This window comes from Schistocerca serialis, chromosome 8 (genome assembly GCF_023864345.2).
Source record: "Schistocerca serialis cubense isolate TAMUIC-IGC-003099 chromosome 8, iqSchSeri2.2, whole genome shotgun sequence".
In the NCBI taxonomy this organism is placed as follows: Eukaryota; Metazoa; Arthropoda; class Insecta; order Orthoptera; family Acrididae; genus Schistocerca; species Schistocerca serialis.
The window spans coordinates 264,175,680-264,464,037 of record NC_064645.1 but is presented as its reverse complement, the minus strand read 5'-3'; the positions used below and the strand labels follow the sequence as shown (position 1 = coordinate 264,464,037).

The following is a 288,358-nucleotide window of genomic DNA, read 5'->3' as shown; positions in this document are numbered from 1 at the left end:
ACTGTGTGATGAACCCTCTCTGTGAGACCATTCTCTCGTGGATGGAAAGGATCACTACAGATTTTTCAGATTTGAAACAGTCAAGAAAACTGTTTCATGAGATGTGACATAAAATTTGTACTCTGATCCACAATTATGCTAACAGGAGTTGCAAATATTAGTATTCAATTGTTGACGTTTTTTGATTGTGTTTAAACTCTGGTCTGAAATCGTTATCACTGCTATAAAACAGGAAAAATTATGTACTATTCTTATAACATACTTATTTCCAGCTGTTATCCTATTAAATGATCCAAGAATATCCAGACTTATCATTTCAAAAGGTTTTGTCACTTCTGGCAATCCTTGTAATGACATACACCGGTAACTAACAAGGGAACATTCCCAAGTGTAAATAAACGATCTTCATGAAACTTTATGGGTGTATACTGGGGAAAATTAATCAAATAAATCTTTTTGCCAAATTTCTATTTTAAAGGGTAAAACACACCCTGAAAGTTAATTTGGCACATTAGGCTTACAGGGAATGTCTTCTAAATGATGATATATAAAAATTGTTTTTCATATGAAAGTTTATATGTCATTAACGATCTTGAAAACTGTACAATCAACTTCTGTAATAATCTGAAATTCTGTAGACCACCTCACCACGACTTAACAACAATGAAAAATGAAAACTTTTGTTACAACCTGAATTAAAGAAGGTTTCAAGTCACATACAGCCATTTGTAATAAGATTAGTTTTTCAAATACAATTTTTTTGAAAATAAACTTATACAATGTGCTGTGCTAGTATTTTCAACATACCTAATTAAAATATTCAAACATTCATTATTATTCCACTTATTTATTTTACTTATATTTGTTTTTGTTATAAATTGTTCCCTTACATTTGACATTTATATTTTTTTGTTTTTGGTTGTTGTTTCAAATATTGCATTTTTTAAATTGAAGATAGTAAGTAACTCATTATTATGATACAAAATAACTACAGTAATGATAATCTGTAAGTAAATGCTTAAAACAATGTGTTTTACACCATGCAGATAAAATGAACGAAATTTCTGCACACAGCATAAAACTTAGCAGGGTTTTAAAATTTCTAAGGTTGATTCTCTAAAATCTTTATTTGTAGCAGGCATATTTCAGTACACTGGTAAGCCTTGGTGAAGAGAACTCATTATGTATTAGTGACTACAGCTTGATTATATTATGTCTCAAAGTGGAGAATTACATCATAATCATTCAAAATAACTAGATCTGAAAATTTTCTCACAAAGTCCTTCCAACATCGAAATGACTTCCGATGTTAAGGCACTCCCATTCACATTCAATGAACACTTCTCTTTATTATGCTTATGCTTCTTCCTACTTTTACAGTCACATATCTAATGCTCAGTTTCACCTCATTCAAAGCACTGTGGCTGAGGTATTGCTTCTTCACATGGCCTACTTATCCACATCTGTAGCATTTGACATTGGAGGACAAAACACCATGGTCACTCCATTCCTGAGTCATAATTCCTATCGCTTCCAGCTGCAAGGCAATCCTGATAGTTGATGACAAGCATTTACATTCTCACCCGTCGTAACATATCTGCTGAAATATCCTGCACAAATACGACTGGGGTCCTATTTTCTGCCTCCCATCAGAGGATTCCATACCCCTCCACATTCTGCGTCAATGCATAAGTCTGTGTTCCACCAATTCTGCCAGAGAATACTTCTTCTGACTTACTGCAATTTGTGTTAATCGCATGATATCTAACGCTATTTTGCTTGCGACTGCATTGGGTAGGTCCTCAGCCAGCTGATCAAATGTATGTGTTTTACTAAGGGTTTAAAGGTACATGCCATATGTTTTAGCATCACCCATTAACCGTAACGTCACTGTAGATAGACATGTCGCATCATATCAATTCCCTAACCGAGCTGCTTCTCTCACATAATCCAGAAAGGCTGATACATCCTCAGATGTTTTCCCAGAAAAAGGTTTAATGAGATTAGCTGACGTAGGATCAATGGATTGTACAGGTAAGTTTACTATGGTCTTGATATCATCTCCCTGTGATTGCAATAGCCCAGTCACAGCGTGTAATGCTTTTAGCTCACTCAGAATCGCTTTGCTAGCCTGACTGTTCTGTTTTATTGTGGAGTAAAACAGCTATTTGTCATTTTAAAATCAGCAGTTTCACTTAAAACTCCTCTAAGTATTTCTGGTCGTTATGTAATCTCCATTTTGAATTATAATACAGAACAAATGAAGACGCAATATCAATAAGCAAAAACCAGTAAAAAGGCATTAGTATGTATCACAGCTCAGTGGGACTCAATGCACAATTGTGCTTCATTGCCAAACATTCCCCAAGTTTCACACATTACTAGGACAGCCTTAATATAGAGTAATTGGTGTCCTAATAACTTGCAGCACTGGCAACAAGTCGACCATAAGTAGTCTTTCCTACAGTTACATCAAAGCTGTGATGGGTCTTGAGGTTCTTGTGGTCTCAACAACTTCCTTCTCATATATAGGTCTCTCTGGATCAATATGGCCCCAAATTAAAACAGAAAATATAACACATCAACAAATATTGCAATTTCCACCACTTAATGAGAGATGTTTATTGCTCCTAATGTGCAGGTGTTTCTCCTCGATGGCAGTGATGGCTGATGTCAGTACTCCTGACACCCAGTTCTCAAGATGCCAGAAATCATAGCTTCTGCCCCCAGTTTGTAGGATTCCAGTGTAACATTCCAGGCTTATGGTTACCACCCCTGCATAATGTATTAATAGATCAATACTCTTATATCTCCAGCTATAGTTAAATTCAATCACTTCTCGATAATAGGAAAAAGGCTTTTAAAATAATAATAGCAGTACCAAACAATAGTAGTTAAAATACCCTTTGTACCATTAACAACAAAAATCAGATTCAGGAAATTAATATATGAAAAATTTTTACATAAAAGAATAATATATTTCGTTCTCATCATCTGTAGATCTTCTTCTTCTTTCTTGGCTCTACAGCTCATGATGAGCCTTGGCCTCTTCTACAATTTCCTTCCATCTCTCTCGGTCCTTTGCCAATACTCTCCAGTTTCTATAGCCCATCTGCCTAAGATCTTCGATTACTCCATCTTCCCATCTGGATCTTGGTCAACCACATCTTCTCTGCCCTCCTGCTTTCCTTGTAATATTCTTTTTGGTACTTCTGTATCATTCATGCGAGCCACATGTCCCGCCCACCTCAGTCTGGATGATTTCACTATCCTTCTGATGGGTTGGTCTTTGTATATGGTATACAACTCATGGTTTTATCTCCTCCTCCATCTTCCTCTTTCACAGATTGGGCCGATAATTCGTCTAAGTACCTTTCTTTCAAATGCATCCAGTGTTTCAATATCTTTAGCTGTTAGTGTCCAGGTTTCAGAGGCATATGTAAGCATTGGTCGTATAAGTGATTTATAGATAGTTAATTTCGTGGTATGAGTCAGGAGCCTTGAGGATAAAAGTCTTGCTAGGACAAAATAGGGTCTGTTGGCCAGTATTAATCTCTGCTTAATTTCAAAGGAGGTATCACTTAGATGTGCAACTGTCGAGCCCAGATACTTGAAATGTTCAACTCTCTCAAATGTATAATTGCCCATTGTTATTACATTTGGCGTATTTTCCCCATGTGCTTTTTCAGCTGCCATATATTTTGTTTTTTGTTCATTAATAATTAACCCCATGTACCTACTGGCATGTTCAAGAGCTGTACATGGCTCTTCCATTGCTTTTTGGGTTCTTGCTATAATATCTATGTCATCTGCGTAGGCCAGTATCTGCACCGATTTATAGAAGATCGTTCCTCTGTTCAGAAGGTTTGCGTTTCTCATCACCTTGTCCAGGGCGGCATTAAAGTGAAGGCATGCCAATGCATCCCCTTGTCGCACTCCATTTTTAATACTCAGTGTGTTGGACATCATTCCTCCTATTCTTACACTACCTTGTGTTTCGCTCATTGTCATTCTCACCAGCCTCACCAACTTTTTGGAGATACACATTTCATCTAGAGCTTGATATAATTGCCCTCTATTTACGCTATCATAACCTGCTTAGAAATCTATAAAGAGATGATGCGTACCAACTCCGTATTCGTTTGTTTTTTCCAGGATTTGTCTTAAGGTGAATATTTGATCTATGGTTGACTTCCCGGGAAGGAATCGGCATTGGTACGGTCCCGTCTCCCACTGTATGATTGGGAGTATTCTTTCGAATAGTATATTAGAGAGTATTTTACATCCCAAATTAAGTAGTGTGATCCCTCTGTAGTTGCTACACTCCACCTTATCTCCTTTCTTATATATGGGACATACGATACCCTCTTTCCATTGTTGGGGCATTTTGTCCTCTTCCCATATTCTGGTGACAATTTTCAGAAGGCTTTGTTCCAGCTCTCTGCCTTCTTGCTTAAATAGTTCTGCTGTAATACCATCTGTCCCTGCCACCTTGTTCTTTTTCAATTTCTTCATGGCAGTTTTCACTTCTTCTATATTTGGTGGGGTAGTGTTGTTGTCTGGGTCCTCTTCCCCATTCGTGTATGTGGGGTTCTCTGTGTAGTTATTCTAGTGTTGAGTAGACTATCAAAATACCTGCGCCATCTTTCGCATATCCCCTTCCCTTCACTTATTGTGCTCCCTGTCTCATCTTTTATTAAGCTTGTTTTGCTACCAAAAGGCTTCCGTGCCGCATTCACCTCTCTATAGAATTTTCTTTCTTATTTCAGTTTTGCTTCTCCATTTCTTTGACACTTGCTTTCATTCATTCTCTCTTTTTTCCTTGGTGAGTCTTCTTTTCAATCCTCCGTTTTTCTTTGTATTCTTCATCTATCCTCCTTGTACAGTGTTATCGCAGTGTCCTTCTATACGCTTTGTTCATTTCTTCAGTTACTACTTCGCATTCAGTATTAAACCATGATGGTCTTACTTGTCTTGTCCCAGTTCCAAGTATCTCTCCACCGTCGTTTTTATCGCTTCCCACTGACCTTCAGTATTATTATATTCTCCAACGTTTTCCAGAATCCGAGTTATCTTCTCCTCATCTGTAAATGGTAGGGATTAAATCTCGATCCTAATTAACAAAATATAGATAACTGATCGTTTAGCATTGTTAGAATGCTTATTTCTTGAATTTCAATATTAATGTGATTTTTATGTCTTTAGAAAAGTCTTAAACTGGTTCTAGCTAAGTAGAGAGTATTATAGAGTGTTTGATAATGTTGTTAAACTATTTCATATTAAAAATTATGTTTTGCATTGTTATAACCAGTAGTACATTGTAGGAAGAGTATAAATACTTGGGCTCGAGTATTGTCGAGTATTGTTAGGGCAGATGAGTGTTGGAACCACTAGAGGACAGATCTGTGCATTCAGTTGAGATAAGTTCTTGGTGCATGATTCAGGTTTGGATTTACAGCAGAGCAAATCGTGTGTTGGACATTGTCTAAAACAGCATATTAGAACAATGCAGTGACGGATTATTTAGGAGTGTTAAACAGTTTTTCATTTAATGTCGCAAAAGGCAGAATGATATGTGACTTTATATTCGTACTTTGTTGAGTATTAAAGTTGAACAATGCAATGGACCTCACACTCACATTTCTATCAAATTACTTCATCTGGACTATTTAATATCGCCAGTGTAGTATGTGCTACCATCGGTTATCTGTAGTAGTAACAACGAGGCTTGTTACACCGAAGATTGATCATGAGCTCATAAGATACAGGTTTTGAAGTGAATATATCTACGTACTTACTTTACTTCAGTCGTTGTCTACATCATTGTAGTGACATCCATCATGGTATCCTGTATTTATTGAACAAGCTTATTTCAGCTCGTGTAGTCAGTCGTCGAGGGACACCGAAGGCAAGATATTCACAGGTATTTAAACCATTTTTTAACTACTCACTAACGGTGGGACGTTACAGTAGGATGCCAGAAATCACAGCTTCTGCCCGCAATTTGTAAGAGTCCAGGGTGCTTTGACACCAAGTCTGAAAGAGTCCGCGGCCTCCTACATGAATTGAATGTAGGAGCGGTAGTGGAATCCTGTAGAGCGCCGAGCGTCAGTCATGCCTGAGAGTTTTTAAAAAAAATGGCTCTAAGCACTATGGGACTTAACATCTGAGGTCATCAGTCCCCTTGAGAGTTTTACAATCACTCTGTCTTCTTCACAGTCGGGCCTAGCGAAGGGCAGCCATTCTGAGCCTGCATTGCACAGAGGTACAGGGTAGCACATTAGTACCCACCTAGAAATCTGCTGATGCAGGCCCCCAGTGTCGTGAGCTTAGTGCTGTGGCCCCGTCATAGGACGTTACGGCAGCTGGCGCGTCGCTACAGGCTGGCATGGTTGTGGAAGTCTGTCAGCGCTTCAGGGCTCTCATTTAGTGAAGCTGCACTTAGGCTCAGCTCCAGAAATCAGCATCCCTCCGTTGTCGGTTTTCGAGATGGCATGCAGATGGCAGACCCAACAGCGACACAAAGGACAGCCCGAAAGGTGGTTCCAGCATACAGCCAATAAGGCGGAACTTGCACTGCCCATGAGTGGCGGCACCGGCGCCCTGCTCTTGAGCTGAAGAGCTTGTAGATGGGCAGATTGGTTCTTCATTCACAGATGATCCACCTGGTCCACATCTTCACATAGTCACAGGTGTGACTGGCAGAAATGCAGCTTGCAGAGTTAAAGTTTCCTCCATAGGCGGACGGCTGCAGACACGTAGCAGTGGACTCCAAAGCTGGTGGCAGCGGGTGACACAGAGATTTGCGCTAAGTGGCGCGATCGGTCAAAAGCAATGCTTTGAAGCATTGGTGAACTGATCATAGGCGCGTGCTGGGACCACCTTGTTCCGTCCCCTCCACTGTCCGCGTATTATATTGTGGGTGTGAGAATCTGAATTAATAGAGGTCTGTTTAGTTGCTTTAATAATGACGAGTTAATTGATTTATCTTATGCATAGTTTGACTTTGAAATTCCTTTTAATTAATTTTTCTGTATATTGTGAATTATTGCAACTTAATTATTTTCAGCCATAATGGCTATGTTTGTGAACCGTGACTATGTGGATAATTATTTATTTCAAGTTTCTGCTACCAGTCACTTTTTATTTTATGCTTGATCTAACATAATGCAACGCGTTTCGAACATGTTCTGTTCATCTTCAGGCGTTTATACATAAATACATAATTAAATGTTACTTAAAAATAAACAGTCTTAAACTAGATTAATCAAGAACACTTTGTCCATTGTTTTTTACTGTAGCTGCTGAAGAGGCATTTGGGGGGAAAGATGGGGGGGGGGGGGCAGTGTATGGCTAGAAATCGAAATCAGTGATGTCTTCTGCCGGTTTTCTTCTTTGTGGTTGACTATGTATATCACAGCCTGTATAGGATGCAGACAGATTTGCATCGGTTAGGTGTTACGAAAATAGTTTGAAAGGCTTTTATATGACAGTTGATCACTTACAATTTCATCATCTTGCTGCTTCACTTGCGTCACTGGTGTAATGGCGGAGCTGTTGATTGCCATGACACTGTTGCACATTATATTATGTCACTGATTGCTAATGTAATTCACTGCACAAATTGCTTCGATATTATACACACAACACAAGATGGCGGACAGTAGCATGTGAGTCTGTATCGATTATCGAGGTTTTGTGACGATATTCTTGGTACTGACAGATTTGTAGTCAATTATTTACATTGACATATCTTTAATCTGCTGAGTTAGAACTCGCTTAAGACTGTTGAAGAATTTTGAGTTTTTGAATTCGGTTAATTCATTAAGAATGTTATCTCCATGCTTTGTGTTTAAGACTGTTTATTTTTAAGTAACATTTCGTTATGTATGTATGTATGTATAAACGCCTGAAGATGAACAGAACGTGTTGGAAACGCGTTGCATTATGTTAGATTAAGCATAAAATAAAAAGTGACTGGTAGGAGAAACCTGAAATAAATAATTATTGTAACTGAACTGCCTGCTGTTTAACGAGAACTGTAAATCTGTTGTTGTTATCAAATTTCTGAGTTTTGTGGCTCCTTGCTAGTCCGCTAACTTATTCCAAGTTAAACTTTTTAATGGCTTTCACAAAGTTTCCGAGATTCTTGATTCCTTACAAGCTAACTAGTTTGTCTCGTATTTAAACCTCACGTTGTGATTTTATTGATGTGTTAAGTGTGAACTGTTTCGTTTTTAACTGGTATATATATTATTATGTGAAATCGTTTGTATTGGCAATGTTACTTAGTGGTTATTTATACTTATCAATGGTTAGGGGTTAAGAATAACTAAAGAGACGGTTGTTGTATAAAGCCGGTGTATTTAGTTTCATAAATTCCTTTCTCAACGTTACAGTATGCAGTATGCCCACTGGCTGAAGAAACTTAGACGAAGAGTGGTATAGGATGGCACCTCCAGTACTGTGTGCCGACGCCAACTTCTCGTTGAGTGCATTGCCCGTTTATTGTCAAACTTTTGACAGTTCTCTCGTAACATTTTGCTTTAATTGTACTCCTGGCAGCTATTTGCGATATAATTAGATTAATGCAATCCTGTCCTGAGTGAATAAACCTTTGTTCTTTTATTGGAATGATGTCTGCTAGGTTGCCTGGCACTTCCGTTGCCACTTCCTCGCTCACCCTCTTTCAGTGCCGTTATCAATGGTACGAAAGCGACAATTGTAAATTTTCGGTGGTACCCCACGGGAGTGTTATACGTCCATTACTGTTCATAATTCATATTAATGATCTGGTGGATAACGCTGAAATTTTTTCGAGGCTGTTCGAGTACGCCCCTGGAAAACATTATCGAAATTTAGGAAGACTCGTAAAGAAGTGACGATTCGCACAGTAACTGGCAGTTGAATCTAAGTGTAAATAAATTAATATAATTTATTTATTTTTATTGACCTAGCCATTATCTAACAGTGATATATAAAATCTCATGGTAATACAATGCAAACCAATAGCTGACAATACACAAATAATGCATAAGTAATGATAGGACAATGTGTGCCCATAAACAGCAGAAGAAATTCATTACTGTTCAGTTACACTGTTATCGATAAATCACTGGGAGCAGTAACAACTATAAAATGCTTTGAACTACCCTGAAGTGGAATAAAACTAATTGCTAGAGATTCACTGGGACAATCTTAAGGATATGTCGTGCATCCACTATGTCGAAGTGGCTTAGGAAACACTTGTTCGGCCAATTATTGAGTATTTTTCGTTAGTCGGGTACGCTTAACGTGCTGGTGTAGTAGAAGACAAAGAGAAGATCTAACGAATAGCGGTGCGATTCATCACGAGCATGTTTAGTGAGCGCGAGAGAGTTACGTATACCCCAGAAACTCCAGTGGCAGACTCTACAGGAGAGGCGTTGTGTTTCACAGAGAAGTTTGTTGCTGGAATTCCGAGAAAAGTTAGGAAACATGTAACTCCCTCCCTCATGCGTCTCATGACATGAACACGACGAAAAAAAGCTGACGAATTAGAGCTCATACGGCGGCTTAACAATGGCCTTTCTTCAGATTCAGAATTAGGGAAAACGAATGGAGAAGCGGAGAAACAATATGAGGGCCACAGGGTTGGGGCGTATAGAGGGTGATTTTGCTAAATGGGGAGAAACTGCAGGAAACGAGTCCTGAGGGGATAAGGAGCAATGAAGCTCATAGGGACATAAGACCATAAATGAGCTCCAGGGGAGGTCACCTATTTGAAGGTGAAGATAAAAGATCTTTGACAGTGTAATCAGCCTGCAGTTGTCAGACGTGCTCAGTCCTAAGTGGCCTAGCCATGTAGTGCAGTGCATGTTATTACGAGTTACTAGGTGCTGAGTAGTTCTGTGCGTCAACTGCATGTTAATGAAAGTTGCTGCACGTTCCAATTTTATTGGAATTGACGCGGCTTGAAAACCGAGAAGATTTTGTCCAGAGTTGGTGCAAGTAGACAGTGCTGAGCCGGAAGAGGCCAGTTGGAAGCTGTATCAGAAATGCTGTGAGTTGACAGTTCTGTTGCCTCTGTATTGAAGAGGGGTGCATGATATTGGTATAAGTCCTGAGAGTGCTGCAGTATTAGTTCTGAGAGAGAAAGCTGTGTTTTTTTAATTGACTTTGACAAGCACATGTTACCCCTCTACGTATTCTGCTCAGCGATCCGAGGTTAGGTGTCACTGCTTTCCTTTCCTTACGAGCTGGCGTGTATCGAGTGGCTGTGTGACTGATTAGATTTTCTGATGAACCATTTAGCACACTGACGATATGGCTGAAGTCAATATTCAGCATTGGCTATGTTCGCGTCCAATATTCAACCCGTGATTTGTCGTTACTAGATCGCTGTTTTCATTTACCGAACAGATAGGAAATATACTGAAGCGCCAAAGAAACTGGTATAGGCATGCATATTCAAATACAGAGATACAGTATGTAAACAGACAGAATACGGCGCTGCGGTCGGCAACACCTGTATAAAACAAGTGTTTGGCGCAGTTGTTATATCGGTTACTGCTATTACAATGGCAGGTTATCAACATATAAGTGGGTTTGAATGTAGTGTTATAGTCGACGTACGAGGGATTGGACACTGTATCTCCAAGGTTGTGATGAAGTGGGGATTTCCCCGTACAACCGTTTCACGGGTGTACCGGATCAGGAATCCAGTAAAACATCAAATCTCCGACCTCGCTGCGGCCGGAAAAAGATCCTGCAAGAACGGGACCAATGACGACTGAGGAAAATCGTTCAACGTGACGGAAGTGCAACCCTTCCGCAAACTGCTGCAGCTTTCAGTGCTGGGACATGTTCAAGTGTCAGCGTGCGAACCATTCAACGAAATATCACCAATTGGGCTTTCAGAGCCGAAGGCCCACTCGTGTACCATTTGTGACTGCACGACACAAAGCTTTTTTTGTCTTCCTAACTTGATCTACGCGCTTCGCATACTGATTTGCAAGCTTTTTTGCAAGGGGGATTTTCATCGAAACCGCTTAAGTTTGTTTGGCCACCGAGTTAACACGTCGGAACTAACCCGCCAAGTGATGTTTTCGTTTTGCTTCCTCCTTTAATCACTGAGCTATTTATGCCCTACTCGAATTCATTCCTTTTTTGTGTAATTTTAAAGTTTTGCAATCGCGGTTGAAAGCACAACTCATGTCCGTTATGTGTCTGGGCACTATCTCAACCGTAATAGTCCAGTATCATGCTGACAGCGATGCCATTAACCGTTCATTTTCTTATCATTGTTCTATTTTAATTTTATAAATTAAGACTGAAGTTGTTTTTTAACTTCAATGTTTATGTATCATCAGTAATTTTTATACACTGTTTGAATAAATATTATTTTACCACATAAAACTATCATTCAGCAACCACTAAAGTAAATTATTCAACTGAAGGCGAGGCCTCTGACGAGTTCAGGATCTTGTCAAATAACGTTTTACGATATGAGAGGCACTAATTTTTCAAGTAGCCTATTAGCTTCATGGAGGTAATCTATCATTTTATATGATCTAGAGGGATATGTTCAGCATCAGGTTAATCTGCATACCCATGTAACATCTTCCAAGCAAGAGATCGTCTTCACAACAGACTCGACTTCTAGCAGAAGTAGTTTGTACCACACAGGCTGTGGTCTGATAACTCTGTTGTCACTCAGTTGAAGGGAAGGAGTGCTTGATACTAATATTGGTATTCGGTGTGGCTGCATATTAATTCTGGGAGAGCAAGTTCGTTCTTTTAATTGATTTTGACAAGCAGATGTCGCTCTATACATTCTGCTCAGCGATCCGAGGTTAGGTGTTACTGCTTTACGTTTCTTACGACTTGGCGTGCATCTGTTGACCTTGTGACTGATCAAGTTTTCTGATGAACCACGTAGAGTGACTATTAGGCTGAGTTCAACATTCAGCACAGGTTTTGTTCGTGTCCAATATTCAATCGCGATCGGGAGGTAGAAAATCATTGTTTTCATTCACTAAACAGATCGGAAATATTTCTGTATTTTTCTTAATACTGTCGATTCAGGAAGCGAACCACATGCAATTGCATTAAGTGCTGCAGATTCTACGGTTTGTATTAATGAACGTTCGGTGTTGCTGTAGTAATTACTCTAGTAAACGATTTTCGTTTGTGGCATTCGATTCGTTCGTTTTCGGACCAGGGACCCTTACCTCAAAGTGATACGTTTATCCGTCTCCATTATGTGAGGATGTTTGTAAACCAGAAGTTCATTTGAATTTTCTAATTTCTTTGGCTGGTCTTGCCAAAGATTCCATTTCATGCATTTGCTAAAGTAACCAATTAATATTTTGTGATTAATGTTAGTGTGGATTATTAATTTTTTCTGTTTCAATCGCAGTTGCATTAAAATAAGGTAACTCGCTCTGCCGGACGACGAAATTGTCCCTGTAGTGTTCTTATCTTATTCTTTACGGGTCGTCTGGCGTTCTCAGTCGATATATTATTAATTGTTTATGTGATTTAATTATTTATTCTCGTATATAAGGATAGGAACTGGCCAACGGTAGGCTACAAAAGTTGTTTATTAATTGGGACACATCAGAACATGCCTAAAATACTCATATAAAATGGCTCTGAGCACTATGAGACTTAACATCTGAGGTCATCAGTCCCCTAGAACATAGAACTACTTAAACCTAACTAACCTAAGAACACCACACACATCCATGACCGAGGCAGGATTCGAATTTGCGACCGTAGCAGTCGCGCGGTTCCGGACTGAAGCGCCTAGAATCGCTCGGCCACCGCGGCCGGCAAATGCTCATATATTATACAGTTGCGCAATACATGTATTAGTGTCTGTTGAACTGCCTTGGCTTAAGTCAGATGCTCACTCCTTGTAACATAAGCCATACACTTTAAATTGTGCGTATTTATCTGTTGTTTATATTTATCAGAGTATATAAATGTGTCGAGGTACAAAGGGTGTTCAAAAATTTCCGTTACAAACATTCTAGGAAATGTAGTGGGGGGGGGGGGGGGGGGTAAGCAATATTTTGAATAGGGACCCATGTCCGGAAACGTCATCGAACGATGCTACAAAGCGTTGAAGTTGCAGGCGCCGCCGCCAATAAATGTATGTATATACAGGTTGCATCCGTGATGTTACACACTTTCTAGGATGATGGAGATGGATAAATGTATCAGTTTAAGGTGAGGAAACGAACGAGTCGGAAGTTACAACTGAAAATCGTTCTGATACCTCTGACTGTGGAATGCACTAAACTACTGTTTTTGTTGAGAATGTAGGGTATGCAGTTTTCATAGGTGGCACTATGGACCAAAACAAGGAAAAAAATGTCCAGTAAATAGGGGCTCTATAATGCGTTCGTTGAGAGCTGTGAGAACTTTTTCAATAGAGGAGATGTGTTTCACAGAAGGTAAGATGAACACGTGCTCGTAACTCCTCAGGTATGCATTTTAGAACCCATGTTTAGTGGACATTTATTCCTTGTTTTGGTCCATACTATTACCCCTGAAAGTTGCATTTCCTACATTCTTAGCAACAACAGTAACGCTACATTTATTCCACTGTCAGATGTATCACAACGATTTCTGATCGTAACTTTCGACTCGTTCGTTCACGAACTAGGAACCTTTACCTCAAATTGATACGTTTTTCTGTTTACATAATTCTAGTAAGTTTATAACACCGTAATGGAAGCACCGTATATATATATATAAATTTTACAGTCACCAGGGCCATTAACTTCGACGTTCTGAATCATCGTTGGATGTCGTTTCAGGTTATCTAATCACTCACCTCCACAAGTTCTAGAAGTTTCTAAAGATAATTTCCGAACAACCTGTATAACTAAAATGTAAGAACTGATCTACAGAATTTGTCTTATATCAGCTGCACACCCTGCTGTAACAGGAAAATGAAGAGACCCAGCGGAAAAATGCTTCTGTCGGTGCATAAAAAAGCGAATATGTTCCTCCTTAAAAGACATTGACAAAAATATGAGGAATCTGTTGCCTCAATACCCATTCCACCTTCCTGATCAAACGTAGGCTTGGGGAGTCTGGACCTTCACAGACCTACTTTAAAACGTAGGTAAAGGCGAGGGCGCCTTTTGACCGAAACTCACAGAACAAGAAAGCAGACTCAATGACTGGCTGCCAGCGATTCAGTTGTCGAGACTGGTCGCCTGTTGCTTCGAAACGTTCGAAATAGTTATATGTATAGCTTTTCGAACCACAGACAGCACTTGAATAATTCACATTTAGTTCATAAACATGTAAAAAAGAAATAAATCGATTTACTTTCGTTGAATAAATCGTTGCCAAACTTTTCAGTTCTCCAACAGCGTAGAGGAATTACTTTTCGGAGAGAAAGGTTTAGTGGTACGCGTACAGCAGCGTTCCCCCCGGAAAAAGAGCACTGGATACAACCGCATTATGTTGTTAAACCTAACCTAATAAATAAAGCTACAACGTTTTTCATAAGGAAAATCTGAATTGGTGCAATATCCCAGACAAGAAAAAGAGAAATCTGTCTCTTAGCAAAGTAAATAATGAAATTATTTTGCCCCTGGATACACGTAAGTAAACACCTCTTGTCTTAATGATTTTCGTTCTGTGGGTAGTGATAGTCAAAATTGTACTATAGTATATTGCGCAATGTCTAAAACGCATCATTTCAATAAGACAAAGAATTACTGGGTATAGGTAACGTTCCACATTTTAGGTGTAAGTTTAAATAATTATTTCAGACACTTGTCTCTGATTTTCCCTTCCTTATTCCTTTTAGTCATGCATTTTTAGGAATATGTTCCAACGCAAAAGTTTTTTCTTCTATTAGATACAAGATCGACTTGTCTGGGTAAATTAAAAGAGATGCATGGTTAGTGTATCTTTCTTATGGCACACGTGGGGTGAGTGATGTGCAGTTTCCACCATGAATATTCTGTATTTCCAAAAAGTTCCGAGACTGATTTTACTCCTAACGTAAAGCGATGTCAGTGTAGTTACTACGGCGCCACATTGAACAAACAACTGTAACAACGGATAGGCAATCGCTCACTCAGTTGTGAGCAGACAGTATTAAATAGTGTCAACTTTGCTCTAAATCAAGTGTTCAAGATAGTCTCTTAAATATTTTAAGAACAGAAAAGTGTGTGCAAAGGTGTCCCGCATACCTAGACTCCCAAACAATAACAACGACGCGTGGACACACAGTGCAAGTCAACTGAAAAATAAAATACGAACAATGCTTTTGGGGGGAAAATGGGCATGGTTGGCGAGGCTTGGCTACGGACCTGCCATGAAACAACAAATTTCAGCAACTCACAAGATATGTCTACGCTTTGACGACAGATGTGACATTCCAGTCAGTGTCTTGCGTGAGCTAAACAGCATGCCAAAGAACGACTTTTATAACAGTTTCACTTGGATATATGAACGTTTTGTGCATTGTACTTCAGTTGGTGGGGACTACACTTAGATGACAAGTCATGGGATACTTCACAGTATCGTGTTGAACCTCCTTTTGCCCGCCGTAGTCCAGCAACTCGACGTGACGTGGACTCAACAAGTCATTGGAAGTCCCTGAGCCACGTTGCCTCTATAGCCGTCCATCATTGAGGAAGCGTTCCCTCTGCAGATGTTGTGCCCCAACTGACTTCTCCATTATGTCCCATAAATATTCGATGGGATTCATATTGGGCGATGTGTGTGACCAAACCACACGCTGAAATTGTCCAAAATGTTCTTCGAACCAATCGCGAACAGTTGTGGCCCAATGACATGAGATTGTTGGTTTGGAACGTGAAATCCATGAATGACTGCAAATGGTCTCCAGGTAGCCGAATAATTCTGCTTTAAATTTCAGCTACTAACAGGGATCATAAAAACAGGATGCATACTTGGAGAAGGCCAGGAGATATGGAAAGATTTCGGTTAGATTATATCATAGTCAGGCATTGATTCTGAAAGCAGATACTGGATTGTAAGGCGTACTCAGGAGTAGTGCTGAACAGCGAAGAAATACGCTTGAAGTTCTCCATGGCTATGGACACTGCGATAATGAATAGCACAGCACAAAGTTCAGTTGGCTACGAATGGACAGCTCAAAACGGGAAATCACAAAAGCTAGAAAGAAAAGTGGAGATATAAAGAAGGTAACAACCAAGAAATATTTCAGTTGATCGATGAAAGAATGAAGTACAAAAATGTTCACGTAAATTCAGGAACACAGAAATACAAGTCACTTAGGTATGAAATTAATATTGCAGGGAAGCTAAGGCAAAATGGCTGCACGAAAAATGCAAGGAAATCGAATACGAAGTGAATGTCGGAAAGACTGACTCATCATATAGAAAAGTCCAAACAACTTTCGGTGAAATTAAAAGCAAGGTCGCCAACATTACGAGTGCAGTGGGAACTCCAGTGCGAGCACGGAGGAGACAGCAAACAGCTGGAAAGTGTACACTGAAGGCCCCTTTGAGGGGAGGATTTGACTGATGAAGTGACACATGAAGAAGCGGGAGATAGAACAGATAAGGGATCCGGCACTGGAATCAGAATTTAAAAGAGCTTTGGATGCCTAAAGAATGAATAAGTCATAAGGGACAGATAACAGTGAGTCAGAATTTTTAAAATCATTGGGGGGAAGTGGCAACAAAGCGACTCGTCACGTTGGTGTGTTGAATGTATGAAACTGGCGATATACTATCAGAGCCGGCCAGTGTGGCCGAGCGGTTCTAGGCGCTTCAGTCTGGAACCGCGCGACCGCTACGGTTGCAGGTTCGAATCCTGCCTCGGGCATGGATGTGTGTGACCTCCTTAGGTTTAAGTAGATCTAAGTTCTAGGGGACTGATGACATCAGATGTTAACTCCCATAGTGCTCAGAGCCATTTGAGCCATGTACTATCAGACTTCCGGAAAAACATCATCCACACAATTCCTGAGACAGCAACAGAGAGAATTATCACACAGCTCATGTATCCGAGCAGCTGACAAGTATAATACACAGAAGAATGAAAAAGAGAATTGGAGATGTATCAGATGACGATCAGTTTGGCCTTAGCAAAGGTAAATGCGCCAGAGACGCAATTCTGACGTTGCTGTTGATAATGGATGTAAGACTAAAGAAAAATCGAGACACGTTTATAGGACCAGTCGCTTGAAAAAAAGTTCGAAAATGTCAAACGGTGCAAGATGTTCGAAATACTGAGGCAAATAGGGGTACGCTATAGAGAAAGACAATTAACATAAAATATCTACAAGAGCCAAGAGGGAACGATAAGAGTGGAAGACCAAGAACGAAACGCTCAGGTTAAAATGAATGTAAGACCGGGATGTAGTCATTCCCCCCCTACTATTCAATCTATATGTAGAAGAAGCAACGACGAAAATAAATGAATTAAAATTCAGTGTGAAAGTATATCAATGATAGATTCGCCGATGATATTTCTGTCATCAGTGAAAGTGAAGAAGAAGTACAGGATCAATATAAGTACAGAATATGGATTCAGAGTGGCAGGGCCTACACACGACTGGTGTAAGGCTGCCTGGGAGTGAGAGGATCAGGCCAAATAAGGATTGAACATCATTCATATCAAGATTTTTTTAACATCCCCAGGGAAAAGCAACTTTAAAACAATTTAAGAACAATTACTGATAATCGGTCAACGAAGTTATTTCAGTAGTATCGAATAATAAAAGCTAGTGTTAAATCAAATACTTGCCATCACATACTTGCTGTCAGCTCTCCAAAAATATATTTACAGCCAATTTCAATTAAAGAAGCAAGACAGTATTTCAGCAACTGAAGCTGCTTAACTATCTCTTCAAAGGTTCTAAGGAAACCAACTTTAAAACAGGCAGGCCACAGGTATCTACAGAAAGTGTCTCATTAAGCTACAACAAATAATTCAGGTTTCCCGAAAAAGCAGTTCATTAAAAGGAAATAAAACAATGAAAACTCCTTGATATGAAACCACCAGACGTCGGGAAATGTGGTCCGAAGGACCGGACCCGAGATCACCTAGGACAGGGCCGATACGTGACTCGCCACGCTCCTTTTCTAAGCAACCATTGGGAACAAGCACCAAGGCACAAACATACAATAACATCCTAATGAACACAGAAGTAATTTTTAAGTAAAATGAGTAGAAACTTATCAGATTACACGTTGGCAGCGTAGATAAAATATTTCCACGGCGACAGTTGTTGGACTATATGAAAGAAAACCGTCATAACTCATGAACGGTTTCTGTTAGGACGTGCAAACTGCGTGGTTGGCGGCAGGGCATGATGGGCATTAAAATGCGCCTGTGGTTTGGTTTAGCGACAAGCCCACTTTCATTTGGATGGGTTCGTCAGTAAGAAAACTTGGCGCATTTAGGGGGATGAGAATCCGCATTTCGCTATCGAGAAGACTCTTCACCCTCAGCGGGTGACTGTGTACTGTGCAACGTCCAGTCACGGAGTAATCGGTAAGATATTCCTTGATGGCACCGCTGCTACCGAGCGTTACGTGAAGGATCTGGAAAATGATTACATCTCCGTTACCCAATGTGAATCTGATTTCGACAAGATGTGGTTCATACAAGACAGAGCTCACTCCATCGAAGCAGGATTGTTTGGGGACCGCATTCTGGCACTGCGGTTAACCGAGACCACTGGCATGGACCTCGATTGGGCGCCATATTCTCCGGATCTGAACACATGTGACTCCTTTTTGTGGGGACATATTAAAGACAAGACCCAAAAACCATTTCTGAGCTAAAAACAGCCATTCAGGAGGTCATCGACAGCGTCGATGTTCTGACACTTCAGCGGGTCATGCAGAATTTCGCAATTCGTCTGCGCCACATCATCGCCAATGGTGGCAGGCATATCGAACATGTCATAGCCTAAATACGAATATCTGTAGTGACATTTACATGCCGAATAAAGTTTGTGCACGCCGTAATTAGTAATTAATTTAGTTGCTAAAGGATAATAAGTGGCCAAGGCACAACCCCCCCCCCCCCTCCCCGCACCCATACACACACACACACTTAGAGCTGATCGTGAAGTTCTTTGAAGCAGTTCAGCGGCCAGCCGACATTCAGTTTAAAATCATGCAACGAGGCGGAAACGATAAATACTTAACTGTTGCGCTGGACGGAAAACATAGGTGGAAGGAAGACGTGAATGGTCGGCTGATGATCTCACCTATATAAATTGGAAGTATTACTCACCAAAATACGCCGAACAAGATTTCCCCGGTAAGGTGCATAAGCTTGCGGGCTCCAAATAACTGACGAAAGCGACTTTGCGATTCAGTGCACAACGCAGCAGCCACAAAAAGACATTAACATCCTAAATAATGACACATTAACCATTAAAACATTTTACAAAACCCCAATAAATTAATACACACCATCAGATCACATCTATGTCAACTACCAAAAGGAAACTGGCCAAACGCAGAAACAGAGAAGAACAACAGAAGGCTGAACCGAATCCGATATAAAAGCAGCAGGACACAAACACGCGCAAAAAGCGGACCAGTCAAATTATCAAGCACACAGTGGAGAGCAAGATTAGTCTTTACGAAGGCAGGGTGGACTCAGCACCGAAGCAACGAACTAAAATTAGTTCACCGAGCATCCAAAGCCGCTGTGGGACTACAAACAGTCGAAAAACTTAGAGTCGCCAGAAAATGTGTGGATGAGGATCACCCAGACAAGGTCAGCCATAGGAATAATGTGTCCACTCCCATTTCCGGTGCACGTTCTTTATGTTCGGAAGATGCTCATACAGACCAACTGGAAAGCCACGTGACCTGTAGAACAAACAGCCGACCCGTTGTCCATAGATCTGGGCTGCCTGTGCTGCTTCACTCACTGCCTCTCCCAGAATCACGCCCTCCACGGCACTCGCGGTAAACGTGTCAAGCCCCTTCATTCCAAAGATTGTGTTCCAAGAGGCGTGGCGCGAGCTATTGCGGGAAAGCGATCCGCACGGTCCAGAATCGCTGCGTGGAGCATCGTCGCCACACGTGTTTATTTCAGTCAGAAAAGTCTGCAGTCGGGGGAACACGGTCTTACTGAAGGACATAAAATGTTGTACGATGAGACACAAATGGTTGCCCCTGCGTCACGGTATTGGGACTGTGTAGTGAATGAAGCCATTGAAATCCGGCTATTTGCCAATATTATAAAACTGAGATAAGGGGTATCCTTTAAGTAAGAGTTGGAACGCAATTTTGTTTGACATTAAGAAACAACGCTGCTTGTTTCGGTCATAAAAAGTTGTCAATATCGATTTATCGACTCCGCGAGATTTCACCACCGGTGCGCTGCTGTGCCTTGCGCTAGAGAGCAGTTCTGTTCGCGTACGGGAGGTGGACCCACGGTCGATGTACAGGGTGTTTCAAAAATGACCGGTATATTTGAAACAGCAATAAAAACTAAACGAGCAGCGATAGAAATACACCGTTTGTTGTAATATGCTTGGGACAACAGTACATTTTCAGGCAGACAAACTTTCGAAATTACAGTAGTTACAATTTTCAACAACAGATGGCGCTGCGGTCTGGGAAACTCTATAGTACGATATTTTCCACATATCCACCATGCGTAGCAATAATATGGCGTAGTCTCTGAATGAAATTACCCGAAACCTTTGACAACGTGTCTGGCGGAATGGCTTCACATGCAGATGAGATGTACTGCTTCAGCTGTTCAATTGTTTCTGGATTCTGGCGGTACACCTGGTCTTTCAAGTGTCCCCACAGAAAGAAGTCACAGGGGTTCATGTATGGCGAATAGGGAGGCCAATCCACGCCGCCTCCTGTATGTTTCGGATAGCCCAAAGCAATCACACGATCATCGAAATATTCATTCAGGAAATTAAAGACGTCGGCCGCGCGATGTGGCCGGGCACCATCTTGCATAAACCACGAGGTGTTCGCAGTGTCGTCTAAGGCAGTTTGTACCGCCACAAATTCACGAAGAATGTCCAGATAGCGTGATGCAGTAATCGTTTCGGATCTGAAAAATGGGCCAATGATTCCTTTGGAAGAAATGGCGGCCCAGACCAGTACTTTTTGAGGATGCAGGGACGATGGGACTGCAACATGGGGCTTTTCGGTTCCCCATATACGCCAGTTCTGTTTATTGATGAAGCCGTCCAGGTAAAAATAAGCTTCGTCAGTAAACCAAATGCTGCCCACATGCATATCGCCGTCATCAATCCTGTGCACTATATCGTTAGCGAATGTCTCTCGTGCAGCAATGGTAGCGGGGCTGAGGGGTTGCGGCGTTTGAATTTTGTATGGATAGAGGTGTAAACTCTGGCGCATGAGACGATACGTGGACGTTGGCGTCATTTGGACCGCAGCTGCAACACGGCGAACGGAAACCCGAGGCCGCTGTTGGATCACCTGCTGCGCTAGCTGCGCGTTGCCCTCTGTGGTTGCCGTACGCGGTCTCCCTACCTTTCCAGCACGTTCATCCGTCACGTTCCCAGTCCGTTGAAATTTTTCAAACAGATCCTTTATTGTATCGCTTTTCGGTCCTTTGGTTACATTAAACCTCCGTTGAAAACTTCGTCTTGTTGCAACATCACTGTGTTCTAGGCGGTGGAATTCCAACACCAGAAAAATCCTCTGTTCTAAGGAATAAACCATGTTGTCTACAGCACACTTGCACGTTGTGAACAGCACACGCTTACAGCAGAAAGACGACGTACAGAATGGCGCACCCACAGACTGCGTTGTCTTCTATATCTTTCACATCACTTGCAGCGCCATCTGTTGTTGAAAATTGTAACTACTGTAATTTCGAAAGTTTGTCCGCCTGAAAATGTACTGTTGTCCCAAGCATATTGCAACAAACGGTGTATTTCTATCGCTGCTCGTTTAGTTTTTATTGCCGTTTCAAATATACCGGTCATTTTTGAAACACCCTGTATAAAGGAGCCGCCGCGGCGTGTTTGATTTCACTGTCAGCGAGTTAGAGCGACAGCTTACTCACCTGAAGATGACGGCCAGGTGGACCGCCGAAATATTGTGTCCAGATGGCGATATGTTCCGGCTGGAGACCCGACATGAATACAACCAAAGATTGGAATACATTCAGCAGATAACTGAGAAAGTAAGCTTCAAGTGCTACTCTGAGATGAAGAGGTCGGCACAGGAAAGGAACTTGTGGCGGGCCGCATCATTCAGAAGACTGATGACTGAAAAGAAAAAGGGAAAAAAAGGAAGAAAGCAAAGGCACTAGCATTGGTTGTCTGCTACCATATTTCGCTAATGCCAGATTTCTCCGCACTGTCTTAACAGATACGTTCGTCGCACATCCCACATGGATTTCGGCGGTTATTTCACGCAGTATTGCTTGTCTGTTAGCACTGACAACTCTACGCTAACGCCACTGCAGAAGTGCAAGATAGGGGGACGGAAGTCAAGGGGGAGCGTACAGCAGAGTTTGGGAAATGACTGGCTTTGCCTGGTATAGTGCATAAAATAAAAAGGGGCCGGGGGTGCGTCTAAGACTCCGAGCAGTGCATTTCTATATCGTAATATCGTACTCCAAAGCGGGGTAGGAGTACGGAGACGCTCCCCCTTGACTTCTGTCCCCCTATCGTGCACATCTGCTTGATAGCGATACCGGGGACACATTGGCCATGCCTCAGCCGTCGAGCATGAGGATGTCTGCAAGTCGTACCATGCCCTGGGACTCTCTTCCCTCTTTGGCTACGGCGTCACACCGCCTACCTTTTTTTCCACGCCTTGTTAATAATGACGTTTGCACGCCTTTTTCGAGCGTTGTGTCTAGTGTTAGGTCCGCCAGAAGGAGCGTCTGTACGTGGTAATTATGCTTGTACAAATGAAGATGTTTTTTGACCAGCTTCCTGTTAAAAAAAGAGTGAAAAGAGAAAAAGAGGGTTGGAGCATATGACTAGTAAGCGGAGACCCGGGCTCGAATCCCGATTTGGTACAATTTTTCAACTTTCCTCAATGATTTAAATCAATGTCCGCTCGCACCCACGGTCCGTAAACCCTCTATGTCTTAATTTAACTAAAAATAGCCTTTTTTGTCGTATTACAGGACTTCTGTGTTAATCTGCGGCAGTTACAGGACTTCCTAAACCTGAGAGAACAGGGTCCTGCCTTGAGTTAAAGCTTGTGAACTCGCTCTCTGTGCATCCTGAAGGTTAGTAGGAGGATCAGAACCTTAAGCAGCGAAAGGATAAATGGAGGCGTTATTGTGTTGACCAGCTTACAGGCCTTTTGCGAAAATGTTAATTCAACACAGGCTGCAGGGCATCCTGCGCTACGAGCCAGGCGTCCACTAGATTCGCATCCGAAATTCCTACTGTGAAATGGCTGGCCGCTATTCCTCAGCTTGCACATTACTTACAACGGTCGATAATGTTCTGCATGAAGCAAACAGGAATCGTTTGTTGGTAGACCCAGCTACAGTATTACGGGTACTTGTAATGCTAGTAGACTGCACAGTAAAGTTGACTTTAAGTGAAGTATTTTGCACTGGAGTCCTAAAACAAACTTCAGAACGATTGAAATCACCAGCGAAGAAAGAAAAGGAAGGATGAGGGATGTTCCGAAAAAGACGAGGTCATTGTAGACGGAGCGCAGTTTCAGGTAAGGGAAGGATAGGGAAGAAATTTCGCAGTGGCTTTTGCAAAGCAAGACGGATAATAGGAGGCTTTGAGCGATCAAATGGAGAGGCGTGTCTTCATAGGTGCACAGTTCGTTTGTTTCATGAATGTCAGGTAATCACCATCTTCTGATATCCAAGAATGTCTGAAGTAACCAATTATGTTTTCTTATGCATTTCAGACATTGTTTTGAAACATTGTTGCACTCCACAGTAATTTTGCTGGTTTGTACGTAATTTACACTCCTGGAAATGGAAAAAAGAACACATTGACACCGGTGTGTCAGACCCACCATACTTGCTCCGGACACTGCGAGAGGGCTGTACAAGCAATGATCACACGCACGGCACAGCGGACACACCAGGAACCGCGGTGTTGGCCGTCGAATGGCGCTAGCTGCGCAGCATTTGTGCACCGCCGCCGTCAGTGTCAGCCAGTTTGCCGCGGCACACGGAGCTCCATCGCAGTCTTTAACACTGGTAGCATGCCGCGACAGCGTGGACGTGAACCGTATGTGCAGTTGACGGACTTTGAGCGAGGACCATTCGCAACCGTCTCCATGAAGCTGGGCTACGGTCCCGCACACCGTTAGGCCGTCTTCCGCTCACGCCCCAACATCGTGCAGCCCACCTCCAGCGGTGTCGCGACAGGCGTGAATGGAGGGACGAATGGAGACGTGTCGTCTTCAGCGATGAGAGTCGCTTCTGCCTTGGTGCCAATGATGGTCGTATGCGTGTTTGGCGCCGTGCAGGTGAGCGCCACAATCAGGACCACATACGACCGAGGCACACAGGGCCAACACCCGGCATCATGGTGTGGGGAGCGATCTCCTACACTGGCCGTACACCACTGGTGATCGTCGAGGGGACACTGAATAGTGCACGGTACATCCAAACCGTCATCGAACCCATAGTTCTACCATTCCTAGACCGGCAAGGGAACTTGCTGTTCCAACAGGACAATGCACGTCCGCATGTATCCCGTGCCACCCAACGTGCTCTAGAAGGTGTAAGTCAACTACCCTGGCCAGCAAGATCTCCGGATCTGTCCCCCATTGAGCATGTTTGGGACTGGATGAAGCGTCGTCTCACGCGGTCTGCACGTCCAGCACGACCGCTGGTCCAACTGAGGCGCCAGGTGGAAATGGCATGGCAAGCCGTTCCACAGGACTACATCCAGCATCTCTACGATCGTCTCCATGGGAGAATAGCAGCCTGCATTGCTGCGAAAGGTGGATATACACTGTACTAGTGCCGACATTATGCATGCTCTGTTGCCTGTGTCTATGTGCCTGTGGTTCTGTCAGTGTGATCATGTGATGTATCTGACCCCAGGAATGTGTCAATAAAGTTTCCCCATCCTGGGACAATGAATTCACGGTGTTCTTATTTCAATTTCCAGGAGTGTATATGTAGTGGCATGTATATGCCCCGGAAAACTGCATGCAGTGCAGAAAACGTTTGTGTGTGGCGACTTCAAATATTGTGTTGAAAACTTATTAGCGATATTTTGTTTTTCATTGTCAGGACATAAATGTGTTTTGGTACTGATTGGTTAAACATTTTTCCATTATTGCCATCCTGATAAAAACATTATAAAATTAAAAACCTAGCTCTGAATATCCTAGTTTCACATGAAAGCATGGATCTAGTTAGATTCGTGAGATACATGTGTCCCACTTCACTGACTCTCAAAAACGGTCAGCTTAATTTTTGTTTGTTTTGAAACTGTATTAATCACGAAGGAAGACAGTTTATGACATACTAGTTTTCAAATATGTACTACATACATTTTAACCATGAGGGGGTTAACTCTGTGACGACCACACACCTGAAGGTAGTCTTACAGCTTGGAACCAGTTATTTACTATGTGTCGTGTTAAATTTATAGGAAATAACTTGCAGTTGAATACCAAAGGTTGCTAATCTCTCTGGGCTACGTGTACCCCTTAATTAATCTAATTGTGATAGAAACCATTGCTAATATGTCTCAGAAAAACTATACTCTTTTTGCTATTTAAGATTATGTAATATGTATCTCTATTAAAAATCATTTCCATCATAGGAGGTATTTCTACACAGGATAGCTTTATGTGGCTCTGTATGTGTTTCTAGTTTTTGGATACAGTGCATTAGTAGTACATCTATTTTCTAAAAACATTCACTGTGGCACTCACCATACACAGGGTCCGCAGCTCGTGGTCTAGTAAAACATACTGAGGCTTAAGGATACCTGGGATTCATTTTGTCGTCTTCTGGTGCTCGCAGTAATGATCGTAAATGCACATTCCTACCGTTGAGAGACTTCGATCATGTCGTCATTCCTAGGGCGAATGTCGTCAATCGCCATAAGACCTTAGGGATCTTAGTGGATCGCAATACGATCAAAATGGCAACATTAAATTGGCGTGAGTTTACGAGTCGTGTTCATGGGGTGATCCTTGATCATGAACGCCTTTCCCTTAGCCTCCTTCACAAGGTACGGGTTTTAGAAACCTATATCTTCAGTAAAGTATAGCACGTTGCGCAGGTCTTCCCCCTTCCCGCGATGATGACCCACAGACTGAAAGAGCTGTCTGGTCGATTCCTATGGTGCCGCCATATCATTCGCGTCCAGTATGATGTAGTGGTCAGGCCTCGAAAGCTTGGAGGATTGGGTCTTTCCACTATCAAAATGAAGACATCAATCTTATTTGCCTGCCGCAATGTTTTAACCTGTTGAAACCTCCCCTTAGAAAAATTTATGAATTACAGTGCTGATAAACCCCTTACGTTATTTGATTTTCAAACAGCTGTGCAAAACTGAACGTACTCAGACATTTCTCTCTTTACTTATTCTGATCATCACTAAACTGACACACAATATTTTTATACAGACAATGTATTTACCTTAATACTGTTCAAACGTCATTATATATATATATATATATATATATATATATATATATATATATATCAGTTCATGACATCCAGTCTTACAAATTTCGTTTTTCTGACGGACACAGGTCAAGATCGTCCGCTCTCAAAATTCTGCCATTTCTCTTCCCACATCCACCACTGCGCAACGCTACACGCTGTTCACATCCAACTCCCCACCACTACAATAGCCAATATTCCAACAATGTCAGCCAGCGACAGACTGCACACAGCACAGCCACTGATTTTCATACAGAGCGCTACATGACACTACCATCATAAAAACCTAAACAGCCTACTTACATAGCCCCCATGCTCCCCACAAAAGTCTTACAAATTTTATGGGCAGTGGCCAATACAGATTTGAAAAATTTTTTCATAATTACAATAACAAAGATATCAAATGCACACAGTTATTGATACACTGTTGTCAAAAGCAAAGATTTTCTCACACTCCATAAAGACAGTCTTGATCATTCATCACAGTAGTAACTGCAGTTTTTTTCCCAAAGTCTGAGTAGTAAAAGATGCACACGGAAGTAGTGGATTTCCATGCAGTCTTGAAGAAGTAGTGTTGTCCTTCCAACGGAAAGACAATGCTGACTCTTGACATGCAGACATGTAATGGGCCGCAACAGAGCAAACCCACAGCACAATCATCGAAGTTTGGAAGAATATTGGTATGTAGGTCATCACAGAGCAGACCCACTGTAGTCATGGTAGAGAGTTGCTATTGGTGGGCCATCAAAGGTGCAGACCTACTGCAGTTCTTGTAGAGATAGCCAGCAAGCCATCTGTTACGACTGTGCAGGTGCACAACTGCCATCGAAGAGTCTTGTGGACAATATAGCAAGTCCATAAACCACCACCTGTGCACTCACAAAGTATTTGGAATGGTCCTTAGAACCAGCAATGCTGTTAACCAGTCCCTTGCTGAATTATTAACACACGTATGAGCACTAACAGTCCCGTTTTTCACATGTTTTGCATATACTATGACCAACAGAAATGTGTGCAGTGAAATAAAACTTAATTTGAAGTACTGGTGTCTACATAATCATAAATTCACGACATGAGATACAATTACAAAGGTACAAAATACATCATTCAAGAACATAACAATACAGATAACATTTGTAGTAATATGGGCTTTACAAAACAATCGAAATAACATATACATCAGTGTTACAGGAATTATGACATAAGTAAATACATAAAATATCAGAATAAGTTTCGAAACATCAACTTCAAACATGAGCATTAAAACAAAACAGAATAAATAATGTCTAAACACCTTTACAAAGTAAATAACATATTATTAGAAAAATTCTACAACATAACTCTTATCAGATAAACATTTAAGAACAGGAAGAACACAAATACACAAGGCTACATAAACACATAGCGGAATAACACAAAAGTAAAGTACAGAGTTTGTTTTCAGTGATATGTCTGGTACTGTGTCCAACCCAAAACTTCATTCCATAGATCTTTCCTCTTATTTCAACATTTGCTCCTGCAAAAAAGAAATAAATAAATAAAAAATAAAAAAATCCTAACTAAGCCTGTTGTCCCTAAACCCTACTGTTTTGTTCATATCCTCTTTCAAAATAAATATTTCTCATTGTACAATAGTCATTTTTGCCCAAATCTTTTTCATATAACTTCTCAATGCATTCTTTCCCTATTCTTCATAGTTTCTTATATAGTCTACCCCCTCTTAAGCTAAGTTAAATGTACTGAGCTCAGATATATATACTAAGGGACGAGGCAATGCAGTAACACATAACAAATTAACACAAACAGCAACGACAAAAAATGCAAATTGTCAAAGCAAGCAGCAGTATACTTAAATTGGCAAAGCAAATGCAACATTACAACTAAGATGAGCCAATGTGCAGCAACAAGAAAAATAAATCAGTAGTAAAACTGGCTTAACTCAAGGTAAAATTCAGTAGGACAATGCCTGACAAACAGCAGCAGCAAATGCAACAACTTATACCTAAACATGACAAAGCTCAAGCAGAAAAATATTGGAGCAGAGATAGGAAATGTCTAATACCTATGTCAAATCTTAACACTAGAGTGATGCATCACAAAAATTTACTCTACAAAAAAGTTACCAAATAGTGAATAAAATCATGTATGTAATTCCTGTGAAGGGAAATGTCGATTTGTACTGTCTTTTCTAAGAAAGTAGATCATAAAATTATTCTGTACTGCGTCTGTAGACAGAAAATAGTGATATTAGTACATCTATTAAATTTTATTTTAACCAATGCTGCAGTGCAACTAGAAACTAGATATTAAACAAAATGAGCAAATATATACATAAAGCAAGGCGTGAAACGTCATTCGCTAGCCACATGGAATTTCATAAGGCAGAAAAAAATCTCTCAGCTAGCAAGACAATAGACATGAAATGTTTCTCATCATTTGATTAGTCATTTCAGTAAACATCAGAAAGTACAAGCTCCACATTGTAATCATATATTTTCAAGTGTCGTATTTGCGATGCTTTCTACAAAGTAATGTCAACATCGAGGTTAATGGCCTCTCCTTTTTTTTGTTGTGCCTCTGAAAGGCACCGCTTTTTTTCGAGGCAACTGTTGCATAGCTGGACGTCCAGCATTACGTCAAGGTCACTTAGCTTTCTTACCGACATATTTGCGACAGCAGGTTCCGCTACAGTGACAGTCTCATATAAAAAAATTTCACACGTCGAAAAATTACAGTAGAAATGTGTAGAAACGAAATCTCATGAATAGCAGTGTTGTGATACATTCACACAAGGACACACATGTCATAACCCTTAAAGTACAATTCTGGGTTTCTAACATCCTTTTTCACAAACCAGAGTCCCTAACTTCTACTCATCATTCATATACACATGCCGGCCTAAGTGGCCGAGCGGTTCTAGGCGCTACAATGTGGAACCGCGCCACCGCTACGGTCGCAGGTTCGAATCCTGCCTCGGGCATGGATGTGTGTGATGTCCTTAGGTTAGTTAGGTTTAAGTAGTTCTAAGTTCTAGGGACCTGATGACCTCAGAAGTTAAGTCCCATAGTGCTCAGAGCCGTTTTAACCATATACATATACACACGTAATCACATTCCTCATATGGCATCAACTTATTGATCATAAACATACATCAGCAGCATAATACACATTGTCCTCTTAACAACATCATCATAACATATCAATCACATCTCAAAATCGTCGCAGCTTCTTTCAATAATTTCAAAACCTTCAATAAACTCATCTGCCTCAGACGTACTTCAAAAATCATGATCCCTTACCAAATACAACATTCAAAGCTCTCATAGTATCACAATGGTTCCGAAAAAATATGAAGAGTTCACAAAGTACAGACAAAATACAGTTTCATATGTGTGAAGTTATCCGACTGTGTAATTGCGTATACATGTGTCACTGATGTAGAAAAAAAAGAAGTTTGTCTCTGTCAGTTAAATGATCAGATAGCTGTGTAATACTGTGTTAGAGAAATATGGTACCGATGTGTAAAGTTGTATAAGCAAAAACGGTATTAGCTAGTTCTCCTAGCGCTTGCCGCACACTTAGTACACAAAGTAGGCATTGTCCGTAAGCAAAGTTCTGTAGAAGTCAATGTACTTATCTCGTAATAAACAAAAGTGAAATTCTATGCGTATAGATATCGTAGTTATTATGTACATTACCGTGATCAAGAAAGTACTATACTGTAATTGTTGTGCTACGAAAAAGGCTGTTTCCTTGTAGCTATACCACAAAAGTTACTAATAAAACATGTTTCACTTTCCAGAAGAATGCAGAAAAACTGTGCAGATATAAAACAGATACAGCGCAAAAGCAACAATATAAATTGTGTCACTCATTAGTAGCGTCATGATATAATCGTGTAGCTGTCAAATTAATTAAGCACTGTGTCATCTGGTATCTCTCAGAAAACACTTTAAATCCAGAATGTATTTGCAAGTAAACCAAAATGTTGCATTAAAATCTCATTAGCGGTACCGGTACATGTTCTAAGTATGTGAGCCTTATAGTCGTTGCGTAATCATGCGACTAATAAGAAAGAATGTACACACACAATAACACTGTGTCGTCTGTTCACTATAACAATGCATTCGTAATTATTGTTTAAATATGTTCCCTAGGTTCTAGACTTGGTAGTTAACTTCAAAACATTGTTGCATGTTAACAGTTTCTAAGTGTGACAAAGCGTACTAGTAACGTGAAATGAAAAATTTTATTGCAAAAACTAAGTTAAAAAGTAGATTATCTCTCAATAAACAGGTTTACATGTGAAATAGGTGCAATCCTTTACTCTTCCTAGTACGCAGAGCTTCAGCTTCAAAGATATTATCATGTGGTATACGTCGGTAAAGAATGCTCAGATTTTTATCAAGGTTAGCGTCTATGTTATTTTTCTCTGAGCCAGCCGGCGCACGTGGCTGCCTGCGGTGCTAGTCATTGTCTGCTATCTCTTTGTTGGCGTGCGTCGTTATTAGGATTAGGAGATCTAACTTCTACAAATTCACCTTGTCGAGAGGCCCCTGCCCTGTTTGAAACCCGCCAGTACTGATTAAATTCTGGTCTGTTGTTAAGATTATATCGTCTGTCGTCATGTCGGTAGTTTCTGCAATGTTTTTCTTGTCGGTCACGTGGTGGAGAATTTCTCTGTGAGCCGTAAATGGGTGGTGGACCATTGCGTCTGAAGTTATTCTGTCCCCCTTGATAATAATTATGTTGGTTCCCATATTATCTGTTTCTCTGATTGTCTCTGTTATAGTCATTAATGCGGGGAGGTGATCATTCCCTGTAATTATTGCTACTCTGCCAACGGTTGTCATATGGGTGGTGTCTGTTTTGGTCACGATTTGCATTGTAAGAATAGCCTTGTCTTGTCCAGTTATTATTTATGTCATCACGGAATTGTGTCAGATGTGACCTGTAATTGTTGTGTTCCTGTTTTCGCGTCCTGCGATTGTCAGTGTCAATTTCTAATTCTTGTAAAAGTCCCTGAAAAGCTTCAATGTCGTCCTTGCAACGTCCTGCCAAAATAATATGTCGTAAATGTTCAGGCAATCTGATTAAGCAAATACAGATGAGTTCTGAGCGGCTGTATGGGTTTGACATATACTGATTCTTATGCAACATGTCTTCAAAATATTTCACAAGACTGGAAAATTCAGATTGTTCGAATTGTTTCATCATTATGATGCTATGTTTTACTCGGTCTTGTGTAGCTTGAGACCAATATGCTGAGAGGAAGGCATGATAAAATTCTCCTTCACTGTGACAATCGTGAATGACCGATCGCATTCTTACAGCTGGTTCATTCTCTAAGTAGCCACACATAAATTCTAGTCTGTGCTCTAATGACCAGTTGGGAGGAAAACAATGAGAGAGTTGATGAAGCCATGCTTGTGGATGAATGTCGTTGCCAGAATTCTTAAATGTTCTGAATTTACGTGTAACAATGAACAGCTTATAGTCAAAGTCATCGTGGCGGCGGGTCGCATATTGATCATTGTTACGTCGTGTCGGTGGTTCCATCTCAAAATTCGGTGCACCTTGCCAATTTCTTTCATAAGTTCCGTAATGCCCTGTGTTATTATTTTGTGGGTTTTCCATATTTCTAAGTCCCTCTTTCAGTGTTGGAGCGCGAGTGTCGTCTGAAATATGTAATTCTTGTATTACTTGTGCCAACTGATCTTGTACTTCCCGGATTTCTCTTCTGTACTGTGTATTGATTTGATTCTGATTGTGTTTGAATTTTGTAATTTGTTCGTACTCTTCTGTGTCAGTGAAGGCTACGGGTCTTGTGTCATTCAGATCATCACCTACCTTTGTAGATAAGCTAGTGAACTGATCCAAAAGTTCGGCTACTTTCTCCGATAACGAACTGATTTCCTCAGTGTGTTTTTCTGAATCAAGTTTCAGAGTGTCCATTTGTGTTGAAAACGTATCTACTGTGTCCTTTAAGTTTTCCTGAGTTTTACAAGTTGCGTAACCGAATCGGTAGATGCAACTAAGTCAATTTTAGCTTGCAAGTTGTCGTGATTTTCATGAACAATAGTTTGCAGTTCCCTTATGGCTGCTTCGTGATTCTGTAATGCATTTTCATGTCGCAAAAAAATAGATTGGAAATGCTCACAAATTTGTGTTTTTACGTTATTACAGACTTTTTGACATTTCGATTCGATTTTAAGTAACTCAGCAATTAAACCTTCACGTGTTTGTTCAAGCGTGGTGTCTAACTTTTGAAGGTGTTGCTGTGTTTGTCTCTGGTGTTGTTCCATTGTGTCTAACTTTTGAAGATTTTGTTCCATTGTGTCTAACTTTTGAAGCTTTTGTCCCATTTGTTGCGTTAATTGTAATAACAATGCACTGGTGTCTGAAACATGTTCCTCAGTGCTATTCAGCAGTGCATTTGAACCAGCAATATTCGCATTTTGAAAAGAAGAAAATGTGTCTTGACCTATTTGAGAAAATGGGGAGGACGCAAAACCTGAATCTACAGTATTTGCAAGAGTGTGTCCTGTCATTTCGGAATCCTGAGGCCAGCTATGGCCGACTGATCGATCCATAATGTTTCCCTGTACACTAATTGTTTCACTGTCTACACCATTATTTGCCGCCCGCTCCATTTCCCTATGCACAGTTACCAAATTACTACTTTGAATGTTCCATTAAATTTCGGGTGTGCAGCCGCAGGAAATCTCCTTCTTCTTCTAATATTTCGGCCGTATAACGTTCAGCCATCTTCAGAGTGAGCCGCAAGACTGCCGCTCCAGTGCGCGCTTCGTCCCTATACAGGGTGTTACAAAAAGGTACGGCCAAACATTCAGGAAACATTCCTCACACACAAAGAAAGAAAATATGTTATGTGGACATGTGTCCGGAAATGCTTACTTTCCATGTTAGAGCTCATTTTATTACTTCTCTTCAAATCACATTAATCATGGAATGGAAACACACAGCAACAGAACGTACCAACGTGACTTCAAACACATTGTTACAGCAAATGTTCAAAATGTCCTCCGTTAGCGAGGTTACATGCATCCACCCTCCGTCCCATGGAATCCCTGATGCGCTGATGCAGCCCTGGAGAATGGCGTATTGTATCACAGCCGTCCACAATACAAGCACGAAGAGTCTCTACATTTGGTACCGGGGTTGCGTAGACAAGAGCTTTCAAATGCCCCCATAAATGAAAGTCAAGAGGGTTGAGGTCAGGAGACCGTGGAGGCCATGGAATTGGTCCGCCTCTACCAATCCATCGGTCACCGAATCTGTTGTTGAGAAGCGTACGAACACTTGACTGAAATGTGCAGGAGCTTCATCGTGCATGAACCACATGTTGTGTCGTACTTGCAAAGGCATATGTTCTAGCAGCACAGGTAGAGTATCCCGTATGAAATCATGATAACGTGCTCCATTGCGCGTAGGTGGAAGAACATGGGGCCCAATTAAGACGTCACCAACAATGCCTGCCCAAACGTTCACAGAAAATCTGTGTTGATGACGTGATTGCACAATTGCGTGCGGATTCTCGTCAGCCCACACATGTTGATTTTGAAAATTTAGAATTTGATCACGTTAGAATGAAGCCTGATCCGTAAAGAGAACATTTGCACTGAAATGAGGATTGACACATTGTTGGATGAACCATTCGCATAAGTGTACCCGTGGAGGCAAATCAGCTGCTGATAGTGCCTACACACGCTGTGCGTGGTACGGAAACAACTGGTTCTCCCGTAGCACTCTCCATACAGTGACGTGGTCAACGTTACCTTGTACAGCAGCAACATCTCTGACGCTGACATTAGGGTTATCGTCAACTGCACGAAGAATTGCCTCGTCCATTGCAGGTATCCTCGTCGTTCTAGGTCTTTCCCAGTCGCGAGTCATGGGCTGGAATGTTCCGTGCTCCCTAAGACGCCGATCAATTGCTTCGAACGTCTTCCTGTCGGGACACCTCCGTTCTGGAAATCTGTCTCGATACAAACGTACCGCGCCACGGCTATTGCCCCGTGCTAATACATACATCAAATGGGCATCTGCCATCTCCGCATTTGCACTGACTGCAAAACCACGTTCGTGATGAACACTAATCTGTTGATGCTACGTACTGATGTGCTTGATGCTAGTACTGTAGAGCAAGGAGTCGCATGTCAACACAAGAACCGAAGTCAACATTACCTTCCTTCAATTGGGCCAACTGGCGGTGAAACGAGGAAGTGCAGTACATACTGACGAAACTAAAATGAGCTCTAACATGGAAATTATGCGTTTCCGGACACATCTTTTCTTTTTTTGTGTGTGAGGAATGTTTCCTGAAAGTTTGGCCGTACCTTTATGTAACACCCTGTATACTCGTGTACCGCGCGACTGCGCATGCGGCCACAGATGCAAATGCGCCAGAGACGTTGGTCGGCGGCGGAGACGTGCATAATGCGCGAGTTGTATCTATGAATCCGCAGTCGATCTGTGTTGGCATATCGATGTATCATTGTGAGCTGCACTGTGACGACGTCTTTGTGGATTTATTACAGCAACTGCCGGATTCCATGATTTATCAAGATTGAAACCACTATCTCTATTTATTAAATCCGTCGTCAAGCGAATTTCAATAGCCTCCTTCACTATCGAGTCCCAAAAGGATGATGTACTTGCCAAAATTTCGAAGTTGTCATAGAACATACTGTGACCATTATCAATACAGTGCTCTGCCACTGCCGACTTGTTAGGTTGTAAAAGCCGTGTGTACCTCCGGTGTTCTGTACATCTTTCTTGGACAGTACGAGTTGTTTGTCCGATGTAAGAAACGCCACATTCACATGGAATTTTGCAAACTCCAGATTTTCAGAGCAGCAAACCATCTTTGACGGAGCCCACGAGTGCAGCTGTCTTGGGTGGAGGACGAAAAATCGCGTTTACTCTGTGTCTGCCGAGAATACGTCCTATTTTTGATGAGAGGCTACCCACATATGGCAGGAAGGCCATCGATGTAAAGGTTTCTTCATCTTCTTCTCCTTTCTTTGTGGCCTCTTTCGGTTTCATTTTCAGTGCCCTCTGTATTTGTTGTGGAGAGTACCCCTTGTCTGCAAACACTCTTTGTAAGTGGGAAAGTTCATCTTGCAGACTGCTTTCGTCAGAAATAATATGCGCTCTGTTGTTCAAAGTTCGGAGAACACTCATTGTCTGGGCAGGATGGTGGCAGCTATTTGCACGTAAATACAGATCGGTGTGCGTCGGCTTCCTATACACTTCATGTCCCAAAGTGCCATCCTCTCTGCGCCGAACCAAAACATGCAAGAATGGAAGGCATCCCTCCTTTTCAATTTTTATTTCATCGTGGAGGGAGTTCAGATGTCTTAAGAAGTCTTGCAAGTTGTCTTCACCATGGGGCCAAACTACAAAGGTGTCATCAACATACCTCCAGAATACCGTGGGTTTTAAGTCAGCAGATTCAAGCGCCTTCTCCTCGAAGTCCCCCGTAAATAAATTGGCCACCAGAGGGGATAAGGGACTACCCATGGCGACTCCGTCTGTCTGTTCAAAAAATTCGTTGTTAAATAAGAAATATGTGGAGGTCAGAACATGTTTAAATAAAGCTGAAATCTCTTTGCCAAAGCTTCTTTCAATAAGTTGTAGAGATTCTGGAAGGGGAACCTTTGTAAATAAAGCCACCACATCAAAACTAACAAATATAGCAGACGGGTTCATTTTCAATGAGTTCAGTTTATTAATGAAGTCAGCAGAGTTTCTTATGTGGTGAGTACATTTTCCCACAAGAAGCCTCAACAATGATGCCAGATGTTTGGCAACATCATAGGTCGGAGAGCCTATGTTACTCACTATGGGGCGTAGAGGAACATCTTTCTTGTGGACCTTTGGTAGTCCATAAAGTCTAGGAGGCACCAGACCACTTGATTTCAATCTTCGAACAACTTCTGTTGGAAAGGAAGAATCATTCAGAAGCGAAACAGTTTTCTTCGCCACTCGATTAGTGGGATCCCTGCTGATCTTCCGGTACATGCTGCCACTCAATAAATTGTACATTTTATCATGGTGTTCGTCCCGAGACAGTAAAACAGTAGCATTACCTTTATCTGCTGGGAGTACCACCGTCTGAGTATCCAGGCGAAGCTTGCGTACAGCAGCCCTCTCTGCCACAGATATATTGCTCCTTTGTGGGCGAGTCTTCATAATTTCACGGCATGTTTCACGTCTTATTTCCTCTGCTGAATCCGAGGGAAGTGGTCGAACAGCTTCTTCAATGGCGCTGAATGTCTGTTAATTCATTACACGGTGGTGCTGATAAGCTACGCTCGTCGTCACTTTCATTTCTCAATTTACTTTGGAGCCTAGTGTTACGTTTTTCACACGCCATAATTATCACGTATTTCATACGATAACAAGAAAAGCACAATTTGAAGAGCAAAAATAAGAAAACACATTAACATAGCACTGAAAATAATATCTAGTTAATTGCAAGCGCAGCTGTGAAATGCAAATCTACATGCATGCCACAACTGTTTTACTGTACAGCAATGAAAAACTACAACTACAAAGGAAATTCTCTCTACAATTAAGCTCTAGAAATAAACAATAGCTACACTAATTACACAAACTACAAGAAAAAATTAGAAGATTCCAGTCAGGTATCCTCAGCTAAGGGTCGACATATGAAACGTCCCCTTTGAAAAATTTATGATTTAATGTGCTGGTAAACCCCTTACGTTATTTGATTTCCAAACAGCGTAGCAAAACTGAACGTACTCAGACATTTCTCTTTTTACTTATTCTGATCATCACTAAATTGATACACAATATTTTTAGCGCAACGCAATCTGACTTTCAATAATCCCTACAAAAGAATGGCTGTGACTAACAATAACCTATACCTTTCATGAATCACTTTCCTCACAAAAATCTTCATTACTCAAACTACTGCAATACAGCGAGCGCCAATACTGCCAGTTAAATAAAGTATTCTAATTACTGAAGGCACTAACTACTGATAGGCATAGTTAGCAAATGACAGATTTTGATAGAGAACAAACAATGTATATACCTTAATGGTGTTAAAAAGTCATAATATATATATCAGTTCATGACATCCAGTCTTACAACTTTCGTTTTTCTGACGGACACACGTCCAGATCGTCCGCTCTCAAAACTATGAAATCTCTCTTCCCACATCCATCACTGCTGGCGGCTCACCTCCAACTGCGCAACGCTACGCGCTGTTCACATCCAACTGCCCACCACTACAATAGCAGTTATTCCAATAATGCCAACCAGCCACAGACTGCACACAGCACAGCCAGTGATTTTCATACAGAGCGCTACGTGACGTTACCAACATAAAAACCTAAACAGCCTACTTACACTGTACACGGGCTCCGCATTCAGTTGCCTCTCGTTTACTTTCCCGCCTCCAGCCGGTCTGTCTGACCCCTCCTGTTGATGTTGGACGGATTAATCCTAAATTGATGCACATTCGTGAATACTTTTTAATTATCGGTATCCTAGGTGCTGATATACTTCCTCTGAGACATATTAATACCACCATGCTATCACTCTGTTGGGGTGCACCATGTCCCCTTTCTTCTGTTGAACTTGCTTCCCTGTTAACGTCTTGAAAAACGGTCTGGTCTCATCTCAGTCTTCCCGTATTGCCGATGGAGATTGCTTCACAATGTGGTATAAGGTCATTCACCGTCTGGTACCTACTGATGATCGTCTTTTTCGTATTGGCCTTCGTCCGACTGATCAGTGTGAGGAATGTCCTCAAACTGACACCTTACTTCACAGGCTTGTTTTCTGCGGACGGGATTATTGGCTCTGGGTTCGCTGTCAGTTAGCTTTCCTTACTCGAGAGCCTGAAACCGCTTTCCCAGACGACATTCTCCTACATCTGGACATATCCTTTTTTCCTCAGACGAAAACGAACACGACTGTCTGGCTCTTGGGTTAATATGTTCACTATGTCGTGAAGGCGGGAATTACCCACATCCCCGCGTTTTTCCCCATTATCTGACAACTCCGCATTGGAAACGGCAACGGTTGTCATGTTACCGGACGGTTTTTACGAAAATGCTTTTTCTTGTGTTTAACAGTCAGGGTGTTGGTTAAGCTCCCCTGTGATCCCTGTTTCTTCCCTGACCCTGAGTACTCTTCCTTGTAGCTTTGTTTCGTCACTTTTTCTCTCCCATATGTATATAAAAAAAATGACAAGGAGGGTGAGATAATGGGTTGGTCTTCCCTTTCAGAATTTAATAATTGTTTGTGCTTGAACTAATTTGTTGATTTTCTTTCTGCAGCTAATATTATATGACGATTTGACTATGGTTGTTTGACTTTCATGAAAATACCAAGTCAATCTGATAATTTAAAAAAAAGTGGCTAGCGTTGCTGCCACTGGATCACGGGGTCCCGGGTTCGATTCCCAGCCGGGTTGAGGATTTTCTCGGCCCGGTGAGTGTGTATTTATGTTGTCATCATCATCATTCGTGACAGTGGATCGATTGGACTGTGTAACAAAAATTGGATTGTTTAAAACATGGGATTCTGCACGGTCGCTGATGACCGCGCAGTTGAGAGCCCCACAAACCAAACACCACCACCATACACAGGGATAGAAACGAGAATGGAGCTTTCTTTCTGTTAAACGAGTAGCAATGAAATTAATGAAAGTACTTTGCAGACTTTTTGGAGAAAGTTTGTCGGATAGAATTTGAATCTAGCTATCTCTAAATTAAATCCATTGAGTGTTCAAAGTTTTGTTCCTTCTTGGGAATGCTATTTGCTATTGGATCGTGGCATAATATTGCAGTGTGGTATTTCTGACAATGTTTCTAGGACATGATTAAAATAGAATGCGACAATAAGGCAGACTGGTGCGGGTAGGACGCTGAGGAGCACTGCCTTTTCAGTGCTGACGTTGCTTTCTAACCACATTCACTTATCCATCGCTTCGACCCGTAAAAGCTGCCAAGCTAATTTCATCCTCCATTGAAAGTGAAATAATGTGTACTGTACTCAGAATTTCGATTCATTTAAATGGTAATTGCAGAACCACTTCATTTTCACGTCATGACGCTCTCAACAATTGAAGACTGATGGCGAACCTGCGCGTGTCGTCAGTAGAAGCTAGAGCGATCCCAAGCAGTACATGTCTCCTGGTACAGGGCAGCTCATCAATCAGCACCCGTCCCATTTCTTGACGGCCATTAGCACAGACTTAATCGATTGCACTATCGACGGAAGCTCTTACAGGAACAGCAGCTCTTGTTTGTTTGAGTGTCATTACTCTACATAATACTGTCTGTCATGGATTGTAGGCACGAGAAAGTTAGCACTCGTCGCGGAAACGAGCTCAACTGTTAAACTATTATGAGCCTTAGTAAAAACGAAATGAAATTATCTTTTTATTAGTATTTGTTTTGCCGAGATCCAAACGCATTTAAAATAAAATATTTTCAACAACACAGCAGACAAGTTCCTTAACATTTACAAAGTGTGTGAGCGTCTACACACAAAAATTTTATTACTTCTTATTTTCAAAAGGAACTCTCTCTACTTCTAGTGGCTCAGGGAAAGTTACAGAATTGTGACTAACACAACAAGCCTAAGGTGGTGCACAAGGAACTCTTAAGCGATCTGGTTTTCAAGTTGCTCAAGCTACGCAATGCGGAACTTTGTATTTGGTGTTGGCCTGTATAGAAGAACACCCTAAAGAAACATTTTACGTCGCTTAGATATATAGACGATTATTTTTGACTGTCTCTTAATCTGATATAGCCAACGGCCTTGCCGCAGTGGATACACCGGTTCCTGTCAGATCACCGAAGTTAAGCGGTGTCGGGCGTGACCGGCAGCTGGGTGATCATCCGGGCCGCCATGCGCTGCTGCCATTTTTCATGGCGCACTCAGCCTCGTGATGCCAATTCAGGAGCTACTCGACCGAACAGTTGCGGCTCCGGTCAACGAAAACCATCATAACGGCCGGGAGAGTGGTGTGCTGGCCACACTCCCTTCCTATCCGCATCCTCACTGAGGATGACACGTCGGCCGGTGGACCACTTGTGGTCCGAAGACGGCGTGAGTTTTTCTTAATCTGATATAGCTGGACTGTCTCTAATGGAGGTCATTCGTATCTCACTATTACAACATGAACATTTTAACGGTCTCAGTATATGCACAATTTTTTCACGAATGAAGGTGTTCGAGATGTGATCGTTTCCTTAGCATCACAGTAACAACCGAAACATTCTCCCCAGTGTAGAATTTCGCAATGAAATCATACCCTCCTCGTTGATAGTGGCAGCACTGAATGACAACTCGTCGCATTCAGGTAAGATAACATGGTTCACAGTTCGTACTACAAAGGTGGGATAAATTTGTAAACGTGTTCATCGGTAGTGTTGAGAGAGTGAGGTACGTTTCCCCTTCGTCCTTCAGTGTAGTACTTCGAGTGTGTTTTGGCTGTGAAAAGCGCTTGAGTAATTTCTCTTGTTACGTACGACTACAAATTAAAGCAATGGAAGAGGCACCAAACTCGATGCCGGATATCAGACTACCTCCATCGAGCAGCACCAAAGGAGCCATCGAGCTTGACGTTAATAATGGACTAGTAGATCTGTATCAACAGTGCGACATATCCTCTTCACGTGACGATGTGAAGAGGTTTGGGCTTTAAATTGGGAAACTTTTGCACAATTTAGTGTTCCGAAACCGTCTGCTACTACTTCACTGTAGCTTCGACTTTTGCTTGGTTCTTCTGGAGTTACAATTCGTTTATTTCTTGACAAGAACTAGGAATATCAGGTACAGATTCCCCACTATTTGGAAAATTCCTTCTCCATTTCTATGGGCTTTTACGCCATTCTCCATTCCCGCAAACCTGGAACTGAGTTTTCATCCCTACACTGACACAAACCTCACGACTGCGAATCACCCTGCTGAGTGTACGTCTACACGTAGATCTGCATCTACATCTACACGTATACTCGACAATACAGTATACAGAGCATTACGGAGGGTATTTCGCAATAACAATATCGATTTTCTGTGCTGTTTCATTTATTTATGGAGCAAGGGAAAATTGCCTTTCTTTATGCCTCCATTTGTGTCATAATCCCTCTTAGGAAATACTGCAAAATGGTTCAAACCGCATACCCCTGACAATAAACAATGTTTTGTCAATGGGAAAGACAAGTGTATTAAACTACCAGTCACATCAAAAAACTGGTTCAAATGGCTGTGAGCACTATGGGACTTAACACCGGAGGTCATGAGTCCCCTAGAACTTAGAACTACTTAAACCTAACTAACCTAAGGACATCGCACATATCCATGCCCGAGGCAGGATTCGAACTTGCGACCGTAGCAGTCGCGCGGTTCCGGGCTGAAGCGCCTAGAACCGCTCGGTCGCCGCGGCCGGCCCAGACATATCGATCTGGGAAATAATAACATGTAATGGTCCCAAGTTTCCATCTCAGGGCACTTACTTATTCTTGTGTATGTCAACGGCCGTTCATCAGTAACATTACCAAATGTCAAGTTCATTTTGTTCATAGATGATACAAACATTACAATAAATATCAAAGCAAGTATAGTCTTAGAAAGATCAGGTAAAGAAATTTTTATGGGCATTAATAAATAGTTCCTTCCCAGTTCTTTCTCATTAGCCTTTGAATAAACACACTTTACGCTGTTTTTATAAATTTAAGTGATTTTCTCACAGTATATGACGATTAGCAGGTAGAAGCTGTCAGTGTTAAATTCTTAGGATTACAGCTTGATAATAAATTCAGCTGAAAGGCGTATAACACAGAACTGCTGAAACACCGAAACAAATTTCTATCTGCGGTGCGGATGTTATCGCACACAGATGATATAACAACAAAAACATATCCAGGAATCGCGATCGCGTGAGGAAGAAGCTCGCATTCGAAATGATATTACTGACTTAACGAAGAGACTAGATAATATCAATGTCTTAGTTGTAAATGAAATAGAGAAAAATAACGATAAGTTACGAGATGAATTTTCTATGCAAACAGAAACTGTTCGTAGAGAATTATTAGAATCTATTAAAGAGGTTTCTATCAAACCTGTAGAGATTTCTTCAATAGATAATGTAGAATTAGAGACATTAACTCATCAAGTAGAAAAAGATCATACTGAAATAGAAAACATGAAATTTTTAATTACCGAAATATGCAGTAACCTTGACACTTCCAAAGATAATAACACTGACGAAGGTGCAGAGCGTTCACATCGTGAACACAGTGAAGAATCGATATTAGCTAACCGCGTATCCAATACAGAAATTCGAATACAGGAAATTACTAAACGGTTATCGGAATTAGATAATAATGAAAACATTTCAAGTATTAGAAGTAATAACGTAATCAGAGACAACAGTCGTATCGTGTTTGCTAGCTCGGACGACAACAATAGAAATAAAGAAATCACGGCACGCAAATCCGACGCAACTCCGTCTCTGCAATCTAAACAAAATCCAACTATGTCTCTCGCAGAATGTTGGGATGATATAACGACAAATTCAAACGTAGCAAGTCGATTTCCTGTATTCAAACCAGGAGGCGAACTTCACCCTATAATCTTTATAAAAGCTTTTGAAACTTCATTATCTCCTAAATGGAGTAATGAAAAACGGATTCAATTTGTAATAGGACATTTAGAAGCAGAAGCTGCGGAATGGGCAGTACTGCATAGAACTGAATTTAGGGACTGGGATGATTTTGTTAAGCAGTTTAAACAAAATTATTGGTCAAGAGGAAAACAACAACACTTAACTTTAGAGTTGTTAGACCCTCCTCCTTATTCTAAACGGTGGAGAGGTTATAGGAATTATTTCGAATGGCATTTAAACCGTGCTAAATTAATTGAAGAACCAATTATTGAAAGTCATCTACTACGAGTCCTCATTAGTAGATTACCGTATTATGTAAAGGAAAGAAAAATGTTATTCTACGAATTGTCTATCCAAACGTAAAAAATTGGCGAACAGATTGTTAAAAATGCTGAACGGAGAATTAAAAGTTATGATCAACATGCTATAGCACCCTCATTTCAGGTAGGAGATCTTGTATTAGTACGATCTCATCCTAAAAGTTCGAAGGTCAATAAGGAATGTAGAAAATTCTTCTTTATCTTTGAAGGTCCATATGTTGTACATAAGATTGTACATCCCATAGCGTTACTCCTTATGGAACCTTCATCAGGTGTAATTAAAGGATTATATAGTGTCGATCAAATGAAACCCTTCATTCCTAATTAAGTCAATATTTAGTATGTTACATATGGACGAAACTTCATAGTTTATTCATGTGAAGTTTTTCGTGATAGTTACGTGTTATTTTAAAGAAATAACAAAGTTTAAACAAGTGTTATACAATAATCTACCGGTACTTCAAAAAGAGAATGATAACCAAAAGGGGATTTATATGGAAGAAATTTTGTTATTAGATCAGAAGGAATTTTGTATATTTTATATTTACTTGGACAGTAGGAACCAAAGGGGATGGTTAATAATTTTAGGGACCATGGGCGTCCAGAGCTGAATGGCTCACGAGAACATAGCAGAGTATCTTTAGTAGAGATTTCTAATAGTGTTAATATAGAACACACCAAACGGGTCTCTCTCGCTTGTTTCTTCTAAATAAATTGCCATTACCCAACAAAGTGTCCGAAGGTAAAGAAAGCCGTGCCGAGATTCTAAAGAAAGTTTTGCTTAATTTCTTCTTGACCTCAGGCATAAATAAAGCATTAGTGAAAGAAACGACGTAAAGTAAGTGGTACTATTAGTTATTGTGAGAAACTTATTAGTAATGTATATTTTGAAAAGAATAACTCAAGTAAATGAATAAAAATGAAACTAACCTATCACAATTTGAACGCTCTGTCCTAATGTAACAACGTTAAAGAACGTACTAAATTATTATTTACTAGCAACTATTAAATGAAAAGGAGTAATCTCCATATATTCGGTTATGAATTACCATAATAGCACAATTAAAAGTAAATGACAAATAGTCACAACAATATCGTTATAAAAGGATTGAATCTATCTAAGAGCAAGGACTTCAGATTACGGAAAATGTGAGAAAAATGTACAATATTAACAGTTAAATATTGTATATAGAAGAAGATTTATTTTCGGTTAAGACCTGACAAACTGAGCTTGTGGGTGGGGTATGCAGTGTGACGTGAAATTGAAGCGTCACCCATCCACCAGTGTCAGCCCAGTTTGCAGGTGAATATAAGTTTCATTTAGTTTTCTGTTTATGCCGCTACGGTCGCAGGTTCGAATCCTGCCTCGGGCATGGATGTGTGTGATGTCCTTAGGTTAGTTAGGTTTAACTAGTTCTAAGTTCTAGGGGACTAATGACCTCAGCAGTTGAGTCCCATAGTGCTCAGAGCCATTTGAACCATTTGTTTATGCATTTTTGTAATATTTGTAATGGTTGTGAATTGTCTAAAGTTCTGTATTTATTTTTTATGTTTCATGTACGGAGAGGGCGGCGCAACGAACGGAGACAGCATCTTCGCTGCCGGGACCAGAGAGAAAATTGCTGGCCACTATACGTCGCGGGTCGACAGCCAAAGAGCAACAGAAGATTCTGAAACCGAGTTGTTGCGTCGTGCTTCTAAAAATTGAAAATTAAGAATTTGTAATGTTTCTACAACAATGACGTCATAGAAAGTTTAATCATGTTGCAAATGTTCAGTTCTATCTTGTCAGGGCTCAGGTTCACGTCTATATGTAGGAAGATAATAAACTAGTGTATGCTACTAAAGTTTAAATACGTGTTCCGAGAATTTATTTATGAAGAATTATGTTACGTAATTTATTTGACAAGATTATTAATTTTTGACAACGTTCATCGCGAGTTCGATTCTTGAAAGTTTATTCAATGTGGTTCTAATATTTATTATCGCAGATCACTCGCATTAATATAATTTCTGAGAAGCAACAAACGATATCTAAATTGAAGAAGTTTGCGCAAACCAATAGGACTGAGTGACGTAATTCTGCGCATACGACTCAAGTGATGATGTTTTACAGTTTCGTTCAAAAACCATTCTGAGACAATTTAAAAAGAATTTAAATAATTTTGAAGTGTGTTGTAACTAAAGTAGGTGACGAAGTCTGCACATGGTCATATGTCAAAAGAAAATCATTTATACAAAACTTACGTCGTTACACTACAGCCGCTAAGGGAGTTTTCAGTATTCGTTTCAACATCATATTTCTGCAGAGCTGGGGAGAATCTGTGGCGTATTTTTGTTTCGGTAAGATAGGACTTCCGATAGGTTATCGAATAGATACTTGAAATTCTAAAAAAAGCGTATTTTGCTTCGGGCCATGTCAATTTGTGTTTAAATAAACGGATTTTGTGTCGTAATTATTCAATTTTTATCTTTGCTCACCAAGAGGGTTGGAATATTAGCATTTTATAGTTGAATACCATAACTTTGGCACTCCCGTATTCCCATATGTCGGAAATCCTCAATCGTTCAAATTATTTGCTTGACTAGAGCCAATGTAGCACCTACCACAAGTATTAAACGAGATGCTTGGACAAAATTTTGGATATTCTACATCATTTATACCACATTAGAGATACACTGTGACATATCCTACAGTAGAGTTAGCAAAATACTGTATAATTATATACATCCAAATAATGTACTCGTAGCTGTAGTTGTTTAAGTGAGGTATTGCACATCAGCGTTCTGTATCGAGATGGGTAATACCTAGCTCGGTCAGCTCATAATAAATGAGCTATATTTACATTACCTAACACTTCCTGCAAAAAAACTGACCAGTAATAAAGAACAACGATTTTAGTACGAAAATATAGAACTAAGAGTCTCCACAATACCACTTCGTGATGTACACAGTTTTTTCCTACAGAGTACTGTTGTTAAGATATGTATGTCTGTAATATACAGTTCCGCAAAATCTGTAAACAAATGCTTCGTAATGTAAGAATATTACAACATTCAGACTGCAGTTAAGGAATAACCGAGACAGCCAACTTGTGCACTCCACTAAATTAGATACAACTTGAGGCAGCAGCGAGACGTATAACATGGAAAATATATGGTTACCTTACCACACAAACTCTCTGTAGCATAACAATAACAATTAATTTCCTACACCCATGCATCAGAATACCTTAAAATTTTTACTTCAGTAATATTACAGTGTTGTAGATACATTTATAAAAAGACAGTATACAGAGAAAGTAATCGTAATTTATAAACAGAAGCTATGGTTCTTTACCGTAAACATTCGATATTAGAGGAAGATGACATCACATATCTGTAGTTTAAGAGCGGAAAGAGGAAACATTCTGAGGTACACATCTAATTATGTAGGACATGGATCGAATAAATGAGATAAGTGCAAGCTATCAAAATAAGATTATGTTACAGTATCAGAGGCCTTGGCACAATTTTTCATTCGTCGCTACAATCTGCATATATATATATCACAAGAGAGGGAGATGGCACAACATATGTGCACTTTAATAGAGAAATTACGAAACATTCTAAGTTTAAATCAAATGCATGATGTGAACACAAGCTTCAAAATAAGATTATGTTGCAATATAGGAGGGAAACGACACCACAAACCTGCATTTTAATACATATACTGCACTTAACGTTTCCTCCATATTCTATAAAAATGGATGACAGAACTCTATAACGGCAAACTGTTAAGCTGGCAGAATTATGTTTTCAAAACAATCTTTCTCCGTGTGTCTGATATAAATTGCTGTTGCATAAATTCCTATAATAGAGTAAGGGGTGCAACTAGAACTGATGGCTTTTTTCAATACCTGCTACAGGTTAATGCTTTGTTGCTGTTCCGGACTTAATTTAAGCTCATTAGTAATTGGTTCACTCATTATTAAATGACATCCTGCTACAATCATTAGAGCAAAGATCCAATGGAACGCCTATAAAGGCGTGATCATGCTACATAGTTGAAGGTTTACCTCTCTCAGAGTTCATTTATCAATCATATTTTTCTAAATCGAAGAATTTTTCGCTGAAATTAGTCAGCTTTTGTGCCTCAATCAGTTAATTTTGTGTACGTGTCATTCATTGTTTGTGTCAAAATCAGATAATTTTTGTGTCAAAATCAACGACTTTGTACCGAATACAGCGATTTTTTTATCGTAGTTGACTTTTATAACAGATTCTTTTAAAATTTAGGGTTAACCAGCTAACGAAATTGTGACAGTTTCTTCTATACCTTGCTGTGTTTCAGTAAAGTTGTAACCAATAATTGTGTGAATCACATCAAGGTGTTGGCATAGGTGAGTAATGTAATTTTACTGCTGATCCCATCTGCTAAATCGTTTATATATATTGAGATGTGAGACATTCATTTGTTCAGTATAATTAACTGCTTTCTGTTAGTTAAATACATATAAAATATTCATAGTTTTCCCCTGTAACATTACAAAGCATAGATGGCACTAGTCCTGACCTAAATTACATCTTAAAGCACATATTTTAGACGAGAATTGTTTGATCTTTTTACCAAAGCAGACAATGTTATTACCATCTCTAAATTGTGAATCATTTCTCAAAAATTTCGTCTCGTTCGTGAAATGGACTTTCAAACTTTAGGAAGCTGCTGGATCGGTTCATAAAACTGACCCGAAGCTCGTATTTTTGTTCGCTAAATGACCCAGTGTAATCAAGCGAATTGTTCTATGAATTGTATATAGGTCTGCATGTGAAAGGATTGTTATCGCAAGTTGTGCATCATATATATGTGCTACGCTCTGCCATATTTCTCAACACTACAGAAATAGCTGCCCTTCTTAGACTTTTTCTTCGACGTCCTCCATCAATCCTATCTATTAAGGATAGCATAGCAATCCTCTACAACAGGATTGGCAAGCGTTGTGTAGGCAATTTCTTTGGTAGAATCCTGCATCCTTTCTTTGTCATTGGTTCGTCTTATCCACAGCATTTTATGTGTCAATCCACATGAACTAGACACTGTTGCCTCCAAAGTAGGGGATGGTCACGACATTTCGCTTGATCTGCATCTTATAAGTTGTGGCGTTTTATTTGTGTCGGCTTGATTGTGATGGTTGTCCCAGTCCGATCTGTAACTGTTAAAAACAAACTCCTCGCTTGGATGATTAGTTACAGACACTGTCTCCCTTAGACTGATGTCAGCGTAACAATGTTGCAGCACGCCGAAATGTGTAAACAACCCTTGTTTAAAACTGAAGTACTGGTTTCGAAGTCTGTCGGTCTTCTTTACTTCGAACCCACAGTGACTGCATCACTCGGTACCGCAGCAACTCCTTTGATCTGAAACAATTAACCGAATATGCTTCGCGTGTTCGTGACAGGCAGATAAGCTTACGCGAACTTGATAACTGTAGTTATGCCCGGGTTGCGAATGACTGTTCAAACACAGATAATAGGATGTCTTGAATTATAAAGTCCATCATTCAAGCCGATGCCACATCATAGTTTTGCAAGGATGTTGATTTATTAATTAACATAGCGTCGTCAAGGCGTCGCTACGGTGTTAATTCAACAACTAATACGACTTAATTCCAGAGACAAAATACTCTTAGGACATCGTACAGAAATCGTCGTATTTCGGTGTAAACTTGCTGTTCACTGTTAATAAAATCACTAAATCACCTTTAACTTCTGCGTTCTCTCAAGAAATAGTTAATTTCACAATTACACAGCAAATTTCCATTATATGACATAGCCGACACGAAGCATTAAGGTTATGTTGGAGTTTATTGAACTTCGTAATTACACTGCTGGCCACCGTAAATGCAACACCAAGAAAGACAAGAGGTAGCACAACAAAATTTATTTTGTAGATAACATGTTGACCAAGTATCAAATGATTGCGTTTACAGACGTCTGTGACATGTGGTTCCTGCCAGAATCAGTAGCCAGAGTAGCCGCCATTGTTGGAGATCACCGCTGCCACACGTCTCGGCATTGAGTCAAAGAGACGTTGGATGTGTTCCTGGGGTACAGCAGCCCAAGCAGCTTCCACACGTTGCCAAAGATCATCTGGTGTGGCAGCTGGGGATGTAATCTGGGTCACTCGTTGAGCAACCACGGACCACATGTTTTCTATCGGCGAAAGATCCGGAGAGCGAGCCGGCCAGGGAAGCACTTCAATCTGGTTATTGACGAAGAACCTTTGGACAATGCGTGCCACGTGTGGTCGCGCATTATCCTGTTGAAATATGGCTGTGGCCGAGCCCTGAAGGTAAGGAAGGACAACTGGCTCCAGCACTTCGGATATGTAGCGCCGGCTATTTAAAGTACCGGCAATACGTACTAGAGGCGTGCGAGAGTAATATCCAATACCGCCCCATACCATAATACCCGGTGCAAGACCAGTGTGGCGGTGCATAATGCAGCTGTCCAGCATCCTCTCTCCACGGTGTCTCCACATTCGAATCCGACCATCGTGGTGCTGCAGACAGAAGCGTGCCTCGTCAGTAAAGACAACGTCATTCCATTCTGCCGTCCACATCCGTCTGTCATCACACCATTGGCGACGGAGACGGCTGTGGTTCTGCGTCAATGGTAGACGAAGCAATGGACGTCTTGCGGACAGACCACTCTGCTGTAAACGGCGTCGAATGGTACGCGCAGACACTGGATGGTGCGTTACAGACGCAATGTGCTGTGCTATGGTTCGGGATATCACTGAGCGATCCGTCACTGCCATGCGCATAATTTGCCTATCAGCACGTGCAGTGGTGCACCGAGGTGAATGCGATCGACCACGTCGGTCCGTCGTACCCTCCTGCATCCAACGGTCACATATCCGCATTACAGTTGTTTGGTTTCGTCCAACACGACTAGCGATTTCTCTGTATGATAATCCACAATCTCGGTAAGCCACTGTCCTTCCTCTGTCGAACTCGGATACTTGATCAAACGATTTTCGCTGTTGTCTACGAGACATAACTGATCGTCTTGTGAAACAACCACAAGGTAAGCACACGTGCCGAACGTACACTCGTCGAAATCGCCAAGCCTTAAATGGCGCTATGAGGTGGCGCCACAGGCGCGCGTGATGTACGTCTGCGCTGAAATTCTAATCAGTTGCATATCTCATCGCTGCAAACCCATGGTGTAAATTTCACTTGATTCGGATGCTTCCTTCAGGGTGTTGCATTTACGGTGGCCAGCAGTGTATTCAAAGCTGCACTGAAAACACACCGATCTGTCATTCAGGGTCTTGAACCTATTTGCATCAGCGATTCTGACATTGACTACAGCTTCCGACAACACGGCGTAACTGTAAGTTCTTTGTAATCGCGTGTAGCTGTTTCCTACTCAAAGCTAATAATAGAGTTTGTGTCGACGGTTGGTATATTGCTGTGTTCTTTGATGTTGGTGACAATCACAGATCACGAGGGCTAAGTCCCAGCGTTAATCAGATATCACACGATTTAATTTTCTTTCTCGTATAATAACTGCTCCGTTATTTGGCCAAACCGTAAATGTTATTTTACTTCAGTTCGTAAGTCTGACTAGTACGTCAAATCTATACTGGAAAACTTATAAAACTTCAGATCGTTTTGAAACAATCTAGTAGTGTTCAGTAGGCTTACTACTATTGCTACGTCGACAGAGAGACTGAATTAACAACTCCATTGCAGTGTTACATTGTAGTCGCAGCGAACTTACAGCTCGATGTGGCTACAACTCTCTTCTTGGATAAATATTATCTCTGATCTATTTGTGGTCTGGGCTTTAACGTTCGTAAAGAATATATTTTGAATTATTTATTTAAAGTTACAGGCTTCGTATCATCTGATAATCTTTCATTTAGTCCTTTCTTTATAATAAACGTTATTAATTACATAGTATTCCTTTTAGTCAAACTTGCAATAGTGTTAATTTTGTTGTCAGTACCTCCGGTCAATGTCAGGATAACTAATTTTGCTATTTCTTTTACTACCAAAGGGCTTTTATTAGGGGTTTCATATTTGGGGTGTTACAAAGTGTTCTACCATTATAGCGCAGAGTGCGGTTTGTCTGACCTACAACATTTTACACGTTCTTCCAAATCAGGTAGACACTTTTGTTTCAAGAGCAGAGGATAGTAACATCATTTCACCCAGTTAGTATACATAGACGAGTCTTCAATGGGAGTGTGTGCTGTGCTTCTTGCAAAGACATTTAGAAGCACGAAACACAGTGGGAAAGTGAGAACACAAGGTACAGTTGGTAATGGGGTATACTCTTAAGGGAACAGTGAAATCTAGCGCAAGTCTCCCATTCGTCTCTCATGCAAGACAGAAACGGGTAACCTAAATGCATATATGCAGCACCGGCGAATCTGACAGAGTCAGAGATCTATTGGCTGCTGCCCTCAGAGGCGTGTTGCAAGGTCTCGGCTGTCTGGCAACAGCTGTTTATGTGTGTTGTCTGAAAAATGATGAATATGTGCTGGGTAAAAAGTCATTGACTGGGAACAGACTACCTTGCTTGCAGTCAACGACTTTTTCCTTAGCGACCTATTCGTGGTTTTGCAGACTACACATATTTTTAACATGATCATGTCCCTGCTTTGTGAATTCATGTAACAGCTATGTTACTATTGTTAGTAAAAACGTCATATTTGTTTACCCCAGACACCTCACTGTCACTGCAATTGTTTTTTCATAATATGCGCCACCTCAGTGTAAAAAATAATTGTTGTTCTTAATAAAAATAGCACATCCTCCCTAGTCCACTCTCTAACTTATTGAACAGTGTGGTGTGGCTGCAGTTGTTTCATTATAACAAACACCACCATAGTGTAGATACTAATAATTGTTTATATAATAAATATAACATAACCTTCTTTCTTCCAACTATTATGGGAATGTGGTATTCTGATAGGGTTTAGGCCATTAATTAAATGCATGTTGGTGTGGTGAAGGCCATGTGGCCAACTTGGATCGCTGTCTACATCTGTGATGTATTTCCTCCATCGTGGGAAAATCAGGCAAGCAAACTGGCTGCGCGCAGTATCCACAACCAATAAGAAAAGATCCTACCTCCGATAGAATTTCCCACCGTTTACATGTAAGGAGTTGGCCTTGAGGGATAGGGCAGCGTAAGGGGGAGAGGGATCATAAATCATTTTAACGGAGGGGGGGGAGGGGAGAGAGATCTGGCAAAAACACAAAGTGCACTGAAACCGGAGAAACCATTCCACATGTACATCCTGGAGAATCTCCTCACCTTGCAACTACTGGAACAAAAATTACATTCAATATAAATTTGTCGTGATCTCGTTGTATGTACGTGATATACACAATAGTGACAGCAGAACTGTCATATAGTTTTCTTCTCTAAATGTACGCAACAGCATTTTGCGGAAACCAGATCATCCCTCTTCTGCGAATTCCCACGTTGGTTCCTCTGGCATTTCTGTTACACTTTCGTGCAGGCTGATTAGACCTGTTACAGCTATAGCAGTGTGTCTCTGAATTTGTTCGATTTATATTGTCATATTTATTAAACAAGGCGTCCTAACGCTGCAAAAAATGATATAAGTGGTCCTTCGAGCGTCTAGCATGTACTTTCCTTTACAGGGGCACTGCTTGTGCTCAGAATCCTTCCCATAGTTTGAGTCTTTCATTAGCCACCCCTGATGGTGATATGACGTCATTTTTCCGCCAACTTGATAAAATCTGACCCCAAACAATGAGACAAGACTCCATCACCGATTTTGAATTTCCAACCATTTACATGTAAGGAGTTGGCCTGTAGGGGTAGGGCAGTGTTAGAATGGATGGAAGGGTGAGTGGGGCTCATAAATGATTATGACATGGGGGATATCTGACAACAATGCAAAATGGGCTGACAAAACCATCCCACTTGTACATCCTGCAGAATCTCCTCGCTATGGAGCTATTGGAACTAAAAATACAGGGTGATTCAAAAAGAATACCACAACTTTAGGAATTTAAAACTGTGCAACGACAAAAGGCAGAGCTAAGCACTATCTGTCGGCGAATTAAGGGAGCTATAAAGTTTCATTTAGTTGTACATTTGTTCGCTTGAGGCGCTGTTGACTAGGCGTCAGCGTCAGTTGATGCTAAGATGGCGACCGCTCAAGAGAAAGCTTTTTGTGTTATTGAGTACGGCAGAAGTGAATCGACGACAGTCGTTCAGCGTGCATTTCGAACGAAGTATGGTGGTAAACCTCCTGATAGGTGGTGTATTAAACGTTGGTATAAACAGTTTACAGAGGATGGGTGTTTGTGCAAAGGGAAAAGTTCTGGACGGTATCTGGAGGTGTTAGAGAATTGGCTGTTCCCTCAGCTCGAACAAGAAGCACAACAATTCATCTTTCAGCAGGATGGAGCGCCACCACATTGGCACTTATCTGTCCGTAACTACCTGAACGTCAACTACCCGAGGCGATGGATCGGCCGCCAGGCAGCCCGTGACAGAGCACTTCATCACTGGCCTCCAAGAAGCCCTGATCTTACCCCCTGCGATTTTTTCTTATGGGGGTATGTTAAGGATATGGTGTTTCGGCCACCTCTCCCAGCCACCACTGATGATTTGAAACGAGAAATAACAGCAGCTATCCAAACTGTTACGCCTGATATGCTACAGAGAGTGTGAAACGAGTTGGAGTATCGGGTTGATATTGCTCGAGTGTCTGGAGGGGGCCATATTGAACATCTCTGAACTTATTTTTGAGTGAAAAAAAACCTTTTTAAATACTCTTTGTAATGATGTATAACAGAAGGTTATATTATGTTTCTTTCATTAAATACACATTTTTAAAGTTGTGGTATTCTTTTTGAATCACCCTGTATATCCAATATAAAATTCTCATAATTTCATTGATGTACAAGAGATACACAATAGTGACACTAAAACTGTCATACAGTTTTCTTCTCTCAATTTACCCAACAGTGTTTTGAGAAAATAGTATAAACCCTCTTCTGCGCATTCCCACTTTAGTTCCACAGACATGTCTCTTACACTTTTGTGTAGGCTAAATGTATCTGTTGAAGCTCTAGAAGTACGTCTCTGAATTTGTTCGATGTCTATTGTCGTATTTACTAAATAAGGGCTTCTAACGCTGCAAGAATATGCTATAACTGGTCGTTTTAGCGTCTTGCATGTACTTTCCTTTATCGATGCACTGTTTATTCTCAGAATCCTTCTAGTCTGAGTCCCCCACTAGTCTTCCTATTTCTAATTTTGTGTGAACGCCCCTTTTAATAACTGTTCCAAGTATTACCTCAAAATACGTTCTCGATGATCTGCTAAAGACGTTTACTACTAATCTTATGATGAGATACTATAAGGCTTTTTTCCGTTGATGTGGGCATCATGAGTCATGTGAAGAGCCAGCTTTACAAGACCCCAAACTTGCACGGGCGTGGCAGCTTCTTAGTGTTTATGTCGATCTCGTACGGCCACAGAACACTTACCACAACCCATCATAGATAACTATGCAGTCTATCTCGATGCTGGCCGCAGCAATTTTCAGAATAGTTTCCTCTTATGTATTGTAACAAACCACGTACGAAATAGTAGCAAACTAAGTTTAGGGTTCCTATTCCCATATTATAGGCGTTAATGACTAGCTAATTTATTTAAAGACGAAACACAACTCGCGTCCTCCCACACACATAACGTGTCCATCATATCAACAGTGAATTAACCACACCGTCCGTAGCCCATTTCATAGTGATCAATTGGAAGTAGTTTGCTTAATAGAAGCATGTACCAACATACTACGAAGTAACCGACAGTCTTGTACAGAAAACCACATACCATAGAAAAGAAGAACACTCGATAGTACCATCAAGAGACTTCATCGCTTGGATAAAGCACCTTGTCGTAAAAGAGTAAGGCCAAGAGTCAAGAGCCTCGCAAGTAACAAGAGGAAGATACTATCCAGTGATAACACCAATAATGTCAGTCTGATCTTGGTATCATAGGGTCAGCAGCGGAACTCAGTACTTATCTGTATATCCCTTGTACTATTTAACGACACCTACATAACATCTCTACGTGACTGCTGTGAAGAAGAAAACTAAACCACACATTCTCTGGTAGCATTTACCGCAGTAACATGTTACTGAGGATTATCAGTGGCCTGAAGCATTGGCTGCCGATCTCATTCCGTGTAATGTTACTTTAAAGAGACATTTTAATGTATTAAACATTACATAGGTTCTTAGTCGAAGCGAAAGTAGCTATGTAAGGGACATTTATGAAATATAAAGAAATTATCGTCGCTGTTGAAATCTGACTTGTCACTTTTGCTTAACTTCCACTCTAATTATTAAGACACTGTAACGATATATCTATCTAATGTATCTTGTTAATGCATTTCCTTCACATTTGTGAAGTATGTAGAAAGCTGCTTGAGTTATCAGAGAATAGTTTGAAATATTATAAACCAAATTAAGGAAAAGGAGAAAAATAAAACCTACATACTTATATATGTACGTATTACAGTGCTAGCAGTAAAATCACTCGAGTGGTCATTGACCATTTATTTGCACTCTCTGAAAACCAATCCACTGCGGAATATGTTGAGTCTTGTATGACTGGTTCATGTAAATAACTCCGGCGAATACGTTATGTATGTGTTTTTGACAACAATGAGACAGAGAAGGGAGTCAAAACCGATTTTGGGGTATAACATTTCCTCACAATCGTCTCAACAACCATCGGCAGTGATATATGACTTTAATCCATGCGAATCTGTGGGTGCTTCCAAGTGTGAAGCCAGGACATTTGCACAAAATGTCTGGCTATTAGGAACTACTTGCCACAATCTCTTCTTCCCTAACAGCCAGACACCGACAAAATAAATTTGTGCTGCAGTTTGTATTGGAACCAGATACCAAGCGTGCATTAGTAACCTGGTAAATCTGCTGAGTTCTATCGTATCGCCCCATTGATCATCATAGTTTCCTTACACGAGTCTATCATCAACTGCTGAAAGATTGTCGCTAGAATTAATGCCTTATATAAAAAGACTGCTCACAGAAAGTTGTAATGACCCTCCTGTAATCAGGTACACATCCCATATTAACAATGCAAAGAGAATGAGGTTGATGGACGTCATGGCTTGGGGTTGGGAATCACTTCAGTGTTTGTCTGGAATTATTTGGGAAAACCATGCACAGTTCAGTCATCACAAAGTACGTGACAAATTTGATCCCCACTACAAAACAAAATATATCCAGAGTTCCATCCACCATAGTAACTGATCTCTCCCAGGTGGTCCCCCAAATGAGAGACAGACCTATATCTCAAGTTCTAAAAATTATTACTTAGAAGTAAATAGTTCTTAATTCAGATTTAATCCCGGTGCAATTTGCTGTAGTGTCTATCCTTCTTAGACAAGTGAATATTTAATGGTTCTATAGTGAGTTTTACTTCAAGCAACTGGATTTATGTGGAATCCCTTTAGGCGCGATCGAGGTCGACATTTTACATGCTGTTACCGCCTCAAAGTCTGTTTACACACTGAATTGCTTTAGTATCTTCAATTTCGTTAAACCAAAATATACATTATTTCAGCAGTGTCTACACTTGCCATGAAACTCTAATTTAACGTTTCTAAATAGTATTTCCAAACATCTTTCATGTTATTTATTAGTTGGTTAGACGTAACATAGATGTCAATTTTTCGGATTTAAATGTCGAATAAACTTCGAGAGAGTCTTCATAACCTGAACTTTGTTGAGGCATACTAGATCATTCTTCTGTGATTATACGTCCAAACCTGTACTTAAACAGTAACAACAGAACGAAATACTTTAGTTTTTCTTTCCTTGCAGCCAAACTTGCAGTCTTAACAGAATTTATACGTCATTGCAAGTCACATGCCGTCGGATGCTTCAGGTTATTGAGCATGGGTGAGAGGTGTGGGAGCTGCCAGAGGGCTATGAGTGGAGGTATTTGTGCCAGTTTTCTGAATATGCACTAATGGAATACTGTCCTGTCTAAAAAACGTCTCCATCAATTTAAAACTTATATAGCAAGCACTCACAATATATACCCTGAAACACCAAAATTAATATTTACTGTACGACCATTGAAGACTTAACAATCATTCATGAAAACATGCAACCAATAAAGAAACAACATACACTAATTTGTAATTGAGATCTAATTTTTGAAGTGTGCAGTACTACATCTCACAAAACACTGGTTTAAAGACAGAGAATTCCGTCATGTAGTATTGTCTTTGTGTGAAAGGAAAAATTGCTATTACTGTAGGACATCTTCTAACAGTGGCGGATCACTTATTTCCATGAGTGATGACGAACGTACCTTAAATCAAGACATATCATTAATATAATTGATTAAGACAAAAACTTCGAAGTAACATGACTTGATATCAACAAAAGATTAATCGTTTTGAATATGTATCGATTACCTAGTGGTAGTGTGGATACTCACAAAAATTAACAGCAGTAATCGAATGGATAACAAAATGTGTCAAAAATTCGTCCTAGACGCTTAAGTGCCTCAGTTCAACGAAAAAGAGTCATAGTGAGGCAGTTCTTGAATTTCCGCCTCACTCCAAAACCATTTTCAGAACTGTGCTGATTGCTGCTGGGAAGTCATGCAGTGACTAAATAATATATAAGTCAGAGAATAAAAGCAAATCAATTTGGGAGATCGAATGCCAGGAAATGAGATGAGCAAAACAAAAGCGTAATAATATGCAGATGAGGGATGAGGATAAACTAATAAGTAGTCACACCAGCCAGAAAATTTTGCGAACGAGTATTTTTCAAATATCGTAGAAAAATTATAACTAAAAATCCAAAACCAAACATTTCAAACTTAACTAATTATACACTAAGTACAACGATCTTATTAGCTACAGACTACGAAGTTAGTAATACTGCAGAGAAACTAAAAAATAGTCCCAGATAAACTACCAATAAGTAAGCTGACACAGTGCAAGCAATCAACCTTAACATGTACAACAAATGAGCTATTCGCTTCAGACAAAATTTTCGTAATATTTAAAACAAGAAAGACTTCTGTCTTTTTGCCAAAGAAAGTTCTTTGAGAATACATATTTAATTAAAGACCGATTTCCCTATTGTCTTCATTCTTAGAACCAGCAGAATCGGTTATGAAAGACAGATTAATGAAATACTCCATTAACAACCTTCAAAGCATGCTACAGTTCCGGCGTAATAGACATACGGAATCAGCCATAGCAGAATTTGGGACAGTGGCGCTTGATGCTTTTGACAAGGATATTTGTGTCAGTGGCATATCCATAGATCCGCCCAAAGCTTTTCATTTTGTTGACTATAAGGTGGTATTAAAAAAACTAGAATCATTAGCAACAAGAGGTGTACTAAACCATCGTTTCTGACATTAACACAAATCTCAAGTAGGTCAAGAAATTGTAAGAAACCAAACCAAAAATATTGGAGTTTCTCATCAATTATTATCAGAATACTGTTGGTTTTGAGGGCCAAGTTTCTCTTGCTGATAACAACAACGTTATTTTGATTGAAAATTAGAGAACACCTTGAAGGGAAGGAAACTGAAACTCTAAAGCAAGTTTACAGTTAGCCAATGTGCAAATATAGTTACGCTGAATATAAAGAACACAAATGCCAAAAAATTTGAAGAGGGAAAATTACACTTTTAAAGTAAATGTAAATGGTACTCTATGGTTTGTGAAACAACACGTGAACTTTCTGAGAATGAATGTCGATTGTCAGTAGAAATGATGTGAATACATCATGGTGCTTGTAAGAAGAATGTCATCAGTACTTTAAGTCATTAGAGTTCGTCAACAGTGTGTAACAGCAATTACATTCAGTTTAATAAGTTCACTTATTTCTTAGATACGAAATTGATTTCTGCGAATAAACGAGCGAATTATAAAACAGTTTTAAACAACAAAAATTGGCCATAAAAATAATGACCAAAAACAGTAACAGGTGTTATAGTAAAGCGTTGTTCGAGACCAATAGGGATTTTAAGTACACTATACCTGTGTGCTGATCAGCAACTTACGTACATCAAAAACGTCTTGATAATTACTGAATGAACAGCTCTGCACCTTACCATGTGGCAGGATCTACACTGAACTGACACTTACCAAGAAAGAGTAGACAGAAAACTCTAAATTGATGTTTCACCAAGGAGAAAATAATACAATTAACTGGCTAACAAAGTTGACGAGTCACTTAACAAACAAAATTCATTAAAAAACCTTTTAAGAAAAGAATGCACTCTGTATCGAGATTTCAAAGAATAAAGATGTGATAAAAAACGTAACAAAAGTGAATTATAATCAAACACCACTGCCATTTCACAATATACTTTAACGTGTTTTCTGAAAAATCTTACACCGAACCTCTATACTAGATAATAATAAAACCTTATCCCCTTTTCAAGTTAACATCTGACTAATTATGGAGGGAAGCTGACGAATTTTTCAGGCAAGTCAAAGGGACATAGCTGTACTCACAGTGGAAAAAAAACACATTATCATGGTTCTGATTTCACCTGGTAGAGGTGTATTCAGTGTAAGCGTAGTACTGTGATTTTTGTTGAGAACTGGCAAAACAGTGTAGCAATAGCTTTTGACGTAATTTAAGGAGCAACTTTGCAAGAATGGTTGAACTAAGCAATATTTTACACTAATGCTAAAATACATGACATTACACTGTATAGCGTCCCCAGTGCCATATTACGAAAAGACAATATTTATAAAGAAGACATTCATAATTTGTAAGAGATTTTTTTTTCTCATGTAGCCTTAAAATAATAATTTCTCTGTGTAGGTTTAGATTGAAAAGAAATAATTTATGACAGAATGATCCAAGGAGACGCCCAGTTACACTCTTTTGTTAATTTTTTAGTCGAACTTACTTCTTCGCTTGTCTTGAATGTGTCTAGAGGGACATCTTGTGTGTGCTGACGAATGTAAGCATATTTGTATGAGTTAAGCATATAATATACTGATTTAAATTTATTGTGCACTTTTAATTTGTAAGAGGTGATCCCGATTTCATGTCCGCCTTCCTTGAATTAACCTGCATTCAAGTAATTTACAGCTCAACAATCGCAGCGGCCGATGCAGCCAACGACGCCATTACGTGGCGATATTAACTTATGAAAATTTAACGGAAGCTGAAAACTCGCCCGCTATTAGCATAATATCAATTTTTCTCCACAGCCGCACGAAGTTGCAGAAATACTTAGCTTTAAGATTCTTATTTTCAGTACCATAGCCGAGACCCAGAGCCAGGACTCTGACTACAATACAATGGTTAACGGAGGTAAGAAAATACTCTCGCGCGTGTGTGGGCCGCAATTGTAATTAATAACTAAAGATCTTTTGCTTTAACGTCAACTGACTAGCCGAGGAAATTTATATGAAAAGTTTATTACATTGTTCAACTTAAATATCATTTTTATTAAGGCCCACCACGTAAGTCGGCAACAATCAAAAAATAATAATAACAATAATAATATATACATTAAATTACGACGACCGACGGACGCGAGATTGGCGCCGCAACTTTGGGGCCCGATTAATATGATTCTATTGTAATGAATGTAATTATGTATGTGTCTAATTGTTGTAAAATATTAATGCTTGTATGAATTCTTTTACATGTACAACAACAAAACCACACCCTGAGGAGATCTGGAGAGGAAAAAGTGTAGAAAAGAAAAAGGATTGCGAGAAAGAAAAATAAGTAAGGTAAGGCCTATTGTGCAAGCATCCTGTGTAGCTCTGTGCGGAATATCGAACCCATGTGCACATGAGATACCTTCGGTGTTTTGTGTGTTTATGTGTTTATTTTTGGAGGGGATAATTATTCGTTTCGTGTATTTGTGTGTTTATTTTTGGAGGGGATAATTATTTGTGTGTGTATCAGTGTTAAAGATTTGTCAGTGGCTTAAAGTGAATTTATTATGGGTAAGATAGGACAACCTAAAGCATCCGTACCAGAAGAACAAAATTCTGTTAATATGGAAAGTGAGGATCATTTGCAATACGTAAACGAATCCCAAGCCACCGCCTCGGATGACATAATTTCCGGAGCGGGGGGCGAGGATCTGTGGACGGTGAATGACGCTCCACAGCAGAATGGGAATAGAGTAACAACTCCACTGCCTGGGCAGGGGGGCCAATCGAGTGCTAGATTAAGCGGGGCACCAGTATGCTCACCGATTGCAGACCCATTTGCAGAATTTCTGCGCAGGTTAGAAGAAAGAGAAAGGGAAAGAGACGAAAAACTGGCTCAGATGCTACGTGAGCAAGAGCAGCGCAATGAAGCGAAACTAGATAGGATCCAAAGCGAACTAGCCGAGATGCGGGATGCGTGCAAAGAGATCCCCGATCTTGTGCAAAGCTTAGCCGGAGAGATGCAAAAATTACAGATATCGCAGGCTAGGCTTGAAGATAATGTCCAGACTTTAACCAACCGCGTAGATAATGTGGAGATAGATGCACGGAAAAGTATTGACGCATATTTGGAAGTGCAAGCTCAAAAAGTAGAAAAAGAATTAAATGAATGGCTAGAAGTAAAGGATCGCGAGATATCTGCAAAGATTGAAAGCGACGTAAAAACAGCTGTAGAACAAGCGACTGCGGCCGCGAGTGTAAATATTGACGCCAGCGCTGCCGCACTACATGCCGAATTAACACAGATTAAGTCCCGTGTGACTGCGGAGTTGCCAAATTGGCAACAGGAGGTCGCGCGGAGACTGTCTGCGTTGGAAAGCAATGTAAACAGTGGCGGACAGATCATGAATCAGACTCCGCGTACTGATTACTATAATAACGCTGACGGTAGCCAGGGTGCGAGTGGGCAACCGCAACCTAATGCGAATTATGAGCACGAACAACATGCGATACATCTACAAAATTTAATCGCACTAATCTTGTGTGCCTCATTGTCTTTAAATGTTACACTAAAATCTTAACATTTACACACAGAAAAAAATACACTCTAAACTTAACCTACTACACATATGTAAACGTTGCTCTACTGAGAGAACTTCTTTAAGTCTTTGTAAGTATTTTTCTTGTTTCCTTCGTAACTGCCTCCTTCTTTGACCACGGGATGGTGTAGTTTGCGTGACAGAAAGTATCGTGAGGTACCACTTCGATGTTATAGGTGTAGCCCTCGATAACACCGGGTTTTTCCGAAAACACATTCTCATAATCTGTAAGTAGCTGAGTCAATTCGTTTTGTTGTGCTTCAGTCAAATGTTCTGACTCCCTAACTTTCATGGCTATCAGTTTCCTTTTTTCCTCTTTATCTTCAGTAATAAATTCTTTATAATACGCTTGTCTTGTACTTAAGTCAGAATATAAATTCATTACCTGTATTCCTTCGAATCTCGTTTGAAAGCTCCGGCAATATTTACCGTGCACTTCCCGTGTCCTCAACAACGGCAAAATTACACGTCTATCCTCATTCATAAGGCTTACTTCCCCGCACAAGAGGTCGATTTTTGCGTCCCTCTGGCGTAAAAATTCCATCCCCAGGATGCAAGCAACACCTAATCCCTTAACTACTAGGAACGAGCTTTTCATTGCTTCATTTCCTACCGTAAACTCGACTTGCACATGGTGCTTTATGATATGAGATTGTGCACCTATTGCACCTGTAACACGACAATTCTTCACTGGCAATACTGGTATTCTATTATTTTGACTCAAGTACTTGTAAAAATTTGCGCTCATGACATTGGTTGACGCACCGGTATCGACTATTATGTGTATTTGTGCTCCGTACATATCTGCTTGCAATATAGCCTGCACAACACTTTTGTCGGTTCGGTTACATGTCTGCGGTATGTCTACAAGTTCCTTTTCTATTTTTGTTCCTTCATTGTATCTCAGCATACAAAGTTTATGGCTGTCATCCGTGAATGTGCCCTCACTACACCATCCTGCAGCCAACAACGGAGAGCGTATTGTGGCTGTCTTTAGTTTAACGGATGAGCATTAGTGGGTTGACAGTTGTCTGTCACTTCCACTAACCTCACATTGTGGTTCTGGTTGTTGTTGTTGCTACTGTTGGGTTGGCCGCCCTGCCTCCCCGATGGTGTATTTTGATATTGTGTATGGCTCTGGTTTTGCGGTAGTCGGTTGTAACTCCCTGACATATTCTGTGACGGACCTGGGTTGGCGTTCCATTGTGGCGCTGTGTTTTGTTGCCACTGTGGCGTCGGTTCGTTACGACCAAGCCACTGGTTTCGGTTGTTCCGCCATTGCGGATTGCCGTTACCATTATATCCATTACTCATGCGTCCATCATGATGTCTCTTTCGATTTTCACGATTATAACCGTTGCCGTTATAACCATTGCCATTGTTTGTGCCTCGATTCTGTTGCCGGTGCTCTTGCCTATTCCCGTTACCATTTGGTACTAAGTTACTACCGTTACTGTGGCTGCTATTGTAATTGGCTTTGTTTTGATTATAGCCTGCATGGTTCCACTTGTTTTCGGTTTTCATATCTTCGATCAATAGGTCAACAGAATCCACTATTTCCATGAATTGTTCTATATCGTATTCCGGCACATTGATGAAATATCTTTTAATTTCACTGGGCAACTTCATTTTTATTAATCTGATTATGTCACGATCGGACATTGGCTCGTCCCAGTACCTGGTTTTGTTTATATACTTTTCGAAATATTTGCGTAACGTTCCCATCTTAGGATTGTACATTTCTGGACTGTACAACTCCTTTCGTAGTCTTTCTTGGACGCTATCGGACCAGAATTTTTGCAAGAATGCACCTTCAAACTGTTGCATCGTTAGACATTTTTCGGACACGTCGGTGGCCCACAGTGCCGCGTCACCTTGAATAAAGGAGACCACGAACTGTATTCTTTGTCTTTCCGTCCATGTCCTGGGAAACACATTCCTGAAGCTCTTAATAAATACAACAGGGTGGACATTTCGTTTTTCGCTATTGAAGGGTTGGAATGTCCTGTGTTTTATTACATTGTCCTCTTTTTTGCATGTCTGATTGCTACATTCTGGGACATTCATCACTTCGTGATGTGCGCTGCACGGTATCGCATGTTGTTCGTGCTCATAATTCGCATTAGGTTGCGGTTGCCCACTCGCACCCTGGCTACCGTCAGCGTTATTATAGTAATCAGTACGCGGAGTCTGATTCATGATCTGTCCGCCACTGTTTACATTGCTTTCCAACGCAGACAGTCTCCGCGCGACCTCCTGTTGCCAATTTGGCAACTCCGCAGTCACACGGGACTTAATCTGTGTTAATTCGGCATGTAGTGCGGCAGCGCTGGCGTCAATATTTACACTCGCGGCCGCAGTCGCTTGTTCTACAGTTGTTTTTACGTCGCTTTCAATCTTTGCAGATATCTCGCGATCCTTTACTTCTAGCCATTCATTTAATTCTTTTTCTACTTTTTGAGCTTGCACTTCCAAATATGCGTCAATACTTTTCCGTGCATCTATCTCCACATTATCTACGCGGTTGGTTAAAGTCTGGACATTATCTTCAAGCCTAGCCTGCATATCTGTAATTTTTGCATCTCTCCGGCTAAGCTTTGCACAAGATCGGGGATCTCTTTGCACGCATCCTGCATCTCGGCTAGTTCGCTTTGGATCCTATCTAGTTTCGCTTCATTGCGCTGCTCTTGCTCACGTAGCATCTGAGCCAGTTTTTCGTCTCTTTCCCTATCTCTTTCTTCTAACCTGCGCAGAAATTCTGCAAATGGGTCTGCAATCGGTGAGCATACTGGTGCCCCGCTTAATCTAGCACTCGATTGGCCCCCCTGCCCAGGCAGTGGAGTTGTTACTCTATTCCCATTCTGCTGTGGAGCGTCATTCACCGTCCACAGATCCTCGCCCCCCGCTCCGGAAATTATGTCATCCGAGGCGGTGGCTTGGGATTCGTTTACGTATTGCAAATGATCCTCACTTTCCATATTAACAGAATTTTGTTCTTCTGGTACGGATGCTTTAGGTTGTCCTATCTTACCCATAATAAATTCACTTTAAGCCACTGACAAATCTTTAACACTGATACACACACAAATAATTATCCCCTCCAAAAATAAACACACAAATACACGAAACGAATAATTATCCCCTCCAAAAATAAACACATAAACACACAAAACACCGAAGGTATCTCATGTGCACATGGGTTCGATATTCCGCACAGAGCTACACAGGATGCTTGCACAATAGGCCTTACCTTACTTATTTTTCTTTCTCGCAATCCTTTTTCTTTTCTACACTTTTTCCTCTCCAGATCTCCTCAGGGTGTGGTTTTGTTGTTGTACATGTAAAAGAATTCATACAAGCATTAATATTTTACAACAATTAGACACATACATAATTACATTCATTACAATAGAATCATATTAATCGGGCCCCAAAGTTGCGGCGCCAATCTCGCGTCCGTCGGTCGTCGTAATTTAATGTATATATTATTATTGTTATTATTATTTTTTGATTGTTGCCGACTTACGTGGTGGGCCTTAATAAAAATGATATTTAAGTTGAACAATGTAATAAACTTTTCATATAAATTTCCTCGGCTAGTCAGTTGACGTTAAAGCAAAAGATCTTTAGTTATTAATTACAATTGCGGCCCACACACGCGCGAGAGTATTTTCTTACCTCCGTTAACCATTGTATTGTAGTCAGAGTCCTGGCTCTGGGTCTCGGCTATGGTACTGAAAATAAGAATCTTAAAGCTAAGTATTTCTGCAACTTCGTGCGGCTGTGGAGAAAAATTGATATTATGCTAATAGCGGGCGAGTTTTCAGCTTCCGTTAAATTTTCATAAGTTAATATCGCCACGTAATGGCGTCGTTGGCTGCATCGGCCGCTGCGATTGTTGAGCTGTAAATTACTTGAATGCAGGTTAATTCAAGGAAGGCGGACATGAAATCGGGATCACCTCTTACAAATTAAAAGTGCACAATAAATTTAAATCAGTATATTATATGCTTAACTCATACAAATATGCTTACATTCGTCAGCACACACAAGATGTCCCTCTAGACACATTCAAGACAAGCGAAGAAGTAAGTTCGACTAAAAAATTAACAAAAGAGTGTAACTGGGCGTCTCCTTGGATCATTCTGTCATAAATTATTTCTTTTCAATCTAAACCTACACAGAGAAATTATTATTTTAAGGCTACATGAGAAAAAAAAAATCTCTTACAAATTATGAATGTCTTCTTTATAAATATTGTCTTTTCGTAATATGGCACTGGGGACGCTATAACTGTTTTGAACAGACTGCCTTTGTATTCATAAAAATGCTGCGTCTAATCCCCATATGGCCCTCACGATTTATGTTTTACGTAATTTATTTAAATTACTTTAGGCAAACGCCGGGATGATTTCTTCTATAAGACCACGATGGACTAACTGTTCCATTCTTGTCAAACTAACTAATTCAGTAGCCCACATTAACAAGTCACATAAACCCCTCGCCTAACGAAAAATCCATACCAAAGACTGGAAAGTTTTACAGCTCACACCAATAATCAAAAAAGTGAATAGGAGTAATTCGCTTATTTAGAGTGTTCGAACATTATGAATTACCTCGAAGGTAACGGTCTACTGATACACAGCACGGTTTCAGAACGTATCGTTCTTGTGACACACGACTAAGTCTTTATTTGCACGAAGTAACGAGTGCTATCGGCAGGGGATTTCAAACTTATTCCGTACTTCTAGACTTCGAGAAGGCTTTCGGCACCGTTCCTCACAAGCGACTTCTAATCACATTTAGTTCACATGGACTATTGTCTCAGCTGTGCGACTAGATCCGAGATTTTCTCTAAAGAAAGGTAACAGTAATCGACGGAAAATCATCGACCAATACAGAAGTGACATCCGGAATTCCCCAAGGAAATGTTATAAGCCCTCAGGTGTTCCTAATCAATAAAAAGATTTAGGATGTAACATTAGCAGTCCTCATAGTTTGTTTGCAGATGATGCTTTCATTTACCGTCTACTTAAGTCATCAGAAGATCAAAGCCAATTACGAAATGATTTAGACACGATATCTGATTGGTGCGAAAAGTGTTATTGTCTCTCAATAAGGAAAAGTGTGAGGTTATCCACATGAGCAGAAAAAGAAATCCGTTAAATTTCAAATTCAATGAGGTTTAAATGTGGTCAATTCAGCTAAATGCCTGGAAATTACAATTACGAACAACTTAAACTGGAACGATCACATAGATAATGTTGTGGAGAGGTTAAACCAAAGACTACGCTTTATTGACAGAACACTCATGAGATGCAACAGCTCTACTGAAATGTCTGCCTACTACCATTGTTCGCCCTCTACTGGATATTGCTGTGCTCTATGGGATTACCATACGGGACTGACGGTGTACCACGAAAAAATTCAAAGAATGGCTCTCACGAAATAGGGAAGAGAGAGTCACGGGTACGATAATTTAGTTGGGATGGGAATCGTTAAAACAGTCACTAAAACAATCATTAAAACAATCTCGTTGCAGCGAGAAATTTCACGAAATTTCAATCCCCAAATTTCTCCTTCGAACGATATCATGTTTTACTGCCGCCAACCTACGTAGAGAGAAATGATCGTCATAATGAAATAAATCAGGGCTCGTGCAGAAAGATTTAAATGTTCATTTTCCCCACCACCTGTTGGAGAGTGGAACGGCAGAAGAATATTCTGAAGGTGTTTCGAAGAACCTTCTTCCGGGTACTTAAGTGTGAATTGCAGAGCAGTCATGTAGATGTTGATGTAATAATGTGTTAATTGGCGCTCTTATGCTCACTATTTTGTCTTTCCTACAAATATTTTCATTCCGTATTCCTCTCCCTTTCTTGCCGTATTCTTCAACATCTGGTGTAGTTCCTCTTCTGATCCCACCGTTACTGCTTGATCATCCGCTTATTTGACGGTCGTTACCCTTTTTGCTCCAATTAAGATGTCTCTGCGTCTCTATTGCCTTACCTATCAGCTCTTCTCCACATATGATGAGCAGCTTCGGTGACAGATAGCATCCTTGCTCTAGCCCCCTTTTATCGCTCATCTCTTCCGTGTCCTCATTCCCTACTCTATCTTTCACTTTTTGCTTGGCCTACATGTCCTTTATTAGAGGTCTGTATCTCCAATCTTTAGCAACATGTTGTAAAATTCTCAGCAATATACTCCGTTTGACTCTATCAAATGGCTTCTTCCAGTCGATAAAACAAATAGGCCTCTACGTATTTCTTTCTACCATTCTTTCGGGCTAAATGCAAAGAATAATTAATAGCTTAAGTAAAAAACAACAAGTTAATCATCATAATTACGGACAGCAGGTTCAAAGAAGTAAGCTCTCCTGAGAATGACCATGTGGGAGTAAGCCGCATGTAAGTGAGCCATCGTGAGGCCTGAAAACTGTGAAATATGAGTCGCTTGTTTCCCAGAATATACAGTGAGCGTCTGCTATACTGCAATTTACGCTGCGTTTCTGAACTCCTGTGTAAAGCACACAGTGCGAGGCCAGCAAGAAGCTGCTGAGTCAGCAGAAGCCACTATTGTTCTCCGCAACTGGTAGTTTAGCTTAGATTCGGTGTGTTTCGGTTGTCTTGGGAAGCTCCCCATGCGGTGGCAAATCTCTGCTGTACCCACCATTGTGCAACAACAGCGTGTGTTGAACGTCTTATTTGAGGACCATAACATTTGTCCTATGAGACATTGGATGGTGAATCCTCCTAGCGAGAGATTCTAGACCCCAGCCGCTGTGATGGGAATGAGGAACACATTAGTATGACTAAAATATACCTAGAGCGGAGAAATAACGATACGTCTAAACTTTTACGGTTTTCAGCAAAAAATATTTTAACTCGGGTCGCAAGGTTTTACAAGATGACTAAATAATGTCCAACGAATAAAAAACATTTATTTTCGGTTTCACCTCTTTCTCTTAAGGGAACCTTCAGTTACCTGGTGAAAGCAATTATGCTTTTCGTGAAGCCCGAAAAAGTCTTCAAAAAGTATTGAAAGTAATTCATAGAAACAAAACCTTGTCGTAAGTCTTAACGCCATAGTTACATACGCGATTTAGCGTATGCTACGCTAAATTATTTTCTAATGTTACCTTATTTGCAATATAATGTTAAACAACTACATATTTAATAAACTACTGGTAGAATGATTCTACACGTTAAGTACCCGCATGCACACGAAGGACATAGCAAATCGGATGCCTTAAAATTCAGGCAATGGGAGCTGCGATTTGTGATTTACTCGTAGCTGACGCTATGGAGCGAGAAAAGCTTAATTAGATCTCATTTTTGCATGTCATGCTAACATTCTCGAAGATTTTCTGGCAGACTATATTGATTATTACTCTTAACATTCAGATATCAGTAGTGATGAAAGTAGTAGTGAATGTGTTGCAGAAGACAATGTAAACATAACATCTGATGTACCTATAGTAATTCCAGTACGTAATGTATCGCCTGTAAATAGAAACCTGATTTTTTATATTCTTCTTCATGTATATGGAAAGCATGTAGTTTGGTCCCTCATTTCCGAAATTCTGTATCACATTCAGTAGTACATAAATACGAGGATTGGAACTTTAATAGTGGCAACTATTTATTTACAGCTCGTACAAAATAGATTCGTGTTTCATACTTCTACTGACATTAAAAGTAGTCACCAGCATTGTGTATAACCCGCTGTCGTAGGATACTCTTAGTAGTGCCACTCGTGTTGATGTCGAGCGGTGCGGTCTATTGCCTGGCGAATTTGAAGCAGTTCTGAAGTGAATACCGTGAAGTGTTTTCTTCAGTTTAGAAATCGAGTTGAACTCACGATGGCTTAAGTCAGGGGAGTGCAGTGGGTGGTATAGCACTTAGCAGCCCTATCAGTCAAACAAATCAGTAACAGCTTGCACTGTACGTGCTTGAGCATTGTCCTGCCAAATGATGGTCAGGTCCTGCAGAAAGTGTCTCTAAGCTGGTCGTAGGTTGTGTTCCAAAAATGACCAGCATAAACATCCATTGTATACAAATGCAGGGCTCTACAGATACAATTTGATAACCGACACATCATATTTTAAAATGAATTCATTCTGTTTTAAACATTCGAGGAGGCGGTTTGAGTCACATCCTAACCGTACCCAACTTATTTACTTTTACGAAACCAAACCTACTTGCACCTGTAGCAGTGCGGGCAGTATAGATCGGTTAGCGTGGAACTGCACTCTGTACGAAGAGTCAGAATGCAGCATCCAGTGGTGTCAATCAATCTTGCGCATCCAGAATGAGATTTTTACTCTGCAGCGGAGTGTGCGCTGATATGAAACTTCCTGGAAGATTAAAACTGTGTGCCGGACCGACACTCGAACTCAGGACCTTTGCCTTTCGCGGACAAGTGCTCTACCAACTGAGCTACCCAAGCACGACTCACGCCCCGTCCACACAGCTTTACTTCTGCCAGTACCTCGTCTCCTACCTTTCAAACTTTACAGAAGCTCTCCTGCGAATCTTGCAGAACTAGCACTCCTGAAAGAAACGATATTGCGGAGACATGGCTTAGCCACAGCCTGGGGGATGTTTCCAGAATGAGATTTTCACTCTGCAGCGGAGTGTGCACTGATATGAAATTTCCTGCAGAGTGAAAATCTCATTCTGGAAACATCCCCCAGGCTGTGGCTAAGCCATGTCTCCGCAATACCCTTTCTTTCAGGAGTGCTAGTTCTGCTAGGTTCGCAGGAGAGCTTCTGTAAAGTTTGTGATCACCGTTTCTTATGTTAAGTTTCTTGCTCTACTGATTTCTGCTACACTCCTGGAAATTGAAATAAGAATACCGTGAATTCATTGTCCCAGGAAGGGGAAACTTTATTGACACATTCCTGGGGTCAGATACATCACATGATCACACTGACAGAACCACAGGCACATAGACACAGGCAACAGAGCATGCACAATGTCGGCACTAGTACAGTGTATATCCACCTTTCGCAGCAATGCAGGCTGCTATTCTCCCATGGAGACGATCGTAGAGATGCTGGATGTAGTCCTGTGGAACGGCTTGCCATGCCATTTCCACCTGGCGCCTCAGTTGGACCAGCGTTCGTGCTGGACGTGCAGACCGCGTGAGACGACGCTTCATCCAGTCCCAAACAAGCTCAATGGGGGACAGATCTGGAGATCTTGCTGGCCAGGGTAGTTGACTTACACCTTCTAGAGCACGTTGGGTGGCACGGGATACATGCGGACGTGCATTGTCCTGTTGGAACAGCAAGTTCTCTTGCCGGTCTAGGAATGGTAGAACGATGGGTTCGATGACGGTTTGGATGTATCGTGCACTATTCAGTGTCCCCTCGACGATCACCAGTGGTGTACGGCCAGTGTAGGAGATCGCTCCCCACACCATGATGCCGGGTGTTGGCCCTGTGTGCCTCGGTCGTATGCAGTCCTGATTGTGGCGCTCACCTGCACGGCGCCAAACACGCATACGACCATTATTGGCACCAAGGCAGAAGCGACTCTCATCGCTGAAGACGACACGTCTCCATTCGTCCCTCCATTCACGCCTGTCGCGACACCACTGGAGGCGGGCTGCACGATGTTGGGGCGTGAGCAGAAGACGGCCTAACGGTGTGCGGGACCGTAGCCCAGCTTCATGGAGACGGTTGCGAATGGTCCTCGCCGGTACCCCAGGAGCAACAGTGTCCCTAATTTGCTGGGAAGTGGCGGTGCGGTCCCCTACGGCACTGCGTAGGATCCTACGGTCTTGGCGTGCATCCGTGCGTCGCTGCGGTCCGGTCCCAGGTCGACGGGCACGTGCACCTTCCGCCGACCACTGGCGACAACACGCCCCACGTGTTGAGCAATTCGGCGGTACGTCCACCCGGCCTCCCGCATGCCCACTATACGCCCTCTATACGCCCACTATACGCCCACTATACGCCCTCGCTCAAAGTCCGTCAACTGCACGTACGGTTCACGTCCATGCTGTCGCGGCATGCTACCAGTGTTAAAGACTGCGATGGAGCTCCGTATGCCACGGCAAACTGGCTGACACTGACGGCGGCGGTGCACAAATGCTGCGCAGCTAGCGCCATTCGACGGCCAACACCGCGGTTCCTGGTGTGTCCGCTGTGCCGTGCGTGTGATCATTGCTTGTACAGCCCTCTCGCAGTGTCCGGAGCGAGTATGGTGGGTCTGACACACCGGTGTCAATGTGTTCTTTTTTCCATTTCCAGGAGTGTATTTCTCATTACTTTCGTTTTTCTCCGATTTTCTGTAAATACATTTACTGTACTCATTAGACCGTTGATTCCATTCAACACATCCTGTAATTCTCCTTCACTTTCACTGAGGATAGGAATGTCATCAGCCAATCTTATCATACGTATCCTTTCACCTTCAATTTTAATCGCACTCTTGTAATTTTCCTTTATTTTCTTCACTGCTTCTTCAATGTCTAGATTGAACAGTAGGGTCAAAAGACTACATCCCTGATTTATACCTTTTTTTAATCCGAGCACTTAGTTCTTGCTCTTCCACTTTTATTCTTCCCTCTTAGGCCTTGTACATATTATGTATTACCCGTCTTTCCCGGTAGATTACACCTATTTTTCTCAGAATTTTGCACATCTTACACCATATTTGCATTGCCTAGGAGATTAATATCCGGTGGTTTAGCGGACCGTTCGAGGCTCGATAAGGAGCCAAGTGTTCGTCAAACCAGGAACATATGTGAATAACCTTGTGAACACGTGCGTTGTTATCTCGGAAAATGAGTGTGACCGAAACACAGACATCATGAATATGTAAACAGTTGAAATTAATGTCTTGGTTCATGCTCAAGGTAACCTGAACCTGTTTGTCAAAATCATAATACTACGAACACACTCAAATTATCACAGAACCCCCTGCGGCCTAAACTACACCCCCCATCCATAGCCGATTGTATTCCTCGATAGGCCGTCGCTGCTCTCATCGCCTTGCATCGATTGGAAACATGCAAAATTGCGACCTGTGTGGCCACATTACACTCCTTCAGACAGCTACTGTCCAGTTTCTACGTTGTATGGCTTACTGGAGACGTACACCTCTATGTGTTACTGTGCACAATGGTCTTCTGCATGGTATCAGACCCAAAACGTCCATTGCACGTAGTTGCATCCACAGCGGTCGGAATCTGGACGTCATTGACCTGCACTCGCTGGAAGCACCAATTCCTTCAGGTCTGAAGTCGATTATTGTTGGAAAGGCGAGACAATCGTCTCCTTCCCCTTTTGATTGTGATCTTTCCATGACCACTGTTCTTATGCTTGAGATAGGTAATCGTCTCTGGTATACGCGTTGGACAGCCGTTTGATGCGTCAACAACAGGGAAATTCCAGTCATGGTGTGGTCATGGGCATGTTCAACAACAGTAACTCTTGTCTGTCATTCTGTCACGCCTCCATGTCACCCTATCTCACTTAGCCAGTCTAGTACAACAGACTGACACAACAGACTTTTATGACGTGCCTAGCATTTTGTCCGATGAGCCAATTTGTGACTCCTACCGAGTTCTGAGGAGTGTAAATGCTCGAGTAATACTATACTTCACAGTTGTTCACGAGTGGTGTTCAAAAATTAATGAAACACATTTATTTATGATTCCAATACACCGTACTATTTCTCACTCTTTTGGCTACAAAACACTATTTTTCATCTCTGTTCAAAGCGGCGGCCTTACGCCACCGTACTGGGAGGGCGTGTGTGCCAGCGTGGCACCACCCTAGTGGTCGTCATCGGAGCCAACGTCTTGCTGCATCAATAACCTTCCTTTCACCCACGTGCTGCTTCCGACAGATTGCTTCATTGAGCAAGATCCAGGCTGAAGGGCGGAGGAGGAAGAACAGTGCAAGTGAGCTCCCCTCGGCTGAGTAGAATTATGTGAGGCCTTGCGTTGTCGTGGAGACGGAGAACTTAGTTTGTAATATTGTGGCGACGAACTCGCTCCCAGAAGACCGTCGCCGTGACTTTACCGGCAGAGGGTGCAGCTTTGATTTTTTTTTTTTTTTTTTCAGAGGAAAGACGGTGTGGCGCCGCTCCACTGACTGCCATTTTCTTTCCTGTTCGAAGTGACGAATCCACGTCACATCGCCTGTGACGATGTTCGGCAAAAAAATTGGCATTGTCAGCCTCGTAACGCGCAAGCAATTCCGCACAGATGGTCCTGAGTCGCTCTTCATGGTCTCTTCTTAGAGGCCAGAAACACAGCGACCTCACAGCCTTGGATACCCAGACTGGTGGAAGAGTGTGTCAGCACTAGTAACAGAGACGTCCAATTGAGTAGCGAGGTATTTCATCGTAATACGTCAATCACTTCGTATGAGAGTGTCCACACATTTCAGTGTTGTTGGAGTCACAGCTGTGTATATCCAGCCGTCACGTGGGAAACTGGACAAGTGTGCGAGTCCTTGCGATGATGACAGACGCCTCGCCCAGCGACTCTCCGTGATTTTGTTCATTACCAAATATTCACAGATATTCCGCAAGCACCTATGAATATATGCGATGCGCTGGTTTTCCACCCAAAGATACTCAATGACAGCTCTCTGCTTAGAACGCACCTCCGTTACAGACGCCGTTTTGAGGGCGACATATAGCGCCGCTACCCATCGGAATTTTATGACACTCCATTCTCTGAAACGGAAATATTCCACGATGTCGCATAACAAATTCCGCATTTTTTTATTCGAAACTTGCCGAGAAAAGAAATGTGTTGCATTAGTTATTGAACAGCTCTCGTATAATGATGCAGTAGCGCATTTGATACGTCATGCGGCGGTTGATGTGCAGTGAAAACGCAGCCCAGACAATGCAGAGCAGTTTTATTAAAATATACATAAACCAAAATATTCCTTCTTCGGGGAAAGGTTAAGTACTATTGACAATTTGTGAAGGTCATGATGAGCACAATTTTGAAAACAGTGTGGAAGCCTTGATGGTGAGACAGTCGAGGTCTGATGTTGAAGGGGTTGCAGAACGAGATATAGTTCACTTGATAGAAGAACAATGTACGAAGTTCAGGTCGATAGCTGAAACCCAAGTCCTGGTCGTTCCCGATGCAGAGGCCACGCCGGGTCATGGTGGTGACAGACATTGGCAGCTACCTCAGTTGGCAATGGCCGCCGTGTTACTTAGCGAAGGTTCTGAACAAGACTCTAAAAAACTGAAAAAACTGAAGGTGCAGTCGGCACCTGGCCGCAGCTCGACGAAAGACTGCCTTCGAGTGGCGATGCACCACCCTAAATTCCTAGGCGGCGTAGAGATACTAGAGGAAGTACGAGGCGTTTTTTTTAAGTAAGGTCTGTTTTGTTGTAGACGCTAGTAGTTCGTGCGCATACCCCAACGAGCGCTTGCGTCGTGTACCGGCATGCCTCGGGAACAACTGTGCGCAGTTTCAGCTCTTTAGCTAACCTGAACGGTTCTGTTCTGTGCTTTCAAAACATTTACGACTATCAACTTGCCAGCCGCGTGTGAGGTCCGCTCAGTGATACGGTTTTTGTCAGCAAGGAACCTGTCTGCTGTAGAAATTCATCGACAGATTTGCGAAGTGTACAGTGATACTGTTATGAGTGAAAGCAAAGTGTGCTAAGTGGGCACGAGAATTCAAAGATGGCCGTGACAACGTCCATGATAAGGACCGCTCCCGTAGCCCTTCTTTGATTAGAGACGATTTGTTGGCTTCAGTTGAAGCGAGGATTCGTGAGAACAGGCGCTTCCTGACGTGTCGAGATCAATGCATTACAACACTGTTTCTGAACACCTAAAGTTTAGGAAACAGTGCTCCCGTTGGGTCCCAAAACTCCTAGCAGAGGACCACAAAAACCAAAGATTTGAGTGTGCGATGAAGTTCTTGACTCGTTATCACGAAGAATGTGACAGCTTCTTGAGACAGATCGTAACTGGAGACGAAATATGGGTTTCGCATATCACGCCCGAATCGAAGCAACAGAGCTTGGAATGGAAACACACACACTCGCCCGTAAAGTTGAAGGCCAAACAGACTCTGTCCCTGCGCAAAATCATGGCATCGGTGTTTTGGGATAGGAATGGTGTTTTTTTGGTCGACTTCATGCAACCAGAAACCACTATCAATGCAGAAGCGTACTGCCAAACCCTGAGAAAGCTACGCAGAGCGATTCAAAACAAAAGACGCGGCATGCTGACAAAGGGAATTGTCCTTCTCCATGACAATGCAAGACCTCACACTGCAGGTCACACCTGCGATTTATTGGACAATTTTGGCTGGGAAGTTTTAGACCACCCACCCTACAGTCCTGCTCTTGCGCCGAGCGATTACCATCTGTTCCTCCACCTCAAACAACACCTCAGTGACAACCGTTACAATGATGACGACGACGTGAAAACGGCAGTGAACTCTAGGTTATCGGAGCAGGTGGCAAGTTTTTGTGAAGAGGGTATTTTAAAATTGGTTAAGAGGTATGATACGCATTTAAATGAACTTGGCAACTATGTCGAAAAATAGAGTGAAGTATGAACTTTCTGAAAATAAATTTACTTTTTTGAAATAACCTTTCGTTGTGTACTTATGTTTAAGCGGACCTTACTTAAAAAACACGATTCGTATTTGCGATCACGTTGCCAGCGGTCGGCAGGGCTGGCAACCTCTAATGGCGAATGCGCTGCCGCCTGATGGCCTAGACAGCATGGGTGATTGATGTCTTGCCGTATCCTGATGTGAGTAGGCTGTTCGTGGACCACGTGTTTGAGAGGGCTGAGGTCTGCCAGGACCGTGGCCAATATACAGTGTTATTACACACTCTCTGATCAACATATCCGGACAATGTGAAATTGACAACTAGATGTCATGAGATGCTGACCCGCTTCTATAAAAGGAGGCGGGGAGTATTGTATTGTTAGCAGAGACTTCGAACGTGGGCTAGTCATTGGATATCAGTTGAGTAGCAAATTCATCAGAGACGTTTCAGTCCTTCTAAGGCTGCTCAAGTCCACTCTTTCTTATTGTGAAGTGGAAAAATGAAGGAACAATCACGGCTAAATGTAGAGCATGCAGGCCTCATGTGCTGACATCAGGGAACGTCGAGAATTGCGGTGAGTGGATGTAAAATATCGCATGGAGTCAGCATAAGGAATCACTCTTGAGTTCCAGAGTGCTACCAGTAGCCTAATTATCTCATTTACAGTGCATAGGGAGCTAAAAGAATGGGGTACATTGGTCGAGCAGCTCCTCATAAGCCACACATTTCTGCAGTGAGACCGAGTTGTTAGACGCGCTATTTCACGGATTGGCGGCTCCTGCCGCCGCAGGTTCGATCCTCCCTCGGGCATGGGTGTGTGTGTTGTTCTTAGTATAAGATTAAATAGTGTGTAAGACTAGTGACCGATGACCTCAGCAGCTTGGTCCCTTAGGAATGCATACACATATGAAAATTTTTTTCTGCCCTCAGTTCTAACAGACGGTTTAGGGGTAGTAAAGAGCGACAACGCCAGACAATGGATGAGTGCCAACTCGTGAATTGGAGTCGAGAGTCATGCTACATCCTGTGGCAATCCAATGCAAGGGTTCGGATTTGGCGAATGCCTGAAGAACATTATCCGTCATCGTGTTTAGTGTCAACAGTGAAAAATGTAGTATATGGAGCTACCTTATAGGGACACTTCTCGTGTTATTGCACTTAAGAAAACGCTAAACGTGAAAGAAAATGAACTCATTTTACAGCACTGTTTGCGGCATACAATAGAGGAACGGTTCGTAGACGATAAAGGGTTTGTATCAGTGCTACGGCGCATCCTCTCATAAAGCAGGATCTGTGAGATAATGGTTCAAATGGCTCTGAGCACTATGGGACTTAACTTCTGAGGTCATCAGTCCCCTACAACTACTTAAACCTAACTAACCTAAGGACATCACACACATCAATGCCTGAGGCAGGATTCGAAACTGCGACCGTAGCGGTGGCGCGGTTCCAGACTGTAGCGCCTAGAACCGCTCGGCCACTGCGGCCGGCGTGAGATAATGTTTGGTGGTCAATACCATTCCTGAAACGCATGAAATTTATTCGCAGTTGCGAATACGAACAACCATCAGCTATATAATGGAATGTCACCAATGAAAATTTGAGCGGGACCAGGACTTGAACCCGGATTTCCCACTTTACGAGAGCGGTCGCCTTTAGCGCTTTGCTTATGCGAACACAACTCACGTTCCGACCAAAACTTCCATAGGTCGTAATTCCTGCGCTACAACCTGTATTCGTACACGCGTTATGTAATTCTCATACAGGAGAGGACATTTTAATTGAAAGTCGCTGCCTCGTATCGGCGCATAAATACTCTATCGTAGTGGCTGTGTTTTTAAGAAGAAAGATTTGGTGCTCCTTCGGACGTGCATACATGTTCGATGGAAGTGGCACATCGGCGACTGCAGCCATTACCATTCACATGAAACATATTCACAGTTGCAACTACGAACAACAATAGGCTGTGTAACAGTGAACATTTGTGCCGAACTTGGACTCGAAGCGAGGTTTCCCGCTCTACGCGATCGCTCACCTTAACAGCTTCAGCTACCCACCCGTGCACGACTCATGGTCAGATTCAAACTTCAGTATGTCGTCGTTTCTGCGTCACAAACTGCACCCCTACACACGTTATGTAATTCCCATGCAGGGGCGCACATTTTAATTGAAAGTCGCTGCCTGGTATCGGCAGATACATTAAGTCGTTCTTCTTACCAACTATCACGGTATAACTGTACATATGTTCGGGTGCACTTATCACAGGATAATTATAGATTTTTATTTTTGTAATTATATTTTCTGATTTTGGTTGAGGTGGCTTTGAATATTGTGGGCTAGCATGAGACTTTTTATTAACTTATACCGCGCGCCGGGTGCTAATGACCGTCGCAGTTTTGTGGCCTAAAACTATAACAAAAAAAAACAACAAAAAAAACAAAAAAAACTTATACCGCGATGACACTCGTACGGACATCGGCTGCCCCGAAGTACGTACGATATAATATTTTTTTAAACACAGCACGTGACTCACTGCCTTCTAATAAATAGATTGCGTGAGCGCTGCTATTTAGGAAAGAAAAAATACGTATCATTAAGCAAACTGTAATTATTAATATGGGTCTCAGGAGGTACTGGTTACTTATGTGCCAAATGTCACAAAGATTAACTGAAATGTTGCGGAGTTTATTGAATGGAATGATTTTCAATATTTCTTATTCGTTATTTGCAAGGCAAAACTGGAGAGAGTCTCATTTGCCGTTAGGCGACCAAAATGAAACATACTGAACTCATTCAGTGCTGTGAGTTTTGGTAAATGAAATCTATCACTACTCTTTTTAACTTTGACATTAATGAGAGATCAGAATTTAGAAGTCTCTCGTATTTACATTTAATCTTATGACATGAACTTTTAATTAAATAATACAGTCAGCATAATGGCCGACTAAATGCTGCTAGGGGAGATGAGCTCCGTGCACTACGAAGTTCTGTAAAAATTTTGTTAATTATAATTAATGGTTGTGATCATGAGAGGTGACAACTAATTCAATAATATACACTTTCTAATAACGATTATGTTTTACTAAATTACAGCCAAACTTACATTAAATATTATCCAGCGCTACAATGGCGGCCTACCGCTAGACGAAACAGAAAAAGGAGAGCTGGTTCAGTCAAAGCATTGTCTCTGATCTTCATGGCCTATGTTACACAGAGATTGTACCAAAAAACTGTGTTTTGTTTATAAGTAGGCTGTTTAGGTTAATATGTTGGTAACGTCACGTAGCGCTCTGTATGAAAATCCCTGGGTGTGCTGTGTGCAGTCTGTGGCTAGTTGGTATTGTTGGAATATTCGCTATTGTAGTGTTGGGGAGTTGGATGTGAACAGCGCGTAGCGTTGCGCAGTGGTGGATATGGGTAGAGAGATGGCAGAATTTTGAGAGGGGACGATCTGGACGTGTGTCCACCAGAATCAGTAAATTTGTAATACTGGATATCATGAACTGATATATATTGTTCTCTATCAAAATCTTTCATTTGCTAACTATGCCTATCAGTAGTTAGTACCTTCAGTAGTTAGAATCTTTTATTTAGCTGGTAGTATTGGCGCTCGTTGTATTGCAGTAGTTCGAGTAACGAAGATTTTTGTGAAGTAAGTGATTCATGAAAGGTATAGGTTATTGTTAGTCAGGACCATTCTTTTGTAAGGATTATTGGAAGTCAGATTGCGTTGCCCTAAAAATACTGCGTGTCAGTTTAGTGTTGATCAGAATAAGTAAAGAGGGAAATATCTGAGTACGTGCAGTTCTGCTCAGCTGTTTGAAAATCAAATAACGTAAGAGGTTTATCAGCACAGTAATTCATTAATTTTTCTAAGGGGATATTTCATGTTAATTACATCGACATTTGTGTTTTGATAATAATAACTTACGTTGTTTACTATTTGTTATTCATCGCGCAGGCGTAGTTAGTCTTTATATAATTTATGTTTCACACGTCTCATAGCAGAAAGTTCATTTAACTTTCTCCAAATGTCCTTTTCTGTGACGTACCGTCACACAACACAGGCACTACAATATCGTATTCCTGAAATGAAATGGCCTGACCAGATTCCTTACGTCAACATAATGGAACACGTTTGCGACAGCAGAGTTCAAACTGTCATAGAGCCGCATGTATTAATATCCTCTCTTAGGTGTTCCGATGCTTTTGTCCAGATAGTATAGTTACGAAATTATGTACGCAATTCACGTCGATCTTGAAGGTCCGGAATTAGACACGCGGTATTTTTTTTCCATTATCAAGGGATAAAACGAAATGACATTCATCACAACTAAAAAATTATTTGTATCGATCACGTGGACGATAACTAGCAAAGATTACGAAAACTGTCAGGGCAGCAACTACAAGATATGTTAAAGTAGAGTGTATTCAGGTAAGCATTGGGACGTGGCCAGCTAGTGGAGAAAAACAAGTGAGTGGAGCAAAACACTGATATTAGCCACCGGCAGCAGCGGCTGTGTTGTTTGTCTAGCAGCGCTGCAGGTACATTCGCAGAAATGGGTGTTGTGCCAGGGGCAGTTGGCGCACCGCGTGCCGCCGGGGGCAAACAGCGGCGGCAGGAAAAACACGGTAAGCAGCCGGTGCTGGTGCGGGGGCGAGCCGCGGACGGCGGCAGCCCGCGTAAACAGGGAGGTGCGCGCGCATCCCGCCGACCACGCCGCGGCCGCCGGCAGCCCCGCGAGCCACCAGTGCGTCTGCAGACGCCGCCGACGCCGACGCCGACGCGAGGGCCGAGCCAGTGGCTGCGAACGACTGCCATGACTCCGTCTCGCCGCTCGCCACCGATAGCTGCGGGCCAGGGCCGGCTGTACGTCTAAGGAATCCAACCAGTGCTGGCAGACATGCGGCGAAACGTTGCCGTCTACGCGCTGCAAGTCCTAGCGACGCTGTTTGCCTTACAAGGTATGACCTGCGTCACGGTGAACCTACATCTTCACGTACACCCTGCAAGCGTGTGGTACCTTGTGTGCTGCGTCGGCCGCGAATGGTGAGCAGGCGGAAGCCATGGTTGTTGGTATGCCTCCTTCTGAGCTCGAATCTCTCAATTTTACCTTAAGGGGGGGTAGGACGTGAAACGGACCGACTTGGAGCAGGAGAGGCACCACAGGACATTTTAATTCACACTGTCTATCCTTTTACAAATAAAGTCATAAAACTTTGTTAGCACGGCCAGGAGGCATTCAGGGCGCACACTCATAGCAGAGGAAGTTCAAAAACATAACAAAACAATTTTTTTTTACATGTGAAACTTTATCATTTTTTCACTTGGTATTAGCTGCATTTGTTGCTGTAGGTACACTTTTCTTCATAAGTAAGAGAGATTCTTCGATGAATTTTCCACAGCATACAAACAATACTTACAGGTGTACGAAACTCTAGAATTTCCCAAATCTATTAAACACTGTAGTAAAAAATTGAAATAATTAACTATAAAATTCGAATTTTCTCTAAACACGAAGTAGGTGTAGGAAACTCTAGAATTTCCCAAATCTATTAAACACTGTGGTAAAAAATTGAAATAATTAACTATAAAATTCGAATTTTCTCTAAACACGAAGTTTAAAACGTAACAGTCCATTCATTTTTCCATAGATCAAATAAATTCTAGAGTTTCATACACCTGCAAGTATGTTTTGTAAGCTGTGCAAAATTCATCGAAGAATCTCTCTTACTTATGAAGAGAAGTATACCTATAGCAACAAATGCAGCCAACAGTAAGTGAAAAAATCATGAAATTTCACATTTAAAAAATATTATTTTTTCGTGTTTTTGAACTTCCACTGCTATGAGCGTGAATCCCGAATCCTTCTTGGTCATGCTGTCAAAGTTTTATGAATTTATTTGTAAAAGTGTAGACAGTGCAAATTAAAATGTCCTGTGGTGCCTCTCCTTCTCGAATTCGGCCCGTTTGACGTCCTACCCCCCTTAAGGTCTATTCTACTCAATCAGCTTATAATAGAAGCGATCTTCATGATTCTTTGGAAAAAAATCTTTTTTCACATTATTTACTGATTCCCGGACAACATTTTGTAATTTTTGTAAGGAAATTCAGTCATCATTAAGTCCCCTATCCGAGGGGTTTCTGTGGCTAAAATGAGACGTGACCATGACGGAAACCGTGCAACCTGAAAATTATATCTCAGTCAAATAAGAAACAGTTTTCTTAATCTATAGTATAGTGTACACGGATTAACAGCACAGCGTTTTGGAAATTTGGCAGAATAATAAAATGGAGAACGTTTGAAACAAAGATATAATTCTGTCGTGCGTATTTGTCGCATTTTTTGCAACAACTAATGAGCAGATTAAAGTAAGAAATTGCCTATTACTCGTTTCGGACATATTCGAGGAATAATTAAACCAAATTTCAGAAAGGTATCTTCATTAGTGTATCCCCAACCCCTTCCGTCAGCTTGAGATACATTGTTATCAAAAACACACATCTTGTTCCAAACGTCCGCCATTTTATTGTTTTGTCAAATTACAAAAAAACTGTGCTATTAATCCGTGCACAATACCGTATAGATTAAGAAAATTGTATGTTTCTTTAATTTCAGATTTGATTTGCAGACTGTAGGACTTCTACCATGGACACACCTCACTTTGGACATAGCAAATTTAACTCGTCCATTCAGGTGCTTAATGATGGCTGTTGTTTCTTTTTTTTAAAAAAAAAAAAAAAAAGGCCTTCCGAAAATGCAGTCCAAGAATCACTAAACAATGTGCAGAAAGATTTACTTTTAATTTCATTAGTTTTTCCAAAAAAAGTCGTAAAAGTCGCTTACATTATAGGCTGGCCAAAGAGAATGTACCGTTAATGGTCTATCGCAAAACGTACTGACACGTTTAGGAACACACTCTCGCAAAGTTGAAATCAACGTGTGCTCAACATCTCTCTTCCAAAGTCTGCCACTGGAGTTAGATTAAAATCTATTTGACGCTTCGCGGTCTCAGATTGAGGTGCAAAATTTGAGTACCGTTCGAATGAGGGTTTTGTAATTTCATGGGTGGACTACACTTCCGTTCTTCCAATGGCTCAGTCTCGCATTTGCCTTTGATAGGATCAGTTTCATATTTTTGTTTCTTTTAAAATCGCTCCATTCGATACTCCCAGACATTTAGTAGATGTGACTGCATTCAGTATTTGTTCGGCAATCTGGCAACTATATAGCAACCGGTCTTTCCATCCATTTACGCTCTACACGTTACATTCATTTAACTGAGCGTCAATTGCCAATCTACATCCACATACATATTCTGCCAGCAACAGTACGGTCATGGAGGACTGTACCCTGTACCACTAGTACTCATTCCCATGCTCCACTCCAAAACATAGCAAGGAAGAAACGACTGTCTATATGCCTCTGTGTGAGCCCTAATTTCTCGTATCTTATCTGCATGATCCTTATGCGAAATTGTGTCAGCGGCAGAAGAATCACTACGCAGTCAGCTTCAAATACTCATTCCCTAAATTTTCTCAGTAGTAGTCCTCGAAATGAACGTCACCTCTCCTCTAAGGATTCCCATTTCAGCTCTCGAAAGATCGCCGTAAAAGCTGCATCTTCCTCGAACCTACCGCTAACAAACCTAGCTGCCTACCTCTGAACTGTTTCGATCTCTTCCTTTAATCCGACATGGTGCGGATCCCAAACACTCGAGGAGTACTCAAGAATAGGTCGCACTAGGGTCCTATATACGGTCTCCTTTACTTACGTACCACATTTTCCTAAAATTCTCCCAGTTAACCGAAGTCTACCATTCACCTTCCCTACCACAGTTCTCATACGGTCGCTCCAATCCGTACACTAGACTTCGATCCTCAGCAGGTGTTCCTGCTTTCCGCTACAACTACAACGCTGCAGGATTGCTAGTTCTCTGCTCCCCATGGAGCTACTGACATTATCCAGTACGTCAGTGCCCAACCATTCTAAGAATATTACCCCTGAGAGCATTGAGATGCTAGCTAGTACCCACACCTCCTCCCTCCCTCACTCCTGGCCTCAACCATAGTTACCATTAGTACCTATCTGATCTTTAGAATGAAAAAGAATTTTCTTTAAACATCTTCATTTTTCAAATGCTGAAAGATATATGATATTAGTTTTTGTAGGTGATTTATTAAGCTTCGAACAAATGAGTCAAGGACACAACTGGAACTGCTCATTCCTAGCGACATTTTTGTATACAATGATAAAACAATTTTCAGTCCTTCGCAAGTGCTACCTTCAATTCCGCCTCAGAAAAGCAAGCTAAGTATCCAACTCTACTTAAAAACATGATTGAACACCACACCTCCCCATAGCGACACTTAATTCACCCACACCTTGCAACCCCTATTAAAATCAATCAAGTTAAAATGTTTGTGCTATACTTACTGTTTGTAAACCACTTTACTGCAGGACTCTTTTCTTCTAAACTGACAAAAATTGAAAGACTTCAGCCCAATAAAGCTTTGTTCATTACCAATGCCTCTAATAATTATAATATGGCAGTGTGGTAGCCATTAGATAGGTACTGTTGTGTTGTGCTGCCAGTCCGGTTATCTCTTGCGAAGTGAACAATGAAGCAATTTCTGGTCCATTGCAAATACTATCTAGACCTCGATGAGGGAATTTTAGTGAAATATTTAATCATATGTGACGTATTGGTCTCAATATTACTGTCAAAGATGCATGGGGCGAAGTACAAAGTATGTGGGTAACGGCTGGACTTTGTGACGAAGATGATGATCACACATTTGTTTCTGTTGAATTTAATCAAAAGCATTAAAATGAACATCTGGGCTCTCGTGTGCGGCATGATCTTTACATGTCTTTGCTTTTATGTGACAATCTCTTTGCTTTGCCCACTCTTAGTATGCCTCCACTTGACTAATTGCCTGCTTGGCCGCGTGAACCTGCTATTGTGTAAAGTCTTGTGTGTAATGTTATGTTCGCCATACAGAAAGAGTCCTTCATCTAGTGGAATAAAATGTATGAGTTTCTTTTACCTGAACCTGTCTAATAAAGTGCACAGTAATAAGTTTACCAGTGTCCTCAATAATAGTTGTTTACCAACGGTATCGACATGTGTAGAAATCTCAACAGCTTCAGAAGCTGTAACCTCCATTATATTGCATCACGCTTTAATGCTACAATCTTGAAAATTTAAACTTTTTTATGCATTTGGTTTGTAAATGGGTGGATTTAACTAATATTTTGTGCTGAATTCATTGGTGAAATCAGCTTTTCCTTGATACTCAGCAGAATCAAAAACAGTAATGGCAAACTCTGACAGAATTAAAACATTTAGGAAATACGTACTTTAGTACTCAATACTATTTAATGTTTATATGTGGACATGGTGCCAACATGGTGTTTACATTAGTTACATTTTGAACTTTATCGTTCTTTGGCAGTCTAAAAATGTGACAACGGTGCTCTTCTTTGTCTGCTGTTTCATCGCAATGTGCTATATAATGTGAACTATTTGTGAGGAATCTCCATTCCTTACTGTGCTACGTGTCAGACAAGAGCAAGCAGTTAATAACCTATCTTGACGCCAATGTAGATTTTCGATAGGATTCTGGTAGGAAAAATAATATGGAAACCTTATTTGGATCCCACAATTTGGTCTCAGTAATTAACTTTCCTACTCGGAAGGATAATGTTTCCTTTGATGAATCGTAAAGTAAGAAAATATCTGTTTACCCAGCAACAAATGCTCTATCTGATGATGACGCACAGTTAGTTAGGATAAATAACATAGCGCCTTACAGTATGGATACTTCTCAGTGGAAATCAGTTAGAATAATTAATAACTCCAGGAAAAATGCTTTTAAGAAAAGTTTACAGGAGATGACATGGGATGTAATTTACAGTGAACCAAATGCTAACATAAGATTTAGTCTATCCCATGATAAATTCATATCATTACTTGAAAATACGAGGGCAGTTCAATAAGTAATGCAACACATTTTTTTTCTCGGCCAATTTTGTTTGAAAAAACCGGAAATTTCTTGTGGAATATTTTCAAACATTCCCGCTTCGTCTCGTTTAGTTTCATTGACTTCCGACAGGTGGCAGCGCTGTACGGAGCAGTGAAAATGGCGTCCGTAACGGATGTGCGTTGCAAACAACGGGCAGTGATCGAGTTTCTTTTGGCGGAAAACCAGGGCATCTCAGATATTCATAGGCACTTGCAGAATGTCTACGGTGATCTGGCACTGGACAAAAGCACGGTGAGTCGTTGGGCAAAGCGTGTGTCATCATCGCCGCAAGGTCAAGCAAGACGGTCTGATCTCCCGCGTGCGGGCCGGCCGTGCACAGCTGTGACTCCTGCAATGGTGGAGCGTGCGAACGCAATCGTTCGAGATGATCGACGGATCACCATCAAACAACTCAGTGCTCAACTTGACATCTTTGTTGGTAGTGCTGTCACAATTGTTCACCAGTTGGGATATTCAAAGGTTTGTTCCCGCTGGGTCCCTCGTTGTCTAACCGAACACCATAAAGAGCAAAGGAGAACCATCTGTGCGGAATTGCTTGCTTGTCATGTGGCTGAGGGTGACAATTTCTTGTCAAAGATTGTTACAGGCGATGAAACATGGGTTCATCACTTCGAACCTGAAATAAAACGGCAATCAATGGAGTGGCGCCACACCCACTCCCCTACCAAGAAATAGTTTAAAGCCATACCCTCAGCCGGTAAAGTCATGGTTACAGTCTTCTGGGACGCTGAAGGGGTTATTCTGTTCGATGTCCTTCCCCATGGTCAAACGATCAACTCTGAAGTGTATTGTGCTACTCTTCAGAAATTGAAGAAACGACTTCAGCGTGTTCATAGGTACAAAAATCTGAACGAACTTCTACTTCTTCATGACATCGCAAGACCTCACACAAGTCTTCGCACCCGAGAGGAGCTCACAAAACTTCAGTGTACTGTTCTTCCTCATGCACCCTACAGCCCCGATCTCGCACCGTCGGATTTCCATATGTTTGGCCCAATGAAGGACGCAATCCGTGGGAGGCACTACGCGGATGATGAAGAAGTTATTGATGCAGTACGACGTTGGCTCCGACATCGACCAGTGGAATGGTACCGTGCAGGCATACAGGCCCTCAGTTCAAGGTGGCGTAAGGCCGTAGCATTGAATGGAGATTACGTTGAAAAATAGTGTTGTGTAGCTAAAAGATTGGGGAATAACCTGGTGTATTTCAATGCTGAATAAAACAACCCCTGTTTCAGAAAAAAAATGTGTTGCATTACTTATTGAACTGCCCTCGTACCATAAGCTGGTCAGAAAGGACACTAAACAACCAGGTAAAAAGTCATTGATCACCAGTGGGATCACAGCAGTTTGAGAAAAAAAAGAAAAATTATTTTTTGCAAGAAGAAGTAGGAATACTGCAGTAGCTGCCACACTATAAAAAATACTCAAACTTACTAACAAAGGTTATTAAAAAGTCAAAGAACATGCACATAATGTCAGAAATCAGTAATCCCAACAAAATACTTACAGAATATGGAATGTAGTGAAGTGAGAGATAGGACAGCCAGCCACAGACAACACAACACCACTACTGTACTGAATGGAAGGGCTATAAATGATGAGCCACAAGTAGCAAATGCATTTAATAATCATTTCTTAAACATTGTAGAAAGCATAGAGACAAACAGTTCAAGAGCAAAGTAGCAGAATATGTTGAAAGTGTAACTTTCATAAAATTCAGTCATATGAATGTATCATCAACATCTCCCACTGAAATTAAGAAACTTCCACATTCTCTCAAAAATAAAAGATCATCTGGTTTTGATGGTGTTTCCAATAGAGTACTAAAATTTTGTTCCCAAATAATATGCCCAGTCTATACTGAAATATGTAATGCATCACTAACTCAAGACTTTTTCCAGAAAGACTGAAATATGCCAGTGTTAAATCCCTCTTTCAGAACAGATAAGAGTGATGTCAATAATTACCGACCTGTTTCATTGCTGATATTATTCTCCAAAATTTTTGGGAAGGTAATGTATTTTAGCATAGTATCTCACTTTAGCAACTACAGTATACTTAGCAAATCACGGTATGGGTTTCAGATGGGTTGCTCATTGAGAATGCCATTTACAAGCGTTAAATAATAAAACAGCAACAGTTGGTATTTTTCGTTACCTCTCTAAGGCATTTGACTTTGTGAATCACATTATTCTCCTAGATGTATTAGTATTTTATAGGACTGATGGCATAACGAAACAACGGATAATGTCACATCTAACCAAAAGAATGCAGGAAGTTGTACAGAGTAATTCAAGCAATACAGTCCAGGGACATATTTCTGATTGGGAAGAAGTCACGCATGGGGTTCCCTCAAGTTCATTCTTAGGTCCACTACTGTTTCTCGTATATGTAAACAATCTTCCTTCTAGTATCCAACAATAAAAATTAGTTTTTTTTTTTGTTTTGTAAGATGACAGTAGTATTGTAATCAATTCAAGCAGACATACAGAAACTGAAGAGACCTTAAGCCAACTTCTTAAAAGCGTCATTGACTGGTTTTGTGCGAATAGTCTCATCCTCAATTTTAAAGAGACGCAACATACTCAGTTCTGCACTCCTGGAGGTACTACACCAGTGATAAGTGTAACACATGGTGAGGAAATTATAAACAGGGTGGAAGCTTCTAAATTCTTAGCAGTCCAAATCGATGAGAATTTAAACTGGAAAATTACACATTTAGGAACACTTAAAACAACTTAGTTCAGTCACATTTGCGCTGAGAATCATTGCAAAACTTGGGGAGAGACAAATCAGTACGTTAACATATTTTGCTCATTTCCATTCAATAATGTCATATGGAATAATGTTCTGGGGTAACTCATCTTTAAGAAAGAAAGTCTTCATCGCGAAAAAACGTGCTGTGAGTGTAATACGTGGTCCTCACCCACGATCATCGTGAAGACATCTGTTTAATGAGTTGGGCATTCTGACTACTACTTCACAGTATATTTTATTCCCTCATGAAATTTGTTATAAACAACGCACTACAAGTCAGGAGGAATTATAAGGTACATAATTACAATACCAGAAGGAAAAATTACGTTCTTTATTTAACTTTAAGGTTGTTTTTTAGCACTGCTATGGGTGCACAATACTGCAACAAAAAATTTTTATGCTTCACCAACTGATATAAAATGTCAGACAGACAGCAAAGTAAAACTTTCTAACGAACTGAGAAAGTTTCTCCTTGACAAATCCTTCTGTTCCATAGAAGAATTTCTATTATTGTACTGTGTAGAAGATTATGGGTAGGAATTACTCACATCTGCATGTATTTTTGTAAAAAAAATTAGAAATGTTCGGAATATAACGGTATATACAAATAAATTTGCAATGTGAATGTATAATGACTTGTTCCACATCATTACGATCTATAGTGCAAAATGATCCATGGAACATGTTACTAACTATCACTCTCCCTAACAAGAACACAGAAGTAGTCACTCATCATCTGAAGGTCCCAGTGACTTTGATAACGGTGCTCCATCACACGGACGTATTTTGGAAGCTTTCATCCTGCTCACCGTTTAAGGCCCCCAATTTTTCGGAAAGAAATCAAGGCATAAATATAAAAAGTGGATTTTAATCAGCAGTCTAAACCCCATATTTTTGCAGTTTTCGAACCCGTAATTCATAATGGAAACATAATTGCCATCTCTTTTGTTGCCAAGAAATGATTTCAAATTGCTTTCAAAGATAACCAGTTGCTAATTCGATGTATGTGAGGTTGGTATCAATGGAATCATCCATCAGCTATCTTATTTGCGCTCCAACAAAAATGCCTTACTTCATCTTTGCTTCATTCAGTTTAGGAAACTTTTCTTTCAAAAGATTTAAGTAAAAAAATCTCAAAAACTTAAAAAAACCTTACGTTCTAGAACATTTTGAAAAGCTGATTCGTATTCTGTACACCAGAATACGTAAGGACAAAGTGATACATCACATATTATATGCAAAATGACTATTGAGTAGTGTTAATGATAACTTATGTAAGAAGTACTACAGTCTTACGAAGTAGTGATACTAGCAATGATCTTTTAAAAATAATTTATTTTTTTGACCGAAACACAATCTAAACCTTTTGTTTTTACGTCTGAGAAAATTTCATTACCTCAGGTTTGGGAACCACTGCACTACGTCATTTACGTATATAGTGAATAGCAAAAACCCTGCAACACACCCTTGTCGTATGCTCGAAGTCACTTTTACGTCTGAAGGTTTCTCTCCGTTCGGAATGGCATGCTGTGTTCTGGTTGTCAGGAATTCTTCCGTACAATCACAAAACAGGTCCGATATTACGTTCGCCAGTATTTGTTCAATAGGCGACAGTGCGGAAATTTAGGGACACAGCATCAACCTGAGCGACGGTATTATTACCTTCTCGATGACGCACAGAGCGAATTGGGTTTCACACGATCGTTACTTAATCGACGTAGATCCCTACAAAAAAAATGGCTCTGAGCACTATGGGACTCAACTGCTGAGGTTATTAGTCCCCTAGAACTTAGAACTAGTTAAACCTAACTAACCTAAGGACATCACAAACATCCATGCCCGAGGCAGGATTCGAACCTGCGACCGTAGCGGTCTTGCGGTTCCAGACTACAGCGCCTTTAACCGCACGGCCACTTCGGCCGGCTGATCCCTACAGAGAAGATTTTCACTTTCCAGAAAGGTCATAACATACGATAATAATACTTGCTCCAAAATTCGATAACAAACTGACAGCGATATAGGCCTAGTTGCCTACGTCTGTTGCATGACTGATCTAGAAAATGTGAATGAGCTGATCACCAATCACCAGGAACGCTTCATACCTGCATCGCCTTACTTACTTCCAGGTGTATGAAACTCCAGAATTTTCCAGATCTACTAAAAGCTCTGGTAAAAATTAAAATAATTAACTATAAATTTGAGTTTTTTCTGAATATGAGGTTTAAAATGTAACAACTCATTCATTTTTTCATAAATTAAATAAATTTTAGAGATTTATACACTTCTAATTATGGTTCGTATGCTGAACAAAATTCATCGAAGAATCTCTCTTACTTATGAAGAAAAGTGTACCTATAACAACAAATGCAGCCAACAGTAGGCGAAAAAAATGATGAAATGTCACATGCAAAAAAAATTTATTTTGCCGTGTTTCTGAACTTCCACTGCTATGAGTGTGAATTCTGAATCCTTCCTGCTCATGCTAACAAAGTTTTCTGAATTTATTTGTAAAATTATAGACAATGGGAATTAAAATGTCCTGTGGTGGCTCTCCTGCTCCAAGTCAGCTCGTTTGACCTCCTACCCCCCTTAAGGCGAAGGGTGGACACGCCCCATTTTAGTGTCTACTAGTACTTCTCTGGATACTTTTGATTATATAGAGCATACAGGAAAACAGCAACTTTCTTACTGAATATGGAATGATTGTATAAAATTCTTTAATAGACTCTCCGACTGTCTACAAGGGTGCCTTTTAAGCTTTTATAAAACCTATAAAAACAAAAATCTTTTTTAGTAAAAGGAGTTTTATTCCTTCTCAGAATATTTGCCATTAAAAAGTATGCGCTTTTTCGTGCGTGCTAACCTATTCTCTAAACATCTCTTTCACTCTCATGTTGGTACAGTATTTCAAAAACAAGTTTTTGGAAGGATTCAAAATTCAACAGATTGTTCAAGTGAAGAAAATCGTTACCTAAGAATTTTCTAATTTACATTTGGGAACAAAAAAAAGTCGTTTAACGACGCTTCAGGTAAATGCGGGAAGTGAGAGATTGTTTTCGTGCGTCAAACACTCAATTGTTTGACGTGTTTTGTAGCAGCTGGCATTCTCGTGACTTTTTGTTGTTAATCGTTATTTCTTCGATGACTTGTCGCAAAAAAATTGTTGTACACGATTCAGAATCACCTGCCCCTTGATCCTCTAAAGAAATGGTCGTGGCATGTCCAGCACAATCAAAGAAAGAAGCACTTGTTTTCTTGGGAGGGCTTGGAGAAAAAAGTCACTTTTATTGGATCCCGTTCATGTAGGAACAGTTAAACAACTGAATGTCACTTGGTTTCCGGCTTGTGTGGATACGTCCAACTTATATCTCCAGTTGCGAATTTTTATACGGATTTTGCATTTCCTCAGTCAAATCTTTTGAACATTGTTTTAGAAGAATTGACATGAGCTTCTTTCTGAGTTTAGGTGAAATCGGGTGGAATTTAATGAGCTGCAGCGGGTGTCTTTTTTTAGTAACATGCACGCATCGATCTTACTTCTTGCAGTCGTCTGCTATCACGAGTCATTCCGCAACCAACCGTCACATCTATTTTAATCGTTTAACCTCATCAGCCCTGAGACGAAATTTTATGAATAAAAAATTTATGTTGTGGTCAATGCATTATTCTGAAGCAAAATAAGACTAAAATACTAAATTTAAAAAATTGGTGTGATTTACCAAACTATCAGTATATGTTAAAAGTGTAACTATTTACGTTATAAAGTGACTGAAATATGTGCAGTACTTATCTTATTGTCATAAAACATAACATTAAGCGGCCCCCATACGACGAATAGTAGTGCACAATAATACTGTGAGTTATTAGTAACATTCTCCCTTGAATACTCAATTACATTACAATTATATTGTCAATAATATTATGGTCCGAAATGTTGGACGATAAACATGTTGCTGCTATGATAACTGCTTTCTTGTGCTGCAAGAAGAAGAAAAGTAAATGAAAAATTGGTTCAAGGAGCATGAATGATCACTCACGAATATTTGTTGACGGAATTGAGGTTCCACGGAAAAAATATATTATCATAGCTTTTTGTTTGTTGATGGTCCAACGTCTGAAATGGCGTCCCCACAGATGGACACCTATACACCCGTCATCAAAAAACCAAATACTGCAATGACCGACGCAGTTCCACCAATTCAACGCTTATCTATTACACTACGATATCTTCCGAAGACTTGAAATTCACAACTACAGTTTCACCTTACGGTGTCTGAGATACAGTTATGACACATTTCTTCGCGTAGTAATGTACACAGACGTAAATATCTGTACATTTTACCCCTTAACTTTGCATTACTTAATTTTTTTCAGTGTCTTCCTTCATGATCGTCCCCTACATTTTCTGAGCAACAAATCGTATGACTCATCATTCTTAACTTTTTTTCCTTTTTTGCACTCATCTGCCCTACCGTATTCTGACAATGATATGCACATTTCGATGCACTCCAGTAATAACACTCCTTCGTCTTGTTTTGAACTAGTTTTCCGCACAAAAGCAAACATAATCTAACCCAAACCAACCTCCTTGGTTTGTGTTGTGTGTAGCAGACGGCACAATATTTCCAGCCAGCGCAGTATATTTCCAGAGTTCTCAATATTATTGCGCAACTTCTTCATCGACTCCTAGACGGCCAAGATTAGCGTGCATCTGGGAAATATTTGCAATATTATATGCATCGTCTAGAGGCCGCTCAAGCACCTTGCAAATGCGGAAACAATGCAACTGAAACGTAAAAATGTAGCTCGTTGCCGAATGCAGACACAGTGCCACAAGAAAACGATTTATATCTCTATATTGCTGTGATTAAATTAACAATAACTTAATCGATACTGTACTGAGTCTATTAGAATGTTACGATATCGTATTCTAGTCCAAAATTGCTAAAATCACACAGCTGTTATATCTATTTCTTGAAGACTTGCGACAATATGATGAACAGCTTCCTTCTTGAAGATGCGGCCACCTGTTAGGAACTTGCAGAAACGAAAAAAGTGACGCACACAAAGTACATGGTGTAAAATGTATGCTGCAATCAGGCACAACGTGTTTGGTTTATTTCCTGATCTAGCAAAAAATAAAAAGTCGAGGTAGCGCGTTCGCTACATAAAGCCTGAGGAGGATAATAGCTCGCATCACTATTCTTTATTTTACCTTTACTTTTAACTATGACACGTTATTTTAATATCTTATTCAAATAAGTAGTATGAGTGAGAGATCGCACCTGTTGTGAATGTGCGTAACAGTCGTAAATATATGGCTCTGTGCGGTTCAAACCTTTTTTTTTTTTTTTTTTTTTTTTTTTTTTTTTTTTTTTTACAAGAATAGACTGTTTGGAGTAGGCTTTACTTCAATCGTAAAAATATCCTACATTTATAGCGAGTACACACGGAGACGGTAACAAAATAGCAGAGTTACGGTACTGCAGTTTCGTATTTGTCAAATTATACCTCTCTATGATGGTAAATCACGGGCCGAGCTGCTTCGGTTGTGTTGTGCACAACAACAATTATGGGCAACCTTTACGAAATTTGTCAAAACGAAGCACGACCGCGACAAACTTCTGTAAATCAATAATTTTTTTTTTTTTTTTTTTTTTTTTTTTTGTAGATGATTACCAACTCTTGAATGAAGCGAAAGAACTAGAAATGATAAATTTAAATACCATATCTCAGTAGCGCCAACTAGCGGTCGGTTATAAAAGCTTAAAATGCAACCCTCGTACAGCACAGTAAGGTTGCCGGCCGTTATTCGTGCCGTTACCCCGCCTTGAGTCTGCGAGGGTAAGACGGCGCCTCTTATTACCTGTCGAGTGCAAATGTCAGCTTCACCTTTGCGAGAAGCATTCCGCAGCGCGGCCACGAGCTTCCGCCGGACGAGCCAATTTCAGCGCCAGGCGATTCACTCAGCGCGGCGGAAGATTATCCGCTAGACCGCGTACAGGGGTCACGTTTGCGATACGGGGTGCCCCGTGTCTCGCGAATAAACTTAATAGCAAACGATCAGCGTCGCAGAACGGCGAAAAGAGCACGGAGGTTCAGCGGCGCAGTTTCCGGAACGGAGATTGCCCAAGCATCTACACTCCTGGAAATGGAAAAAAGAACACATTGACACCGGTGTGTCAGACCCACCGTACTTGCTCCGGACACTGCGAGAGGGCTGTACAAGCAATGATCACACGCACGGCACAGCGGACACACCAGGAACCGCGGTGTTGGCCGTCGAATGGCGCTAGCTGCGCAGCATTTGTGCACCGCCGCCGTCAGTGTCAGCCAGTTTGCCGTGGCATACGGATCTCCATCGCAGTCTTTAACACTGGTAGCATGCCGCGACAGCGTGGACGTGAACCGTATGTGCAGTTGACGGACTTTGAGCGAGGGCGTATAGTGGGCATGTGGGAGGCCGGGTGGACGTACCGCCGAATTGCTCAACACGTGGGGCGTGAGGTCTCCACAGTACATCGATGTTGTCGCCAGTGGTCGGCGGAAGGTGCACGTGCCCGTCGACCTGGGACCGGACCGCAAAGACGCACGGATGCACGCCAAGACCGTAGGATCCTACGCAGTGCCGTAGGGCACCGCACCGCCACTTCCCAGCAAATTAGGGACTCTGTTGCTCCTGGGGTATCGGCGAGGACCATTCGCAACCGTCTCCATGAAGCTGGGCTACGGTCCCGCACACCGTTAGGCCGTCTTCCGCTCACGCCCCAACATCGTGCAGCCCGCCTCCAGTGGTGTCGCGACAGGCGTGAATGGAGGGACGAATGGAGACGTGTCGTCTTCAGCGATGAGAGTCGCTTCTGCCTTGGTGCCAATGATGGTCGTATGCGTGTTTGGCGCCGTGCAGGTGAGCGCCACAATCAGGACTGCATACGACCGAGGCACACAGGGCCAACACCCGGCATCATGGTGTGGGGAGCGATCTCCTACACTGGCCGTACACCACTGGTGATCGTCGAGGGGACACTGAATAGTGCACGGTACATCCAAACCGTCATCGAACCCATCGTTCTACCATTCCTAGACCGGCAAGGGAACTTGCTGTTCCAACAGGACAATGCACGTCCGCATGTATCCCGTGCCACCCAACGTGCTCTAGAAGGTGTAAGTCAACTACCCTGGCCAGCAATATCTCCGGATCTGTCCCCCATTGAGCATGTTTGGGACTGGATGAAGCGTCGTCTCACGCGGTCTGCACGTCCAGCATGAACGCTGGTCCAACTGAGGCGCCAGGTGGAAATGGCATGGCAAGCCGTTCCACAGGACTACATCCAGCATCTCTACGATCGTCTCCATGGGAGAATAGCAGCCTGCATTGCTGCGAAAGGTGGATATACACTGTACTAGTGCCGACATTGTGCATGCTTTGTTGCCTGTGTCTATGTGCCTGTGGTTCTGTCAGTGTGATCATGTGATGTATCTGACCCCAGGAATGTGTCAATAAAGTTTCCCCTTCCTGGGACAATGAATTCACGGTGTTCTTATTTCAATTTCCAGGAGTGTATATCACTACTGTCTGAAACGGACATCTGGTCTCAGCTGCAGGTTGCCTATTGAACGGCTTACAGGGAAAACAAAAATTTTATTTTCAGTATTTCTTACAATTATTGACCGAATTTAAAAATGTAAGATTACGAGGGCCACTCCAAAAGAAATGCACGCTTTTTTTTTTTTAATCGATCTTTTGTTCTACAGGTTTGAAAGTTTTACAGTGTGTAGATACATTCTTTAAGAACAATATTTTCATTTCTCCACATAATTTCCATCCCTCTCAACTGCCTTACGCCATCTTGAAATCAGCGGCTGTATACCCGCACGGTAAAGTTCTGTACCAACCTTTTGGAGCCACTGTTTGGCAGCGTGCACAAGGGAGTCATCATCTTCAAACCTTGTTCCACGAGGAGAGTCTTTCACTTTCCCAAATAGGTGATAGTCACATGGAGCCAGGTCAGGACTGTAAGGCGGGTATTTCAGTGTTGTCCATCCGAGTTTTGTGATCGCTTCCATGGTTTTTTGACTGACATGTGGCCGTGCATTGTCGTGCAACAGCAAAACATCCTGCTTTTGCCGATCTGGTCGAACACGACTCAGTCGGGCTTGAAGTTTCTTCAGTGTCGTCATATATGCATCAGACTTTATGGTGGTTCCACTTGCCATGATGTCCACAAGCAAGAGTCCTTAGGAATCGAAAAACACTGTAGCCATAACTTTTCCAGCAGAAGACGTGGTTTTGAATTTCTTTTTTTTTTTCTTGTGTGAATTTGCATGATGCCACTTCATTGATTGCCTCTTCGTCTCTGGTGAAAAATGATGGAGCCATGTTTCATCATCTGTCACAATTCTTCCAAGAAATTCATCTCCACCATTCGCGTACTGTTCCAAAAGTTCTCTGCATACAGTTTTTCTTGTTTCTTTGTGAGCCATTGTCAACGTCCTGGGAACCCACCTGGCACAAACCTTTTTTAACGCCAACACTTTCAGTATTCTGCAAACACTTCCTTCCCCTATCCCAACGTAGCGTGACAATTCGTTCACTGTGATGCGTCTGTCAGCAGTCACCAATTCGTTAACTCTCTTCACATTGTCTGGAGTGTGAGCAGTGCGAGGCATGGCGCTGCGAGGATAATCCTCAGTATTGCCATGCCCGCTTTCATGACGTAACATGCTTGCCCACCGACTAACTGTACTGCGATCGACAGCAGCATCTCCTTACACCTTTTCAATCTCTTGTGAATGTTTCCCACTGTCTCGTTTTCACAGCACAGGAATTCTATGACAGCACGTTGCTTCTGACGAACGTCAAGTGTAGCAGCCATCTTGAAGACATGCTGTGACGGCGCCACTCACGGGAACAGTTTGAACTAAGTTTGAAAACAAGCGGGAAGGATGTATCTACACGCTGTAAAACTTTCACACATGCAGAATGAAAACTCTGTTTTTACAAAAATAGTGTGCGTTTCTTTTGGAGTGACCCTCGTATGTCATAATTTTGTCATTAAGAAATGTAATCTTACGTTAAAGGGGCAACATAACCAATGAAGTATTAAAGCTAGAAATTGTGTACAGCGTAACTCACGCATGTTGTCCGGGGTATATTCATGCAGTGTTTGTTAATGAAAGCTCTTGGTGGCTTCCAACAAATTTCAAACAGAATTTCAATCTTATCCAGGCTACATCTTCACAAATTAATGTTAGGAAAACAATTTATCTATTAAATATGTTCGTTGAGCATGTGGCAAACCACCGGCATGAAACATGACATTTCACTATTTCTTTTATATTAACTCTATTCGCTGCTCATTTTGTAGACAATACGCACCTGTACCACTGACGTTAACTACTAAGTTATATCGTTGTACTATATATACACCACACGATAAAAATTAGGTTTTCAGAAATGATGTGATTTGAGGCGCTAAACGGACAAGTTATCAGCGCCAAAATGTAAACAGTTCTGAATACCGACTATGTAAATATTTACAGAATTAAAAAAAAAACTGTGATGGAAGATAGTTCTCATACGACTCTACCATACATAGCCTGCAATTACCGAATTAGGGAAATAAACATGAGTGTCATTACAACTGGCACCACACAGAAAAAAATGGTCCAGATGGCTCTGAGCAGTATGGGACTTAACATCTTTGGTCATCAGTCCCCTAGAACATAGAACTACTTAAACCTAACTAACCTAAGGACACCACAGAACACCCAGTCATCACGAGGCAGAGAAAATCCCTGACCCCGCCGGGACTCGAACCCGGGAATCCGGGCGTGGGAAGCGAGAACGCTACCGCACGACCACGGGCTGCGGACCCCACACAGAAATATGAGTGTATATTAATAGATTTAGCTAAGAGTTTATATAACAAACTAACTCATTTGTAGAATAAATAGACGTTTGAAGCTCTTTTATACAATCTAGTTCGTTTCTTTACAGACTCAGGGTGTGGAGAGGCGAGGGGAAAGAGCGGAGGGTTACTGGTACAGCTATGTCATGCTAATTCCACCATTAATGATGGACCGATGACCGTAGCAGTCTGGTCCCTTTACTCCCACAAACCAACCAACCAACCAACCATTAATGTGATAACCACGAAGGACGTGAAAATTTACGAGATCAACAGCTATCACACTGAAATAATCTCAAGCAATTTTGTTGAACAATATCAATTTGTCTCATCTACTATTATTGTCGATATTCAACCATCATTTTATTTTAGATTGTCTGTACTACGTAGTTTCGGCTATGCAGCCATTGACAAGTGTTTGCAGTACGTATCAGATGTGACATAATTAAAATACAAAATATTCAGCAAACACTGGTTATTTAGACGAAAGAGTAAAAAGAACACTTACAGAACGTAATCTGTTAAACACTCACACTTGGTTTACACTTGGCGTACCTGCGTCCATCACACAATTTTAGAACCACAGTGTGGTTGGCCCACATACAATAAAATAAACAAAAGTTGAACTACATACGCTAAGCATAGAAAGGGTATTGTTAAGCGAAATACATCAAGAACGCCCATATCCGGGAACAAGAGGGGTCCGCTCCCCCCTCTCCCCGCCCTCTCGGCCCATCCGGAGAGCTCTCAGGGCAAGGAAAAAATACAATGTAGGCAAGTGTTCTTCTTTCACGTAAATTATCTAAAAATTAGTATTACACAGTTTTCTAACTGGAACTTTTTTATTACTTCTTACAAGTCTCATATGGGTGCTCTCTAAATCCATAAGGCATTTAACTATATTATTGGACTTTAGACTTACACACATGACAGCTGGTGCTACGTTCAAATGAAAAGTATACGGGTGTACTGAACTACGACAGCGACACTTCGTGGCTAATTCGTCAAAAGGATACCTTCCTTTTATCCACGAAACTGAAGTAGTACAATAGACAGTGTGTCACACAACTAATGGGACTTCTTTCGGGAAAACTTTCAAGAAACGCACCAAATGTGGTTACGAGTTCAGCCGCTAGATTCTGCTGAACACATAGACGCTTTGATCGTGTCGATGGCTCAGACAGTGCATGCACAGCTGTCGTGAAGGTAACGTTGTGTAAGTAGAGGCGTTCGAATGTACCATCATGGGTCACAGAGCAATGATATAGATATACCGTAAATTAGTAGAAACTACATCAGAAATTTACAATGATATGTAACGTCTTATCGGAAAAGATAAATTCTGCCTGGGGGGGGGGGGGTAAGAGTACTATTCAAGACTCACATAACGTCCCTTTTTTGGCCGCGTGCTCCGTGTCAGGAGGCATCTGCTTTGCCAACAGTTGGGTATTCCTGCATAAAACGGGCTTCAGCATCAAAACAGATCTTTATGGTCGAGCACCCACCCTATTCTCCTGACCTGGCATCTGCCGAATTTTTCTATTTCCAAAAACTTAATGAGGTTTAAAAGTGGAACGTTTCAGTGATACTGAGGACATCCAACGTGCTGTGACCGAAAGACTGAAGAAGACACGCAGTCAGGTATCCACTGTTCATCCGACAATTAGTGTGCTCGATGTAAACGTTGTATGGAGGTGTGAGGAGATTATTTCGAATCCATGTAACTGCTAAATTGAAGTAAAGTTCTTAGTTTGGATGTAATGTTTGTTGTCTCACTATTATTTCGCGCACTATATATATGGTTGACAGAAAGAGAAAAAATGAATATTATTTCCTTATTGTGGGTGCAACGTCCACAGGGAGGCCTCGCGTACATTCATCTTAACACAGAAATAATTAATAGTTACAAAAATGTTAATATCGCGTAGAGCGTACCCTTCCCTGAAGATACAGTGTAGGAACGCTACTGAACAGTCAAGGGAGTTCTCTTGCTTTGAACATTGTGTACACTATTTTAAATTTGTGATGACATTCTAAAACGTAATAAAACAAATAGTAGAAAATGGATTGCAGTCTTCCTTAAAATTTGCCCAATCTAAATAATTCAGGCTCCCTTTGGAAGCGAAGGTGAAGTCTGCTCCAACTTTGGTCTAAAATTCTAAAAGAACCTACACTCATCTTTAAAACCTATTCTTCCCTCATATCCCCTACGCTCTCCTTACTTGTTGTGGATCATTAAACAATCATTCCACTGATGGGAGGCAACGGTATGGTATGCAGGTTTCTGTGGCATGGATAACGTCACATAGGCTTGCCAAACCAAAAGAGTTTCCACTTGATGTGAAGTAGTGGCGCATCAGCCTCGAAGCGGAGGCTAAGTATGAAGCTGGTTCCAAAGGTTCCAGTTATCAGCCTAAGTCCTTCACTGTGCACCACGTCCAGCATTGTAAGTCACACTTGCTACACAACCCAGAACAACAGCGATCAGGCTCCTTGGGTATGCCAGGAGAGTTCCTACAGTTGTCTATGAGCGTGTGATGATACACTATTAACATTTTTCGTGTCTACTTATTTTCAACCATCTGCCGCTAGAGGACTCTGGACTGTAGCGTGTATCATGGCAGCATGTAACGTAACTATGTCAGTGCGTGATAAACGCGTGTTGTAATGAAGTTGTAATTCAAAACAGCTTCTGGTCCCCTAGGGTTACAGGTCCTGTATGATTTTCAAGGAAATATTATACCATTCTTACTGCGAAATAGCAGTAATTTCAGGTAAAGGTGATAGATGTGAATAGCGATCACTCATCTTCCTGTCCGAAGTAGACCACAAAGGCTCAAGAATATTGGGATCTGCTGACTGTCGTGGCCAGGGTAGATGCGATTATTCATCTTCGTGCTCAGAAACGAGTCCTGCACGATGCGAGCCGTGAGAGCAGGGGCCCTGTCGACCTGAAACACAGCATCACCATTAGGGAACGAATATTGTGCCATAACATGCACTTGACCATCCAAAAAGGTCACATATTCCTTGACAGTACTGCGACCTTGCAGAGTAACCATGGGGCCCATGCAGTACCATGATACGGCTGTTCAAATCATCACAGAACCCCAGCCATATTTCGCTCTTAAGGCGTACACTTGGCCGGTAGTTGGAAACAGTGTGAAACAAGACAGATTCGACCAAATTTCTTTTTTCTCTTGCTCTGTTGTCCAGGTTTTATGGATTCGGCACCATGTTTTCCTGTTATGGGTATCTGGATGACTAATGAGTGATTTTGGAGTTCCATCTCGGCCTGATGTTCCCTGCTTATGGGGCTCACTTCGTGTCGTTTTGGTGCTGACAGGGTTCGCGAGTGTGACCTTTAGCTCTGCAGTGACTTTCGCAGCTGGCGTCGTCTTATTTTCATAACGATCATCTTCAATGACTGCTTGTCACGATCACTCAACACACACTTTCGTCCGCATTGTGACTTAGCGGATTATGTTTCTCCGCTTTCCCTGTATGCTGCTTAAATCAAACATACGGTCTTTTGGAAAACCAAACACTGGTTTCCATGGCTACGGAAGCTACCACCATACGAGCACTGAAAATTTGCCCTCTTTCGAAACCACTTAGTTCCGACATAATGTACCCACAACTACACAGAACACTGTTCTGATCACGGCTGACACCTGCAACGTATTGAGCACATCGTGCACCTGGCGATCGTGGTCCGACACAACAGGGAAACCTCCACACTTGGCTAGAATCTGCATTTGTACTGAAACATCCATTTCTCGCTGTGTTTTCATATTTTTATCCAAAGAGATAAGTTTATTTCTGCCGCGCGGGATTAGCCGAGCGGTCTAGGGCTCTGCAGTCATGGACTGTTCTGCTGGTCTCGGCGGAGGTTCGAGTCCTCCCACGGGCATGGTTGTTTGTGTTTGTCCCGAGGATAATTTAAGTTAAGTAGTGTGTAAGCTTAGGGACTAATGAACTTAGCAGTTAAGTCCCACAAGATTTCACACACATTTGAACATTTTTTGAGTTTATTTCTGTACATACATGCAAATTTCAACAGATGTATTAGACCTATGCAGTGAACAAGATATGAAGGAAACCAAGGAATAATGTGGAAAATCAATCGAAGTTCAGGAAGCAGAAATACAAAATCTGAGGTTGGCTGAGGACATCGTATCTCTGTCAGAGGTGGCATGGGACTTGAAAAAGCAGTTCAGTGGGACGTACAGTGTCTTGAGTGGGACTTATAAGATGAACATCAACAAAAGTAAAAGAAGGGTTTTGGAATTTAGGTGAATTAGTACAGTCAGTACTGTAGGAAAAACTCTAGGAAATGAGAAACTAAAAGTTGCACATGGAAATTGTTATTTGTACAGCTTAACAACTGAAGGTCGCCAACGTAGAGAGCATATAAAATGCTACCACTTAATTTACTTATCCCAGACGCGTTTCGCTTTTTTCTTGTTCCAACACATAATCAGTGGGATCTATAACGATACAGTTTTGTTATTTTTAGATTATTAAACAGTTCACGTCGAGATTTTTTATGTAAAATAGTAATTCCTTACGATTTGCTGATCTGCGTTTCCTCTCATCTGGTCTGGAGGTTCAAATGGTTCAAATGTCTCTGAGCACTATGGGACATAACTGCTGAGGTCATCAGTCCCCTAGAACTTAGAACTACTTAAACCTAACTAACCTAAGGACATCACACATATCCATACCTAAGACAGGATTCGAATCTGCGATCGTAGCAGTCGCGCGGTTAAAAACTGAAGCGCCTAGAACCGCTCGGCTACTCCGGCCGGCGGTCTGGAGGTCGCACTACCACTTTTTTACTGACATACAAGCACAACTTTGCGTTCCAAATATTCGACCTTTTCTGGTCTCTGTTGACTACGATGTAACACCACAAGCATAGTCGGCTATTTCGATAAGACTATTAATTTAAACGTGCCCCTTGAGGGTAATGAAAGAAAAACGACTTTTGTGAACGTTACGTTAAAAGTAGTTACTCTGCCAGTTCGACCGAAACTTAACCCTTGTTGTTCTTGTGGTCTTGAGTCCAGAGACTGGTTTGATGCAGCTCTCCATGCTACTCTACCCTGTGCAAGCTTCTTCATCTCCGAGTAACTGCTGCAACCTACATCCTTCTGAATATGCTCAGTGTATTCATCTCTTGGTCTCCCTCTATGATTTTTACCCTGCACGGTTCCCTCCAATACAACACTGATGATCTCTTGATGCCTCAGAACGTGTTCTACAAACCGGTCTCTGCTTTTAGTAAAGTTGTGTGACTCTTTCCTCTTCTCCCCAGTTCCATTCAGTACCTCCTCATTAGTTATGTGATCTATCCATCTAATCTTCAGCATTCTTCTGTAGCATCACATTCCGAAAGCTTCTATTCTCTTCTTGTCTACACTGTTTATCTTCCATATTTCACTTCCATACAAACACTTTCAGAAAAGACTTCCTGACACTTAAATCTATACTCGATGTTAACAAATTTCTCTTTTTCAGAAACGCTTCCTTGCCATCGCCAGTCTACATTTTATATACTCTCTACTTCGACCACTATCAGTTATTTTGCTCATCAAATAGCACAAGTCGTCTATTACTTTAAGTGCCTCATTTCTTAATCTAATTCCCTCAGCATCACTTGATTTAATTTGGCTACATTCCATTATGATTACGTAGGCTTTCCCGGCGTAATAAGTCTTGAAAGTCTCTTCGGGCTTGCTGCCCGATCCTAAAATCAACTTGACTCGAGATTTCGGCGATCCAACTGTTCGCTATCTTCAGGAAATGCTACTTCTGCTGATGAGTCCCGCTGAGAACAGTCAGTCCCGCTGCTCTCAGCGGGACTCATCAGCAGAAGCAGCATTTCCTGAAGATGGCGAGCAGTTGGATCGCCGAAATATCGAGTCTAGTTGATTTTAGGATCCGGCAGCAAACCCAAAGAGACTTTAAATACATTCCATTTTCCTCGTTTTGTTTTTGTTGATGTTCATCTTATATCCTCCTTTCAAGACACTGTTCATTCCGTTCAACTGCTCTTCCAGGTCCTTTGCTGTCTCTGACAGAATTACTGTCACCGGCAAACTTCAAAGCTTTTATTTCTTCTCCACGGATTTTAATTCCTACTCGAAATTTTTCTTTTGTTTCCTTTACTGCTTGCTCTACATACAGATTAAGTCACATCGGGCATAGGCTATAACCCTGTCTCACTCCCTTCTAGACCACTGCTTCCCTTTCATGCCCCTCTACTCTTGTAACAGCCATATGGTTATTCGTGCCCCATTCGGAATTTTAAAGAGATTATTGCAGTCAACATTATCAAAAACTGTCTCCAATTCTACAAATGCTAGAAACGTAGGTTTCCTTTCCTTAACGCCGGCTGGAGTGGCCGAGCGGATTGCCGGCACGGTAACTCAGCGTGTTCGGTCAGAGGGTTAGCTGCCCTCTGTAATAAAAAAACTAAGTTAATGGGTGAACGACGAACTGAAACGGGTGTCTTGCGACTTCCGCCCCGAACAGACACAACGAACGAAAACGAACAAAATGAGATTAAAAAAAAATTGGTTCTAGGCGCTACAGTTTGCTGGAACCGCACGACCACTGCGGTCGCAGGCTCGAATCCTGCCTCGGGCATGGATGTGTGCAATGTCCTTAGGTTAGCTAGGTTTAAGTAGTTCTAAGTTCTAGGAGACTCAAGACCTCAGAAGTTAAGTCCCATAGTGCTCGGAGCCTTTGCTTAACGTGTCTTCTAAGATAAGTCGTAGGATCAGTATTTCCGTGCATGTTCCAACATTTCTACGGAATCCAAACTGATCTTCCCCAAGGTCGGCTTGTACCAGTTTTTCCATTCGTAGTTAGAAGGCCTGATGAATAGAACGACGTAGTTGTTTATAATTCTGAAAACTGTTGGGTAAAATTGACTGACACAAACATCAGTTTTACAATTTGTAAGTGTTCCAATAAGTCAGTCAACAAGGCCAGTCAGTGAAGACCAAAAAAGATCGAATGTGGGAAATAATTCGTGCAGACACAGATTTTTGTACGGTAGTAGGATGGAGCGCCACGGACAACATGCTAGAAAGCCTGACCGGTGGGGGTTGGGTTTTGGAGTAGGCGGTGGTGGTTGTTAGTGTTTAACGTCCCGTCGTCAACGAGGTCATTAGAGACGGAGCGCAAGCTCGTGTTAGGGAAGGATTGGGAAGGAAATCGGCTGTGCCCTTTCAAAGGAACCATCCCGGCATTTGCCTGAAACGATTTAGGGAAATCACTTGGAGTAGGGATGCGTATGAAGGTCACTTTTGAACGTTTTTCTTGAATAATTCGAAAACTACGGCCTGTACAGAAACTAGGGTTATTGAGGGCAAGGTATAACATTGCAGGTTGCATAAACTACAGGGTTATTACAAATGATTGAAGCGATTTCACAGCTCTACAATAACTTTATTATTTGAGATATTTTCACAATGCTTTGCACACACATACAAAAACTCAAAAAGCTTTTTTTAAGCATTCACAAATGTTCGATATGTGACCCTTTAGTGATTCGGCAGACATCAAGCCGATAATCAAGTTCGGCGCAGCATGTCCCCATCAATGAGTTCGAAAGCATCGTTGATGCGAGCTCGCAGTTCTGGCACGTTTCTTGGTAGAGGAGGTTTAAACACTGAATCTTTCACATAACCCCACAGAAAGAAATCGCTTGGGGTTACGTCGGGAGAGCGTGGAGGCCATGACATGAATTGCTGATCATGATCTCCACCACGACCGATCCATCGGTTTTCCAATCTCCTGTTTAAGAAATGCCGAACATCATGATGGAAGTGCGGTGGAGCACCATCCTGTTGAAAGATGAAGTCGGCGCTGTCGGTCTCCAGTTGTGGCATGAGCCAATTTTCCAGCATGTCCAGATACACGTGTCCTGTAACGTTTTTTTCGCAGAAGAAAAAGGGGCTGTAAACTTTAAACCGTGAGATTGCACAAAACACGTTACCTTTGGTGAATTGCGAATTTGCTGCACGAATGCGTGAGGATTCTCTACCGCCCAGATTCGCACATTGTGTCTGTTCACTTCACCATTAAGAAAAAATGTTGCTTCATCACTGAAAACAAGTTTCGCACTGAACGCATCCTCTTCCATGAGCTGTTGCAACCGCGCCGAAAATTCAAAGCGTTTGACTTTGTCATCGGGTGTCAGGGCTTGCAGCAATTGTAAACGGTAAGGCTTCTGCTTTAGCCTTTCCCGTAAGATTTTCCAAACCGTCGGCTGTGGTACGTTTAGCTCCCTGATTGCTTTATTCGTCGACTTCCGCGGGCTACGCGTGAAACTTGCCCGCACGCGTTCAACCGTTTCTTCGCTCACTGCTGGCCGACCCGTTGATTTCCCCTTACAGAGGCATCCAGAAGCTTTAAACTGCGCATACCATCACCGAATGCAGTTAGCAGTTGGTGGATCTTTGTTGAACTTCGTCCTGAAGTGTCGTTGCACTGTTATGACTGACTGATGTGAGTGCATTTCAAGCACGACATATGCTTTCTCGGCTCCTGTCGCCATTTTGTCTCACTGTGCTCTGGCGGCAGAAACCTGAAGTGCGGCTTCAGCCGAACAAAACTTTATGAGTTTTTCTACGTATCTGCAGTGTGTCGTGACCATATGTCAATGAATGGAGCTACAGTGAATTTATGAAATCGCCTCAATCATTTGCAATAGCCCTGTATATCGGTAGGGGCAGCTGAATCACCTTGAATAGTAACCATTGTCATGTTTCAGTTACCTTGCAAAGGGGTCAAATCAGTACGTATCAGAACTGATTACGAGAACAGCTACTAGGAGACACACGTCCACGGCCTGGGTCGGGCTCTCGTTGTCCTGCGCGGGCCGCAACTTCTGGCAGGCGTGGCTGTCGCGGCAGCCGCGGAAAAGAGTGAGGAGCGCGGGACGCCCATTAAGCTATCGGCCGCCTTCCGGGCGATTGGCCACGGCCTTAACGGCGCCGCCGTCAATAACCGATCAAAAATTTGACAGCACGTGGAGTGGGTCCTCATGCGCCCAAGCGAATGGCTGAATAAAAGCGAGAGAGCGGCGTGTGGCGAGTAGCCCAGCAGCAATGCAGTCGCTCTTCCCGGGAAGCGCCATCACGCAGATACTTGCTTCACTCTACGTGAAATGTTCATACTTCTACACTACCTGCTCTAACCGTGTCAGCTCATTAATTGAAGGAAACAGAGCCAAATGTTTAAGTGTCTATTTTGGCGTTTGCATTGTGCGTTACTACTGGTAAAATGTCAGTTTCATTTCTTTCACCAGCCGCTCTTCTTTCTCCTTGGTGTATTTTATTCTCCTCACTTCCAGTTTCTAGAACTTTTTTTGTAATGTTTGCAAGTACAGGTTGTGAGTCCTTAGTACGACTGGATATTCTTCAGCGCACAACCCCATCGCTGCTCTGATTCCTTAGCTTCATTCGCCATAAACGATACTCGCTTTTTCGATTGTCGAATACAACGTGAATACCTCAGTAGCTTTACGAGCATTGTACCTGATTCCTACAACAGCAGTACAGACTAATGCGCTTCATGCGCATAGGTAAACAGAAGAAGCATTTCTTAGGTGTTTGCTTATATTCGGTGTAATAGAGCAGACATTTCTGGAACCTCTTCTCTTGATGGCAGGACAGTGGTTTTCGCGCTCTTACCTTGATACTATTTTAAATTTTCATACATGTTACGTCGTTGGAGCCTCTTAGAAGCTTCTTTCAAATGCCGCAGGAAAAAAGTATATAGTTTCGTAATTGTACTACCATAAACAATAAAAATTACTTGGGAACGGCAGTAAATTCTCCATATTTGCCTCCATAACTCAGGTAAAACCTCATCTCTATATACACTACTGGCCATTAAAATTGCTACACCAAGAAGAAATGCAGACAATGAACGAGTCTTCATTAGACAAATATATTATACTAGAATTGACATGTGATTACATTTTCACCCAATTTGAGTGCATTGATCCTGAGAAATCAGTACCCAGAACAACCACCTCTGGCCGTAATAATGGCCTTGATATGCCTGGGCATAGAGTCAAACAGAGCTTGGATGGCGTGTACAGGTACAGCTGCCCATGACGCTTCAACACGATACCACAGTTCATCAAGAGTAGTGACTGGCGTATTGTGACGAGCCAGCTGCTCGGTCACCATTGACCAGCCGTTTTCAATTGGTAAGAAATCTGGAGAATGTTCCAGCCAGAGCAGCAGTCGAACATTTTCTCTATCCAGAAAGGCCCGTAGATGACCTGCAAACTGCGGTCGTGCATTATCCTGCTGAAATGTAAGGTTTCGCAGGGATCGAATGAAGGGTAGAGCCACCGGTCGTAACACATCTGAAATGTCCACTGCTCAAAGTGCCGTCAATGCGAACAAGAGGTGACCGAGACCTATAACCAATGGCATCCCCTACCACCACACCGGGTGATACGCCAGTATGGCGATGACGAATACACGCTTCCAATGTGCGTTCACTGCGATGCAGCCAAACACGGATCCGACCATCACGATGCTGTAAACAGAACCTGGATTCATCCGAAAAATGACGTTTTGCCATTCGTGCACCCAGGTTCGTCGTTGAGTACACCATCGCAGGCACTCCTGTCTGTGATGCAGCGTCAAGGGTAACCGCAGCCATGGTCTCCGAGCTGATAGTCCATGCTGCTGCAAGCGTCGTCGAACTGTTCGTGCAGATGATTCTTGTCTTGCAAACGTCCGCATCTGTTGACTCAGGCATCGAGACGGGCTGCGCGATCCGTTACAGCCATGCGGATAAGATGCCTGTCATCTTGACTACTTGTTATACGAGGCCGGTGGGATCCACCTGGGCGTTCCGTATTGCTCTCCTGAAACCACCGATTCCATATTCTGCTAAAAGTCATTGTATCTTGACCATGCGAGCAGCAACGTCGCTAATACGATAAACCGTAATCGCGATATGCTAGAATCCGATCTTTATCAAACTCGGAAACGTGATGGTACGCATTTCTCCTCCTTAGACGAGGCATCACAACAATGTTTCACCAAGCAACGCCGGTCAACTGCTGTTTGTGTAGGAGAAATCGGTTGGTAACTTTCCTCATGTGAGCACGTTCTTAGGTGTCGCCACCAGCGCCAACCTTGTGTGAATGCTCTGAAAAGCTAATCATTTGCATATCACAGAATCTTCTTCCTGTCGGTTAAATTTCGCGTCTGTAGCACCTCAGCTTCGTGGTGTAAAAATTTTAATGGGCAGTAGCGTATTTACTCATTCTGGATATATATGTGGTGCCCTGTCTTAGCTTCCTCACCTTGATAATATTTGTGGGCGTATTTTTCCCGGTATACGATAAACGGGAGATTTTTTTGATACCTAAATCCTCCCTAAACATCCACGACAAGGACTTAGGAGATCAACACAATGTCAGCCTTCCCCGGAAGAAGATCGGTAGAGCCGCTGATGATCTCATAATATGTAGGCACGAGTCATCAGGAAGAAAGAACCGTTAGTTGAAATGTTATATCATTAACTGAAGGAAAATTCAGAACAGACGCAATATTTCAATGTAATTACATGAATAAGAGCTCACTGTTCGTAAACGCCAGCTGATGCACGTAAGCAACAGTTGAGGTCACTAATATCCAAGTAAGGCATTAGTTATAGGCCTTTATGCTGTATAACATCGGTTTAATGCGATGCTTAAGGTAAGACACAAAATTACTAGTAATAAGTATTAAGAGTTAATGACAAATGGAAAACTTAGCTTTACGCCGGTAATTCCTTGAAAATATACCACAATTTCAGTACGGTGTTGTATGTGTGGAATTGGTGCATGCATCAGTGGACGCCGTTGAGGTAACAGAAGAAAACTGAACTTCAAAACTGTACTCAACTGGGAGGTAGGATTGGACATTGCAGTGCTTTAATAGGCGTGGTCTTCTAGAGGGTTGTATGGTCATCCCATCCTCTGACTTTCAGCAATACGAGGTGCATTCGAGTTCTAAGGCCTTCGATTTTTTTTCTAATTAACTACTCACCCGAAATCGATGAAACTGGCGTTACTTCTCGACGTAATCGCCCTGCAGACGTACACATTTTTCACAACGCTGACGCCATGATTCCATGGCAGCGGCGAAGGATTCTATAGGAGTCTGTTTTGACCACTGGAAAATCGCTGAGGCAATAGCGGCACGGCTGGTGAATGTGCGGCCACGGAGAGTGTCTTTCATTGTTGGAAAAAGCCAAAAGTCACTAGGAGCCAGGTCAGGTGATGAGGGAGCATGAGGAATCACTTCAAAGTTGTTATCACGAAGAAACTGTCGCGTAACGTTCGCTCGATGTGCAGGTGCGTTGTCTTGGTGAAACAGCACACGCGCAGCCCTTCCCGGACATTTTTGTTGCAGTGCAGGGAGGATTTGTTCTTCAAAACATTTTCGTAGGGTGCACCTGTTACCGTAGTGCCCTTTGGAACGCAATGGGTAAGGATTACGCCCTCGCTGTCCCAGAAAATGGACACCATGGACACCATGGACCTTGCCGTTGGTGGGGAGGCTTGCGTGCCTCAGCGATACAGATAGCCGTACCGTAGGTACAACCACAACGGAGGGATATCTGTTGGGAGGCCAGACAAACGTGTGGTTCCTGAAGAGGGGCAGGGCAACAGTCTGGATGATTGACTGATCTGGCCTTCTAACAATAACCAAAACAGCCTTGCTGTGCTGGTACTGCGAACGGCTGAAAGCAAGAGTAGCATGGAGAGCTGCATCAAACCAGTCTCAGGACTGCAGACCTTAACAACAACAACATTTTTTCAGCACTGGCGGTTACCCGAAATTTTTTTGGTGGCGGTGAATCTGTGTGCTTCCATTGAGATGACTGGCGCTTTGTTTCTGGATTGAAAAATGGCATCCACGTCTCATCCATTGTCACAACCGACGAAAAGAAAGTCCCATTCATGCTGTCGTTGCACGTCAACATTGCTTGGCAACATGCCACACGGGCAGCCATGTGGTCGTCCGTCAGCATTTGTGGCACCCACCTGGATGACACTTTTCGCATTTTCAGGTCGTTATGCAGGATTGTGTGCACAGAACCCACAGAAATGCCAACTCTGGAGGCGATCTGTTCAACAGTCATTCAGCGATCTCCCAAAACAATTCTCTCCACTTTCTCGATCATGTCGTCAGACCGGCTTGTGCGAGCCCGAGGTTGTTTCGGTTTGTTGTCACACGATGTTCTGCCTTCATTAAACTGTCGCACCCACGAACGCACTTTCGACACATCCATAACTCCATCACCACATGTCTCCTTCAACTGTCGATGAATTTCAATTGGTTTCACACCACGCAAATTCAGAAAACGAATGATTGCACGCTGTTCAAGTAAGGAAAACGTCGCCATTTCAAATATTTAAAACAGTGCTCATTCTCGCCGCTGGCGGTAAAATTCCATCTGCCGTACGGTGCTGCCATCTCTGGGACGTATTGACAATGAACGCGGCCTCATTTTAAAACAATGCACATGTTTCTATCTCTTTCCAGTCCGGAGAAAAAAGTCGGAGGCCTTAGAACTTGAATGCACCTCGTACACGCTAATACAAAAGAAACTACGTGTCTTTAAGAAATTATCTGAGTGGGGCAGAAATGGGTAGATATGATATACATGTACAAGCAAACAAATGAATACAATTTCAGGAAAATTCGATGTTTTGTTCAGAGAAAGAGCTTCACAAATCGAGAAAGTATGTAACGCGTTGGTTCACATCCACCCCTTATGCAGACAGTTATGCGGCTTGGCATTGATTAACAGAGTTGTTGGATGCTCTACTCAGGGCTGTCGTGCCAAATTATGTTCAATTCACGCGGTAGATAGTGAAAATTCCGAGCTGGTTGGAGAGCCTGAACATAATCCTCCAACTGGAAAGAGATCCGGCGACCTTACTGGTCAAGGCAGGATTTGGCATACACGAAAACAAGCAGTATAAACTCTCGCCTTGAGTGGGTGGGCATTATCTTGCTCTTATGTTAGCCCAGGACAGCTAGCCAAGAAAGTGCAACGAAATAGGGCCTTTGAATATCGTCAGCGTACCGCTGTGTTGTAAGACTGCCGTGGGTGACAACCAAAAGGGGATCTGCTATGAAAAGAAATTACACTCCAAACCATTACCCTGGTTGTCGGAGTGTCGAGCCACATGGCAGGCGACAGATAGGTGGGTATTCCACCACTGTCCGGGGCGTGTCCAGATATGTATTCGTTGGTCATTGGGGGTGAATTCGTTGCGGCAATCATCACTGAAGAAAACTACTGCAGTCATTGAGATTACAGGCCGAGGAAGTCTAAAACAACCGACTTGAAATGTTACAGACATCGATTTGCAGCTAGGATGATACAGAACCACCTGCTTCATTTGGCAAGTGAGAAGAAATATTATTAACATCAGCCGATGCTGTAACTTAATCGCCACACATGATTGACAGATGCTGTTTGCTAATACTCAGCATGTCAGAGGAAATACGACTTGCGTGGACGTAGACTCATGGGCCATTAGAGGGACGCAGCCCCGAATCCTCCTGCGGTCTGAAAAATGGTACCGAATCCTCCCAAGCCCGTTTGAAGCAGGTAGCAGTTCTAAACGTTATGAATACTCCAAGCAGGCAAAGGAAAGCATATGAAATTACAGTTGAAGATGCAAAAAATTTTCGCGTGTATTGTATGTTTAAAATTTTATCTTTTATCTTATTGTGATAAAATCCAGCCGGCACATCGCCATGGTAGTCAATTAATATTTTTTGTTTAAAGCATGGGAGTGGTAGGGGAAGGAGATAAGGAATATGGCAGAGATAATTACATTATTGTCTATAATACAGTATACATTGTGTCAGTTTGGGAGGATGCGATCCTGTTACCTGCTTACCTGGCTGGTTTCGGGAGGATTCGGGGCTGCGCCCCATTCGAGTGCCCAGTTGAGTAGCCTTTTACCTTTTTTATTTCAGTAAGGCTATGTGACTTCCTATAAGCAGAGCTTGGCAAGCAAATTCGTATGTTAAGAAGGCGGACAGCCTGCCTCAGTGACCTTTACGTGTAGTAGCGTGGAAATTCGATTAATTTCTGCCAACTCAGCGACAGACTGATTTTACCACAACTGTTACATGCGATGAAGGCAAGACTGGTATTCGGGATTCTACTAGCGATGGGGCAGTAAATAGTTTTTCATTGGAAACTTAACTTTTAAGGCTATCGAAAAACGTCACCGACATAAAATTTCTTTTATCCATGTAGTAACTACGACATTTTCTTAAGTTGACTCTAAGAAACAGTTGCGGATAATTTATTTGTTTATTTAACCTGATCAGGTTAGGGCCATGAGACCCTCTCTTACATGGGACCAGTGTTCCATACATGCAGCATATTACACATCACAGTTACATCATGGCAGTAGTTTGGATAAGAAAAATAGATTAATCTAGTGACAATGTGAATAAAGAGTAATGACTGAGACCTAATAAAGTAAATACTGGCGGTATTTTTACAAAGCTGCTACACATAAAAATTATGATAGAAGCAATAATAATAACAGTACAAGAAAAAATGAAATATTAATAGTAAACATGAAAAAAATTGGCAATAGTAATGAAGATTTCTGCAGATGTACATTAACATATTGGTGTATAAAGTAGATGTTTACTGGCATAGCGAGTTTTGGGGAAGGGAGATTTATGGAGGCCGCATCAGTTAAGAAAAAACTGGGAACTGAGGAAGATCTAGTAGGAAAGAAGGAAGGTGTGGCCGAACGGTTCTACGCGCTTCAGTCTGGAACCGCGCGTCCGCTACGGTGGCAGGTTCGAATCCTGCCTCGGGCATGGATGTGTGTAATGGCCTAAGGTTAGTTAGGTTTAAGTAGTTCTAAATTCTAGGGGACTGATGACCTCAGATGTTAAGTCCCATAGTGCTCATAGCCATTTGAAAGAAGGAAATAAAGGGGTGAAGTGCAATCATGTACAGAGGAAGGCATTACTGTTGTTTAAGTAGATACGTCATTAACTACTTTTTGAGGCCAGACATGTTTTTAAGTTCTCTAATATAACGACGGAGGTTATTCCAGAGTCGAGTTCCTGCTACTGTAAAGGACTTCTAGAAGGTGACTGAACGATTTAGTGGAACAGAGAGGATTTTATTATGATGGAAACGTGTGTTTCTGTCATGTTGTTCAGACATGAGCGTTAAGGACGAGGAGAGATATGAAGGCCAGTGTACATTTATAAGGCAGTAGATGAGACAGAGTGTAAGGAAACCTCTGCATTTGTGTGCAAGCAGCCAGGACAGTTGTGCGTATGCTGGTGAAATGTGATCAAAAAGTCGAACGTCACAGATATATCGGACGCAGGCATTCATGACCAGTTCCAGACGTCGCGAAATTTCCTGAGAGAGACCTTGTAGGATAATATCGCTGTAGTCAACGATTAAAAGTATAAGCTTTGAACTGATTTCTTTTTCGGATTGAAAGGGAAGAGTTTTTTTTATATTTTTATAAATCATGAAGGGATGCTGTTGCTTTTTTGCATACTGCATTTACGTGCTCTGTCCAATTTAGATTCTCATCTATTTTACTCCCAAACTCTTTGCTGAGGGAGATGGACATTTAAGTAAAAATTATGGATTATAAAAAGATTCAACTGTGAAGAACTCGTTCTCGGCAATTCGTCTCTAACTCTTTGGTGGTAATTAGCGCGCCTGTAGTTTCATATTAATGATTTCAGAGCATCTATACACTGATCAGCAAGAACATTATGACCACCGACCTACTATCGATATAAATACGTTCAGGCGACAGCAGCGTCAACTGTCAAGGGAGAACTGCTACTCGGAAACACTCATGGTGTTTGTAGTGCCAGTGAGCGTGCTGTCCGTGCGTAGAATGGGGAAGGCGCGCGATCTGCTGACCGAGGGCAGATTGTGATGGCTCCGAGGCTCGGCGCGAGCATTTCGGAAACTGCACGACCTGTCGGGCGTTCGAGGAGTGCTGTGGTGAATGTCTTCAATACGTGGCGAAACCACGGGAAACTACGTTGAGACATCATGAGGTTAGACGGCCGCCCGTCGTTACAGACGTCGGACGTCGTAGGGTCGACAGGCAGGTAAAACAGGACAGGTAGCGAACTGTGATGGATCTAACATCCGACTTTAATGCTGGCCAAAGTACAAGTGTGTCTGAACACACAGTGCACCTAGCGATGGGCCTCCGCAGCCGACGACACATAATGTGCCAATGTTAATACCACGGCACCGGCAACTAAAACTGAAATGGGAGAGTCAGTGCAGTGGCAGAGCGTTGCATGGTCTGAAGAATCCAGATGCCTTCTTCACTACGCCGATATGAGGGCGCTAATCCGTTATCTCCCAGGGAAACAGCTCACTGACAATCTGGCAGCGGTTACATTATGCTCTGGCGAACATACGTGAGCATTCATAAGTCCAGTGGCGTTTGTGCAAGGCACCTTGACGGCCAAGGAGTATCGTACATTGTTTGCAGACCATATACATCCCTTCATGATTCAGCAAGATAACGCGCCATGTTACAAGGCAAAGAGCGTGATGAAGTGGTTCGATGATCCCAATGGCGTTTTCCATTTGATTTGCTGGTCTTCCAACTCGTCAAATCCGTACTCGGTCGAACACAGCTTAGGTGTGATCGAACTTAGCGCAAGAGCTCATCGCCTCCTTCTTCGAAATTTAAGGGAAATTAGTTGACGTGTGAGTGCAGATGTGGTGTCAAATCCCTCCGGCGACCTACCAAGGCCTCATTGTTGCCAAAGGTGGACATAGCGGCTATTGGGTTCGTGGTCACAATGTTGTCTGATCAGCGTATGTCTTCAAGATAATGTGTCAAACCATCCTGCAATACTCCTTGTTACCTTTTGCTATTAGAAAGTCCCGTCACGAGGATACGACTGTTGTATTAATCAAGCTGTGTTCACTTAAAACCGTAGGTACTAATTTCATTGGAATTGTTACCTGTATTTAACGTGAGTTATCGGACTCCAGTTAATAGAGATTCAAATAAACGGATACCAACAGGAGCCACTAATTTTCAGTATATTGGATAAGGGATTTAAAGTGCAGTGTTGTCATTAACGAAGGAGAGTACTATTAAAGAATGATACACTGGTAATAAAATCCCATTCATGTAAATGTTGCCAATTTTAACAAACTTTCGCCAGACCAATTCAGACAAGCACTTTCGTTAATCACAGGGTCAATACTTAAGTCCAACATGGACTATACATTTTTTTATGTAGTATAGATAGTTTGTGGTAGAGGGTTTCTGCTGGCGCTAGGCGAGTTACATTGTTCTACACTGATTAAAGCTCTTTGTTATTCGACGTATGTGACATGGCGATAGAGCGTCGGTCCATCGGCGTTCAGCTGCGCATTGGTTAATGTTCGCACAGTGGACAGCGGGCGGACAACAGAGCCCGAATGCGGTTTTGCCCACTGCGCCCAATGGCAGTTAAATGGGCTGCTGGCGGTTCGCGATAACGGATTACGTATTTAATTCGCACTACTCAGAAAGTGCAGTTGAGCTGTTGTGGCGGTTTGCCAACGGCAGGCAGTGTGATTGGAGGAATTGAATTCCAAGGCGCGAAATGTCAAGCAACAAGTAATTCTAATCAGACTACATCAGAATCATTAAGTTCTGGAAGTGGTGATGTTGAATTGTTGTCCAGTTGTAAGATCTCAACCTATACGTTTCTGGACCAACGTCTGTGAGCTTTACCTGAAGAGCGATGTCTCATCACTCGCGTCGCTGGGTCAGGTAACATGTAGTCAGTTTTAACTCTCTTCTTACGAGTAGGTACAGGTTGTTTCACAGTGTTCTGAAGACTTCAAATTTGAATAATACACGAACGAATCACGAAACAAAGTTTAACACTTTACGCAAGCTACAACTTTTATTCTGATATACTTACGAAATACTATATCGGAGAAATGACGACCATTCGTAGCTACACAATACTCGAGGCGTTTAACCCAGTTTTTAACACAACTTTCGTAACTGCTGGAGGAATTTTGGAAATTTCATCATGAATTCGTTCTTTTGATTGTTGAAAGGTTCTGGGCCGTTTGGAGTACATTCTCGCCTTCTAATAACTCCATGGACAAAAGTCGGGCAAAGTTAAATCAGGTGAGCGAGGAGGCCATTCGAACGCAAGTGCGTTTGGAAATTATGCTCTTACTGAACGCTTCACGGAGAACTTCCAAGGTCTTGTTGAATGTGCGGCACATCGTGAGCAAGAATTGGATTTCGCGACTGAATCTTGAAATGCTTATGAAAGGCACATTGTAGGCGCACGACAGATTTGCCGTGTGGTCGTCCGTCAGCATTCATGGCACCCACCTGGATGACACTTTTCGCATTTTCAAGTCGTCATGCAGGATTGTGTGCACAGAACCCACAGAAATGCCAACTCTGGAGGCGATCTGTTCAACAGTCATTCGGCGATCCCCCAAAACAATTCTCTCCACTTTCTCGATCATGTCGTCAGACTGGCTTGTGTGAGCCCGAAGTTGTTTCGGTTTGTTGTCACACGATGTTCTGCCTTCATTAAACTGTCGCACCCAAGAACGCCCTTTCGACACATCCATAACTCCATCACCACATGTCTCCTTCAACTGTCGATGAATTTCAATTGGTTTCACACCTCACAAATTCAGAAAACGAATGATTGCACGCTGTTCAAGTAAGGAAAACGTCGCCATTTTAAGTATTTAAAACAGTTCTCGTTCTCGCCGCTCGCGGTAAAATTCCATCTGCCGTACGGTGCTGCCATCTCTGGGACGTATTGACAATGAATGCGGCCTCATTTTAAAACAATGCGCATGTTTCTATCTCTTTCCAGTCCGGAGAAAAAAAATCAGAGGCCTTAGAACTTGAATGCACCTCGTATATGGGATGAAACTCGACACTTCGCACTATTAACACACGGCGCCGTCGTCGCTTTGTTTCTAGCGCGCGTTATTGAAATTTGAGCTCGTCTATGTACGTATAGCGTAAACTTTTTTCGTGGAATTTATGCTAGAAACTGTAGCCTACAACATGTAAGCGCAGTCAGCACAGCATATATAGCTTCGCAGAATAATGTAATTTATTCATTAAGTGTACATTAAACAATTCTGACTATATATATATATATATATATATATATATATATATATATATATATATGTATATGTATATATATGTGGCAGTGAGATGAAAAAGACTTCCTGGGAAGTGCTGGAACGCTGTTCGACCGGGACGCGCCGGAACAGCGTTCCAGCACTTCCCAGGAAGTCTTTTTCATCTCACTGCCACATATCGACTCCGGAGATTTATAAAGTTTACGTGTATTGCAATGTAACTATAATTTTCAGCTGCACCGGCACGAGTGAACGTGGCAGTGTGTAACCAGTGTGATGCAGTGGATAGAGGAGTGGGGCGAGGTACTGTGTGTGTTAGTGCGTGTACGTATACTACACGCAAGATGAGTTTCGTTCCGAAGGCTACCGACTTGTGCCGATATGCATCGAGCTGAATTAGTGACTGAAGTAACGCTGCTACTGGGTCGGTAGCACCTATTTACATTAAATCTAGTGGTTTTATTGCTCTGATTGTAATAAATATTGTTTTAAAAACTGGAATTTCAGAACGATATTTTGTAAAAAATGATTTATCATAGTAAGTTTCAAAAACATATACGTGTTATTGTTTTGGCGGGGGAGAGAGGGGTGTTGGCTGCGTTCCTCCACCTAAAATTTTAGAAAATCAACCACTGCAGATACATGTTGTAATTACTCGTGCTTGCAAGGCCTCAGGAAGCAGTTTCGTCGGTTATATCAAGCTCCGATTACACAAAGTGATTCTAAAATATCTATTGAGCACAGATGTACTAACACAATAAAATCTCTGTTGTACTCACGGACCAGAGCTTAATGTAGCACAGTATGGCAGAAGCTCATCCGCACCATTGATCATGCAGTACAGTGTACTAGCACTAACAGTTAAGAAGGCGAGTTAACACTTGGCACAAAGCGAGATGTTTAAGTATCACAAAAAACTAAAGTTACGTTTCTTTTCCCTACTTCTGAAAATGACCAAGTCAGCATCTCATTAGAATACAAAATCCTGCACAACGTTATAGACTTTTGCATACACAAAGTACACGTCTCAAAAAATTTTAGCACTCAAACGCAGTGCTCTAAATCCAGCTGTGAAACTCGCGAAAATTTCTGTGTTGAACTACGCATCAATCCGCTGAAAAACTTTCTACTACAGATGTAAAACTACAAGCTTCTAAGTCCACAGGCAGAACTTCTGCTACTCTCGAAACAACGTGCCTTGCTACAAGCACAGAAACTTGAACTGCAAGCAGCGGAATGCGCTGACTTATATAAGCCTGCTTCCTTCCGAATAGTGGGTTGCTTCAGTTGACTAGTTCAGCCACTGTCCCGGTTATTGCACGTTCTAAGCCCAACAGTATCCGTGACTGAATCCCAATTAACAGATGGACAGGATAAGACTTTCACTGCGTCAAATAGAATCATCTGTGTTCGGCAGCAGCAAAATTGTAGAATTTGTCATATTTACTGTGGTATATTGAAATCGTACGTATAGACTAACCGATGTAACTGTTACCACGTTCAAAAATAATTTTATAGTCTCCAGGAATACTGGGATAAGCCTCTCTTTTACTGGGTGGAACAAGTCTGTCAGTTTCGTCCGTGGTCGCTGTCGCTGAATACAGCAGCAACGTATGATTAAGTCTGATATAGTGAAAATCTTATACCCTGCATCTACCTCCTGGGACACTGTCATCAAAGAAGCTGTCGAGATCAGAATATGCATGATAGGACAGTAGCTATACCGTTAATGGTGCATGGAAACATGATCTCCACCCTCAAAGGCTACGAACAGATAAGCTGTATCATTACTAACGTTCCTTGGAGATAGGCATCTCATAAAGTAGCGTCTGGAAGCTCCGTGACTACAAGACATCCCAACGACGCAATTCGACCAACTAAATACGAAAGTGACACATGGATTTTTGGTACGACACATAACTCTTGATGAAGACGACAGAACAAGTCAGAAAACCTAACACAGAAAGAAATCCAATGAACATTCACCCACGCAGGTCGATGAAAAAACTACATTCTCAGTTCAGGTTGTCCGTTTACCTACCGCCAATGGCCACCACGTCACGTCATGCATCAGCGCAATCTGTTTAACAGGAATCCTTTTCGACACTATTTTTGCTCCTTCCCCAGATATCCTACGGAGGTAGCGACTGTCTTAGTACTAGTGTTCAAAGAAGTCTCGAATTTCGAGCCGGATGCTGTGGCCGAGCGGTTTTGGGCGCTTCAGTCCGGACTCGCGCTGCTGCTACGGGCGCAGGTTCGAATCCTGCCTCGGACATGGATGTGTATGATGTCCTTAGGTTAGTTAGGTTTAAGTAGTTCTAAGTCTAGGGGACTGATGACCTCAGATTATAAGTCCCATAGCGCTTAGAGCCATTTGAACCATTTGAACCGAATTTCGTGAGATGACCCGATTCTTAGAGGCGTCATGACCGTTGCGTGGTACGCCTAACATCCCCGACTTCTGAGCAGTGTCAACAATTCAAAATATAATGCGAAATTACAGATCTGCAATTAGTTTCTGGAAGTGTCGTGATCAGCCGGTGAACTAAAGCGACGCCTAAGCGAGTGCCCGAACTATACATTTCGTAAATACTCAACCGCTTAGCTCCAACTGTCGTATTATCGCTAAACACGCCGTTGCTTTCTGAACAGTATTACAGTTTCTACTCCCTCTCGCAACTTCTCTTGTCGCGTCATTTACTACGTGATATGTCTATTAAGTAAGTCGCAAACGCCAAAATACCACATACCTCAATAAATATAAAGAGTCAGTCGTCAGCTGCACAATAAACTCTTCATTTTGTTGACTTTACCGGTAATCTGTCGTCTTTAGAAGTAAAATAGGCTCAAATCATTAGCAATCCAGCGGAAAAATAAGAATTGGATGTTGGTATGCTTTGCTACAGAATCAATAAAACAGAGTAATTCCGTAGCAAAGGACACCACGTCCAATTCTTATTTTGACTTTGGGTTACTAACAATTTGAGCCTTTTCACTTTTAAAGATGACAGTTTAAACTGTTGAAACCAGTAAAATGAACAAAATAAAGATTTTGTTGTGCAGCTGACGATTGACAAGTATTCTATGGTGCAGACGTCTAACGCTTTCTCAAACGATAGGAGAAGTGTTTAAGTTTATAAGGCAGTATGATGAAAAAGAAACGTAATTTCAGGCTAGTACACACTACTCTGATGTCTCTACCCCACTTTGCGACTTATTTATTGACTCACGCCCCTGCTCGACTAGTGCTAAAGCGTATTGGGAATTCTTTATTACCAGCCTGAAGTTCCCAGTTTTCATGAACTGAACAGTTTTCTGACAGTTATCAATGAACCAACGTTGTTCATAATGAACTGGGTGGTTATAATTAAACTTTCGCTCCCTGAGCTTGTCAACACAAAGCAAGATGGCGCAAATTATTCCCCACGCCCTCCCCACAGCAGTCGTTACTCAACCTTCTGCACCACCTGCCTCTCCCCCACCTCAGAATTCGTTAATAAGTGAAGAAAATGGAGTGATACGCCAAAATTTCTAAAAATGTTAAGCGTCACGCAGTGACAAAATGTCTGGGAACACCACCTTATATGTTCAATTGTCTCAAATTCGTTCGTTTTTCTTCGCGCCTTGCGTCTATAGCACCTGCAAACCCTACACTCCCCGTGCCACCAGAGTAACACAGTTGCCTAACCGCCGATACGACGTAGGGGGCGACAACGTGCAGCAATCACGTAGATGTAGATGTTGGTGGGTTTGTGCCTGGCATTGGATTAAACACCGTGGTTTTATTTTGATTTAGGGCGCAAAAGCAATTACGGCCATACGCGCCCATGTCAGAATCGTAGAACACTAAGACGAAAAAGGAGTTTAAAGTGACCACACGTTAAGCCCAATCGACGGAAGGAAAGACAACTAAAAACAGGGACTTGGAGAAAGATCCATAAAATACGCCATAGAGACAACGGAGGTCCTGAACTGAGGGTTAAATATCCTTCGCGAATTTGCTACGAAGAATAAAAAGTAAAACGCGGACCATACCCCGTGCGTCTTTCGCTAAAACGGCCGATAACTCAGACGGTAAACATAAATGAGAACGTATGGGGTTAAAAAAATGGCATTCCGTCAGGAATATGTGAAATCCTCGTCTGATGTAAGTGGAGCCCAAAACTCCTCACTAGATCAGGTTAAGTAAATAAATAAACAATGTCAAATCAATATTTTCAAGACACGACACCGTAGTCAGTGTCAAGGAAGTTTTCAACTTTTTGGTAATCACTGTGATTTAGTCAAACCTAATGCGTATTAGGAACCCATCAATACCGGTGGGTATCGATCACTTGATTAATGAAAAAATTGCAACATCGTGTAAATCGATTTCTATGTAAACGAATTGGTAAGCTACTGTTTCTTTCCATATGATTAGAATAAGCTTGAAGTTGAATATAAAGAAACATAAGTATATAACCTTTATAATGTTACTTGGTGACATATCCGGCATTTGGTTCAAATGGCTCTGAGCACTAAGGGACCTAACATCTGAGGTCATCAGTCCCCTAGACTTAGAACTACTTAAACCTAACTAATCTAAGGACATCACACACATCCTTGCCCGAGGCAGGATTCGAACCTGCGAACGTAGCAGCAGCGCGGTTCCGGACTGAAGCGCCTAGAACTGCTCGGCCACAGCGGCCGGCGCCACTTAACAGATGGCGATGGCTAAAAGGACAGCGCCCGTTTACCAACCTGGCTAAAATCATCTCCTCGTGGCGAGAGGGCCGAGAGGAAGTCGGCCCAACCACTGGGAGTAGTTTAAATTCCCGGAGCTTGTTCCCATGCAGGAAAGATGGTGACACCAGAGTCATACCACTTGCTGACATGGCAATACAGAGATCACTGAAGGGAATGGAATAACTAGCGGGAAGAGGTACGAGGACTGAAGCCTTGGCAGCAGCGTCAGCGGCCTTGGTTCATGTCAGACTGACGTTTCCAGGGACCCACATAAACATAACTGTGGCTCAATCAAGTGTCAGCAAGTGAGCGATTTCCTGGACCCGCTGCACTAAGGGACGGACGGTCCACTGCATACAGAGACTCTGAAAGGCACTGAAGGAGTCGGAGCAAATGACGCAATTGAAAAGCCTGTGTCCCCGGACGTACTGTGTGGCCTGATACAGGGCAAAGAGCTCCGCCGTAAATGATGAGCAGTGTTCCCGAATCCTGTATCGAATAGCGACGGTACCAATGACGAAGGCATACCCAATACCACGGTCTGTCCGAGAGCCATGAGTGTACACAAAGACACTATCGCTAAGTTCCGTTGGAAGGTCGAGAAACTTACGGCGATGGAACGAGTCTAGAGGAGTGTCCTTAGGAAGCGAATGAAGTCCGATGTGAACATGGGCCTTCATACAAAGCCAAGGTGGAGAAGGCATCACACCGATCGGGAAAGTAGCAGGGAGCGTGAAGTTAAGCGTAAAGACAAGCTGGAAGAACAATAGCCGAAAGCGAATTCCAGGACGTAACAGAGAAGAGGGATGCGCCCTATGCTGGCAATCAAAGGAGTCATCGAAGGAGGAATAGGATGGGTTTCCAGCCATGGCAGACAAGCGGCATCCGTATCTGCTGAGGAGAAAGTCATGGCGGTATGACAGTGGTAGTTCGGCAGCTTCTGCGTAGAGACTCTCGGCTTGTGTAAAAGGTGCCAGTGGCCAAATAAGTGTCATGACGGTGGATTGTATTTGGACGGCGTAAGATGGACGGACGTGCAGATGCATAAACGAAACATTCATAGTGTAATTTCGAACGGACAAGGGGCCTGTACAAACAGAGGTGGGTGGTCAGACCGACTCCAAAGGAAGAACCACAGAGGACACCTAGGACGTTGGGGGTTCACGTACAGCTGGCGGCCGTGTAAGGCACTTAGGAGGACCAAGAAAGTTTCCCATAGACCAAGACACCCATGACTTTCGTACTTTCAACGAACGGAAGAGCAACAGCTCCAAGATGTAAAGATTATGGAAGAAACCCACGGCACCGTCAGGAATTCATACAGATAGTTTTGTCAATATAAAAGAATAAGCCATTGTCGACGCTCCACGAGGAAAGATCGAGACAACGCTGAAGACGTCGTTTAAGGAGATACGTCTGTGGAGAACTGCAATAGATGGCGAAGTCACCACCGAAAGGGAGCCGGAGGTGCCCGGCGGGAGACAGGCCGTAATAGGGTTCATTGCGATAGCAAAAATGAAGACGCCCAGGACGGAACCCTGGATGAAGGTATCCGACAAGGCAGATCCGTCACATACCTTGAAAGCTCGATCTTTTAAAAACCAAAATCGGAAGCCCCAATGTAGAGAGTACATAGTATACCAGTCCTTCAGCAGATGTTCGTAGGCTTTCTCCAAATCTGAAAACGCGGGTACAGACGGTATTTCCGCATAAAGCAATTCATGACAAAGGTTGACAAACTGACAAGACGGTCGACTCAAGAACGACGCACTTGAAATCAACATTGTGCATTGGTGAGAAAATTGCGAGACTCGAGTCGCCATACCAGCCGGGTATGAATCATACGTTCCTTGCAAACACAGCTAGTCAGAGAAATGGGGCGGTAGTTAGGATGGTATCTGTCCCTACGGGGGTCAAGTGTGGGTATGAGAGTATATTCACCCCAGCTTCCGAGAAAAGTGTCCTCTGCCAAGATGCGACTGTACTATTGAAGGAGAAAGTGCTTGTCCACAAGAGAAAGGTTCTGCAACATCGGAATGTGAACATCGTCCGGACCTGCGGTGGAGGATGGGGATGAAGTGAAAGCGTGACCTAGCTTTCTCCCCCACTACATTGTGGTGGAGCAAGTCAGTGTGATAGTGAGTGAAGCTCAAAAACTCTGCAAAACAGCGCCCCAAGGTGTTGCAGATTGCAATAGGGTCCACTATGAGAACATCTTTTACGGGCAGGGTGGAAATTGAAGAATGGACCAAGAGACCAAGAGAGCAGTCTGAGGTTGGGCTACACGATGTAAGAGGCAGTGGAACTGTTAAAAGAACTAGTAAAGGAAATCCAGCTACCTTTCTTGCTACCCAGAAGAACGCACCGGCCTTGTGCACGCAGTTGTTCATAAGGAATACATTTTGCCGTTGTAGGATAACGGTTAAAAACGCGGAGTGCACGTCTCCGCGTGGGAATTGTTTAGTGGGACGTCTCAGTCCACCAAGGGACCGGAACACTGCATGGTAAGGAGGAAGTGAGAGGAGTGGAACGTTGTGCTGCGCTAAGGATGACATTAGTAAGGTATTCTACTTGGTCATCACCACTGAGCAATAGTCGTTCATCGAAGGTCGCCAGGTAGGAGTAAAGCCTCCAGTTGGCCTTAGAAAGCTGCCATTTGGGTATGCACGTACGTGGGGTGGGAGTCAGCAGATCGATAGCACGCGGGGAATAGTCGCTCGAGTGTGTGTGTCAGAGAGAACGGACCATTCGAGACGACATGCAAGCTGGGCAGTGCAGAATGAGAAGTCCAAATAGGAATCGATGTGCGTGGAGTATGAAAGGAACGTGGATTCTCCAGGGTTAAGGTTGGTTGGGTTGTTTTGGGGGAGGAGACCAAACTGAAAGGTCATCGGTCCCATCGGATTAGGGAAGGATGGCTAAGGAAGTCGGCCATGCCCTTTTTAAAGGAACCATCCCGGCATTCGCGTGAAGAGATTTAGGGAAATCACAGAAAACCTAAATCAGTATGGTCGGACGCGGATTGAACCGTCGTCCTCCCGAATGCGAGTCCAGTGTGCTAACCACTGAGCCACCTCACTCGATACAGTGTTAAGGCAAATTACGTTTAGTTGATTGAGAAGCCAAAGGGGATGATGTGCATTAAAGTCATTGAGCAGTAAAAAGGGTTGAGAGACTTGCCCAATAAGTGGGAGAAAGTCAGAGCTGGTGACACCAAATGACGGAGGGATGTAAACAGTACAAAGAGAAAGGTACAGTGGGGAAGGAAAATGCGGACTGCGACAGCTAGTAACTGAGTGTCGTCCCGGCCCCGATGGGCAGCTTAACTCCCTCATGAGAGAGAACGCCGTCCTCGTGGGAACCGTCAAAACGGACAACGGACTCGAAAGAAAGGCGACAGGTCATAGCGGTCGTGAGGACGCAGTTCTGTTTCCTTGAGGCAGAGAACAAGCGGACGCTGCGATTCCAAGAGCAGCCGTAATTCTTCCTTTTTCGATGTAAGGCCGTGAATGATCCATTGGAGGCGAGCCATGACGAGGAAATGGGAGACGACATAAAGTGACGGGGTGTCACCTCGGTGGCTGCCGAATGCCAACCTCCGAAGACTCTCTGCTACAGGAAGCAGAGGCTGGAGGATCCTGCCTCATGAAATCCACAAAGGTGTCGGCATTGTCCTTCTGTCGATATGCAGAGTCCAGAGCAGAAAAACGGTTGGCGGAACGCTCCAGCAACACGGAGGTCGGCTGAGTTAGAGTGTCACGTTGCGACACCACTGAAGAGGCTCTTCGCGTCGGCGAAGGAGATGACCATTTGTCTTTGTTTTATTGAGGTCTTTGCGGGTGGCAGATGACGATGTTTGTTGGATGGTAGGCTGTAAAAAGTCTTCGTAGGCGAATTTGTTCTATCCTTTCCGGTCTGCCGGTTGTATAGCAGGTGACGGGGATGCTATCGTGACACTGGGTGATTTTACAACCGCAGTGCTGAAGTTGAGGGTACACGTCTGCATGGCCACGTCCTTTGTGGAGCCTGATGTAGCAAGAACAGTACTGTAAGTGCTAGATGGTAAAAAGCAGTGTTTCCGACTAGTCAACGATTTGCCATCGACCGGGTAAGACACTTTTTCCTTCTCCCGAATCTCCTGCACGGCCCGCTCATTAAGATACACTGGGCATTCGCGGGAGGAGGCTGCATGGTCGCCATTGCAGTTGACACAGGGGGATAAGGAGGCGGACAATCGCTGTCAAGAGCATCCCTACTACAGATTATGCATTTGGCTGCGTGTTGGCAGGACATTCGAGTGTGGCTGTAACGATGACACTGGTAGCAGCGCATCCAGTTCGGAATGTACGGTCGGACTCTGATAACTTCATAGCCTGCTTTGATCTTAGATGGAAGCAGTACGAAACATGAGAAAATGATTGTGTGTGGTCACTAAGGCTGTATCTGTCTCAGTCAGACTATCGAGCAGCCTAATGTAAATAACATCACTCGAAAAATTCAACTTTCGATGAGCCTCGATACGAAAAGGATAACCATGGAAGAGTGAAGCTGCAAGCTGCTTAAGAATCACAAGTAGCCTCCAAAAACGAAGTGCCATTGCGTAAATGAGAGCAACATTTCACAGCAATTGCACGGCAATTGCATCAACATCTTTCTGAATAATAAACGGTTTACCGTAGTAAAAGACTGACCGTTCTCGGTACGTGAAACCACAAGGAATTGTGGTGCGGCTGAGAGGGTCTTTGAATCGTTAGCCTCATTTCGTTTATTTTGAGTAGACTTACACTGTGGAGAAGATGATTAGCTCATCGCGAGAAAATCACCCATGTTTGCCAACGTCTCCGACGGCGTGCTCTTCCAACTGGGGCCCTCCGTCAGAGGGAGGCGCAACCGCCTTAGGCTAGGGCTGGGAATTACGCGTTAACCAGTCATCTGTGACGCGTGGGTCGGCCTGCAGAAGAGTACAGGGAGGAAGAAGAAAAAGAGGAAGCTCAAACGACAAGGTGGAGGAAAGATAGGAGAAGAGTAACGAAGAAGGAAGAACAGATAAACAATGGAGAGACTGTTCTGATGCCAGGCTACTGAAAGTGCAGAAAACACTCAAAAAATATCCCAGACATGTTCCCCAAGGGAGGGGATAAAGAACAGAAAGAGAATAGATATGTTCCCCAAGCGAGGGGAACAAGAATAGCAAGAGGGTAGACAAGCAGCACGGAAGGGTGAAGACGCCGCAAAAGTGGGGACCCCTAGTACCCAAGCATGAACCCGCCAAAGAGTAGCGAGCCCCCTGGTGGAACATCGTGAATGTGTGTTTACAAAAGGAGTGGAAAGAGAAAACGAACCTTCCGACATCTTATGCTGGTTTACTGTCCTAAGGGGAACACCGCCTCACAATGCAATGAGAGGATTTGTGCTGTATACAGGGACGACTCATGTCAATAAGTGGTTTAGTCGAGATTTCGAGCTGGCAATTTCTCCCTACCAGATAAACCTCCATCTTGACGGGCAACGGTTACGGATATGGAACGGCTTAATGCCATGATATTCGCCGGCCGGGGTGGCCGAGCGGTTTTAGGCGTTACGGTGGCAGGTTCGAATCCTGCCTCGGGCATGGATGTGTGTGATGTCCTTAGGTTAGTTAGGTTTAAGTAGTTCTAAGCTCTAGGGGACTGATGACCACAGAAGTTAAGTCCCATAGTGCTCAGAGCCATTTGAACCATTTGAACCATGATATTCAACAATCCTCGAATGACAACGCTGGTGTTGGGACTGGAGCTCAGTGTCACTCGTGTCACTGTAACCAAGAACTTGAAGAAGCTGGATTACGTAAACACTCGCGACATTAGAGTTCCTCATGAAATGGGTCAAGCTAACTTGATTCATCTCGAAAAATATTCATGCGTGACTCCTTATTGAGAGGCAATCATAATGCTCCCTATCTGGAACGGTTGGTAACTGGAGATAAGTGGATCATGTGCAACAACCCCGGAAGATGGTGCAAGACACGGCAGCCACCACTGTCGGTTACTGAACCGTGGTTGCATCCGAGAAAGTTTCTGCTATGCACCAGTGGAGATTTCAAAAGCATTCTTCTTCCTATTGAGACTATCACTCCAGAGAAATACTGTTCGCTGTTGTATCGTCTCAAGGCAACCCATTGATGAGAAATGACCGGATTTGGGACACAATGTCGTCTTTCACCACGACAGCGCTGGACAAGTGCCTCTGTGGTGACTCGTCAAAAGCTGTGTTCTTTCGAGTGGGATGTGTTACCCCAACGATCGTATTCACCAGACACTGCCCCTTCGGACTTCCATCTATTCGTTCCCTACAGAATTACGTGGATGGTAAACGCCTCATCTCCTTCGAAGAGTACAAACAACCTCGACGAGATCATCAGCTTGAAAACCCCCACATTTTGGAAGAAAGGCATGTATAAGCTTCCACAGAAATGATAATGGTCACACTACAGGAAATAAATAGTTGTTTACAAAATCGATCCACCTTCTTCAGTTGCGTTGTGCACGGCCGCGCGGGATTAGCCGAGCGGTCTGGGGCGCTGCAGTCATGGACTGTGCGGCTGGTCCCGGAGGAGGTTCGAGTCCTCCCTCGGGCATGGGTGTGAGTGTTTGTCCTTAGGATAATTTAGAATTTAGGTTAAGTAGTGAGTAAGCTTAGGGACTGATTACCTTAGCAGTTAAGTCCCATAAGATTTCACACACATTTGAACATTTCTCTCTTGTGCACGACCTTGTGTGTGAAGTGTGTAAGCAGACGGGCCGGCAAGCATTCTGTAGTTGCTGTGGTGCGGCGAGGTGTGTTCCCAGGCGTTCTTTGTTATTGCACTGTAACTAAAAGAGAACTTACTTGTGAGATAACCCAGTACGTAATAAAGTTTGTACGGAGCGTCAGAACGCTAGTCCTACTCGCAGATGTCTAGCTTTTTCATCCGACTTTTAGATACCCGATTTTCTGCAACTTGGATCGGCAATACTGCATTGCACTAGGCAGGCCCTGAAGCAGAAAGTAACATGAAGGGCACGGTGTTGCCACCGCGCGGTGGACGCGAGCACGTACACGGAGGGTCGGGTCACGAACCGATGGCTGGCATTATTTCCCCGGGGACGCGGCAGTCAGCAGCACGCCGCCACTTTGCAACCGCTTGCAGCGCCCTGCCGCTGGCACCAATTTGCAGGTGGGCGGCTGCCGGCTGCCGGCCCAGAGGTCGCACATCGTGGGCCGCGCCGCCCACGCCCACCGCCCGCCGAGGCGAGGATAGGCCCGCTGGGGACGCCTGCCGCCAAAATACAGGCGGCTAAAAGTCCCACCCCTGTCACACTCCTTACACCTGGGGCGATACCCCACAACGTGTCTCCCGGCGCCACAAGTGTGGAAGGCGCCGAATGCTCTGTATATTCAGAACGTAACGTTTCATACCACACTGACATAAAGTGTGAAAAAACCACTCTAGTTGTCTGTCGCTGGCGTATTGTCGTCACTAACCGCAGTAAACAAAGATATTCTTGAGATTAGATCGGAATTTTCGTTGTTTATGATTATGTAGACAATTGGTCGTTAAACTGGGTGCCGCGTGCCTTACACAGTCCGAATCAAGTGTTAGAGCGGCCCACGGTTGTCCACCCCACCCTGTCAGTGTTTAAATTTAAAATTGCAGATAATAATTCAACTCACAACCTCTAACAGGAGAATTTGAGTGTGGCTCGCGGTTGTCAATCGAGTTTTATGACAATATGCGTCTAACAGATAACAGCCGAATGCATGAACGTCAACTAACTTTAAGAGCTTATTAAAGTGGAACGTTCACGTAATTGGCCGAAATGTCAATTTTCCATTTATTTTTTGTTTATCAGTAGCACTCATGAACAATAAGTTCCAAAAGTTTCAGTGATCAAATCGCATCCGAAGTGCCTGAAAAATACTTAAATGTCTTGTAAATAATAGATTTCAACTATGAGTCATCCTTAGAATTTTTATTGTCAGATCTAGATTTCAGCTAGAAACTAGCCATTCTCAAAGCTAAGAATACAACAAAAAATGGTTCAAATGGCTCTGAGAACTATGGGACTTAACATCTGTGGTCATCAGTCCCCTAGAACTTAGAACTACTTAAACCTAACTAACCTAAGGACATCACACACATCCATGCCCGAGGCAGGATTCGAACCTGCGACCGTAGCGGTCACGCGGTTCCAGACTGAAGCGCCTTTAACCGCACGGCCACACCGGCCGGCTAAGAATACAACAGGTACATGGTTAGATGATGTCATAAAAAATTGCTATTAATGGCTTAACTCGTATGGTTTATATACTATATACCACTATCATTTTTGGTCAATGCATGTAATACCTGTTGGTCCGGCTTTGTCCACAGTTCATTGAATACTAATGTTTGCGGAAGGCGGGCTGTGTGGAGAACACATCGGTTGGTTACATGGCGCCATCTATGTGAACTACATATAAACCTCAATGGAAGTAAGCCACTTCAAATTTAATTACATAAAACGGAACATAAGTAAAATTCTTACATTGTCGTCCGACTAACTTCATATTTATCATCAAATAATAAAATTTCCATGTTCACTCCTTGTGAGTCCCTTATTATTATTAAAACATTTACATTACGTCAGCTGGGTAAAACACGTGTCTTCCAGTGTTTTATAAATTTAAAAAAGGTTTTAAAAAATTTTACCCACCTGACGTAACGTAAATGTTTTAATAATAATAACGGACTCACAAGGAGTGAACATGGAAATTTTATTACTTGATGATAAATATGAAATAAGTCGGACGACAATGTAAGAATTTTTCTTATGTTCCGTTTTATGTAATTAAATTTGAAGTAGTTTACTTCCATTGAGGTTTATATGTAGTTCACATAGATGGCGCCATGTAACCAACCGATGTGTTCTCCACACAGCCCGCCTTCCGCAAACACTAGTATTTAATGAACTGTGGACAAAGCCCGACCAACAGGCATTACATGCATTGACCAAAAATGATAGTGGTATGTAAGAGATAAACCATACAAGTTAAGCCATTAATTGAAACTTTTTTATGGCATCATCTAACCATGTACCTGTTGTATTTTTAGCATTGAGAATGGCTAGTTTCTAGCTGAAACTAGATCTGCCAATAAAAATTCCAAAGGACAACTGATAGCTGAAATCTGTTATTTACAATTCAAAATAACCGTCGCTGCGTGCAACAGCCTCTGAAAGGAGGGTAACCTGAGTTAAATGTCCGATGAGACCTTCCTGCCACACCCACTTTCTGAAGCAACACTTCAGTGTCTACAGACTCAGAGGGTAAACAGCCAGCACATTCACAAGAAAAGGCTTCCAAATTGTATTGCGGATATTGTCAAGCCAATTTACAGGTTTCTGGTCGATCCTAAACTTCTAAAAAAGTGTGTTCGTGGCAAAACCCAGAATCAGAATTAGTTTCTTAATTCACTTGTACGGTAACGAAGCCCTAAAACCATATTTTCTTCTACTACAATTGTCATAATTGCATCTTACGATACAGTTCTTGTATTTAATGATGGGAAACTAGGGAGGATGAAGGTAATAGAAATAATGGGCCTTCACACACGACATCTTGAGAAAAATAGATTTACAGCTCCTCTCTGGATCTGAAAGGTCAGTTGAAGACTTGTAAAGGAAATAAGGTATAAAACAAGAAACCATAAGGGAAGCGTTGAAGGAAAAGAGAACTCTGAGTACAAATTTGAAGCGTTCTGAGCTGACAAGGAAAAAATTAGTTTTTCTAAAGTTTATGTACCGTTTTCTCAGAATTTGTGAACGCCAGAATTATGAAGTTTTGTGCACTTATTTCTAGTAACCTAACAACTCTTGTCTCAAGAGTAAATTTTGAAATTCTGTGTGTACGTTGAGATACAGGGCAAAGTGCTTGCAATTTTGCATGAATTTTATATCATACTTCCAGAATCATAACCAAAAAACTATTAAAATTCTCCTATTCTATATATTCAAAAAACCCGACGAGAGACGCTTATTATATGCAAAGAGATTAAACAGAGAAAATTGTAGAAATCTCTTGCATGGTTTGTTCACAGGGTACACACGTTACGTTTTGAAAATAAAAATTTTAAATTCCCTAAGGAAAACTTCAATTTATATAATCCGGGGAACTTAACAGTAAATATGTTAATTTCATGTAAAGCATGCTACAAAATTTCATTTCCATACCTTCAAAATTGCGGGTTTAGTGATTCTTTTAAACAGAGTGTGCTTTTCATGAAAGTCAACCCCTTAATAATGTAGTTTTCCTGTTAAGTAACATACGAAGACTCTTACAGAGACAGTAATACTTTTTAAGATGCGCTTAATTTTAACTGACCTTGGAGAATTCGGCCCTACATTAACTAAAGTTGGTGGCTTACCTCGGGGATTGAGGATGTGAGAGGGGAATGTTTTCGCCCTTGTCGTCCAGCACTGAGAACTCACGAGCTTGCACGACTCGTACCGATTAGCTGCTAACGGATAAATTTCAAACTGATGTAACATGAATTCTTGAATGCACGTTGTACGGGTGGTCCTCTCCAAATGCGGTATATATTTGTAGGAAGCAATACGTAATTAAATTAAAGCTGTTCTAATGCAATGCAATGAATAGAAGAAAAATAGCATTCAGGATATTTAGTAAACATTTGTGATCGTGTCTCATATTGCATAATGCATTTAACTTGAGTACAGTTACTATTATTAATCAGTTAATCATTCACTCACACAGGCAGCAAACACCACTTCGTCAAGGAATCACAGTGGCAAACTTTGAGGTCTTAGGCTAGCGGCAGTTACAAACAGGGAACAGTCAATTCGAAGTGTTCCAAATGATGCCGACTTAACGATGCATAAAGGGCTATTATGCAAGTGTACAGGGGTTCCCTGGGGCATAGTCAGGGTAATACAAAGCTATCTCACTAACAGAACTTTCTCTGTCGAGGTAGAAACAGCCACCTCCACCAAAAGGCGTATTCGTCCTGGGTTGCCAGAGGGATCGGTCCTGGGGCCCGTTTAGTATAGTCTGTACACTGCTGACACTCCCACGCCCCCCCTGGCGCACACTGCACAGTAATTCGAATAAGGACTAGTCATTCGTAGGCTACAGAGGGTTTTAGATGAAACCTGGGCCCGTCGCTGGCGCATCACATCAACCCTGAAAAGACACAGGCTATGCTGATCACCCGGAGGCTCGGGAGACACGGATCAGCTCAACGATTCCTCCCACCCTTCACGAGCACCTACATAGATCACAACTCCCCTGGCGCAGATCCGCCAAGTATCTCGGCGCAACCTTGGACTCGAGACTAACATGGAAACCCCACATAGACAAGTTCCACAGGAAGGTATGTCCATCGTATATCCAGTCCTCGACACAACCAGCTCCCTTCCCCACTCTGTAGGAGTACATGTCTATCAGGCACTTATAAGCCCAGTAATGGAGTAAGCGTCTCCTGTCTGGGGATACGCGGCAAAGCAGCATCTGGACAAACTCCAGAGGCTGCAGAACCGCATCCTCAGGAGGGCATTACATCTACTCATGGGATTCTCCATCGGCGATCTGCAGGCTGCAGCCGAAATCCCCCTCCTCAAAGGAAGATTCCAAGATCCGGCAAGCGCTTTCTACGAGAGCTCTTCCAGATTTGGAAATAACCTCATCCACTCCCTAGGTCGGTATGACATGTCCCGTGATAAGTACAAACGCCCTAAGACAATCTTCGACGACTAAGTCGAAGAGTAAAATCTCAAAATCTCCAAGACCTAATACCAATCCTTAATCCTTAAAATACCCAACATCTCGCCAACCTCAGGCAAGTACAAGACACCACCAGAATACCATCATAATACACAGTCAAAACTATCTAAGAAAATCACATACATACAACATACATTGTTGAGTAAAAGCCAATAGGCTATAAACTCCTCCGTACACTTCCCCAAGGAGGGGAAAGTAAAAGGTGAGACAGACTTAACGATCAGCAGATGGTGCCTCACAGTCAACTAATCGCACCCTTACTATAGCTGGACTGTTGGGGACTTCTAACATAGTAACTTGATTACATTCCCAATTAATGATAAGACAATATGTGGTCGAAGGCACCGCCCCCCAATGTCATTATTGGTTCTTGAGCGAAACAGTCTGATGACCACTGATGTAGATGGTCTTCTTACGTAGCAGCGTCGTTGTCGGTTTCTTTACTAAAATATACAGCGTCAAAAAGAACACAAATAATACTGGCTAACGCAAATACGAGAGTTGGAACTTCAATAGCGGCAACTATTTATTTATAACTCACACAAAATAGTTACATGTTCCAAGGTTTTACCGTGGATCTAGTAGCCACTAGCATCGTGTATAGCCCGCTGCTAGAGATGTGTAGTTGAAGAGTCGTAGGAAACCATTAACAATGCCAGCTGCGTTGATAGTGGTAATGGAGCAGTCTGTTGTCCGACTAATCTCTGTAACAGTGCTGAAGCGAAATCCATGAAGTGCTCCCTGCAGTATAGGAATCACGTTGAAGTCACTAGGTCTTAACCTTGTGGAGCGTGCTGTGTGGTACAGCATTGCCCAACCCAATCCATAGAGCATTAGACAAAACTTGTGTCATTCGAAACCGAGCATTGTTCCCCAAACCGATGAGCGGGTCCTGCAGAAAGTGTCTTTCTCCAAGCTGGTCGCAGTCTGTGTTCCACAATTGAGCAGCTTAGAGAAAGAAGCTGCCACATTTTCCGCAGGACAATGCTCGGGCACATGTGGAGCATTTTGTGGCTGATTTGTTCAATAGATTGGGCTGGGGAGTGCTGTACCATCCACTAAATCCTCAAGACTTAAGTCCTTGTGCCTTACATTTTATTCCTAAAATGAAAGAAGCAGATGATGATGATGATGACTTGAGGTGAGGAGCGCTGAGCATCATGGTCATCAGCATCCCGACGAAAAGTCAATATGCCAATCTCATGGGTGGGGACGAAGGCTGCAGTTGATAATGCTTTAAAGTCTGCCTCCCATCCCCACCAATTTCTGGATGAGGCCTGACAGTTCACAAAATTTCGCCACACTTGTAACACTGGGGTCAGTATCTGCGAGGATGGTGGGCATATCTCCATCGAGACTAAGGGCTGCCCTAATATAAGTATAGACACATGTTGCCAAAATGTACTGAACTGAAAGTGGCACACTACAAACCTCACAGAGTGGTGGACCCTCTCGCCGAAGGAGGAAGCCATGAAGCAGAGGGTTATGTCCAATGCGTGGCCTGGTAAGCAGAACCTTTTTCCAGCGTTTATGCTGATGTGAACTCCGCCATACCTGTGTGGTCGATTTTTTTTCCTGTCGCCTGCAACCATTCATTCCCCCACTTACGCATGATGCGTCTGTCAGAAAATGAGATGATGGCGTGCAGCGGCATGGGATACTGGCTGACAACAGCATCCCGACATGCTTCCTTGGCTGATTTGTAGGTCATGTCGTTTCCTGTATCCCGACATGGCCAGGTACCCAGCAAAAGATCACCTCCTTGCCACGGTGTTCGAGGTCCTGAGACAAATCAACTGGTAAAATGGATGCATTTAGTGAAATGCTTGTAGTGCACTAAGCAAATCGGAACAGAAAAGAACCTCGTACAGTGATGACTGTGAGTCCTCTCCGGAGCCATCATAATGTCATATAACTCAGCATCATAATTGTTCCGGAAGACACACATTCGAAACACTATCAGGGAAAACAGCGGAATAACCAAGAACATTTACTTGCTGGGATCCATCTATCCAAACAATGATAAAACTGTGTTATGTACTTAAAATGGAAAAAAAAATGTAAAAACGTAATCTGGAATACAAGTTTTCTTGTACCGCGTCAAACTTAAAATCACTTTAGGCCTCTGAAGGCACCAACATGGCACTGTGTTCCATCCCTGGCTGTGTATTTGAAGGTCTGATAGATCCAGATCCTTGATAGAGTTAGTAGCACCTATCCCAAATGGCTTGGCTGTATGTAGCTCATTCCTGAACAGCCATTCAAAGTTGGGTTGAACAACTGCACTGAATGCCAACGACTGAGGTGACCTTGAGATTCCCAGTACTTATCAAGGCAAAAGGATACGTCACCAAATCCAGAGTGCTGGTTCACCAGCCTCTGCACACAGACTCTGAACTGAGCTGGTCGGAAATGGTCCAGTCAATATCCGAATGCCCTTATGGTGAACGGCATCAAACATTTCGAGGTAGGAAATACGGGCTGATCCATAGACCACGCTACCATAATCTAAACGTTATCGAACAAGTGCCCTATAAAATTGCGGGAGGCGCACCTGTCAGCTCCTCATGCTTTTCCGTTAAGGCATTTCAAAATATTCAATGACTGAAGTCCTTTGTTCATAGGTCTTTCAGGTGTAGGAGCCAAGTTAATTTCGAGTAAAATAACAAATTCAAAAAGTGCACAGTTCCCTGAAAACGTTGTCCCCCATTGTGAGCCCAGTTAAAATTGACAGATGTAGTCTTCTCTGGTGAGAACCGAAAACTAGCTGTCCTGGCCCAAGTTTCGACACTCCTAATCGTCAGCTGTAGTTGCTTCATCGTCATTGTAAGATCGGAGGAAGAGTAAAAGATTGCGAAGCCAACCACAAACAAAGAGTATTTGACAGGGCTCCTGACTGAGGAAGAAATGCCATTGCAACGGCAAACAATAGGACACTGAGTACACTGCCTTGGGGGACTCCATTCTCTTGAACATAGCAGTCAGACAAGGAATCGCCAAGGCTATATCGAAAAGTCGGGTTCTCGAGAAAGGATTGGGTAAGAAGTGGTAGGCGTCCACGTAGTCCCCATTCATCAAGTTGGCGAAGGATGTTGTACCTGCACGTAGTGTCGCACTCTCTTTTGAGGTCAACACCAAACAAACCAAATGGTGTTGGCGTAAGAAGGACTCCTGTATCGCCGTCTCTAATAGACTTGTCAAGGGTGGAATGGTAGCACCTGAAATTGCGCTGGGAGCGACTCAAGTGTCCTTGGGATTCGAGCAGCCATATGAGGAGGCGGTTGACCATGCGTTCGAGAGTCTTACCCACACGACTGGTAAAGACTACGCTCTGGTAACTGTTAGGGGTGCTATGATCCTTGCCTGGTTTCCCTAATAGATTTAACATTGTTTCCTTCCAAGTCGTGGGGTACTGTTCTTTAGCTTCAGGGCACACATGACGAAGTGTGGCATAATGAATCTCTCATCAAGTCCTGCAGCAATGTCTATGGCCGCAGACATAGCTCATTCCAAACAGCAGTGATCTTTTAAGGATCTTTCTCCGTCTGCCGCCACCAACAGTCATAATGGAGGTCGAAAGTGTGAAGATGGTCTAGGAAAGGGCCGACATCGATTGCTAACAGATAAAAAATCTCAAAACGCGATCGAGACTATTTTTATCTGGTTTTTAGACCTGATACTATTTCCCAAGGTTGTAGACTTCCTCACTATGAGAGAAGAAATGGAGCTCCCTTATCTCCTATGAAACACCTGAAAACCAGGACCTTGTCTGGATGACACAGTGACTGTAAAAATGTTTCCAGCTAAAACCTGAGCCATGTCTCTAGACGGGTCCACCAAGAACCCATTTCTTGACAAGATCGTAAGGGGACGTGAACAGCTCTTGCCTGAAGTCCACGTTATTGATTCCCAAACTTGCACAGTGGAAGTGGACCGATTAAGCAAGTCGTTTATTCCTTCCAGGAATCCCTGTTCCGTTCTTTTATCATTCGCCTTGCCTGTGCACACGCCGGAGCGGTTCTAGGCGCTTCAGTCTGAAACTGCGCTGTTGCTACGGTGCCAGGTTCGAACCCTGCCTCGGGCATGGATGTGTGTGATGTCCTTAGGTTAGTTACGTTTAAGTAGTTCTACGTCTAAGGGACTGATGACCTTAGATGTTAAGTCCCATAGTGCTTAGAGCCATTTGAACCATTTTGTGCACACACAGTTGTATGTTGTCTGTAGTTCCACAGAGCTATTCGTCTGGCTCCGATTACCAGGTGACAGGCGTCATTCCACTAAGGTACAGGTTGAGATGGTCGCTAGACTGGGGATGGACCCTGTGGCACCCCATTGGATCTCACAAGTGATATGGATCACCATCTCCTGTGCGCAATCATTTTGTTCAAAAATAGCCTGTTAATTGTACTATAATCAATTTGCCCTTTGAATCATCCATCTTCGTTGCCTCCTGTCGCCCACCGTCCTACTCGGCAGATCCACAGTTGGAAGTGGTCACTACAATCTAATTCTGTAACCACTTCCCACTGAACTGAGTCTGCAATAGCTGGGGAGCAAATACAAAGGTCAATTGCTGAAATAGACCCTGCAGTTGTGGAAAAGTGTATCATCTGACCCGAGTTCAAAAGGTGGATATTCTCAGAATGGACGAGTTGCGCTATCATTCGACCCCTGTAGCAAGTGGTAGCCGAGCCCCACAGCACATGTGCATTGAAGTCCCTCACAAGGAGGAATGGGCGTGGGAGTACCCGAAAGAGTTCTGTCCGTGGATCTGCATCCAAAGAATCATGTTGTGGAAGACATAAAGAACAAACTGTGACGTTAAATAGTACTAGGACCTTGGTAAGAAGGACAGAAGAGTGGCATCTGTCATCAACGAAAATAGCCACTCCACCTTTAGTCCTGTCTCCAGTATTCTCGCCCTTCCTGTAAGATTGGTGACCCCGTAATGCAGGTGTGTTGGTGATTTCAAAATGAATTTCTAGTAAGCAGATGCAAAACGGTTTCTCCTGGACTACGAGCTGTAATTCTTCCAAATGTGATCGGCATCCATTTAAATTCCACTGATACCCAGAAGTCTCAGTCAGAGCTATTGATTAGCAATGGTTGGTCTCGTCTTTCTCCCTCAGAGGCGGCGATTTACCCAGGAGGTCACGGGGAACGTCAACCGGTTCCCGGATCTCTGGTTCCTCCAATTGGAAGTCCATATCATCAAGGGCATAGTCCCTATCTGAGAGGGAGAGAGCTCACCAATCCGAGGATTTAATTACCATTTTTTTCGTCTTTCAACTACTTTCTGAAGTAGGTTTTCCTTTACTTATGGGAGGAGTTGGTTGCTTGGATTGAGGGGACGGCTTAGTAGGCTTCTGATGGTGGGCAGCAGTATGTTGCTTAGATGGTAAGCTCATCGCCAACGGCTTTCAAATTATTTCTGGTTCAAGTGTAGCGTTTCTCCCATATGACATCGACAAGTGCATGTGCTCGTACTTGAATCTGTGGTCTGAGTATGTATGGTGACATCACACTTGGCCACTGGCTTCTTAAGGGCCGATGAAAAAGTAGCATAAACCGGAGGCTGCATGGCTGTAAAATTTTTTGAGCTTTACCATTGTGTATGCACCTCGTGACTTTCAACTCCTGAATTTTCCTTTCCTCATTGTAAACCTCACACTTTCTGTTCCATTCTGGGCGATTCCCAGAGAAGTTTATACATTTCGGAGGAAGTGTACAAGATCTGCTTGATTCATGAACTGAGTCTCCACAATTTCCACACGTAGCCATCCCATAGCATCCCATAATGGTACTGCCAAATCTTTGGCAATTTGAAGCATCGCGTTGGGTTAGGAACAAACGGGTCAGCATTAGGACGGATGTAGCCTGCAAGGATGTGTTCAGGTAATTCTGGAGCGCTAAACATCAGAATATATGTTGCAGATTTTTCCAATGTGCCACTGACTCTCCTCGTGTACTTCAACACTTCCGTGACGCACATATTTTTCTATTCTTCACGTAACTCCGCGAGGTAGATCTCCATTATATCGGGGCAGGTCACGACGCCTTTACTACAGTGAAGGGTGTTGGGCAGCTCAGTCTCTCGACTGCGTAGTTACCTAAGGCCTTACACTCCAGAAACTTAGATACTTGGTTTGAAACAGCCGTTTCAACTAGAAGTGTTCCATTACGAAGTCATTTGATACTTTTTAGGGATCCGGCAATACCCTCCAATGCTTCGTGAGTATAGAAAGGGGAGACCCTCACAAAGTTTCCTCTATCCGCTTGATTGCAATGGAAGTGTTATGGCACACTAATGCCCTGTTGCTATGATTCTGAGACTTTTCTTTTCGGGTGGTCTAACCAACCGATCTCTCTTTGATCAGAGAAAAATTTGGAGACCACCATAGACGAAAATTGCAAGTATAAATTAAGGAGCAACAAAGATCTCTATCAAAAAATTCCCCAACTCTCAGACGGTGAAGTTTGATCAGTTTCACTGAAAACATAAAAAGAATGGATGACAGTAGATTAGCTAAAGAACTTCCAAAGTTTCGACAGCGAATAGAACAAAAATCAGTGGATCAAAAATACTCATAAAGACTTGGCAGAGAGTGACATATCTTCAGAAGACATTCAAAACAAAGGAAAAATTTCAAAATTTCAAGAATTTTTACAAAAAGGACGGAAATGTGGAATGATCTTCACCCAGGAATGAAAACAACAGCAGAGCGAGATAATGAACAAATGTTGGGAAGAGAAGAAGAAAAGCCTAATTTAAAAGAACAACTCCTCCGAGTAATTGTTTTACATGATCCACATCTGACCGGATTCGACGCAAGAAGGGAAGAAGACTACTGAAATATGAATAAAAACAACTGTATTAATATGTTCAACTTTTGTTCTTCACTCATCTGATAAAATGAAGTTAATCATATAATACTTTAATTTCACAAAATTAACTCAAAGTAGTTGCTTCCATGATAATACTTGTGGTGTCACCGCCAGACACCACACTTGCTAGGTGGTCTTTAAATCGGCCGCGGTCCGTTAGTATACGTCGGACCCGCGTGTCGCCACTATCAGTGATTGCAGACCAAACGCCGCCACACGACAGGTCTAGTCTAGAGAGATACCCTAACACTCGCCCCATTTGTACAGCCGACTCTGCTAGCGATGGTTCACTGTCTACATACGCTCTCATTTGCAGAGACGACAGTTTAGCATAGCCCTCAGCTACGTCATTTGCAACGACCTAGCAAGGTGCCATATTCAGTTACTATAATGATTATCTTCAAGACTGTTTTCTGAACAGATAATATTGTGGATCATGTATCGTCAAGAGCGACGTTCATCATTAACGGATTAAAGTTAAGTATCAAACTAATTACGTCCTCTTTCTGAATTCTCATTCCTTGTCATGTTCCAGACCTCACGTCAGTATAGTTCTTCGCTCCTCATACCAGCCTGCGTGAGCTAAACGCGTGCATTTCGGCCTCCACTCGTAATACGGTGTTGGCTCTTCTGCTAACACAAAAATACTAATTGCATAAAAAATGTCATTTGCGTATACTAATAAAATATCATACCTGTTAGGCATTTTCTTAATATAATGGGGTATTGCTGTTAGTCTGTTCTGATACAACAATTTTTATGTACCTGCTGTCAAACTTAAAAAGCTAGACGTTTGTCGGCGAGATATCCTCCACCAAATTCCGCAATTCACTCTTTGGGTCACAGAAACAAAGAAGTACGCACGCCTGGAATGCTGCCGGAGAGGACGGGCAGAACTACACTCTGACGGCACAGTTTTTGCCGACCTGTTTGTGCCCGGAGACTGTTTACATCCGTAAAAGCTGCAGGACTCGAGATTGCGTCTATCTGCCGGCAGCTCTGTGGCCCACGCACACGGAGACACTGCTGTTTGCTCAGGCGCCGGGTTCCGCTCTGTGGCTCCCCGGATCAGGAAGGGCGCATAGGAAAGGATAAAGGGAAAGGAGGAGGTACTGGTCCCCCGGAAAACACATCAATCAAGACTCAGCCTCGGCCGCGCCCGGGTAACTGCAGCGGGTGACACTGAAACGCGACCACCGTCTCTTGTTTCCGACTGAATACATCAGGGAAGAACGGGAGCGTGATCAAGCGAGATCGGAACAACAGGAAAAACGTCTGCACGTTACGGTACCGATTTATGCCAAATTGATTAAACGGTTTGCTGATACAAACAGACTAATACGAGAGGACTTTAAAAGCTAGTAAAACGTCATTATTGCGCTCCAAACACACATCATTTGCAGTGCACTACTCAACATGACACTATTTTTCAACATAGTTACCAAGCCACCGTAAAAACGATCGGAACGTTCTAGCAAACTTTCAATAGACATCCGTTTCTTGGTCACGAAGCTTCTTGAGAATCGCTGTGTGGCCATCCTCATCGTTGGAAAATCTTTTTCCCCCACGTGTTCTTTCAGCTTGTCGAAAACATGGAAATCCCATGGTGCAAGATCCGGACTCTTCGATCAGCATCACCCACTTATGTACGGCCTTCAAATTCAAATGTGTGTGAAAGCTTATGGGACTTAACTGCTAAGGTCATCAGTCCCTAAGCTTACACACTACTTAGCCTAAATTATCCTCAGGACAAACACACACACACACCCATGCCCGAGGGAGGATTCGAACCTCCACCAGAACCAGCAGCCCAGTCCATGACTGCAGCGCCTCAGACCGCTCGGCTAATCACGCGCGGCTGTACGGCCTTGGTCGAATTATTGGTACTATTTCAATTGCAAGCTGTCACTTGCTTTAATCATAGATACATGTCTGAGTGAAGCTAAATGTTATTATCTTTATTTACAGAAAAAAAAGTTATTTAGGCAATAACTTCAAATCGAGTGATACACCCTTAATTTTTTATATATGAATTAGTGAATTTACTCATGTCAGAACTCAATAAGCAAAATAATTAATTTAATAAGAGTGAACCTTAGATTTCTGATGTACCCATGTACCATCAAAATAAAATAAAAAGAGTGAATAGTAGAGGAGTGTGGATGAGAACAGAGGCATATTCTAGTTTACAAAATAATGACAGGTTTTATTAAACCTTTTGTAACTACAACTTTCTGGAGACGCAGCTGATGAATCTTACAGAAAAATGAAAAACAAATCAGTTAAGGAATGGAGTTTGATAGGCAAAGCTATATTAATTTTCCCTTTTTTTTTTTTTTTTTTTTTATCCACAAGTGCAGGAGTTGAGCAAAGAATCAAAGAGCGGAATCACAAATGCCACTAAATACACCGGAAGTCTATTCCGCGATTTGAATCTCGTAACGAATACACCGCCGAGCGTGATCTCTGCCAATTCCGTTGCAATTGTCGATGAGGTACGTATCGCAATACAGGATCTCTTGGCCGAAAGACAGATGATTAAGATGAATTGGGAAAATATGATGCGAACCACAAACAGAATGAATATTTGAAAAAATTAATAGCTGAAAATATCCTTATAATTTCGTACACCTTACACTGTTTGTTGATATTATTTGAAATAAAACTGAAAAATTCAGTCGATTTTGAAAAAAAGAAAGTACACGAGCAGGATTCGAACACGGCACCTCCAGCGCGGTAGTCTTGTCCTTTCCTGCTTTTTTTTTTTTTTTTTTTTTAATGTTAGGAAAAAATATTTAAACTCCGCGAGACACGAACCATCCTTATACCACCCATCTCATCGTGGATTATACTTTGAATTAATCCCTTTTACAACACAATCTGACTTGGTTTATATGAATCCACTGTGAGGCCCAACTCTATTCAAATGGAATTATTATCAAGTATATCACAAACTACGGTTCACCTGAGAACAGGGAGATGTGAACATCGTTTAACAACGCTAAGCCGGTGCAGCAACACCTTGATACAGTATGCAGCATAAAATGGCAAGCTGTGGGCGATGAGTTGTGCGCTGCGACAGCTGTAATGTTCTCGGGCGCCCACGGAAATATGCGAACCACGAGGCCTGGCGTTCTGATTATCAGAACGCGAGAAACTTCCCTATTACATCCCTGAAATCGCGGCAGATTTTTAAAATGGTTCAAATGGCTCTGAGCACTATGGGACTCAACTGCTGTGGTCATCAGTCCCCTAGAACTTACAACTACTTAAACCGAACCAACCTAAGGACATCACACACATCCATGCCCCAGGCAGGATTCGAACCTGCGACCGTAGCAGTCGCACGGTTCCGGACTGCGGGCCTAGAACCGCGAGACCACCGCGGCCGGCAGATTTTTAAAAAAATGGCTCTGAGCACTATGGCACTTAACAGCTGAGGTCATCAGTCCCCTAGCACTTAGAACTACTTAAACCTAACTAACCTAAGCACATCACACACATCCATGCCCGAGGCAGGATTCGAACCTGCAACCGTAGTGGTCGCGCGGTTCCAGACTGAAGCGCCTAGAACCTCTCGGCCACACCGGCCGGCGGCAGATTTCAGTTTGAGATGCACCTGTTAGCTGGTCTGGCCAAACCAATTTGCGTCACAGGCACGACGGAGCATGCTGGAATTATCAAACATCAGACTGTCGACTCACAACGAATAAGTTCACCATCGTACACACGACATATCCGAGACAATATGCTGTTCCACTGTCGGTAAAATGGAAAATGTCAAATCCTGCCTAGTCGTCGATGTGGGGTGTCTACGAAACATGCCGTCTCGAATCGCTAGACAACAGTTCAAGCAAATCGTATTAATGAGTTTTATTACGAAAAGTAAATAATACTTAACTTCGAGAAATACAGTGATGTGTAGCAAGCAAAGGGCGACATTCAAAATAATCAATGTCCTTCAGTATAACAATCCCAAGATTGAACGAGGAAAGTAACGACCTTTGACGCTTCTGTCTAGATGCTAGTTTTCAAGCTGCAGTATAACTGGGCCGCACCTATTCGGGTGCGGCATTTATGTGCTCTTTGCATAGACGCCGCTGCTGTAGCGTTGTCGTCCTGGAGAGTGCTCGGTCAGCGTGCAATTGGCTGACGTCTGTGGCACAGCCCTCTCTTCTCCCTCGTTCCCGACTGGCGTACGGGCGCTTGACATTGCGCCTTAACAGAGACTGCTTATTCCAACACAAGATACAGATCACAAGTCTCATTCACTAGGGAAAGACCTCAAGTTCTCCACCAGAGGAGAACCAGAAGACGAAGAAACCAAAGAATCACAAACACTTTTTACCAAGCCTCGGTACGGAAGCCGAATTAGCAAAAACGGAACCGCTCCCACATTGCAGAAACCAATCGAGCTATCTTCTACTCGCCGCCCGGGGTGACCGAGCGGTTCTAGGCGCTGCAGTATGGAACCGCACGACAGATACGGTCGCAGATTCGAATCCTGCCTCGGGCATGGGTGTGTGTGATGGCCTTACGTTAGTTAAGTTTAAGTAGTTTTAAGTTCAAGGGACTGAACTTAACCGCGTGACTGCTACGGTCGCAGATTCGAATCCTGCCTCGGGCATGGATGTGTACAATGTCCTTAGGTTTGTTAGGTTTAAGTAGTTCTAAGTTCTAGGGGACTGATGACCACAGATGTTAAGTCCCATAGTGCTCAGAGCCATTTGAACCAAGAAACATTGAGCATATGAGGAGAGCAGTACGGGCATTATTTTTTCCTACTGCATCAACAAATGAGCACCCACAACATGCACTGTGCCCCACAGGTGATGACTCACGGTGTAAGTACCAATCGGGAAAGGAATATGCCCATAAAAACAGTTTGCAGATGCTGCAATTGATGTAATTAAGCCCATATTCAGAGATTTATCACAGCCAAGTTTGTTGGAAAAGTGTTTACATGGGAAAACACAAAATCCAAATGAAAGTGTAAATAATTTAATTTGGATTAGGATTCCCAAAAGAGTGGTTGTACAGATAAAAGCATTGCATTTTGGAGTGTATGATGCAGTGGCAACATACAATGAAGGAAACATTATCAAATGTGATGTGCTGAAAAGTTTAGGTTTCCAACCAGGACGGAACATCATTTCCACAATGCGCCTAATTGATGACGAAAGACTAAGAGGTGTAGGAAGAAGAGACAAAAGCCTACAACATGCAGCCAAAGGGAAGAAAAGACCAGTGAAAAGGAAACTAACACTGGAAAAAGAAGAGGATGCTGATAATCCATCATATGGGGCAGGAATGTATTAAAAAACTTTGTAAGCCATTTCCTGTAACTTAAATATTTTCATCTTTGAGCAACATTTTCTCAAAAACTGCTAACAGTATATCAATGAAATTTATACGCAATATTTTTTACTTCTTTGCCTTCATTTTTATATCAAATTCTAAACAAATTTGTCTAATTCAAGAGTTATAGAAGAAAAAGTGCAAAATTTTAGGGAAAAAATAAGCGTCTGTTTAAAAAAATTGTAAAACAAAAGCCAATAAATATTTCTTAACATGGCATTATAACTTTGTAGAAAAATATTCACTGAACATGTACTCCAAATTTCAGAGCAATATGTTTAATGGTTTTAGAAAAAATGTTCCTTCTGTTTACTAAAATTAACATGGAGGAGATGGATTGTTCCGACTTCCCTTAATCTAACTTAAACTAACTTACGCTAAGGACGACACGCACACGCATGCCCGAGGGAGGACTCGAACCTCCGACGGGGGGAGCCGCGCGGTTCGTGACAAGGCGCCTCAGAACGCGCGGCTACCCCGCGAGGTAAAACAAGAAGAATTTGTGTCACAAACAATTTGGCTGTTCACTTTGTCGTATTCTCTGACAGCCTGTTAACTGATTTACAGTTTCTTGGTATCACAGAATGTTCCACAACATTACTGACCAATGGAATGAAAACTTACTAAAGCAATGAGCTTAATATTCATATTCAATTTCCCAAAAGGACACACACATACATTTCAAAAAGTACATAATTTTTAAAACACTACGACAGGTACGATGTTGCCTCAAGCAATTTTTTTTTTTGGCTACGCGAGTAGTCTAACGCGCTGCTTCCCGAGCGGGAAGGCCTGCCGGTCCCCGGCACGAATCCGTGCGGTGGATTAGTGTCAAGTTCCGGTGTGCTGGCCTGCATGTGGATGGTTTTTAAGGCGGTTTTCCATCTGCCTCAGCGAATGCAGGCTGGTTCCCCTTATTCTGCCTCAGTTACTCTATGTCGGCAATTGCCGGACGAACACTGTCTCCACATATACGCACACCATAATTACTCTACCACGCAAACACTGAGGCTACACTCGCCTGGTATGAGGGGGAGGGGGGGGGGGGGCACTGACGGCCGAACCGCACAATAACCCCGGGTTCGGTGTGCATCTGTGGTGAGGTGGGTGGACTGCTGTGGCCTGTTGTGAGGTAGTGAGCCACTGAGGGCTACGGCGAGACGAAGCCTCTCCATCGTTTCTAGGTCCCCGGTTCAATACCCAATACACATACTGCTTATCAAGAGGCAGCGCTCCCAAATAATCGAGACAGTTCTGCGCATGGCACTAGTAACGGTTACTGTTACCTGCCAAGAAAAAGGATCTTTAAGTTCAAGAAATAATCAAATCATAAGTGATCTTTAATCCCTCAATCATGGAACTGAACATAATATGGCTACGAGCGTAATTACACACCCACATATCAATGAAGGGGCAGAAACCATGCCCTCAAGTACTAATAGCAAAAAAAAAAAAAAGGATCGGAGCCTTATTACTGAACAAAGATTCGCCAGCCTATCGCAATTAAGTTTCAAAAAAACTCCCAGAGGTTAAGGGTAGCAAGGCGCCGCCGCACGGGACGGAAAATCAATAAGATTTAAATGGATGCACACTGCTGGCAAAAGAACTTCAATTATATTAGCAGATAGTACTTTGAATACCAACAAATTGGCATGAACCCTTTTCTATCGGAATTATGAAGTTAATCAGCAGGTACCAAAGTCACTCAGAACAATAAATGAGGTAACTCAAACCAAAGTCCACAAAACTATTATATACAAGAAGGTAAAAACACAGTACGTCCTAATTATAGAAAATCACAATTTACCCTGGTACAATAAGCAGTTGGTACACACACGTGCAGTCCTCTTGCCGCACTCAACGTACCCACGACCGGGCTTAAGCAAACACGAAGAGTGAGCCAGTATTTTTAGAATTCTATCAGCCGTGAAGGCGGGTGCGGCCCATAAGCAGGTGGCGAGGCACTGGGAAAGACAATATAAAGGAACATTTTGAGAACCTCACCCTGTCACCAAATCCACTCAACACAAGTAAGGTAACTCACCGTAGTTCTAAGACGTCACTCTTCCCTCTTAACCTAGGCGCCGCAACCATGGACTTCCGCAGTAGGACTAGCTTCGGCCGCTTCGTGTCCTCCGGAGCCGCCAGGATGAAAGCTTATTCTCGGACACGCGATCCCAAGTGGAATACCGAAGTCCGGTCGTCGGACAGAGAAATCGCACGGCCCAAATCACTACCCGCCGTGCCTGAAGTGCCCTTCCTGCTCCGCCGCCAGATGCGAGTCCAACTCACTCCTCACACTGCCACTTGCTTACGTCAAAAAGGCACGCCCTCCGCAAGTAGCAAAGATGACATGCGAAAAACGTACCGCGACCTGTCGACACGACACGGTTCACTCCCTACTTGGCGCTTTCGGACTTCCATTTGCCGACCGCGGTGGCCGAGCGGCTCTAGGCGCTTCAGTCGGAATCGCGCAACTGCTACAGTCGCAGGTTCGAATCCTTCCTCGGGCATGGACGTGTGTGATGTCCTTAGGATCGTTAGGTTTAAGTAGTTCTAAGTTCTAGGGGACTGATGACCTCAATGTTAAGTCCCATAGTGCTCAAATCCAACTGAACCATTTGAACTTCCATTTGTTCTGATATCTCTCGGATGCTTTGCGTGGGGTTTCGCTGAATAATGACGTGGAACTGAAGGCTCGTCTGGAAGATTTTTTCGAGTGTAAACCAGCTGATTTCTATCGGCGATGCACGAAACTGCTCTTTAGGAAGAAGTAAACAACAATGGAGAGTAAGTTATTCGTTGTTCCGTTCCTGTTTATTTTTGTGGGAACCAAAATGTTAAAAAAAAAAACGCCAGGTCTTATGTGCCACCCCAGTATACAATATTCTGACTCTTCTGCACTGATGATACTGTAAGTGAATCAGCAGAATGTCTTGTAACGGTAACGTCACTCGATTGTCTGAAGAAGTAAATTATAAGTTCTTGTTACGAACTGCGGTTCTCGGATTTTATTTTCAAACGCTTTGGTAGTATACTGTCCTTAATATCTGAAAAACAAAGGATTTTCGGAGTTACGTTTATATTTACATTTTCTTATTTTTGCGCGAGCAGTCCGACATCAAAGCGTTTCTAATACATCACGTTCAATTCAACGCAAACTAATCGTTGTGGCAGACACTATATCAAACAAATTGTAGGTTGTCATAAGCGTATCTGCCTCAATTATGTGATCTGGTCTCACCGAATGGAGCAAAGAACGAAGTCTTATCAGATAACCACCATTCCTCCAAAGAAATACAAATTACAAATTGAACTTTGCCACATATAAACCTTTCGATATGTGCTTCATTACATTGTATCTCTGGTATTTCGAGTCCGTTTATGTAGTTTCCGCTTACTGCAAGATTCGACATACTTTTCATCTTTTCCGTTACAGACCACTTAATAATAACTTCTAAGCAAGTAAGTTCGCTTTGTGTATGATCCAATATTGTTTGCTTTATTCAGTTTTTTTTCTTCTAACTCTTCTACAGTCTGTTTATCTTCTACGTTTGTTAGGAATATTTTCAATGCGGAAACGTGCCAGAGACTAAGTTCTCTCTTCAGATCCGTTCTTCTTGTCGCTGACAGTGTTGCTGTGGTATTAAGTTCGAATGTTGCTTCGATGGAGCCCTGCAAGTTAGTATATCCTGTACAAGCCTCTTCATCTCTGCGTAAGATGGTTTGATGCGGCCCACCACGAATACCTCTCCTGTGCCAACCACTTTTATCTCAGAGTAATACTTGCAACCTACGTCCTCAACTATTTGCTGGATGTATTCCAATCTCTGTCTTCCTCCACAGTTTTTGCCCTTTACAGTTCCCTCTACTACCATGGAAGTCATACCCTCATGTCTTAACAATTGTCCTATCATCCTGTACCTCCTCCTTATCAGTGTTTTCCACATGTTTCTTTCCTCTCCGATTCTGCGCAGAATCTCCTCATTCCTTAGCTTATCAGTCCACCTAATTTTCAACAGTCGTTTGTAGCACCACATCTCAAACGCTTCGATTATCTTCTGTTCCGGTTTTCCCAGAATCTATGTGTCCTATGCTGTACTCCAGACGTACATTCTCAGAAATTTCTTACTCAAATTAAGGCCGATATTTGATATTACAAGACTTCTCCTGGCCAGCAATGCCCTTTCTGCCATTGCTAGTCTGCTTTTTATATCCTCCTTGCTCCATCTGCCATTGATTATTTTACTGCCTAGGTAGCAGAATTTCTTAACTTCATCTACTTCGTGACCATCAGTCCCGCTGTCTTTCTCGCTGTTCTCATTTCCACAACTACTCATTAGTTTCGTCTTTCTTCGATTTACTCTCGATCCTTATTCTGTACTCATTAGATTGTTCCTTCCATTCAGAATATCATGTAATTCTTCTTCACTTTCATGCAAGATAGCAATGTCATCAGCGAATCGTATCATTGATATCCTTTCACCTTGAATTTTAATTCCACTCCTGAACCTTTCGTTTATTTCCATCATTGCTTCCTCGATTGAACAGAAGGCGCGAAGGGATACATCCTTGTCTTACAATTGTCTTTTCAATACGAGCACTTTGTTCTTGGTCGTCAACTCTTATTATTCCCTCTTGGCTGCTGTACATATTGTATATGACATGTTCAAATGTTTCAGATCGCTCTAAGCACTATGGAACTTAACATCTGAGGTCATCAGTCCCCTAGACTTCCAACTACTTAAACCTAACCAACCTAAGGACGTCACACACATCCATGCCCGAGGCAGGGTTCGAACCTGCGATCGTAGCAACAGCGCGGTTTCGGACGAAGCGCCTAAAACCGCTCGTCCATAGCGGCCGGCTTATATGACCCGTCTCTCCTTATAGCTTACCCTACTTTTTCAAAATTTCGAAAATCTTGCACCATTTTAAAATGTCGAACGCTTTTTCCAGGTCAACAAATCGTATGAACGTGTCTTGATTTTTCTTTAGTCTTGCTTCCATTATTAACCGCAATGTCAGAATTGCCTCTCTCGTGCCTTTACCTTTCCTAAAGCCAAACTGATCGTCATCTACCCCATCCTCAATTTCCTTTTCCGTTCAAGCAACGCGGATGCATGAGCTGTTAACCAGATTGTGCGATAGTTCTCTCACTTGTCAGCTCTTGACGTCCTCGGAAATGTGTGGATGATAATTTTCCGAAAGTCAGTTGGTATGCCACCAGACTGATACGTTCTACACACCATCGTTAATAGTTGTATTGTTGCCACTTACTCCAGTGATTTCAGAAATTCTGGTGGAATATTATCTATCCCTAGAGCAACCTACATCCACCTGAATATTAATACTGTTATCAAGCATTAGTGCTCTCTACAAGTTTTAGCCCCACTCTTCCTTCCTTGATGCCTTAGGTATCCTACCAACCATTCCCATCTTTTAGTCAGTTTGTGCCAAATTGTCTTTTCTCCCCAGCGTGATTCAGTACCTCCACATTGGTTACTCGATCTACACATCTAATCTTTTGCGATTTCCTGCAGCAGCACATGTCCATTCTCTTCAGAACTGAACTGCTTTTTGTTCACGTTTCACTTCCACACAAGGCCGTTCTTCCAATTAATTTCAGAAAAGATACTTAAATTTCCTTTAGATGATAAAGTGCAGGGTGGTTATAATTAAACTTTACCTATTTAACACGTTATAACACGGAAACTAATTACCATACGAGTACCAAACTTGCCAGCATTAATGTCCAGAGCATTGGGTGCATGATTACTATGCGTCACAGCGCCACCGTCCAGTTCCAACTGTGGCCACCAGGTACCGCTGTCAGTCATCGTGATTCATAGTCTCGCATACCTCACTAGTCGCAGCGCACTTTTTGACGTGTCGACATAGCTTGGATAAAAGGAGAAGAACATTATTGTTGAACCTCTATTATCAAAACAACAGTAATGCTGCAGCTGCACTTCGAGAATATCGCCGGCTGAAAGGGGTACGGAAGAGTCCTCTTTCTCCATCTGCTGTGCGGAGCATGAAGAAAAAGTTCAAATCAACTGGAGAACTGGGCGTCGCTCCAGCAGGAGGCCGACGACCGGTTGCACCACAGGTGGTTCATGAAATCGCTGTTGCTATGGCACAATTCCCGATCCTCAGGCAGCACGCTTGCTGTGTGATGACAGTTGAAGGTCCCATCGCTCACTGTACGGAAGGTGTTGCGGATCATTCTCAAATAGTATCTGTACAAGATCCATATCGTACAGCAGCTTGCACCGCAGGGGGCACAACGACGTGTTGACTTCGCTCTCCACATTCTCGCAAGGACTGAAGTTGATGAGGGCTGGCCCTGAACCATCCTATGGACAGACGAAGTTCATTTTTCTCTGGCGGATGAGGGTGAACACACAGAACCGCCGAGTGTAGGGATCTTCATCGCCAGTCACTGTGCATGGAGCTTCTCTGTATGGAGAACGTATTACTGTTTGGTGTCGCTTCACGGCTACTTTCGTCATTGGCTCATTCTTTTCTGAACAGGTTGGCGCTCAAGGATCAAACACGTGCAGTGTGACTGGCCAGCATTACTACGATATGCTTCGCCAGCATGTCATACCCGACGTGCAGGAGAGAGGCGCATTGAACTCAACACTTTCCATGCAAGATGGGGCTCCACAGCACATCGCTCGTAAAGTTCACCTGCTTCTGCGAGACACATTTGGAAACGATCGAATTATCAGCCGATCGTTTCCAAATGCTTGGCGGGCACGATCACCTGATCTCATTCCCTATGATTTCTGGTTGTGGGGCTACCTGAAGGGCAGGGTTTAGCAGGGGAACTTTCACACATGTACTGATCTGAAGCGCAGCATACTTAGAGAGGTAGCCAGCATACCTACGGACATGCTTCGTTCGGCTGTGTAGAATGCAATCCTGCTCTTTCAGACTCTTCTGGACACTGATGGGCGCCATATTGACCCCTTTTGCAGCAGCAAAGGCACCGGTAGGTAATGGTATGATGTACCGTAGCAGCATATTGAAATTGCTTCAATTGAATTGATTCTGCATTATTTCTCTTCCTCATGTCCTTGACATTAATGCTACGGAAGTTTGGTCCCCGTACGGTAATTCGTTTCCGCGTTATAACGTGTTAAGCAGGCAAATTATAACCACCCGATATACCTTGTTTCCAGAAACGATTTTCTTTTTATTTCCACTCTGCATTTAATACTCTGTCTACTTCGACCATCGTTAGTTACTTCACAGCTCAAAAAGCATAGCTCGTCTGTTGCTTTTAGTATATTATTTTTTAATCTAATTCACTGAATGACGTGGTTTATTAGCGTTGTTTTATTTATTCTTCTTATGAGTCCTTTGTATCTTACGTTAAGTAAATTTGCCTCCCAAGTTTTTGAAGTTTCGCCCGATTTAACATGGGTAACGCTTTTAGGATGAATCCCTCATATTTGTTTCTGCTGTACTGAGATCACGGTTTTGATCCCACCCCTAATTATTAATATGTTTTCATGTATTTGTGCGTTACTTACGTACGTATTTGAAACTTTTTGCTGCTGTCTTATTGCCTCTTGTCTTCATAACCTTACTTCTTTTTTTCTGATTTCTTCATTTCCTTTTAAAACTCTGGTGAAATTACTATCCTTAAACGTTGATTCTTTTACGTTATAGGGCGTTGTAGACATGTGTCAAGTGCAAAGTTATGTCTGCCTTACGTGATCTTGCTCCGACGTTTTTTTTTTTTTCTGGGTTCGATAATTTCGTAAATTTATCATTTTTTCCATATTTTGTAGTAATTTTGGTGTCACTTGCAATGAAGGATAATTCTGGTGATGATGACGATAGTTATGACAGTTACAATGATTTATTTAATTTATTCGTGTGGCTCACAGCACGATGCAGACCTTTGTAGTTTAGATCAGTTCAGCAGCTTGTGCGTCTAGTGCCTGAAGTTATAAGGCGTGATTCCAAGTGAAGAGCTACAACACGCTGTATGAAATGTGATAAAGGAAGTGGTAGGATTCGGTAGCTACATGCACTAGTGGAAAACACAGTGACATACATAGTTCTTTATATTATTATTAGCTTTCGGGACGTGCCCATACGGCCATCTCAACAGTGGAAATATGATACGTCATGAAAATATGATACGACAGAGTGTTCAAAAAATTCAGAATATTTATTAGGATCAAGCCGTTCCCTGGTACGAAATTACATAGGCTTAGACTTGTCATATGACGCCATGCTGGCGATTTTCCTATCACTTACGACAGTACGGAGTGCAGGACAACACAACAACCAATCTCTGAGCGGAGGAAATCTCCAGCCCCATCTGGAATGGGACCCGGGCCCTTTCGGTTGTCAATCTGCCTCGTTGAGCCCGCAGCTACTGAGGCGGACAACATACGTAGTTAAAACAGCAAAACTGCTTCATATCGAGAGGACAGAAATAGCACAGATGTGTGGCGCTGTCATTTCACCTGAGGCAACACGGAGAGCTAGTCGCGCAGTATCGTACGACTGTGTAGTACATCGTTTATGTAAAAAGTCTGTTCTAAGATAAAGTTTTCGTCCAGGCTGTCGACAAAAGCCACTACTTATATAACAACAATATACCCCACCAAAGAGAAACATAGAAACAAATACGAGTGCTGCCGACAAAGCAATTTTTCTATTAATCTTTCCATTCCCTTCAAACTTTTTGACAAGATCTTATTACTCTGTTCAACTAAATGGTGTACGCTTATTTCTTTATTGTTACAAATTTGGTTCAAATGTCTCTCAGCACTATGAGACTTTACATATGCGGTCACCAGTCCGCTAGACTTAGAGCTACTTAAACCTATCCAACCTAAGGACATCACACACATCCATGCCCGAGGCAGGCTTCGAACATGTGACTGTAGCAGCAACTCGGTTCCGGACTGAAGCGCCTAGAACCACTCGGCCACAGCGGTCGGCCTTTATTGTTACAATAACATTTTAATTTATATTTTATTGCACAAACATTTATTTCTGTTTTACTGTGTTGATATTAAGTGCTGTATCTTCGATATTGGAGCGTCTTCTACGCTACTCATTTACAGTTTCCTCTCCTCCGTTCAGTAGCTAAGTGTTACAAAATGTGTACTTAATTTAATCCTACGCTCAGGTTCATATGCCATGTCAGTTTTTTTTTAGTTGTCTTGTCTACTCTGCGCAGTGGTCGGATAATTTATGTGTTTCTTTATTTTAGGCAATCCTGGCAGGGTTTCTGTACATCTAATGTAATTTGAGTGCTTCCTCTTTTTCTATAGGTGGTGTCATTGGTAAGGCGAGATCTGGTAATATATTGACAGTATTTTATGCGATAGTTCTCTTGGAATAGACGTATTTCTGTCTACTTTTTTGTAATGTTTCATTCGGTTGATATTTTGTCTTACGTTAGCCGAACTGTTGGAAATGAAAACTAATATCCCCGTAATGAGACAGACAAGGAGCCATCAGCTGACGAAGGTGACTGGGTGTTAATTCAGTCTACGCTATCTCATCACAAGAAACTTCGTTAAAGTCGAGAAAACTCTTTGAGAGCAAAATTACCGTTCCTTCTACTAGATGGAGACGAGGAACAGGCGTCTAGATCCTCCTCGTCATCGATATGGGCTTTTTACTATTGTTCATACTCATTTCCTATCCGTACTCAGCATACAGTGCCATTCCTATAACATGTTTATGACAAACCTCATTTCTTATTCACCAAACGTTTAATCTGGATATCATTCGATCTGAATAGCACACTCTGTTTGGAAATTTAGTTTATGTATGAACACTTCTGCAGCTTTGTTAATATGAAATCAATAATTAAATAGGCACTAGTTTGAATAAAGTCCTTCCTAGGTGGTTTTAATTAAAATAAATCATTTGTAATGGTCTTTTTTCTCTTAGTCACATGGTTACTATTACTCACATTGTTGTAATGAACAAGGCAAGGGAGTCTACAAGTAGATTTGAATCCTGTCACGAAAATGTAAAAACCGTCTGGACACATTCTGTATAACTCATGGAACCTGTGTACATGTAATAGTTCATAAGAAACCACAGCCGAATTATGTTCGGTAATGATAACACTCTACTGGTGCACGCAATGCTTCTCTTCCTTTTTCCGTGTGCTAAACGTCAAATAATGATAAGCAACACTTCATTCTTTCCAGATATTTCAAGATCGAACTGAGATAGAGAGGTGACTGCTTAAGTGTTAGGCCCCCATTGTTCGCGTAGCTTGTATTGCTCCACTAGGAACACGAGTATCGCGTGGACCAATGTCGTGTGTGCCAGCTCTAACGTATTATGTCGTATCACTTGCATATCCCTTCCATGGGACACGGCGGCTAATTGTTTAAAGTGTAGGGGATTCTGATCAGTGTACGTCAGTCAAACGCAGTCTTTGGATCATTGATTACAGGGGTGACGGGAAGGAAGAAGGTCAACCCAGGTCATAATTGTGACAGGAGTTTATGCTAAAAATTATGGTGGTGGTGGTGGTAATGTTATTTGTTGAAAGCTTGAATAACTACCTTCTGTAGTGCTAACCGCAGCGAAGTGTGCAGGAAGAGAGCCAGGGAGGTTCTGGAACGTACCGACTGGTACGCAGAGCCGTGCCAACTCCATACCAGTGGTCAGCTGCGCTAAGTTTCTCTGTCGAAGATCAATGGCGCAAACAGCCCGATCGAGATGCTCCCAAATTTCCTGGGAGTTTCGAGACCATGGGAGTATGGAAAACTCAACCCGATGCCCCTCGATACACACACATGCACTGTGATCTGTGTGACACTTTGCATTGTCCTTCTGGTAGATGTCTTTGTGCCGAGGCAAAATAAACTGCGTGTAGGGGTGGACATGATCCCCAAAGATAGATACATACTTGTGTCAAGGCTTAAACTCGCGTCTGCCCATCCATATTAACGTTTCTCGTGATTTCCCTAAATCGCTCTAGGCAACTGCATGGATGATTACGGCCGATTTCCTTCTTCATTCTCGATGTCGACGGGAGGTTAGACCCAACCTTCCTTCTTTGCTATTTGACTCTTACAGAGAAGATAACAGCAACCATCCAATCTGTATAATGCTGTTTATTTATTTAAAAAGCGGCGTTACCGGTTTCGAACCGACAAGTTCTTCATCAGACGGCTTGTTCACTCTAAGATATATTTTACATTAGCTTTGACGTTTTGTTCTCCGAAACGAAGAAATTTCCTTGGGACAGTGATGCCCTAGAACCGAAACAAGATATGAGGTAATGTCTAACTGTAATTGTGCTTCACAACGATTTTAAAGGATGTGAAAAAATTATTAAAAGTGAAGATGTTTTGGTTTCTTACGTTAAAACATCAGCGCCAATACATTCTGATGCTGACTGTTTATGTTAACGCACCAGCAAAGATTGTATGAAGAACTTTATATATATGTACACACATAATGTAAAGCACCACTCACACACCAAAAAGATTCGCCACATAGAGGTATGTATATAAAGATGGCAGTATCACTCTCAGAGATATTTTGATACATACCAGATTGATGCCACAGGAGAAATTCACAAATTACGGACGTTCCATTACTTACTTTTTACAATAAAAGAGAACTGATTAAATTAAGATAAACAAATAAATCAGCCAGTTTGTTATAAAGTGTTACTGCAGTGATATTGTGTAAATATTATGGTATACCGTGGAAGCAAAGTAAATGATAAGCGATTAAAGTACACAAATTAATATTATAACAGCGGACATATAATGTGAATATTATGGTATATATTTGGAGCAAAGTAAATGGTAAGGGATGAATGTACATAAATAAATATGCATGCTGTTATTTTTAAGAGGAGTAGTGTTTATCCTAACCTGGAAAGCAGGTGGGCGACATTTTGATAAAAGGCTGCACTGGCTAACTCGGTCTGTTCATTGAAAGATTTTGTGGTGATTTGCGTTTATGTACATATATTTCAATTTCTTCAAACAAATTCATAGAGATATCGTTCTCAGTATGATGCAATACGTGGCGTGGTCTTCAAGGCTCTTTATTCCATGATTGTTAATAGTTGTGTTCGTGGAAAACGTCGATTTTGATATGTTTTTCAAAGGTATGGCAGCTGCATGCCCTTTGAACCAAGTCTCAAAACTTCTCCCAATTTGTTCTTTATAGCAGGAGGGGCAACTTTAACAACTTTGCATATGTCTGATTTTTCTGTAGGAGGTTACTAATCTTTAAATTGTGAGTTACTGTTTTCTGAAGTTTGTTGTTTGTGTGGAAGCTTATCTTAATGTAAGTCTGCAGGCTTTCGCGGCCATTGTCACTAAAGTTAAAATCTTCTGGGTTGTGAGGCCGAGTCATATTTCTTTCTAAAATAATGTTTTTGTTTTTAAATGGATTGCTTATTTTGTAGGATATTCTCCATAAGAAAAGTAATGCAATAAGTTTTCTGCTGTTTTCTACTGCATCTTGTATTAACTGTTTGGTTGTCTGGTGTGCTGCTGTGTTGTCTGATGGTTTTCGAATTTTTGAAATAGTTTGCCTATCATCAGAGGACTGTAGCCATTGTATGAGGCTATGGTTTTAATAATATTGAATAATTTTTCTTTTTGACTGGCTCAAGTAGATTTTATATAGGTAATTCAATGTGGATCTAAAATATTCCATCGTATTTTGGTTTGGATGACAAGATGAACTGTTGATACACACTTCAGTGGAAGCTGGTTTTCTATAAATCTAAAAAAGATATGTAGGGTTTTTGTTGGTGATTTATATGTCTATGAAATTAATGCTGTTCTTGGTCTCATGTCCAACTGTGAATTTAATGTCCTTCTGCATGCTGGTCTGATTTGTCTGTAATGTGTCATCAGTTGTATCATAAACGGTGCTTGATTTTGCTGTTGATGTGACTGTTAACTTCAAAAAATGTCTACTTGAAGTGTTTTATGTAAATATCTGCCAACATCCCAGCTAGGCTGCTTCTGGTGCCAACCAATCTCTTTCTATTTGTATATTTTGTTATTAAAACTGAAGTGACTGTATGATATTACCAAAGTAAGTAATTCAGTGAGCTCACAGATCTCTGCCATGCTTTTTTTTATGTCTGAATAGATTGTCCCTGATTATGTTTATGGTGTCCTCTGTAGGGGTGTCAGTATATAGATTCACTATGCCAAGTGATGAAAATTTGGCTGTCAGTAGGATACACACATCTCTAACATTGTCAATGAGTTAATAATAGAGAATTTGTTTTCAGAAGTATAGTGGATATTTAGCAGAGCAAGCAGTTTGTTATTTAATCAATATGAAGGGCTGTTCCTAGAGTTAACAATTGGAGACGAGGTGCAGTGGAGTTCATGGAAATGCTGGCACACACTTCCCACTTAGGTGGAAATTACAATTCTTGAGTGTTTTCTTAATTTTGGGCTGAATTTAGAAGTGTGATGAAAATCTAACTTGGTTATGTTGTTACTACTGAAGAATTCTATGGTTTTGTTAACATAGTAATTTTCATACATTATGACTGCACAGTTACTTTTATCCGCTTTAACTATAAATGCTTTCCTCTTAGAAAGTTTGGGGCTGATACAGTTTAGAACGTTTAGGTCATTGTTTCTGTGTCAATTGCTGTTTTTGAATTGTCTTGTTATTATTTTATTTACTTTGGAGGCTAAAGTATTAGATTTCCTGGAATTTAATTTGCAGCATCTCATTCAAGCTTAGTAGATGCAATAAGGAGAATTGTAGGTTGGAGAGGCAGTTTCCAAGTTGCAAGCGTAGACTATACAGTTGCTTGTTGAGAAGATCTTTCCTTGTGTACTGCATTTTTACCTGTGTCTTGAGCCACATGATTTCACATTTTGGTTTAGCTATTTTGGCGGTACTGTACTCAGAATTAATCTTCATTTTTATATAGTATGGTGTTACCTGTGTAGACAGGCATTCCCTGTTATATTTGATGCTGTGGTTGGCCTGCGTCAGGTTTCTTTTGCACCTTTTAAAAGAACGAACGTTTCTCAATATCTGGCTGTTGTTGTTGTGGTCTTCAGTCCTGAGACTGGTTTGATGCACCACTCCATGCTACCTTATCCTGTGCAAGCTTCTTCATCTCCCAGTACTTACTGCAACCCACATCCTTCTGAATCTGCTTAGTGTATTCATCTCTTGGTCTCCCTCTACGATTTTTACCCTCCACGCTGCCTCCAATGCTAAATTTGTGATCCCTTGATGCCTCAGAACATGTCCTACCAACCGATCCCTTCTTTTTGACAAGTTGTGCCACATACTCCTCGTCTCCCCAATTCTATTCAATACTTCATCATTAGTTATGTGATCTACCCATCTAATCTTCAGCATTCTTCTGTAGCACCACATTTCGAAAGCTTCTTTTCTCTTCTTATACAAACTATTTATCGTCCATGTTTCACTTCCATACATGGCTACACTCCATACAAATACTTTCAGAAAGACTTCCTGACACTTAAATCTATACTCGATGTTAACAAATTTCTCTTCTTCAGAAACGCTTTCCTTGCCATTGCCAGTCTACATTTTATATCTTCTCTACTTCGACCATCATAAGTTATTTTCCTCCCCAAATAACAAAACTCCTTTACTACTTTAAGTGTCTCACTTCCTAATCTAATTCCCTCAGCACCACCCGACTTAATTCGACTACATTCCATTATCCTCGTTTTGCTTTTGTTGATGTTCATCTTATATCCTCCTTTCAAGACACTGTCCATCCCGTTCAACTGCTCTTCCAAGTCCTTTGCTGTCTCTGATAGAATTACAATGTCATCGGCGAATCTCAAAGTTTTTATTTCTTCTCCATGGATTTTAATACCTACTCCGAATTTTTCCTTTGTTTAAGAAAAATATCTGGCTAGGTAAGCTTAATGCTGTTTTGTCGATAACTGGCATTCTGAGTCCGTGGCCGTGTAGAAAATATAGGTTGAGTCTTGCAGAGAAGATACCAGTCCCCAGAGACTTTTTATAATGCTATTTATTTATTTAAATAGCACCGATACCGGTTTCTAAGCGACAGGTTCATCATCAGACAGCTTTTTCATACTAAGATACAGTTCTCATTAGCTTTCACTTTTTGTTTTCCCAAATGATGAAATTTTCTTGGGTTAGTGGTGCCCTGCAACCAAAACAAGATGTGAGACATTGTCTAACTGCCCCACAACGACTTTAAAAGATGTAAATAAATCATAAAAAGTGAAGATGTATGGTTACTTACAACGAGTCGTTCCGGTGCTGACTGCTTGTGTTCATGCAACAGAGAAGAACGTATGAAGCATTTTCTTTATATACTGGGTGATCAAAAAGTCAGTATAAATGTGAAAAGTGAATAAATCACGGAATAATGTAGATAGAGAGGTACAAATTGACACACATGCTTGGAATGACATGGGATTTTATAAGAACCAAAAAAAATACAAAATTTCAATAAATTTCCGACAGATGGCCCTTCATCTGATCAGAATAGCAATAATTAGCATAACAAAGTAATACAAAGCAAAGATGATACTCTTTACAGGAAATGCTCAATATGTCTACCATAATTGCTCAACAATAGCTGTAGTCGAGGAATAACGTTGTGAACAGCACTGTACAGCATGTCCGGAGTTATGGTGAGGCATTGGCGTCGGATGTTGTCTTTCAGCATCCCTAGAGATGTCGGTCGATCACGATACACTTGCGACTTCAGGTAACTCCACAGCCAATAATCGCACGGACTGTGGTCTGGGGACCTGGGAGGCCAAGCATGACGAAAGTGGCGGCTGAGCACAGGATCATCACCAAACGACGCGCGCAAGAGATCTTTCACGCGTCTAGCAATATTTTTTTTTTTTGTTCTAATAAAACCCCATGTCATTCCAAGCACGTGTGTCAATTTTTGCCTCTCTCTTTACATTATTCCGTGGTTTATTAAGTTTTCAAATTTATACTGACTTATTGATCACCCGATATATGTATACACATAATCTAAAGCACCACTCACACACCAAGAAGTTTCATCACATGGAAGTATGTATACAAAGATAGCGATATCACAGCTACAACAATGATAAAACACTTCCACTTTCAGAGATATTTCGATACAAACATAGATGTCACAGTAGAAATTTACAATTCTGACGTTCCATTACTTACTATTTATATTGAAAGAGAAATGATTAAAATTAAAATAAACAAATAAAGCAACCAGTTTATTACAGAGTGTTACTGCAGTGACGTTCTGTAAATAATATAGTATACATTGGAAGCAAAGTAAATGATAAGCAGCAAGCTTTCTATAAGGTGTTTCTGCAGTGATATTATGTATTTTCCTTCCTTCACACTTGTGTCGATCCATTTTGCCTCCCAGGGTGATGAGATCACGCGGAGAATGTCACGGAAACGTTCCCCAGACAACAACACTACCTCCTTCGGCATGGACCCTTCCGACGATCCTTGCAGGGCGTCTCCATCTGAACGTTGGATCATAAATGTGATTCATCTGAAAAGACCACCAGTCGTTATGCAGTGGACGTCCAGTTCCGATACTGGCATGCAAATTTCGGCCTCCGTCGCTGATGAACACCAGTCAGCATGGATGCCTGTATCAGGGGCCTGCTGTGGAAGCCCATACGCAATAACGTTCCCTGGAAGGTCGTTGAGGAGACGCTGCTGGTAACCCCTCTGGTTCACCTGGGCGGTCAATTAATCAACAGTTGCACGTATATTCATCCATACCATCTCTGCTTCCATTACTCACTCGTGTCATCTATGGCCCCTGGTGCACCTCAGTTGCCTCGCCGCCAGTTTTGAATAGTGCGCTTTTGCCATGCATGGTGTACTTTAGCCACGGCGACACGTGAACAATTTACAAACTTAGCAGTTTCGAAAATTCTTCCACCCTTTACCCGAAATTCAACGATCACGCTCTTTTGGGCGTCACATAAATCTTCCCTTTTCCTCACTGCACTATTTCCCCCCGACCCCCGATACGCTTTATATACCCTCTAGTGCAAGTCTTTGAGTGGTTAATGCACGTTGACGTCGAACATTCAAGGTGGTCACATTAATGTGATTGGATCATGCATAATCATAACCCTCCCTTATGGAATTTGTAACTACACTCATGCTCATAAATTAAGGATAATGCTGGTACATGATGAAACAACCCTGTGATGGGCGGTTTGCGGGTTTAAATCAGCTCGGGGTATGACCATGCGGCGCATTTCACCTGCGGTCGTCGCACGGTGGTGCTGGCAGCAGTCCACATACGCAGAGGTGTGTTGGTGAATGTCAGAGTACGGTGCAGCGAGTAAGTGTGCAGACGTTTTCAGACGTGCTAATTGTTATTGTGTTGAAAATGGCTCAAATAACACATATTGATGACGTTATGAGGGGTAGAATACTAGGGCGACTGGAGGCTGGTCAAACACAGCAGGTCGTAGCACCGGCCCTCCGTGTGCCACAAAGTGTGATCTCTAGATTATGGCAACGATTCCAGCATACAGGAAACGAGTCCAGGCGCTACAGTACGGGACGTCCACAGTGTACAACACCACAAAAAGACCGATATCTCACCATCAGTGCCCGCAGCCGCCTACGGACTACTACAGGTAGTCTTGCTCGGGACCTTACCGCAGCCACTGGAACAGTTGTCTCCAGACACACAATCTACAGACGACTGAACAGACATGGTTTATTCGCCCAGAGGAGACCTGAAATGCGTTCCATTGACGCCTGGTCACAGGAGAGCCCTAAAGCCTGGTGTCAAGAACACAGTACATTGTCATTGGAACAGTGGTCCCAGGTTATGTTCACGGACGAGACCAGGTATAGTCTCAACAGTGATTTTCGTCGGATTTCCATCTGGTGTGAACCAGGAACCAGATACCAACCCCTTAACGTCCTTGAAAGGGACCTGTATAGTGGTCGTGGTTTGATGGTGTGAGGTGGTATTGTGATTGATGCACGTACACCCCTGCATGTCTTTGACAGAGGAACTGTAACAGGTCAGGTGTATCGGGACGTCATTTTGCACCAGTATGTCCGACTTTTCAGGGGTGCAGTTGGTCCCACGTTCCTCCTGATGGCCGATAACGCACGGCCCCACCGAGATGCCATCGTGGAGGAGTACCTCGAAACAGAAGATATCAAGCGAATGATCTGCCTGTTCTCCAGACCTAAACCCCATCGACCACGTCTGGGACGCTCTCGGTCGACGTATCGCTGCACGTCTTCAGACCCCTACGACACTTCAGTAGCTCCGACAGGCACTGGTGCAAGAATGGGAGGCTATATCACAGCAGTTGCTCGACCACCTGGTCCACAGTATGCGAACCTGTTGTGCGGCCTATGTACGTGTGCATGGTGATCATATCCCACATTGATGTCGGGGTACATGCGCAGGAAACAGTGGCGTTTTGTAGCACATGTGTTTTGGAACGGTTTTCTCATCGTATCACCAATACCGTGGACTTACAGATCTGTGTTGTGTTTGTTGCCTATGTGCCTATGCTATTAGCGACGGTTTTGTGTAGTGCCACGTTGTGTGGCACCAGATTCTGCAATTATCCACAATTTGTGAGCATGAGTGTAGTTATGTTAATCAGCAGTGATACTGTTTACAACAGATTAACCTCTCCGTCCGATGGACGGATCTACATCAATAGCGTTACTTACACTCATCCGTGAAATAGTGCGAACATATTTGGAATTTAAACCTGACCGTCAGCTCAAAGTCGGATGATGGGAAACTTTACGCCACCACCTCTCTTCCCCTTGAGGCCGAATACTGAGGGCGTTTGTTTCTTCCACCACGAGAATTCGAACCGTCTACCTCCGGGTCGAAAGCACCCCATGGACATACGTTAGCGCCCTTGGCTATGCAGCGGGTTAGGAAGTGGAACACGTCTATCGGTCGTTACACTGGCAATTAGAGATAGTCGTATCTAGGTTCTTACCTAAAAAACAAGTTGTTCTTTCGATAGTAATCATACTTCTAATTACGCATCATTTTTCACCGATGCTTGTCATTTAGCTTAAAATTGAAAGTAGTCATTCACACAACGATAAATTATGAATCTGGAACATAGCTGTTTGTATGCTGGCTTCGTTGTCTTCTACAGGGTATTAATGCTGCTTTGAGTTATTCCTGCACAAATAAATCTGGAACCTTCCAGAGTCATAATAATTCTATGATTGACGTAAACTATTAATAATGATATGTCATTCATTTTAGCTTCCGTATGTTTTTGAACAGTTAAAGACCTGGTTCACAACAGTCATTCAATTTCTACAGTAATATAATTCCCATCTGCTCACATGAGCTATAAAATTCCAACTACTTGCTACGTCTGCATATACACGTCCGGCTTTGCATCATCTCCTCCCACCAAGGGAGAGGGAACTGAGAGATTACAAATGTAGGCAAAGACGTTCATCTTGTACGTTGCTGGCAACTAAAACATTTGAATTCGCTTTACACGTATTTTTTACGTAAATGTAAAAGAGTGTAATGAAAAAGTTTTGTAATTCCATACATATAAAGCCGGTCGCTGTGGCATAGTGGTTCTAGGCTCTTCAGTCCGGTACCGCGCTGCTGCTGCGGTCGCAGGTTCGAATCCTGCGTCGGACATGGATGTGTGTGATGTCCTTACGTTAGTTAGGTTTAAGTAGTTCTAAGTCTAGGGGCCTGGTGACCTCCTCAGATATTAAGTCCCATAGTGCTTAGAGCCATCTGAACCATCTGAAACATATAAAAAGCTACATTTGGATGTATGTATCTGAGTCTAAGTGCGTGTGTGTGTGTGTGTGTGTGTGTGTGTGTGTGTGAGAGAGAGAGAGAGAGAGAGAGAGAGAGAGAGAGTATTCCAAATCTCCTCCTAAATCACTGGAGCGAGTTCAACCAAACTTGCTACTCATATCCTTTACTGTCAGGCAACAATCGCTGTGGGATTAAGAACCTCCTACCTTACATAGCTGAGGAGATAAGACGTTATAAACAGTGAGATACAAATCGCCTAATTATCCATGAAGTTTCAATAAATTTATTCTTTACTACGAAGACACTCCTAGAGTCGAGTCATGTTAAGGAAATCGCTGACACCTGACGCGCTTTTGCAGCTTTCAATGGAGAAGCGCAAACGGCTGTAGGCGAAAAGAATAGCCAGCTATAGAGCTGTGAAGAGCCATTGTCATTGACATGTTTACAAAACGGGGTTGTAGACACGCGAAGCAGTTACGCAATCGTATAGAAACTGTCCGAGATAATATTTCTTAATTTGGATACTGTACTTGTACATTTGTAAATTGTGCATATTTCTTCGCACATCTGTTTCATAATTTCAAAGTTGTTTTCAGGAATATTTGCAGATGAAATTTTTCGATAATTTACTAGAAACACAGTTCGTTCCTTGTTTTCGTTTCTAATAGAAATTTGGCAAAATCAGTACCTGGGAAACGCCAGATTTGTCAGCTAGTAACATTATATAGTTTATATAGTTACGTTTTTATGTATTCGACTTCACGTTTATTCTAACCAAATGGAAAGAAACAGTAGCATACAAACTCATTTACATATAAATCGATTTATACAATACTTCAATGTTTCCATTAATGAAGTGATAGCCACTGGTGTGGATGGTTTCCTAATATGCATTAGGCTTGACTAAATGATAGTTATTGTCAAAAATCGAAAACTTTCCTTGACACTAACTACGGTGTCCTGTCCAGGATTTTTCGAAATTACATTGTTTATTTATTTATTTAACCTGATCTGATTAGGACTTTCAGGCCCCCTCTTACATCACACCAGGATTTGACACAAACAGTACCTTTTTTACCTCTTAGTTACTTAATAAAGAGGAATAATTTTAAAACAACAAATGGTAGTAAAATGATTAGTGTGTCGGCAGAGACATTGTAAATAAACAGTACCGAGCAAGAGCTAATAAAGCTAATACTGGCAGTAGTTCTACCGCTCATGCTTCCAATAATAATAATGATAATAGTAACAATAACGATAGTGGCAGATATACAAGAATTTATAGATGTAGAAAATACATATATTCTGATATAATTCTGGGGAAGGGAAATTTAAGGACGCTACACTTGCTAACAACGCTTGGAAATTGGGAAAATGTGATTGGAAAGAAGGATGTAAAGGGGTAAGGAGTCTGTACAGGGACAGTGGTAGTTATTACCGTTTACTGTTGCCTCAGTAGATGTATCTTTAACTGTCTTTTGGAAGGAGTTCCTGAAGTGTGAATGTTGTTCATTGCCAGGTATGGGTGGCAACAAACTATGCCCGCTGGTATGACAGGCACTGTCAGTATTTCTCATACAGCTGACTTAGTAGATAGTGTCGGAAGTTCCATGCGGCTTTTCGCGGATGATGCTGTAGTATACAGAGAAGTTGCTGCATTAGAAAATTGTAGCGAAATACAGGAAGATCTGCAGCGGATAGGCACTTGGTGCAGGGAGTGGCAACTGACCCTTAACATAGACAAATGTAATGTATTGCGAATACATAGAAAGAAGGATCCTTTATTGTATGATTATATGATAGCGGAACAAACACTGGTAGCAGTTACTTCTGTAAAATATCTGGGAGTATGTGTGCGGAACGATTTGAAATGGAATTATCATATAAAATTAATTGATGGTAAGGCAGGTGCCAGGTTGAGATTCATTGGAAGAGTCCTTAGAAAATGTAGTCCATCAACAAAGGAGGTGGCTTACAAAACACTCGTTCGACCTATACTTGAGTATTGCTCATCAGTGTGGGATCCGTACCAGGTCGGGTTGACGGAGGAGATAGAGAAGATCCAAAGAAGAGCGGCGCGTTTCGTCACAGGGTTATTTGGTAACCGTGATAGCGTTACGGAGATGTTTAATAAACTCAAGTGGCAGACTCTGCAAGAGAGGCGCTCTGCATCGCGGTGTAGCTTGCTCGCCAGGTTTCGAGAGGGTGCGTTTCTGGATGAGGTATCGAATATATTGCTTCCCCCTACTTATACTTCCCGAGGAGATCACGAATGTAAAATTAGAGAGATTAGAGCGCGCACGGAGGCTTTCAGACAGTCGTTCTTCCCGCGAGCCATACGCGACTGGAACAGGAATGGGAGGTAATGACAGTGGCACGTAAAGTGCCCTCCGCCACACACCGTTGGGTGGCTTGCGGAGTATCAATGTAGATGTAGATGTAGATGTACCGAGAATTAGCCTGAGGCAGCTGTGTGGGTGCGCAGGGGGCGGTCGGTGCCTGCGGCTGCTGGAGGTGCGCGTCCCGCCCCACGTGCTGCTGCACGGGGACGCCGGCCTCGAGTGCGAGTTCGACCTGCAGGGCGAGGCGCTCTACTCCGTCAAGTGGTACAAGGACGGCCACGAGTTCTACCGCTTCGTGCCCAGGGACTCGCCGCCCAGGTACCTCTTCCAGCTCGCCGGCGTCACCGTCGACGTAAGTAGCGCGACGTACCTGTTTAATCATATAACTAGACTGGCTGTTGGAAAATTATTCCGATATGTAGCATGGTACAATATTATGCGAATTTAAATTGGCAATTTACTAACAGAAGATACCTCAGATCACCAACTGACTTGATTTACCACTTAATTAAACTGAATATTTCCTTAAAAATTAGTGAATAGGGCTTATTTCCAGAAAAATTAACGAAAAGTTGATATACCTTTACAGTCCTTGATCAGTTCTACAGGATAATCGGCTTGGGAAATGTTCTTAAATATGCCAATAATCGTACACGTGTGAGCTGGCCTGGATAGATAACGGGTGAGTTTTTGAACATAAGGAATGCCTTCTACTTATTTTTTTTGTCATCGTTCTTCTACATCTACATCTACATACATACTCTGCAATCCACCATACGGTGCGTGGCGGAGGGTACCTCGTAGCGCAACTAGCATCTTCTCTCCCTGTTCCAGTCCCAAACAGAACGAGGGAAAAATGACTGGCTATATGCCTCTGTGCGAGCCCTAATCTCTCTTTCTTATCTTTGTGGTCTTTCCGCGAAATACAAGTTGGCGGCAGTAAAATTGTACTGCAGTCAGCCTCAGATGCTGATTCTCTAAATTTCCTCAGTAGCGATTCACAAAAAGAAAGCCTCCTTTCCTACAGAGACTCCCACCCGAGTTCCTGAAGCATTTCCGTAACACTCGCGTGATGATCAAACCTACCAGTAGCAAATCTAGCAGCCCGCCTCTGAATTGCTTCTATGTCCTCCCTCAATCCGAGCTGATAGGGATCCCAAACGCTCGAGCAGTACTCAAGAATAGGTCGTATTAGTGTTTTATAAGCGGTCTCCTTTACAGATGAACCACATCTTCCCAAAATTCTACCAATGAGCCGAAGACGACTATCCGCCTTCCCCACAACTGCCATTACATGCTTGTCCCATTTCATATCGATCTGCAAAGTTACGCCCAAATATTTAATCGACGTGACTGTGTAAAGCGCTACACTACTGATGAAGTATTCAAACATTACGAGATTCTTTTTCCTACTCATCTGCATTAATTTACATTTATCTATATTTAGTGTTAGCTGCCATTCTTTTCACCAATCACAAATCCTGTCCAAGTCATCTTGTATCCTCCTACAGTCACTCAACGACGACAACTTCCCGTACACCACAGCATCATCAGCAAACAGCCGCACATTGCTATCCACCCTATCCAAAAGATATATTATGTAGATAGAAAACAACAGCGGACCTACCACACTTCCCTGGGGTACTCTAGATCATACCCCCACCTCCGATGAACACTCACCATCGAGGACAACGTACTGGGTTCTGTTACTTAAGATGTCTTCGAGCCACTCACATATTTGGGAACCAATCCCATATGCTCGTACCTTAGTTATGAGTCTGCAGTGGGGCACCGAGTCAAACGCTTTCCGGAAGACAAAGAATATGGCATCCGTCTGATACCCTTCATCCATGGTTCGCAAGATATCATGTGAAAAAAAGGGCAAGTTGCGTTTCGTGGGAGCGATGCTTTCTAAAGCCGTGCTGATGCAAGGACAGCAACTTCTCTCTCTCAAGGAAATTCATTGTATTCGAACTGAGAATATGTTCCAGAATCCTGCAACAAATCGATGTTAACGATGTTGGTCTGTAATTTTGAGGATCCATCCTTCTACCCTTCTGCCGGTTTGATGCGGTCCTCCACGAATTCCTCTCCTGCGCCAACCTCTCTATCTCTGATAGCACTTGCAACCTACGTCCTCAATTGTTTGCTGGATGTATTCCAATTCCTGTCTTCCTCTATAGTTTTTACCTTCTACAGCTCCCTTCAATACCCTGATGTCTTAACAGGTGTCCTACCATCCTCTACCTTCTTCGTGTTCGTGTTTCCCATATATTCCTTTCCTCGCCAATTCTCCGGAGAACCTGCTCTTTCCTCACCTTGTCAGCTCACCTAATTTTCAATACTTCTCCAGTAACACCACATCTCAAACGCTTCGATTCTCTTCTCTTTCACGTTTACCCTCAGTCCATATTTCACTACTATACAACGCTGTAATCCAGACGTACATTCTCAGAAATTTCTTCCTCAAATTAAGGCCTATACTTGATACTAGCAGACTATTGTTGGCTTGGAATGTCCTTTCTGCCTGTGCTAGTCTGCTTTTTATATCTCCTTGCTCCGTCAATCATGGTTTATTTTCCTGCCTAGATAGGAGATTCCTTGAACTCATTCACTTCGTGATCACCAACTTTAATGTTAAATTTCTCGCTGTGCTCATTTCTGCTAGTTCTCATTACTTTCGTATTTCTCCGATTTATTCTCAGTCCATATTCTGTATTCATTAGACTGTTCATTCCCTTCAGAAGATCCTGTAATTCTCATTCACTTTCATCGAGGACAGCAATGTCATCAGCGAATTTATCATTGATGCTGTTTCAGCCCGAATTTCAATTCCACTGTTCTCCTTTCTTTTATTTCCGTCATTGCTTCATCGCTGTATGGATCGAACAGTAAGGGCGAAAGATTACATCTTTATCTCACACATGTTTTAACCCGGTAATTTCGTTCTTGGTCATCCATTCTTTTAATTTCCTCTTAGCTCTTGCAGATATTCTATATTACGCTTCTTTCCCTACAGCTTACCCCTACTTTTCTCAGAATTTCGAACATCTTGCACCATCTGACATTATCGAACATTTTTTCCAAATCGACAAATCCTATGAACTAGTCTTCATTCTTATTTAGTCTTACTTCTATTATCAACTGCAGTGTCACAGCTGTCTCTTTGGTTCCTTTATCCTCCCTAAAGCCAAAGTGTCCCTCAGCTAACACAACCTCTGTTTTCTTTCCCATTCTTCTGTATATCATTATTTTCAGCAACTCGGATGCATCAGTTGTTGAGTGTGCGATTATTCTCGCACTTGTCAACTCTTGCAGTCTTCGGAATTGTGTGGATAATATTTTTCCGAAAGTCAGATGGTATATCGTCAGACATTCTGAACACCCTGAACAGTAGTTTTGTTGCCACTTCCCCAATGATTTTAGAAATTTTGATGGAACTATCTATTCCTTCTACCTTATTTGATCTTAAGTATTCCAAAGCTCTTTTTATTCTGATTATAATACTACTATACATTTTTTTCTGGATTAATTATCTAAAAGGGAAGCACATGAACAAACGTATATTTAACAGAAAAATCGTTACCTACCATGGAGTAGTGTACTGAATATTGCTTGTAAAACGAACTGAAGTCTCTACATGAATAACAAGATGATCTGAAATCGGGAGTGTTGTGGAAAGACGGATTACACACGCACACATTCAGACTAACCATTCAGCACAGATAAAGAAGTGGTTCAATAATTTAATCAAGGAAACAAGATCTAAACTGGGTTAGAGAGAGACTAGCCTCGATCGTCGAATACTTAAATACAAAATTACTCCCAGGCTTATAAAAAATTACGCGAGATTGCAAATAAGAACAAAGAAAAGGGACTACGTTCTGTAAACAGTTATTCCGAAAGGTATGAGGATGTGTTAGATTACGATCGGGGAAGGTAAAGGCCCAGAGAGGTTCATAACGGAAGCAAGACTAAACAAAAATCAAGACATGTTCATAGCTTTTGTCTACATGGAAAAAGCGTTCGACATTGTAGCGGTGCGAGATGTTCGAAATTCTGATAAAAATGGATTTAAACTATGAGGAGCGACGGGTAGTATGCAATATGTACAAGACCCAAGAGGCAATAATAAGAGTAGACGACCAAGAACGAAGTGCTCGGACTATAAAGACTCTAGGACAAGGATGTAATCTTTCGCCCCCTACTATTCAATCTGTACATAGAGGAAGCAATGATAGAAATAAAAGCAAGGTTCAGAAGTAGAATTACAATTCAAGGTGAAAGGATATCAAAGATACGATTCGCTGATGACATTGCTATCCTGAGTGAAAGTGACGAAGAATTACATGAAATTCTGAAGGAAATGAACAATATAATGAGTACAGAATATGGATCGGGAGTAAATCGAAGAAAGACGAAAGTAATGAGAACTAGCAGAAATGCCGGCCGCGGTGGTCTAGCGGTTCTGGCGCTGCAGTCCGGAACCGCGGGACTGCTACGGTCGCAGGTTCGAATCCTGCCTCGGGCATGGGTGTGTGTGATGCCCTTAGGTTAGTTAGGTTTAAGTAGTTCTAAGTTCTAGGGGACTTATGACCTAAGATGTTGAGTCCCATAGTGCTCAGAGCCATTTGAACTAGCAGAAATGAGAACAGTGAGACATTTAACAGAGGCATTGATGGTCACGAAGCAGACGCAGTTACGGAATTCTACTACCTAGGCAGCAAAATAAACAATGATAGGCGAGGCAAGGAGGACATCAAAAGCAGATTAGTAATAGCAAAACGGGTATTCCTAGCCAAGAGAAGTCTACTAGTATTAAACAAAGGCCTTAATTTGGGGAAGAAATTTGGAGCTCAGCATTTTAAGATAGAGAAATATGGACAGTGGAAAACTGGAACAGAAGAGAATCGAAGCATTTGAGATGTGGTGATACAGAAGAAATTTAGAACAATAGATGGGCTGATAAGGTAAGGAATGAGGAGGTTCTCCGGAGAATTGACGAGGAAAGGAATAGATGGGAAACACCAACAAGAAGAAGGTACAGGATGGTAGAACACCTGTTAAGACATCAGGGAATAACTTCCATGGTACTAGACGCAGCTGTATAGGACAAAAACTGTAGAGGAAGACAGATATTGGAGTACATTCAGCAAATGATTGAAGACGTAGGTTGCAAGTGCTACACTGAGGTGAAGAAGTTGGCACAGGACAGGAATTCGTTGCGGGCCACATCAGCATGTCAGAAGACTGATGATTCAAAAAAAAAAATGGGAGCCACCGAAAATTACAAGTAACCACGTGAACACCCACTACGAAGGAAAATCGATAAAATGTCAAAAAAAAACAGTACAAGAAAGATAGCGAAATTAAACAATGTAGCACGAGAATTTATCCAAGCAAGGGAACTGGTTCATTTGCAAGCACAGAATACTGAAGTACGATATCACTACCAAAGCACGTGGTAACGACTATCAACCATGCACAAAGAAAACTTACTCAATTCTGCAGAGAACACAGAAGCCTTTTATTGATATGATACAGAGTATTAAAACTACATGCACTTCTCCAAATTATAGAGCACAGAGAAAATACAGCTATAAATTCCAAAAATAGCAAAACTACTCTCAATTCCTGCTTACGCGAGGTATCTCGATCCATTCTATAACAGTTTAAACCTTCTAAGAAATGGCTTTAGGACTCAGTTGAGCTAAAACTCATTCACAAAATTACAACACTAAGGACTAAAACTGAATGTTAGATCTACGACGAATCCCAGCGCAGTGACGCTCCTCACTACTCACGCACAGTCTCTACCGCAGACCAAAAGCTGGCGCACAGACAATATGCGCTCTCTATCTGTGCTACCTTAGCAAACGCGACGGATCATGGTCACCGGTCTCTCTGACACAGAAGGAATCCACTTGGCAATACACAATAGTTGGCTAAGCTGTCCCTACATTCAGCGAAACTTACCCAAAACATATAGACACTGCGGCAGACGGTAACATGCGACCGAGCAGGTAACCAGAGAGACGGAACAAGAAAGACATAAGATGACAACGCAGATGTATAATGAATGCTTTTCTGCTTCTAATTATGCTCTTAAGATGTATCTGTCTAATGTGGGAAATGATTTAGATATGAAATTCAGATGTGATAAATCAGATGTGGTAATTTAGTATTGAAATATCACTGTGCGTGGCAGATATAGCACCCAGCTGACCATCCTCTCACTTTTAATTTATAGGACCACCGACACCTAAGTGATGCCGTTCAGAAATGTGAAAGTGAGTAACAACCCTGAACGTCAATGAAGCGACTTATATACAGACAGCACACGGTCAGCGACCTGTGTTAACTTCTAATGGAACCATGTACACTGGCAGGCCAAAACATGGTGACCACCTGACTAACCCTAAACGTACCAAGCTGGAAATCCTGGAACCCCAGACAATGATTTTTGTAGATACTATTGCGAGTTTAAAAAGCAATTTATTCTGGATTTTTATATGTGTCGTGCAGCTGTTTAACGTATACAGTACATAATCAGAGCTACGATGCGTTGGATAAAAAATTAAAAAGTAAAAACACACATGAGAATCTGACAGTTCCACGCTTGGTATACCACATAACGTATTTTGATGGATTTCCTTTTTTTGTTATTTTTGGTAATCATAACGTCATAAATTTTCAAAAACAGACCGCAGGAATATCTGAGATAATGACATTCTTCGGACGCTGGATGAATGTGATATCAGTGACCAGAAACGTCCGGAGCGAATCTGATGAATTTATTCGAGAACAAACTTCGTCAGAATCGGAGGATAACGTCGAAGTGAACTGAACAGAAAGTACGAGTAATATTGCCAGTGAAAATTCAGATACAGTTTCTGATGAAGAAAATGAGTTTACTGCAAAGTCGGGACGAAATGGAAGACCTGAGTGTTCCCGTAACTCTATGTCGTCAGCATAACATTGCCAAAAGATCTTGCAGATCAAAGAACACAAATCATCTTGCATCACATTGCCCAACGTTTTCAACATGTTATTTGTAGATACCATTTATACCTCCTCCAACGGTGAAGCATTATGTATTGTTCAGGATTACAATGCGAATGCTGCTCTAAACATATGAGAATTAGTACAGATTGAGATTCTGCCAAATTCATAGTTTTTTTATGTTCTGTTTGAATTCGTCGCTGCTGAAAGGATTTAAGTTCTGAAATGTGGAAAACAGACGGAAATATTCGTGTAGTTTTAGCTTCTGTCATTTCACGGAATCGATGTGTGCATATATTACTGTTTATCAGGTTTGACGATACAGCAACACTTCATTAATGCTTATTTAATTTAAATATAGTTTTAGACGTCCAAAGAATCTAATCTGAGTAACCATCTACACTACTCTATTGAGAAGTTAAGCAAAAGACATAAGGTCCCCAGAAGACCCCAGCCTGATAAACAACGATGACGACTTAGACTTCGTATGCCAAGGGTTAATAATCTCTGAAACGCAATACAGTTCCGATTCTGCGTCTCGCGACTCGACAAGGTATTGCCAAGCTTCCGGAGGTACTTGGCAACAAATGTCTATTCACACGCCACGCAGTTGCCGAACATTACGGATCGGTGGATTGTGGGCACGGTGCTGGTTGGTGACCGATAGCGCCTCACTTGTGTTCCATTTGGTTCAGATCAGGCAAATCTGGCGCTCAAGACATCAACATGAGTTCAGTATATGATCCTCATACTCCCGAAGCACGAAATTGGCCTTGTGATATGGACTGTTATCCTGCAAGGAGGTGCCGTCGCCTCGGGAAAGAAATTAAGAATGAAGGGATCCAGGTGGGTTGCAAATAACGTTCATGTTCACAGATGTAATTATGCTTTCGATTTCTACCATAGCAAAAAACTGCGCCAATCGGGCGGCGTCCGTGGTGCTGTGAATGTTTCCAACAGCCTTTCGTATGAATGAAGGCGCACCTAACCAGATGTAAATAAAAATATGACCCATCCGACCAAGCAACACGTTTCCACTGGTCCACGACCCAGTCTCGATGATCCTGTTCCCGTTGCTGTCGTAATTGTCGATGTCGTCGGATCAGCTTGGGGGCAACCTGGAGTCGTCTGCAGCTGAACTCGACGATCAACAGTGTGCGATGAATGTGGGCTTCGAAAGACTTGTGATTCAACCAGCATTGTACTCAGCTGTGAGATCTGCCACACACGTCCACTTGTCCTGCTTTACAAAGTCTCCAACGTCTACGTTGTGTGATGTGTGGATGTCCAATATATTGCCTACTCGTGGTTTCGCCGTCGTTCATCCACTTTCTATAGATGGTTATTGCTGTGTACGACTCCATACACAAGTGTAAGCAGAGGTGAGCTACAGAGTGGTACAGGAACTGCTGGTGCAGGAAAGCTGGACAGGAGCAGAAATGATTAGAGACAAGATAACACAACAAACAGAAGATTTACTTAATTTCTGTTTCTTCAGAGGTATGGAGACTCGTTACAGATGATCCAACAATCCAAAAATCTCTGTGCACTAAAGCGTAATCGATGAAGATGGAGCCTCAACCAGGCAGCATCTGTGTAGCATCACGCTGTGAAGTGTCTCCAAGCACAAGTGGCCGGAGTCGCTACTACCATACCTCCCATATTGAGGCGACAGAGGGTACTCGTGGTACTGAACCGCTAGAGACGTAGCTCAATGGGAGTGCTCCATTGGGTCCACTGGATAACGCGCTACAGCTATCGACATCCCACGAAAACTTGCAATTCTATTAATATTACGCCTGTGGAGTGTATCGATACGTGATACCACATCCAAGACTGTAGCACTACAATCGACCATCTACGCCCTCAGATGCTTGTTCCTACGTGCGGCGCCATCAAAGTCATTTATGTGAGTGACTTATCCCATTTGTGGCCCGTATTGTCGCTAAAATGATTTCCTATTTTCCTCTGTTCCGCACGTACTAGCACATACTACTGCGTCACATGACCGGAACGCCACCAGGTGGCACTCAATGTTGGGCACTCAATGTCCTGGTTCACGATTCATCAGTGTAAGACACAAGTGAGAATGAATAAGACAACTCTGCGCTGCCACTCTTTTCCTACATTGCTCAGGTAAACTTCTACCAAAAGATTCATCGTATAATTCGCTTTCACTTGCACTGGAGTGTAGTAACACCGCTCACACTGGATCGCTTCCTAAACTGTACCGAGCAGGAAAAACTGAGGAGTACGGTTCAGCACCTTAGCCGCCTTACACCGAAGCTTGCAGTCTCTTCGCTACGGAAACGAAGTTGGTGTTACGAGAGATGCCATGCTGTTGTGTGTCTTTGTTGTGTGGTTATAATGCATAACTTTTGTTGTCTACGTCTAAGCCAACGTAAAGAGTATTATTCAACTTGCATAAGTTGTACTACACACTTGGCAAACTGCACTTAACAGCGAAAACGATATCGTATGATTATTAATTCGTTTATCGGTGCGCTTTGTAATGCGTGTGTCTTTGGTGGAAATAAAAATGGCGTGTTTTCCTATATTGTACGTCACATTTGGAGTGGTCCAGTTCAATAAAATAACTTCAAGCCAAATTTGAAACGTTTTAAAAAATAATTAAATTAATTATTAGGGTGAGCAAACGGGAAATTCCTAAACATTACGGACAAGTGCCTTGTGGGCGCAGACCGGGTGAACGATAGCGTCTCAGTTGTGTTTCATCAGGTTCATATCAGGCGCATTTGGTGTCCAAGACATTAACATCAGTTGAGTATACAATGAAGCGTAACTAATTACTTCCTTTTCCGCTTCCACAGAAAAATACCAAATCTAGGTGGATGGTGATACGGGTTCGAATAGTACACCATCACCTGTAATATGCGAAAATCCACTTGGAAAAGGGCTATTGATGGTGTAAATATTAACGCAGTAGGTAGTAAACATTCATTTAGAAGAACTATTGATCTTCCAGAAAGGGTAGAAAGAGATTCGATAGATCACACATTAACATAGGTAGAAAGATTTTTCCGTATAAAAAGGATTGATCTTCGATGACTAGCTTCTGAAATAACGAAACTCAAGAATTTACGCCATGGATTCAATGGAGAGTTTAGAATAACAACATACGTATGGTACTACAGCTGTTTCTCTCGTCACCTTGAAAATCATTACGGCAGCTTGAATTTTGTACGGAGAAAGTTAATGTCTTTATGAACATACTAAAAAACACTGTAGATGAAAAGAATACTGGACAACGCACGGACATACAACTTGGATTAAACGCTCTTCCAGCCCTCAGAATCCGCGGATAAAGCATGGAACGGGAAACAGCGAAATGAAGAGATATTAAAGAGTAAGAAGCAACACTACAGCAGTTTGTTGTAAGAGTATTGCCAAGATGTTTGCACCACCATTCCTTACGTTTAAGAGACTGCTGTTCAGGTTTGAGCTCTTAGTAAGAGCGTCTCCAAGAACTAAATTTGCATGTTAAGAAAATGGCTGGATCACAAACGAGATTTTTGTGCAATGGCTTGAATTTTTATAGAAACTGTGAAACCGAGCAAAGACACGAAACTGCCGCTTGTTTATTCTGGGTACGTCACCAACAAGAACATTGCTGCGATTAACTTATCAAGTCATATACCACATACTTCCAACAATTTTGAGTGCGCCTTTCTTTCTTTCTCTTTCTCTTTTTTTTTTTTTTTTTTTTTTTGAGAGTTTCTTTGGTTCTGCGGACACTCTTACGACTCTTGAATGAGACAACATCTTAACCAGTTGGCTACCCACTTCCAGTAACTGAAGTACTTGGTAGTTTTAATGGGCGAACTGCATTGTAAATAATGTTGTAAAAGGGTTCAAGAGAATTGGATTTTGGTCTGATTACAGGAATCGTTCCGAAGACAGAAACTCTGCCTCGCCATTTCAGTAGAAGCTCCATCAGCAGTTTCGGCAGATACATCAGCAGCAGTTTCAGCATTAGGTTTAGCATCAGATCTTCGGGTTGATGTAGAAAGGTCTTCCAGTATTGAGAATAATCTCACTCCTTATAAACATCAGAGCTCTGTGACGTCTAAGACCCACATTAAAGCACAAGAAGAAGTGAGAAACGACACAGCAGACTGTAAATTCCGCCGGAATCAGCTCTCACAACTTAGACATTTCGCTTCTATTCGTCTGCATTATATGCGAGCTGGCAAGCCAGTCTACGGACTTAAGCTTAATATCAGTCATATTTTATTATTGTTATCATTACTTGACTTTGGCTCCAGACGGTATCCTGTTAGACGTTCGCAGCTGGGTATCGTTAAACATATTATGTTGACTGAATACACTAGTTCAATTATGAACATCTCGTACTGGCTATTTAGCGACGAAGCGTCATTCACCAACAGCGGGAACGTAAACCGGCATAATATGCACTATTGGGCAACGGAAAATCCAAGATTGATGCGACAAGTGGAACATCAGCGACCTTGGCGGATTAATGTATGGTGCGGCATTACGGGAAGAAGAATAATTGGCCCCCATTTTATCGATGGCAATCCAAATGGTGCAATGTGTGCTGATTTCCTACGTAATGTTCTACCGATGTTACTACAAGATATTTCACTGCATGACAGAATGGCGATGTACTTCCAACATGAATGATGTGCGGCCGTTGAAGCGGTATTGAATAGCATATTTCATGACAGGTGCATTGGTCGTCGAAGCACCATACCATGGCCCGCACGTTCACCGGATCTGCGGGGAAAGTTGAAGGATATTTGCTATCGTGATCCACCGACAACGCCTGAAAATATGCGTCAGCGCATTGTCAAAGCATGTACGAACATTACGGAAGGCGAACTACTCACTGTTGAGAGGAATGTCGTTACACGTATTGCCAAACGCATTGAGGTTGACGGACATCATTTTGAGCATTTATTGCATTAATGTGGTATTACAGGTAATCACACTGTAACAGTATACGTTCTCAGAAATGATAAGTTCACAAAGTTACATGTACCACATTGGAACAACCGAAATAAAATGTTCAGACGTACTTACGTTCTGTATTTTAATTTAATAAACCTACCTGTTACCAACTGTTCGTCTAAAACTGTGAGTCATATGTTTGTGACTATTACAGCGCCATCTATCACAAAGCGAAATAAGTGGTCCGACTAAAACATTCATATTTCTTTACGTACTACACGAATATGTAATAAAAAATGGAGGTTCCTATTTTAAAAAACACAGATGATATCAGTTTGACCTATGGCAGCTCCATCTAGCGGGCCAACCATAGCTCCATCTGGATTCCCCCTTCAAGCTAGACAAGTTTTGTTCTTTGTAGTTTCTTCGTTTGACGCTTATTTCGTGAGATATTTGCCCGGACACGATCAATGGACCACCCTGTATAGTTTTTTTTTATCTCCACGAAGACAAAAAGATTGAAAGTTCCTGGCAGTCCAGTGAGCTCGACCGAGACTCGAACTATGGACCTTTGCCTTTCGCGGGCAAGACTCGAACTATGGACCTTTGCCTTTCGCGGGCAAGTGCTCTACTAACTGCGCTACCCATGCTCAACACAGCACTCACTTGACCGCGAAGGGCAAACGTCCCGAGTTCGAGTTTTAATCTGCCACGAAGTTTCAAATCAGTGCACACTCCACTGCAGAGCGAAAACTTCATTATGGAGACAAAAATATTGATTTACAGCGACTTTTCTAGTATTGTCCTATTTAACAGTCAAGTCAAAAGTCAAACAGCGAATTTATGTTTTAATTTGACTGTGGGAATGTCCCAGACAGAAAGTGCATGATGTGAAGGTGAATTTTTAATTAATATATTGAGCGAAGTCGATGATTTGCCCGACATGTGGACGTTCCATGTCATTACTAAATGTCGTATTCATGATCTATGGAAAAAGTATTAATGCAATGCAAAATAATGCAATGTAGCTGTGTTTGAATTACTCATTTCACCGTAATTTGCATTTCTATTGACATAATCAGAATGCGAATATTTTACGCTTCTGATTTAAGTTCTTCAATATTATGTTGATGGTTGAAGACACAGAAGGCCAGTCGTGTACTGATTCATTTAACTCTTATCGTAACGGCGATTGTCAAATACTACCAGTGCTATAAAGTGCTGTATTCTTGTTATTTAGGTGATTTACCAATTCGCTTCATGAATACTGGAAGATTGTTTGTGGTATTTATGGCACAATATGGAATCGATCTGTGTATCCCTGTGGGAGCTCTTGTATCATGTTGTATGGCAGTTCTGTATTGAGACTTGGTTCGTCCACAACATTTACACAGGACATTTGCGCTTGTGTATAATATATCAAGGTGTTTTCTAAGCTTCAGGTCGACGTTCGGTTATGAAGTTCACGTAGAAACTTCACCTCTCGCTTTCGTGACGTAAAAACTTCATAAGTTTAACAGCGAAGCATGAGAATATTGTCTGGTAGGAAAGAACGACAAGTGTACGGTAAAGTGTAAAATGTCCATGCAACTGGTACAAGCGTTAAACTGGTGATATTGTCGACGTCTTTGTGTAAACTACAGAAGTCTGTCGGCTGTCGTCGTCTTCCGTTGATGCTGCAAAGTTTCAGGTTTAAGACGCGAAACCAGAGGACTGAATTGAAAGTTAAATACGATTCGTACAGACATACGAAATTAAGATCTACGGAACTATGTGGCTGAGAAAAATCTAAAGTAGTGCATGGTACTGATCCCACGACTTCACACATCATTGCATTACACTGTCCACACAGTGACTGGCACCACATCAGGTTGCCTTAACCTAACAATAAATGCAACAGTCTGGAGATTGAGAAAAAGGTAGCATACGCAGAAAAATTTACTTTCGCTGTATAAAATGTAATACCTAGTCTTCAGGTGACGAAATCCAGAAATTTCTATAATTTTAGTTAAAACGTTATTACTGTGCTTAACAACTTTTTTTTGAAATGAAGTATCATGCACACGCTTAAACGAATTTGCAGTCGCGTTATTTCCAGCGCATGTCTTGTATGCTATTCCACGGTGCTGCAAGTTAACAGCAACAGAAATTGAGCTTCGAATTGTTCTTACTGCACTTGCCTACTTGTTAGCTCCATCTCGCAAAGGTCGTATGGAAACACGTGCATTTGTCAGCAACACATTTAACACATTTCCTGACATTTCTGTAGAACAAATGGTACCATAAACCAAGTTTTTTTGAGACATCTGTACCGTGCCGTTGCATCAAAAGAGTACATTTTCGTAGTAGCAGTAGTAAACACTAAAACCACCTAATTGGGCAACTTTCCTTCACAAAAATATAATAAAGTATGGTGTCTGGCCGGTTTCCTACCTTCGGCTAATGACAATACAGACGACACACAGTTATTAATTACCCTTAAAAATAAATGTTATCAAATAATAACTAACTGCGCTAAAGCAACCGTTCAGTACACGACTACATAGGACTAATCCGGTGTAAAGCTGTTTTTGTCTGTCTATCGATTTACTCCCTATTGCCAACAGAGACGGGAAAGAAGTTTATTGCCGTTATTCGTAGAATATTCAGGGGTTATATCCACGTACAAATATAAGCGCATTATCTGTGTGTTTAGTGTTCACCAACAAATGGACATCCACCAAGTCGGTAATCAGTAATGTACAATGTAGGAGCAAGACAGTTAGCCGAGAGAAAGGCTGATGTAATATTCACCACGTCACGGGCCGGCTGACATTAATCTTCATTGTGGGTGGGATGTCCCGTACGTGTAAATTCATTTCTTCCGCAGTAATTACGGACACCACTGAAACGAGTTCGGCGAAGTACTGATCTTTTATTCACGAAGAGTTAACAACGAAATTGGAGTAATAAATTTCTTTTTTTGTTTTAGTATTTATCTCTGGCAGGTTACGAAGTGTAAAAAGGTATCCAGCGAATGCAATGTCCTAACTATGTAGTTCGTTCGTACAGAGAAATGATAGAGAAAAGTGGTCTGATCTGAAAATCACTCAGGAAAGCTTCTGTCAGAGGAGACCCCCCACCCCCTCCCGGTCCCATTCTTTAAAGAATCGGTTTCCCATTAAAGCTTAACGTTTGTGATGTCATATCTTTTGAAATATGTGTACTACAGTTACGTAGTTTTGCAGGTACATGCAGTGATAGAGGTGGATACTGTCTCCTAAATACGTTGCTAATGGAGTTAGTAGTAAATCAGTTACATATTAAAATGACATGCTTGATAATGAAGTTTTACTACATGAACAGCGAATATTTAATAAGCGATCAACTTTTTTACTTTCTTTTTTTTGTTTTTTTTTTCTTTTTTGTGGAAATGCCAGCGATAAAAAATTCCTAATAATTTTGAAATTACGTGCAAACTTTGTTGGAAGTCGTTAAGTGCTCACATTCTCAAATACTGGATGAATATAGTCCAGGTGATTTGTGCGCTGTGAGTTACACTATTTCAAGTCATACACACGCTCTTCTGACTTTACTATTGACTCACTGTATTCAACTTCTAATGTATGGCTATATATCTTAATAATTATGTTTATAATAGCATTTTAATATTTTAAATTCGGTCAGTAATTATATGAAATACTGTAATTACGCTTTCGTTGCCTCTGTTATTCGCTAGACATACAATCTTTGACTGTGATGGTGCACCTTTTTAGCTGCTTAATAATGTAGATATGTAACTGACAGATGTTACGTGGTTCCCCCTTGTCTTTTGTCGTCTCTCTTACCGCTGCACGTTTGAACTGTCACACTGTTAAAGAGATTCTTTCTTTCGATGCCATTCAGGTGGGGATGGATTTACAGTCTTATGCAGTGGGAGGAACTAATTCACATTAGCTACATTTGATAATCCCAAAGAAAGCAGGTGTTGACAGATGTGAAAATTACCAAACTATCAGTTTAATAAGTCACAGCTGCAAAATACTAACACGAATTCTTTACAGACGAATGGAAAAACTGGTAGAAGCCGACCTCGGGGCAGATCAGTTTTGATTCCGTTGAAATATTGGAACATGTAAGGCAATACTGACCTTACGACTTATCTTAGAAGAAAGATTAAGGAAAGGTAAACCTACGTTTCTAGCATTTGTAGACTTAGAGAAAGCTTTTGTACAGAAACCAGATGGAAGTTATAAGAGTCGAGGGGCATGAAAGGGAAGCAGTGGTTGGGAAGGGAGTGAGAAAGGGTTGTAGCCTCTCCCCGATGTTATTCCATCTGTATATTGAGCAAGCAGTGAAGGAAACAAAAGAAAAATTCGGAGTAGGTATTAAAATCCATGGAGAATAAACAAAAACTTTGAGGTTCGCCGATGACATTGTAATTTTGTCAGAGACAGCAAAGGATTTGGAAGAGCAGTTGAACGGAATAGACAGTGTCTTGAAAAGAGGATATAAGATGAACATCAACAAGAGCAAAACGAGGATAATGGAATGTAGTCGAATTAAGTCGGGTGACGCTGAGGGAATTAGATTAGGAAATGAGACACTTAAAGTAGTAAAGGAGTTTTGCTATTTGGGGAGCAAAATAACTTATGATGGTCGAAGTAGAGAAGATATAAAATGCAGACTGGCAATGGCAAGGAAAGCGTTTCTGAAGAAGAGAAATTTGTTAACATCGAGTGTAGATTCAAGTGTCAGGAAGTCGTTTCTGAAAGTATTTGTATGGAGTGTAGCCATGTATGGAAGTGAAACATGGACGATAAACAGTGTAGACAAGAAGAGAATAGAACCTTACGAAATGTGCTGCTACAGAAGAATGCTGAAGATTAGATGGGTAGATCACATTACTAATGAGGAGTTATTGAATAGAATTGGGGAGAAGAGGGGTTTGTGTCACAACTTGACAAGAAGAAGGGACCGGTTGGTAGGACGTGTTCTGAGGCATCAAGGGATCACCAATTTAGCATTGGAGGGCAACGTGGTGGATAAAAATCGTAGAGGGAGACCAAGAGATGAATATACTAAACAGATTCAGAAGGATGTAGGTTGCAGTAGGTACTGGGAGATGAAGAAGCTTGCACAGGATAGAGTAGCATGGAGAGCTTCATCAAACCAGTCTCAGGACTGAAGACCACAACAACATCTTATATTCTGAATGACTCCTACCGATGACCATTACTTTGCCGGCCGGGGTGGGCGAGCGCTTCTAGGCGCTTCAGTCTGGAACCACGCGACCGCGACCGCTATGACCAGAACGGATTGGAAAACTAATATAGTAGCGAAAATACTTTAAATTTAATGTTGCAACAATTTATATTTTCACTTGCACAAACCACTCTAATGTGAGCAGATCTGCTGTGTTTGAGTAAGAACGCGAACACGAAATTGACGACCTCAGATTCAAGTAAAGCTACGACAATGGGCTTCCCCAAACAGACTGGTCACACATCACCCATTTAGCAACAACGAAGAATCAGTATTGTCACTGCTAAAGTGGCGTGATGTTATGGTACACTGGGTATCAATTCGGTGGAGCACGGAGCAACTCTGTGGCGTCTAGTCAGTGACATAACGAGAGCATTTTGGAAGCATATTTTCTCAATCTTAGGGACAAAAATAAGTGGAGCCAGTATTCGTATGGATTCTTGAAATATTCTTCCATTACAAATAGACAGTTAGCATCGTACCCCGTTTTTGCATGTACATTTAGGTCTCTTTCTCTCCTGTAAAACTCTTAACTGATAGTTAAATGTGGAAAAACGTACACTATAAGGGTAACCATCCTACTACGCGCATTGACAGAAATCGTCGTATATTTTTGTGGTATGACCGTTTCTTTGAGAAATTACGCAGTTTAGAGAAGAGTTGACGAAAATGGGCTTTGATGTGGAGGAAAAGTTTTCTGATATCTTGTGCACCATAGAAATTTTAATGTAAGTGGATGAATCAAGAGCTGAGCTACAGACAATAAAGTACTGCTCCTAGCTTACATTTGGGTAATTAATCAGAATGACGGAGTAGATGTTGTTTGCCAGAAATTTTACCATCTACAATAAAGACTGTTCTTCTTCTCCTTGGGTTACACGTTGGCTAATGACCACGACTAAGCCACCAAGTCAGCTTTACGTTTCCTATAATACTCCTTTCTCTGTTTACTATTTTCTTTCCTCTCTTCTGCTGTTCATTTTCTTCCTTGCTCTTCTGATATTGTTTTGTCTTTGAAACCTTCCCACTTCTTAATTTCTTTCCTACATTTTGTTCAGCACTAAGAATCCCTGTTTACATTAGTTTCTTAAGTTCTTCACGCTCTTTCCTAAGTCAATCGAATTTGCCTTTTAATTTTTCAAAATACTGTACCATTCGTCTTGTCAGTCAGTTACAGCTCATTCTATGGATGTGCCCAAAGAACATTAGTCTCATTTTAATAACTTATTTTTTCTTGGTTTCTTCGTTTTCTTTTGATGAGCTTAAAATTAGTGTTTCAGATTTATGTATCCATTCTTGTCGATTTACTGTATAGTAATTATGAATTTTCCGTTTCTAGACAATTAGTTTTTACTACAACGGCGCGTTAAAAAGTAATTCCTCTGAATTGTTGAAGTGAAAGCTCTTATAAGTTTTTGAATAATACAAAAGTTATTTACATTCTACATCTGTATTCTTCATGCATATATTTTTTTTTTTTCATAACATTGCCACCCTGGTGACGAATACATTTCTCCCAACGATAGACAACTTTGTTGATACCGTCACCGTAGAATGTTTGTTGATGGAGCCACAACCTCTGCTTGCAACACTTGAGCGCTATCAAAGTGAAGTCTTCGAAGGTGTTCTGTAAGTTTTTGAAACAGATGAAAATCGGAAGGGGCCAAACTTGGACTATATGGAGGATGATCGCTGACTGTGAATCAAGGCGTCGGAATGCTGCAGAGGTCGCAGAGTTTGTGTGTGGCCTGGCTCTGTCGTGCTGAAGGAGATGGTGCTCTATAAGTGTGGACGAACTCTTCGGATTCAAAAATCGATTACAGCGCGCTCTTTCTCACGCTCGACATAGTTATGTTACACTCAGCCAAGATACACACTACAATTTGAAACCCTCTATTGGCAAATATGTAGCCATGAAGAATAAAGATGCACAAAGTTAATAACGTTCGACTTATGTAAAAAGATTTAAGAGTTTCCACATAAGAAATTCAGAGGCATTAGCATGTCCTCGTTTATACTGTTATTCCCGTGTGAAATGCGAAGTCCATCTTTGTTACTCTTACTCTCATGGCTTCCTTAGACACCCCCCCCCCCTCTTTTAAATTGGATGACTTCTAATACATTTACTTTCTGTTCCTCTGTTATTTCCATTCTTTGTCCCTAATTTTGATGGAACAGATTCATTCCACTCTTTTTTAAACAAGATGTGTAGTCCGCCTGTGGTGCCGTTTGTTTAAATATTTTGTTTTTGTGCTTTCTCTACATTGTCTGCTAAAATTACTAAATCATCTGCAAACGCTAAACAATCAATTTTGGGGTTATATATACTTTCGGGTGTTCTGCCCAATTGTTTCCATTTTATTTCGATGACCGACCCAGCCGTCTTACAGAGGTGTTGCCGGTATTCCTGCTAAGACTCTTAACCAAAGGCGAGAAAGTTTGAGATTATCTGTTTCATAGTGAATTTGTATTCCACTTATTATGTTATATTCTGCTGGTTCCTTTCTCCATTCACTGATCATGTTTTCAAGTACACCGTTAAAATTGATCATGTTTTCAAGTACACTTTTAAAATTGATTGGGGATAGTTCATCGCCTTGTATTTGTGTCATATCGACTTGAATTTTCTTCCATTAATTTTACTTTATCTCTTGTATTCCTTAACGGAGCTACTGTTTTTTTCATCTATTCTAAATTCTACCAGGATTTTGAATAAAGTCAGGCGATATGTAGGATCATAGCATTTTCAAAATCCACAAATGGACTCCAGTATTCTTTAGTTGTTTTGCGACTACATACAAGTAAGGTACGCGACTGATTGAGCTACATCCTTGGTTTGTTAATATCGTGGATTTATAGTCCGTTTGAAATCCGTTGTACCTGACGTTGTGGTAATTTACTATGTAATCCATAGACGGCAGCTGGTCACACAGAGTTTCAGTGAGACTTTACACGGATACCTGCTTTTTACCATTAATATTGTTAACAGGATAAAGATGTATTCTTTGAAGATCATCTTTTCCGCAAGGTCTGTCAACGAAATGATGAAAAAGTCGAACGTCTTCTCCGAAACACTGAGATATCGTCCCTTTGAAAAGGTAAGTATTTGCTGCGTTTCTACAGGGTGTTACACTCGAAAGAGGCCCCACAAAGATGCATTTGCTTAAATTACACTTAAAGGATTTGCACAAAAATAAGGAAATGAAATGAAATGAACATGTCATACCTTGTTCGCGGGGAAATAACGGTGAATCACAAAAGGTGCTGGAAGCGACCGCCTTCGACTTGTAAACAAAACTGAACACGACGCTGCAGATTCTCGAACGTTGCTGCCAGAACCTCTGGTGTCACTACCTGATTTCACATATGATGTTCTCTCGTAAATCTTCCAAGTTGTCTGGTTTTTTCCTGTAGACCTTGCCTTTTAGGCCAAGTCAGAGACAAAAGTCAGCTGGAGTTAAATCAGGTGACCTTGGAGGCCATAGCCCTTTCGAAGTGACACATCGGGAAAAATGATTCGGCCTAAGCCATGGTCACTCTAGATGTGTGCACCATTCAGTTGGTACCAACCGAGTGTCAGTTCTTCATCGTCCAACTGGTTTACAAATTCCCGAAACATTTCGACGTAGACTCCACTTCTCACAGAAAAAAATGTATCCAGTGATGCGACACTGTGATATTGCAGAAACCACGCCAATCTTTTGTGATTGCAGGGGTTGCGAGACCAGTGCACGTGGATTTTCATTACACCACAAACGTGTATTCTGAGAGTTTAAGTAGCCAGAGAGGTGGAACCACACCTCATCACTGAATCATATTCCTGGCCTCTGAGCATCAAACTGCTGAAACCAAGGGCAAAATACAATGTGTTTGTCATTGACATTTAGTTCCTTAACAATCGTAAACCTGTGTGGATACATTCCGCCTTTCTTCACAGCTTTGTGAGATGTGCTCCGTGACAGTCTACATTCCTGAATTAAACGTCGGACAGACTTTGCAGCTGAGGCCAACAATCATTGTTTCACGTCAGCCACTTTTTCTTCCCATAATGGCTGCCGTCCCTCGCCGTGAAGATCCAACACCGTTCCTCTACTCTCCATCTTGTTCACAAACTTTTGTATGCAGCATTTAGAAGGCCTATTCTGGTTTCGAACCGTTCAACAAACATTCGCTGACATGGCTTAGTGGAACCAGTAATGCAGTATTATTTCACAGGAAACACGCGCTCTTCGACAGAAAAGCGATACATAGTCACATAGTCACTAAACACTGAACCAAGGGCGTACCCAGGATCTCAACAACGGGGGGGGGGGGGGGGGGGGGCAGGTCATAATAGTCTCAGGAAACAAGGACTTGAGACAACATACAGCACTTCTTATTAAATGAAACAGTAAACCAGTGAAAAAATGCGAATATCTTTTAGCTGCCCCCCCCCCCCCTGCCCCTCGCTGGGTACGCCCATGCACTGAACACTGAGCTCCAGCCACAGTGACGCGCAGAAACACATTGTTGCGTCAAACGTTGTTGCAGAGAGCAGTGTTTCCATGTCAAGCGACACAAATTACATGGTGCAATTTCAGCGGAAATACATGTTTGTGAGGCCTCTTTCGACTAGGACATCCTGCATAACCCTTTTGACACAACACTCGAGTTCCCTCGGTCGATTGACGCAAAACCTTTAAGGGTCCCACATACGAGGGACAGATCGCAGCGATCTGTTATGTCGCTGCAGTCGGTCGCTCACCTCGACCCCGCAACACACGAGCGATTTGCCAAGCAATTTCAGCCAGTATTACGGACGACACGCGATCCAGATATTCTCTAGGAAAAACGATCCTCTATGTTTAGCAGCAGTCGCAGTTGAGCTCCGTATCCCCAAGAATACACACAAAAAAGAGAAAAAGTGTGGTACAGTACGGGCCATAGATGACAAGACTGGATGACTGCTGCGGAGATGCGTACGGGTGAACAGGCGTGTAATCCTTGAGCAACTGACCGCCCAGGTGCACCACATAGCTACCAACAGTATCTCCTCAACGACCGTTCAGTGATCGTTGCCATGTATGGGCCTCCTCAGCACGTGCCTGGCTCATTCACCCATGCTGACTGCTATTCATCAGCGACATAGGCTGCAATTTGCACGCCAACACCACTTTCCGGGACATCTCCAGGCACATCTTCGCTCGCTCAATGTTCTATTCCACTCAGTAAAATTTGACGCTGAAGTCGTGTTCGGAGACACGTTGGACAGTAATGGGACACGAGCCTGACTGTAGTCCTCCAAACGGCCTAACAACCAGGAGCGATGGTGTGGGGTTCATTTCTTTTCGCAGCAGGAAGCCTTGGGTTGTCATCCGCGACACCCAACAAGCACAACGGTTCGTCGACGGTATTCTACGCCCCTTTGTTTCGTATTCATTGACAACTTCGGGTTATAATTCATTTCTCAGAATAGTTTCTGAACTCTAAATAACTACATTTCTACATAAAGTTCTTACTCAACATGGGCAAAGCGAAACGAAACAAAACTGCACCACTTTTCGTAACTAAAGAAACGAATCGCAGCTATATTGCCATACGTCGCTGCTAACAAATGAGGCAGCCCTATTGCAAGTACGAATCACTTGTTTTCCGTCAAACTGCTTGGGATTTCAATGCGATCAGCTTCCCATAGCTGCGATTCGCAATACAGACATGCCGTCAATAAATCGGTCGGTCGTTCATGCGATCGGTCTCTGCGATCCGTCGCCTTAATATGCAATGGAACTATGACGGTATTGCCTATTTCGCAGATTTTTTTAACAAACTGAACGACATTAATACAAAGTTGTAGGGAGACACATTCAGTGCTACAAGAGCCAGCTCAGGCGGCCTCTGTCTTTCGCGTTATAACCGTAGGTGAGGCTTAAATTCGCGCAGCTTTGTCGCTGTTTATCTTCGAGCTTGGGGTCACGATTTTATATTCACATCTAAACTCATTCGTCTTTGTTCGTGCTATTATCACGTCCCAACATTCGTCCAACATTAAGGAAGTAGTAGGGTGCTCCCAAAACTCCCGTTGGGACAGTTACTTGTTATCCTAGCAGTTAGTCTGCTGTCCTTTAGTGATTATTTATAGCTGCCATATTGTCTGTTGTTAGAAGTCCCACATTTAGTTTTCTAGTCCTGCCCTTATACTTATTACGGTTCTCATTCTTGACAGATTTTCTTGAATTTCTCTGGACATGTTTCTGTTTCATTCTTTTAACTGTCATGTACTTTGGGCATAGTGATATTCGCGAAAATTTAATTGTTATTTTTGTAACGAATTTCAACTGCTACAGCACTTAATTCTCATCTTCTTATTGATCAAGGCCAGCGAGCTCCTCTGTTACGTCATTCAGTCACATATTTTAAGGACACAAGCATCGGATCGTAGCAGTTCGTCACCCGCACACGCGCCTGAGAAAAACGCAGATCGCAGTGATCAACCGTCGATCATTCGGAATTTCCAAGTAATCTGATGAATCGCATCCTACGAATTAGCCATTTGTGGCAAAATAGCTGCCTAACTGTTACACGTTTGTCAAGGCGTTGTTAAATAGTTTGGTCTCCTTTCGCGATCTCTACGTAGAGTGAGTGACTTTACGTTAGAATGTGCCATTACTTAGACACCACAAAGGTACGCATTATTACCTCCGAAATGCTGTGGTATTATTGCTTCAATCCCTGTAGTTTCATGAAGTTCCGATAGATTGTGGCGATGTACATAGCCTTCAGAATGATGCCTGTGATGGAGCGTTCCATGTCGAGAGCTGTCATTGAGTTTCTTTTGGCGGAAAACCTGAGCATCGCAGATAGTCATAAGCGCTTGCAGAATGTCTACGGAGATCTGGTAGTGAACAAATGCGCGGTGAATCGTTGGGCGAGGCGTCTGTCATCATCACAACAACGACGTGCGAATCTTTCCGATCTGTCGCGTGCACTCCGGCCGCACACAGATCAGGAAATTGAAGGAATGACTGAACCGTGTTCGTCGTCACAAAAATACAGACTTCTCCACGTCAACTCAAGGACTCACACAAATCTCCTGACCCTAGAGGATCTCACAAAACTTCATTGTACTGTTCTTCTTATTCACCCTACAGCTCGCACTTCCCATCTGTTTGGTCCAATGAATGATGCAGTACTTGGATGATGGGGAGGTTACTGATGCAGCAAGAGGCTGGCTCCGACATCGGCCAGTAGAGTGCCACCATGCGGGCGCACAGGACATAACAGTAAGGTGGCGCAATGCCCTCGCGTTGAACGGAGGTTATGTTGAAAAGTAAGATTTTTAAGCTAAAGGAGTGGGGAATAATATGGTGTATTGTAATCCCGAATAAAACCAACCTCCTTTAAAAAAAATAAAAAAAATAAATAAAGTGTTGCATACTTATTGAAAGTCTTTCGCATATAAAGTACAGCGCTTATTTCACGCTACAGCACCCAGTATCTTCGGAATAAATGTCACTTCGAAAAAAGAAAAAAATACGTTTTCATTATTCCACTCCAACCGATAAGTACCAAACTGCGCTACGAAATCTTCAAACTTCATCAGACCGCTACCGTATTACAGACAGGTGTAGTGTGTATAACTGCGTATTTCTTATGCATCCTTCCAAACACGAATATCACTCCAGTTTTTACAGTCCTATTAAGTCTCCATTCGTGCAAGTATAAGACATTACGTAACGGGGCACGCTATTTAGATATTACGTTACACCCTAGAGAATATTCTCCTATTCCCGATCCGGACAGTAAATGCAAAACTGAGTGCTATCTTAAGTATATCGACGAGTCTCGCAAGAAAGCAAATGTTTGTTTTCAATCACATGTATGCATCTATGCTGTTATAAACGGTGCTTGTCGACTTTTCCTTGAATTCGGGAAATGACCGTAAAGAATTTCACCAAAGTTTTGATCAAGTCTGAGAAACGTTCTAGTTCTTAGCGGTTACCATTTACAGAAGTGATTGAACGTTATTTAAAACCATGTCTACCTCTTCTTACTCATGATGTTTTTTTTTTTTTTGTCGGGTATTTACTTGGTAGACTTACGTGGTAGGCAGAGAAGAAAACTCTCTGCTTTCAAGTTCTCGGCCCTGTCACCTTTGCATTGTACTCAAAATTACAACTTTATCACTCGTTCCGCAGATACTTCTAACTATGCTGTTATAAAGTAACAGTGAATTTAGATGCGAATTCGACAATTCTTTGGGCAAAGGAATGCTTAGTAAGGAATCATTCATAACACTGTAACAAATTTTAAGCTCTTGTTTGTTTTTGTGTTAAAAGTGCCATTTACTGATTTTTATACCCAAGCAGTATGGTGAATGCCGGTTACGTTTCATAAAATTTGATTTTATAGTGTGAAGTTTGATTATATCTGATTTCATTTTTCTTTTCAATTTTGCACGTGAGAATGCATCTTTGGTAATAATGTTGTGTCAAGCTAGTTTAGCGTTCTGTATATTCAGTTCAAACAATGTTTTAAGCCTATATAGCATGCATCAAAAATTCTCAAAGATAATTCTGAGGAGAACTGAAGAAAAGGTGGAAGATGTGGCGAGTCAAGATCAGTTTTGGATTCAGGAGTGGATTAGGAACAAGAGAAGCTATTCTGGTACTGAGGCTTCTTATCGAGAAACAAATTCAGAAAAATAAATCAACTCATATTGCCTTTGTAGACCTGGAAAAAGGCATCTGATAATGTCATCTGGCAAAAGGCGTTCAGAGTACTGAAGAAGGCAGATCTAAACTACAAAGACATGCGGGATACATGCAGCTTCTATAAGAACGAAGAGGCTCTGATTAGAAATTTTCATTAGGAAAAAGAAGCAAAAATTAGAATAGTCGTGAGACACGGATGCACTCTTTCCGCTCTTATATTCAATACTTTCATCTAGAGAGCTATAGATCAAAATGGGCAGAAGATAGACATGTTACGTGGCGCATATGACGGTACTGTGATGGCGGAGACGGAAGAAGATCTACAGAAAGTCTTCAGCACAATGGAAAGATTTCAACATGGAATGATAATAAACAAACGAAAGACTTAAGTATGGTATTCAGAGCATAAGAAGAATGTGAATTTTTAGGAACAAGAATTGGAAGTGACGAGCTAGAAATGATAGAGGAATTTATTTGCGAAGGAGGATTGCCGGGGATATTAGAATCCGGAAAGAAATTGTGAGCAGAATATAACACGCCAAAATTGTATTTAATTTAATAAAGAACTTACTCAGCAGCAAGAATATCAATCTTGAAATAAATAACAGGGCTATGAAATCATTTGTTCGAAGTGTGGCACTTTACGGGTGTTTAACTTGAACAACAGGAAAACGAGAGATAAGACGGTTAGAAGCCCTGGAAATTTGGTGCCACAGAAGAATGATGAAGATCAGCTAATGAGACAGAGTTACCAATCAAGAGGTGCTGAGAAGAGTACAAGAAACCTGATCTCCGTGGAGGTACATCCAAAGAAGAAGAGACAAACTCGTAGGACACATTCTAAACGCAATAACATCTTTGGAACAGTACAGAAGAGCTGTTGATAGAATAAATCGCCAGGGTCAACCTAGGATATCATACATGCAGCGATTTATGAATGATGTGGGACGCACTACATACGCGGAAATGAAGAGGAAGCCAGACAGAAGTGCAGAATAGCGTATTGCCACAAACCAACCTCAGGGATGAACACTAAAGAGAGAGAGAGATAATAATAGATGTCCCAGAGATGGCATCAAGATCTTAAGATCATCCGGCAGGTTCCTTCTGTTACGTCTGCAACCTTTTATGAACAGTAAAAAATGTACTCTGTACAAGCATCATCTCGAATGTGTAAGTACTACAAAGCATCAAGACAAATCCTGGTCACCTAATTTCGCCTGTGAAAATCGTAAACGAACGTTGGAAGGCAACGACGAATTTCGTTTGAAAAATGTGGCCTGAAATAAACCCCATAATTTCCATGTTTCGTATTCTTTTCTACTCTTCCGCAGGATGGTACACTGTGGACAAGTGGTGCGTGAAGTTTGGCATACCAAACGTTTGCAGGGAACCTACTGACCAGTCAAGTAACTGTTACTTTTGTACTGCAGACCCTTAGAAACGTAGAGCAGGCAAGAATGATCCTCGTATCATTTTTTCAGAACGTTGCAAATCCCAACTTACTAGCGGAGACGAATCCATATTATCCCAACCAAAGAGACATAAATGATTTGATCAGATGTCTTGGTCTGACCAAGTCAGAGGCTGAGCTTCTGATTGCAGTAGGTGTTGTTGAATGCAACTGTAAAGATCACAGGTCAGAGGAAATATCGCGAAACTTCCTCTGCTTTTTTCCCATCAAAATAGACTCCATTTTTGCCATTATATTAGCAGTCTGTTTGATAGAATTGGGTTCATTATGGACTCAAATTAGTGCGCCTTATCATGGACAAATCATCAAAGAGCCTCAAAGCATTGCTGTTACCTAATGGAAACAAGTCTCCATTTCTTCCTATGACTCACTCAATGTATCTCAAAGATAATTACAGCAAATCAAGCTCTTGCTACAAGCAATGAAACACAAGGAGTATGGTTTCGAAGTTATCAGAAACTTCAGCATGAAGGGGTTTCTAATGGGTCTGCAAGGTGTTTTACTACGTTTTCCTCCTATCTTTATCTTTTGAATAGTAGAGACTCAAGGCGCACTACAATAAGCGACTTTGGACTCAGCGAATTGATTTCTGTGTGGGGACACATAATGTTACACTACTGGCCATTAAAATTGCTACACCAAGAAGAAATGCACATGATAAACGGGTATTCATTGGATAAATATATTATACTAGAACTGACATGTGATTACATTTTGACGCAGTTTGGGTGCATAGATCCTAAGAAATCAGGACCCAGAACAACCACCTCTGGCCGCAATAACGGCCTTGATACGCCTGGGCATTGAGTCAAACAGAGCTTGGATGGGGTGTACAGGTACAGCTGCCCATGCAGCTTCAACACGATACCACAGTTCATCAAAGGCCCTCGTCACACGCCATTATTATCAAGAGTGGTGACTGGCATATTGTCACGAGCCAATTGCTCGGCCACCATTGACCGGACGTTTTCAATTGGTGAGAGATCTGGAGAATGTGCTGGCCAGGGCAGCACTCGAACATTTTCTGTATCCAGAAAGGCCCGTACAGGACCTGCAACATGCGGTCGTGCATTATCCTGCTGAAATGTAGGGTTTCGCAGGGATCGAATGAAGGGTAGAACTACGGGTCGTAACACTTCTGAAATGTAACGTCCACTGTTCAAAGTGCCGTCAATGCGAACAAGAGGTGACCGAGACGAGTAACCAGTGGGCATCACGCCGGGTGACACGCCAGTATGACAATGACAAATACACGCTTCCAATGTGCGTTCACCGCGATGTCGTCAAACACTGATGCGACCATCACGATGCTGTAAACAGAACCTGGATTCATCCGAAAAAAAGACGTTTTGCCATTCGTGCACCCTGGTTCGTCGTTGAGTACACCATCGCAGGCGCTCCTGTCTGTGATGCAGCGTCTAGGGTACCTACAGCCATGGTCTCCGAGCTGATAGTCCATGCTTCTGCAAACGTCGTCGAACTGTTCGTGCAGATGGTTGTCGTCTTGCAAACGTCCCCATCTGTTGACTCAGGGATCGAGACGTGGCTGCACGATCCGTTACAACCATGCAGATAAGATGCCTGTCATCTCGACTGCTAGTGATACGAGGCCGTTGGGATCCAGCACGGCGTTCCGTATTACCCTCCTGAACCCACCGATTCCATATTCTGCCAACAGTCACTGGATCGCGACCAACGCCAGCAGCAATGTCGCGACGCGATAAACCACAATCGCGATAAGCTACAGTCCGACCTTTATCAAAGTCGGAAACGTGATGGCGCGCATTTCTCCTCCCTACACGAGGCATCACAACAACGTTTCACCAGGCAACGCCGGTTAACTGCTGTTTGTGTATGAGAAATCGGTTGGAAACTTTCCTCATGTCAGCACGTTGAAGATGTCGCCATCGGCGCCAACCTTGTGTCAATGCTCTGAATAGCTAATCATTTGCATATCACAGCATCTTCTTCCTGTCGGTTAAAATTCTCGCGTCTGTAGCACGTCATCTTCGTGGTGTAGCAATTTTAATGGCCAGTAGTGTATTTAGGAGCCGCTGATTGAAAGCAAGACGGTGCTTATACCTGTCTGCACGTAAAACTGGGATTAAGAATCTACGGGCCTCAAATACTTTGGAACCCTCTTCCCTAAGCTGCGTGAGGCAAAAGTCAAAGATGGTGTTTTCGTGGGACCACAAATAAATAAGATCCTTAAGTGCAAAAAATTCCTACAGTTGCTTGATAAGAATGGGAAAGCTAGTTGGACTAGCTTTGTAGCAATTGATTAGGGCTTTCTGGGCAATAATAAGTCAGAAATCTATGAGCAGCTGGTTCGAAACTTAGTGAAGAACTGCTGCGCAAAGGACTTCAGAATGTCGCGAAAGGCCCATATCCCTGTTGCTGCTCTTGATACATTCAAGGAGAATATGAGACCCTTACTCACAGGAACAAGGTGAACGCTTCCACCAGTACATGCTGCAATTTGAACGCCCCTTAAGGGATGGTATGATTCATGACAATTATTTCGAAAAACAACATACTTCTAAATAAACGCTGGTATTTATTTGTACTATGTTGCATGCATTTTAATTTCATTCGACATAATCATCCTTTGTTTGCTACTTATAGATAAAATAAATCGCAAATTGGGCACTGTTCTAAACAAAATGAAGTTAATTTCACAAATATGAAAATCCTGCTCACAAAAACAAATTTTGACCTGAATAATTATGTTTCTCCTAACTTTTCCCACATAATCAACCAGAAAACAGCAGTTACTTCCCAAAGGCAAAAATTGCGTTACTTGGTATAATGCAGCAAATGAAAACAATCAGTTAAATCAACAATTTGCAACTGTTACATGTAATTCTACTAATTTTAATAGAGTAGTCTCGTAAAATTAAATTCGTAGAATGGAATTCCTGAACAAGTGTTGGTTAACTTTTAAACTTATCTTGCATAACTTCATATCGCCTCAAGCTTAACTGACCTCGATAGCAGCGAACATCTGTTATTGATGTACGACCAACTAGAATTCAACAAAGAGTTTATAACGAGGATATTACTATTAATGCATGGCGAACTACCACTACTATCGTCAGTTCAAGAACTCAAGAAAGCATTTATAACGAACAACGCAAATAATCGTTTTCTAGAAATTCAATTCAGTATCCGTTCGTCGGTTATTATATTTACTTGTGCTGAGAGTTCGGCTGTGAGAAATTCTGAGTTGTCAATCTGAATATATAACCTTTCTCCTTATGAATTTTTAAAAAATGCCTTTATCTATGAATCTCCATTTGGTCAGTTACATAGCACGTACGCACTGGGAGGGCAGTTACGTTAATTTCGTGCAGTGTAGACTTTATAGGCCCTGGAGTAGGCGCAGAAAAAATGTTACCTCCGTTACTAGCACCGTGCAATAGGAGTGAGCATTCAGATCCACACAACACAATTTTTGTCGCAAGGATACAGATGGTGATAATTAAACTTTATGTACTTGAGAGACCCCTATGACAAACGACTGATCGATGGACAAAAACACTTTGTTAATGGCTTCCCATGTTTACGTCCCAGATTATAAACACTGCTCAATGTGACGACCATCTGCACAGCCTGGAATCGAACTAGAGATTGCTCAACCGTTGCCCGAAACATCTCGGGTGGGATGTTGCTACCTCCTTTGTTACGCTCATCTTGATCCTCCAACGTTCGTTAGCATCCCGTTGATAAACTCTGTCCTTCAGGTAACCCCACAGTCAGAAAACTGCCGGTCTTGGAGGCCACGCAGTGTGGAACTACTGGCCAGTGAATCGGTTTTCTCTAGATATGTTACTGAGTAACCGAGTAACCTCAAGGGCAATGTGAGGTGCAGCTCTGGGGTTCCATCGTGAATCGAAACAGTTGAGTCCGAAGCACCTCTTTACCGTAGGGCAAGGATCACATGTTAAGCAGATCACATTAAGGTGTGCCGTTCACTCTGCATGACCTTGGTCCTTTGGGTCCGAGTTTCTCCAGTCTGAACATCTCACTTATAAAGTTGTGTAGCCACATGGTAAATACGCACATCAAGATAAGCTTTGCATCACCCCAGTTCCCAGAACTCCTGAAGATAGACGCTGACTGTGGATATTGTATCACAGACACAGTCCCTTGAACTGTTCGGAAATGTCACTAAACCCGCCAAAAGATGTAAACAACCATGCATGAGCAGAAACTGCGGTTCGATCGCGTCCACATTGTTACTTTGTGCCAGGAAGGGCTCTCAACAAGGGAGGTGTCCAGGCCAGGCGTCTCGTAGCGAACCAAAGCGATGTTGTTCGGACATGGAGGAGATACAGAGAGACAGAAACTGTCAGTGTCATGCCTCGCTCACGCCGCCCAAGGGTTACTTGTGCAGTGGATGACCGCTGCCTACGGATTATGGCTCGGAGGAACCCTGCGAGCAACGCCACTAAGTTGAATAATGCTTTTCGAGCAGCCACAGGACTTCGTGTTACGACTCAAGTGTGCACAATAGGCTACATGATGCGCTACTTCACTCCCGACGTCCATGGCGAGGTCCACGACACCATGCAGCGCGGTACAGATGGGCGCAACAACATGCCGAATGAACCGCTCAGGATTGGCATCAGCCGGCCGCGGTGGCCGTGCGGTTCTAGGCGCTTCAGTCCGGAACCGCGTGACTGCTACGGTCGCAGGTTCGAATCCTGCCTTGGGCATGGATGTGTGTGATGTCTTTAGGTTAGTTGGGTTTAAGTAGTTCTAAGTTCTAGGGGACTGATGACCTCACATGTTGAGTCCCATAGTGCTCAGAGCCATTTGAAACATTTTTTTTTGATTGGCATCACGTTCTCTTCACCGATGAGTGTCGCACATTCTTCCAACCAGACAATGGTCGCAGGCGTGTTTCGAGGCAACCCAGTCACGCTGAACGCCTTAGATACACTGTCCAGTGAGTGCAGCAAGGTGAAAGCTCAATGCAGTTGGCATTATGTCGGGCAGACGTAAACCACTGGTGGTCATGGAAGGTGCAATAACGGCGGTATGATACGTGAATGCTATCCTCCGGCTGATAGTGCAACCATACCAGCAGCATATTGGCGAGGCATTCGACTTCATGAACGGCAATTCGCGCCCCCAATCGTGCACATCTTGTGAACGACATCGCTCGAATAGAGTGGCCAGCATGTTCTCCAGAACCCTGTCTAACATGCCTGGGATAGATTGAAACGGGCATGGACGACGTGACCCACCAACCACTCTGAGGAATCTATGCCGAATCGCGGTTGAGGAGTGGAACAATCCTTGAATATAGGCATGCATAAATGTAAGAAGACGTGCTACTGGGTATTTGAGGTATCTGTGTGTACAGGTCTCGCAGTATGGTGGTACAACATGCATGTGTGGCTTTCATGAGCAATAAAAAGGATGGAAATGATGTTTATGTTGATCTCTATTCCAGTTTTCTGTACAGGTTCCAGAACTCGCGGAAGCGAGATGTTGCAGAACTTTTTTTCATGTGTGTGTATAAGAATACTGAAAGGGTAATGCAGTACGTAAAGGGAGATGAAAATCTAGAAGTCATGGGTGAATGGGATGCAGTTGTAGAGGAAGGAGTAGAAGAAAAGGTTACAGGAGAATATGGGATTGGGACAGGGAATGAGAGAGGAGAAAGATTAATTGAGCTTTCTAATAAGTTTCAGCTAGTAATAGCGACTACTCTGCTCAAGAACCACCTGAGGAGCAGGTATACTTGAAAAGTCTGGGCGATACGGGAAGATTTCCGTTAGATTACATGTAAGCCAGACAGAGATTCCGCAATCAGAGACTGGATTGTAAGGCGAACCCAGGAGCAGACATAGTCTCAGATCACAATATAGTAGTGATGAAGAGTAGGCTGAACATTAGGCAGAAATAATCAATACGCAAAGAAGTGGGATACCGAAGTACTAAGGAATGACGAGATACGCTTGAAGTTCCCTAAGGCTGTAGATACAGCAATAAGAAATAGCTCAGTAGCAAGCACTGTTTAAGGGGGATGGACATCTCTAAACAGAGGAATCATAAGTTGGATAGAAAAACATAGTTACAAAGAAGGTAACTGCGAAGACACCGTAACAAAGGAAATACTTCAGTCGATCGATGAAAGAAGGAACTATAAAAATGTTAAGGGAAATTCAGAAATACAGGACGCTGAGGAATGAAAGGGATAGGAAGTGCAGTAAAGGTAACACGAAATGCCTGCATGAAAAATGTGAAGAAATAGAAAAAGAAATAATTGTCGGAAGGATTGAGTCAGCACATACGAGATTCAAGCTAACCTTTGGTGAAATTAAAAAAGCAAGGGCGGTAACATCACGGGTGCAATGGGAATTCCGCTTTAAATGCAGAGGTGAGAGCGGATAGGTGAAAAGAGTACACTGAAGCTGAGGGGGAAGATTCGTCTGATGTGATAGAGGAAGAAACAGGAATCGATTTAGAAGAGAGAGGGAATCGAGTCTTAGATTTAAATGAGTTTTGGAGGACATAATATCGAATAAGCCAGAAGGGATAGATATCATTCCACCAGAATTTCTAAAATCATTGTGGGAAGTGGCAACAAAACGACTATTCAGTTTGGTTTGTAGAATGTATGAGTCGGGCGACGTGCCATCTGACGTTCGGAATATCATCCACACAATTCCGAAGACTGCAAGAGGCTGACAATTGCGAGAATTATCGCACAATCAGATTAACAATTCATTAATCCAAATTACCGACAAGAATAATATACAGAAGAATGGAAAAGAAAATGTAGAAAGTGTTATATGATGATCGGTTTGGCTTTAGGAAAGGTAAAAGCACCAGAAAGGCAATTCTGACGTCGTGGTTGATAATGGAAGCGAGACTAAACAAAAATCAAGACACATTCATAGGATTTGTCGATGTCGAGGAAACGTTCGACGATGTAAAATGGTGCAAGATTTTTGAAATTTTGGGAAGAATAGGGATAAGGGATAGGGAGAGAAGGATAATATACAATATGTACAAGAGCCAAGGGTGGATAATAAGAGTGTACGACCAAGAACGAAGTGCTCGGATTAAAAAGGGTGCATGGTAGGGATGTAGTCTTTTACCTCTACTGTTCAACCTGTACATCGAAGAAGCAATGATGAAAATAAAAGAAAGGTTCATGAGTGGAATTAAAATTAAAGGTGAAGGGATATCAATGATAAGATTCGCTGATGGCATTGCCATCCTCAGCGAAAAATTACAGGATCTGGTGAATTAAATGAACAGTCTAATGAGTGCAGAATGTGTACTTTCAGTAAATCGAAGAAAGACGACAGTAATGAGAAGTATCAGAAATGAGAATAGCGAGAAACTTAACATCGGTATTGATGATCACGAAGCAGATGAAGTTAAGGAATTCTATTACCTATATATCAAAATAATCAGTGATGGACGGAGCAAGGAGGACATCAAAAGCAGACTGGCACTGGAAAAAGGACATACCTGGCCAAGAGAAGTCTAATAGTGCCAAACATAGGCATTAATTTGAGGAAGAAATTTTTGAGAACGTACGTTTAGGGCACAGTATGGAATGATAAATGATGGATTGTGGGAAAAACGGAATAGAAGAGAACCGAAGCATTCGAGATGTGGTGCCACAGACGAATGTTGAACGGTATATTGACTGATAAAATAAGGAATGAGGAGGTTCTGCACAGAACCGGAGAGGAAAGAAATATATGGAAAACACCGAAAAGGAGAAGAGAGAGGATGATAGCACATGTGTTAAGAAATCAGGGGATGACTTCCATGGTACTAGACGGTGCCGTAGAGGGAAAAAACTGTAGAGGAAGACAGAGATTGAGAGATTGGAGTACACCCGACTAAAAACTGAAGACGTGGGTTGGAAGTGCTACTCGGAGATGAAGAGTTTGGCACAGTAGAGGGATTCGTGGCGGGCCGCATAAAACCAGTTAGGAGACTGATGAATCAAAAAGAAAAAGAAAGAAAGATTGCGACATCAAGCACAAATCCTGAACGCAATATGGCCACTCCGAACTCTCCGAGTACTCTCAGCTCTCCCGACAATGCCACTTTAGTTGTTCTTGACAGACAGCTACAGCGAGCAGCTTCCGGCAGTCGCCAGATTGTGGCTGTTTGCACGACACGTATTATTCGCAAAAGCTCTCTGAGAATAGTATACTGTCTCGTGCGTACTCAGCGTAACTTTTTGACTAGTAATCAAAATGAAGTAATTTATTTTCTGTCTTCATTCAAGTTGGAGATGCAGTTTTGCGAAATCGGATGAATGTTCTTGTAACAGCCTGTATATCTTGCGAAGGTATCATGGTAATAACATAAGAGACATCATCATAGCGAGTGTAGATAGCCATTATTCCTTTGGTCAACGCGTGCATGGAATACAACAATTCATTACTAGCGACGTGGGACGTGGCACAGTGGTAAGACATTGGACGTATTCAGGAAGACCTCTGTTCAAATCTCTCTTTTGTTCCTTAGAAAGGATACGGCCGATTTACTTGCCCACCCTGAAATAGCGTTGCTATTTCTGTGTTAAATCGTCATTCTCCTAGTTCTAGGTATATGGTAAACTGGCTGTGGTGCATCGGTAAACGAAACTTGACTCGCAGGAGAGGATCCATAGGTTTACTGTAGCTACATTGCATGCTTGGGGAGAAGTCGGCATCGAACCTTTGGTATTTAATAGCGATGCTATTTCTGTGGTTAAACGTCATTCTGAGGGTTCGAGGAATAAAGTAAACTGGCTGTGGTCCATCGCTAAACGATACTTGACTCCCACGAGAAGATCCATATGTTTGCTCTAGCTACATTGCTCGCTTGGGGAGAAGTCGGCATGGACCCTTTATTATTTAATAGCGATGCTATTTCAAGTAAGAACAAGATATGCATCTACACCAAACTTCCTTGTCTTTTTTCAAATTCAGTACACCCTGAATAAACTTATTTTTCGAATCATCACCCACATCACCTAGTTCATTGTCTTCATATTAATTACACAATAGTACCTCTAATTCAGATTCAGATGATGAAAATGCAAGTTTTCTATTACCTTTTGCCTTAGCAGGCTTTCTTCTTCGTAATTTTTTGTTGCTTCCCGCCCTTCGTATTTTCTTCAGTCTTCTGTTTCTCTTCTTTAGTTCCCAACATCTTTTTGAATGTTGTAGCCGTCCAAATTATGGACTGTTTCATTTTTCTATTTGTGTTCCTGCGTATGTTGCTACATGATGTCCATAAAGCCCCGCTATCATTCCTGAAAATCGTAATTTGGAAACTTTTAGAGATAGGGGACCGTGGTTTGTTATAAAACGTTCAGCAGCTATCAAAGTTTTTTTTTGTGTCGTAATTTCACTGTGTGCTCCCTTCGCATAAGGCGATATTTGAACTTAGCTCATGTACGGGTCATCTTTGCAGCATCAAAAGTTTTGATTATTCGGTTGATTCGTACACGAGGGGTAGCGATCTCTTTGAATCATGTTGTGTACACACGATCCGTAACGTAACCCCCTCACAAAGAAAACTTTAATGTTGTGACATCTGATAAGAAAGAGACCATGCGATGAGACCGTCACAACCCATCTATCTCTCACTAAACGTGTCAGTCAGCACATCCCGTGCGTTCAAACTCCAATGTGGGGGTTCACCATCATGCTGGAAGATGATGAACGCCTTCAGGTTGTAAGAGGTCCGAGCAGATGTAATTTCGATGTACTGCTCATGCGCTGCCTGCGATATGCAACGTCTCTGACCAGAGAGCAGTGTTGACTGCAGTAGGAACTGTGTAGCTGTAGCAGTAAGTTGTTGCTAGTCTGGAGTCTGCTCTGGTCTGGTCTGGTGTATCGTGTTGGCTGGCCCGGTCGCGGTGCAGCGATGCCAGAGCCTGAATATTATTGTAAAAGGTAAAAAGCAGCCTCGCGCATATGTATTAATGTTATCTCAAGTCGCATGTAAATGTTTTAAAACTCTCGTAATAATAATCTTCTTCATAAAAAGTAACTTTTAACAACCATTCACTTCAATTTAAAAAATTTACTAATTTCTCCCATCCATGATCATCCCGATTATTGCAATAGAAAAATCAGTTGCTTCCTCTCATAAATGACAGATAGGTCGGCCAGCATTGCACAGAGCTGTGCTGGGAAAATTTATTGTAAGAGCAGATATATCCGGTGACTTCATTGAGGTAAGAATTTTTGCTTTTTTTATTCAGAATGATCTTTCAGGGCCATGACGCAGCACTGCTGTCGTCCAGAATTTACCAGGTTAAATTCACAGTGAATTATTGAAAAGTCATAAGTGAGCGACAATTTAATTGAGAGGTTAGTTACATTGTTTTATTACCAGGTTACTGAATTTATTTTTTTATTGGGTCGTTACACTGAATGTGAACGACATAATTATAATTTTTTACTGTTGAGAGGTTTAGGAATTTTTCTGTTTTGAGCTTACATTAAATGGGATCGAATTTGAAGGGGAAGAATTTTGTCTTGAGGTTGCACTAAATTAGAATCATACCCGTATTATTTATTTTAATTTTTGTGGGGAGGTTACAAGGTATCCGATCTGTTTTGTAGCAGAAATGTTCTATTACGTCGAAATAAACATTTCTCATTGTGGTTTTCAGTGCGAAAGAAAATGGACTTGTCAACCTGTCGTAAATTTGGCTATATCAAAAATTAATCTTCGGGCTATCACGGATGTCTTCACGCATGTTTTGTGGGTTTTCGGTATCCCTTATCCTAATGTAGGGGCAACTCATATGCCCAAAAATGTGGAACGCTGCTTCATCTGAAAACATGCATTTGTTCAGGTACAGTACTCATTGTCTGCATATATGGGGGCCAGCACGGAACCCCCGAATGCATTCTGCTGAGCACGAACGTCTGGCTGCAACGGTTGGACGGTTTACACTTTATATGCAGAACGGCGTAACCGCTTATGTAGCAGTTTATGGGCAGCTGATCTTGCTTCCTGCAATCCCAGTGATTTCTGGGGACGCCGAACTGCAACCTTCGACCTGTCAACATGTGCTTCAAACACAGGGGGTGTACACTTCGAGGGCAGTCTATGATAGTACCTGCCTCTTGAAAGTCATTTACTTATTTCTGCCGGTGGTACCCTTGCATACTGGAGTCGATAATCTTGCGGTACCGTTGTCGCGGATTTGGATTCTTCACACCAAATTACAAATTGTGGTGTGTCCAGGTCTGACGCCATTACTCCAAGTCAAATTCGCAACAAAGGACAAAGGGAAAGATCTCCGAGACTTGCTACACGTTTTACAATGAACCACTATTGATTATATCTAATCGTTTCCAGTTATGATTTTTTAGAACGACAGCGGGACTTTTTGACATCCTGTGTATTCATAAAAATCCAATCACAGTAAAAAAACATATAATAGTGTGGTGTCATACTAGGCTCCCTGCCATCGTGATGCGATGTTACCCCAGAGTTCATTGGCTGACTAAATGCGTTACAAAAAATAACAATCAAATGTTGTCTCCAGATGCAGAAGCATATGAAGATTATTTATATAAATGATATGCCCTCTAGTATTACGGGTAATTCTGAAATTTTTCTGTTTGCTGTGATGGTAGCTAGGCAGTAAAGGATGATGTGTGCGACATTGGTTCGGTTTCAAACAGCACAGTTCATGACATACGTTCATTGCTTGTAAAAAATAAACTAATGCTAAATCAGTTTTTAAATTTCTAACAACAATTCAACAAAACCCGACGTTTTAATTTTACAGAATGTGCATGATTAGTGAAACTGGACAGTTCAAATTTCTGGGTGTTCAGACACACAGTAAACTGTCGTGGAAAGCACACGTTCAGGATTTGCTCAAAGACTTAATGGCGCCATTTTTACTATTCGAACGGTATCTGAAGTAAGTAATCGTTCGAGATGAAAATAAGTCCAGTTTTCTTGTTTTCATTCGCGTATGTCGCATGGTATTGTATTTTGGGGTAACTGTTCCCATTCTAAAAGGATATTTTTGGCTCAGAAACGGGCGATTCGGGCAACAAGTGGTGTAAGTTTGCGAACCTCTTGTCGACCCCTGTTCTCTAGTGTGGGTAATTTGACACTGGCCTCTCAACATATATATATATATATATATATATATATATATATATATATATATATATATATATATATATTCTTTACTGTCGTTTCTCGTTAACAAGAATAAGCAGCTTTCACTCAGCTAACACTCGGCAGAAATCCAACCTTCATTTGGATCGCACTTCGTTAACTCTTGTGCAGAAAGGTATACAGTATACTGCTCAAACCACTTTCAATAACCTACCACAAGAATTCAAAAATCTTAACAGTAATCCACGAGCTTTCAAATCGAAATTGAAGAATTACCTCATGGGTCACTCCTTCTATTCTGTTGAGGAGTTCCTTGAATAATTAAGCTGATTCTTATGCTATATTGTTGATTGCGTTTACTTAAACTTATGGCTTGATTTTTTTTTTTTTTTTTTTTTTTTTTTTGGTTCATCAACATTTTATTTTTATCTGTTATTACTTTTACGTTGTGATTTCATGTACTGACACGTTCCATGACCCTGCAGATTTGCTCCTCAATTTGGTACTGTGGAACTTGGTGTGTAAATAAAAGAATAAATAAAATTAATTCTGTTATACATGCATTTAATAATAAATTATCGATTTGGTCTTAGTCAACACTTTGCCGCAGCGGTAACACCGGTTTCCCGTCAGAGCACCGAAGTCAACTGCTGCCGGGCTTGTCCAGGACTTGGATAGGTGACCGTCCAGGTCTGACGAGCGCTATTGGCAAGCGAGTTCCACTCAGCCGTTGCTGAGCGAAATGCATCAACTGGTTTAGAAAATGACAAGATAAAAAGAAGTTTTTATTCCCAATGCATCACGTTTCTCCCATCCTGCCCTAATATCTTATGGGGATAAAAGAAGTGTATATAACTGGACTCTCTAACCCGCCGCCTTGCTCTGTTGACTACAACAGTCGTAGTATTAAAACTTTACGAACATTGCAAAATTTTACTTTGCTTACGTTTGTTTAATACATGCGTATTACAACGAGCGAGTGCAGGTAAAACTAAACAAAGTTAATGATTTGTACTTAACTTTCAATATCCGTTTGTAGGTTGATGAATTGTTAGTAGGCTCATTACCCAGTTGTATGGCCCTTCTTGTGAGAGGAAGTCGGGTTTTAATTTTAAAGTATATACGACGAAATGATATACATACTGCACGCAAAACTGTGTTAACGTAATTTGCAATAAACATTACAAATTACTAGTCTTCCCGCAAGCGTAAATTAGCATGTTTCAACATGTATAAAACAGGCCATTTTTAGCGCCACAACCCGAAAACTCAACCATTCAACACTTCGTAGCAAACTGACCAACGACGCAACATCTATGATTGTTGCTCAAAGATGCTGGAATTAAATGTCGATTTTTTACATCCAGAGAAAGCTACATATGATCAGTTGTTTACATAAAAAAGAATTTTATCTTTCATGACAAATACAGGAACACTAAATACAATAATAATAACTGTAAATACGTATTATTTCAGATGTAACTACGATATTCAAATATAATGAAAACATAGAAATATTTTTTTTTCTAAAGGATAGTAAATCTTATGTTAAATTCAACAATATTATGAAAATGATAAGATTGCTACTCATCGGCAAGATGACACGTTGGTTGCAGACAAACGCAACGAAAAGACTGTTAGGCATTCAGCTTCCGGTCAGAGCTTTCTTCAGAAGAGAAAACACACAACGTTCATACAAGCAAGTACACATCACGCTCACACGACCACCATTTTCAGCAGCGGCCGGAAAGTGAATAGCAATCTATCCTTTTCATAACATTATTGATATTCCTACCTAGATTTTCCATTGTTTGTTATATTAAATTCATGTTTTCTGTTTAATATGTATAAGGATATTATGTCTGCGAGAAAAATGATAAGGCTAACGACGCTGCAAGCGATCTGACAACGCTGCGTTGTTCTACTCGTGTAGGCCAGTGTGTTCATCCCTTGTAGATGCTCAGTTAGAGTTTAAGCTCCGTACAGCCATCACGTTAGTTTTGAGAACGCTAACAGTGAGGTTGTGTTTTTATTGTGTGTTACGTAAATGGAAAAGCGGAACTTAGGACAACGTTATGCCATAAAGTTCCGTGCTAAACCTGGGGAACCTGCGTATGTGACACGCCTACGTGGAACATTCCTTATCAAGGGCACAAGTTTTTCGCTGTCACAAATCATTTTTGGAGGACCGAGAACATGTTGAACATGAATCTCGCTCAGGGAGACCTAAAACTTCAAAAACCGACGAAAATGACGAACGTGTGCGTGCTGTTGTGTGCTCAGACCGATGTTTAATAATACCAACCAAGTGTTTTACAAAGATGCTCTTCAAAGACTCAGAAAGAGAGTGAATTAAGTGAGACTGGACATTGCAAATAAGCACGTTAAGTGTACTCACAATTTCGAATATGAACAACCACCAGCTCTAGAATCGAATTACGACAGTGCAAATGTGTGCCGAACCTGGATTTGAAACCGCATTTTCCGCTGATCCCTAGCGACCGGTTTACCATTTGTCTATCCGTGCACGAAGCGCGGCCAGCGAAACTTCAATATGTCGTCATCCATGCGTCTCTAACCTGTGCTCGTGTAACCATTATGTATATTCCTGCACTGGTCACACTTGTAAGTCATTTGCCCAGTGTCGGTATATACATACGATACTGTAGTGCCTGTGTTACTTTCAAAGCGATGCAACGTTCCTTTGGACATGCATGCATGCGTGCATCATATTCAGAAAAACTCAGCACTGCAATATCGTATTGCAATGAAGTGGATGCTGCACCATGACAACGCCCCATGTCACATGGTCACATCCACCACGGAATTTTTGACCTAAAAAGGAGCACCTGTCGTTCCACAGACCCCCTGTTCACCTGATCTAAGTCCTTGTGACTCTTTTCTTTTCCCGAAATTGAAAAAGTCTTAAAAGGACATCATTTTGGGACTCTGGAGAAACTTCGAAAGACTGTGACCGATATGTTAAAGGCCTACGAGTTGAAGCCTTTCAGCGCTTCTTCCAAGACTAGGACCAACGACTCCGCTGGTGCAGAGCTGCTAAAGGGAACTGATATTTTCTCAGGCTACTCTTATCTTACACTACTGGCCATTAAAATTGCTACTCCAAGAAGAAATGCAGATGATAAGTGGGTATTCATTGGACAAATACATTATACTAGAACTGACATGTGATTACATTTTCACGAAATTTGGGTGCATAGATCCTGAGAAATCACTACCCAGAACAACCACCTCTGGCCGTAATAACGACCGTGATAAGCCTGGGCATTGAGTCAAATAGAGCTTGGATGGCGTGTACAGGTACAACTGCCCATGCAGCTTCAACACGATACCACAGTTCATCAAGAGTAGTGACTGGCGTATTGTGACGAGCCAGTTGCTCAGCCACATTGAACAGACGTTTTCAATTGATGAGAGATATGGAGAATGTGCTGGCCAGGGCAGCACTCGAACATTTTCTGTATCCAGAAAAGCCCGCACAGGACCTGCAAACTGCGGTCGTGCATTATCCTGCTGAAATGTAGGGCTTCGCAGGAATCGAATGAGGGGTAGAGCCACGAGTCGTAACACATCTGAAATGTAACGTCCACTGTTCAAAGTGCCGTCAATGCGAACAAGAGATGACCGAGACGTGTAACCAATGGGCATCACGCCGGGTGATACGCCAGTATGGCGATGCCGAATACACGCTTCCAATGTGCGTTCACCGCGACCATCATGATGCTGTAAACAGAACCTGGATTCATCCGAAGAAAATGACATTTTGCCATTCGTGCACCCAGGTTCGTCGTTGGGTACACCATCGCAGGCGCTCCTGTCTGTGATGCAGCTTCAAGGGTAACCGCAGCCATGGTCTCCGAGCTGATAGTCCATGCTGCTGCAAACGTCGTCGAAGTGTTCCTGAAGATGCTTGTTGTCTTGCAAACGTCCCCATCTGTTGACTCACGGATCGAGACGTGGCTGCAAGATCCGTTACAGCCATGGGGATAAGATGCCTGTCATCCCGACTGCTAGTGATACGAGCCGTTGGGATCCAGCACGGCGTTCCGTATTACCCTCTTGAACCCACCGATTGCATATTCTGCTAACAGTCATTGGATCTCGGCCAACGCGAGCAGCAATGTCGCGATACAACAAACCGCAATCGCGACAGGCCTTTATCAAAGTCAGAAACGTGATGGTACGCATTTTCCCTCTTTACATGAGGCATCACAACAACGTTTCACCAGGCAACTGCTGTTTGTGTATGTGAAATCGGTTGGAAACCTTTCTCATGTCAGCACGTTGTAGGTTTCGCCACCGGCGCCAACCTTGTGTGAATGCTCTAAAAAGCTAATCATTTGCATATCACAGCATCTTCTTCCTGTCACTTAAATTTCGCGTCTGTAGCACGTCGTCTTCGTGGTGTAGCAATTTTAGTGGCCAGTAGTGTATGTATCGGATACTCCACTACGTGATGAAAGATGTTCTACTGACTACTTTGCCTGCAGCCGTTACAACTGTAGCATCTACAGTTGTAACCACTGCTATTTACACTCATTAAGTTTTAACTTAAGTAAGGAGTGTCACTAGACTTACTAACATGACAGGTTCAACGTTGTTCGGGCCCGTGTTTCGTCATACCGAAAGTTATTTTCCACTCTCGTCAGGCTCGTCTATTCTAATCTGGTGACGACGCGTAACGTGCTGGGGCCAAAGCTTGCCATACAGAGGTGTCCACGGGCAGGATGTACGCGCTCGGCCGCCGTGTGCTGAAAGCAGTGCCTTGTAGCACGCCACCCGCACCTCACTGCAAATTGCGGCGACTCCGGCTCGCACCGTACGTCGCACACCTCGCGAGCCGCACCTGCAGCTAAACAGCGCGAATTAACCGGCGCCACCTGTCGCCACGGCGACGCGGTATTTTAATTTGGTCGCCGGCGCGCCATGAATTGCAGCGGAGCCGGGGAGGGCAGAGTGCCGTGTTTCCGGCGAAATATATGGCCGCCTCCCGCGCCGGCCGTCATCACCTCCTCGCAGCTCCGCATCTCCACCAGAGCTGCTGGCACTAGTCTGCTAAAATGTTCAGTGCTCTAACTGCGTCTGTCCGTGAAGAACCATGCGTCATCAAAACCTAGTACCTGCTATTATGTTGCCTTACATATCGTAATTAATTTACGGCTTGCTTGTTAAGCAAGCGTGAGCCGTGTGATGGCAGCATACTCATGAGCAATTAGAGACACTAAGTACATTGCTCGGCATTAAATAATCAGAATGGTTTTGTGAACCTGATTTCGTAGTAATTAGGAACATGCAAAATTTTTGTCTACGTAAAATCCGCTCGGAAGAGCAAAATTAGCTTTGCGTTATTTCAATTCGCCTAAGTAAACTATCAAAGTTCTTTTCATATAACTGACAGGCACTGCTGTAGCAGGGAAGAGAAGGCATGATAACCTGAACTTGCATTATTTTTCAGGAAGAATGTGTGTGTGTGTGTGTGTGTGTGTGTGTGTTAGTGGTTTAATGTCGTAGCTCCAGTGGGAGCGGAGATAGGATAAAAACATGTTTTCCTCAGCCCCTACATGACACTCATATTGGATAGGAACAGTATTGGCCTGCCAGATCAAATGGCTTTTCAGACCAGCCTACGTGTCAGGGACAACAAAAGATTTTTTCTGGGCGCCGACATTTGACTGCCCTGCATGCAAAGTTGTTGTGTTGGTGTAGTATCAGTCTGATTTATCAATGTGCTTTTTAAGGCAACCTGTACTTCACGGGCAAGTAAATGATTTTCAAATGACAGATGCGTAATGGGTGAAGTATGTGCCTGCTTTGTTGAAATATATTGCCAGGGCTACACAAGCTGATAATCACGGCTGAGGACAGATTGAAATCGATAGAGGAGGGGATAGAGAAAATGAGAGGGAGAAATAAATGGGAGGAGGGAGATGTGCATGGGTGGGTTAGGCCGAAGGTGTAGAGTGTTAGTGAACTGGTGAAAAACAAGGAGAGGCAGAAGTGACACGATGGAGGTGGAAGGAACATATGAGTAGGGGTGAGAGGATAAGGTAGACAGACAGAAAGAATCGGTACTTCTCTGAATATTTACTATGTTTTCCATTTTCATTAACAGGGAGACAGTACTCTGTAAACATCCTGTATCCTGAATATGGTGAGTGTCTATAAATGACTTGAGTCACTGAATATCTAACACTATTGTTGTATAATGTAAAATACATTTCATTCATTATTATGACATTACCTATATCTGTATTATTAATTTTTTGTTGCTGCAGACAGAGAATATTAATAAATCTAACTCAAATACATTAGTTATTCGTCTGCTTCTGCTGATATCAATGCGAAAACACTACCGACTTCTTCTGAGAAAATTTTACGAACAATGAAATAAAAAACTAATTTTTAAATACAGCATAATGATTAAATTTTTTTGCAAAATATTTAGTTATAAGGGAAAAATGGCAGTTGTTAGCTTTTCCTTTGTCAATAGGTGAATTCCATAAAATAATTGACAAATTATTCAATATTTCATAGGTAAATAAGACATAAATACAAGCAAAGCTTTAAAACCTTTTAGTGGTTATGTTGAAGTAGTCACAATACAAATGATCTTCTAGTAACAGTCTGCCATAGTGGATTATATTCCTCATTTAAATGAGCGCGAATGTCCATCTTCATTACAAGCTCACTGTCAATCTCATATTAAATTAAATTGGTCCTATCCATACTGGTTTTCAACTTGGGTTTTTCTTGAACCATTGTAGCTGGGACGTTTTAAGTTGGGTTGTTTTAAGAGTATTCTACTCGAATATCTCTTTTACCATTCAAGGTACTAAACAAGTTTCCTACTAAGAGACATTTTTAACTTTTCCCCTCTTTTGCTTTAAATTCGTCCATTACCATCATCCCTTACTCTATCCCAAACTATACTTAGTGTCCCTTTTTTCCTGACCAGCCCAAATAACTCTTTGTCCAGAAGCAAAATATAAAACATGTATCAAGCCAAAATTTGTTTGCTACTAAGGAGAGATTTGCTTTGTTGTGACCTTGTCCGTAATGATCATACGAAAGTGCACATAACCGTTATCAGAAACGTAACAAAAAACTGACTTCGACTCTCCTGGACTAACATACAGCGCAAGGTAACATAACTTGTCCACTTGCTGGAGTGACAGTACACAAACGCAAACACAAGGAAAATGCATCCTGATCCTTCAGTCAACCATCTTCACTTAAACACGTGTGTGAGTATAACGTAGACCAAATAAGAGATGGTAGACATGCTACACATTTATAAAGAATGCAACTTAGCAGAACAATAATTGCAGTAATGTTTTCTTATTTACAATACAGGTGCATGTAGTGCTAAACTCTAGTACATTTAAACGATACATATGCACAGTAAAGGCAGTACTTGATTAAAAACTGGATCACCATTACATTACTTTTACTGTGATTGAAGGTGGCGCAGAGTCACTCATCACTCCGTCTACAGGCCACAAGTGGCCCATCGGGACCATCCGACCGTCGTGTCATCCTCAGAGGAATATGGGGATAGGAGGGGCGTGGCGTCAGCACACCGCTCTGCCGGTCGTTATGATGGTATTCTTGACCAAAGTCGCTTCTATTCGGTCGAGTAGCTCCTCAATTGGCATCACGAGGCTGAGTGCACCCCGAAAAATGGCAACAGCGCGTTGCGGCCCGGATGGTCACCCATCCAAGTGCCGACCAGGCCCGACAGCGCTTAACTTCGGTGATCTCACGGGAACCGGTGTATCTACTGCGGCAAGGCCGTTGCCTGGCGTAGAGCCACTCAGTCAGAGGAATTCTACAGAGAGCGATATCCCCATCATCACGACGAAGCTTGAGGAAACCGGAAGTTTCAACCCAAGGCTGCGCAATCGTCTCATAACTCACACAGAAAAAGACACCGAAGTTACCGTTGTCGCTTCTGTTGTATGGAATCCACACATGAACGCGCGGCATCTTAAACAGGAGACTGACATTGCGAAAACCAGTATACATAGCATTCTAAACGTCACCAGTTCTACATCTACGTCTACATCTACATAGATACTCCGCAAGCGACCGCACGGTGCGTAGCGGAAAGTACCCTTTTCCGCTGCTAGTCAGTTCCTTTCCTCTTCCACTCGTAAGTAGAGAGAGGGAAAAACGACTATCTATATGCCTCCGTAAGAGCCCTAATTTCTAGTATCCTATCATCGCGGTCCTTACGCGCAATGTATGTTGGTGGTAGCAGAATCGTGTGGCAGTCAGCTTCAATTTTCTCAATAGCGTTTCCCGAAAAGAACGTCGCCTTCCCTCCAGGGATTTCCATTCGAGTTCCCGAAACATCTCCTTAACAATTAGTTGTCGTTCAGACCTGCCGCTAACAAATCTAGCAGCTCGTTTCTGAATTGCTTCGATGTCTTCCTTCAGACCGGCCTGGTACGGATCCCAAACACTCGAGCAGTACTCAAACATAGATCGCACCAGCGTTCTATATGCGGTCTCCATTACAGGTGATCCACTCTTCCATAAAATTCTGCCAATTAACCGACGTTGACCATTTGCCTATCCTACCACAGTTCTCACGTGCTCATCCCACTTCATATTGCTTTACACCATTACTCCCAGATAGTCAAAAAACTTGACTGTGTCAAGCAGGACACTAGTAATACTGTATCCGAACATTACGGGTTTGTTCTTCCTACTCATGAGCATTAACTTAAATTTTTCCACATTTAGAGCTAGATGCCGTTCATCACACCAGCTATAAATTTTGTCTAAGTCGTCTTGTATGTTCCTACAGTCACACAACTTTGACACCTTACCGTTCACCACAACATCATCAGCAAACAATTGCAGATTGCTGCCCACCCTGTCCCCTAAATCATTGATATATACAGAGAACAACAACGGTCCTATCGCATTTCCCTGGCACACTCCTGATGATACCCTGTCTCTGATGAACACTCGCCTTCCTAACCGAGCACACTTAAGCAGCAATTGAGCGGAAAGAGTTCCAAATCGTGTACATTTCTGTCGATGGACACAGCATCAAATCCCCGCCAAACACGATTTCTTCTCTGATGTTACGTTTGTTTGCTGCAACCCCATCAAATGGGCGGGTTACGTTATACCGGGCAGCTACATTGTGATCCAGTATAGAAGAGTCACTCCGGTGTTCTGTTTTTAATAACGCTATGTTTACGGGATTTATACACTGTCATATGGTTTTGAATAGGCATCGAGGGGAAAAAGCGGATAACCGAATAAAAAACATAGGGTATTACTTAAATATGACGTTCTGCTGTTCATGTCTTCATAAAGCACAAAGAACAAGAAAAGCAGTCACTCTAGTAGCTGAACAGCATTTGTTAAATTAAGTTACGTACTCCGTCCCAAGCTAACAAGAAGAGGACACCTACTGGTCATCGCCAAATTCGTACAAATTCATGGTACATAAAGAGTGTGGTTCCCCCTCCCCCCTCCCCCCCCCCCCCTCCCCACGCATGAATCGTGGACCTTGCCGTTGTTGCGGAAGCTTGCGTGCCTCAGTGGTGATACAGATAGTCGTACCGTAGGTGCAACCACAACGGAGGGGTATCTGCTGAGATGCCAGACAAACGTGTGGTTCTCTAAGAGGGGCAGCAGCCTTTTCAGTAGTTGCAGGGGTAACAGTCTGAATGACTGACTGATCTGGCCTTGTAACACTAAACAAAACGGCCTTGCTGTGCTGGTACTGCGAACGGCTGAAAGCAAGGGGAAACTACAGCCTTAATATTTCCCGAGGGCATCCAGCTTTACTGTGTGGTTAAATGATGATGGCTTCCTCTCGGGCAAAATATTCCAGAGGTAAAATAGTCCCCCATTCGAATGCCCGGATGGGGATTACTCAGGAGGGCGTCGTTATCAGAAGAAAGAAAACTGGCGTTCTACGTATCGGAGCGTGAAATGTCAGATCCCTTAATCGGGCAGGTAGATTAGAAAAGTTAAAAACGGAAATGGATAGGTTAAAGTTAGATACAGTGAGAGTTAGTGAAGTTCGGTGGAAGGAGGAACGAGACTTCTGGTCAGGTGACTACAAGGTTATAAATACAAAATCAAATAGGGGTAATCCAGGAGTAGGTTTAGCAATGAATTAAAAAAATAGGAATGCGGGTATGCTATTACAAACAGCACAGTGAACGCATTATTGTGGCCAAGAGAGATACGAAACCCACGCCTACCACAGTAGTACAAGGTTATATGCCGACTAGCTCCTCAGATGACGAAGAGATTGATGAAATGTATGATGAGATAAAAGAAATTATTCAGACAGTGAAGGGAGACGAAAATTTAATAGTCATGGATGACTGAAATTCGGTAATAGGAAAAGGAAGAGAGGGAAACATAGTGAGTGAATATGGAATGGGGGGTGAGGAATGAAAGAGGAAGCCGACTGGTAGAATTTCGCACAGAGCATAAGTTAATCATAGCTAACAATTGGTTCAAGAATCATAAAAGAATGTTGTAGGACAAATGTAAGTATGCGGAGGCGTATATCACTAGGGGTAAGATAGATACTGTCTACAGGAAAATTAAAGAGACCTTTGGAGGAAAGAGAACCACTTGCATGAATATCAAGAGCTCAGATGGAAACCCAGTTCTAAGCAAAGAAGAGAAAGCAGAAAGGTGGAAGGAGTATATAGAGGGTCTATACAGGGGCGATGTACTTGAGGCCAATATTATGGAAATGGAAGACGACGTAGGTAAAGATGAAATGGCAGATATGATACTGTGTGAAGAGTTTGACAGAGCACTGAAAGACCTTAATCAAAACATGGCCCCTGGGGTACACAATATTCCATTAGAACTACTGATAGCCTTGGGAGAGCCAGCCCTGACAAAACTCTACCATCTGCTGATCAAGATGTATGAGACAGGCGAAAAACCCTCAGACTTGAAAAAGAATATAATACTTCCAATCCCAAAGAAAGCAGGTGTTGACAGATGTGAAAATTACCGAACTATCAGTTTAATAAGCCACGGCTGCAAAATACTAACACGAATTCTTTACGGACGAATGGAAAAACTGGTAGAAGCCGACCTCGGGGGTGATCAGTTTGGATTTCGAGGAAATGTTGAACACGTCAGGCAATACGACCCTACGACTTCTCTTAGAAAATAGATTAAGGAAAGGCAAACGTACGTTTCCAGCATTTGTAGAGTTAGAGACAATGTTGACTGGAATACTCTCTTCCAAATTCTGAAGGTCGTAAGGGTTAAATACAGGGAGCGAAAGGCTACTACAATTTGTACAGAAACCAGATGGCAGTTATAAGAGTCGAGGGCCATGAAAGGGAAGCAGTGGTTGGGAATGGAGTAAGACAGGGTTGTACCCTATCCCCGATGTTATTTAATCTGTATACTGAACAAGCAGTAAAGGAAACAAAAGAAAAGTTCGGAGTAGGAATTAAAATCCATGGAGAAGAAATACAAACTTTGAGGTTCGCTGATGACAGTGTAATACTGTACGAGACAGCAAAGGACCTGGAGGATCATCAGAACAGAATGGATAATGTCTAGAAAGGAGGATATAAGATGAACATCAACAAAAGCAAAACGATGATAACGGAATGTAGTCGAATTAAATCGGGTCATGCTGAGGATATTAGATTAGGAAATGAGACGCTTAAAGTAGTAAGTGAGTTTTGCTATTTGGGGAGCAAAATAACTGATGATGGTCGAAGTAGAGAGGATATAAAACGTAGACTGGCAATGGCAAGGAAAGCGTTTCTTAAGAAGAGAAATTTGTTAACATCAAGTATAGATTTCAGTGTCAGGAAGTTATTTCTGAAAGTATTTGTATGGAGTGTAGCCATGTATGGAAGTGAAAAGTGGACGATAAATAGTTTAGACAAAAAGAGAATAGACCTTTTGAAATGTGGTGCTACAGAAGAATGCTGAAGATTAGATGGGTAGATCACATAACTAATGAGGAGGTATTGAATAGAATTGGGGAGAAGAGAAATTCACAACCTCACTAAAAGAAGGGATCGGTTGGTAGGACATATTCTGGTGATCACCAATTTAGTATTGGAGGGCAGCGCGGAGGGTAAAAATCGTAGAGGAAGACCAAGAGATGAATACACTAAACAGATTCAGAAGGATGTAGGTTGCAGTTGGTACTGGGAGATGAAGAAGCTTGCAAAGGATAGAGTAGCATGGAGAGCTGCATCAAACCAGTCTCCGGACTGAAGACCACAACAACAAAGTAGAGTGTGGTGAGACAAAGTGCCCCAAGCGGAAGCTCCAGATGGACAAGCGTTTAGGAAATTAATAAAATTTGATACGGATCTATCACCATGTGTACCTTATCAATTGTACCTGCGACAGTGTGTTTAGGAAGCGGTGTTTGGCTTAACGTCTGCCGGCACACTAGCTCAGCGTGTTCGGTCAAAATGTCAGCTGCCCACTATAATAAAAAACTGCGTGTCTGGATCAACGACGAACTTCGGCGGATGTAATGGGACGTCCGCACCGAACAAATGAAACGATCGATAAAGAACAAAATAAAATTTAAAAAAAAAGAAAAGCGGTAAGAGATCGGATTTCGTATTGAAAAGGTCACAAATACACTCCTGGAAATTGAAATAACAACCCCGTGAATTCATTGTCCCAGGAAGGGGAAACTTTATTGACACATTCCTGGGGTCAGATACATCACATGATCACACCGACAGAACCACAGGCACATAGACACAGGTAACAGAGCATGCACAATGTCGGCACTAGTACAGTGTATATCCACCTTTCGCAGCAATGCAGGCTGCTATTCTCCCATGGAGACGATCGTAGAGATGCTGGATGTAGTCCTGTGGAACGGCTTGCCATGCCATTTCCACCTGGCGCCTCAGTTGGACCAGCGTTCGTGCTGGACGTGCAGACCGCGTGAGACGACGCTTCATCCAGTCCCAAACATGCTCAATGGGGGACAGATCCGGAGATCTTGCTGGCCAGGGTAGTTGACTTACACCTTCTAGAGCACGTTGGGTGGCACGGGATACATGCGGACGTGCATTGTCCTGTTGGAACAGCAAGTTCCCTTGCCGGTCTAGGAATGGTAGAACGATGGGTTCGATGACGGTTTGGATGTACCGTGCACTATTCAGTGTCCCCTCGACGATCACCAGTGGTGTACGGCCAGTGTAGGAGATCGCTCCCCACACCATGATGCCGGGTGTTGGCCCTGTGTGCCTCGGTCGTATGCAGTCCTGATTGTGGCGCTCACCTGCACGGCGCCAAACACGCATACGACCATCATTGGCACCAAGGCAGAAGCGACTCTCATCGCTGAAGACGACACATCTCCATTCGTCCCTCCATTCACGCCTGTCGCGACACCACTGGAGGCGGGCTGCACGATGTTGGGGCGTGAGCGGAAGACGGCCTAACGGTGTGCGGGACCGTAGCCCAGCTTCATGGAGACGATTGCGAATGGTCCTCGCCGATACCCCAGGAGCAACAGTGTCCCTAATTTGCTGGGAAGTGGCGGTGCGGTCCCCTACGGCACTGCGTAGGATCCTACGGTCTTGGCGTGCATCCGTGCGTCGCTGCGGTCCGGTCCCAGGTCGACGGGCACGTGCACCTTCCGTCGGCCACTGGCGACTACATCGATGTACTGTAGAGACCTCACGCCCCACGTGTTGAGCAATTCGGCGGTACGTTCACCCGGCCTCCCGCATGCCCACTATACGCCCTCGCTCAAAGTCCGTCAACTGCACATACGGTTCACTTCCACGCTGTCGCGGCATGCTACCAGTGTTAAAGACTGCGATGGAGCTCCGTATGCCACGGCAAACTGGCTGACACTGACGGCGGCGGTGCACAAATGCTGCGCAGCTAGCGCCATTCGACGGCCAACACCGCGGTTCCTGGTGTGTCCGCTGTGCCGTGCGCGTGATCATTGCTTGTACAGCCCTCTCGCAGTGTCCGGAGCAAGTATGGTGGGTCTGACACACCGGTGTCAATGTGTTCTTTTTTCATTTCCAGGAGTGTATTTTAGTCTTCCTTGGCTATGCGTACACTACTGACATCACAAATAACAACAACATCAAATAGCTTATTTTATTAATTTATATATAAGCACAAGAAGTACAGGCATAGGCTCTTACCGCTAGGATCAAACACCACTTCCTAAACACACTGTCACGGGGACAATTGATACGGTGCACATGGTGATAGATCCGTATCAAAATTCCTTTTATCTCATTAACGCTTTGCCATCTGGAGTTTCTACTTGGGGCACTTTCTTGTCTCACTACGTCCTACATGCACCATGCATTTGGACGTATTCGGCGATGACGAGTAGGCATCCTCTCCTTGTAAGACCACTGCGCAATCAGAGTGTACGTATTCGGAGTTCCCTGTAGACAAAGTTCTCTTTCGATACGGATAACAGGTGCATCCCATTGTGAGAATGAAGTGACGACCACTGGAAACGTACTCCAAGTACGGAGGTTAGAGTGGGTCTTGTGGGCAAAACGTCTAAACTGCACACAGATTCACCGTGAAGTTTTGGCGCTGTATGTACCAAATGAAATGTCGAGTAAAGCCGTAGTGAAATGGTAGCGACCAGCGCTCCATACAGGTGAGTAATGATGGGGAAGGAAGGCCGTCGACATCGACCACAGGCGACGATATCCATGCAGTCGTTAACCTGAAAGAACATATGGGGGAAGGGGGAGGGGGGGGGAGGGGAAGAGGTTTTGCTACGATGATGGAGTTCACACAAAGGTTCTCGAATATCTCCGCGCCCAAGGAGCTGATATCTATCATTGAGGGAATGAACAACTGTTCGAACGTTCCGACTATGTCTGCAGACACTTTAGGACCACGTTGCAAAATAGTGTCACATATCTGAGTCACTCCGAAGTGCAGTGCGGTTAGTAGTTACTAGGCCTACCGTAACTTACATCAGTTAGTTAGTTACACATTACGTTGATCATTTGTACCGTCCTTTTATCGAAATGATACGGAGTCAGTCAGATTACAGGATGTGTATAGAAGTTCACTGTTAACATTAGCATGTTATTTTATTGTTTGCTTGTCCTACCCGTACAGCTACACTTAAAAATTAAGTTACCAGCTTTTAAATAGAAATTCGTCCATCTAATATATGAAGTTGACTAGGAGAAATGATTGTAGGTTAAATTTAAAATTTACTTTTCTATATGTCAGACTTTTACGTTATTGCACAATGGGTCAAAGATTTTTGTTGCTGAATATTAAATTACTTTCTGAGCGACTAACAGCTTTAATAGGTAATGAAGATCATTTTTCCCTCCGTTGCTGTAGGCAAGGACCTCACTGTTCTTCTCAAATTACGATGGACTAATTATGACGAATCTCATAAGCGAATATATGTATTGTGACGTCGTAGTTAAAATGCCTCGTTCCTTAAAGTGGTAATTACATGACATCTGTGGGTAAACATCACACGTTATTCTTACTGCTCACTTTTGTGTAATCAATATTTTCTTTGTAAGTGATGCATTATCCCAGAAAATTATTCCATAAGACATTATTGAGTGGAAATACGCAAAATATCTCAGGACATTGATTCATTTGCTTCCAAGACTATCAATTATACGAAGAGCAAAAGTAGTTGAACTTAATTGTTTAAGAAGCTCAGTAACATGCTGCTTCCAGTGCAGGTTTTTATCAACATGAACTTCCAAAAATCTGAAACATTCTACCCTATTTACTGACTCCTGCTCATGCGCTACATCAATTCTTGGCATGACTATATGCGTTGTACGGAACTGCATGTAGTGTGGTTTGTCAAAATTTTGGGAGAGTCCGCTTACCGAAAAACGCTTAATAATTCTTTGTAAAACCTTTGCAACTTTTTCTGTTGCTTTCTCTCGAATGTTGTTTACTGTAACACTAGTATCGTACTAATTCTGCTTGTTGAATGTTGATTGGAAGATCATCCAGATGGACAAAGAATAAGAGTGGACTCGACATTGAACCCTTTTGGACTTCCTTTGTGATTTTTGCCCCGTCACTAAAATTCTCTACCCTTCCAACGTTGTTTGAATCATGCAGGACAACGTCTAGTATTCTGTTTGTTAAGAATGAGTCAGACCAACAGTGTGCAAAGCAATCAGTTCCATAAAATATAAGTTTTTGTGAGAGAGTGACGTAACCAACAGGACCCGACACGTCGAAAAGGTTACAAAAAATATCAACTGGTGACATTTAGTTGAATAAGGCTTGTAGTATTTCATGAGTGAATGTATAAATAGAAGACTCAGTCGAACAGCCCTTCTGGAATCCGAACTGTGATGTGCTAAGTAAATTGTTTCTCCTTAAGTGCGAGACTATTCTTGAGTATTTTACTTTTCGAATATTTTGGAACTAAATTATGTATGGTCTAGCAGGTAGAGCACTAACACTCCGGCTCTGGAGGTCATATCCTCAATCCCGGAGAGGATTGGGGACTTTTTCCTCGCTCCAGTCACTCCAGGAGGGTTCCAGCCCCACTCAGCCTACTATCAAGTGAGCGCTCGAGTAAAAGGCGGCTGGACGGACGGGCCCGCCAACCTCCCCCTACTAGTTCCGGGCTGTAATCTACCTTCAGTCAGGTCATTGGCGCGGCCACAGCTTGTGCCGCGAACATTACTTTTTGATTCTGCACAGAAAGCTATTTGGGATCGTCGAGATAAGTGGGGTACCGTCTACGTTGCAACTACTTTTCCCTTCTGTGAGCAACTTAAAATCATTCGCACAGGTTCTTACGCCACAACCAACACCAGATATGCCGTGGACGCGTACTGCTGGGTGTGTGTGACGGCCTCGTCTCTTGTTGCAGGAGGGCAACTCTTCCGAGAGCGTGGTGATGCTAAGGGACGCGCAGCTGGAGACGACCGGCCGCTACCGTTGCGAGGTCTCCGCTGAGGCGCCCTCCTTCCAGACCGTGTCAGACCACGGCGACATGCTCGTCGTCGGTACGTAACGCTCTGCACTCCAACGCCGCACCCGCAACTTCCGTCTACACTACACGGCGACAATGACAGCTCTATTGGATAATTCGCATGTACGAAGATCTGGGTCTCATAGCCCTCAAGAAGTACTGGCTGTAGTTTCAATATGAGTCAATCACTCACGTCCAGATGTAACGTTACTGTTTTGTACATAGTTCCGAGTAGTCACCACGTACACAACCTTCGGCGGCTGGCGCGCTGCCAAGATGGCCTTGAGCCGCCTTATCGGCGGGGTCAAAGGTCAAGCGCTCAGACAGCTGACGTAACATGCTGTTGCATACTCTATGTCGACAGATTCTAGATGTACCCTTGTCCAATTTTCAGCTACGCTACAGATCAATTTATTTATGAAAATACAATGTACAGTCTCCAACAAATTTTACATATTCACAAGTACCTTTCCCTTTAATCCAAATAAATACAGTTTCATTTACAGATATCTTACGTCTACTACGTGTATACAAGGAAAAGGGTGAGGGTGACATGTATGATGATTTCCCAAAGTCTTTATTTGCATTTTCACATATGTGGAATGTGCGGTAGGCTATGACGCCACGGTCGACGAAGCTTTCCAGTCCCGATACATTGGGTACGCCTGTACCACCTCGTACAATTGCGACGGTTAGCCAACCATTACCATGAGAGAATGTATCGTTCAGATCAACACTGAAGTTAAGTCTACATCCACAAAAGACAGCAGGTCCATCTAGTAGAGAGTGTGCAGCGACAGATTTTATGGTAGTTTTCTTCTTGTCAGCGGCAGATGTTGTCATTTCGACATCTTCAATTGTTTTATATATTGTCTGTCTTGCACGGCGACGATATCTAAGCACAACAGCACAGGCGCAGCGTTCGTCCGTCTCCGCACTACGAGATGGCGCTGCCATAGGGACGGGCCAAATTCTGCTGCCGCCGATCCGCGTATTAACATGTAACGCAGCCAATGAAATTGCTGCTAATGTAGAACCTTTCCTCCTCGCGGATCACACTTGCGCAGTGATACATGAACGCGCGAGGTATTGTAACGAGTGTACAGACATCCGATTAGTCAATCTGCATTTGTCTGCACCAGTCTGTACCAGTCTGCATTTTTCTGTACCAGTCTGTACGAGTTTACATTTGTCTGTACCAGTCTATAGTCAAGTTTCAGTCTACGCCTAATACGATTACCATATTCCTTTACATAGCCATGAAGATAAATGTATAGACACTTTTGTCAAGTATCAGAGATATATGTGAGAATAAGATTAACGTACCAATACCAAAGGAACTTCAGATTGTCAATTGCAAATAGCATCCAGAACCAAGTTAAGTAATTTTTATGCTTGTTATTATTTTAATAAATGTGTGTGAAAATTAATCAAGTTCTGTTTAAAGATGGTCACCATCAATCTGCTACTCTAAGCATGCAAGAGGCATTTCTATCGTCTGACCTAACGGCAGAAGATAAACACGCCACGATAAGACCACGAGACATATTGACAACACTCGCCTACTTCGTTAGAGCGATAAGTTAAATAATCTGATGATGTGTGTACTGAGGGTCTTACAGTCCGCACACCACAGTTACCTACCACTGGATGACTAAAGTCAATTAAATTCTGAGCCCACAGTAACTTAAATGACGATAAAAATTCATATAATGGATTTGATCGATTATAACAATTAATTATACTGGCTGCAGACCTTTCCAGGTTACTGGCTTCACATGTGGTAAAGGTGCTTTGTAAGTAAATAAGTAAAAACATTAAATCTACGTCTACATTTATACTCCGCAAGCCACCCAACGGCGTGTGGCGGAGGGCACTTTACGTGCCTCTGTCATTACTTCCCTTTCCTGTTTCAGTCGCGTATGGTTCGAGGGAAAAACGACTGCCGGAAAGCCTCCGTGCGCGCTCGAATCTCTCTAATTTCACATTCGGGCTCTCCTCGGGAGGTATAAGTAGGGGGAAGTAATATATGCGATACCTCATCCAGAAACGCACCCTCTCGAAAACTGGACAGCAAGCTACACCGCGATGTAGAGCGCCTCTCTTGCAGAGTCTGTCACTTGAGTTTGCTAAACATCTCCGTAACGCTATCACGCTTACCAAATAACCCTGTGACGAAACGCGCTGCTCTTCGAAGGATCTTCTCTATCCCCTCTGTCAACCCGACCTGGTATGGATCCCACACTGATGAGCAATACTCATGTATGGGTCGAACGAGTGTTTTGTAAGCCACCTCCTTTGTTGATGGACTACATTTTCTAAGGACTCTCCCAATGAATCTCAACCTGGCTCCCGCCTTACCAACAATTAATTTTATATGATCATTCCACTTCAAATCGTTCCGTACGCATACTCCCAGATATTTTACAGAAGTTACTGTTACCAGTGTTTGTTCCGCTATCATATAATCATACAAAAAGGATACTTCTTTCTATGTATTCGCAATACATTACATTTGTCTATGTTAAGGGTCAGTTGCAACTCCCTGCACCAAGTGCCTATACGCTGCAGATCTTCCTGCATTTCGCTGCAATTTTCTAATGCCGCAACTCCTCTGTATCCTACAGCATCATCTACGAAAAGCCGCATGGAACTTCCGACACTATCTACTAGGTCATTTACATATATTGTCAAAAGCAATAAAGCAATGGTCCCAAATCAAAGTACGTGGCTTATTAGTAAACGCTGTTCACAGAACAAGAAGAACAGTGCAAGAAAATGCAGAAACTACAGACTAATTACCCTGATGAGCCATACACTAAAGATATTTCTCAAGATCATTCAATATAGAATCACAGCCAAGTGTGAAAGGGATATGGGATATTCATAGTTTGTACTTAGACGGGGTCTAGGTACGAGAGAGGCATTGGTCGCGATTCAGATATCTGTTCAAATGTGCTACGATCAGAGGAAGAATATAATGCTGTACTTCAAAGACTACGAAAAAGCGTTTGAATGAGTGCAACATCACAAACTTATACAAATTTTGAGAAAACTGAACATAGACGGAAAAGATACTCCTTCTTCAGAAAATCTGTACTGGAAACAAACTGCTGAGGTCAGAACTGGCGGTCAGTTGACAGAAGCACAAAACACCTGTAGAGGAGTTAGACAAGGCTGTGTACTCTCACCACTCCTGTACTCAGAACATACACTACTGGCCGTTAAAATTCCTACAACAAGAAGAAATGCAGATGATAAACGGGTATTCATTGGACAAATATATTATACTAGAACTAACATCTGATTACATTTTCACGCAATTTGGCTGCATAGATCCAGAGAAATAAGTACCCAGAACAACCACCTCTGGCCGTAATAACGGCCTTGATACGCCTGGACATTGAGTCAAACAGAGCTTTGATGGCGTGCACAGGTACAACTGTCCATGCAGCTTCAACACGATACCACAGTTCATCAAGAGTAATGACTGGCGTATTGTGACGAGCCAGTTCCTCGGCCACCATTGACCACACGTTTTCAATTGGTGAGAGATCTGGAGAATATGCTGGCCAGGGCAGCAGTCGAACATTTTCTGTATCCAGGAAAGCCCGCACAGGACCTGCAAAATGCGGTCGTGCATTATCCTGGTGAAATGTAGGGTTTCGCAGGAATCGAATGAAGGGTAGAGCCACGAGTCGTAACACATCTGAAATGTAACGTCCACTGTTCAAAGTGCCGTCAATGCGAACAAGAGGTGACCGAGACGTGTAACCAATGGCACCCCATACCATCTCACCGGGTGATACGCCAGTACGGCGATGAATACACGCTTCCAATGTGCGTTAACCGCGATGTCGCAAAACACGGATGTGACCATCATGATGCTGTAAACAGAACCTGGATTCATCCGAAAAAAATGACTTTTGCCATTCGTGCACCCAGGTTCGTCGTTGAGTACACCATCGCAGGCGCTCCTGTCTGTGATGCAGCGTCAAGGGTAAGCGCAGCCGTGGTCTCCGAGCAGATAGTCCATGCTGTTGCAAACGTCGTCAAACTGTTCGTGCAGATGGTTGTTGTCTTGAAAACGTCCCCATTTGTTGACTCAGGGATCTAGACGTGGCTGCACGATCCGTTACAGCCATGCGGATAAGATGCCTGTAATCTCGACTGGTAGTGATAAGAGGCCTTTGGGATCCAGCACGGCGTTCCGTATTACTCTCCTGAACCCACCCATTCCATATTCTGCTAACAGTCATTGGATCTCGACCAACGCGAGCAGCAGTGTCGCGATACGATAAACTGCAATTGCGATAGGCTACTATCCGACCTTTATCAAAGTCGGAAATGTGATGGTACGCATTTCTCCTCCTTAGACGAGGCATCACAACAACGTTTCACCAGGCAACGCCGGTCAATTGCTGTTTGTGTATGAGAAATCGATTGGAAACTTTCCTTATGTCAACGCGTTGTAGGTTCGCCACCGGCACCAGCCTTGTGTAAATGCTCTGAAAAGCTAATCATTTGCATAACACAGCATCTTCTTCCTGTCGGTTAAATTTCGCGCCTGTAGCACGTCATCTTCGTGGTGTAGCAATTTTAATGGGCAGTAGTGTATATTCCAGGAGTCGCTTGAAGATTGTGAGATAGGTATAAAAGTATATGGGATATGGATTAACAACGTAAAATACGCAGATGTCACAGTCTTGATTGCAGATAACATGAACGATCAGCAAGATCTTCTAACGACAGTGGGAGAACACAGCAGGAATATGAGTCTCAATATCAACATCAAAAAGACCAAATTTATGAGTCACTCGCAATTCAGATGAACATCAAAATGCAGAATTAATGCATAATAATCAAACCATGGACAGGGTGAACAGATTTAACTACTTAGGGGCGTGGTTGTGGGAAAATTGGTCATCAGACATGGAAATCAGATGCACAATAGAGAAGGCCCTCAGAGCATTCAAGAAATTTAGCAAACTTTACTAGCAATTACTTTGATCTTAACCTCAAAGTTAGATGTATGCATACCTATGTGTGGTCAGTGCTTCTTTATGGCGTGGAAAGTTGGACGTTGAAAGTTAACACCGTAAACAAGTTGGAAGCATTCGAGATGTGGTTATATCGAAGAATACTTAAAATTCCATAGACAGCAAGGAAAAAAAACAAATGAAGATAGCGTGACAGCCATATTTCCAAACTTACGGATAACTTAACAGATTAACATTTTGTTTTATTGCCAGTCCACTTGATGTTTACATATATAAAACATTATCTTTTGTACTCCAACATTACTTCAATGACCTATTTGAAAATATCACTTGACTGGATTTTGATATTCCATAGCAGATTGCTTTGTCCATACATGATGCAATTTTGTAATTAGCCAAAGAGTATTTCCCCTAATGCCTATCCTCATATTTCCATGCCATTGTCTCACAGTTATTGCCACACAGTTATTGAAGCTCCTTTCAAACTCTGTCAGCTGCTGATAACACTGCCTCTCATGAGTGCGCGGCGCCACCTTGTTCTTCACTATGGTTACTCAACATCTGACGCCAACGACGATCCTTATATACCCTGCCCTATACCTCCTAACAACACTAAACACGAATTACACTAATGCTCTATGACTCCCGTTCTGTCATAGAGAACTGCAGTTCTAACCACATACATACTCACCGATAGTGTACGCGTGCGCAAAGTTACTTTGACATCCATCCATGTCTTCTAGATGTTTCACTTTTTTGTCAGGCGTTATCTAAGGTATTAGTGTCTTCCCGCAGGAGATCTTGTGACAGTGCTGTGCTGTCCTAGCAAAATCTACGCAGAATCACACAGCCTTCCTAGTCTTCTTTGCCTCTTCCGCTTCACAATCTGTTTGGGAACCCGAAGTGTTAAATAACAGCCATGAATGAAATCTGCTGTCAGATTATAACTGTGTACCGGACCGAGACTCGGCATACAGTTTTAATCTGCCAAGAAGTTTCATGTCAGAGCACACTCCGCTGCAGAGAGAAATTTTCATTCTGCCAATAGCCATGAATCTCTCTCACTAGAACCTGAAAGAATGGACAAATTACTGATCCCTATGCCTTTTCGTGTACGAGTTGCATAGAAAAAATACCTTGAATCATTCCGAAATCATATCTTTAGAATTCTGACTTACGTAAGGAATAATACAGGTTTTTCGGTGATTTCTTTGGCTTCTGATAAGGGTAGCCAGCAGTCTTTGCAACAATCGTTAGTCGTCTGTATATCATTCTCAATGTACTATAATTTTCTGTCAACATGATCTCTCTGCGTGCATCATCGTCCGTGAACAACTTCAGAACTTCAGAAGCTAGCAGTAATAAACCAGTCTCAGTGTGATGTAGCGATACGGGAGCAGCCTTCTAAGTAACAATGGAAGAATAATTTTTAGATAAAAATCGTTGCGTTGTTTCTCAAAATATTCGCCTTTAACTTTCAAATGCTTTCGCAGTGTCTGAACCAGTTAGGAAACATTTTCTGCGATTTGGTGTTGCTGCCTCAAAACGGATTCAGCAGCTCTTTGAGGTCTTTGAGGCCTTGTTCATGCATTTTTTGTTTTGTATCAGGGAGCAAAAAGATGTTCTCAGGTGATAAGTAAACTGAATACTCGTGATGAGACATTAATTCGGTGTACTTTTCCGTCAAGTAATTAACTTTTTGGCGCACTTTGTGACCATTAGCATTGTCATCAAGAAGAATGATCCTAAGTTTCCCATTCTTCTTCCGAATTACATCGATGACTAGGCCAAAAAAACACGAAATGAAGCGAACTAGAGCATTATGCTAACACTTTTTTGTGATGTGATGTCCATTAAGTTAACACGCGATTCTTTTGGCCCGTACTAATTAAAATAGTTGTATCTAAAACGGAAAAATACAGCAAAATAAGTTAATAATATCCTTTCAAACTGCCCCTAGTACAAAATTTCACCATTTTAGGACCTGAGGATACAGAAAACGAACTAACACTGGTTATGGCACAAATATATCCGACAACATGGGTACATAATGCAATTGCCAACAGCACAGGACGTAAATGACGTTGTGACCCGTCCATTCTTGCCACTGATTCACCAGTATCCAAAAAAAGGGGAACATGTGTTAGTAAGAAAGATATGATTGAAAGGTAAAACTAACATGGGTTAGTAAGAAAGATATGATTGAAAGGTAAAACTACTGAGATGTTGTTGCAAGACAAAAACATGCGTATGCTGGTTTAGACTGGTCTTTTTCCAAGAAAGGGACGTAACTTAGGAAATTTTTTGGATGGAGATTGGTGTGGCTTAGGAAGAAGGAGAAGGGGAGGGGACGGGGAAGGAGGGGCGGATGTTTGCTGGGGGTACGGTAAGAGAGGGGAGCAGAGGGAGTTTCTTCTCTTGTTACGATCTCGTTCATGGATTTTTCACTTCCTCGGTCGAAATGTTTTAGCATATCCTGATAGTACCTGACACAGACCTATTCCTGAGCTTCGATTGTGCGGGACCCGTCACGACTAGATCTTTGGGATAGCTCATTGCTGACGCAAGATCTACTGCACGGCAGTCTTCGATATGCCTGAGGCGTTGTCCTATGACGGGGCACGCACCAATCGCCTTCAATCATGTTTGGCAGTCCATCGATCCTTTTAGTAATAAAAACCGGATTTGTTTGGGCTTCAACAAATCGAAGGAGTCGGCAAAGGTAAGTGCTAACGCATAATTAAAGTTTTTGAGTTGTTGTGTGCCATATATATTCGGTTAAAGTCAAAGACAAGAACATAAGTACTGTGAGACGAAAAAAACTGCATAGTAAACTCGGCTTTCTAGCGGTACATATAGCATTACTTGATACTAGCATGCGGTGCATTAGAAATCGCAACAGATAACATGATCATACTTATCTTTACTCAATTGACGGTTAACATTTTCTTCCCCGAGCCGCTCAATTTATAGCTGACGAAGCAGGACCACTTGAAAATTTTGCAAAGTAATTGTGAACAGCATTTTGTGAGCAGGCATATCACCAAAAGTTTTACGAAGCATTCGAGATATTATTCTTGAATTAGACTTTAACTTAAGGATTAGAAAACCAGTCAACGAAAACCTCTCATGAAACTTCCATATTTTCGCAACGCTGTTTCTTTAAGCACTCACTGTAAACAAACCATACGACTGCTTTTTGACCTGTCTTTCTACTAAGAATAAGAAATGACGAATGTTAAAACATATCAATGGCACAAAGATTTTGTCCATTATGGTGGTGAAACGCTGCGGCTGTGATAGACAAGTATTTTCAGAAATTAGTGCTGTCAGTCGCCTTTCACCATGATACAATCTTTATTATCCCATTACCGCTTTCAAGTCGCCTAGCGATTCATCACTAGATGGTACAGTGTTCTCTTGAGATTGTTTATAGCATTCAGATGGTTCACTATGGGACTTAACTTCTGAGGTCATCAGTCCCCTAGAACTTAGAGCCACTTAAACCTAACTAACCTAAGGACATCACACACATCCATGCCCGAGGCAGGATTCGAACCTGCGACCGTAGCGTTGGCGCAGTTCCAGACTGTAGCGCCTAGAACCGCTCGGCCACTCCGGCCGGCCACGTTTTCTACTCCGTCGCACAGACGACCGTGAGCATGTACGATGTGAAACGTCTGAAAGCAAATACCCTGCAACAAACGTCGGAGGGGTTCAGGCTGGAGGGGGGAGCGAGGAATTTGCAGCATGGTCTCGTTGCTACGGAAGGCACAATGCATCAACATAAGTATGCATTTATCCTTGGTGACCATGTAAACTCCTACATGCAGTTTGTAGCTCCTTGACACAATGGCATCTACCAGCAGGACAATGCAATGTGTCACATAGCTTAACATGTACGCATGCTGCTCGAGGATGAGTTTACATAGTCTCCTGGCCACCAAACTCCCTGGATTTAAACCCAATCGAGAATCTGCAGACCACCTCCATCTGGCTGTACGCGTCGTGGATACTCAATCGAGAGACCTAACACAGCTGCGCATGTCACTGGAGCAGCATGGCTCCACGTCTCTGATGGCACATTCGAGAACTTCACCGACTCTCGTCCTGCACGTCTCGCAGCAGATTGTTCAGGATTTTGACAGGTGGTCACATTATTGTGGTTGGACATGTGTATTTGATGGTGTTTTTAACAATGTGCGGCAAAACGGTGACAACGATATGTTCAGGGCACAATTTGAGCAAACCCGCACGTGTTATAAACTTAACTCGTATTCATGTACCAAGCCGGACTGACTGAACCAGGAGATGACGATAACGCTCACGAGGAATGGATCGGTAGAGACGTGTGGTTTGACAGTGAAAGTGAATCAGACTTTTGTGTGAGAATAGCATATGAACAGTACTGCCATGAGAAGGAGTAGCTTTCAGAATAGACTTGATTTCATCAGAACTTTGCTTCTTTAATTGGTGTAATAGTACCCATGTCCTCGATGTCGAACTTTGTATTGCCTCAGGACATTTCAACATATCAATAAACGACAGTGTCACCCAGGAAGGAGCAGCTGAGGCAGCAGATTTAGGTGGTGCAGGCTACGTTCGTGAAACAAACTTTGCTATCACCCACCAAAGTGCAGTGTAAAGTTTAATACGGGGTGAGCATAAAGTATTTTCCTGATTGCAAAAACATTTTACTAAGGAACTATGCTAGATATAGCAGTACAGTCTTGTTGAAATACTACCCATAGTTCAAATTCCTATAACTGAGGTACAATGTAACATATAGAAGTGTATCCATATGAAGTTCATGAAATAAACAACCATTTGCAAATAGCCGCATAGACGTCTGGAAGCATATCCATAAGACCTTTATGAGTTAAGCTACCATTTGCAACAACCGCCTAGCTGTTTGTAGCACAGTTACCTATAAATCAATTTTTGTAATCAAGGGAAGACTTTACGTTCACCCAGTACTGTCCCAGACGGGCTGCTTACAATCTGGCATCCAAATCTCACCCAACTGACCATCATGATCTCCCTGGTTCAATCAAATCGGCGCGTTAGATGCACCAGGTGATCAAAAAGTCAGTATAAATTTGAAAACTGAATAAATCACGGAATAATGTAGATAGAGAGGTACAAACTGACACACATGCTTGGAATGACTTGGGGTTTTATTGTGACTGATAGCCTGTGGGTTATGGTCCTCCTACAGCACAGGTGATGAAACAAGTGGTTCAAATGGCTCTGAGCACTATGGGACATAACATCTGAGATCATCAGTCCCCTAGAACTTAGAACTACTTAAACCTAACTAACCTAAGGACATCACACACATCCATGCCTGAGGCAGGATTCGAACCTGCGACCGTAGCGGTCCCGCGGTTCCAGACTGTAGCGCCTAGAACCGCTCGGCCACCCCGGCATTGTGGGGACCGTTATGTAGCTGTCGCAAGACACAAAAAGATCGAAAAAGGGGAGCACTGAATGAGGTAAGACATCTAGAATTATTTTGGTCATAAAATCAAAGGTCAACCTAATGGCATTACTTAAAGTTATTTGATTCGATAGGATTACTGCTAATGCAAAAATCATATTTAGAAAAAAATCGTCTGTGTTCCTCACGTATACAAATTAAACAACACTATATATACCTTGCCGCAGGTAACAATTCTCAGATGCCTTACAGGATATAAACAAACGAGAAACAGTGACTTTCACGGTTGTTCTTTGATTTTTCGTTGGATCAGAATATTCTTTGGTCAGCACTCGAATTTTTGAGAGCTGTCCGTTGAACCTGAACGACAATAAATACAGCATTATTCATACATATTGGATGATTATAATTGAAGTCCAGCTACTCACAGATGTCCAGTGTCTGCTGTAATTAAAGTACGGCAGTGAAACTTGGTAGATATTCTAACATGTTAACGTTTAACCGATTTACGCTGAAAAAAATTAGTTCCACCTTTAACCACCAGATGCAAATCTGGCACTGTATAGCATGCCGTCGTCGTATCCGGTGTCCGCACTGCACATTATGCCTTTGTCATGTGTTTGGCTTTTTTCGCCCACGTCTCGTTCCTAATCCATTACATACTGAAAGGTTTCTATCTGTCTTTCGTGCATTCAAAGAGCGAAATTTGCGTCTGGAACCACAATTGGAACTACATTGTTATCCAGCGTAAATAAGTTCAGCATTAACGCATTGTAATATCTACCAAGTATCGCATCTATACGATAATTAAGGCGCACACTGGAGCTCCTTGAGTACCTTCCTTAGACCTATAACCACCCGGTACCTCTGGGGTTTCAGAAGACGAGTGCGTGAAAACTCAAGATGTACAGAAAACAGACACATAGCAGTGGATGAAGCATCTCTCAAACTTTTTAACTCATATTAAAAATGCACAATATAAGCACCATTTGTTTGGCAAGCGTCAATATAAAAAGAAGCACTCCGTCTTCAGGCCACGAGTGGCCTACCGGGACCATCCGACCGCCGAGTCATCCTCTGTGGACGATGCGGATAGGAGGGCGTGCGGTCAGCACACCGCTCCCCCGGTCGTTATGATGGTATTCTTGACCGAAGCCGCTACTATTCGGTCGAGTAGCTCCTCAATTGGCATCACGAGGCTGAGTGCACCCCGGAAAATGGCAACAGCGCATGGCGGCCTGGATGGTCACCCATCCAAGTGCCGATCACGCCCGACAGCTCTTAACTTCAGTGATCTCACGGGAACCGGTGTATCCACTGCGGCAAGGCCGGGCAAGCGTCAATATGTACGTGAAATTCAAAGTCACTGGCTCTGTAAATTTGCCTATCTGCAGCCGCGAATTAGATGCAGCAACACGGAGCGTATGATTTTTCTTCATGTTCTGACACTTCTGCCCCCCCCCTAGTGCAACTTCACCATTCCTTATATTACGAATCGAAACTTTCAGAGATTCTCCGTACACTGATATGTGACATTTTTCTGTGTGTCTTGTTGTTTTTGCACAGGCGTCTTCTGAAGTTCTGCAGCTACTTACAAATAAACTTGTATAATCATACGTGGATTTCAATTACATTTACGAGGTGCGGCTAGAAAAAAACCGGACCGATGCTGGAAAAAACATTTATTTACAATTATTTACAATTTCATGTTATCTCCTTCAATGTACTCTCCTCCTCGGTCTCTACACCGGTCCATACGAATTTTCCACTGTTCATAGCAATGCTGCAGATCATTTTCGGTAAGTCCATACATTACTTCCGTCGCTTTTTCTTTTACTGCTTCAACAGTCTCAAATCTAGTTCCTTTCAAAGCTGACTTGACTTTAGGGAAAAGAAAAAAGTCACAGGGGGCCAAATCAGGTGAGTAGGGTGGATGATCTAAGATGGGAATGTTGTGTTTTGCCAAAAACGTCTTCACTGACAACGCACTGTGAGCTGGGGCATTGTCTTGGTGAAGGATCCATGACTTTTTTCTCCACAAATCGTTCCGTTTTCTCCGTACTCGCTCACGTAGGGTAGCCAGGACGCTAATGTAGTAATGCTGATTCACTGTTTGTCCCTCTGGTACCCAATCAATGTGCACAATCCCTTTGATGTCAAAAAAAAAAAAAAAAAACAATCATCATTGCCTTGAATTTCGATTTTGACATTCGTGCTTTTTTTGTCGTGGAGAACCAGGAGTTTTCCAATGCATCGATTGGCGTTTAGTTTCGGGATCGTAAGTAAAAAAACCACGATTCATCGCAAGTAATAACATTTTGTAAGAAGGTGGGATCACTTTCAATGTTTTCCAGGATGACAGAACAAATCATTCTTCGGCGTTCCTTCTGTTGATTGTGAGACACTTTGGAACCATTTTTGAACACACTTTGTTCATGTTGAAACTTTCATGAAGAATCTGCCTAACACTTTCCTTGTCAACTCCTGTTAACTCAGACACTGCTCTGATTGTTAAGCGGCGATCTTGTCGAACAAGTTTACCGATTTTTTCAATGTTTGCATCAGTTTTTGCTGACAATGGTCTGCCAGTGCGAGTGTCATCACTGGTGTCTTCGCGGCCATCTTTAAATCGTTTAAACCACTCAAACACTTGTGCTCGCGATAAACAATCATCGCCGTACACTTGTTGTAACATTACAAACGTTTCACTTGCAGATTTTCCTAGTTTGAAACAAAATTTGATGTTAACACGCTGTTCTTTCTGTAAACTCAACATTTTCCGACGCACAGACAAAACGTCAACTACTTAAAACAGATGCCACGGGCAGACTGAGTGCAGGAGGCAGATGAAACTCGAGCAGTAGGCGGAGCGAGAGTCACGTGAAAGGCCACGCGACTTTCAGCCTTATTGCATTCGTTTTATTGTTTCACCAGTACTAGTCCGGTTTTTTTCTAGCCACACCTCGTATTATAACAATATTAGCATATACTATTAGCAATTTGATTTCTGAAATCGTAAGTAGCGACACATCTCGATGGCGCTATCGTGTGACCTTTTGTGACAACCTTACAGGCGATCTAGATAGGATTGAACTTCGAGTCAGGTAGAAAAATAGACAGTACATTGGACATGCATTAGGAACGCTAGTATTACAAATCAGTGCTTGGTCACCAGATTTAGATATTCTGTGGGTGTCCTGTCTCGGTTAAGGCAAGTGCTGGACTGATACTTGACGACATGGTTGAATTTTTTGGTTATCTATCCTTTCCAAATCCGGTGTCGTACCTTTGTTTGTACTGACCGTCAATCGGATGTTATCCTGATGTTTCTTACTTTCCTGTTACCTGGTGTAAACCTGTTTATGCGCTCAGAAAGTCTGCTGCTGTGTGTCGCAGTTCTGCCCGAGGAGGGTCCCAGCATCGCCGGCGGCAGGCCGCGCTACCACGTGGGCGAGACGGTGTCGCTCAACTGCAGCTCGGCCCGCTCCTTCCCCGCCGCACACCTCGCATGGTACATCAACGGCCACCAGGTGAGGCGCGGCGCCACTGTCGTCGTCTTCGTCTCTTCATCTCTTAGTGGTCATTCCGTGTTTAGTTGTAAATCGTGACAAGACCTTTATTGTACAGAGAATGTGAGATAACTCTCTGCACAGGTATCATAAAACTTTGCTACTTGATATTTACTATCAAAAACAGTCTTGATCACAATTTATTTATTACGGTGACCGGTTTCAGCCACCACTGTGGTCATTATCAGACCAATGAGTAAGAACCTCCTTCTGCTGGAGAATCACTAGTGATTGGCCCTGATAACTTGTTCCACGCGTGATGACTCTGACGCTTAAGAGGCGCGAATGACGTCCTGCGGAACAGTCATCCACGCTGAATACACGTGGTTCAAAGTTCATCTGTGGTGTTTGGCATTCGGTCACAGCGTTACACCCGTCGTTTCAGAATATCCCGCATATCCCTCATACCGATTGGCGACAAGTCTGGTAATCTGGCAGGCCAGGGCAAGAGGCTGACATCCTACGAGGGCAAATCAATAAGTAATGCAACACATTTTTTTTCTCGGCCAATTTTGGTTGAAAAATCCGGAAATTTCTTGTGGAATATTTTCAAACATTCCCGCTTCGTCTCGTATAGTTTAATTGACTTCCGACAGTTGGCAGCGCTGTACGGAGCTGTTAAAATGGCGTCTGTAACGGATGTGCGTTGCAAACAACGGGCAGTGATCGAGTTTCTTTTGGCGGAAAACCAGGGCATCTCAGATATTCATAGGCACTTGCAGAATGTCTACGGTGATCTGGCAGTGGACAAAAGCACGGTGAGTCGTTGGGCAAAGCGTGTGTCATCATCGCTGCAAGGTCAAGCAAGACTGTCTGATCTCCCGCGTGCGGGCCGGCCGTGCACAGCTGTGACTCCTGCAATGGCGGATCGTGCGAACACACTCGTTCGAGATGATCGACGGATCACCATCAAACAACTCAGTGCTCAACTTGACATCTCTGTTGGTAGTGCTGTCACAATTGTTCACCAGTTGGGATATTCAAAGGTTTGTTCCCGCTGGGTCCCTCGTTGTCTAACCGAACACCATAAAGAGCAAAGGAGAACCATCTGTGCGGAATTGCTTGCTTGTCATGTGGCTGAGGGTGACAATTTTTTGTAAAAGATTGTTACAGCCGATGAAACATGGGTTCATCACTTTGAACCTGAAACAAAATGGCAATCAATGGAGTGGCGCCACACCCACTCCCCTACCAAGAAAAAGTTTAAAGCCATACCCTCAGCCGGTAAAGTCATGGTTACAGTCTTCTGGGACGCTGAAGGGGTTATTCTGTTCGATGTCCTTCCCCATGGTCAAACGATCAACTCTGAAGTGTATTGTGCTACTCTTCAGAAATTGAAGAAACGACTTCAGCGTGTTCGTAGGCACAAAAATCTGAACGAACTTCTCCTTCTTCATGACAACGCAAGACCTCACACAAGTCTCCGCACCCGAGAGGAGCTCACAATACTTCAGTGGACTGTTCTTCCTCATGCACCCTACAGCCCCGATCTCGCACCGTCGGATTTCCATATGTTTGGCCCAATGAAGGACGCAATCCGTGGGAGGCACTACGCGGATGATGAAGAAGTTATTGATGCAGTACGACGTTGGCTCCGACATCGACCAGTGGAATGGTACCGTGCAGGCATACAGGCCGTCATTTCAAGGTGGCGTAAGGCCGTAGCATTGAATGGAGATTACGTTGAAAAATAGTGTTGTGTAGCTAAAAGATTGGGGAATAACCTGGTGTATTTCAATGCTGAATAAAACAACCCCTGTTTCAGAAAAAAAAGTGTTGCATTACTTATTGAACTGCCCTCGTATGATACTAACAAGGGGAGGCCGCCAATTGTGAAATTCAGATTTGATTCATACTGTGCATAAAAGCTCATGGCCAGAGGTATAATGTGGCAAAGCACCAAGAAGCACTTCTAAGTCGTTGTCGAGAAAATCGACAGTTAAAAGAAACCGTTGCGGTGAAATACTCTCTAAGCTTAACAATTTTCTACAGCGTCGTGGCGCAGCGGTAAGCGCTCGGGTTCGTAATCCGAAGGTCGCCGGATCGAGTCTCGCGCCATGCAACTTTTTTTTATTATTTGTTTTTTTGTAATTCAAATGTACACACACACACACACACACACACACACACACACACACACACACACACACACACACACACACACGGCAATCAGTTGCAACAATTATGCATATAATAAGTTGTTGAAAGTCGTTTGTCGCGGAAAAATAAAACTTGAAATAAAACACAATATCACAAATAATATTCAAGTGGATACAATTTATTGATAAGTTCGGTATACACTCGCACATAATTAACAATTAGTGCCCAGAAGTAGCTGGAGTATCGCACGAACCAGAGTGATAGTTATCATAGAAACATGGAAAGCAGAAAACAGCATGACATCGAGCACATCTGATAAACGATGCGTTTTTACAAGAACAATTGTTTTTAAATAATCTGTTGGGAAACACACCTGATTGACATTCTGAAAAATTGTTCTGTCATTCTTCAGGTTTATGCATACCACGCGTATCGTATCACATCGGCAAAAATCGGAGAAGACAATTGGTGGTGGTCGATGGATTGGATTTATTTCGTGTGTGTGTGTATATATACATTTGAATTACAAAAAAACAAATAATAAAAAAAATTTGCATGGCGCGAGATTCGATCCGGTGCCCTTCGGATCACGAACCCGAGCGATTACCGCTGCGCCACGACGCTGTAGAAAATTACTAATCGTAGAAAATTACTAATCGTAGAGAGTATTTCACCGCAACGGTTTCTTTTAACTGTCGATTTTCTCGACAACGGCTGAGAAGTCCATCTTGATGCTTTGCCACATTACACCTCTGGCCATGAGCTTTTATTGTGCACAGTATGAACCGAATCTGAATTTCACAATTGGCGCCCTCCCCTTTTAAGAAGGTAATTGTTCATGCGGTAACATGTGGTCGTGCATTGTCTTGCTGAAAAATGGCGTCTGGGGTGCTGGGCGAAAAGGGTGTGGCTACGGGTCGCAGAATGTCATGACGTAGGTCAGACTGGTCATGGTGCCCGGGACACCCACCAGCTGTTAGTTACGGTTGTAGCCAATAGCACCTCATATAATAAGGCTTTGAGCTGGCGCTGTGAATGCAGTCACTGTGATGCCGCTCCCACCTCTGCGGCGAACGAAAATGAGGTCACCGTTTTCAAACAAACACAACCTCGATTCGTCCGAAAACACTGTCTGCTGTCATTGCTGTCCACAGCAATGTTGTTCCGTGCACTACTTCATCTAGCATGTTTCTGCACACTCATCAACGGTAGGCGCAGAAGTGGTCAACGTGCACGAAACGCGTGCTGTAATAAAAGGCGACTGGCTGTCACCACTGAGAGCGTACGATGTGTTACACAGTTCCAATGTTGCATCAAACCCGAGGATGACGCAGATCTGTCCCCTGCCCCACAGTTCCATTCGGATGAGGTGTCGATCTTCACGGGGGAGGAGGGGGGGCGGGGGGGGGGAGAGTCTAGGTGGTGCGATCTGACCCATCTCGCCGTGCCGTGTTCTATGGCCTTTCGTGAACCATTCTGATCGTATCCATTGCACTGACGAAACACTTCGTCCCATACGAGCAATAATTTCCCGGATGGATGCATCAAATTCTCTCATGTCAATAATGTACCCTCTTTCAAACTCACTCATTTGACGGTACGGTTCGCGCACACGTCTGCGAGGTGTGCTGCACGTCTGCGTGAGTCAGATTGATCCATTATCTTCGGTTTATAGCGACAACGGGAGCCGTAGGCATATTTTACTGATACGTAGCGTTGCGCCGTGATCTCGATCTTGACCTTGAATCCGAGGGCCGACTTCGTTCAAATGCTACTCATTTCTGCAGAACATACTAATGTACATGTCCTGTGAATATGAACGTCCTATCTGTAGTCGTCCAAGGTGTTTCTTTTTCCTTAACATGAGTGTACGCATGTACATGCACATGCACATACACACCGAGTTTTATAAAATTTTAATCTCGATCGCTTCTTTTATTTTTATTAAAAATGAAACTCATCCGGTAGCGTTCTCGCTTCCCGCGCCCGGGTTCCCGAGTTCGATTCCCGGCGGGGTCAGGGATTTTCTCTGCCTCGTGATGGCTGGGTGTTGTGTGATGTCCTTAGGTTAGTTAGGTTTAAGTAGTTCTAAGTTCTAGGGGACTGATGACCATAGATGTTAAGTCCCATAGTGCTCAGAGCCATTTGAACCATGAAACTCATCCAGCTGTACTTAAGATTTCATATTTATTTGGCTACTAATTTCGACGTTGTGTCAACGCCATCTGCAGGCCCTATGTAACACACCATACATGAAACAAACAATCTGAGACATTAGTGGTCTGTGAGCTATTGTACAAAATAAATATATTATAAACATATTATATAAAGGATGACTTGATTAAAAGTAGTTAAATTTCGTTCATTTTCATTAAGATGCAAATTACCTTGACTTGGCAGTTTATGTGGTACAAACAATTTAGACGGTTATTTCCATTACAGATCAATACCAGACATTTGAATAAAATGGGGGTATATATAAGTCTAGGTGACAAACCGTTACTCTTAGTGATAATAATATAGGCATGGAACAGTACTAAAATTGTGTTAAAAGCAAGTAATAATACCCTAAACCCTTCTTTGAGTGCACAATTTAACTAACAGGAAGGAAAATATGCATTACCAATCAGACATATGTAAGGTATGATTCCACTCCCCTTAAATAGTGACAGGTGGGAAAGGTGGAAAGGAGTTGCGTTTGCACAACACTGCATCGTCATCACTATAAAGTAGCAAAGTGAAACAGGTTGCTTAAGCAACATCAATGCGCCCCGATAGCTCAGGGACTGGGTGTTGTGTTGTCCTAATCATCGTCATTTCATCCCCATCGACGCGCAGGTCGCCGAAGTGGCGTCAAATCGAAAGACCTGCACCAGGCGAATGATCTACCCAACGGAAGGCCCTAGCCACACGACATTTCGTTTTTAGTCGGCACGGTAGCTCAGCGTGTTCGGTAGGTGTTCACTGAGTGAACCGATTAACGAACAGCCTGAACGGGTGTCATGAGACGTCCGCCCCGAACATATACAACGAACAAAATAGAACAAAAGAGATGAAAAAAAAACAACATAGCTGAGTGGTCAGCGCGGTAGTCTGTCACGCCAACGGGCCCAGGTTCGATTCCCGGCTGGGTCGAAGTTTTTCTCCTCTCAGGAACTGGTTCTTGTGTTGTCCTCATTATCATTTCATCATCACCAGTGGAAGGCAACGGGAAACAATCTCAGGAATCACTTCCCTAGACACTCATGCGGTGGACCTCTCTGACGAGGCTTCCCCCATGACAAGTCGTGCTGTAAGGCAGAACACAGAGTTAAACAACATCATTCATAACGATACGAAACACAAGTGAGGAGGAACTGGAAGAATGGAATGGAGCCCAGTTAATATATTCTTTTATTGTTCGAAAGTTGCGCAACAAGTTGAGCAGTTCATGAGATCTCTCGCGATTAGTGATGTAACTAGTTGGTTAATGGCGGCCTCAATGTTTGCGAAGGTGAACGAGTCGCTGCTGCGCGGGCCTGAGACGACGACGGACGACGAGGGCCTGGCGACGTCAGTGCTGGGCCTGGAGTTCGTGGCGACGGCGCAGCACTTCCAGGGCGGCGACCTCAAGCTGAAGTGCCAGGCCAGCGTGTCGACGGTGTACTGGCGCAGCAACGAGGAGAGCGCGCAGCCGCACGCCGGCGCCGGCCTGCCGCCCGGCCAGGGGCAGCGCGCGCGCGCCATGCAGAGCCGCGCCACGCCGCCCCCGCTGCCGCCCCCGCAGCCGACACCACAGCCCACGGCAGCCAGCGACCGAGGCAAGCGCTCCTCACGGTGGCAAGCCGCCAACTGTACCGCTACCTCACTCCACCACACTCACTTAGTGGAGCGCTGATCAGGATGGACCTACATTCACTGCTTGCAGAAATTCTCGTTGTGTTTGGAGCGGTTGCGATTCACAAGCCGTGAAATGCGTCTCCAGTTCACCTGTCAGGACCATTTTCCGACCACGATTTTGACGTCGCGTTTCGTGGCCACCGTGCGCATTACACCACATGTTTGTAGACGCTTTGAACACTATCAAATCAAGCAATTTCACACACTTCATGGAACGGGCAAACACAGGTGCCACTCTGTCATGTCCTTTATTTACCGATATACACGTATAATGTTCGCTTCAAACATACACTACTGGCCATTAAAATTGCTACACCAAGAAGAAATGCAGATGATAAACGGGTATTCATTGGACAAATATATTATACTAGAATTGACATGTGATTACAATTTCACGCAATTTGGCTGCATAGATCCTGAGAAATCAGTACCCAGAACAACCACCTCTGGCCGTAATAACGGACTTGATACGCCTGGACATTGAGTCAAACAGAGCTTTGATGGCGTACACAGGTACAGCTGTCCATGCGGCTTCAACACGATACCACAGTTCATCAAGAGTAGTGACTGGCGTATTGTGACGAGCCAGCTGCTCGGCCACCATTGACCAGAGGTTTTCAGTTGTTGAGAGATCTGGAGAATGTGCTGGCCAGGGCAGCAGTCGAATATGTTCTGTATCCAGAAAGGCCCGTTCAGGACCTGCAACATGCGTGCATTATCCTGCTGAAATGTAGGGTTTCGAAGGGATCGAATGAAGGGTAGACCCACGGGTCGTAACACATCTGAAATGTAACGTCCATTGTTCAAAGTGCCGTCAGTGCATGTGTAACCAATGGCACCGCATACCATCACGCCGGTTGATACGCCAGTATGGCGATGACGAATACACGCTACTAATGTGCGTTCACTGCGATGTCGCCAAACACGGATGCGACCACGATGATGCTGTAAACAGAACCTGGATTCATCCGAAAAAATGACGTTTTGCCATTCGTGCACCCAGGTTCTTCGTTGAGTACACCATCGCAGGCGCTCCTGTCTGTGATGCAGAGTCAAGGGTAACCGCAGCCATGGTCTCCGAGCTGATAGTCCATGCTGCTGCGAACGTCGTCGAACTGTTCGTGCAGATGGTTGTTGTCTTGCAAACGTCCCCATCTGTTGACTCAGGGAGACGTGGCTGCACGATCCGTTACAGCCATGCGGATAAGACGCCTGTCGTGTCGACTGCTAGTGATACGAGGCCGTTGAGATCCAGACGGCGTTCCGTATTACCCTTCTGTACCCACCGATTCCATATTCTGCTAACAGTCATTGGATCTCGACCAACGCGAGCAGTAATGTCGCGATAGGATAAACCGCAATCGCGGTAGGCTACAATCCGACCTTTATCAAAGTGGGAAACATGGTGGTACGCATTTCTCCTCCTTACACGAGGCATCACAACAATATTTTACCGGGCGACGCCGGTCAACTGCAGTTTGTGTATGAGAAATCGGTTGGAAACTTTCCTCATGTCAGCACGTTGTAGGTGTCGCCACCGCCGCCAAGCTTGTGTTGAATGCTCTGAAAAGCTAGCCATTTGTATATCAGAACATCTTGTGCCTGTCGGTTAAATTTCACGTCTGTAGGACGTGATCTTCGTGGTGTAGCAATTTCAATGGTCAGTAGTGTTAATGCCTCGCTAACTGGTGCCTCGTACTAGATTAGAGGCGGTGCTAGTACGGTTGGGCACGATTCATACGCTGCGCCATATATAAAGGCTTAACGAATCGTATGTATGTGCACGGAGGGTGATTAATTTTTTGTTTAAACGCCGTCTGGATGGGACTTGGAAGGCCCAACAGTACCGACAGACCACCGAGTCATCCTCAGCCTTTGGGTGCCACTGGATGCGGCACCTGTAGTATCTTTTGCGGCGGTACGGCATGGCTGCGTGCTTCGTGCGGCTGCCTCGAGTCGACTGAGCATGCTGCTGCCTCAGAACAGGATGTACTTCCTGTCCCCCACCAGGCGCGCACAGCGCCAGCGCGCCTTATCAGTCCCGATTGCGCAACCCACAGTTTGATTTTCCAGCAACACGGGCCTAATAATACTAGGGCCCGTGTTGCCCGGCTGCCTCGCTCAGCGGCTAAGTCCCACTCAAGGTCACACGACTTACACAGCAGCATAAGTCAAAGCAACACAGCCATGGAATGGCATGTGGTCAGAACACTGCTCTCCCGGCCGTTACCAGCTTTCACGATCGGAGCTGCTGCGTCTCAGTCAGGTAGCTCCTCAATTGGCCTCACTAAGGCTTAGTGCACCCTGCCTGCCGCCAGCGCTCGGCCGACCTGGACGGTCACCCATACAGATGCTGGTGGACCCCGAGGGCGTTTAACTTTGGTGATCTGACAGGAACCTGTGTTACTACTGTGGCAAGGCCGCTGGTAATACTTTGTCTGGTGAGCTTATAATAGGAGTCTGTCCCACTCACCGGAGTATGGAGCAGTGAAAGGCAATTATTTAGTGATGTGTGTACGTGTGTGCCGATTATAGTGCAAAGGATTCAATGCACAGTTTAAGCCAATTAGTGTGGATTTAAGCTTGAACTCATGTACAACTAATGCGCCGATTTGATTCAACCAGGGAGATCATGATGGTCAGTTGGGTGAAATTTGGATGCCAGACTGTAAGAAGCGCGGCTGGGACAATACTGGGCGAACATAAAGATTTTCCTTGGCTGCAAAAATTGATTTGTAGGTAACTATGCTACAAACAGCTAGGCGGTTTTTTGCAAATGGTAGCTTAACTCATAAAGGTCTTTATGGATATGCTTCCAGACGTCTAGACGGCTATTTGCAAATGGTTGTTTATTTCATGAACTTTATGTGGATACACTTCTACATGTTACGTTGTACCTCAGTTATAAGAATTTGAAATATGAGTAGTGTTTGAACAAGACTGTACTTCACCACACTTGGTACTATTGTTTCGCCAGTTCTTTGATAAAACCTTTCTGGACAGATCGATCAGTAGAGATGGTTCCACACTGTGATCACCACGCTCATCAGGCACAGCCCCTCTCAACTTCCTTTCGAGGGGTTACCCTTACGGCAGGAGTACGAGGTGCAGGGTGGGCAGTGATGGAAGAGACGTTGGCATAGAAACGGAGAAAAACTGAGTATCGCGTACACTTTCTACAAGCAGCAAATAGAGCAAATTTGGAAGTGTATCTACGCAAACTATCATTTGCAACAGACTGCATCGCTATATCTAGCAAAGTTCCTTAGTAATATATTTTTGCAATCAGGAAAATACTTTATTCTCACCCCATATTAAATTTTACACTGCACTTCGGTAGGTGATAGCAAAGTTTGTTTCACTAACGTAGCCTATACTGCCTCCAAAATCTTCAGCCTCAGCTGCTCCTTCCTGGGTGACACTTTCGTTTATTGATACGCTGAAATGTCCTGAGGCAATACAAAATGGGTACTATTACGCCAATTAAGGAAACACAGTTCTGTTGAAATCAAGTCTATTCTGAAAGCTACTCTTTCTCTGCTATTCTCATACAAAAGTCTGATTCATTTTCACAGTCAGACCACACAATTTCTCCTGAGCGTTACCGTCATCTCTGGTTCAATCAGACCGGCACGGTACGTGTACACAAGTTTATAACACGTACGGGTTTGCTCAAATTGTGCACAGAACGTATCGTTGTCACTGTTTCGCGGCACATTCGTACAAACACCATCAAATACACTTGTCCAATCACGTTAATGTGACCACCTATCAAAATCCTGAACAATCTGCTGCGAGACGTGCAGGAAGAGAGTCTGTGAAGTTCTAGAATGTGTCACCAGGGACACATTGTCGTGGTCAGCTGTGTTAGGTCTCTCGATTGAGTATCCATGGCGCGTAAGGCCAGATCAAGGTGGTCTGCGGATTCTCGGTTGGGTTTCGGTCTAGGGGGTTTGGTGGCCAGGAGACTATGTAAACTCATCCTCGAGCAGCATGCGTACATGTTGAGCTATGTGACACATTGCATTGTCCTGCTGGTAGATGCCATTGTGCCAAGGAGCTACAAACAGCATGTAGGAGTTTACATGGTCACCAAGGATAAATGCATACTTATTTTGATCTATTGTGCCTTCCATAGTAACGAGATCACGCTGCGAATTCCTCACTCCCTCCTCCGGCCTGGTCCCCTCCGACGTTTGTCGCAGGGTGTTTGCTTTCAGATGTTTCACACCGTACATGCACACGGCAGTCTGTGCAATGGAATATAAAACGTGATTCATCTGAGAAGGTCACCTGTTGCCACTTAGTGGACATCTATTTGCAGTATTGGAGTACAACTTCCAGCCTTCGTTGCCGATGAACAGAGGGCACCACGGATGCATGAACTAGGCGCCTGATATAGAGGCCCATACAGAGCAATGTTCGCTGAGCGGTAATTGATTAGACAATGTCTGTAGCCCCTTGGTTCATATGGGCAGTTAGTTGCTCAACGGTTGCGCGAAAATTCTCCGGTACACATCTCCACAGCTGTTGCTCACCGGTACCATGTAAGGCCTGTAGTGCACCACAATTGCCTCAGCGCCAGTTTTTGATAGCGCCATTTTGCCACGCACGCCATACTTTAACCACGGGAGCATGTGAACAGTATACAAACTAGCCGTTTCGGAAATGCTTCCACCCTTGGCCCTAAAGCCAAAGATCATTCCCCTTTGGACGTCAGAAAAAACGCTCCATTTCCTCATTACAACGACTGCACTGTTTACTGCGTCCCCCCTAAATGCTTTATGTACCCTCCACAAGTGATGACACCCGCAGTCTGTGGATAGTTAAAGCGCGTTGATGTCGAACATAGGCGGTGTCACATTAATGTGACTGGCCCATGTAGTTGGCTTCTATCGCTCCATAGTCCAATGGGTAAGGCAGACTTCTTTCATATAATTTCGGGGGATCCCAACACTCTCTTTCCGCGGCAGCCGCCACCGACCGCGCGCCAGAGAGACAAATTGAATGCTAACTGTGGAATAGCGATGTGATTCATGCTGTTCTGTGGAAGAAAGTTCGTAGTATGGCTGTCTACATCTACATCTACATCTGCATGGATACTCTGCAAATCACATTTAAGTGCTGGCAGAGGGTTCATCGAACAATCTTCACAATTCTCTATTATTCGAATCTCGTATAGCTGGCGGAAAGAATGAACACCTATATCTTTTCGTACGAGCTCTTATATCCCTTATTTTATCGAGGTGATCGTTCCTCCCTATGTAGGTCGGTGTCAACAAAATATTTTCGCATTCGGAGAAGAAAGTTGGTGATTGTAATTCGTGAGAAGTTTCCGCCACAACGGAAAACGCCTTTCTTTTAATGATTTCCAGCCCAAATCCTGTATCATTTCTGTGACACTCTCTCCCATATTTCGCGATAATACAAAACGTGCTGCCTTTCTTTGAACTTTTTCGATGTACTCCGTCAGTCTTACCTGGCAAGGATCCCACACCGCGCAGCAGTGTTCTAAAAGAGGACGGACAAGCGTAGTATAGGCAGCCTCCTTAGTAGATCTGTTACATTTTCTGAGTGTCCTGCCAATAAAACGCAGTCTTTGATTAGCTTTCCCCACAAAATTTTCTATGTGTTCCATCCAATTTGAGGTTGTTCGTAATTGTAATACCTAGGTATTTAGTTGAATTTACGGCTTTTATATTAGACTGATTTATCATGTAAGCGAAGTTTAACAAGTTCCCTTTTAGCACTCACGTGGATGACCTCACACTTTTCGTTATTTAGAGTCAACTACCACTTTTCACACCATTCGGATATTTTTTCTAATTCGTTTTGCAGTTAGTGTTGATCTTCTGATGACTTTATTAGTCGATAAACGACAGCGTCATCTGCAAACAACCGAAGACGGCTGCTCAGATTGTCTCCCAAATCGTTTATATAGATGACGAACAGTAAAGGGCCTATAACACTACCTTGGGGAACGCTAGAAATCACTCCTGTTTTACTCGATGACTTTCCGTCAATTACTACGAACTGTGACCTCTCTGACAGGAAATCACATAACTGAGGCGATATTCCATAAGCACGCAATTTCACTATGAGTCTTCCAGAAATCCAGAAATACGGAATCGATCTGATATCCCTTGTCAATAGCACTCAACACTTCATGTGCATAAAGAGCTAGTAGTGTTTCACAGGAACGGTGTTTTGTAAACCCATGTTGACTGTGTGTCTATAGACCGTTTCCTTCGAGGTAATTCAAAATGTTCGAACACAATATATGTTCCCAAATCCTGCTGCGTATCGACGTTAACGATATGGGCCTGTAATTTAGCAGATTACTCCTACTACCTTTCTCGAACATTGGTGTGACCTGTGTAACTTCCCAGTATTTTGGGTACGGATCTTTCGTCGAGCGAACGGTTGTATATGATTGTTAAGTATGGAACTAATGCATCAGCATACTCAGAAAGGAACTTATCGCAAAGATAAAATCAAAATCTGTGTTTCTAGTAACAGTTGAAGAACTGAATTGTTTGCTATTCTTGTCGCCACATGTAAGCTCTCACGCTGCAGTTAATTATTGCCCCTCACGGTTCTCAGAGACAGCCTCTATAGTTCAGCGAGGCCGGCAAGGTAGCTCAGCGTGTTCGCCATCTGTAATAAAAAAAACTGCGTTAATGGAACGGGTGAGATCCAAAAAAAAAAGTGGTCAACATAACTAGCTGCTGTGTGGACGACACGGGTTCGATTCTAGATACTGCCAGGGATTTTTCCTTTTTGGGAAGAATGGAACGGGTTGCACTCAACCTCGTGATGCCTACTGAGGAGCTACTTGAATGAGAAGTAGCGGCTTCAAGGTCTAGAAAGCCAACAACAGCGGGGAGAACTATCTACTGACACCATGCTCCTCCATATCGCACTGAAAGGTATCCGTTGGCAGAGGGTGATATGGCAGTTGCTCCCGATTGGCCAGAACGCGGTGAGTGCCCTCAGACCATACACATATCTAACATAGGTACCTAACATCAAAAACTCATTACACTAAAAGCAAGCAAAACAGTAACGTTTTCTTCAATAGCGAGAGGCAATGGCATCAGTATAACGATCATAAGAAACGTCGCTCTGTTTTGACAGACTTCTTCTTCTTCTTCTTCTTCTTCTTCTTCTTCTTCTTGTTTTTTTTTCCTTTCTTCCTAGTCTAAAGCCTATTTCCTCCAGTACCTCTCAGGTTACCCTGAGGTTACTATTCCATTTTTTCTGGACAGCTAATATTTCTTTTACCAGGTGGTGATTCATTTCTTACAATTTTCACTACCTTCTGTTCATTCATCTTGTCTATAAGTTCGTTCTATGCATGCTTTCTACCATGTATCCACTCATCAATGGAGTCCACTTTGCATACTTTTCTAATGCTTTCACTTCTCTCTCTATCTCTCAGTGTCTTCCCTGCAATTCTTCCTTTTGACAGTCATATTGAAGATTTCATTCGTAAATGGGATATATGACTCAAAATAGAAACAATATACTGTGAGAACTAAAACTGAGAAAACAACACTATCAGCTTGTGATTACTGGCCAATTATGAATTTTTCAGCCCCGGAATATATTTCTATTGCCTACTGTCACATTCAACGTACACTGACTGACCATTTCTCTTAAACAGTCTAGCACAAACCACTGGTCTAACTAGCGTAATTGATGGCCTTGAATATGCCATAGACAACCACGAAACCCCAGTACTGACATTATTACACTTAAGCAAATGCATTTGGTACGTTCGGATATCATATATTGCTCATAAAAATGCGAAAGTTGAATATTTAAGACGTTGTGCTGAGTTGGTTTGAAAGCTACGTGATAAAAAGGAAGTTCTCTCAGTAGTACCCCAAGGGATAGACCTCGACCCGCTACTGCTCTCCTGTTATGTCAATGAAATCTAGTTGGTTGTGTTCTCCTGCGAATTTCATTTTTACGGCGATGACCTGACGAAGTAAAAACTGCCGTCATCCAGATAAATGACGACCTGTCTTCAGTGTAGACATGGGTACCAAAACTGCGTTTTAAACTAAATGAAATAATTTTAATATTTCCCCGATTACTGTGAAAGCTATCAGGAAACAGTGTAGGGCATGAGTGATAATGTGGATGAGAACCTCAGAAGGGCATAAAATACAGTCTAAGCGCCCCAGACGTTTAGAAACTTTCCCACAGGATATGGGACGTAATATGAATGTGGTGAACAAGCTGATAGAACTACCTGTGAATGCTACTGTTCTTTACATCTGCAATATCCGCCTGTTTACCTCATTGTCTCATACGCCTCAGATGGGAAGGTTGCTGTCACACAAGATACAGCGTTGCTACACCCTGTGTACATTTAATAGGCTGCTTATTGTGCACATACCACTGTGTTGCATTGAAGAATACCTACCGTCTCCTCGCAATGACAACACAGGGACTCATTTCAACAATATCTAGCTGCACTTACCTACAAATCAAAAACATATTCAGTCACCTCCTCCAATGTTGTGCGCCTCTGGAACAAACTACCTGCATTCCGTGAAGCAGATGCTAACCTCTTCTCCCAGTTACGTCACTTTCTCGATATGTTTCTCGGTCGGACATACTATTTTTTTCTGCTCCCTTCATTACTTGTGTCCTATTACAACCTGCATTCTCTTCCTCAGTCAACTAGTCAACTCATCCCTCACGACCATTGTTGCCACTTTAAATCTGTCTGCATCTTACCATCATTTACTTATTTATCACAAACAAATACACTGATGGCAAAAAAGCAGCACAAAGAAGGAATTGTGAGACATAAGCGAAAGTTGCTAGGCGCATTTCTACATCTGAAAGATGATGTCTATCCAAATTTCACGCCAGTCACATAGCAGTAGCGCTAGTAGCGTCACTGTGAGGATGCAAATCAACTTGCCTTTAAATACACTCTATAACGGTCATGGACGTGTGTTACATGGTGAATTGATGTTAGTCAAGAATGCCTTTAAGGCGACAAAGACGCCATTATCAACACCTTACTTGAGTTTGAACGAGTTCGTGCAAAAGGGCTACGAGAAACTGGATGGTCCTTCTGCAGTATTGCAGAGAGACATGGCAGCAATACAGTGACTGTAAGTGGTTGCAGGAGGCGCTGGTCACGAAAATGTACGACCACGTGGCGGTATCGAAAGGGAATACCATCCTGTACGGCGCATGGCTCTGGCGCGAGGACAGCAGCAATTTGTGCAGCAATCGGCACCACAGTGACACAGCAAACTGTTACAAATCGGCTACTTCAAAGACAACTCCGAGCCAGTCGCTTGGTGGCCTACATTCCACTGACCCCAAACCACCGCCAATTGTGACTTCAGTGGTGTTAAGCGAGAGCTCAATGGAGGGCAGGGTGTACGTCTGTTGTGTTTTCTGATGAAAATTGGGTCTGCCTCGGTGCCGTGATGGCAGTATGTTGGTTAGCAGGAGGTCAGTTTAGGGCCTAAAGTATCCTGTCTGCGTGCTAGGCACACTGGACCTATATTTGGGCCCGCATCTCGTGGTCGTGCGGTAGCGTTCTCGCTTCCCACGCACGGGTTCCCGGGTTCGATTCCCGGCGGGGTCGAGGATTTTCTCTACCTCGTGATGGCTGGGTGTTGTGTGCTGTCCTTAGGTTAGTTAGGTTTAAGTAGTTCTAAGTTCTAGGGGACTGATGACCATAGATGTTAAGTCCCATAGTGCTCAGAGCCATTTGAACCTATATTTGGAGTTATGGTGTGGAGTGCGATTTTATGTGACAGCAGGAGTTCTCTGGTGGTTATCCCGTGCACCCTGACAGCAAATTTATAGGTCAGTATGGTGATTCTACCTGTTTTGCTGTCATTCATGAGTAGCACGAAAGGAGGTGTTTTCGAACAGGATAACGCTCGTCCACTTACTGCTGTTATAACCCAACATGCTCTAAAGAGAGTCGACGTGTTGCCAACACGCTCTACAGAGAGTCGACATGTTGCCTTGACCTGGTCGCGAGAAGATCTGTCTCCAGTCGAGTACATATGGGACACCATCGGATGAAATCCTTAGCGTCATCCACAAATAGCATTAAGCGTCACTTATTGAGCGATCAAGCGCAACAGACATGGAATTCCATTCCACAAACTGACATCCAGCTCCTGTAGAGCACAATGCATGCAAGTTTGCATTCAACATTCTGGTGGTTGCACCAGTTATTAATGTACTAGCACTGATTTATCTCGTGTTTACATTAACCTGTGATCTTGCAGTGTTAATAACTTAAATATGTTACCCAGACAAATGTATTCCCGAAATTTTATTACTCTACATTAATTGTTTTTTGGTGTTGCGATTTTTTCCGTCAGTGAATAAGCCGTGTATTCTCGGCTGTTGCATTATACTAAATGTAATACCTCTGCTAAATTGTGCATCATAATGGATGTAAAATAGAATGCATAGTTAGCTGTGAGAGAGCGCTGTACGACAACTCTTTGAAGGTTAGATAAGTGAATAAAAATATTTTTCATGAAACAAGTTACGTTTCACTTATGATATAACCTGTACAGATTTCAGACGGTGCCAAATAGTGATAATGTTCTCTCTCACAAGAATGTATCATCCTCCGTGGATGTTTACAGTGCTCACTAACCATCTGACATGGCGCACGCCCATTATAGACCGTGTCATGACTGATAACATGATCATGTCATGATAACATTAATGCAACCGGACGGTCGTCCTATTCATCTCAGAACGTTTAGTTTTTTTGTATCTACTGATGGTATGTACGAGGGCATGCTGAAAATTAATGCCTCTAAATGTTCTATTCTCTTTTCACGATCTATTAAGGTATTGAATGTTGTGCACATTGCACGGTCGACGTCATCACTTTGCTGACACAAGCTGCAACCCTGCGCCGCTACACGGCCCCGAATTATAGCTTGTACACGGCGGTGTGTAACGTAACTATAATATGACGATGTGCTGCGAGACCCTGAGAAAACTGAAAGCACTAATTCGAAGAGTCTGTCCACACATTGGAGCACGTTTTTCTTCAGCATGGCTATGTTTAACCACACATGGGCTCTGCAACACCTACAATAATGCGACGTCTTCGGTTCACAAAAAATGTTCAAATGTGTGTGAAATCTTATGGGACTTAACCGCTAACGTCATCAGTCCCTAAGCTTACACACTACTTAACCTAAATTATCCTAAGGACAAACACACGCACCCATGCCCGAGGGAGGACTCGAACCTCCACCAGGACCAGCCGCACAGTCCATGACTGCAGCGCCCCCGACCGCTCGGCTAATCCCGCGCGGCTCTTCGGTTCACAGTCATCGATCATCCTCCATACAGTCCTGAGTTGGCCCTACCAGATTTTCATCTGTTTCCAATAGTTAAAGAACATCTTCGAGGGCTTCACTTTGAAACGGTGCATGTGAAGGTGAGGTTGTAAGTCCATTAACGAAGTCGAACATTTTCAGTGACTTTACCAAGAAACTGGTCTCTCAGTACAAATGTGTTCATCGCTAGGATGGCTATTTTGTGAAATAAATATTTAGATATGACTAATAAAGATGTAGAATGTTAATAAAGTTTATTTTATTTAACAAGCTTTAAGAGTCTTCCAATAAAAAATCCTGAGGCATTGCTTTTCAGCACGCCCTCGTACATTTACCAAACTGCAAACTGCGTCTGCATTGGACCATTCTGCAAGTGATAAACTTTCTTTTGTCTATCAGTGTACCTCACATATGTCACATGAGTGACTAGAGAAGCGAAATTTACCTCGTATTGTCCAACACTGTGTTTGGCTCTGTTTTCATTAATATTTCTTGGGCGAACAGTTATTGCACATATGAAAGTATTACGTCGTTGAATGTAGCTAGAAAATATGACCAGTTGAACTTGAGGAGATTATAAGTAAAGTACATAAATTGAGTTAACTGTAGATTACTAAACCCACGTAAAATTTACGATTACTGTAGGGTATAAAACAGGACGTTTCGTACTTAATTTTGCTTGTTACATACCATTGGAGACCTAGTCATTGTAATTAATTAACGCATAATACAAAAATTATGGCTTCTTTTGAATAAAATGTGGAGTAGTAAACTTTACGACAGTATCGATGTATCATTTTTCCCTTCTTTAGTATTCTAGAGTTAATCAGACATTTTTTATGTTTGTTTCAGGAGTCGATGGCAGCTCTTCTCCCACACACGGTGGTCATGAAATGCTGTTGTCTTTGCTCACCATGCTGGCAACAGTGGCCGCTCTCAGCTAGTATAATGTGAGCTGCAGTGAGGGAAAAATGCAAAGTGAATCGACGATAGCTCAGCGTGCTAGATATCCTAGTCAAAGAAAAGCAAAATTCGCGCGGCGCTAGCTTTCATTTTGAACTGCAAATTTTCCATCTCCGCCACGAAAGCGTCGGGATGGTTGTAGTCAGTGAGCGCACTGTGGTAATACGCATACTGAAATACGTGAGATGGCGTTGCTGACAGACATAAAAGTTTCCGTTCCTCTCTATAGGTTTTATTCAGACTCCAGAGATACATTTTTAAGTCTATGTTGAGGCAGTGTGTCTCGCTGCATCACTTGAATCTGTGACTACACGTACTCCGAAAATGGCGATTTCGCTTACGAGATCGTATCGCTCATCGCCACATGTTCGCTATCGCTTCAGCAGCTATTTATTAAAATATCTTGTTTAAACATGAATTATTCCAGACAAAGATAAGATGGAAACGTTGGAATCTTTTGTAATTTTTTTTCATTTCGCCTTTAAAATTTGGCCACGTTACTTTCAGCCAAGGATGTTGTCTGTTTTAAATGTACAAAACTCTTCATTACGATGTATTTAAAGATAAAATAATGCAACTTATAGTTTTATATTGTGATGAAAGATATTTGTTGACCAGAAACTCACTAATAAATGGAACAAAAACTTTTTTTGCCTTTCTATTTGCACTCCATTGATTACCCTTTGTCCCTTAAAATGACTAGGCTACATTTGGAAGGGAGTAAGTAAACACATTCAGATAAGTCCTGGAGAGGATTTCGTGTCTCGGACAGTTAGTGTAACAACCGGTCAGTATTATCACAAGACGAGGATAAAGGCCACTCACGTAGACATGTGATTGGTAAGTAGAGTATCGTTCAATCATTGGAGATTCCGGAGCCGTCATTACTCAACATTTGTGTTGACGGCAAAACGGAGTGGCGTATTGAATCAGCAGCTTGGATTACCTGAACCCTGTAACTTTCTTGTTGTCTTCTCCGCCAAGTACACACATAAAGTAACAACGAAATTACACATTCATCTACCTCTACAACTACATCTACATCATACTCCACAAGCCAACAACGAAATTACACATTCATCTACCTCTACAACTACATCTACATCATACTCCACAAGCCATCTAATGGTGTATGGCGAAGGGTACTTTTGTACCATTAATTGAAACCCCCAACTCCGTTGTTGATTGTCGGTAGGCCCCTGTATTGGCTCTAATATCCTGAATTTTCTCCTCGTGCTCATTACGGGAGACGTGTGTGTATGGGCTGGGGGATGGAGGGTTGGGGGGCAGGGGGAAGAAATACATTGCTTGACACTTTGCGGGAAGTGCTCTCTCCAAGTGTCAATAGTAAATCTCTCCGTGATGCACAGCGTCTCCTTATAACGTCTGCCAATGGAGTTTGTTGAGCATCTCCATAAGCCTCTCGCACCTGCTAAACAATCCCGTGATGAAACGCACCGCTCTTCGTTGGATCTTCTGTCTCTCTTCTATATCGGACCTAACCGGTAGGATCCCAGACAGATGAACAATACTCCAGAATCGGTCATACAAGCGCCTTATAAGCTACTTCCTTCGTAGCTCGAGAAAGACAAACATAACCATTGGACCATAACCATTGGACCTTGCCGTTGGTGGGGAGGCTTGCATGCCTCAGCGATACAGATAGCCGTACCGTAGGTGCAACCACAATGGAGGGGCACCTGTTGGGAGGCCAGACGTGCGGTTCCTGAAGAGAGCAGCAACCTTTCCAGTAGTTTCAGGGGCAACAGTCTGGATGATTGACTGATCTGGCCTTGTAACATTAACCAAAACGGCCTTGCTGTGCTGGTACTGCGAATGGCTGAAAGCAAGGGGAAACTACAGCCGTAATTTTTCCCGCGGGCGTGCAGCTTTACTGTATGGTTAAATGATGGCGTCCTCTTGGGTAAAATATTCGGAGGTAAAATAGTCTCCCATTCGGATCTCCGGGTGGCGATTACTTAGGAGGGCGTCTTTATCAGGAGAAAGAAAACTGGCGTACTGCGTATCGGAGCGCGAAATGTCAGATCTCTTAATCGGGCAGGTAGATTATAAAATTTAAAAAGGTAAATGGATAGGTTAAAGTTATAGTGGAAATTACTGAAGTTCGGTGGAAGGAGGAACAAGACTTCTAATCAAATGAATACAGGGTTCTAAATGCAAGATCAAATAGGGGAAATCCAGGAGTAGGTTTAGTAATGAATAAAAAAATACGAGTGCGGGTAAGCTACTACGAACAGCGTAGTGAACGTATTATTGTGGCCAAGATAGATCCGAAGCCCACGCCTACCGCAGTAGTAAAAGTTTATATGCCAACTATCTCCGCAGATGACGAAGAGATTGATGAAATATATGACGAGATAAAAGAAATTATTCAGATAGTGAAGGGAGACAAAAATTTAATAGTCATTGGTGACTGGAATTCGATAGAGAAGAGAAGGAAAAGTAGAAGGTGAATATGGAATGGGTGTGAGGAATGAAAGAGGAAGCCGACTGGTAGAATTTTGCACAGAGCATAGCTTAATCATAACTAATACATGGTTCAAGAATCATGAAACAAGGCTGTATACATGGAAGAGGCCTGGAGATACGAGAAGGTTTCATATAGATTATATAATGGTAAGACAGAGATTTAGGAACCAGGTTTTAAATTGTAAGACGTTTCCAGGGGCAGATGTGGACACTGACCACAATCTACTGGTTATGAACTGTAGATTAAAACTGAAGAAACTGCAAAGAGGTGGGAATTTAAGGAGATGTGACCTGGATAACCTGAAAGAACCAGAGGTTGCAGAGAGTTTCAGGGGGAGCATTAGGGAACGATTGACAAGAACTGGGGAAAGAAATACAGTAGAAGAAGAATGGGTTGATTTGAGAGATGAAACAGTGAAGGCAGCAGAGGATCAAGTAGGTAAAAATACAAGGGCTAGTAGAAATCCTTGGGTAACAGAAGAATATTGAATTTAACTGGTGAAAGGAGAAAATATAAAAATGCAGTAAACGAATCAGGCAAAAAGGAATACATGCGTCTCAAAAATAAGATCGACAGGAAGTTCAAAATGGCTAAATAGGGATGGCTAGAGGACAAATGTAAAAATGTAGAGGCATATATCACTAGGGTTAAGATAGATATGCCTACAGGAAAATTAAAGAGACCTTTAGAGAGAAGATAACCACTTGTATGAATATGAAGAGCTCAGATGAAAACCCAGTTCTAAGCAAAGAAGGGAAAGCAGAAAGGTGGAAGGAGTATATAGAGGGTCTATACAAGGGCGATGTACTTGAGGACACTATAATGGAAATGAAAGAGGATGTAGATGAAGATGAAATGGGAGATACGATACTGCGTGAAGAGTTTGACAGAGCACTGAAAGACCTGAGTCGAAACAAGGCCGCCGGAGTAGACAACATTCCATTGGAACTACTGACGGCCTTGAGAGAGCCAGTCCTGACAAAACTCTACCATCTGCTGAGCAAGATGTATGAGACAGTCGAAATACCCTCAGACTTCAAGAAGAATATAATAATTCCAGTCCAAAGAAAGCAGGTGTTGCAAGATCGGAAAATTATCGAACTATCTGTTTAATAAGTCACGGGTGTAAAATATTAACACGAATTCTTTATAGACGATTGGGAAAACTGGTAGAAGCCGACCTCGGGGAAGATCAGTTTGGATTCCGTAGAAATGTTGGAACGCGTGAGGCAATACTGACCCTACGACTTATCTTAGAAGATAAAGGAAAGGCAAACCTATGTTTCTAGCATTTGTAGACTTAGAGAAAGCTTTTGACAATATTAACTAGAATACTCTCTTTCAAATTCTGAAGGGGTCAAATACAGAGAGCGAAAGGCTATTTACAATTTTTACAGGAACAAGATGGCAGATATAAGAGTCGAGGGGCATGAAAGGGAAGCAGAGGTTGGGAAGGGAGTGAGACAGGGTTGCAGCCGATCCCCAATGTTATTAAATCTGTATACTGAGCAAGCAGCAAAGAAAACAAAAGAAAAATTCGGAGTAGGAATTAAAATGCATGGACAAGAAATAAAAACTTACGGTATACTGATAATTTTTACTTATGGACCGTCTGACAGCAACTGAATAAAACACAATTTTAGTGCCATACGCGTTTCGCCTTTATTTTCTGCAAGGCATCATCAGTGGCAGGTTGCGTGGACAATTTCTTACATATTACGCTCCTGTTGCATTTTGGGTGTTGTTCTTCTTCTTATGAACGCCAATTTCCGGTTTTTTCCACATTCCACAGCACTATGCACTGAACGCTTTTTTTAATGCTGTGGAATATGGAAAAAACCGGAAATTGGCGTTCATAAGAAGAAGAACAACACCCAAAATGCAACAGGAGCGTAATATGTAAGAAATTGTCCACGCAACCTGCCACTGATGATGCCTTGCAGAAAATAAAGGCGAAACGCGTATGGCACTAAAATTGTGTTTTATTCAGTTGCTGTCAGACGGTCCATAAGTAAAAATTATCAATATACCGTAATATTACACGCAACTGAGGAAGACAGGACTATAAAAGTTGAAGAAATAAAAACTTTGAGGTTTGCCATGCAGCCCGTACTGAACACATGCATGCACACAATACTACAAATTGAAACAATACATTGATCAAACGGGAATTTGTTATCGCGATTGAGTTTCTAAAACTACTATGGACTTCCTAAATCGGTTCTCTACGCTACATTCGGAAGGAGGGATGAAGGTTCTACTGCGTGATAGAACAGAGACAACAGCAAATTCCACTACTCGACATCCACAGCTGTGTATTGAGAAGCACTAAACACGACGCAGTCAAACCACGACCCAGTCCGTAGCAGTAACCTGTCATGGCTAGATGTCGGAGACAGCTGAAGACACTAGCACATCCCGCGCGCTCATGTCACATGGCCCATACGCAATGCACCCGTCCCCCTCGTACACCACCAGTGCCGACGTAAATAGCTCATTAAAAATTACCGCCGCGCCCGCTGCCGCAATGGAGGGCATCCGGGGATGGTTGGATTGGTAGGAATTCGGATGTTATCAGTAGGTTCACCGCAAACGTCCGTCATTTTGAATCTTCTCTCACTGAACCGATACACACATGTCCGCGTCTGCCACAATCACCCAGCTCGCTGGCCACTTCGCCAGATCTCGCTCCTGCTGGCGAGATCAGACAGGTAGGTGCATTCTTTCTATATGCCAAAGGGTGAGCTAATCCATTATTTCCGGTTGCCAACTCCTCGGGGCTGCCCTTGCAAGCAGCCGTAGTGCCCTGCGAAAGTAGCTGCAGCTTGGACATATACAGTAGTTCGAAGCAATTCCACCACGACATAGACCCACCAGTTTAAAGAATCTACTTTACCCAATCCGAGGCAGCGATATTATTGACCATACACCTCGAATTTCTCACACGAAACGCAGATTCCTCCCGCTCATACCAGTTACTTTCGAAGATAGGAAAAATCAGACAATACTCGCTTTTTCACGTCGCTAAAGTATCGTTACTGGTGTGAAAATCATGTATAGGATTATGGCAAAGGCTATATTCTCTCTAGGTATTCTTTCGTCGGGTAGAAAAATACCTTTTCATATATGTCACGTCACGCATCGCAGGACTAGAATATTAAACTCATTCTTGGCTCATGATGGAGAGCTATAATCTACCAGTGTCACAGGACTTCTCCTCATTTTCGAACTCTCTCTTAAGGTAACCAAATGTCTCGCCACATGCGAAGACTCTTAAGGTAACAGCACAGAGAAGTTGTAAATATAAGTTTTATAGTCTGTACCACTTCATAAATTCGGTAACACATATGATTTTATTACGAGGGTTGTCTCTCCCTGTGTAGGTGGACGATTGAAATATCGTTGAAAGATATCGCCACAACGAAAAAAACCTTTGTGAAGAATCATATCCGTAGTGCCCTAGCCATCGCCTACATCCACCAGGTGGCTTGTTACTGATATCAAATTGATAGGGTAATTAATTAAATTGATCATGAGAGTCACTTTGCATAGTGAGTAATTTTTCTTTTTCATGACTAGGACTACACACACCAGGTACTTCATATGGGAATCCCTGGAGAGGAGACGTTCTTTTCAAGGAACACTATTGAGAACCGACATTTGAAGCTGACCACGGAAGTACTCTAGCGCCGGAAACGTATTATGCGTAAGAACCGCGCTGTTAAAAACACCACCACAATGACTATGTTACAGTCACCCTTCTAAAAAAGTGGTCTTGGCTGTACAGGCATACGCAAGAGTCGCTGATAGTGTGCCGCTTTCTGGTAGAAATGCTGTCTGAGATTTGGGATCAAGTTTTTGCATTTAGCCGCATATTTGCATTGGATCCTATGGAGATGCCTTTTAATCATTACAGCTACTGGTGAATACTATTCGTGACACTCTCATATCTCGAATTGGGTCACATTTTTTCAAGCCTATCTGCTACAGCAAAACTCTAACATGGTTTTAGACAGTCTCCCTGCATCTTGTAAGTCTCTGTCCCGGCCTCCCTATAGCTTCGTCCTTGTGATCGTTCCAATTTACGTCGGAACTGAACGTAAGTTGGATAGCGCTCTATCTACCACGTTCTGAAACCTGTGAGGGAACAGCTGGAGCTGAGTTAATGCAACAGGATCGTCTTTTGAGCACTCTTGCAACATGAGGTAATATGAAAGACGGTACAAACAGTTATGGTGATGATTCTTATGGGGAAAATTAGGAAGACTGCACATCATACAGGAACTGGAAGAAGAACGAGGATTTTGTTACTGCATTGTTATGCGTTTCCAAAAAACATACAAGTACTACAGTCTGGAGGAGATCTGCGTCCCTCAAGGTTCATTCACGTCTCTCACCCAAAAAGTCAGTCATCGTTATTTGGCACCATCCAACAGAGAGAAACAACGAACTATATATAAGAGCTCCACTAACTTCATCTGACAGAGAACTCGATAACATTTTTACCTAATTTCTCTCTTATGGTATATACATCGAAAACAAATACTATCCGCGTGCTGGCATCGAGCATTATGTGGCGATCCTATTAAATATACAGGTATTGATCTGCTGGAGCAGGTGGCAAGTGATCGAAGTCGCTTGCACAAACCAGAGTAAAGTTTCATTGTCTGTACTGTAGGAGGACCATATCCTACAGACTATCAGTCTCAAGAGTGGGTCCCAGCTTTGTCGTTTGATACATTTTTACTACTGCTGTCACAAGCTTTGTACATCTCCATAATTTTTATTTTTTCCGCCACGACATCGAGATCTGTGTCAGGTTCTAAACTGACAATAGCTCGTCCCAATCCATTGGCTCTAACAGAAAACTGGACATCGCATTGTGTAAATCATGTTGCTGCTGCTCTCACAACACTCACACTGGACGATTGAAATAAAAGATAGTCACAATATGAGGCATCTGGAAGAGTTTTATGGCGTTCTGGAGCGTTCAAAAATGTTGTCTGAAAGTGATTTCTACCAATTTGGTCATAGCGCGCAATTTAAGATTACGATTTTCAGTCGTTCCCTATGCAGATGGAAGTCACAGAACATTCCCTCATTCTTAGGATTAAGAGAGTGGAAGATCTCCTCGCATCGTCTTTGACCAACGCTCCCTGCAACACTGTCATCGATATAATCTACGCTGACTAGAAGTAGACCGCTACATTCCACGTTTTGTGAAGGAATAGAGCGAACCGAGTCCCCAACTGCTATCCTGCAAGCATCCAAGGGTACAAGATTTCTCCAGATGCGAGAACGTCGAGAAGGTTAGCACCACTTATCCGTGTATAGTAGATACGAAAGTGCTGTGATGATACAATAGACGCTTCATAACAAGAAACAGGTGGTTTTTATGCATAATGGACGTAGTTTGAAGCATTTTATGTAAATCAACTGCGCTGTTAATTCTAAACCATTGTTGTAGTGTGTAGGGTCAGTACCGAGAAGATACTGCTAAGAGAGAAGGTTACACGATTCTGTACTTAAAACATGCTATAATGTTAGATTGTTGCGGTTTGGGACCAGTTAGTCGTGTGGAATGCAACGCTGTTGCTATTCCAGTGTAGGAAATAAATTTCCATCGCATAACTTGCATTCTCCTTGCAGGTTTCACGACGATAAACTATGGTGACAAACTGTAAAATGAAAAAACTACTTCCTTAAACCATCGAATCTTTGTGATACATGCACAATATAACTTTCCAGAGGTGTCTAGCGCCCACTGTTCACATCCGCCCACGGTTCAATTGTGTCGTAGAACCGAGTTAGCGTTCCCGTGTGGAACTGCTGCGCATTATATCCAGAGTGATATACAGTGGCAGATCCACAACACGTCACTTCTGGGAAAGGGCTGGATGGTGAAACAACCACGCGTTACGTCCAGAGATGTGTTCTGTGTTCGAGACTGGATCCACCAGTGGAAGGAATGTGTCATGGGAGCCAACCATGTCACATGCACAGACACAGACATGTAGAAAACAAAACAAACGCACTGAAACTGTAGAATATGTGGTTCGCACTATGCCACCCGACCAGAAAAATAGTGCATTTGCGTTACGTGTTGGCAAATACACTACGCTTACAAGCAATTTTAAAATATGGAACGAGAAATGATGTCATGATCCCATGAGTAGAAGTGACCTAAAAATCGATAAAATTACGAAAAATGACGGAAAATACATATCAACTGTGGGAAAATACGCTGAAATGTCGGGAAATTGAGAGAGTACTTGCATGTCTTCTGTATGGTGCAGAAAAATTCTTTTACATGGGAACTAGTATGCGGCAGAAAGAGAAATACGAGAAAATGTTGACATGGAAGCACCGGGAACTGGAGTCAGAGTCACTTTTCGTCGAGGCAATATTCTACTGTGTACCTATTGAGGTAATAGTGATACACGTGACTTAACTGTCGTCTTTGATGCTTGCCTGGAAAAAAGGGAACCATCTGCCTCTAAACTTACTTGCATCTGCGTTAAAGGATGATAGAGAGTCGATGGAGTGATCTGTTGAGATGGAGTTGTAATCAGGTATGATTTAATGGTAGACTGATGATACATTTTAGAGAGTTATGTTGGGATGCATCAGTTGCGTGACATAGCCCGCGTTCGACTCATATACAACTGCGGTTCTGTATGTGACTTAGAGCACTGTCTACTTGCGGTCAATAGCAAACCTCTCAGTCATCAGGGGACTTCCACCTCATGTCTGATGAAACATATCCATCCTATTTTGACACAGTCCTCTACACGAACGAATATTTATGCGACGTACTCCATTCCCCTCCCGCATCTGGGGCTTAAAATAGAGTCTTACGTTTCATAACTACAGAGATTCCAAGATAGTGACAGGTGTTTGTGAGGTACTGCATCCCCTGTGTATACATCTGCTTGACAGATGTCCCGTTTACTGAGTTAGTGGAGGCATGACGCGTCATTTCGCATGTGAAACACCGCTGCTATGCCTTGTTCTCTTTCTTTGTAAGAGGCATTCTCCGTTACAAACGGTCATTTTATGTAGGACTGGTGCGAGTATAGTATAATTTCTGGACCGTGATCGGATGTGAACAGTGGGCGCTGTACACCTCTGTAAAATCATATTGTGCATGTATCACAAAGAATTGATGTTTTAATTAAGTAGTTCTTTCATTTTACAGTTTGGCACCATAGTTTATCGTAGAGAAATGTGCAAGGAGAATGTACGTCATGCGCTGGAACTACAGTATATTGCCTACATTGGAATAGTAACAGAGTTGCATTCCACATGACTACTAGGTCCCAAATCGCAAGCCTCTAAATTTATAGCGTGTTTTAAGTGCAGAACTGTGTAGCCTTAGGAGTGCATGTGCTCATGTTTTTTCTTACCGATAACTTCTGCGTACTGATCCCAAACACTAGCACAATGGTTCAAATGGTTCAAATGGCTCTGAGCACTATGGGACTCAACTGCTGAGGTCATTAGTCCCCTAGAACTTAGAACTAGTTAAACCTAACTAACCTAAGGACATCACAAACATCCATGCCCGAGGCAGGATTCGAACCTGCGACCGTAGCGGTCTTGCGGTTCCAGACTGCAGCGCCTTTAACCGCACGGCCTAGCACAATGGTTTAGAATTAACAGGGCAGTTGATTTACGTAAAATGTTTCGAACTACGCCCGTGTGGAGCTCCATGATGCATAAAAACCAACCGCTTCTTGTCCTTAAGCGTCTACTATATCATCACAACAGTTTCATATGTACTATACACCGATAAGGAGCGCTAACCTCCTCGACATTCGGGCATCTAGAGAAATCTTGTGCTCTTGGATGGTTGCAGGACAGCAGTTAGGGACTCGGTTGGCTCTCTCCCTTTACAAAACGTGTAATGTAGTAGTCTACTTCTGATCAGTGCAGATTAAATCGGTGACAGTGTTGCAGGCAGTGTTGGTCAAAGACAATGCGAGGAGATATTTCACTCTTAACTTAATCCTAAGAATACGAGAATGTTCTGTGACTTCCATCCACATAGGGAAAGATGGGTAGCTGTAATCGTGAATTACGCACTATAACCGAAGTGCTAGAAACACATAGATCGCTGTCTTGTGTACATTGGTGTATATGGTCGAAAATTAACAATGAATGGAAGTACTGCACAGCCCTCTATCTACATTCGCAAAGATACTCGCAAAGCAGAGGAGGGGCGGTTTAGCGATAATGCAGAAATTGGGAAGCATGCTGCCGTGTCACTGGTCGGCGTTTTAAAAACTGGTAAAATTGCTAAATTGATCGCACTATCAACTGTGACGCTTATTACAGTACATCGGTGGTGTCTCTTCCGCCCCATCCGTCCACTGGTATGCTACTGATGACCACATAACGACTGAGCGACATCGCTTTTTTGAAACGTAGAAAGAGTCCTGGTGGAGGGGCAACACCTGGGGATGGTTGGCACAAATACAGTGATCGCATACATGACTGCAATATGAGGAATCAATCGAAATGGAACACAGAACCACAGCTAACCGTCACTGTGACAGATGAGTTTTAATGTAGATGGCATCAATCACCTTCGGACAGCCATTTCGAAACGCTCCACAACGCCACAAAAATCTTCCAGATTCCTTACAACGTGGCTGTCTTTTATTTCAGTCATCCAGTGTGAGTTGTGTAGGAGCAGCAGCAACGTGATATACACAATGCGATGTCCAGTGTTGTGTGAGAGCCAATGGATCAAAACGTATTAATGTCAGTTTAGAGCCTAACACAGACCTTGAAGTTGTGGCGGAAAAAATAAAGTGTATGGCAATGTATAAAGAGTGTTGCAGCAGAAGTAACAATGTATTATACAACCAAACAAGGTCCCTCTCTTGTGACTGATAGCCTGTGGGGTATGGTCCTCCTACAGTACAGGTAATGAAATATAACTCTGGTCGTGAGATGCCGGCCGAGGTGGCCGAGCGGTTCTAGGCGCTACAGTCTGGAGCCGCGCGACCGCTACGGCCGCAGGTTCGAATCCTGCCTCGGGCATGGGTGTGTGTGATGTCCTTAGGTTAGTTAGGGTTTAAGTAGTTCTAAGTTCTGGGGGACACCCATAGTGCTCAGAGCCATTTGAACAATTTCTGGTCCGTGCAAGCGACTTCGATCACTGGCTACCTGCTACAATGGATCAATACTTCAGACTGTAGTACCTGTATGTTTTTTGGAAACACATCGCAATTTAGTAACACAGTCCTCGACCTTTTTCCAGTTCCTGTATGATGTGGAGTCTTCCTAATTTTCCCGATAAGAAACACCATCATAAGCACCAAACACAACACACTTAAACCACGATCCATTCCATAGCAAAAACCTGTCATAGCTAGATGTTGGAGACAGCTGAAAACAGTCGCACATCCCGTGCACTTATGTCCTGTGGTCCACACGCAATGCATATGTCTCCCACGTACACTGCCAGACCGACGTGAAGAGGTCAGTAAAAATTACCGCCGCGGCTGCAGCCACAGTTGCGCAAGTGCATGTATGTAATAGTGCACCCCCACTCCCCCCTCGATCATAGTGGGCATCTGGGGCATGACTGGAGTGCTAGGAATTCAGATGTTATCAGTAACTCCTGCGCGAATGTCCAGCTCACGCAATACACAGCCATCCACTTCTCTTGCACTCACCTAGGACATTGCTCACTTCGCAAGCCCTCGCTGCTGCAGGCAGCATTATCCACACAAGCAGGTGTGGGTTTCTCTCTCCAGATTGGATAGGGCCACCCTACAGTCGGCAGAAGGCGCGCTTTGTGATAGTGAGTTTGTGTGATCGTTAGGATCTTTTTTAGCAGAAACTTTTTAGTAGAAACTTTGTGGTGGAGCAGGGCTCGTATAAGAGCTTACATGACAAGTTCATGCTATTATCGCTTGCTATGGTTTTCGCATGCTCGCGGATTCAGCAAGGGTAAACGCTGCTTCCAGTCTGAAGCTCACTCCGTGGTGAGCTGCAGCCACTGCCGGACGCGCCACTGCTTTACTGGAGCCCAGTTATGATCATGCCTTGTGTAGAAAACTATTATTATAGTGTATATAACAACATTTTTGTAAGGGCTGCAGGATCGTCTCCAGAGATTCGATGCGGTGTGTTTGAGGTCGTTTATTTTAGCGTACTATTTTTTAGTGTATTTCGCCGTAATATATTTCCATTTCACCACGTGCACCTGGGAAGACAGTGTAGCATACTGCGTGTGTGTGTGTGTGTGTGTGTGTGTGTGTGTGTGTGTGTGTGTGTGTGTGTGCGTGTGTTTGTGTGTAATTGAAACAAATTGCTTAAAGCAACATTTGCAAATGTAATGAGGCGTAAAACAGTTTACGTATGTTGTTTATGAATGCCAATGTTCCAGAGTAGTAGAGGAAGACCGAGAGGTTCCAAAAATCGAGCTGCGATCTTTTTTTTCGAGACCTTGGCCAAGAGTGGCGGTATACATCGCAAAATTGAAACAAACTACTGGTCAGCGATCTTTTTGAAAGTGCGTTTAGAGACATATTCAGCTGGTTTAGTATGTCCTGAAGCAGCTTGTGTCCAAAGACAAGGATATTTTCCACAAATCGCGCATGTGTCTCTGGAATAGTTTTACAAGTGTACTGTGATTTTTTGTTTTAGAATCTGTGCTTAAGTGCGGCGGTGGTGTTATTCCTTGGAATTGCTTAAATGCTCTCACGTCATCTGCAAATCTCTGTCTTCGTGCAGTGGTACATTTAGTTCCTGTAATATCTTCAAGTCATGTATGTGATAATATTCTGCAACACCAGGTGTAAGAACTCCCGAAGCAGTTCGTGAAATGCAACACAAGAAAATGCTCCATTGGGGCTGGGGCAGTTTAGAGTCCATGGCGGAATCGATTCTCAGACAGGCATTTGCCCAGGAAGGAGTTCCACTATGTATTGATATTCTGCAGGGGTTTACTGCATAAATGTTTCTTTGTTTGCGGTTCAGTCCAACCAGGATCGATGGCGCATGTATGAGGTGAAACAGAGAATGAGCACATGTACCGACAGGAATTTCTCAGCTGCTATTGTTCAGGGATAGCGTGACATCCGGTCTCTTAATCACAGGCCAGCGTGGCCTCCTCTTGGACATCTGCGAGTGGCATGGCCGCTGACTGACACATCACTTAACCGGCCGGAGTGGCCGTGCGGTTCTAGGCGCTACAGTCTGGAGCTGAGTGACCGCTACGGTCGCAGGTTCGAATGCTGCCTCGGGGATGGATGTGTGTGATGTCCTTAGGTTAGTTAGGTTTAATTAGTTCTAAGTTCCAGGCGACTGATGACTTCAGAAGTTAAGTCGCATAGTGCTCAGAACCATTTGACACATCACTTAGCAGGGTCCCCCATTGCATTCTGACTCGGCCAGTCTGAGTGGATGGCGTTCTGTATGGGCTAATGGACGACTGCACGTTTCGCGATCAAAAGTTTTTTTAACAATTCTATTACTTGGGATGGATGTTTCATGATGGTATTCCATTTGTAATCAGGATAAAAAATTGTGATCGATCTAATTCCTCCTTTTCGATGTTTTTTTTACAAGATCTGCATCTTTCCAAACAGCAGAGAATGATGAGACAGAGAGATGGATCTCTCTTTCTCCTCAGCAAACAGAATTTTTTAATAATTAAATAATATACACATTGCTATGTAATTGAATTTCCTGTCATGAGATCCTTCCTCTCCAGCATAGAGTGTCAATTTCCCAGTACGGGAGGGGAAGAGGGGAGCGTGGCAGTTTGTGGGGTTCACCAGAGGGGGGTTAATTAAGTGATCAGTTTAATTAAGACATCAATAAAATTTATAGAGAGGGGCCTACTCGAATAGTTCAGGCCTGAAAGTGTACCTGTATCGGTGAGGAGGAGGGGGGAGGTTTGGACGTTTCCTGAGGGGTTGTGAGGAGGAGGGGGAGGGGGAGGGGTGGAGAAATAATATGTTAAGAAGCTGTCAGTCAAAACGAAGGATTACCCCAGGGGTCTTAGTACTCTAAGCAAAGCGATAGCACCTATCAAAAGAGAACAAAAGTTTTGCCCCTAAATGCATATTTGCCCTTGAATTTAGGCAACCCACACTAACAAATTGCACTGATGCCCCTGTTGCCCTACTACTGACTGATGAATGAGAAGCCAAGGAGCCAAGGTCATCACGTTTTATTTGAGCTTCAGAGGTAAACAAGGCGACTACAGAATCGTATTTCCAGCTACCAAATAAGAACCTAAGTATCACATGCGCATAAAATGCGACACTGGATCGTCAACATGTCTTCAACAGTGTCCAGGATTATTGTAAAATTTGACTGTGGTTGTGGTCAGCTTTGGGATAAACACAATTCATAACTTCAGGGCTCTGCTCTGACAGCATCTGGAATCTTCTTGCCAGCCCTCGTACAATACGATTTTTCTAAACAATAACCATGGCCTGAAGATTAACGAGTGACCATACTCTCAAAGTATGCTTTTTAGAGCCTCTGCATACTGGAAGTTTTTTCTTATTTTGGTTGATGTCAGAATATTCGACATGTATTCTTCAAAACACCCCATAGACGAAAACGTCCGACAGCAGTTGAATATATGGCAACCTGACGCAACTGTGAAGTGTTAGAGAGTGTCAGTATGGAGTGATTTAAGCTACAATGGTCAGATAAATTCACCTGTGGGGAAACGAACAGCTCGACTTTCTATCACAAGAATTCTAAGGAATCCAGGTTGGTTTGTTCGACGAGCTTTTGGATATTGTTAGCTATTAACATATCCGTTCCTAGATCTACATCAACTTGATTGCTCTACAAGTCACACTTAAGTATTGGCGGAGGGGTCACATAGCCACATTCAGACAATTCTCAGCCGTTCCACTCTCGAATAGCACATAGGAAGAATGAACTCTTAAATCTTTCTGCGATAGCTCTGATCCCTCTTAACCTCGCCTTGTACGTGACAGTGGCCAAAATATTTTGGTATTCGGAGAACACCTCACCTATAATATTCGCGCCACATTCTCTCCTGTTTCACTATAATACAAAACGAGCTTCCTTCTTTCAAAGTTTTCAATGTTATCCATCAATCTCATCTGGTAAGTTTCCCGTTCCGTGGAGAAATAATGCAGAAGAGGTCATAAAAGTACAGTGCAGAAAGTCTCTTCAGTAGATTTTTTGCATCTCCTAAGAGTTCTATCGATAAAACACAGTTTTTGGTCCCCACAACATTTTCAATACGATTATTCCTATTTAAGTTGTTCTTAATGGTATTTCGTAAGTATTTAGTCGAACTGACAGGTTTTTAATATGTGTAATTAATAATTTAACGGAAATTTAACGGATTACTTTTAGTACTCACGTCCAAACCTTACACTTTTCATTGTTTGGTGTTATTTCCACTTTTTGATTCATGCATATATCTTGCCTATGTCATTTTGCAATTCGTTTGATATTTTGATGACTTTACGCGACGGTAAACGAGAGCATTGTCTGCAAACATTCTAAGATGGATGATCAGATTGTCCCCTAACTCATTTATAATGAGGTAACAGAAGTCGTGAGGTAGCTATATCCACACATAGAGATGGCGGTATTATCGCGTACTACAAGGGATGAAGGGCGGTGCGTTGGCGCAGCTGCCATTTGGACTCAGGTGACTCATGTGAAAGGCTGTCTTACGTGATTATAGCTGCACAACGGGAATTAACAAACTTTGATCACTGAAAAGTTGTTGGAGGTAGACGCATGGTGCGTTCAATTTCGAAAATCTTTATCGAACACAGTAGTCCGAGAGCCAAAGTGTCAATAGAGTGCTGAGATTACAAAATTTCAGGCGTTAACTATCACCACGGACAAAGCAGTGGCCGACGGTCTTCACCTAACGACCGAGAGCAGCTGCGTTTGCGTAGAGTTGTCAGTCCTAACAGACAAAAGTGAAATAATCGTAGAAATCAGTATGGTATATGTGATGAATGTTCCGGCGTAACGTCAAGCGCCGTCACGTAGGGCAAGAAGAGAAGAGCAGAGAGGGCCAAAAAAATGTATCCACTGTTCAAAATTCCATAACTTGCAAACTAATTGACGGAGTTGTCTCATTTTTGGTAAAAGTGTAGCTTAAAGTCCAAATTAAAGATATCACTGTAGGTGTTCGAAATGGTCACCATTAACATCGACACACAAACGATGCCGCCGAACTGCAGCACGAACTACTGACTGCAACGTGTTCAGTTGGATATTTGCACATTAATGTACGATGGAATCTCAAAGTTCACCCAATGTGCGTGGCTTTTGTCGATAAACGACGTCCTTTAGTGTTCCCCACAAGTACAAGTCCAGAGGAGTTAGATCTGGGGAGCGTGGTGGATACTCCACAGCACCTCTACGGCCTATCCATCTTCCTGGTAGATTTTCGTCGAGATACGCCCTAACACGATTTTGGTAGTGGGCTGGGGCACCATATTGTTGAAAGTAAACTCTCCCGTCTCCATACAAGTCTCGGATGGCAGGTAAAATGGACGTCTGAAGCTTCTGAAGGTACACCTCACCGGTAACTGTGCCGTCAAAGAAGAATGGCCCAATCAAGCCCCGGTAAGACAACGCACGCCACTCATTTACTCCTGGCAAATTCACGGCTTTGTCTACATGGACGTTCGGATTTCCGGCGTCCAAGTAGATGCAATTGTGGCGATTTACCGTACCATTGAGTTTGAACTGTGCCTCATCGGACCACACTATCATCTCTGAAAACTCTTCATCGTTGCGCACCATATTAGTAAACCACTCGCAGTACTCCATTCTACGATCTGGGTCGTCCTCGTTCATTGCGTGTAGCAATCGTGGGATGCAGCACTTCCACTTTGCTGTCTTCAAAATTTGCCTAACACTTGAGCGACTCACTCCAGTTTCACGGGCACACTGTCTCACAGACTTCTGTGGTGAGAGAGTGAATTGTTGTAACACACGACGGGAGTTAGCTGGACTTGTTGTTGTTACAAGCCATCCAGATCGTTGTTTGTGTACATCTTTAACACAGCCTTCGGCTTCAAATTTGTCTCGAATGCGACGAATCGTTAAACGTGTCGGTGGCTCTCTTTGATATTCATGTCGCCATTTCCGTTGAACCTCATTAATGTTTTCGTACTTAAAATACCACTTCAAAACTGACTTCCTTTCATCGAATGTAAGCCTTGCGCCAGCCATGTTTACTCGAGTAACTAGGTGCAACTAAGAACAAAACACTGACTATCTGGCGACTGTCATCTGACAAAACAAAACAACGCAATACAACGCTTGTGTGGCGATTGCCTGAACTACAAACTATTACTCTACCAAAGATGAGACAACTCCGTCAATTAATTTGCCAGTTATGGACTTTTAAACGGTGGATACATTTTTTTGGACCCCTCTGTATAAGCGCCCCGCCGCCTAGCCCGATTTGAAGACGAGCCGTCCTCCGAACACTACAATAGTAACATAACATAAGAACATAGATTATTTGCATGTCACCATTTGCTTGCGATACACCTCTGTGAATACGAAAAGTATTGTCATTTATCTCACTATAATGAAAATCTATTAATACGATTTGCTTGAATTGTTGTCTAGCAATCCGAGAAAGCAGCTTTCCTTGGCACCCTATGTTAGACGAGAGGGCAGAACACAACAATGAACATATCCGTTGGGATAGCTCAGCGAAATTTGGGGTTAATGGGCTTATGCTGAGACGGATGGCTTAATCTTTGAGACAAGCATATGACTACTGGCAGGATCAACCAGGGAGCTGCGTCAACTACAGCTGAGCAGCCGGCCACCCGGGAGTGCGTTCCGGGGAGAGCCCAGGTGAACATGCAAGCGTTCGCTAAAATTATTCTTGAAACAGGAGGAGGCACGGTAGTAGACGACCGACTCGAGAGCCTTTGCTAACAACACAACACGATATCGGCTGCAGTGTCTCTCCTGGGCTCGCCACCATATTGGTTGGATCCTAGACGACTGAAAAACTGTAGGCTGGTCACTTGAGTCCTGATTTCACTTGGTAAGACCTGACGGTAGAGTTGGAGTGTGGCGCACAACCCACGAAACGTCAACAAGGCACTGTGCAAGCTAGTGGTCGCCCATACTGGTGTGGGCTGTGTTTACACGAAATAGACTGGGTCATCTTCTTCAACTGAACCGATCATTGACTGTAGATGGTTATTTTAGCTACTTGGAGATCAGTTGCAGCCATTTATGCATTTCATTTTTATGGAGGACAACGCGTCGTGCTAGCAACCCACAGCTCTTCGCGACTGGTTTGAAGAAGAATCTGAACAATTTCAGTGAATGAATTGTCCACCCTTATTGCCTGATACGAATCCCATCGAACATTTATAGGACGTAATGAGACGTCAATTCCTGCACAAAATTCTGCACCGAAAAAACTTTCGCAATTACGGACGGCTCTAGAGCTAGTATGGCTCATTATTTCTGCAGCGGACTTCAAACGACTTGTTTAGTCCATGCCACGTCGAGCTGCTGCCGGGCAAAATGAGGCCCAACGTGATATTACTAGGTTTCCCATGATTTTTTTCACCTCAGTGTATATTTCCTACACTTTTCATAGCAATAGTTCATATTTACATATTCAGTTCTGTGTGCAAAGTGAAACTCGTCATCGTGAGTAAAGATTCCAACAGAAACTAGATATACTGCCATAAACATATCCAGTTGTTGGATTAATATTCTCGATCGGCAACTTACGCTGTTACAGACGTTACTGAATGCGAATCTGCGTACAACTGTTTCGTATGCGGAGAATTATTGTCAGGTTGATGGGCAGAACGCTACTTCGTAATTGTGCGCGTAACTCTTTGTTGTTAAATACCTTATTGTGGGGAAGAACGCCGCAGCGTCTGTGAGACAAGGGTTACACGTTTCTCCGCGTGAAGCGTGGCGCCAAAAGCTCGGCGGTGGGTATGTCGGTGTTAGAATTAGCCGCTTGCCTGTTTCTGCTCAATAAACGGCAGTTGTAAGCTTACTGTAACCCAGTAGCCATAGTGGGAGTCACTGAAATCTCTCTAGCCCAAGATGTTTCCAGCCATACGGTTCCTACACTTACGATGATAGTCCCCTGCTATGTACACAGCAATCAATATTTCTGATGGCAAGCAGCAGCCAGTAAAAACAGAACTACTTTTGAAACACTATACGAATCTGTGTCTGTGTATGCCTTCTTGGTAGTATCTCGGATTTTCTGCCGGATCCTAAAATCAACGGGACTCGATGATTCGGCAATCCAATTGTCCGCCCCCTTCATGGCAGACGCTACTGTTGCTGCTGACTCCCGCTGAAGCCTGATGCCATGGCGTGGGACCACCGTCCTATAAAATTATATGCCTCCGTTCGGTACACGGCGCATGCATCGCCGACCACAGCTGCTGCATAGTAGAACACGGCGCCAACGTTATGTCGCACCAAAGGCTGCATATATACATGGTCAAGCTGTACATAATGTGCATGGCAATTCCTGACACGCAGTATTCCGTGATGAAGGAGCTCCTACGAACTTCTGCGCTCACTAAGTCTCTGCGAGTTGGGCAAACACTACTTAAGAGGATTTGGAATTTAATCTGCAATTAATAGTGGCCGTAACGCTAAGTTCTGGTTGCAAGATCATACTAACACCAATGTTTGTAATTACTTGCTTAACTATGAAATGATATGATATAGTAAAAAAGTTTTATAAATTAAAAACAAACATAAAATTCCGGTCTCCACAAGCGGCTTATACGCTCGATAAAATGAGTCTCTCTTGGCCGATCTTTAGTGCAGGACAAAATGAGATTACTTTGGTAGAGAGTTCAAAGTTTTAAAACAATTACGAAATATGTCACGTAATTCCAAACTAGGAGGCCAGACTGTGGGTGAATTCAAATAAAGGTAATTAGTGCCATAACTTTTCTCGTCGCTTGATAATGATAAGTACATCACATTTGACTGAACGATAAGTAACTATTTGACTCGAATGTGTTCAAGAATAAATCAAAATTAAGTTTCACTACTGTGGGCTCGAGTTCTGTTCCCCTCTACAGACGTCTTATAACTTACTGAATACCACATTAACTCTACTAAAATTGTCCCTCGCAAAACTATAATCGATGCTCCGCATAGTACAGAGTCCTTATTGCGGCTAAATCACCGAAAGCGACAGCAGACGGGGTACTGCGTCTGCAAAGTGCGCCCATAGTTGGCCAGCAAGCAACATATGAAAGTCACTTGACAATGATGTCTGCCCCTCAGCGGTTAGCGTGACCGGATGAAATCGGCAGTTCCCTGCAGAAATGGCTAACTGCCGGGTGGTTATAATTAAAGTGCAGATGTTTACTGATTTCCAGTGTGGACTGTTATCATTGTATGTCAGCAATAGTTGGTAGATTTGCTAATGAGTTTATACGGAATCAATTTAGCTGGTAAAGAAATTAGTTCTAATTCTGGCAACCAGGTACAAATCTAGTGCAGCACGCTGTTTGTATGACCATATGACATCCATGCTGTTATTTGGCAAGCCATAATGAAGAGTGAACAGTCTGGGTATCGAGAAGGGAGTGCGTTCCCTGCTAGTGAGACTGTTTTATGTGAACAGTAGTAAGTACAGTGTTGCATTGACAGCGTATCGCCGACTGAAAGGTCTGAGGAGAAGCACGATTTCATTAAATGGCTTAAAGAAGATGATAACGAAATTTGACAGCACGGGTGAGCTTGTTGTGGCGCCTGGAACGGGAAGGTGGCCCTATGCCGGTGGAAGTTATTGACGAGGTTGCTGTTGCCGTAACTGACCATGCAGTTTATATCCCCGGGCAGTGCTAGTGCTTGTGAAGTGTCACGGGAATTGTACGGATAGTTTTTTGGTCTCTTTTACACTGGTAGCCGTGCAAAATCCAGACGGTGCTGCAGCGGAAACCTCATGATCCGTAGCAGCGTTCTTAATTTGCTCTTCGGTTTCTGGCACGGGTTGAAGTTGATGACATGTAACCTGGCAATATTCTATGGAGTGACGAGGCTCATTTTACACTACAGGATGTAGTGAATACACTGTACTGCCAAATTTGGTGTAGGCCCTACTGTTAACCCGCATTTTGTTCATGAAGAGCAGCTGCACATGCCGTATGTGACGGTCCGTTTTTCTTTGAACAGAATACACTCATAGGGCCTGTCAGGTGTACCGTGAGGTCTGAATGTTATCGAGACCTCCTTGCACAAGCCTACAATTCTTGTTCTGGAAGAGATCAAGTGAGTGGAAACCACTGTTTTCATACAGGATGGGACAACATCTCATGTCGCTCGCCCAGTGAAAGATCTGCTTAATGCAACCTTCCACGAACGGGTTATCTCCGGAGTTTTTCCAGATGCATTGCTTGCAAGGTCATGTGATCTGCATCCATGTGACTTTTGGCTTTGGGGATATCTAAAAGAGTGCGTTTATCAGAGAGACGTTTGGTCTCTAGCTGACCTGAAGGTCAGTATACAGGCTCAGTCTGCTCAGATTTCAATGGAACTGCTGTGACCAATTGTTTACCACTTCTTTTTACAGATACAGCATCTCGTCAACGTCTCAGCTGCTCATATTGTACAAATTGTGTAAACGGCCGTTAACAATAAAATCAATATTACGCCTTTCTCATGTTTGATATTTTTTGTCCACGTTCTGTACCTAATCCATGTATATGGAAACTTTTGCATGCGTCTTTCTTGCATTCACAGCCAGACATTTGCACCTGGAGGCGAAAATTGAAATTAATTCTTTTTCAACGTAAATCGGTTCCGTATAAACGCATTCGAATATCTACCAAGTTGTGCTGTCGTACGATAATTACAGCTCACACCAGACTTCGGTGAGTAGCTTCACTTTCAATTATAACCCCTGGTACGACTTTAAAGTTGCTAATCTCGGGCTCACCGGAACCGCAGAAATGCTCGAATATGAAGTGTTCGTGCCAGGTGTTAACTTTTAGAAACCCGGGTCGAGAGTCATCTAAAGTCTGGCTCTAGTCATAATCTCGGAGCACAGTGTCACTGCAGCCCCCACCACCAATAGCTAGGCAGACGTCATGCATGGCTTCCAATCAAAATCTCTGCAACAATTTTTAACCGCTCATCATTGTGGATTCCGTAAGAGGCCTTTGAGACACGCGGTTACAAGACGACAGATTCGTGTTCAGATTTTTCCATTACTTCATGTACACACTCACGGACACAACTAGGTTTTACCTTCCCCACAAGAACGCAAGGTAAAACAGAATATTTATCCCCAAGTGATGTCCTATTTCCACAAGGCTGGGAATGATTCCCATTGGCGCCAGGCTGCCCTAGTTAGGACCCCCGAGCGTATATCTTGAGTTCAGGTCTGTATTTTACTCTCCTATCTTCCAAAGGCAGGTTCATTAGTGAGACGATCGGACCCGCCAGGTGAGTTTCTAACGCAGAGAGCGAAAACCGTCCGCAGGCACCTCAGTAAATTCAAAAAGTTTAAGGAAAAATAAATGAAGACTAAATTAATGTACCACTAATTGAATCTCTTAGACACTCTGGGATAAAATAAACAACTTGAAATCATAATTACCACAGATAACCCGTAATAATAAATTAATTTCTCTCGCATTTGACCTTAAAAGAGAGGTGGAGGTCTCAAATGGACCACTGCCTCACAAGAATATCTTCAAATTCTCAGCCGGCCACACCAAACGATGTTGTGTTTTGATGTGAAATACTGCAGGTTTCCAAGCCCTGACAAGACGAAAACCCTTGTTCCTGTTAAGCAAAGCCGGCCGGTGTGGCCGAACGGTTCTAGGCGCTTCATCTGGAACCGCGCGACCGCTACGGTCGCAGGTTCGAATCCTGCCCCGGGAATGGATATGTGTGATGTCCTTAGGTTAGTTAGGTTTAAGTAGTTCTAAGTTCTAGGGGACTGATGACCTCAGATGTTAAGTCCCATAGTGCTCAGAGCCATTTGAACCATTTTTTATTAATCAAATTATCTGCCAAAGTAACTTCACTTATCTGCTTATAAACACTGTTCGAAAAAAAGACATACTGGCAAGTATCAGGCTGCTGCTGAATTTCATTCCGTGTCGCTAGTTTAAACATGTTCCGCTACCCCTGATTTCTCAGGCTGCTGTAGTCTCGTGTCACGGCGATGTTCCATGCAACAGTCCTAAACTGTACGCAGTGACAGGCCGACGCGGGCTTTCCCACACTAACGGGGAATTTTGTATATGTCAAATTTCGTAAGTCTGTAATGGTCCCTGACAGTGCCGCGTAGTGCGGTAATATTGGCAGGTGGACGATGTGGTGTCACCGCCAGACACCACACTTGCTAGGTGGTAGCTTTAAATCGGCCGCGGTCCATTAGTACATGTCGGACCCGCGTGTCGCCACTGTGTGATCGCAGACCGAGCGCCACCACAAGGCAGGTCTCGAGATACGGAATAGCACTCGCCCCAGTTGTACGGACGACATTGCTAGCGACTACACTGATGAAGCATCGCTCATTAGCCGAGCAGATAGTTAGAATATCCTTCAGCTAAGTCCATGGCTACGACCTAGCAAGGCGCCATTAGCCTTACATAGCAATTGATAGTTTGATAGTTATCGTATGAAATGTCTCATCAAGAACGCTGTATACAAATGGTGGATTAAAGTTAAGTATTCCAGCAGCTACGTACTTTTCTTTATCGCCTTTATGAAGTATCCTGTTTCAGACCATCAAGTCCGCCTGCTTGCTTAATGGCCGCCTCCCTTAAATAATGTGCGTAGTGTTGGCAATCTGTCAACACTACAGACGAACACATTCTTAACGTCAAATCTCCTCGAGGTTCTTCCATTCTTTAAGAATGAGCCCTCAGCATAAGGAATAAAGGCCATAATCACGCTTCTCTTCACGCACGTCCGAGGGTGATCCAAATTCCATAATCTCGCCGAATATGCTTCTCAAAGTGTCCATTTTTCTTAAAAGCAGCCGCCAAGTGTGGAAGTTCCTGTGTTAGGCTATCCACTCCGGAAATACTTTCATCGTTGCGAACCCTAGTTCTAAGGACGCCAGTGCGTTGGTATGGTACGTGACAACTCTTTTACAGGCACATGTCGATCGGGATATGTCTATTTTCGGTTAGCACTATGTATCAAAGTACCACCGTGTTTCCCATAAACCACTGCGTCCAAAAATTGAAGCTTCTCATCGCTTTCAACCTCCATAGTGTATTGAATGTTGGGATGAAGATAGCTGAAGTGGTTCAATAATCGGTTAAGAGAATAACGTTCACGGTACCAGTCAAAAACGCAGAAAATCCGAGGAGACTACCACAATGTAAATTAACCTGTAGTTTTACGAAATGAACATAATACCTATTTACGAATACCGCTTTTTAGGAGGATTGATTATGCAAAAACCATATTTTGTCACGCTATCGCAAGATGCGTTCCATTTATTGATATTTTTATGTCAGTGACTGGTGTTATGCACGCCAACTTGTTACTGTTAGATGGTTGCTTGCTTACAAACTACAACCATATCGCTTCGCCACAGAGCCAGATAGGGTCAGCCAACAGCTATGATAAAAATAAACTGTAGTTCAGTGCCCTGTAGCGCTAATGTATCTTTGAAAAGCAGCACAGTCTTGAGTCCAGTGAGCGATGACTAACATCACTTGTATAATGTCCAGTTTAGATGTTCTTGAAGGCGGCTGTTGATGAGTCCCGACTCTCACCGCGAAGCTATCCCGTTGCTGTCCTGAGGTACCGTGCGATAATATCTGCTGAGTGGAGCTGTGTGACTAGTTGTACATGCATTTGGAGGACGGACGTCCACTTGGGAACTACTTCTGTGACGTGGGATGGATGCATAAAACACGTTTTCCGTGTGCTTTCTAGTGGGCTAGACCATACTCGGTAGCGCCTGAGTCTTAGGCAGCTCGGCAATCCTACATGTAAGGCTGTGTCTTGTATCTGCTGCATCTACATCTACATCCATACTCCGCAAGCCACCTGATGGTGTATGGCGGCGGATACCTCCAGTATCGGTTCTCCCTTCTATTCCAGTCTCATATTGTTCGTGGAAAGAAGGACTCTCGGTATGCCTCTGTGTGGGCTCTAATCTCTCTGATTTTATCCTCATGGTCTCTTCGCGAGATATACGTAGGAGGGAGCAATATACTGCTTGATTCCTCGGTGAAGTTGTGTTCTCGAAACTTCAACAAAAGTCCATATCGAGCTACTGAGCGTCTCTCTTGCAGAGTCTTCCACTGGAGTTTATCTATCATCTCTGTAACGCTTTCGCGATTAGTAAATGATCCTGTAACGAAGTGCGCTGCTCTACGTTGGATCTTCTCTATCTCTTCTATCAACCCTATCTGGTACGGATCCCACACCGGTGAGCAGTTATCAAGCAGCGGGCGAACAAGTGTACTGTAACCTACTTCCTTTGTTTTCTGACTGCATTTCCTTAGGATTCTTCCAATGAATCTCATTCTGGCATCTGCTTTACCGATGATTAATTTTATATGGTCACCGAAGTCAAGCGCTGTTGGGCTGGGCTCGCACTTGGATGGGTGACCATTTGGTCTGCCGAGCGCTGTTGGCAAGCGGTGTACACTCAGCTCTTGTGAGGCAGACTGAGCAGCTACTTCATTGAGAAGTACGGGTTCCGGTCTCGGAAACTGTGCTGACCACATGCCCCTTCATATCCGCATCCAGTAACGTCTATGAGCTGAGGATGACACGGCGGCCGTTCTGTCCCGTTGGGCCTTCATGGCCTGTTGGGGAGGAGTTCTAAATGCATTAAACCACAATCGTCCACGTCAGTGTACTCGAGAACTCGTAAATGTGATAAACTGTGATCATTCCACCGTCACGTGACACTCACATGCAGCGGCGAAGGTTCAAAAATTGGGTGTATATAGGGTACATCAATCTCCAAGCCCCAATCGCAAAAATCAGCGGGCGCCCTAGCTACATCTCTGCTTCCCCGTCATCAACTGGCTCGTGAAAAACACCGACCATTTCTATCCTGTATCGTAATTGGTGATGAGAACCGTGGCTTTATACTAATATCGTAAAAAGAAAGGAATGGTTGAGCTTATAAAAAGCAGCAGTTCCCCGTACAACAACCTGCTTGCAGCCACGAAAGATAATACAGGGTGATTCAAAAAGAATACCACAACTTTAGGAATTTAAAACTCTGCAACGACAAAAGGCAGAGCTAAGCATTATCTGTCGGCGAATTAAGGCAGCTATAAAGTTTCATTTAATTGTACATTTGTTCCCTTGAGGCGCTGTTGACTAGGCGTCAGCGTCAGTTGATGCTAAGATGGCGACCGCTCAACAGAAAGCTTTTTGTGTTATTGAGTACGGCAGAAGTGAATCGACGACAGTTGTTCAGCGTGCATTTCGAACGAAGTATGGTGTTAAACCTCCTGATAGGTGGTGTATTAAACGTTGGTATAAACGGTTTACAGAGAATGGGTGTTCGTGCAAAGGGAAAATTTCTGGACGGCCGAGAACGAGTGATGAAAATGTAGCACGCATCCAGCAAAGCATTTGTTCGCAGCCCAGGAAAATCGACTCACAGAGCTAGCAGAGAGCTGCAAATTCCACAATCAACTGTATGGAGAGTCCTACGAAAAAGGTTAGTTATGAAACCTTATCGTCTGAAATTGGTTCAAGCACTGTCTGCAGCTGATATGATTAAAAGAATCGATTTCTGTGATTTTATCCTTGCTCAAATGGAAACAGATGAATCGTTTCAAAGATTGTGTTTAGTTATGAAGCAACTTTCCACACTAACGGGAAATAACTCAGTATGAACGTGACTCGCCTAAGGTGAACGTTTTCTGTTCCATTTCAGCCAATAAAGTTTTTGGTCCGTTTTTCTTCGAAGGTGCTACTGTAACTGGACTACAGTATCTGGAGATGTTAGAGAATTGGCTGTTCCCTCAGCTCGAACAAGAAGCACAACAATTCATATTTCAGCAGGATGGAGCGCCACCACATTGGCACTTATCTGTCCGTAACTACCTGAACGTCAACTACCCGAGGCGATGGATCGGCCGCCAGGCAGCCCGTGACAGAGCACTTCATCACTGGCCTCCAAGAAGCCCTGATCTTACCCCCTGCGATTTTTTCTTGTGGGGGTATGTTAAGGATATGGTGTTTCGGCCACCTCTCCCAGCCACCATTGATGATTTGAAACGAGAAATAACAGCAGCTATCCAAACTGTTACGCCTGATATGCTACAGAGAGTGTGGAACGAGTTGGAGTATCGGGTTGAAATTGCTCGTGTGTCTGGAGGGGGCCATATTGAACATCTCTGAAGTTGTTTTTGAGTGAAAAAAAACCTTTTTAAATACTCTTTGTAATGATGTATAACAGAAGGTTATATTATGTTTCTTTCATTAAATACACATTTTTAAAGTTGTGGTATTCTTTTTGAATCACCCTGTATTATGCATCTGGTGGAACAGCGACGGTGTGGTGTACTACGAATTGCTTCCCTGGAGTTGTAACCATACTGTTGACATTTATTGTCAACAGTTGAAGCAGTCCAAGAATAACGTCCAGGAAGACTGCGTGAAGTGATGCTACTTCACGGTAACGCCCGCACGTATTCTACTAGGTTGACAAAAAACACTATACAGGAATTGGGTTGAGACGTCATTCCGCACACACCTTATTCACCTGATATTGCGGCCACACATTTTTAACCTTTTCCGCTCCCTATCGTACAGCCTTCAAGTAACGTTCTTTTCAGATGTAAATGTGCTCCGAACATGGCTCGACCAGTTCCTCGCCTCAAAAACATAGGATTTCTACAGTCGCGTAATCGAAAAGTTACTCCAGCGTTGGCAGACTGCTGTAAATAATGAAGTAGAATATATTATTGATGACTAAACACCCTGTTATGTATGTCTCCTGTGTTTACTAAATTTAAGGAGAAACCCCACTAACTTATGCCCCATCCCAATATACAGGGTGAATCACCTAAAACTTGCACCGCAGCT

General features: G+C 42.6%; 1 protein-coding gene across 1 annotated transcript; it reads left to right on the top strand.

Annotated features, from left to right (window-relative positions):
- The first annotated feature begins 81,958 nt into the window (after window positions 1-81,958).
- Window positions 81,959-260,468, top strand: LOC126416459 (uncharacterized). The gene is made up of 6 exons (XM_050084194.1): window positions 81,959-82,183; window positions 171,199-171,407; window positions 227,409-227,544; window positions 241,347-241,480; window positions 247,113-247,419; window positions 259,711-260,468. Exons 1-6 carry the CDS (start codon window positions 82,123-82,125, stop codon window positions 259,800-259,802), a joined length of 939 nt encoding a protein of 312 aa, XP_049940151.1. The 5' UTR covers window positions 81,959-82,122; the 3' UTR covers window positions 259,803-260,468.
- Window positions 260,469-288,358: the final 27,890 nt, after the last annotated feature.

Bases quoted from the DNA above. Each gene is read 5' to 3' on its own strand.
- LOC126416459 (XM_050084194.1), top strand. From the start codon at position 82,123: ATGCGGCGAAACGTTGCCGTCTACGCGCTGCAAGTCCTAGCGACGCTG. The intron at 82,184-171,198 runs GTATGACCTGCG...GTGGGTGCGCAG, and splicing joins GACGCTGTTTGCCTTACAAG to GGGGCGGTCGGTGCCTGCGG. The intron at 247,420-259,710 runs GCAAGCGCTCCT...TGTTTGTTTCAG, and splicing joins CACGGCAGCCAGCGACCGAG to GAGTCGATGGCAGCTCTTCT.